Below are 288,358 nucleotides of genomic sequence, written 5' to 3'. Positions count from 1 at the left end.
AAATAAAGGCATGGCATCTTGGTTCCAAAATATACTCACTCACCCGGTGGTGGCAAGATGTATGTATACTACAAGCTGGAAGAGATTAAATGTCAAAAAGGGTATTATATAGAATAAACAGGAGAAGCTATCAAAGGAACTAATACTGATATTACCAGTACCAACTAATCAAAAATTAGTTGTACTGCTTACCTAAATCAATCATTTTTGTTCCTTTACTGAAAATGCTTGATCCAACTATTTGGACTGTATTTTTTGTAGTACATATAGGCTCTAAAAATAACTTGCCCAAACCATACTGGTAATAGCCAGTTGGCAACCCAGAACACAACTACTACCTGCCTCCCCCTACCAAAAATTTCTACAAAGGTAATTTAATGTGTTTGGAGTGTTTTCTCTAAAATTATTGTTCATGAACTTTTTTTCGGATATATTCCTTCATTACCAATTGATGAAAATTACTTAACATCTCTCCAATATCATCTAATCAGTGACTAATATCCTATTATTTATTACCCCAATATCATTGATGGCAATTAAAATAATCTTATTTTAATTAACAAAAACATGTTTTTCTTCCTGCCACCTCTTTTTAAACTGGAAAAAAAAAGGAAAAAGGAAGGGAAATCACTTAGAATAAATATTTATACTAATCAAAATAAATTCCTTAATTACTTACTTAAAATTCATTCTGCTCTGGTTCCATTATCTTTCCAACAAGAAATAAATAACTTCATTTTTCATCATGGCTTTGGAATCATAATTGGTCATTGTGTTGATCAGAGTTCTTAAATCATGCAAAGATGTCTGTCCTTGCAATGCTGCTGTTTATGTATAAAATGATCTTCTGGTCCTGAGCCCATATTTGTTTTCACAGATTTCTATGAATTGCCCCTTACATCAATTTTTACAATACAGTAATATAGCATGACATACATAGCATAATTTTTTTCACTTATTTCTTGAATGTTGGGTACCTCTTTCCTCACTACAAAAAGAGTAGATTTAAATATTTTTTGTATATATGAGCCATTTTGCTTTTTCTTTGATGTCTTTGTAAGCTCTATAGTTAACTCATTGTTTCAAAGGGAAGATACAATGTAGTAACTTCTAGGGAAAATCTCCAAACTGTTTTTCAGAATGGCAGGACTAATTTACAACTCTACCAAAAGTATATTCATTGAACTGCTTTCCTGTAGTTCTTTCAATATTTATTATTTTCCTTTTTTATCAACTTCACCAATCTCATTTTTGTAAGGCAGAAAGCCAGAATTGTTTAAATTCACATTTCTCTAAATACTAGTTCTTTGGAACATTTTTATTTGGCTATTGATATCTTGCATTTCTTCCTTAGAAAACTCTTTATTTTGCTCAAATTTATGCCAATAAAACTATTAACTTAAATGATTTAATTTCAGTTGTTAGTTTTATTGGCGCAAATATTTTATTTAAAGAAAAATTTAAAAAATAAAACACCCAAATAATAGAACAAGAAATAGATGATTTAAGCAACTTAAGATCAGAGGGAGAAATTGAGCAAATAATAAAAACATTTCAAGGAGAAAAAAACACAATTTACTGTACCAAATCGATTTACAAATGAATTACAACACTGAAAAAAAAAACAGTTTCTAAATTTCATAAACTGACTGTAGAAACAGCAAAAGAAGGGATCCTGTCAAATTATTTCTTTTTTTTTTTTTTGCACTGAATGAATATCATTTAATTTTTGATAATTGACAATGTCTCTCAGAAATATTAACTTCTGGGTTCAAAATTATGAGCATCAACTATCAGCATGCCACTGACAATGTGGAGGGTTGATTTATGTCAAACTGATCTTGCTTTTTCTATTTACAGGACACTTTATTCTGCCTCTTTTTCTTTGCTCAAGCTATTCCCCCATGCCTACAATGCTCTCCCTTCAAAATTAATTTTTTAGAATTTCAAACTCCTTTTACAACTCTACTCAAGTGCCAACAAAAGTATACTTTTCATATGAAGTCTTTGATGGTACCCAGCTTCTATTTCCAATCTCTGAAATTACTTTGTCAACTTACCAATCAACAAGCATTTCAAAACATTTGCTATATATTAAACTTTGTGATAAATGATAAACAGGAAAAAAGAAAAATTCTTGTCCTCAAGAAGCTTATCAGTAGGTGTTGTGTTTTGTTTTTGTTTTTTTGTTTTTTTTTAAATATAAGAGTTCTCTCTGGGAGAGAGAGTTTCTTGGGGAGGTTTTCTGGAGGCAGCCTTAGTTTCAGTTAATCACTCCAAATACATCCAGGTGCTTAAAGCTTTATTGTCTCCAATATAGCCCGGTTAGCTTTCTTAGCGGCCTTTCTCTCTCCTTGGTTCTAAGAGCTCATGCAGCTTTGTTTCTTTCCTTGGGCCCCGTTAGCTCAGAGTCCTCTCTTTCTGCTTGGTTCCAAGAGCTCTTGCAGCTTTGTCCTTTGCCTTTGTTTTCTTCAGCCTCAAAGCCAGCACCAAGGTGAATCTGTCTTGCCTCCGAGAGAGGGCTTCTGCCTCTCAGTCTCCCAGAGTGCTGAATCTCCGACCCTTGGGAATGTTCCCAAGTTAAAGCTCTCTAGTGGCTCACTAAAGCTGTATTTATGCTGCTTCTCCGAGAGTGTGATTGTGGGATATCTCCCAGCGTGCTTTCTGGCCCTAAGAGCTTCAAGGGAGATATGAATTCAGATATCTCATACTAAACCCTGAAATCTCCCAAACGTGTGAACTCCAATGAGTACTTAAATACTTCTTGCTTATAAGAGCTCTCTAAAGGTGTGAACACAAGCATTACTGTCTATCACTTGTACTTCGTACCTTGTTTCAAGTTCTGGCCCATAACATCTCCTCCTAGGATCAGATTAATCTTACTGAACCATGCTAAATTAGATAATTATTGTCTCTACCAACTCTAATGACTTAACAATTTGTAAAGAGTCCAACAAGTAGGGGTGAAGATATGGCTGAGAAAGTCTTCATTGGGACCTCCGTATACTTTTCCTGAGTCATGTATTTGGAAATCAAATTTTATATTTATCATGAATGCTTAAAAGTTCTTTATTTCATTGAATATTCACCCTTTCCCCCGAAAGATTATACTCATTTTTGCTGGATAGGTGATTCTTGGTTGTAACCCTAGCTCCATTGCTCTCCAAAATTTCATAATTCATTTTTTTCTTCAATCTTGCACCAATGAAGCTAATAAAAATTTATTCACAGAATGACTTCTTAACCAGTACCAAATAATTTTGATTATTAATGTTTATAATATAATTTGATATAATAATCCCGAATCCTTAACTTTTTCTCCTTTTCCCCATTATTTTCCTATGATTTTATTGACATTTTTCCTCTTGACTTTTTTCCTGTAGATGAATTTCACCATCATTTTTATATCCCTATAAAAATCCTTTAGTAGTTTGATTAGTATGACACTAAGTACACTAACTCAGGAATATTGTCATTTTATTACATTGGCTAGACCTCCTCCTAGAGGAATTCATATGTTTTGATTTATTTAAATCTATGTCTTTAAAATTCATAAAGACTTTTGTAATTGTATTCATTCATTCCTATGTGACTTATAGATCGAATCTTAAATATTTTATCCATATAGTAATTATTTTAAATAGATTTTTCTCTAGCTTCCTGTGGTAATATGCAGAATGCTGATTGTCAATCAATTAGCACAGATTTACTTTTACAAATACTGAAAGAATACAGCAAGAACCACAGTAAAAACAAACAAATAAATAAAAATTATCTTGGAAGTTTTCTCCTTTATATTTTGATCCCTGAAGAAAGTGATTTCCTTCAAGTTCCAACTAAAATTGCATCTTCTACAGTAAGCCTTTCCAACCTCCTCTTAGTACTAGTACCTTTGTTCTATTAATTTTATCCTATTTAATATGTGGTTATCTGTACATATGGGTTTCCTTGTTGCTTCCCTCATGTTGTGAGCTTCTTGAAAATGAGGACTCTCTTTTACTTCTTTTTGTATCTGTGGTGCTTAGCATAGTGCCTGACATATAGTAGGTGCTTAATAAATGTTTATATACAGAAAAGTTGATTCAAATCAAATAGTTGCCTTAAAAAAAAATCCTGCCAAATTGGGGCATATTCTCCTTGACTGCATTAATCCTTGGGAAAATAGGCTCAGACTTACAGTGATAATAACAAAACATAATCCCACAAAGTTCATCAATTCTCTTCTAAACTAATAAGACACAGTGGCTCAAGACTGCCAAGTTTATCCACTGCTGGACTAGTTCAAGCATATCATTTGGTAATGCAATTGGACTGGCTTCTTTCCAGGATCAGGTCTATGTCAACTCACATCTGGGTTAGGTTATTTGAGTAACTTTTCTGGACTGTGCTCTTATGTCTGTGGCAAATTCTATTATGACTCCTATTGCTGTACCTTTTGTATCTCTTCAAACCCTTTTAAAGCTCAGAAGGTCATTCTGTCAGTAAAATCCACTCACCTAGAAAAAAAGAAGAATAAACAAAATGGAAACAGAAGAAACAAAAATACCATGAGTTCAAGGACACTAGACAATCAGGTTGGGAGAAAAAGTAACTAGTATTAGCATCTACTATTTCTCTCTCCATTTAGAGAGGGGGTAATTTTTGTCTTGATTGCCATAGGAGAGAGTTTTCACTTACATCTTTTGTATGAACAGTCAATTCTCATTCATTAGCCAATTAAAAGTATTTTTGTCATCATTCAGTAAGCCAAGAGGAAGCAGTCTCAGAATTCCTGTTAATATTCTAAAGTATGAATGGGAAAATAGGGCTACTCCCATTTTATTATTGCAGATTTTCAAAAACAATACACATATAGGAATGCAGTAGACATAGGAAACTGCATGTGCCTTAAAGATTGATGCTCTCATTGACCAATTCATCCATTACATTTTAAAAATCAGAATTTTTTTCTAGTTTTAAACTTCTATACACATACTACTTTTAAATTGTTGCCTACTTTTTTATTCCTCTAAACTGACAAGCTCCATAAAGTCAAAACAAATGAAAGCAAAGTAAAAATATTCAGTCAATCCAATTATTATTTTGTCTCCTTGGCAGAAAGCCTCTAATATGAATACTTTAAAAAAGTGAAATGATGAAGTGTTTTACTGAATTTACCAGTCATAACTGGTCTAGTGGGGAGGCCCAAGCCTCAGACTCACAGCCATCACTTTTCATTTTGTCAGCCGCCAAACCCCAAACTTTCTCTCTTTCTTCCACAACTCTGACCTCCAAATATTTAGCTCCGTTAGACTTTTAACCAACAAGAACTCTATCAGCATTCAACAAATAACAAATAAGAATCACGAGAATTGTATGCTATGTGGCAAAAACAAAAAATCCTCACAGGTTCCTCCCTGAATGAAAATAAATGGAATAACTCCCATAAAATTTATATAGGCCACATCAGTTATAGCTGGACCACAAAAAGACCTCAAGAATGTCCAGTAAGAAACACAGGAACCACATTAGAATAAACTTCCTCCTGAAGAGATTTCTCAGACCATGGAATCTCCACCAAGGGAAGTGGGGTGAAGCCCGTCACCAAGATTATTGAAAATCAAAGTGGACAAAGCATTAAAAAAATAGCAGCCATACATTGTAAAGGGAGAAGGAGGTCATTTACATCTATAAATAAGAATATGTATTATTTCTGGGACAATCTAACTTTTTGTTTGGCTCTCTACAGTGGTTTACCTCAATGCCAAGATTCTAGAAAATTCTTATTTCTATATTTGGGCCTAGTTATGTGCCCGGATGCAAGTCATATTACCTATCAGAGCTTTTTTCACTTCATCACTTCAGACAATGAGAAGAAAGGAAAAGTTTTTGCCTTCAAAGTGTTTGCATCCTGTCTAAACAGAACAAAGCTAACTAGCCTATCCTAGAATTGAGCCCATGACTTTGACTTCTTTTTTTTTTTTTTTAAATAACTTTTTATTGACAGAGCCCATGCCTGGGTAATTTTTTTTACAACATTATCCCTTGCACTCACTTCTGTTCTGACTTTTCCCCTCCCTCCCTTTACCCCCTCCCCCAGGTGGCAAGCAATCCTATACAAGTTAAATATGTCACTGTGTATCCTAGATACAATATATGTGTGCAGAACCGAACAGTTCTCTTGTTGCTCAGGAAGAATTGGATTGAGAAGATAAAAATAACCTGTGAAGAAAGACAAAAATGCAAGCAGTTTACATTCATTTCCCAGTGTTCTTTCTTTGGGTGTAGTTGCTTCTGTTCATCCTTGTTCAATTGAAACTGAATTAGATCTCTTTGTTGAAGATATCCATTTCCATCAGAATACATCCTCATAAAGTATCGTTGTTGAGATATATAATGATCTTCTGGTTCTGCTCATTTCACTTAGCTTCAGTTCATGTAAATCTCTCCAAGCCTCTCTGTATTCATCCTGCTGGTCATTTCTTACAGAACAAAAATATTCCATAACATTCATATACCCCAGTTTATTCAACCATTCTCTAATTGATGGGCATCCATTCATTTTTCAGCTTCTAGCCACTATAAACAGGGCTGCCACAAACATTTTGGCACATACAGGTCCCTTTCCCTTCTTTAGTATCTCTTTGGGGTATAAGCCCAAGAGAAACACTGCTGGATCAAAGGGTATGCACAGTTTGATAACTTTTTGAGCATAGTTCCAAATTGCTCTCCAGAATGGCTGGATGTATTAACAATTCCACCAACAATGTATCAGTGTCCCTATTTTCCCACATCCCCTCCAACATTCCACATTATCTTTCCCTGTCATTCTAGCCAATTTGATAGGTATGTAGTGATATCTCAGAGTTATCTTAATTTTCATTTCTCTGATTAATGATTTGGAGCATATTTTCATATGGCTAGAAATAGTTTCAATTTCTTCATCTGAGCATTGTCTGTTCATATCCTTTGACCATTTATCAATTGGAGAATGGCTTGATTCCTTATAAATTAGAGTCAATTCTCTACATATTTTGGAAATGAGGCCTTTATTAGAATCTTTGTAAAAATGTTTTCCCAGTTTATTGTTTCTCTTCTAATTTTGTCTACATTAGTTTCATTTGTACAAAAACTTTTCAATTTGATATAATCAAAATTTTCTATTTTGTAGTCAATAGTGATCTTTAGTTCTTCTTTAGTCATAAATTCCTTCCTCTTCCACAGGTCTGAGAGGTAAACTATCCTACGCTCTTCCAATTCATTTTTAATCTCATTCTTTATGCCTAGGTCATGAACCCATTTTGACCTTATCTTGGTGTATGGTGTTAAGTGTGGGTCAATGCCTAGTTTCTGCCATATTAATTTCCAATTTTCCCAGCAATTTTTGTCAAATTATGTGTTCTTATCCCAAAAATGGGGTCTTTGGATTTGTCAAACAGTAGATTAATAAAGTTATTGGCTGTTTTGTCCTTTGAACCTAACCTATTCCATTGATCAACTAGTCTATTTCTTAGCCAGTACCAAATGGTTTTAGTAACCTCTGCTTTATAATATAATTTTAGATCTGGTACAGGTAGGCCACCTTCATTTGATTTTTTTTTTTCATTAATTCCCTTGGAATTCTTGACCTTTTGTTTTTCCATATGAATTTTGTTGTTATTTTTTCTAGGTCATTAAAATAGTTTTTTAGGAGTCATTGGTATAGCGCTAAATAAATAGATTAGTTTAGGTAGTATTGTCATCTTTATGATATTTGCTCGCCCAATCCAAGAGCATTTAATATTTTTCCAGTTGGTTAGATCAGATTTGTGTGGAAAGTGTTTTGTAGTTTTGCTCATAAAGTTTACTGATTTTCCCTTGGCAGATAGATTCCTACATATTTTATACAATCAGTAGTTACTTTAAATGGAATTTCTCTTTGTAACTCTTAACTGTTGGGTTTTGTTATTGATATATAAGAATGCTGATGACTTTTGTGGGTTTATTTTGTATCCTGCAGACTTTGACTTCTTAAAAAAAAACATGTCCTATCTACAAATATAACAAGTACTTTGTCAGTCAAATAATTCTTTAATATCTATTTAGGATATCAATAAACACTTAAGTGCTGATAGACTAGCCTACTTGGTGTTATCAAATAATACTCTTCTGAACCCATGACTTTTAACAGAATAGCCTTCATGTATAGTGATCTCTCTCCTTACCTTTTAGCATCCCTGACATCCTTCAAGAATAAGGTCAGAACCACCTTCTGAAAGAAGCCTTTTGTCACACCCTACATTGTTAGTGCCTTTCCTCTGTATATTTTTTATTACATCAAATTAAAAAAGATTTTGTACAAGTAATAACAATGTATCCAAGATTAAAGGGAAAGCAAAAAACTTTGGGAAAATTTATAGACAGTTTCTCAGATAAATCCTTAACATCCTAAATATATAGAAAACTTTGTTAAATCTATAAGAGTATGAATCATTCCCAATTGAAAAATGATAAAAGAATATGAACAGGCAGTGTAGAGGGTCAGAACTCTGGAAAAGTATACTTGAAACAAGGATACTTACAGCAGGTGTTTACTCAATGCAATTGATGAGCTATTGTAGAGGGCTGGAATTATTGAATTCAATGCACTGAGGTCAGGACTGCCAAGTGCTTGAGGCTAACTACTGATTGGAAAATACTCTATGGGTATATGCTTGAAAAATGGTCCTTTCCACTATCCATACTGGCTCAATGATTGGTGTATAGAGGATTGTAGGAGGGACTAGGGGGTGGAATAAAGCTAGCCAGGGACACACTCTCCGTGGTAGTCAAGGGGGAAGGTGACCGCGGAGATTCTGCTTGCATCCTGTTCAATCCTGCGTCTAAGACCAAGAATAAAGACAGACTTTTGCTTATCCTGACTCTGGCTGATTCTGGGGTGTCCTGGGTGCTAGCACAGTCGTTACAAGATAATGGTTCTCTAGTTCACGTATACTTAGCACTTGGTATGGTGATATAATGGTTTTGACTTCTGAGCTCTCTCCCTTTCTCTTTCCCAATCTTATACTAGAAAAGGTCAACATTTGACACAGATGTGTGTGTGTGTGTATGTGTGTGTGTGTGTGTGTGTGTGTGTGTGTGTGTGAAACCATATAATGCATACTTTCATATATCAATTGTTTCACTGAAGGAGAATAGTATTTTCCTTCACAGGTCATTTGTAGTTGATTTAAATATTTTTATTACTTAGAATAGCTTAATCATTCACAGTTATTCTTTGAACAATATTGCTGTTAATGTATACAATGTTCTCTTGGCTTTGCTCATTTCATTATTTTAAGCAAGTTTTTCCTTTTTTTTTGCTAAAATCAATCTTCTTGGCATTCAGTAGTATAGTAGTATTCTATCAAAATCCCATGCCATAACTTGTTCAGCCATTCCCTGATTGATGGGTACCCCCTTATTTGTCACCACAAAGAGAGTTGCTATAAATATTTTAGAACATATAGTTCTTTCTCTTTTTCCCTCAAAATTATGGGGAACAGACCTAATACTTGTATGGGAGAGTCAAAGGACATATGTAGTTTTTTTTTTTTTTTTTAATTCTTTGGGCATAGTTCCAGATTGTTCTCCAAAAGTCATAGTTCCATTGATCCATAGATCCATAGATCCATAGATCAAGTCATAGTTCCATTAACAATGAATTAATGTCCCAATTTTTCTTTATCCTTTCCAACAATTATAATTTTTCCCTACCATCATTTAAGCCAATGTATTAAGTGTGAGATGATATCTCAGAGAGCTTCGATTTCTTCATCTGAAAACTGCCTTGTAGAAGACTGGAACTCTACATTGAGAACCATTATCTCATCAATCACACCAACTAAACACCCTGCTGAAAATATCCTTGTTTCAAGTATACTTTTCCAGAGTTCTGGCTCTCTGTAGAAAGACAATGACCTTGGCCCAGATCGAGGAAGAGGAGAAAAGTTTGAATTTTGGGGGGAAATTGAAAATATCTTTTACTTCTCCATCTTGTCAATACTAACATTTCACAAGTGTTGTAGTGCAAGAAGATGTAGAACACTACTGACTTCAAAGAACTAAAGATGATAATCATATTAAGTGTAATATTTATATACATGGTTGAACATAAATAGGCTGCAAAATGTAACCAATGAGGAACTTCAAGGCAGAACAGGATTGTCATCAAAAAATTGTATGATAAAAAAGAAAGACTGGGTAGTCATCTCATGAGATTAAAAGACAATGGGTGTTCAATTAGAATGTTTCACCGATACCCTTGCAATATATGTTCTAATACATTAGAAAAAATTTGTCTAAATTTTGGGATACCACATGAAAAAATAGGATTATTGGAGGAAGAACCCCAAATCCTTTCAGTGTTTGATAAGTGCGAGGCATTATATTTATCCATATTAAATTTCATCTTATTAATTTTGGCACAGTATTTTAAACTGTTAAGATTTTTTTGGATGCACATTTTATCATCTAGTTTTGTTCAACAGGACCAGACATAAGGTAATTTTCTGTTTTGATTTTAAGTAATTTCAGTTGTATCAACTTTTCACGATCCCATTTGGGATTTTCTTAATAAAGACACATAAGTGGCTTGTTATTTCTTGCTCCAGCTCATTTTATATATGAAGAAGTGAAGCAAAGAGGGTAAAGGGACTTTCTCAGATTCACACAGCTAGTGGGTATCTGTGGCCAGTTTTGAACTCAGGAAGTTGATTCTATCTAACTGTAGGTCTGACAATCCCCCAGACATTAACTAGTTTTCAATTTAACTACATTTATTGTCTTCTAGTCAATAGTTACTTATAATAATAGACGTCCTTATCTCCTAGGATAGTACTATTTTGTTGAAATCTAGGTAGACTATAGCTACAGCATTACCTGGTCTTATGGTCTCATAAATGCCAATAAAAGGAAATTTAGTTTTTTTTAATTATCTCAATGAATGGTTCTTATTCCTAGTTCCAAATGTCTCTCACCTGCCAAAATTCATTTATACAGAGATGTCTGCGTACTTCCTATAGATTTTCCTTCCTAAAAAATCACATGCATTGTGTGACCCTCAGTTTCTTGAACTATAGAATGATTGAGCTGGCAGACTTCTAAAGTGCTTTCTAACGCTATGATTCTATTCCAATTGAGAAATATGTTGTTTCTTGAATGTGCTAATAAACTATGCTTCTTTTTACTTTTAGTTTAACCTGAAGTCTTTGAACTTAAAATTGTTTTTGATAATTGCGTTTATTTGCAATTTGGTTTTCCTTTTTATTTGGTGTGTATTTTTGGTTTCCTTTTTATTGTGTGTATTTTTACTGTGATTTTAAAAAACATTGTGAGAATGATTGAAACTATCAGAGGGATCCATAAAAAAAGATTAAGAACCCCTACTGTAGTACCCTTAGACCATGTTTTGACTAAGTTAATTCTTGATACATCAATCTCATAGAATGGTCTTCCAAAAAAAGGATGTTGCATTTTCCTATTCTATTGGCATTCATTGCTCATAATTCACTCATTTTTGTCTTCCTTTTGAAGTGGTGATTAGCATGGTAGGTGTGGGAATAGTTGAATCCCTTATCATTTATTTGCACAATTCAATTTAGCATATGTGGTTCCCAGGTGTTTTATGTGTTCTTCATGTGGTCAGCAGGCTGAACAAGACTTGTATGTGGTTCTCTTGCAGCCTCACCCAGCATGGTGAATAGTTTACTGAGGTGCTTCTCATGTTGTTCACAAGATGTTTATGGAGTTTTGATGTGGCTTGAATATCACTGATGTGGTCTACACAGGCCTTTAAGGAATTTCACATTTGTTTTTCTTCAAGGAGGGACTCACTTGGAGTTCCTTACACCACAGAGCTGGAGGATTTCTGCAGTTGTGCAACATTTAAGAGCATGACCCAGGCACATTTGGAAAACAAATAACAACCTAGCATCCTGTAGGATATATTGACAATGAGACTTTGTTCCCTAGATGCTTCATTATGTGGCCACTGAATACTGCCTATGAGACTTAGACCACCCAGCTACACATCGAAATACACATCAACTAGTTGTCAAATTCAGGTAAGGATATGTTATACTCAATAACCCAACTATGTGCCCTGTAATCTTCTCTCTCCCTGCTAACAGAAGGTATCCTTGCCTAGTCCAGATGAATTCAGGCACTCTATATTTTTGTGGGAAAGATGAGCTGAAACAAACATTAATATATTTGAAACATCTGGTCAAAACAGACCAGATTTAAAAGGGCCATTCTTTTCTTCATTGGTGAACTACTCGAAGGAACCTTATAAAGAAAACTACTATTAGAATGGAAAATACTAAGCAAAACCTATGTTATGTAATACTCTAATACCCTGAAGCAGAGGAAGGTGAGAGAATCAAGTTCCTATACTCCTAGAGTTATTCTATCCTTAGTTATTCTAGAATGTTTATTCAATTGGTTTTAACCACTTCATTAGGAATCTCCTTCATCTATTTAATATAGTGAATACAGGATGGTCTTAGTGGTTTTGAGAGAAATGGTACTGTTGGATGATGTTGTACTCACCAAACTTCTGGAAAAAGAGACACAAAGACAGAGACAGAGGCAGAGAGAGATAAAGATAAGAGAAAAAGATACATTGGGATCATTCATAATTTCAAAGATAGAAGATGAGAGATGCCCATCAATAGAAGAATGGTTGAAGAAGTTGTATATGGTTGTGATGGAATACTATTGTGCTTTAAGAAATGATAAGTAAGTGGATTTTAGAAAAAACCTGGAAAGACTTACATGAACTGATGCTGAGTGAAGTGAGCAGAAGCCTGAGGACATAGTAGCAGCAACATTGTGCCTTGATCCACTATAATACTTAGCTTTTCTCATCAATACAATGATTCAAGACAATTTCAAAAGGCACATGATAGAAAAATGCTATTCACATCCAGAAAGAGAACTATGTAGTCTAAATACAGATTGAAGCATACAATTTTCACTTTTTTGGGAGGAGTTTTGTTTTTTAGTAGTTTTTCACTTTTGTTCTATTTCTTATTTCACAATATAACTATTATGGAAATATGTTTGACATGACTGCACATGGATAACTTATATTGGATTTCTAGCTGTCTTGGGGAGGGGAAGAAGAGGAATGAGAGTGGAAAGATGGAAATCTTATTTTAAAAAGAGTATTGAAAACTATCTTTACATGTAATTAGAAAAATAAAATATTATTTACAAAAATAAATATCCAGTATGTGCTAATAGTAGAGGTACAATAACATCTCAGTGATACATCTTGGCCATGGCATCATTGTTTCAGAGATATAGCATGATCACAATATGTTATAGTTTCCTTCCTGGAAAAGATATGCTTGGCAAAAATTTCAATTTCTCATATAATGAGCAAATAGACAGTATGCCAAACTTGTGAAAAAGTTGGCACAGGTAGTTCCAACTCAAATGTATACTCTCTGCCACTGTTCTTCAACAAATGACCTAGTAAGATTAAATCTTTATATTATCAAAATAAAACTTACCAAACTATTTGACATACCCTACAGTTGAGCTCCTCTTTCTCCCAGAGCATTGATCATTTTCCTCTGAATCCAAACCCACTCCAGAAATTGGCTTAATAGTATCATCATCATCCCCATCATCATCATCAATCATTATCATCAACTTCATATTACACCTTGAATCCAGCACTTTAAAAAGACCTTTCCTTATAGCAGAGTGTTGCCATAATGGAGAGGAAAATAATGAAGATTTTAGCTTATTTTCTCTCTCTGACACTTGACAAATGATTCGGGTCATTTATCAATGTTGCCTAGGCCAGGGTTAAAGTTTTTCCACTTGAAACTCCTTTTAGCGAGACACATTTTTATGGAACACTAGGCATATAAAATATGTCAACAATTCAAACAAACATTTATAGATAATAAAGCAAAATTTTACAACTCCCACATTGAGTTGTGACCCATAAGTCATATAGGGTCATGAACCACAGTTTAAGAACCTGGACACTACATAACTCCCTTAGACTGCAAGTTGCAGAGAAGGCGACAAATTGCATTGGTAGAATTTACTCAACTAGGAGTTCCATGTCTTTTTTAAATCACAGGCTTAACATCTATGCCTTCCTTAACAACCACTCTGTGAGTGCAAAGAGTATTATATACATTTACAAGTAAGGAAAGCTAGGTATAGAAGGTTAAATGAAAGTCTAAAATCTCAAAATTATTAAAAAGCAGATCTGGGGCTTGCACCTAGGTCTTCTGACTTCTAATAAAAATCATTTTTCATAAACATACTATACTAGAAATGTGTAAACTTGCAAACATATCAGAGTTTTTTGCCTTTGAGCATAGGAATTCTCAACTTAACTTAGACGTTCCCTATTTTGGAAGAAACTTGGAGAGCTTTGGATGGGTCCTAGAAAATTGTTCCATTTCCAAGACAATCTTGTCATCTGCAGATATGCCCCAGATGATTATCCATAATCAGAATATATAGTCAGAAGAAGTCCATACAAGTGCAAATCTTTAGGCTTAGATCAGCCTTGTCCTTTGTAAATAGGCCAGAAAACAGACTATATTCTATAGGAGAAGGCTAAGGCAGTACTCTCTTGTGATTTTCCTGGCCATCTGTAATCAACAAAATTTATAAACAAAATATAACCAGTAGTAGTATAGTAGTGGGAATAGACAGTATATGATAACCAACACCAGGAAGGACTAGGTTTGAATTCCATCTCTAAAATAATTTAGCTATATGACTTTGATAGGACTGGTCCTAAATTTTTTCATCTGCAAAATGAGGGGACTGAAGTAAATTATGTCTGAAGTTCTGGACAATTCAGCATCTCTGTTACCTCTATATTATCAAAATTTGTTTATCTTATATAGCTTTGTATCTTGTATCTTTAAAAACAGCAACTAAGCAAAAATAGACTTTAAGTTCATCAGTGGCTGAAAGAACTTCTTAAAACAAAAACAAAAATAAACCCGACAATTGATAGAGTACACATTTAAAATACTGAAAATAATTTTCCATATATCTTTCTAATTTAATAACAATTGTTCTCAATGAGATTATTATTATCGAACATATTTATCTCCAAAATCTTACTTTACAAGGCATGAATCTATGTTTTATAGGAGTTTATTTGACTAATAATACCTTCAATTAAGTGGTTGGAATTTATTTCCCTAGCATCCCCTCTTGTATGTTTTTGGGCACCAATAGTCTTGGAGAATTGACTTGCCCATAGGTACTCAGTAAATGCTCATTAAATAAGAGATTATTTTATCTCTACAGGCTAGTTGCCGAGGAATTAATGATTGAGTTTGTAATGTTATTGTCTCTTTTAAAGAAAAGCCATTTTCCATAAAAAGTAGCTAATGATGAAAATAACTTAAAAAGGGATTTGTATAAAGACATTTATACTAATACTTAAAGAACATAGGATATTGCCATTGTTGTAGATGAATATTTTAATAAGTGATACAGAGAGAATTTGTTTTAATATTCAGTCCTCACATGTACACATGAAGAAACTTAGCTTTCAAATGGAACTTTGGGCAGTTTTGAAAAAAAAAATAGAGATATGTGGTAGAGATTCGAGGACTTGTATCTCTTTCTCAAATAAGTGGAAGTGATGCTTCACTTCCTATATGAGGATAATTTAGTGTAATAAAAGACAGAGAAAGATTTTTTGTTTATTAAAAACTAGAGGAATAGTTCTGTAAAGAAATGTAGTTCAGATCAACAGGATGGTTTTGGAGAGGTTTGGAGAGATTTATATGAACTGATACTAAGCTAAATGAGCAGAACGAGGAGATTATTTTACATCGCAACAAGATTATATAATGATCAATTCTGATAGAAGGGACTCTTTCCAAGAGTAAAATGATAGGGGCTAGTTCCAATGATCTTGTGATGAAAAGAGCCATCTACACTCAGTGATAGGACTGTGAGTACTGATTGTGGATCACAACGCAGAATTTTTACTTTATTTGTTGTTTGCTTGCATTTTGTTTTCTTTCTCATTTTTTTTTCTTTTTGATCTGATTCTTTTCTTGTGCAGCAAGATAATGGTATAAATATATAATATATATATATATGTATTGGATTTAACATATATTTTAACATATTTAACATGTATTAGATTACCTGCCATTTAGGGAAGAGAGTGGGAGGAAGGAGGGGAAAATTTGGAATACAAGGCTTTACCAGGGTCAATATTGAAATATTATCCATGGATATATTTTGAAAATAAAATGCTTTAATTTAAAAAAAGGGAAAAAATGTAGTTCAAAGGGCACTTGAAGTAACAGAAAAGCCCTCAGGAAGTTTTCCTGAGAAAAAAGCTGGAAATCATGATGTTATATCACCTAATTTGCATGCATTTTTTAATAAAGAGGATAAAACTAAGAAAATGAAAAAAATCATATAAATTTTTAGAGACTTAAGAACGGATTCATAAAGGACTATTGATTTGATAAAAGAAATTTGGGGAACTTATTCTGTAAGGAAAAGGTGAGTCACTGAGAGATGACTCATTTAAGCTATTTACAAGTCTGTTGTTATTTGTCCTACCTGATGAAGAGGACCAAAATGGCAGCATAATGTGCAGGTCAATGTATAGTATGTGGCAGAGTGGCTAATCAAACCAATATAAGTTTAGAAGGCTCTATCATAGATCAGTCCATATGACCATTTGAGAGGGAGATATCTCTAAATTTGCAAATCTCATGTCTTTTGAACCACTGCAATTCTGCGTTGCTTTCATTGATGTAGATACAAGATGATCTTGTGTCAGTATCTCCCATACTTCACTCAAAATACCAAAATTCTTTAGAGAGATCTTGAAAGTGTCTATATATTGTTTCTTTTGACTACAAGGTGAGTACCTGCCTTGTATGAGTTCTCCTTAAATTAGTCTTTTAGGTGAACATAAGTTTAGCATTAAAATATCAAGACTCTCCCAATGGAATTGTGTTTCCAGCACTAAAGTTTGAATATTTGACAGTTCAAATGCAGAAAAGACCTCAGTGTCCTGCACCTTATCTTGCTAGGTGATCTTCAGGATCTTCCCAAGACAGTAGGAGAAAAGGAGAAGGAACCTGTGAGCAGATGAAGAAACTTCAGGTGGAGTAGGTAGGTCTTAAAAACTTTTCCATGGAACTGAGCTATTGTATATATAAGTAGTTAGTTGAAAGAAGAATTCAAGGATGATTCCTAATTTGTAGGCAAATGAATTAATTTAATCGTCAAGTATAAGAAAATGGTGAAAGTTTTTATAAGGACTTGTTTCTGTCTGCTGTCCCTTTTGGCATGAGAAGGAAAATCAGTGGGGCCTTGGCAACTGCTTTGAATTCCTGGTTGCTGGAAGTATTTTGGTTGCTTTGATGTCCTGTTATCTTGGATTTGGGATTTTGTGAGTTCTAGTATCATTTGACAGTGCAGCATTTATATGATTCTTGTAGCCCTAACAGTTCATTTGGTGAGATTTGCAGTTTTCTGACTTAAAGATTTTAAAAGCTAATGCTTTCTAAACTTTTTTTTAATAGTAACATAATTTTTAAAAGCTGGTTAAGGCTATGTTTGAGTAGAAAGAAGACTTAACTAATTAAATTAAAGAATAGTGAGAACCAATAGTGTAACAGTGACCAGAGAAGCAATTTTATGTGATGCAGAAGTCCTAAAATAACAAATAGCATTTAAGCCAATAGTCCAGAATTGTGAGTTATCCTAAAGACATGTTGGCTCCCTTTATGCATTTCCTTGTTAGGTTCCTAAAAGGTTGTGCCTGCTCTTTACCATACCTATTTAATTCATTGATTGAAAAGTATGATTTAAGCATAGACAGAAGATATATTGGATGGTTACTTACAAACCACAGTAGTGAGGAGGAAAAGTGTATTTCCTCTCAATAGTGTTATCATAAGGATATTCAGAGTTTAATGTTACCATATGGTGGTGATCTATCTCTGGAAAATTTTTAATCTGTAAGGGTAGCTGTTGTTGGTCCTTCATATTCAAAAAGCATCAATGACATAGAACAGGTTGAAAGATCAAGCCCAACTTATATCCCAAAAAGATCTTAAAGAAGGGAAAGGAGCCATATGTGCAAAAATATTTGTGGCAGTCCTTTTTGTAGTGTAGGAAATTGAATGTATACCCATCAATTAGAGAATGGCTGAATAAATTGTGGTAAATGAATGTCATGAAATATTATTGTTCTATAAGAAACGACTAGCAGGATGATTTCAGAGAGGTCTGGAGAGACTTATATGAACTGATGTTAATTGAAATGAGCAGAACCAGGAGATCATTATATACTTCAACAACAATACTATGTAATGATCAATTCTGATGGACATGGCCATCCTCAACAATGAGATGAACCAAATCTGTTCCAATAGAGCAGAAATGAAGAGAATATAGGAAATGAGTGTGGTCCACAGCATAGCATTTCCACTCTTTCTGTTATTGTTTGCTTGCATTTTTGTTTTCCTTCTCAGGTTTTTCTACCTTCTTTCTAAATCCAATTTTTCTTATGCAACAAGATAACTGTATAAAAATGTGTGTGTGTGTGTGTGTGTGTATATATATATTTCTAATTTAACATATACTTTAACATATTTAACATGTATTGGACTACCTACCATCTAGGAGAGGAGGTAGGAGGAAAGAGGGTAAAAATTGGAATAGAAGGTTTTGCAAGGGTCAATGTTGAAAAATTACTCATGCATATGTTTTGTAAATAAAAATCTATAATAATAATAATAATAATAATAATCACAATAAATAAAGATGAAGCCCAAGAAAAGATGATAGGAAAAGATAATGATAAATGTTGGAGGGGAAGTGGGAAAACTGGGGCACTAATACATTGTTGGTGGAACTGTGAATAGATCCAACCAGAAGAGGTAAGTAAACGTGTGTGTACATGATATATATATATATAGTACACACACACACACATATATTGATAGGTATATACATATACATAAATATTTATACTTTTATATGAAGTTCCTTGTAGTAAAAGAGCTGTAAGGTCACATTTTGTTCAGCTAAGTCAAATACTTTTTTATAACCAACAAACAGGACAATTTGACCTTGTATTATCTACATCCTTCATTTAAATGCAATTTGCATAAAGACATGGATCATTGCTAAAGAATATTTATTTATCTATATTTACATTGACATAACTATATTTACATATATCTATAAAGATACATATATCTTTAGATCATGTATTCATTTACTCTATGTCACTGAGAGAATACTTATAGGATAAGTATAAGGCAAGCTTAAACAACTCTTGAAAAACATCCTACATGTCTATATATGGTTATATTTTGGCCTATTTCAAAATAACTAATAAATATATAAGTTTAATTCCAATTGGGTAGAATTGGAGAATCAAATAGTTTGCATTTTCACACACATCCCATAATATAACTGTTGGAAAAACTTCAACCAAAGAAACCAAATTCTGTGCAATTAGCTATGCCAGTGTTGTTAGAACACCATCAATAAGTTGCTTAATGTCTGTGGTCCTTCATTTTCTTAACTATAAAACAGAGAAAGAAAGCATCTCTTATTTCACAGTGGGATGAAGATGATATTGTAGCATCCAAGAAGTAGATAGTTCTTGAACTTCTTAGGGGTTTGGAGATAGACCAATGTAAAAGTAATATAATCTAGACATCAGTAGTTATGTAACACAGCAGATGGAATATTAGGTCTGAACTCAGGAAGACTCATCTTACTGAGTTGCCTCAGACACTTACTAGTTGTGTGACCTTGAGAAAATTACTTAATCCTGTTTGCCTCCGTTCTCATCTGTAAAATGAGCTGGTGAAGAAAATGCGAACTACTCCAGCAACATTGCTAAGAAAATCCCAAACTGGTTCACAAAGAATCAGAAATGACTAAAACAACTGAAGAATAACAAAAAATAATCTGGGGATTAGTAAACAAATTTTATTTCATAGTAATTTCATAATAATAGTAATTTCATGGTAAAGGGTATATCTGAGATAAAAAAATGGAAAGGGAAACATAAACAAAAGATAAAGGTAGAAAAATTGGAGGACAATTTTAACATTCTTTTTTATATCCTAGCTGGACTGGATCAAGGATGTTTAAAGGAGATTCATGCTGAAAATGTCACTGTGAGACACTGAATAACAGTAGACATGGGGGCTGAAAGAGGAGAAATACTAAAGATCAAAAAATTATAGACTTTTAAAATAGAAAAATATATGTTCAAGAAAACATCATTACCTGCTTTTCCATTTTTACAAAATTTTTATGAGGAACAATATAGATGCCATCTCACCCACATACTATCTCCCAGTGAACACAAGATAATTAGAATATAAAACCCGATTATGCTTATTACTGTTATGTAAAAGTGTTTGATTGGGCAGAATGAAATGCTATCTTACAGCCTCTTTTATAGCATCTTTCTATGGAGATAATTCAGGATTCTTTGGAAGATGTAACCACAGGAATAATTCTTTTCAATGACCCTTCAAAGTAAACACTGGCTGAGGAATAAAACAAAGAGGAATATGGTTACCAAAGGTATTTGCCTCTGTGATGCAAGCAATCCAGTCCAAAATCTAGATTGAGGAGGGGGTCCTTTAATTGGTGAGGCTCACTATATAAAGATCTTTCAATCTGATGATTTTTGAACTTGGGTTTTGGCTTGAGGATTCATTTGTTTTTAGTGTTTTAACAACTATTTCAATATAATCGGTTCCTCTGTACTTTAGATATTTTGTTTTTAAAATCATTATTTAAATTTAAAATCATTATTCTGAGAAAGTTTACCAAGTTGCCAAAGAAATATATGACAGTGAAAAAAGTTAAAAATTCTTGTTCTTGATGTTTCTTTTTGTGGATTCCATTGTAATGACTTCCTCAGTCTCCAGAATATTGCAAAGCCTACAAGAGATCTTTTAAGATCTTTAATCATTCAAAGGATCATGTATATACATGTAAAAAAAAAAATAAAGTGAATGAAAAAAAAACATCTATTAACTGGTCATGCATATCAACGTGCATTTGAATGTTCACTCTTGAAAAATTTCCCAAATATACACACACATCTACATGAATATATCACAATGCACATAAATGTGCATGCATGCATATCCAGATATGTGTGTAGGCTTATTTACCCAGGACAGATAATATAGATGAACAATTAGCTGAGTTCAGTTGAAAAGAGGAGCAAGCTGGATTTAATTTGGGAAATTGAAAAGCTTTTTTACTGACTCCAAGCTTACTATGAGGCTGTCTTTACATTTCTAACTTATTATTGTTGCATGACAGTAAGATATGCAATACCATTGATGAGTATCTACAGAAAGTAATAATAGACACATTATTAATGTATTCAAGGAACAAGATGTAACCAATAAAGAACTAAAAGGGAAATAAATAAATAAAAAGGGTAATAGATATCAAACAATGGAATAATAGAAAAAAAGGATGGGTTGGTCATGTAAGAAGAGTGAGGGATGACAGATGAATAGCCCCAGTGCTCCACTGATTCTTTCAATAATGTTAAGAAAAATGGAGTCTTCTACCATGTGGGAGAAACTATCTGTAATGAAATTAAGAGGAGAATATGGACAAGGATAGGTGGGGATAGGGAATGTACAGAGGCATTAAGAACTGCATCATTGGAAGGAATTATCAAATGGATGAGCTGGTTTATCTATGTGAGAATTTGATTATGGAGTTACATCAATGGCCTCTAAAAAAATTCCATTGTTCTGTTATGAAGCTTCTATAGAAGACAGAAAGGAGATCTGAAAAAAATACTGTTCATATTAATAGAGAGAGAACTAAAGGATCAACAATGAATGTGACTGGCTCCTTCTGATAAAGAGTGAAAGAGTGTACAGATTCAAAAAGCTTAATTAACTCCTAATGATCAGATGATACTTCTTCATGCCTACACTAATCTTCCCACTATCTTCTATCTCTAAAAATTAATTATATCTATCATTAGAACCACTGTATATTTAAACAGAATCTCAGAATCAACATACTCAAATGATCATCTTTCCTAATAATATACTCTTCATCTGAGCTTGATTCAGTTGAGAGCAACACTATTCTCTCAGTCACCCACATTCCTAACTTTAGAATCATCTTTGATCTTTTTCTCTTCCTTACCTCCATATTGAATCACTTGCTAATTATAAATAATTCTATGAATTCCCTATAGACATTCTTTTTTTCTCACATAGCTATCACATAAATTTAGCCCCTCATCTTCTTTCATCTGGACTATAATAGCTTTAGTTGATATTTATATGTTAAGGTTTTCAAGGCACATTATATACCTTACTTCATTTAATTCTGACAACAATGCTAGGTAAGTCCTAGAAGTATTATCATCCATTTTACATGTGAAGACATTGAGTCCCAAAGGACTTGCCCTTGTTCACACAGCTACTAAATATGGAGGCTTAGAGTCAAATTCAGTCTCTGTGGATTCCAAATCCAACTTTCTTTCTTCTATTCCATGTTAGCTTCCAATTTGGACTCCTTATTTGCATTTCCTCCCCATTTCAATCTGTCTTCCATATCCTTGTCCAGAAACAATCACTCTCAGGCCCATATCCATCTGACAATGACACCTCCTTGCTCAAAAACATTCCCTATTGTCTCTAGGAAAAAAATTCAAACAAAAACAAACAAAAAATACAAAATAAAAAAATACAAACTCTTCATTAGGGTCCTCCACAGTCTGGCTTCTACTTTGATATGCAGATTTTAACCTTCACTTCCCACACCCTGTGATCCAGTCAAACTAGCTATTCCTCTAGTTCAACTTTCTATCTTTACTCGGTGATTTCCTCAAACTGTATCCAAGACCTAGAATATACCCCCTATTCTACTTGGTCTATTTATGGAATATACTTCTGCATCTCCTCCCTCTCTCTTTCATTCTATCTTTAAATTTTTATCTTTCATGAAAGTGTAGCTCAAATAAAGCTTTGCCTTTTTGTTGTTGTTGCTTTTTTGTTAGTTAGTTACTTTTGCTTGTCCTTGTTCTTGAAAACAACCATGACATTAAGGAGGTAATGTCATGACAGGCAAGTGAATTGGTTTGGAATGAGGAAGGTCAAAGTCATCAGTCTTATTTTCTCTTCCAGAGCATCTGGATTCAGAGACCACATATAGATCAGGATAACCAGAGATGACTTTTCATCATGGCAGACATGGGCCTTTTAAAGCTAAGGTCTTTTACAAGTCTCAGTTTAATTGAGGCAGCCAGTCACTTTCCTTGATTCCCCTACCACATCATCAACATTGCCACTACCACTACTGATGAGATTAGATTCAGGGAATCTAAATGATGAAATTAGGATTCCTGGTGGTCTGGGAGTTAAATGATGAGATTAGTGACAGTTTCAGGGTTCAGGGAACCAAATGAAGAGGTTTGGCTCCCCTGAATCCCTTTAGGATTTGGCACAAAGTAGGAAGTTGTGGGAACCCCCTTCTGGCGGTGCAGAGGTCCTTTGTAAAGGAATTTATGAACCCCAAAAGCTAAACCGATAAAAAGAAATTTATTATTGGCATTTGGAAGTTGGCCATTGCCATGCATGAATAGAAAGACTGAATTACTTAGTGGCAAGGTCCTGGCAGAGAAGTAAACTTTGTAGTAGGGAGATCCCAACTGAGTGGTATAAAGTCTCGATAGGAAAATAGGTGAGGATAAAGAGAGGGTAATGCTGAAAGAGAATATCATTCCAGTTGGCAGAGGTTTGCTGCTATGTCAGGGATGGTGTATTAGGTCCTTTGCAAGGACTGAGCCCCAAATTGGCTCTTTTTATCTACAAGCTGGGGCAGTTCTTGATGGGGCTGGGTACAGCTTGAGCTGAATTGAATAGAAAATCTTAGAATTGAATGGGTGTCTCTTCAATTCAATAGGGTTGGAATTCTCCAGCTCAGTACTCAAATAGCCCCACCTAGATAAGCCATTTTATCTGATTCCCTGGGGTGGTCTCTCACAGAGTTCAAGGAGAATCTCTCCTTCAAGAAGCTTCAAGAGCTTTACCTCATGGCTTAATCCCAAAGTCAGAGAGAGAGAGAGAGAGAGAAAGAGCTTCAGGGCTCCCCTCATCACTGCCAAGTTATCAGTGTGAATTTCCCTCCTTATATTACCTTGTAAAAAACTTATCTTTGTACAAGTTGTATCAACCCAGAAAAATATAGGCTTCTTGAAACTACAAATTGTTTCATTGTTTTCTTTGTATGCTCAACATTAAGGTAAATAGCTCACAATGATTAGTAATAAATACTAATTAACATTTATTGTAGGGAATCTTTTTTTTAAAGATACTTTATTGCACATAGGTATAACTGGATTTGCAAAATAAAAGACTAGTAAAACATTTATGTAAATATGCATACATGTAGATACCTTGCACAAATACTTGACTACCCTTCTACTTTGCAAGTCCACTAATAACAAAGCAAAAGCTGAGGCAGTGTGTAAATTAATATTAAGTCAAACCAAGTAGACATTTTTGTTTCATAGATTAAAGCTTCTTAAACTGTAAATCATAATTCTATATGGGGCTGTGTATCTGAATGTAGGGTTCATGAAAAATTTGACAACAATAAAAGGTTTCAAAAATTCCTCCAAAACTTAATTCTTTATATAAAAATAAACAAGCACATCTCATTAGTATGCAAATTTGCTAACTTTAATAAATGGTAAAATTATATACATATATATATATATCAAGAATTATTTTAAAATAAATTTCTTTATGATTTCTTTATGTCTGCATTGTGTAAATATTTGATTTGTATACTAATTTCATATAATATTTACCTGGAAATGCATAAAAAATTTTCATGAGAAAATGGATTTTGAGTGGAAAAAAGTTAAGAAGCCCTTTTGTAGATGAATAATAAGAAATCTTTGAAATCTGAGGACCCCAGGAGACATTCTGGAATCTCCTCCAATTACCCTTGTAAAAGGGTGACTACTGGTTTCTTTGTTCCAGAGTAATCATATAAACTAAGATTTTTTCATTACATAATCCTCTATATCTATGTGCATTTCACATAGTAGGCATTTGAATGTAATCGCTAAGAAGTGAATAATTTTTTGGGGAAAATACACCAGCAACTCATTTGCTTCTAGTTTCAGTATAACTAGGAACATCATTTTGTCACAAATATTGGTAACTATATATCTTTCAGATAATCTTCAGGTACATATGTAGGCATGTCTAAAATCAGCTTAAAGATTACTGTGCAACTTTAAATGTAAGCTTTCCTGAACTGAGGCAGCCTTCAATAGCAGAAGGGGAAGTAGGGTCCAGTATGTCCTCATTTTCCACAGATGAAGGACTGTCTGGAAAATACTGTTTATGAAAACATTCCTCTGCTGATTGTCTGCATCCCCTGCAGGGTCAGGGGGAAGTAAGGAAGGGAGGGGGTAAAGGCACCCTCCTCTGAAGGCCTGGGGGGTCAGTGTTGGATAGGGGGTTGGGGGAAATGGAAGGTAAATGAATCCCTTCTAGGCATTCCGGAGCTCAATCCTCAATAAGGCAACTATAATGTGGGAGGTAGAAAGGAATTTCATGGCGCCTGTTCTCTTTGGCAGTCCTGGCTCTGAAGATGCACAAATCCAGGGAGTGACAGAGAGCCATTTTTCCAGTCCAAGGCTAACTTGCGTTGCCATAGCAGTGTGGGAGGCTGGAAATGCAAGCCGCACTGTCTTGTACCCAACCAGAGGATAAACAGCCTCCTGCTTCCAGAGATAGTCGTCCTGAACTCACCTTTTGGTCATCTAAAATGCATCTTGAAGCTTTCACTTGAAACTAAGGAAGAAAATGATGGGTAAAAAGGCTAGTCTTCAAGATGGTACCTATTGCTAACAATCAAAGATGTAACTCCATCGTCAACTGTCAAAGTAACAAATACTTAACATGAGTTTCAGGCCTTTGCCCATGCTGTCCTCCAGGCTTGGAAGTCACTCCCTCTTCACCATTACTTAGCATTTCAGGTTTCCTTCAAAGATAAATAATGACAGGAATTTCTCTCTCTCTCTCTCTCTCTCTCCATATATATATATATATATATATTTCAGTCTATTGTGTCTAAGGAAGTACCTGTCACATAGTAGGTGTATTTAAATATTTGTTGATTGATTCAAAAGCAACCTCCTTTGGAGTGCTTTCCAATTCTGCCAGTTGCCAATGCTCTTCAATTGCCTTGAATTTATTTTATGTAAATTTTTGCATATGCATATTGTCTCTTCTAGTAGAATGTAATTCCTCAAGGAAATTAAATTTTGTGCTTTTATCTTTATATCCCTAGACCCTAATAAAAACTGCTTATAACTTAAGGGATCTAGGGGATTTTGAAAGGTTACTTCACTCTCTTGGATGATAGCTCCAACCTAGAATAATTGGGGGAAAATGTTTTCATGGCACCCCAATAGTCTGCAATGAACTCCACACTTGTATTTATACAATGCATAATAATAAAGATAGAAATGAATGACATCAACATTCAAAGAAAATTAATACAAAGTTATAGCCTCTTCATTGAACCATTCTTAGATTTTATCTAGATAACCTCAATTTGAAACTTCTCTGGGTAATATACTAGGTTAGGCCTCTATTCAAGAGTTGTTTAAGCTGGGGCCATGCTCAGCCTTTCAAATGACCTACTGGCTAATCCTATTTATGGTACAGAGTACTTGATTGAGAAAAATAATTTACCCAATATAAAGATTCTACCCTTGGTCATCATGCCCTTCAGTAGTCTGTTTTTTTGTTTGTTTGCTTGCTTGTTTTTGTTTTTTTTACTTTTAATGGCAGTTTCCATGGCTACATTTCTTTGGCATTTCTATTCTCAACTTTGGACCATTACTCTCTCCCCCAAATTATTTGCCTAAAGTAAATGACTAGCCATCTATTACGGTTGATTTTATCTTCTAATGAAGTTGACTTTCCTGAGCCCTTTTCTAAGAAAACATCAGATAAATGCCCCTTAGAAATTATGTATCTCCATCCTCATGTGGCCTAGAAGCCGACATAGTTTTCCTTTGGACTCTGTCTCCATTATGGTCTACAAAAGCCAGAAATAGACTGACTTCTATTTCAGTTTCTATCCTCATGTCCCCAGCTGAACATCTTTGTAGGTGGTGACTTCTACCTCATTAGTGATCTTAAATAGGAGAATTGGATGGACACTTTTAAGATTATAGTATTTAGAGGTGAAAGGGACCCTACAGAGCATCTGATCCCAAGCATCTTATTTTACATAAAAAAAAAAACAAACCAAAAAAAAAACAAAAACTGAGAACCAGAAAAAGGAAGGGAGTGACTTCCAATACAGTTCCTTAGAGAAGAAGTAGCAAAGCAAAGATGTAAATAAATCCATGTAAATTTCACATTCTTTCTAAAACAAATCATTGCACTTCTTCTTGAAAATTTTGTGGATTACTCTTCATTGGGAATGGGTCTACATAATCTCTAAATTCTTTTTGATGTTTAAGATTTTAGATATTTCCAACTCAGTAAAGGAGAGACTTTTCTAGAATCCCACTTAAAAGCTCTTTTACACACACACACACACACACACACACACACACAGAATAATAATAATATTCAACTGCTCCCCATAGGAGTAAAAGGGTCATTTGGGGACAGTTACACTTGGATATGCTCTGTCAGGAATAGCAAAAGAATGTTAAAACATTGACTAATTCAGACTGCTCTTAAAGGAAAAAATACAAAACAAAAAACATTATCTTGTTAAGAGAATCTAGGCCTGCTTCCAATGAATTAAAAAGTGGGTTTTTGTGTTGGGGTAATATTGTTTTTAATAGTGAAAAGTCTCCCTATACAAAGTAGAAATTAGAGGAGGTGAACCAAGAAGTTTTAAAGTCTGGTTTTGGTTAACCTAAATTCTAGACCTTTTGTGTCTGCACACTTCACTTGAGTATTTTGTTTAAACCAGTCTCTTCCTCTTGCTTTTTTGGCATTTTCTCTCCCCTTCCTTGAGAGAAATCCCATAAAAACAGACTCTCTCTCTCTCTCTCAATCAAGATATTGAGCCCTTTTCCTAATTTAGATGTACCATAGTAAGCAAAAAATGTCTTTTCCTATGGCATTTAAAAAGATATGGGTTCAGATGGTATTGGAATCTTTACAAAGTGTTAAGCCATTGGAGTTAATAGAGACAATAATTATCTAATTTAGCATGGTTCAATATGATTGATTTGATCTTAGAAGGAGATATTTTGGGCCAGAACTTGAAACAAGGTACTAAGTACAAATGCAGATACAGAGATAGACTGAGAGGACAGGGTGAGAGAATAAAACCCCAAATCCCATGTCCAAAATGCAACCCGAGGCTTTCACTGGGCCTCTGAGTGTAGATTGACCCAGGGAAATGAGAGGCAGAGCCCAGATCCAAAGTATCAATCAAAAAACAGGTGGGGCATGATAGCAGCTGAGGTTACACCCAGAGAGTCTTTGGAAATTCAGGACTCTGATGTCATCGACCAACAGAAAAGCAATCAGGATTACAGTTGGGGAGAATACAGGCCTTTTAACAGGGCGGTGTCCAGTGCAGATATCTCCAATGTAATTGTCAGATGATGAGAAATCCCAAAAATGGTAAATAGAAGGGGATTAGATAGGTTAACTGCTTGGGGAAGAGGGTTTGCTTGTATCTCCACAGGAGGAGAAGAAATCAGATGGGTGCCAGGGAGCCGTATTCACCTTGTCCATCAGAGAGAAACAGAAAGGGAGATAAATCTGGAAACAAAGGAGAAGATTTAAGAAACATCTGACACTGAAGGAGCATGGCTGACAATGAGACCGTTAAAATAACTTTAAAATCTTCATGAATCATTGGATTTTCTAACAGAAGATGAGATTCTTTCAGTTCTTGAAAACCAGCAAGAATCATTGGATTTCCTTGAGATGAAAAATTGTTGATGAGACTATTGCAGTACTTCAAAGATTACAGGAATTATTGGATTCCTGGCACATGAACTAATGGACAATGGATTCCTTTTGGACTATTTTTAGGACTTATGGACATGTACAATTCTGTATGTTGATTCATGTTATAAAAAATTGTTTACTTCAAAGCTTATAGGAATTACTGACTTCCTGGCACATGAACTAATGGACAATGTGTAGATGTGTAAATTCTCATGTTAATTCATGTTATTTGTTACATTACTACTAGCCTGTGTTATATTGCTATATGCTTATGTAACTATGTGTAATGCCTCCTATATTGATGGATTTATGTACACCTTGTTTCATATCTGTTTCAAGTGAGCCCCTTTAGAAACCCCCTAATCTGATTTGATTTTCTATTTTCCTTTGGTGTTTTCATCTCCCTTCCTGAGATGTCAGGGAGGGCATGACCGCCTTCTTTTTATGGTGTTTTCACTCCTTTTTTGAGCAGTCAGGGAAGGCATGATCACCTTTTTAGGGTTCTCACCTCCTTGAGAAGTCAGGGAGGTCATGACCACCTATGTTCTAAATCAAAAGAAAAGGGGAGATGTTGGAATCTTTACAAAGTGTTAAGCCATTAGAGTTGACAGAGACAATAATTATCTAATTTAGCATGGTTCAATATGATTGATTTGATCTTAGAAGGAGATATTTTGGGCCAGAACTTGAAACAGGGTACTAAGTACAACTGATAAAAACAATGCTTGTGTTCACACCTTTAGAGAGCTCATAGAAGCAAGAAATATTTAAGTACTCATTGGAGTTCACATGTTAGGGAGATTTCAGGGTTTAGAAAGAGATATCTGAATTCATACCTCCCTTAAGCCCTGCCTCCAGAAGAAGGAGTTAACCTTTGGGAGATCATATATATAGAGGAAGTTCTTAGAGCTTAAAAGAGTTACTAGGGAACATTCCCAGGTGTCAGAGAGGAGCACTCTGGGAGGAAACCCACAAGCCCTCTCTCCAAGGCAAGAGAGATTCATTGCATCTTCCACCTTGGTGCTGGCTAGAGTCTGAAGGACAAACCTTTGGATTTGGAGACATTCAGAGGGAGCTCTTAGAACCAAGCATTGTTTTGATCAGTTATACTTAGTACCTTATTTCAAGTTCTGGCCCAAAATATCTCCTTCTAAGATCAAATCAATCATATTGAACCATGCTAAATTAGATAATTATTGTCTCTGTCAACTCTAATGGCTTAACACTTTGTAAAGATTCCAACAAGGTGGGCACAATTTTTTAATGTAAAAAATAAAAAATTCAAATTTTGAGAAAAGGAAGCAAATCCAGACCTATTCAGCTAGAATTATCAGTGTATGAAAAACTATGTGAAGGTCATTGCAAATGTCATTTTTAGAAATCAAAATATGTGCAATTACAATGTAATATAATTTTTATTGCTCAGGACAAGATATTTCTGGATCTATGAAAGAGCTAAAAAACTCTTTTCTCAGGACTCCTTTCATATGATAGAATAGGGAAATAATGGAAGGAATATCATTAGCTAAAGAGCAATTAAGAGGCACAATGGATAGAGCTGGCAGACCTGGAGTCAGAAAGACTCATCTTCTGAGTTCAAATTTGACCTCAGACAGTTACTAGCTATGTGATCCTCAACACATCACTTAACCCTGTTTGCCTCAGTTTCCTCATCTGTAAAAGGAACTGGAGAAGGAGATGGGAATTATTTTGCCAAGAAAATCCCAAATGGGGTTATGAAGAATTAATTAAGAATGAAAAATCAATTCAACAACAACATCATTACATGACACAATGTGAGTATACAGTTTGAACTCTGTCAGCTAATCACATTCCTCTTTATTAAGCATGAATTCTTTGCAGACAGCAATTGGTTCTAAGGCAAAAGTCTGGCACGCTTTCCTAGTGGAAGAGAGAAGCTAAAATATCAAATATTCCATACTCTCTATACATAGGGAAAAGCTTATCAAATACATTGAGGATTCCTTGAATTTAAGTAGAAGGATTAGAGAGGAGAATTAAGAGGTTGATAAAAAGTTAGCAAAGTAAAGCAATAAATTCAGAAACAACTAAAGCCGAAAGAGGTTGGCTAGCTCACTCCTAATTACTGAACAAAAGAGCCTGTGCAAATGGTAAAGCTGAAGGTAAAACAAGTGTGTGGCCAGCCTCTTCATTATGTACACTGGGGCTTAATCTTTACACCCATTCCAAATTCCAAAGTGGCCCATGCTGAGAGTGAAGGGCTAACAGCCTGGATTGTTTCCAGGAAGGTGGGGAGAAGCAAACCAAGAGGACAAGGAAGCCACAGAAATACCCACATACCTCTGTGGATAGAAATAGTCCAACTGAACTAAGGAGTTAATCCATTGTCATAGCACCCTCTGGTGTTCCAGCAATGTGTTTGCATTGTAGGAGCAGAGATGAGGATGAAGTAAACTCCAACAGCATGTCTCTTGAATGTGTTTGCAAAAATGAATTATCTAATTGCAGCACTACAATTTGAGAAGCAAAAGGATAGCAAATTACACTAAATTAATAATACCTTGAACATATCGAATATATTCCAAATTCTTAAAATCTTGGGGGTTATGTGAGCAGCTAACATCTAATTCCAGGCTAAAGAAAAATTTGTATGCCATTGAAAACTGGCAAGATCCTATAAATGCTGAACACCTCGAAATACCTATTTATTCTTTAACTTTTTGTTATCAAAAAGTTTAATAGCTTAAAATGACTGTTTCCACATCTAGCTGCACCTTTTCCAAATGAGAGAAAATAACATCCAGCTAATGTGTAGGCAAGACTATGTAGCATCACAGAACCACAGAATTAGAGCTGAAAAGGAGATTATATAGTTCACCCTTCCCAGTTTACAGATGGAGAAGCTGAGGCTTGGGAATGATAGACGATCTGATCAAAGTCACACAGATAGTAAACAATCAAGCCAGGACTATACAATTGATCAAAATCCTAGAGCTAATAGGGAAATTTCAAGACCATCTAATTCAACCTTATTATTTAATATATCTGAAATCTTAATAGAACTGAGGCCCAAAGAGGTAAGTGATTTTCCCAGTGACACACAGGTAATAACTGGCAGAGCAGGGATTCAAATCCAGGTTAACTGATTTCAAAGGTAGAGTTTTGTTTTTTTTTTTTCCCCCATTGGACCATAAAACGTGCTTTTTCTGCAAGTCCTCATTGGCACTTTTGTGAAAATAAGTGTTCTACATTAAATTTGGGTGGTGCTCAAGATATTTTCTCTCTGGTGAAACAACAGAAGAACTGAGAATTGAAATTTACTTATAAATCACTAGATGACAGAGTTTTCCTCTCCTGCATAAATAGAACTTTCTGAAATCTTATCTAAATCAAATATTCAAAGCATTTAACCTCTGAAGATTATTTTGCCAAGAACTCCCTAACTGTCTTTGGGGAATAGATTCCTGTCATAATTTTTTTTCCTGAGAGTTTTGAAGAAATCATAATAGTTGTTCAACAGAACTCCATAATTAAAGTCAACTTTTGACTCCATCTCTAGTCTTAAAGAACATTCCCTTCAGCAACATTTGTATACCAAATCTATTTTTAGAAAATGAATACTGAATGAGGGGTGGAAAAGCTAGTTTCTTCAAGTGCCTACTAAATACTATCAAAATATCCTCCTTGGATGCTTTTTCAAACATTGGGAAATCACTTCATAATGAGAATATATTTTTGATGCACTTCCTTGAATACCATATTAATGTCAGGGATAAGAAATATCACATGTGTTGATTCCAAAAATACCACTTCATCAGAGGAATATTATTGCACCAATACTTTAAGAAGGCTTCATTAGAGTATTGAGTAATATGGTCATAGACAAATGTCAAGGAAAGACAAATTTGATATTATTAAGAGAAACATTTTGTCTACAGTTAGAGCACCTGCTGAAGTACAAGACCATGAGGTGAAAATTTCTTCTTATTAAATATTGGAGCATTTTTGCTTCCAAGGAGAATTACTCTCCTCTGGATACATGTGGTAAAAGTAATAGCCTAATTATTTCCTCCCTGAAAATTAAGCCAAGTTTTTCCTTAAATGGTACTAAGACCATCCTCAAAACTTGGTTGACTCAGGAAACTTAAGAACCAGGCTGTTGACATCACAATCATAAGTAACTCCAGTGCCTGCATGATCAGTGAAAAATGAGGACAACATAAGCAGCAGGAATTTTACTCAACTGGTAGCTTTTCAGTGTTGTTGTTAAATGTACTTCTTTTGCTTTGGCTAAGTAAATCTCCTTTTGTTAACTATTGAATGAACTACAAGACATTCATTTTTGTTTCAATGACACACATAATTGGAACTGTCCTGTTGGTAACTTGACTTAGAACTTTAGGATATTAAATCTTAAGCAGCCTTTTCATTTTCACCATGATCACCACCATCATCAATATCAAGGTCCTGTGCTAGACACCATAAAAAGTGAGTTAAATGAATAGATTCTCTGTTCTACAGACAGTGGTACTCTGGAGCCATCTTGAATCAATTCTCGAGAGCCACCTGATACATTTTCAATGTGATCACATACATCTCTAAAATTGGCAAATATTAAAAATAATACAAATGATTTATTTCTTTGTTGACTGTCAAATCTCAGGAAAATAATTTTTAAGTTTTCAATAATGCAGATGACACTTAGATGTGTGCTATATATAATTTTTTTTTCTTCCAGGGACTCCGTTGTTAAATATTTACTTGCTTACCTCTGCCTCCAAAAGTAATCTAAAACCAATTAAAGGGAGGAAAGTACATATGTAAAAGTATCTTATCTATGTAAAAGCCCATGATCAACAAACTATATGCAATTATGATGAAGGGGAATAGGAGTAACAATAATTGTCTACCATAAGCTTTGAGGCATTAATGTCAGCTTCCAGACAATTATCAGGAAAGGAACAGATTTCATTGTTTTTATTTTATATTAGATTATAAGCTTCTTGCGAGAAGAGATTATCTTTTGACTATTTTTTGTAACCCCAGTACTGCACACAGTGGCTACAACATAGCTGGCACTTAATAAATATTTGTTGAGTGATTGACTGAAGACATCTTTTCTATCTCTGTGTATTGTGTATACACATAAACACACAAATATCTATATATGGATAACACACATATACAGATATAGATATAGATAGATAGATATACATATATACATACACACACATATATACATGTGTGTATGTCCTTTGCCCTGTCCTTTCCTTGTTATTCAGTTGTAGGTTTGTGACTCCTGGTTTAATTTTCTGAATCCTTCCACTCAAAAGGGAATAAGCCCCAAGCATGAAAAGGATAAGTGGCCATCTGCCTAATTTAATTAAGAAGCATGATATAATGGAATTTGGATTTCGAAAATATGTGTTTAGGTCAGAGCTCTGTCATTAACTAATAATAAGATCTTGAGCAAATTGTTCACCCTCTTTGAGCCTTGGTTTGCTCAATAGAAGTGCATAATCATCTTATGTTGTTACTTCATTAAGTTATGTATGGTGAAAATCAGCTGATTGAGAATATGAATCTGCAATCCCAAAACAATATGTAAAAATCTAGTAAACTATTTGAGTAGTGCTAAGAGACTCACTGATGTAAACCTATCTCCTGAAATTCTAATCACTGGAGGTTGATATTTTTCCTTCTGCAATATTTCTTTTATCTCTTCTTTCTTTACTACCATCATGGCTTCCACTCTGATTCAGATCTCCAATGCTGGTCATCTGGTCAATTTCAATATCTTTTGATATGGTCTCTATACTCTGGACTTTACTATTCCAATACATGCTATAATATCAGATAAGCTTCCTAATGTACTTGTGAATTTCATCAAATTGCTACTCATTGCCTGCATCATAAAATTCAAATTATTTTAAAATAGTTGAAGCCTTCCATATCCATCCACATAATCTAATTACTTTAACTTAAAAACAATCAAAAACAACAAAAAACCCTAAATCTCTCCATCTCACCTAGGCTGGAAGTTCAAGGACTACTCATAGGCCCTACCCCATTACAGACTGGCACAGGAGCTTTGAACTGCTCTATTTCCAACCTGGATGAACCTGGACTGGTTCATCCCCCTTTTGGAAATTTATTGCTTTCTACCTTTATTATATTGATGGCAGATTTAGTGCAAACACACAATTGGCTTACTTCACTTCAGTTCAGAACTCACAAGCTCAAGAGATCCATCATTCTCAGCTTCCTTACTTGCTGACATTATAGGCATGCACCATACATACAGTGCAACCCAGATATCATAAATACTTTGCATTCAGCTTTTTTTTTTTCTCTTCTGCTAGACTGCAAGGTCTCTAAGGTGAGGGATTCAAACAAGTATTCAATAAACATTTATTAAGTTTCTACTATGTGCTAGACATTAAGCTTTACTCTGTGGATAGAAAAAGAGATAAAAGACATTCCCTGATCTCAAGGAACTTCAATCATTTTTTTGTCTCTTTTATTGACTAGTATAGTGCCTTGCACATAATAGATAACCCAGAATTTTGAATAGAAATGTGTAAGGGTAGAATTGGGGTGACATTAATCCAAAAGTATGTTACGGTACACTTAATATCACCAAAAGTGATATCACCAAAAAAGTCTCAGGATTTTAGGAACATGGGAAATTAGGCTGGGGAAGATTATTGAATGATGGGGCATAGATAGTGTGATTTTCTCCAGAGATAATGCACTATCCAGTTAAGAGCAGTACAAACAGATTGAATGCTAGTGGAAGGAAACCGGATACTTGCCAAAATGGGGAGAATCTAATTAAATGCAATGAAAGCAAAAACAAACTTCAATTGCTACACAATTTTTGTTAGAGATGGTCTATCTACAACAGTGAAATAACTGACTGGATTTTCTCTTTTCATCTTTACCTTTTGCATCATACAGATATAGCTTAAGCAATGGAGAGTAATATAATTGATAGAAAAGATGGGAATCAGGGTATGAAGAGCAAAAGAATCTTTCTGAGGATAAGGGGCAAACAAATATTGATGAGAATAAATTAAACATTTATTTCACATCCACAGAACATTTTCATGGACCTACTCATATCCAAATCACATACTCCATGTTCTTCTGAAATATTCAATGAATACTGGAGCAATAAAGAATGTAAAACATTTCAGCAGGGATTGTACTATGCATGCACTCTGGAGACCTTAATTTTTTCTTCACAGGATCATGTGCTAGTCTCATCTTCACAAAGGAAAACAAATGCTCTAGAAAGGAAAATTGATAACCCTTCACTCAAAGGTTCTTTGAAAGGTATGAAATGCATATAGATAAACATATACACATACACACACATATACACAATCTGTTTATTTTCTTTTAATATGTTTTTGAAAACATTATGCAATTTAAAATATGTTTTTGATTTTACTTGCTCTTCCCTGAACCACAAGTGATATATTTTATATATATATTCATAGCTGTATACAAACTTTCTATTCATAGATCACCCTGCTGTAGAAATGCTGGTGGTCATGGTAGAATTTCCTTGTGTGGCAGACATATGGTAATTCTTCACCAAAAGGCTACCTCCAAATCAAAGTCTGCATTCCTCCATCGGCTTCCTTTAGATGTAAAGGAATGAGGTATTTGGGTCTTCCTTCAAACAACTAACTTCATTTACAAGTTCTGGGAAGGAAAGGACACAGTGTTCATGGGCCATGCTGGCAACAGGAATGTCCAAGCCAATTTCCTGTCATAAATATTTTATAAAATAAAAGGCTTTAGAAATATGCCAGGCCAAACTTTGCCCTGACCTTTCTGACATTTGCTTGCTGGACCACTGTAAAGCCAACACCATCAGTCAACACAGAACAGTAGTAAGGGTTCATCTACTACTTCCACTTGATGTTTCACCTGGATCAGTAGGGAAGCAAAATGATGAATGTCAGATGAGTATGAAAAGGAAAACCTGGAAGGATGGGAATTTATTAAGGAAAGATTTCAAGAGAATAAGAAAGGGAAGATACTTATACCTTCCCATCCCAATGGATGATCTAGCTGCATAATCTAAGCAAGTTACTTAATATTTCTCAATACCAGTTTTTTTTTTTTTTTCATCTATACCATGAAGGGATTGGACTCAATGATTTCCAAGGTCACTTCCAGGATTAAATCTGTAACCTATGTTCATATGACCTTACATCTTAATGAACAGTTAGTTCAGTGCCTTATGAGTATTTTCACCTTCTTTCAACTCTTATGGGATGACACTAAGTTTTAATCACAGGTTGTTCTGGATGAACTACACTCAAAATTATCACTTATATTGTGGTATCTATTGTATATTGTGGGCTGTCATCTATAATTAGAGAACTAAACTCTACACTCACAGTTGCCCTTTAATTGATATGTTGAATCAAAGCTAATTCAATTTTCTAAATTATTCATCTAGTCATACCTTTATACTCAATACACATAACTAGGTCTGCCAGTGAGTTGAAACTGAGCAGCTATGAAAACATCCTCTAGAAAGTAGTGAAGGTAGAAAAGAAATAATATATCTCCTGTTGCTTTTGCCCTGTATTGATGGACAATTCCACCCCTGAATAAGATGCCCTTCTTTTAATTTAACTTTGGTGAGTGTAGAGAGATAATGAGCGGGAACAATAATATGGGAAAGATAGAAAGGAGGCAAGTTTAAATCCAAAAGGAAATAGCTACAAAGGACTCCTTCTTTTAGACTGGTAACATTCCTGAGAAATGAAACAGGACCAGAGTAGGAAAGGGAGGGTGTTACATTTATCCTAGGCTTCCCAGATACAAAACTCAGGTTTCCCATAAGTGGAAGTCAGGAAGATCCTGTTTTTACCACTGAACTTGGATTTATTCAAGTACAGTTGCTGCAATCTTCTCTAAATGGCTGTTCTGAGTGTTTTCAAGTTGGACGGGCATAAAATTAATAACTTAGACATAAACCAGCTGTGTCAACAAAGGCCAAAATGTTATTCAATGGCTAATTCATTGATGATATTTTATGAACATTGGATAGCCAATGTATCAGTAATTATTTATATTAACAGAAGCCATTCCATGGAGCATGCATGAGAATAGGCTTTGGGGGGCCATCTCATGAAACATGTAATGAATCTCTTCTGGCCACTTAAAAATATATATATATGTGCTCAGAGTTGAAAGACTTGAAATTCAGGATGATGAAGAATCTCATTAATCATTTCTTGGTCATATGTTTTCCTTCTTCCCCCAAATGGTGATGTTTTGAATAAGATTGGCTCCTAGTAGAGCCAAGAAGAATATTGTACTAAATAAACCTTATTAGCAGTGATTAAACCTTCTGGTATCCTCTCTTTCATATATCATATGGGTAATCTACCACTCTTGAGCTTCTCATGGTAGATAGTACACATGGGGTGTTTACTCTTCTCCCCCAGTCCTTTTGGAAGCAATTTGCATATGGCATCATGTGCATGTGCTAAAGGCAAAACTAAAATTTTACCTTAAGGTCCTATCTATTTTGTTTGATGTTTTTTTCTGAGCATAGATGATGAACAGTGACCCTGAAATAAACATGATCAACTTTGGAGGTAATGTTATAAGTTCAAAGGTTCAGGAGCTCTCTTGGATTTCTCAGTACTGGTAGCATATACTACAGGTGCTTCCAGAAGCTGCAACAAAGCTTTTCAAAGCAGATGACCATCAACCCAGAAGATGAATTTAATTCATGCAAGGTTTTCCAGTAGATTGGGACCTGAGGAGAGCTGTTCATACAATAAAGATTCTAGACAAAGGTAAAATGGCTGTTTAGCAACCCCACTAATTGGTTCATATTTTAATGTTTCAGCATCAATCTCTTATTGTTGTTGATTTGTTTCAATTTATATCTAACTTTTTCTGAGCCCATTTGGGATTTTCTTGGCAAAGATATTGAAGTAGTTTTCCATTTACCTCTTCAGATTATTTTGCAGCTGAAAAAATTGGGGCAAATAGGATTAAGTAACTTGCCCAGAGTTACCCAACTAGTAAGTGAAAAGGCCAGTTTTGAACTCAAGAAGATAAGTCTTCCTGACTTCAGAAGTTCTTCCTGAATTCAGCACTACATTACTTGGGAAAGAATAATAGAAGTTACATTTTACATTTTGTCAGTGCATACCAATAAGTCAATTGTGATTTAAGCATTCCTTTGTATGGAGAAAATAAAAAGTTACCCTCTCTCAGATCTACAATAAATATCTAGTACTTTAATGCCTTCTGAGAAGATCCTTAATTTCAGTTTAAACTAAATTTTGAGTGATTTTACCTAGATTCCAGGATTAGGGTATAAAGAACCAAAGACTAAGAGAAAAAGAGTCTGATCATCTTTTTAGAAATCAGGCATCCTCAATCCTGAATCTATTTTGAATATAAACTCATATCTTGGATCTTCTTCATGAGAGAAAGCAATCTCAGCCTCTTGCATCACTGCCAGTTAGTTGTTACATTTAGAACCTGAAAGAATGAAAAATCTTGATGTGAATTCTATTTATACAGGACATCATTAATGAGATCTATATATCTATAATCTAATTTCTACCTCAAGCATATGTCAAAGTAAATCAGAAAGGATATAGACTTTAAATAGACTGGAAAAACCCTGGGTATTCTTTAGTCAACAGAGTTTATTTTCCATACCCTACTAGATATTGGTTATCCAATCTCTATTTATAGTTCTCTAGTAAGAATGTACTATCTACATTTTAATGCATCCTTGGAAAACTTGAATTGTTGATGTTTTTGTTCTTTCCTCTTAAACATGCAACTTGGAGTGATGGATTCTTGATCTGCCCTCCAACACCCAACAGAACAATTCTAATCCCACTTCAACTGTTCACCTTTCAAATACTTGAAAAATACAATAATTAAGAATGGGGAAAAATTGGAACCATCAACATCTATTAATTTATCTATCACCCAGAATTTTAGAAATTTCTCTTTTTGCTGCTTTTGTAACAATTCCTCTTGCCAAAGATAGACTACTTCCTTGGAGAGAGTAATTTGGCTGCCACAAGAGAAGCATTAGGTATATTCTGACTTTGTTGAAATTATTAAAAAAAAAACTTGCTCCTATGTAAAAATAAAATGGGGCAGAGCCAAGATAACAGAGAATAGACAGGGCTTTATCTAAGCTCTTCCTAGGTTCCCTCAGATAAACACCAGATCAAACATCTAAACAGATTTTGGAGTGATAAAACCCATAAATATTTGGAGTTTAATAAATTTTTAGCAGAAGATATTTTAGAAGAATTTCAGGAAAGGTCTGCCTCAATTGGGCAGGAGGGAGGTTGTGGCCCAACAGAGATTCAGGACAATGCAGGGAGACCAGGGAGGAGAGACTTCCATGACCTGAGGGAATCTAGTGAGAGATTTTTAGCCAAAATACAGCAGTGTTTGCCACTTTGTCCTTGTTCAGAAGCCAGTGGATCAGCAGACTAGGTATGAGACCCCTAACACAGCTATGGAAGGCAAATAGTGAGCCCCTGAACTCCAGCATAACAAGCCAGACTTGGCCACACCAACCCAGCATGAGAAAGAAGTGTTCAGCGCTGGCCCTAGGGCAGCAAGAAGCCACTGTCATCTATAGAGGAAATTTGGAACAATCTCCCCTTTGCCCTAAGAGCGCACCTCAACCTTTAAAAATGAGCAAAAGAAAAAAAGGAAAAAAAAAAAAAAGGTCTCATCATAGTTAGCTTTTATGGAGACAGAGAAGAATAGGATTTAAATCCAGATGGCATTAAAAGCAAAACATCTCTAGATGATGCCTCAAAGGGTGATATAAATTGATCTCTATCTCACAAGGCTCTCTTAGAAGCATTCAAAAAGGATCTTAAAAGAGAGTTAGAAGAAAAATAGGGAAAGGAAATGAGAGTTCTGGAAAAAAGAAACAGAAATTGTCTGAAAAAATCATTTCTTAAAAAATAGTATTGGTGAAATGGAAAAAGAAAGCAACTCCTTAAAAAACAGAATTTGTGAAATGGTTAAAAAAAAATCCAGTGAATAAAACAACTCACTTAAAAGCTCAACTGATCAAATGAAAAAAGAGGAAAAAAAAAAAACTAAGTGAAGAAAACAATTCACTAAAAATTAGAATTGAACAAATGGAAGTTAATGACTCAATGAGAAATGAAGAATCACTCAAACAAAACAAAAAAAAAAAGAAAAAATAGAAGAATATGAAAAATACATCATCAGAAAAAACAACTAATAGATCCAGGAAAGACAATCCAAGAATTATTGGACAACCCGAAATAGCATTCAAATTCCTAAAGGAGAAGTTGAGAGAAATGCAAGAAGAAATAAATGGCAAAAATATACTAGTGGAGGATCTCAAACTTGCTCTCTCAGAATTAGATAAATCAATCCACAAAATAAATAACAAAGAAGTTAAGGAGGCAAGTACAATTTTAGAAAACTTAGATATGATAGACTTTTGGAGAAAATTGAATGGGAACAAAAAGGAATGTACTTTTTTTCTTGGCAGTATGTGTAACCTACACAAAATATAGATCATATATTAGGGTATAAAAACCTCAAAATCAAATGCAGAAAGGAAGAAATAATAAATGTATATTTTTCAGATTACGATGCAATAAAAATTACATGTAATAAAGGGACATGGAAAAATAGACCAAAAATTAATTGGAAACTAAATAATCTAATCCTAAGGAATGAGTAGGTGAAACAACACATCATAGAAATAATTAGTAATTTTATCTAAGAGAATCACAATAATGAAACAACATACCAAAATTTATGGGATGCAACCAAAGCAGTTTGTGGGGAAATTCTTTATCTCTAGAAGCTTACTTGAGTAAAATAAAGAGAAGATTAATGGATTGGGAATGCAACTAAAAAGCAGAAAAAGAACAAATTAAACACCCTCAATTAAATACCAAATTTAAAATTCGGAAAATAAACAGGGAAATTAATAAAATTGAAAGTAAGAAAACGATTGAACTTAATAGTGTTCTCCTTGGTTTTCTGGAAGTCTTGGAGCAGCCTTTGGTTCAGTTGAGAAATCACCACAAGAATAGCCAGGTGTTAAAGTCCAAATCCTTTATTATCTCCTTCACAATCTTTTTTCTTTGCCTGGGGCTGGGCAGGTTTCTTCAGAGCCTTTCAGATTGGTCTTGGTCTTATTGGGGAAAGTGCAGGAGGCCAGCCACTGGGAGCCTGACGGAAGATGGAATGAATCTGTCTCTTCCTTGGCTCCCAGAGCTTGAGCTCCTGCCTCCAATCCACTTGTCTTCTCTGGCTCTGAATCTGCTTGTTTGCCTGAGCTTATTTGCTCTCTTATAATTACATTATCATAAGTGTGAATCTTATAAATCTTATAGAACTATATTAAGTACTAAGTACATGTACTGAACTAGAAAACTATTAAGCACCATGCTAAACTAGATAACCTTTGTCTTTATCAATTCCACTGACTTAACACCTTGTAAGAATCCTTGTTTCAAGTTCAGAGTTCTGGCCCATAACCGAACTAATAAACAAAACTTGGTTGTATGAAAAAAATCAACAAAGTAGATCAATCTTTCATTAATTTGATTAGAAAAAGGAAAGAAGAAAATCAAATTGCTACTATCAAAAATAAACAGGGTAAACTTTTCATCAATGAAGAAGAAATTAGAGCAATATTTATGCTATTTTGCTCAGCTATAAGGCAATAAATCTGATAAACTAAGTGAAATTGATGAAAACTGATAAAATATAAATTGTCCAGATTAATAGAGAAGGAAGTAAATTACTTAAATAATTCTATTTTAGAAAAAGAAATTGAACAAGCTATTAATCAACTCCTTAAGGGAAAATCTCTAGGGCCAGATGGATTTACAAATGAATTCTACCAAATATTTAAAGAATAATTGACTCCAATACTAGGCAAATGTTTTGGGAAAATATGTAAAGAAGGAGTCCTACCAAATTTCTTTTATGACACAAATATGGTATTGATAGCTAAACCAGATAGTGTCAAAACAAAGAAAATCATATAGACCAATTTCCCTAATGAATATTGATGCAAAAATATTAAATAAAATATTAGCAAAAAGATTACAGAAAATCATCCCCAAGATAATACACCATGATCAAGTAGGATTTATACCAGGAATGCAGGGCTGGTTCAATATTAGGAAAACTATTAGCATAATTTACCATATCAATAGCCAACCTAACAAAAATCATATGATTACCTCGATAGATGCAGAAAAAGCATTTGATAAAATTCAGCACCCACTCCTATTAAAAAAAAAAATACTAGAGTATAGGAATAAATGGACTTTTCCTTAAAATGATCAGTAGTATCTACTTAAAATCATCAGCAAGCATCATATATAATGGGGACAAACTAGAAGCATTTCCAATAAGATAGGGGTGAAACAGGGTTGCCCACTATCACCATTACTATTAAATATTGTATTAGAAATGTTAGCTTTGGCAATAAGAGAAGAAAAAGAGATTAAAGAAATTAGAGTGAGTAATGAGTAAATCAAATTATCACTCTTTGCCATTTGTGTGATACTATACTTACAGAATCCTAGAGAATCAACTAAACTACTACTAGAAACAATTAACAAATTCAGCAAAGTTGTAGGATGCAAAATAAATTCAGTTAAATCATTAGCATTTCTATCTGTAATAACAAAGTCTAACAGCAAGAGATACAAAGAAAAGTTACATTTAAAATAACTGTAGATAATATAAAATATTTGGGAGTCTACCTGCCAAGGGAAAGTCAGGAACTATTACAAAACATTTTCTACACAAATAACATCAGATCTAAACAACTGGGAGAAATATCAATTACTCATGGTTAGGGTAAGCTAACATAATAAAAATGAAAATTCTACCTAAATAATCTATTTATTCAGTGCCACACCAATCAAACTGCCAAGAGACTACTTTACAGAGCTAGAAACAATAATAACAAAGTTCATCTGGAAGAACAAAAGTTCAAGAATGTCAATGAAATTAATGGAAAAAAATTCAAATGAAGGTGGCCTAGCTGTATCAAATCTAAAACTATATTTAAAGCAGTAGTCATCAAAATCATTTGGTACTGGCTAGGAAATAGAATAGTTAATCAGTGGAATAGACTAGGTTCACAAGACACAATAGTCAATGACTTTAGTGTTTGATAAAACCAAAGATCCCAGATTCTAGGATAAGAACTCCTATTTGACAAAAAGTGCTGGAAAAATTGGAAAATTATATGGCAGAAACTAAGCATTGACCAACACCTAGCACCCTATACCAAGTTAAGGTCAAAATGGGTTCATGATTTAGACATAAAGAATGATATTCTAAGCAAATTAGAAGAACAAAGGATAGTCTACATTTCAGATCTATGGAGAAGGAAGAAATTTATGGCCAATAAAAAACTAGAGTACAGTATGAGAAACAAAGTGGATAATTTTGATTATATTAAATTAAAAAGGATTTGTACAAACAAAACCAATGCAAACAAGATTAGAAGGAAAATAGAAAACTGGGGGAAATTTTTATATCTAAGGGTTCTGATAAAGGTCTCATTTCTAAAATATATAGAGAATTGACTCAAATTTATAAGAATAAAAGTCATTCTCCAATTGATAAATGGTCAAAGGATATGAGCAGACAATTGTCAGATGAAAAAATTAAAACCATTTCTAGTCATATGAAAAAATACTGTAAATCACTATTGATCAGAGAAATGCAAATTAAGACAACTCTGAGAACTACTTCACACCTCTCAGATTGGCTAAGATGACAGGACAAGATAAAAATAAATGTTGGTTGAAATGAGGGAAAACTGGGACACTAATATATTGTTGGTGGAGTTGTAAACTGATCCAATCATTCTAGAGAGCAATTTGGAACTATGCCCAAATGGCTATCAAACTGTGCATCTTCTTTGACCCAGCAGTGTCTCTACTAGTATTATATCACAAAGAGATCATAAAAAAGGGAAAAGGACCCACATGTGCAAAAATGTTTGTAGCAGCCTTTTTTGTATTGGTAAGGGATTGGAAACTGATCGGAGAATGTCTGAATAAGTTATGTTATATAAAGAAATGATCAGCAGGATGACTTCAGGAAAGCCTGGAGAAACATACATGAACTGATGCTAAGTGAAGTAAATAAAACTAAGAGAACATTGTACATAGCAATAAGATTACTTGATGATTAATTCTGATGGATATGACTCTTCAACAATGAGGTGATTCAGGCCAGTTCCAATTGACTTGTAATAGAGAGAGCCATCTGCATCCAGAAAGAGAACTATGGGGACTGAATGTAGATTACAACATAGTTTTTTTTTTTAACTTTTTTGTTATTGTTTGATTGCTTTTTGTTTTCTTTCTCATTTTTCCTTTATCATCTGATTTTTCTTATGCAGCATGATAAATGTGGAAATATGTATGTAGAAGAATTCTACATGTTAAAATATATTGGATTACTTGGTATCTAGAGAAGAGAGTAAGGGAAGGGAGAGGGAAAAATTTGGAACACAAGGTTTTGCATGAGTGAATGTTGAAAATGATCTTTGCATGTATTTTGAAATAAAAAGCTATTATTTTAAAAAGCTATTATATATATATATATATATATAAAGCTATTATTATAAGAGAAATAAAGTGGCTGAAGTTTGCACCCAGAGCAAGGAAATATGATTTTCTTTCATGAGATTATAATTTTCTTTACTGCTGGAAGTGTTTGGATGGAAGCTAAATAATTACTTGTCAGGTATATTATAAAGAAGATTTTTCTATGGGTTTAATAACATACCCTCTGCTGTCCCTTCCAACTCTGAGATTTTGAAATTTGAGCTATAACTAATTTCTCACATTATGCAAGCTAATTGTCTCTGTCTCTCAAAAACCCCAAAACTCAAAACCAAAAACCAAAATCTAATGAGTATTACAGTCTGAAGAAAACAATGTCTTTCTGTTATCCATTTTGCTATTTAATGTAAGAAGATGTACTCTGAAGATTAAAGGTGGTATTGCTATGTCTATAGTTAGTCCACCCTTTTTTTACACTCCATTACTCCAACAGTAATGTACTTTCATCAATATAAGTATTCCTTCCAATGATGCAGATAATAACCCATATATGTTTATCCAATGTGCATTTTGTTATGTCCTCTCATAAGTTCTTCACAGAGGATCACCCACATGTAATTTTGACATTGTAAGAATATGAATGGTACACATAGGACAAAAATTCCCTCTATAATATCCTTCACAATCAACTTTTCCATCAATTAACCCACAATATCAGCTCACTCTTTCCCAATCACACAATTATCTGATGCCAGCTTTTATACTATTTACAAACTTTCTTGTCAAATGTACTGCAGCTTGATTTTGTTGACTATGCATTTCTCCATTATCCTTTAAATTCTATCAGGTTAGTTCTTCAAAATCTATAGTGTTTCATGATTTGCATTCAATATTGATATTTAAAATATGGGCCTTTGTTTCAGGGAGAAGCTTGGGGGAATTGAAAGAGCTTTCTATTTTTCCTAAGGCAATCAAGCCCCTTGTCATGCTTTTCTATGTTAGTTGCTTCTCATTATTCATTTATAGTGTCCATCCAAGATAAATATGCTGAGGTACATACATCTTACAATTTATAGAGAACCTCCTTCAACTTGAATCATATGCTAGACATCTTCCATGACAACAAACAACAGTAAGTATATGTCTCTCTGTTTTATATTATTTTGACATATGCAAAGTTTTTATTTTCAAAATCTTACAAAGAATTCTGAAGATTAATAAAATACAAAACATATGTAAGAAAAAAATTTAAGGCTGAAGAAAGCAATGACCCAGAAGGATAAACAATTGAAATGGAAAGAATATAATAACAAGTAGGTGAAAAATGCAAAAATTATGCAAAGATTTTGCTACAAACTCTTACAATCAAGCAAGTTGAAATATCACATATGAAATGCAAAATTGCAATTTTAGATGGGCTTATTAAAAATACAAATAGCAGTGAACAAAAATATGTGTATGTATGTATGCACGTATATATACATATATGTGGTGGAATGCAGTTTCCTTTCATATTGATGAATATATTAATGTAAATATGTAATATTTACATATCTATGTATATGTAAATGTAAATATCTATGTAAATATTTATCTATATACATAGATGTTAAAGCCTATTTCCCAAAAATCATTTGGTTCCCTTTCATGCACACATACATATAAATATACTATACATACATATATGGGAAAGCTAACTTGTATTCTAGTGTCAATATCTTTAAGATATAGCTAGTTAGAGGAAACCAGAGAGAAGTCTATGTTGGAATTGATAAAATTTAAAGGTCAATGAGGGATTAATTATCAAGGTATGTGAAGGGAAGAGAAAATACTAAGGACAAAAATAATCTGAATCCCAAATTCTACCCAAAATGAATATCAATAACCACCAGACCATAGTTCACTTTCCAGCTATATGAACATTTTATAAGTATACAAACATCAAGGTCATTCTTGATAGAAGTATCAGAAAGTAACAAGCTTTCATAATCAAAATTTCATAATGGAATGAATTTTTACCAGCATGTAGTAGATATAAAGTACAGAATATATAAGCTGATACTATATTTAGTGTTTGTTGATTATAACAAAACATTTGATTCAGGAGAGCAAAACTCCTGCTACATAATAGATCCTTAATACATATTGTTGAATCATTGAATCATTGTTTTTTTTTTTATTATAATATAGTAATTTACTTATCATATTCTTTTTCCTTCTCCCACTACCTCTGAAATCAATCTTTAGAGCTTTTTTTGCTATATTAGTCTCAGAGAGAATGTGGATGAGATAAAGTCATGTTTAACCAAAGAAAGGACAGGAAATAATGAAATTGACAATGTCCTAGAGTTCTAAAGAGTCCTGGAACAGCAAGAAAAAGGAAGAACTTTGGGGGAAAACATACAATCTTTTGCTGCCTCCAACATATACATTTCCAATAGGATAGAGACACTAAACAAAAGATATGCCAGTAGTTTTTTTTTTTTTTAAATAATAATTATATATTTTTAAAATTTGGTTTTACCATGGAAATAATGAAAAAATTCAGTTTGTACTTTTTGCTTTACATATGATGTTATGAGCAATATATTTTAAGAGTAAAATATTTTAAAATATATATATATGTATGTATGTGTGCATATGTATGTGTATGTTTCCAAAACTGTGGGTCAAAATTATCAATCAGTTAAGAATAGTAAATTGGGTGAGTCCATAGATACAGTTTAGAATAGCAATCAATAAAATAGTTTTTACAATTCCAGGAGATAAGGTAGTGAAATTAAATGAATTTGGAAGTAGCTAAATAACAAGACTGCAAGAGTAGCCTAATAGTTTTATGACAGTTTGGCAGTAGATTTTTACTTGATTGTCTCAGGCATCCAATCTTGGGTCTTTTGCTGTTTAACACTTTTATTAGTGACTTGGGTAAAAGCATAGATGATAATGACAACTAACATTTATATAGTGTCTATGTATGTTCCAAGCTTTGTGTTAAGTGCTTTACAATTATTATCTCATTTGATCCTCACAACAACCGGAAAAATGGGTGTTATTTTTGTTCCCATTTTATCCAGGATCATACAACTAGTAAATGTCTGAAGCCACATTTGATTTCAGAGCCTCTATCTACTGCCACCCAAAGATGACAAGTTAATAAAATTTATAGAAACATAACAGCAGGAGAGATAATTACCATACTAGATGATGGAGTCTTAACACAAAACTGAGGCAGAAGTTATGACTTACCATTTGATTCCATCAGTGTGAAGGGTTGTGATGGGGAATTTCCTCTATCAATGGACATTGCTACCTTCTGAGTTATTACCCAGTAATTGCTTGGGGAACTGGGAAATTAAGTAATTTATCCAGGCTCCCACAAAGTGTGAGTAAGAAGGATGACAAACCCCGATTTTTCTGACACAGGCAAGTTCTCTATCCACTATATCACAAAGTCTCCTTAAGGTTAGTTAAGGAACAGTCTAGCTCTGATTACTGATTTCCCTGTCTTCCTTTAAGCCCCGATTAAAATCCCACCTTCTAAAGGGAACCTTCTCTGTCCCTTCTTGATTCTAGTACCTTCTCTCTGTTAATTATCTCCTATCCATCCTCTATATAGATTACTTTGAGTATATTTGTTTCCATATTATCTCTCCCAACTCCTAGTGGGCAAGAGCTCTCTTTTACTTCTTTTTGAATCCCTCATAGCACAGTAACTGGCACATAGTCTCATATATATATATTGAATTAAATACAACATTAAAAAAAAAAGAATAGAAAAAGTAAAGAAAAACAAAACATGTGTCCAGCAGAACATCAGGGAGGATTCAAAATATATAACAAAAAATTTTCATTTCAATAAAACACATATAATAATAGAAATTATATTCATGAGAGTCCATCTTTTCTTCCTTGAAGGTTATTCTTTTGTTCTCTGCTGAACATGTTTTACTTTATGGCACATAGGTTCTTTTTTTATAGCTTTTTGTTTACAAGATATATGCATGGGTAATTTTTTCAGCATTGACAATTGCAAAAGCTTTTGTTCCAACTTTTCCCCTCCTTTCCTCCGTCACTTCCCCCAGATGGCCGGTTGACCAATACACATTAAATATGTTAAAGTGTAAGTTAAATACAATATATGTATACAAGTCCAAACAGTTATTTTGCTGTACAAAAAGAATTGGACTTGGAAATAGTATACAATTAGCTTCTGAAGGAAATCAAAAATGCAGGCAGACAAAAATAGAGGGTTTGGGAATTCTATGTAGTGATTCATAGTCATCTCCCAGAGTCTTTCACTGGATGTAGCTGGTTCAATTCATTACTGCTCTATTGGAACTAATTTGGTTCATCTCATTGTTGAAAATGGCCACATCCATCAGAATTGATCGTTATATATTATTGTTGTTGAAGTATATAATGATCTCCTGGTTCTGTTCATTTAACTCAACATCAGTTCATATAAGTCTCTCCAGGCCTTTCTGAAATCATCCTGCTGGTCATTTCTTATAGAACAATAATATTCCATAATATTCATATGCCACACCTTGTTCAGCCATTCTCCAAGTGATGAGCATCCGCTCAGTTTCCAGTTTCTGGCCACTACAAAGAGGGCTGCCACAAACATTCTTGCACATACAGGTCCCTTTCCCTTTTTAAAGATTTCTTTGGGATATAAGTCCAGTAATAACACTGGTGGATCAAAGGGTATGCACAGTTTGATAACTTTTTGAGCATAATTCCAAATTGCTCTCCAGAATGGCTGGATGCATTCACAATTCCACTAACAATGTATGTGTCCCAGTTTTCCCACATCCCCTCCAACATTCTGCATTATCTTTCCCTGTCATTCTAGCCCATCTGACAGGTGTGTAGTGGTATCTTAGAGTTGTCTTAATTTGCATTTCTTTGATGATTAATGACTTGGAGCATCTTTACATATGACTAAAAATAGTTTCAATATCCTTTGACCATTTATCATTTGGAGAATGGCTTGATTTCTTATACATTAGAGTCAATTATAAATTTTGGAAATGAGGCCTTTATCAGAACCATTGACTATAAAAATGATTTTCCAGTTTATTGCTTCCCTTCTAATTTTGTCTGCATTAGTTTTGTTTGTAAAAACACTTTTCAATTTGATACAATCAAAATTTTCTATTTTGTGATCAATAATGATCTCTAGTTCTTCTTTGGTCATAAATTCCTTCCTCTTCCACAGGTCTGAAAAGTAAACTATCCTATATTCTTCTAATTTATTTATAATCTCATTCTTTATACCTAGGTCATGAACCCATTTTGACCTTATCTTGGGGTACAGTGTTAAGTGTGGGTCAATGCCTAGTTTCTGCCATATTGATCTGCAATATTCACAGCAATTTTTGTCAAACAGTGACTTCTTATTCCAAAAGCTGGGGTCTTTGGGTTTGTCAAATACTAGATTATTAAAGTTACTGACTGTTTTGTCCTTTGAACCTAACCTATTCCATTGATCAACGAGTCTATTTCTTAGCCAATACAAATGGTTTTGGTAATTGCTGCTTTGTAATATAATTTTAGATCTGGTACAGCTACGCCACTTTCATTTGATTTTTTTCATTAATTCCCTTGCAATTCTTCACCTTTTGTTTTTCCATATGAACTTTGTTGTTATTTTTTCTAGATCATTAAAATAGTTTTTTGGGAGTCTGATTGGTATAGCGCTAAATAAAAAGATTAGTTTAGGTAATATTGTCATCTTTATGATATTTGCTCACCCTATCCAAGAGCATTTAATATTTTCTCAATTTGTTAGATCTGACTTTATTTGTGTGGAAAGTGTTTTGTAGTTTTGCTCATATAGTTTCTGATTTTCGCTTGGCAGATAGATTCCTAAATATTTTATACTATTGTTAGTTACTTTTGTTAGTGATATATAAGAATGTTTATGGCTTATGTGGGTTTATTTTGTATCCTGTAACTTTGCTAAAAGTGTGTGTTATTTCTAATAGCTTTTTAGTAGAATCTCTGGGGTTCTCTAAGTATACCATCATATCATCTGCAAAGAGTGATAATTTGGTTTCCTCATTACCTACTCTAATTCCTTTAATCTCTTTCTCAACTCTTATTGCCAAAGCTAGCATTTCTAATACAATACTGAATAGTAATGGTGATAGTGGGCATCCTTGTTTCATTCCTGATCTTATTGGGAATGGTTCCAATTTGTCCCCATTACATATGATGCTTACTGATGGTTTTAAATAGATGCTACTGATTATTTTAAGGAAAAGTCCATTTATTCCCATACTCTCAAGTGTTTTCTAATAGGAATGGGTGTTGGGTTTTATCAAATGCTTTTCCCACATCTATTAGATGATCATATGGTTTTTGTTAATTTGGTTATTAGTATGGTCATTTATGCTAATAGTTTTCCTAATATTGAACCAGCCCTGCATTCCTGGTATAAATCCTACTTGATCATTGTATATTATCCTGGGGATGATTTTCTATAGTCTTTTTGCTAATAACTTATTTAAGATTTTAGCATCAATATTCATTAGGGAGATTGGTCTATAAATCTCTTTCTCTGTTTTCAACCTACCTGATTTAGGTATCAGTAACATGTCTATGTCATAAAAGGAATTTGGTAGGACTCCTTCATTCCCTGTCTTTTCAAATAGTTTATATAGCATTGGGGTTAATTGTTCTTTGAATGTTTGGTAGAATTCACATGTAAATCCATCTGGTTCTGGGATTTTTTTTTAGGGAGGTGATTAATAGCTTGTTCTATTGCTTTTTCTGAAATGGGACTATTTAAGCAATTTACTTCCTCCTCTGTTAATCTGGGAAGCCTATATTTTTGGAGGTAGTCATCCATTTCACTTAGGTTATCAAATTTATTGGCATAAAGTTGGGCAAAGTAACTCCTTTATTGCTCTAATTTCCTCTTCATTGGTGCAAAGTTCTCCCTTTTCATTTTTAAGACTAACAATTTGATTTTCCTCTTTCCTTTTTCTAATCAGATTGACTAAAGGTTTATCAATTTTATTGGTTTTTTCATAAAACCACTCTTAGTTTTATTTATTAATTCAATAGGCTTTTTTTACTTTCAAAATTATTAATTTCTCCTTATAATTTTAGAATTTCAAGTTTAGTACTTGATTGGGACTTTTTAATTTGTTTTTTCTAGCTTTTTAAGTTGCAAGACTAATTCATTGTTCTTCTCTTTTTCTATTTTATTCAAGTAAGCCTCTAAAGATTTAAAATGTCTTCTTATTACTGCTTTGGCTGCATCCCACAAATTTTGGTATGATGTCTCATTGTTGTCATTATCTTGAGTGAAATTATTAATTGTGTCTATAATTTGCTCTTTCACCCAATCATTCTTTAAGATGAGAGAATTTAGTTTCCAATTGCTTTTTGGTATATTTACCCCCAACTTTTTGTTGAATGTAGTTTTTATTGCATTGTGATCTGAAAATAAAGTATTTACTATTTCTGTCTTCTTGCATTTAATTTTGAGGTCTTTATGTCCTAATATATGGTCAATTTTTGTATAGGTTCCATGAACTGCTCAGAAGAAAGTATACTTCTTTCTGTCACCATTCAGTTTTCTCCAAAGTTCTATCATAACTAATTTTTCTAATATTCTATTTACCTCTTTAATTTCTTTCATATTTGTTTTGTGGTTTGATTTATCAAATTCTGAGAGTGCAAGATTGAGATCTCCCACTATTATAATATTGCTGTCTATTTCTTCTTGCAACTCTCTTAACTTCTTTAGGAAGTTAGATGCTATACCACTTGGAGCATATATGTTTAATATTGATATTGCTTCATTGTCTATGCTATCCTTTAGCAAGATATAGTTTCCTTCCTCATCTCTTTTAATTAGATCAATTTTTGCTTTTGCTTGATCTGAGATAAGGATGGCTACCCTGCTTTTTTGACTTCACCTGAAGCATAATAGATTCTGCTCCAGCCTTTTACCTTTACTCTGTATGTATCTCCCTGCTTTAAATGTGCTTCCTGTAAACAACATATTATAGGGTTCTGACTTTTGATCCAGTCTGCTATACACCTTCACTTTATGGGAGAGTTCATCCCATTCACATTTACAGTGAAAATTACTAAATATATATTCCTGCCATTTTATTATTACCAGATTATGCTTTTATTTTTCTTGCCCACCCCCCCTTGCCTCCTTTCCCAATATTAAACTTATGGACCCCACTTGTGTCTTGCATCTCTCCCTGTTTAGTATCCCTTCCCCCCCCCCCCCCCGCTTTGAATTCCTTCCCCTTTCTTGTATCCTTCCCTTATTTCTCTTTTCCTTTTCCCTTTTCCTCTCCCACTTTTTAATGAGGTGAGAGAAGATTCTCTGTAAAACAAGTATGTCAATTATTTTCTCTTCGAGCCAACGCTGATTAGACTAAGATTCACACCCTTCTCTAAATTCCCTCAGATACGATAGGTTTCCTTTGCCTCTTAGTGGGATGTAGTTTCCCTCTTTTTAACCTCCCCTTTTCTCTTTTTCTGACACTATTCCCTTTCCATTTCTACTTCTTTTTTATGTTATATCAGTAAAATCAAATTATACAAGTGATCTTTATGTATATCCACAACAGAAATACAGTTCTCAAGAGTTCCTTTTACCTTTTTCTGCTTCTCTTGAGTCCTATGGTTGGAGATCAAATTTTTTTGTTTAGATCTGTTTTTTTTTTCCTTAGAAACAAATGTAATTCATCTGTTGCATTTAATGTCCATCTTCTTCCATGGAAGAAAATGCTCAGCTTAGTTGGGTAGTTTATTCTTGGCTGCATTCCAAGTTCTTTTGCCTTTTGGAACATCAGATTCCAGGTCCTTCGAAACTTTAATGTGGAGGCAGCCAGATCTTGAATGATCCTTATTGTGACACCTCTGTATTTGAATTGCTTTTTTCTGACTGCTGGTAATATTTTTTTTTCCCTTAGTCTTATAGTTCTGGAATTTGGTCACAATATTCCTCGGAGTTTTTATTTTAGGGTCTTTTTCAGAAGGTGTTTCATGAATTCTTTCAATGCCTATTTTACCTTCTGATTCTATTACATCTGGATAGTTCTTTTTAAGGATTTCCTGTAAAATAGTATCTAGGCTCTTTTTTCATCATAATTTTTGGGAAGTCCAATAATCCTCAGATTTTCTCTCCTAGATCTCTTTTCCAGGTCTGTGTTTTTCCAAGTAGATATTTTATGTTTTTTTCCCTAATTTTTCATTTATTTATTTATTTATTTTTTTTTTGGTTTTGCTTGACTGATTCTTGATGTCTCAAAGAATCATTCATTTCTATTTGTTAAGTTCTGATTTTTAATGAGTTATTTTCTTCATTAGCTTTTTTAATTTCTTTTTGTATATCTCCAATTGAATTTTTAAATGAGTTGTTTTGCTCCATGGAATTTTTTCTCCATTTCACTAATTTTTTTTTAGTGAGTTCTTTTCTTTTTCCAGTTCACAATGCCTACTTTCTTGGGAGTTCTTTATCTTTTCCAATTCACAAATCCCACTTTCCTGGGAATTCTTTACCTTTTCCAATTCACAATTCAGGAAGTTATTACTCTCTTGCATAGCTTCTCTTTCCTTTCCCCATTTTTCTTCTAGCTGTCTTTTAAGAGTTTTAATAGTTTCTTCTAGGAGAGATTTGTGTGATGGCAGCCAGGTTGCATCCCTTTTGGTGTACTGTCTGGAGACCATTAACTATTAGTCTCCTTGAGGTTGAAAACCTGCTCTCTTTCCATATAGAAGCTATAGATCATCCTTTTAATTTTTTTACTCATTTTTAAAAAATCCTGTAGGGTCTGCCTTCAGGGCAAGGAGGTTAGCAGCTTCCTCTGCAGAGCAGGTATAGACATGTGGACAGTAGCTGTCCTGCAAACACGCTGCAAAGAGCTGTGAAGTATGGGAGTGCTCTGGGAAAAAGTTCCCCACTAGAAGTGATTCACACCTGGATAGCATGGCTGAGCTGTAGAAGTACCCAGTGAAGAACCCTGCTGTGTGGATTAGCAACTGCCCTGGGGCTAGAGGCTGAGCAGTGAAAGTGTCACTACCCCAAGCCAAAGCCCGCTGTGGGGCTGTGTGTATTAGCAGTTGACTAGTAAATAACCCTGCAAGGACTGAAAGTGCCTCTACCCAGGGAAGCACAGTTATCCTGCAAAATTTCTATTGCCCCAGGCTGAGTACCTCAATGTGCAGATTAGAGGTTGCCCCAGGCTGCGGCCCACTGCCATGCAGATTTGTGACTGCTCCAGCCTGTGCTGCAGAATGCAGCTGCACAGCTGTGCTGTGGTCTGTGTTGAGTCACTTGTGGTTTTGGATGGGTTTAGCTAGATCTTGTTAGGTTCTGGCATTTTTCAGAGTATCCTCTACCTTTTGCTTTAATTTCTCTGCTGGTCTATTGCTTTGCAAGCAAGACAGAGCAGTCAGCCTGTGGCAGAGTCATCTCTATAAATTTTCTAACCACAGAGGCCGCCCCTGCTGGTTCTGCTCAATATGCTAGCCTCTAATTTTATCTTTGCCTGTACTGGTCTGTTCTTACCACTCAGGACAAACCTTTTCTGGTGATCTTCCAGATTATCTTCGGCTGGTAAGTTGTTGTACTTCTAATCTTCATGAATTTTACCAGTCAAGCGCTATTTTTGAGGCTGAATTTAATAACTGGTCATGAGCATATGAGAGGAGCTTAAAAAGTTGCGTGTGCCTTCTCCACCATCTTGGCCAGCACATAGGCTCTTAATAAATGTTTGTGGATTGATTAATTGAATTGCTTTGAAACAGCAATATGCAACTGTGTGAGGGGATGGGTCCAACACATTTTTGTTGTTGCCTAGTTTTGTCTTGTATTTTGTGATCTCATTTGGCCTTTTCTTGATAAAAATACAGGAGTGTTTTGTTCTTTCCTTCCCCAGTCCATCTTATGGATGAAGAGGCAAACAGGGGTAAGAGATGTGCTCAGGGTGACACAGCTGTGACTATGTTTGAGACCAGATTTGAATTCAGGAAAAGTTGTCCTTCTGGCTTCAGACTAGGCAATCTATCCCCTGCACCCCAGTAAATCCAATGAAGTTGGTAAATCATAATCATTGGAGTTACTCTGAATATTTACAATCCATGTGGCATTTGTTTTACAATTGCCCTTCTTAGTTGTAAGAGTTCAATCTACTAGCATATATCACTGTTCTGATATTACTACAATTTTCATAACCCCAAACTATCAGACTAGGAATAATCCTAATTGCTATATATTTCTTTATATTGTACTCTATATATTGTATATATTGTACTCTCCATCTGAAGGCACAATCTTTAAAGTTTAGGGGATAGATAGGGCAGCGGTCATACAGGTCCTCAGATAATAAAATAACAGAGGGTTTTAGATATAGTCACAAGTCTCATTTTAGAACATCAGGCAGAAATAAGGACCATTTAATAAGCATTTTCCTTATAGGAAAAATACTAGAGATCCTTCTTGTTCAGTCATATCTAACTCTTCAAGATGCCATTGGGGAATTTCTTAGCAAAGATACCAGAGTGGTTTGCCATTTCCTTTTTCAAATTATTTTACAGATGAAGAAACATAGACACATGGCATTAAGTGCTTTGCCAAGGGTCACATAGTTAGTAAGTAATCTGAGGACTTGAAGTCAGGAAGATGAGTCTTTTTGACTCCAGGCCTGGCACTGTGTAGAGTGCCAGAACTCTGAAAGGGTATACTTAAATCTAGGTCAGCAAGGTACTTACAGTTAAGTACCTATTCAATGTTAGATAATGATTCTCTATGGTGAGGTAATTGTTGCACATGCTCAGTGTGATGTAGTGATGTAATTGTATTGAAGTATTTAAGGGCTGTGAGAACAGGGAACACTCTCTCGGCCACAGCTCTCAGACACAGATACAAGAGAAGATGGCAGATTCCAGACTCCATCTTTAACCAGCCACATGTCCTTTGTGCCTCCTTCACTTCTCCACTAAGACTAAGGACTCAGATGGATCTTGAGGTCCTCCAGAGAGCTAGTTCAGACTTCACATTTTGGTGCCCAAATGAGAGGCTCCAGGTGAGATCCTATACAAATCAGCTCAATTTTTAATCAGAAATGCAGGGCCTTGAAAAGCAGGGCACAAATCAGCTCGACTGATATGATCAGTTGGAGTTCAGTGGAGAAGACCCTTGTGACCCAGAAATTGGATGAGTATAAAAATGTACAAGCAGGAAACTTTGGTAAAGGCTAAATTAATCACTTTTGTTTTTTAGCTGGAATAGGGCAAATATTAAGAGCCTGCCCCACTCCAAGGGAAGTGTGTAGAATGCATAGTTAGGTTAATAAAGAAGCACACTTTTTTGGTAACTTGGAAGCAGATCAGTGAGCTCTTAAATATATTATAGTACACATCTCCTTGGCTCTCTAAGGAAGAAAAATTAGAACCAGATATGTGGGAACTAGAGGGAGAGCAACTAATTGAATATTATGAAGCTATGGGTCCTGATTCAATTCCTGAAGAAACATTCCTTATATACAATATAATACAATTGGCTTTAAAGAATCCCACAAGTTCTAAAAAAGGAAAAGTTCTAAGGGGAACAACCAGGCAAGGAAGTGTGAATAGAAAGAAGAGGAGTGGAAGGATGGTACTGACAAAGCAGCTGAAAGGCATGGAGAGTTGGACGCGAACAGTACTGATGAACTTAAGAGGTGTGGTGCTTAACTCACTTTCACAGCTCAGTTACACCCAAGCAGGCTCCATTAGAGCATTCCCCATCTCTTGACTGTCCTCCCTCAATTTCGCCCTCATGGGTGGACAGAAGAGGAGGAGGGGGAAGGGCAGTGTTACCATCAGCACTGCCCATGCAGCAGTTTTTTCCACCCCCATGACATCATTACAAAGGGTACTAATTAAAGCTAAAAATGAAGGACAGGATATATCTGATTTAAAAATAGAAGCATACCCTGTGATTGAAGAGTTTGACTCTTCCGGTCAAGAACAAAGAAAAAACATTCTGTTTAATCTAGAAATTATCAAAAATCTAAAAAAGGCTTGCACTCTTTATGGATCTACATTGCCTTATGTTAAGATGTTATTAGAGAATTTGGCTTTTGAAATTTTAACCCCTAATGAGTGGAAATCTATACCAAGGACATGTTTAGAACCTGGACAAAACTTGTTGCGGCTTTCTGAGTGTAGTGAACTCTGTAGAATAAAAGCCCACTGAAATAAGCAATCTGGAGTTAATATACCAGTAACCTCTCACCAACTAATAGGTGTAGATCAATTATACATACACTTTATTGCAAATTATTTACCCTTTGGCAGCATATGAACAAATTGCTTCTGCTGCTATCAAAGCATGGGGCACCCTCCCAGGAAGACAAGATAGAGGGGAAGGCTTCACAAAAATAGCACAAGGTCCAAATGAACCCTTTGCTGATTTTGTGGGATGTCTGCAGATAGCTGTCATACAAACTATTGATGAAAATGTAGAAAGAGAAATTAGGATAACAACTTGCTAAAGAAAATGCTTATGAGGTTTATAGAAGAATTATATTAGGATTATACAAGGATGCTTCTTTTTAGATGAGATCATAAGATGCTGTGCCACAGTGGGCACAAATACCTTTTATACCCAGGCCATGATGCAGACTTCCCAAAATCCGAACATGGGAAGACAGGGTCCCTTTTGGCAAGGGACTTACAGAGAGACTCATCAATGCTTTCAATGTGGTAAAGTAGGGTATTTGGAAGCTCAATATTGGCATAAAGACAGAGTGAGAAAACAGGGTGGGAGAACAAGACCCAAACTCCATGTTCAAAATGCAACAGAGGCTTCCACTGGTCATCAGAATGTAGATTGACTTGGAAACAGAAAGCAGGGGTCCAACTTTAGGACTCCAGGCAAAAAACACTTGGACCATGATGGCAGCCGATGCTACACCCAGAGAGTGCCTAGAAGTCCAGTACCCAGATGTGATCAATTAGTCAAGAAGCAACCTGATGGGAGAAAGGGATTACAATTGGTGAGAACAGAGCTGTATGCAGCTAGGACTATTGATATATCCCCTGGAGAGGTGCAATCTGTCCCTGTCCAGCCTAGATTTTTTGCTTCCAGACAGAGTAGGCTTGACCATTTCATCTCCTGAGAAGGCTTATAAAAGAGTGTCTATCCATACATTGATTTGGGAAACTGGGGAAGTGTAGTTAACATCCCAGTCATTACTACAGGTAGACAATTTGAGCTTATCACCCAGGAGAAGTAGTAGTATCAGGTTTACTGATACAGATTCCTAATAGGCAATTTGGTGATATTTGCCCAGATTTTGACTCCCAACAGTATAATCCAGGAATATTCTGGGCTGCAGCTGTTATAGCTAACCATCCTATGCTCACTATCTATATAAATGGCACACCACTGAAAAGGTTGGTAGACATAGGTGCAGATTGTACATCATTAGAGGTGCCAATTAGCCCAGTCATTGGCCAAAGATTGGCCAAACAATTAGGATTACAATTGAATACTTCGGCTTTTTAGGCAGGATTACAGTTGAAGGCCTCTCTGCACTCTCACTTATTCTCATTCAATGCAAAACTGATACACCACTGTGGGTAGAACAGTGGTCCTTAGCGAGTGATAGAATTCAGGCCTTATTAGTTACAGCACAGAAGCAACTTGATCAAGGACACTTATAACCTTCTCTAAGTCCTTGGAATTCGCCAGTGTTTGTTGTAAAAAAGAAATCTGGAAAATGGAGATTATTGACTGATTTAAGAAAAGTAAATGAACAGATGGAAACTATGGGAACTCTTCAGTCTGGACTTCCATCTCCTACTCAATTGCCTAGCAAATGGCCTCTTTAAATTATAGACATTAAAGATTGTTTTTATTCTGTCCCTCTAAATAAGGAGGATATGAAAAGATTTGCTTTTTCAATGCCCAGCGTTAATTTAACTGAGCCTTATAAAAGATATGAATGGACAAAAACACTAAGGAACTACAAATTGCATATAGCTCCAGAAAAATTTAAAGACATGCTCCTTTTCAATATTTAGGATATGAAGTATATACTAACATGGTTACAATACAAAAACTTCCTTTAAGAACAGAGAAGTTGAACATATTAAGTGACTTTCAGAAACTGACAGGAGATATCCAATGAGTGTATCCAATGTTAGGCTTAACTATCTATCAGTTACAACCATTATATGACATTTTAAGGGGAGACTGATTTAAACTCACCATGCCAACTTATAAAAGAAGCTTAAGAGGCTTTAAGAGAAGCTGAACTACCTTTATCCAATGTGGTTGAAAGAGTCACTCAAAAACCCTTAGAAATATCAGTTTTTGCTACAAAAGAGGCACCCACAGCAGTCCTTTATCAAGGAGACAGTGTGATAGAGTGGGTGAACTTCCCAGCACAGTCAGAACAAAGCCTTACTCCTTACCCAGTGCTTGTGGCTAGAATTTTATTAAAGGCTATTTAAGTAGGTAGTACAATTATCTGGGGATAAGACCTGACAAGATATATACCTTTTATACAAATGCACAAATTAATGTATGCTGTGAAACCATCTCATAGTGGCAAATTTTATTTGCCACAGCTCCAAATTTTACACATGGGTCTCCATTAAAGATAACCAGACTATTACATAATTGGCAATGGATTTTTGAAAAAAAAAGTTTCTAAAGTTCCTCTTAAAGGACCAACTATCTTTACAGATGCATCCAAACATAACATTTGTGCTGTGTACTCTTATGACTTAACTATATAGTCAGAATTCCTTTTCAGTCCACTCAGCAGAATGAATTGTATGCCATTATCCTAGCTCTTACTTATTATCCAGTAGATGTAAATATAATATCTGATTCAGCCTATTCAGTAGGTGTAGTATAAAGAATTGCCACAGCCCAAATAAAATTTGTAGCTTCCAATATATATCAGCTCTTGAAGGAATTTCAAGAACAAGTGAAAAAGCATCCAGGTAAGATTTATATCTTGCATGTCCACTCTCATGGTGGACTTCAAGGTCCTATTTTTAGTGGAAATTCCAAGGCAGATTGCCTTCTAACTATGTTAACCAATTCTCCTTTATTTCAGGCATCCCAAAAAGCTCTTTCTAAATATCGGCAGGCTGCTCAAGCTTTACATTTGCAATTTGGGATAACAAAAGAGGAAGCTAGGAGCATAGTAAAAGCCTGTACAGCATGCCTTCCTTTCAATGCTCCTATGCTCCCTCCAGGGAAGAAGCCTCATGGTTTAAGACCCAATGAAATTTGGCAAATGGATGTGACCCTTACAAAAATTGTTAATGAGACTGATGCAGGACTTCAAAACCCACAGGAATCATTGGAATTCCTCAAACATGATGAGACTAATTTTTTTTATTATGGATTTTTATTTACAAGATATATATATGGGTAATTTTTCAGCATTGACCTTTGCAAAACCTTCTGTACCAACTTTTCCCCTCCTTCCTCCCACCCCCTCCCCTAGACGGCAGGTAGACCAATACATTACAAATACAATTTGTTAAATACAATTTATGTATACATATATATACAATTATTTTGCTGCATAAGAAAAATCAGATTTAGAAATAAGGTAAAATTAACCTGAGAAGGAAATAAAAAAATGCAAATGGACAAAGCAGAGGGAGTGGAAATGCTATGTTGTGGTTCACACTCTTTCCCAGAGTTCTTTTGCTGGGTGTAGTAAACAAATGAAACTTATTTGGTTCATCTCATTGTTGAAGAGAGCCATGTCCATCAGAACTGATCATCATATAGTATTGTTGTTGAAGTATATAATGATCTCCTAGTCCTGTTCATTTCACTCAGCATCAGTTCATGATCAGCATCACATCTGCCCAGGCCTTTCTGAAATGATCCTGCTGGTCATTTCTTATAGAACAATAATATTCCATAACATTCATATGCCACACCTTATTCAGCCATTCTCCAATTGATGGGCATCCTTTCAATTTCCAGCTTCTAGCCACTACAAAAAGGGCCGCCACAAACATTTTTGCACATACAGGTCCCTTTCCCTTCTTTAAGATCTCTTTGGGATATAAGCCCAGTAGTAACACTGCTGGATCAAAGGATATGCACAACTTGATAATTTTTTGAGCATGGTTCCAAATTGCTCTCCAGAATGGCTGGATGCATTCACAATTCCACCAACAATGTATCAGTGTCCCAGTTTTGATGATGAGACTATTGCAGAACTTCAAAACTTGCAGGAATCATTGGATTCCCTGACACATGAAGTAATGGACATTAGAATGGTTTTGCATTATCTCTTGGGTGCTGAAGGAGGTGTATGTGTGATTGTTATTCATATACCCTCCTAGGACTTAAGGACATGTTTATTCATATTGTTTGTTATATCACTATATTGATTAATGTTGTTTGTTACATCACTACTAGCCTGAGTTATATTACTATGTGCTTGTGTAACACCTCCTATGCTGATGGATTTATGTATACCTGTTTTAATTTAAGTCCAGAGGAAACCTGCTAACATATTTGGTTTGACTCCCCATTTCCCTTTGGTGTTTTCATCTCCCTTCCTGAGAAGTCAGGGAGGGTGTGATCATTTCCTTTTTGGTGTTTTCACTTTACTTCCTGAAAAATCATGGAGGGCATGACCACCTATGTTCTAAAACAAAAGAAAGCAAGGGATATAGAGAACCAGAACTCTGAAAAGGTATACTTAAATCTATGTCAGCAAGGTACTTATAGTTAAGTGCCTATTCAATGTGAGATATTGGTTCTCTATGGTGATGTAATGGTTGTGCATACTCAATATGGTATAGTGATGTAATTGTAATTAAGTATTTAAGGGCTTGGAGAACTGGGGATGCCTTCTTGGCCACAGCTCTCAGTCAGAGACACAAGAGAAGATGCCAGATTCCAGACTCCATCTTTGACCAGCCTTGTAGCTCTCTCGCCTCCTTTACTCTTCCACTAAGATCAAGGGCTTGGGCTAATCCTGAGGTCCTCCAAAGAGGTAGTCCAGACTTTGCAGAATTCTAATTCATAGTCACTTGCACAAAAAAAAAAAATACAAAAATAGTCTTTGTCCTAAAGAAGTTTACTTTTTAATGGAGGAGATAATTTATCAACATTAAGATACTTTTAAGGTCCATAAAGAGTAGATGAAGATTATCTGAAAGAGGGAAAGAACATTAATATCAGAAGACAGGAAAAAAAGCCTCTTCCTGAATAAAGACTGAAGATTTGTGCAGAATCTTAAAGGAAGTCAAGTTTAGGTGAGTAGACAGAGTATTTCAAGAATGGGGAACAACAAATGCTAGGCATAGAAATAGAATATGTTGCATTATTTTTAGTGAACTGGGGAAGAGCATAATGTGTTAGAAAGCTAGAAAATTAGGAAGGATCCAGTTTACAATGTCAACGAGGAAGACTTAATTAAAGTCAACAAAGATTTATTAAATACCTGCTGTGTGTAAAGGTATTTTGCAAAGGAAGCTGAGTTGGCAAAGGAAGATATGTCACGGACCTTGATCTCAAGGAGTTTTTCCAGAGACCATGCATTTAATTGGGATGAGAGTTGATAAACTATAATCATTGAAGTTACTCTAAATATTTACAATCCATGGAGCATTTGTTCTACAATTGCCCTTCTTAGTTATAAAGGGTCAATCTATTAGCATATGTCAATGTTCTGCTATTGCTATGATTTACATAACCCCAACTATTATGATACAATTGATTGCCTAATAATCATAATCATAATACTGTTGCTAAGGACATGTTGTTTTGAAGATCCCTTTGGGAATTTCTTAAGACTAGAGGTGAAAGAAAGAAAAAAGTTCTATCATTCTATAATCACACCTTTGTCATTGAATACCATATGGCATTGCTTGGTTTTACCACCAACATCATTCATCAGACTTGACTGAACATGGGTTTATTAACAACAATCAAATCCCTCATCTGATGTGAAAACCTTGAGAATGATAAAAAAAAAAAAATGGAAAATAGGCTATGGAAGCAATTCTAAAAAAAAAGTAAGTCCAAAATGTTTGAGCAACCATCAATATCATCAATGGAATGACTAGATTGTCTCCTAATTTTCTTCTCTGTGTCCAACTTCTTTCATCTCAATTCATCCTCTACAAAGTTACCAAATTGATCTAATCATATCACTTCCCTGTTCAGAAGTCTTCAGAAAACCTATTACCTCTGATATAACCTCCCAAATACTCATTTGGTCAATGAAAAGCCTTCACAATCTCTCCAATGTACCATTTCAATCTCGTTTCATATTACTCCCTTTTTAATGCACTCTTTGTTCACAGTCAAAATGGGCTGCCAGCTGTTCTCTCCTAGAATTCCATCTTGTGCTTTGCTGTGTTTGTACAGGTGGTTCTCTACATCTGGAACACATTCCCTTTACCATTTAGAATCCCTAACTTCCTTTAAAGTATAGTTCAGGTGCCATAGCCTACAGAAGGCCTTTTCCAATCCTTCCAGTTTCTTGGTGATCCTTCTTTCTGGAAATTCTTTTATAAAATTTTACATGTGATATAATATGACATGATATAATATAATAATATATGATATTTGGTATATATGATATATAATATATTTTAATATATGCTATTTTTATCTGTGTACATTATTATACCCACCCTAGCTTATATTCAAGTACATTCTAAAGTTCCTTGAGTACAGTAATGATTTTATTATTAGTCATATATTCTAGATTTAGGAACTAAAAGACATAGTTCTTTATTCCCAAACAGATATTTTGGGATACAGATGAGTAAATTATTCCCCATTTTTTTTTTTTTTTGCATTTTATGTTATAAAAAAGGATATCTTGATATACTGAAAGCCCTGCATTATAGGCTGACTTTGGGAGATTTCCCCCTCTCTCTACTTTTTTGAAAGCTCTTCAATATATGGGTGATCGCTACCTTTTGAGTAGATAATCTAACTCTACTTCTTTAAACTTTTTTCTCTTAGGTCCTTACTATTTATAAGAACAACCAAGGCCATTTGCAGCAATTGTGTATAAATGGAAACCAAAAAAAAAATAATTATGGGGGACACTAATGTCATTTGCTAGCTAGATTGATAATTAGCACTAGACTAAGCAGGGAATATCTTAATTGACTGTGGATAGCCTGATTCCATTGATTGACATTAAGCCAGCCTATAGCCTAGGACCACAGGAATGCTGGACAATGATCCCTCTCTCTCTCTCTCTCTCTCTCTCTCTTTGTCTCTCTCTCTCTCTCTGTCTCTCTCTCTCTCTCTGTCTCTCTCTCTCTCTCTCTTTTTTCTACTTTTGTCCTTTACTGATTCAAAACAAAAAGCTCAAACATATTAACCCAGTCCAAGTTGCACTTCTCTATCATACTATAGAAATCTTACTCTAGAAGCTGACTCCACCTCTGGACTACTTCTCTTTTGGAAGTAACTCTCCACCCCTGAGATCTCATGTTCTGATTGATATTCTTAGAATCCCCCAATGCTAGGCAAGTAGGTGCCATAGTGGATAGAATGCTGAATCTGGAGTCAAGAAGACTTAACTTCCTGAGTTCAAATTCAGACTGACATATTGGGCAATTTACTTAATCCTATTTGCTTTAGTTTCCTCATCTGTAAAATGAGCTGGAGAAGGAAATGACAATAGTGTCTTTGCTAAGAAAACCCTAATTGGGATTAGAATAGAACACAACAGCAAAAACAACCTCCAATTTAAGGAAGATGCCAAAGGGTGTTTCTTAAGGAGAGGCCCATGCTAGAAATGTTTTCATCTCCCCTTCTGGCTACATTTTTGACATATTCAGAGAACCTTAGTATTCTTATATCTATGGCAAATCTATAATAGTAAACTATTTCTTCATTGAGCAAATGAGAGAAGTAGCTAAACATACAAGACAAAGATTTATATAAACATGCATTTAAAGTAGTTTCTTAAACATATCTAATTAAATATTATGAATAAATTACTTTCTGAGGGAAATCTCTGCACACCTCCCATAGGAGAAAATAAGTCTTACATTAGATGATGTGAGGATATTCTTCTATAACATCAGGGTTTGTTTGTTTAAATGTTCTTTTGGACTCACCAAGAAATGGTCTACAAAACAAGAGAAAAAAAATAACCAAACAACAGAATCTAACCCTGAATCTGGACTTTTCTTTCATGAACAGACCTCCCATTGGGATTAGAAAAATCAATATCCTTCAGGGCATTTTCCAGGTTTATTTTTTCCAAAGTTGCCATGCTCTAGCAGCACACTCGAATGTTGACAGTTCCAAGTGGAAAATGTTGAAACATTTCATCAAGCTGAATCTTGTGGAATACCCTTTTGCTATAACTACCAGTTTCCCAAACTGTTCCAATCCCTTCAAGCCAGGAAAGAGGAATGTGGATTAAAGGTATAACATGAATCAGTAAAAAAAAGTCTGTTTGAATCTTTTAATTTGTAATTGGGAGTGCTTATGGAGGACAAAGACATGATTCCAGGCCATGTTTCTCAAACTGATCTTTGGAAATAGTCATATACTTTATTTACCTGTAGCTTGTTCTCTTTGCTAGAGCACGAAATCTATATGCTTACACAGAAAAGCTATTTGGCTGCCTAAGTTAAGGATAAGAATATTATCAATGCATATGCATCAATAATATAGTATATATTCTATATATATATACACATAAATGTATATGTAGTTCTATATATTCTAAGGCTTTAGTGGGTAGTTCTTTCTTGGTAGGATGGGGGCAGGAGAGTGAGTTTTATTATGTACTTTAGGATGGAGAGTTAGGAAAGGGGTGATATTTGGGGGAAAGTAGAGGAATTAAGCCCCTAAGGAAAGAAATGCAGGTTGATATGCAAACTTCTTATTCAAATACTTGTTTTCAAACAATCTATAATATATAAATAATTACAATATGACTTTTTCTAATTGTAGGTTTGTCCTTACTTTGTATAACCATAAATTAGTTCTACACCAATAGTACCCCATTGGATAATGCTAATCCAAAATCTTTTTACCCTTTATATCTATTTTTCACCTTAAGGGGAATCATGCACATGATGGCTTTCTCTTTTTGTCTGTATTTACCATTCATAGTTCAGTTAATTACATTTCAGAATAATAGTTTCTCATAATCTGCATGCTCTTTAATGCTCTTCCTTTTCTCCCTCTTAAATTTTTTGCTGAATAGAAAATTTATCTTCACTTCACATTTTTTATATAAAAAGCATTAAAATGTTATAACTAAACTGCCCATATTAAACAAAAATAAATCCATTTTAGTTAAAATTAGGCATAATAAAGAATCACAAAATAAAAAAGAGTAGTCTTTAATTGTCTACAACTCCCAACGATTTTTGTAACTGTTAACTCTGTCATGGAAATTATCTTCAAAATAATAACATTCATATAGAGAGATCATTCATAAAGCATTTCTAGACATAATAAAATAAACATATATAAATATGCTTAAAATTAAGAGTAATTAAAATACTCTCAGTCATCTTTTGGGGACATTAATGAGTATGAGGTTTTAATAAGTTTAATAATTAATAATTATAATAATTAATAAGTATGAGGTTTTGGGAGAACAATTTGGAATATGAGTTTGAATTTGGAATATAGAATATCAGAACAAATCAAATGATTAAGCACTGGGGTGTGAATGAGTGGGCTATTTAAAGGTCAGAGGCAAAGAATAAAGGTGAGGTCTAGAGAGTTAGGGAGGGGTTAAAGAGGGTCCTAGTTGAGAATAAACTCTCCTATTCTTGAAAGAAAGATCCCTCATCTGATTTGGTGAGTTAACTATATTTTAGTCATGCTGAGAAGATAGTCTCAGGAATTTGGCCTCCCTTTGTGTGAGATAAGGTTGATCATGGGAAAAGGATGAACTCTTTATAGCAGCACCACATCAATGATATGTCCATAATCCTTTATTATTTTGCAATCTCCGTAATTCTCAGTTGTCTTTAAAAAATCAATCCCTGATACCAGAAACATTATGTTGTCTCCAGTATAGATTTCTTCTGTAAATTTAATCAGGAACACCTATTCTTCCTCTCTTAAAAGTGCCATGATTATTTATTTATGTGATACATGATTGACTAAGGAATTAGTATGTGATTATCCACCTAGCTGCCCCTACTTCCCTTTAGCATCACTCATAACCCCTGTAACTTTCTGGATTAAAGTGCACCACTCCCCAATGTGTGTTTTCCCCCTATTAAAATGTAAGCACTTTAAGGTCAATGATTGTTTTTGCCTTTGTATTTGTATTTGTAACATTGGCACATGGTTAAATAGTTAATAAATGCCTTTTTCACAAATTTCATATCAATTAAACTTTAAAAATAATAAAAATTTGAACCATTTAAAAAAATTTTATTTATCAATGTGAGTCAACAACTTATTTAAATATGCTGGTTTAGTGCTGTTGTTATTGCATTTCTCTTAACCAATGGAGTAAAATTCAGCCTTCAGAGATTCTCCTCAAAGTATGATCCATGTGCACTATAGTTAGGCTAATAAAAATTCAAGTATAAGGTAATTTGTTCAATAATCTTTTGATTATCAGCAACAAATGAGGTACAAAACATGCAAACACATGATCACTTAAGATGCTGATGTCAAGGAGAATGTTCTGGGAAAAGCCCAAATAGAAAAGAAATTTGCAAAAGAATTGGGTATTTCTCTTGAAGACAGAGCAGATCAAATACAGTTCCATAACATCATATTTCCTCAATGAGATACATAATCCCTAATAAATAAGCCTAATAATCTATGTAAGAAAAAAGTAATTATAGAATTGTTAATATTGTCTGGATTATGATATGCAGAGGCAATGTGGCATAGTTCCCAATCTTGCCAGTTTGATAATTACCAGTTCCGGGACTTTAGACAAATCAGGTAATCCTAGAGAGCACCAGGCTCTTAGAATTGACCTATAGGTACCAGGAAGATTGTTGGTGGAGAATCACATGGGCCAAACCCAGAGCTTTCAAATATATGCCTTCTTGTATAATGACTTTGTATAAGTAATCTTTTTATTTATTCAATGCATATATGCTAAAGAGATGCTGCTTGGGGAAAATGAGCTAGGCTTAGAGTTAAATAACAGGAGAAGCATCCAAAGAATATTTGGAAACTTTCACAGTATTTTTTAATGATCTCAAGCTGTTACACAAACATATCCTTTTTAAAGCCTTAACATTCTTTCAGTAATGTCATATGGCTGTGGTCATAGAACCAAATAATCTCATAAAAATAAAAAAAATTAAGATTACCAAAAAAGAACAATGTTAAGTTCATAAGTAATATAAGTAGACTACAGCTACCTTATCAACAATGGCTACCAAGTGAAAAATGATAATCACCAAGAAAGGATATGTATGATCAGAAAAGGTTATAGACCATTCTAGTGGTATAGTAGAAAGAAGACTACATTTGGAATTAGAGGACCTGAATTCAAATTTCCCGATGTAAGCTTGGAAATGATTGAACTTTCTTGGGTCAAAATTGAGGGGTTTGGAATAAATGACCTCTGAGACCCCTTCTTACTCTAACTCTTCATTTATGATCTTGAACAAATTATTTAAACTCTCAAGTTTCAGTTTCCTCATCCATAAATAATAGCTGAAGATTAAATGTTCTATAAGGTACCTTAGGGCTTTTAAATCAAAGATTAACTAGACTTCAGTTTCTTGATCTATAAAATAAAGGGATTAGAGTAGATGAGCTAAAAGATCTCTTGTACTAACTTTGCAGTGAGAGAGAGAGAGAGAGAGAGAGAGAGAGAGAGAGAGAGAAATGAGAACAGATGAGTAAAATAAGGACTTTTATATTCATATGTTGAATAAATATCCCCCAAAGAATTTGTGGAAATACAATAAGAAGAATCATACTATTTAAGGAGCCATTAGTAGATTGTGATTTTCACTGAATATCAGCCTAATTAAAATCATGAATCTACAGAAAAATGAAAGGACACACATACACACATAAACACACACATACACAAATTCAGGGCCACCAAGAAGTCTCTTTTGGATTTCCACAAGTACTCCACATTCTTCATTATTTTCTTTTGTTCTGTCCCCAACAAACATTTAAAAAGCAAAATTATTCTTTATTCAAGACTATGCTTTTCCACTTTATTTCATTACTAGCATTGAGACTAATCACTTATGTTCCTTGCCCTAATCAGCACACTTTCTCCTCCCTTGAATTCTGGGAACGGTTTTCTCACAGTTTTTAATTCTTATTGTTCACCAATCCTTATTATTCCTCTTTTCTAGATCATTATCCTCCTTGGACCTTCTAAGAATAAATTATTCCATAAGGCTCTGTCCTCAGCCCTTTTCTCTTTTCCCATTCCCATCACGACTTAAAATCCACCCTTTGAAAATTACTCCAATACCTCTATATCTAACCACAATCAATCTCCAAGTTTCAGTTAGACATCACCAGCTGCTTGGGAGACAGGTCCATCTGGGTGTCACACTGGTATTTTAAAATTTAATTTCCAAATCTTCCTCCTTTTCTCAGGTTTCTTGTTTCTATTGACAGTATCCTCATTCATTCACTGAGACTCAAGATCTTTTCATCTTTAACTCTTCTTTCCCCTTTGCTCAATTAGTTATCATTTTTCGTTATTTTTCCATGCAATATCTCTCCCATCTGGGCTCTTCTCTTTACTCACAATTCTGCTACCTTAATTCACATTCTCATCATTTCCTTCTTGCCTATAGTCTCATAATAGTCTGTTAATTGGTCTTGCTGATCTCAATCTCTCTTTTTTGTAACATTTTGCTCACACAGCTGTCAAAGTAATCTTCCTAACACATGACTCTTCAGATATTCTGTGATTAGAATTCTGTTTTTCAGCCTTTTGACAAAAAAAAAAAAGCATGTAAACAAATGACATCGGTTTACATGGATTTTATTTTAATGATCTGGCAATTTTAGAGCATAAGATGTGCCAAATGGATGAACCATTAATATATATATATGTATATATGCATATATATACATATATATATATATATATGGTAAAGGATAGAACTGAATGAAATTAAAATTTAGGATTGGGTTCTGTTTCTTATTGAAGGAAAGAATCATGAGTATTGAAAGCATATATGCAAGAAACCTGAAGAAGGAAGCAACTAGGAAAGAATGGATGAAAGATAAAGCACACAAAGCAGGTTATGCAAACATAACTAATGAAGCAAAATACCTTAGTAAGGATGAAATATTGGATGAAGAGTTCTATCCATCTAAGTCATCTTAACTATAAAAGCATTAATATAGTTCATCTAGCCTTAGGGCAGCAGAAGTCTTCTGATGAACTTTATGTCAAAAGTCAACACAACTTTCTAGAGAGCCTATGAAAAGAGTAATAGGTACTGCTAATTGTCTTGCTTATCCCATTTACAGTACAGTTGACCAATTAGTCTGAAAATAGTTGCTAGGCTAGTGATGTACTTATTATATTACATTTTTTCATGAAGTTTACACAAAAACAGCTAGAGAAGCTCCATAATACAAGAAGTTGTCTAAGGTTAAACCTTTCTATTTTGTTTTGGTTTCATCTGGATCTGTGATTTTATTCATGTGAATTCTACATGTATTAAATCTCATCTCCCAGTATCAATCAACAAAGGATTTTCCATTTATAATCTTAAAGAGCTGCCTAAGTATGCCATGAAGTGACTTGTCCATGTTCATACAATTAGTAGGTATCAGAAACAAAATTTAAACCTAGACCTTTCTGAATACAAACTGGGTTCTCTAGATACTAAAATCCATGTGATTTCTCAAAAACCTATTTCATCACATCTTAATTCTAAGCCTGACTTCCTCAAGCAAATTTCCCTGCCTAGTATTTTTTCTAATCTATTATTTTTTCCTTAATTAGCAATGGCAATAAAAATTCCATTTTATAAGTAACATAGCTCAGATCTAGTAGGTTTGTCATGTAGATCTGAGATAATTCTTCCCTAACAATAATGTTAAGGATGCATCTTTTCATTTAATTCATTATCTTTCTTTCTAAACATATGAAATATTTGAGTTTGTGAGGAATATATAACGTATATAATATGTTCTTCACTTTACCCTCAATACAATTTTTTGTCTGAAATTACAGTTTATCCATGTTTCTTTACATGTCAGGATCTGAAATGTTTGGGACTTTGATAGTTTATATCAAAGTGATTTTGTACAAGTTTTAATTTGACATAACTTGAAACTTTCCCCAACCTTCCTATGGCATTATTATTACTCTATTACATTCTCTACTTATAACCGAGGACATCTATCTATGTTGCCAGAATATGGTCTATAAAAAAGACATCATGGAAAATTGCTTAAAGGATTCTAGGTTCTATTTTTTTAGTGATCCATGAAAGCAAGTTGTTACTTGAGTCACCATTAGATGATGAATTATCTCCAATCATTGAAAAACTACATTTTCAATTGTTACTTAAATGTTGTCATTTCTAAGCATGAAAGCACCTAAGCCCATGCCCATCTGATGCCAAAATATCTGAGCACTGAAAATTCCAGTCAATTTTTCAAATGTTTTAGCTAGAGAAATCTGGATAGGCAGATCTTTAGAAACATCTGGGTACTTGATCAAATTTCTTTTAATTTCCATCCAGTTGTTTTGTTCTTCTGTTGGCATAAAGTTATACTCTAAAAATATTTTATTATTTGATATAGCACCCAGTATCATGCTTTGTACAAGCTAAACACACAATTAGATATTTGGTGACTGAATAAGTGGGCTTCCATCAACACTGTCCAACCAGTCATCCTGGTTTGCAATCTTGGTATTATCTTCAATTTCTTCTTCTCATTCACCAAACCTAGACAGTCACTTGCCAAATCCTTTTCCTTTTATCTCTACAAAGTCTCCTACATCTTTTCCCTTCTTTCTACTAATATAAGCATTACCTGTTCAGGCCCTTTTCACCTTTTTTCCTGGACTATTGCAATAGCTTCCTAATCAGTTTCTCTACCTCAAGTTTTTCCCTACTATAATCAATCTGCACATCTATCAAAATGATCTTCCTATAGCATAAGTCTGAACATATAATTCCCCCAATTAAAAAAAAAATCAGTTGGTTTCCATTATCTTAGAAACAAATATAAATCCTCCATGCCTTTACACAAACTGTCCTTCATGCCTTTTCATCATTGTCTTAGAATCTCTGGTTTCCATCAAGATTCAAGTCTACCATCTGTAGAAATCCTTTTCAAGTCATCTTAACTGGTAGTGTCATCCTTCTAAGTCTACTTCCATCTACTATTGAGTTGATGTATTTTTTATATTATGTACATGTACTTATGAGAATGTAAGATTCTTGAGAATAGGAACAGTTTCATTTTTGTCTTTGTAGTTACAGTGCCTAACAGAATGCTTGGCACATTCTAAGTACCTAGTAAATGTTTATTGATAATACTTTTTTTTAAATTGTCCATCACACACTTTGAGAATCACAAAGAAATGTATCTTTGGCTCTTATATCCCTGACTCTGAATAACAAGTAGTACCTATTTCCTTAGTATGAGTGACATCTTTCAATATCCCTTTACCTTGAGTATCTGAATTGATAGAGACTTTCAGAGTAAAGCAATGAAAACTAAAAAACAGTGTTTAGAATGTATATAAACAAATATGCAAGTACACTATTTGCATGTATATATAGGAATATATATACAAGTACACATACATATCTTGTATGTGTATGTCTATGTAGGAAATACATTTTGTTCTTTGTACAAAAATACAGACATTTATATTTTCAAATGACTGAGTCTTTAGTATTTATACAGTGACTTTTTCAAAGCATTTCTTTTTTATGATTGTTTTCAGATGAAGACAAAATCTCTATTAATTTTGGGCTCATTTTATCAGCTTGACAGTTTTTTTTTTTATTACTCTATACTATATAATGCCAGCTGCCTATATTGATATCTATCTACTTGTTCATTTCCCCTGATATTTTGACTTGAACATTTTTACATGTTTCAAGTCAGCTGAGTTGGATTTGAGAAACTTCACAATTTCCTTTTGTGCAACTAAAGAAACTGCTTTAGATCAAAGGAATCTAGTGAAAGTCTTGATGCCAAATGTTTTGAGGTAAGTTGCCTAAGGGCCACAGCTGGCTCATTAGTATCATGGGCCATACTTCCAACATCTTTATTCCTTTGAAGATTACCATTATGTTGCGCTGTCCTTGAGTCCAACCTCGGGGTAAGAACAAAATGGTATGCCCAGTTTTCAGCATGTATAACTGATGGTGGTCAGTACATTTGCCAAGAAAAATATTGTTTGGAAAAAGTTGGTGATTTGAAGAGATCAAGAGTTCTGAGATTTTTTGCCATAATGAGATGAAATATATAGAAAATGATAACATGGAAGGCAGAAGAAAGTCATGGTCTTGAAATGTTCCTGGATTTTAAACTTAGATTTCAATAGCTCCAACAAAATTGCAAGAACAAACAATAACAATAAGAGCAAAATCTCAAACAGTGCATCAGAATCACAACTTGATCTGGACCAATCCCAATGCAAACTGCTAGCCTAACACATAGTTTGGAGCCTGTTCCGTATTCCAGACACAGTGGCCACCTGCATTGAATGGAATCCAGCTTGGCAACTCAGCAAAAGATAGTATTCCATGAATCCAGGGTTGTTCACATTAAGCCCCCCCCACACACACACACACTAGACATCCCCTTTCAGAAATAAAAGTAATTTTGGAATAAGGGAATGAAAAACAAAGGGATTTCTAACACTATAGTAGTAGTTAAAGAAATATTGACCATTAAGACAGACACACTTGAAATGTACAGTCATTCAAAAAAAAAAAAAAAAAAGGATAAATAATAAAATAATTCATTGAATTGCAGAATCTGGAGTTGCATATGACCATAGGAACCCATCTAAAGCTGAGGAGAATTCTCTTTACAACACATGCTACTGAAATGGACAAAAGACTGGCCCCCTCATCCCTGGGTCAAAGGGCCTCAAGCTTATAGGAAAATGTTGCTTAAACTAAATTAAGGGAATTGTTATGTTCAGATAGAATGCTTGCCTAACAATGTCAGATACCCTGTAAGCTCCCCAGCATCCCCCTTCTTGAGTGAGAAGTCGAGTCACTGTTGTAACAAGGCAGAACAAGAATTGCTTATAAGCTTGTCTCTGTTTGGGTTTGAGATGGCACTCTACTGAGAGTCCATCCCGCCTGGCTGGTAAATAAACAATAAATGATTTCTAAATTACAAACACCTTGGCTGTCCTGAATTTTATTGCCTGGGTTATTTCATTTGGAGGTTCCCACCGAGATAAGCCTTTGGCTCAATCTGATTGCCAGTCCCTCTCCTTGGAGGGCAAAAGAGGTTATGAATCCTCGGCCCCAGTTTCCAGAAATCTTTCTGCAGACCAGGAGAGTGAGACCCAAATTTTTGAATTTGGTTCAAAATTGGCATAGAGCATCCTAAAAGCCAGTTCTGGTAAATAAGATTTTGAGGGGCCCCTGCAGCTCCCTAAACTATCCTGCAACCACCTGTCTGGTCTGATGAGTACTCCTGTATCTGTAGCAAATAAGGTAAGCTGGACGCAGCGCTAAAGCCCCCTTGCTAACCTCCATGGGACGCTGTGTGATGGTCCTGGGTGTCTAAATCTGGACACATCTGGTCTGATCTGATTCTGAGTGCCTTTTTGGGGCACTCTTCTAATTGTATGTGTTCTTTGTGATTTGTCTGTCTGTTTTGTTAATTTAAAAGCTCTGTTAAGTTTTAAGAACAATGATTAAGAAATTTGGGGAATTGGTTATTTGAAAATTTGCTTGTGATTTTAAACTTTTTAACCTGTTGTACTAATTTGTAAGTAAATGGAACTTGGCCATTTTAAACTGACAGGAAAGTTTTTCCCTTAAAGCAGTTTTCAGAGCCAGCTAGAGTAGAGGGCAATAAAACCTTATCTGATGGAAACTAAGGCTAGGAGAAAACATTTGATAAGGAATATTGGGATGATTCTGAAATTATGGAAAATATAATTTTGCTATTGTCTTTGCTTGCTAGATTTGTTTATTCTGAGGATAAGATCTTGGAATTTGTTTAAATATTGATACCTTTATTACTAAAGAAATAAAAAGGTAGCCTGATTTAGTTAAAGAGGACGTTAAAGAGCAATACAATTCAAGTTCTGCCTGGACAGATAAGAGAGATGCTAATTGCTGTCAGACAAACACTCAGGCAGAAAAAAAAAAAAGTTTGATTTAATTCAGTTTATTTGTTAACATTGTAAGTTATGTTTTATGGAATTATCTAGCTATTCACTATATTGTGAATCTTAAAAGTTTTGAAGAGAACTGGAAAGAAGAATGCAGGTGATTTATGAAGGATTAGTTTGTAGGATTTTAGGAAGTAAGAGAATGGTTTTTGGCAGCTGGAAGAAGAGGTGGGGGGAGAGAGAAATGGGAAGAGGACCTTTTGTCTTTAAAGATAAAGATTTGACTCACCCACCCCGCACTGCTTCCTGCTATTTTAGCAATGGAACATCTAGTTAAAGTTGTTGGAGATTTTTTAAGTATGTAGCATGAAAGAAGGAGAAAGTTGGGAATCTGGTAGACTTGGGAAGAAACTGATGGGCTACATCTTAAGAAGGATTCCCATGTAAGAAACTGAGTGGGGAACCTGAGGAAATTTTTGTCCAGGAGTGCAAGAAGGGTGGCCACATGGAAACTTCTCCTCCCTTCACCCCTCCTAAGTGTGTTCCAGCCGGTTTTTTTTTTTTTTGGTTGAGTTTTGACTACTTATGTTATGCTATAGTTAAGTTCTTGCAATTTTTCCTCTCATAACTGATTTCTATGGTCAGAGCAATGGTCAATAGGATTGTTAATGCAATTCAATTATGTCATACCTTGTTGTTCCCACTCTAAATGTTCTGACCCCGCCCCTGCCTTGGTCTAATTCATATTCACCACTGGAGAGTCCTGTCCAGTCAATCAAACTCTCCAATTAATAGAACGTTGGGAGCTCTCTGATCTCTATCTTGCCTCGGTTTCTCCAACCTTACATTTGCCTTCTCAGCTCTCAGGTTGATGCAGACTCTAGAGAGTCTCATCACCCATTTAGAAAAATCAGTGGACTTCCTAGCAGAGGTTGTCAAGTTGGTCGGAGGTCATTAGGGAATCACTTGCCTCCTTGTAAGCGGTTGGATGACCAGGAAGTCAGTTGTAAGGCTTCAATATCCTGGTATCAATCATTCTAATCGCAGGTCCAGTCCTCTTGTTCCTTCTCCTTCTCCTCATAGCTCCCTGCGTAATTAAGTGCCTGACCTCTTATGACTTATTCCCCTCAGATGAATCACAATTATGAATATAAAAAGGGGGGTGTGAAATGGACAAAAGACTGGCCCCCTCATCCCTGGGTCAAAGGGCCTCAGGCTTATAGGAAAATGTTGCTTAAACTAAATTAAGGTAAGTGTTATGTTCAGACAGAATGCTTGTCTAACAATGTCAGACATCCTGTAAGCTCCCCAGCATCCCCCTTCTCGAGCAAGAAGTCGAGTCACTATTGTAACCACAAGGCAGGACAAGAATTGCTTATTTGAGACAGTACTGTACTGAGATTCCATCCCGGCCCCGGTCGATAAATAACCAATAAGTGATTTCTAAATTACAAACACCTTGGCAGTCCTGAATTTTATTGCCTGGGCTATTTCACTACAGCTAACTGACCATCTAATTTTTGCTTGAAGATATTCAGGTAGGATGAATTCTCTACTTCCCAAAGTAGTTATTTCACTTTCTAGACAGCTCTAATAATTTTTATAGTCATTTTTCTTTTTTCTTTTTCTTTTTTTATTATAACTTTTTTATTTACAGAGCCCATGCCTGGGTAATTTTTTTTTTTTTTTTTTACAACATTATCCCTTGCATTCACTTCTGTTCCAACTTTTTCCCTTCCTCCCTTCACCCCCTCCCCCAGATAGCAAGCAGTCCTATACATGCTAAATATGTCACAGTATGTCCTAGATACAATATATGTGTGCAGAACTGAACAGTTCTCTGGTTGCACAGGAAGAATTGGATTCAGAAGATAAAAATAACCTGGGAAGAAAAACAAAAATGCAAGCAGTTTACATTCATTTCCCAGTGTTCTTTCTTTGGGTGTAGCTGCCTCTGTCTATCCTTGATCAATTGAAACTGAGTTAGATCTCTTTGTCGAAGAAATCCACTTCCGTCAGAATACATCCTCATATAGTATCGTTGTTGAAGTATAGAATGATGTCATGGTTCTGTTCATTTCACTTAGCATCAGTTCCTGTAAGTCTCGCCAATCCTCTCTGTTTTCATCCTGCTGGTCATTTCTTACAGGACAGCTCTAATAATTTTAAAATTAATCCTAAAAATCTATCATTTTGTAACTTCTAATAATTTTAGTTCTGTCTTCAGAGGCCAAGCAAAACCAGTCTGTTGACTCTTTCATATTACAGTGATATAGATACTTGAATAGCTATCTTCCATGGCTGTTCTTTCCACAACCCTCTTTTTGCTTAGCTCTTTTCAACAACTTTTATCTGCTGTGTTCAGACAGTAGAGATCCCAGTTCACCCAGAGTAAGGATATCATAAATTGTAATATTCCCCTGCTTCCTCTCTTTTACACCCTTCTTTGAGAAATGGTTTTAGGAATGTTTATTCTGCCCTGTATTAATTTGCTTCCTCAGTTTTATGTGTAGGCGCAATCCCCACGGAGACCTTGGAGTCAGGATTGCTGGATGGATGGTGTGAATAGCTTAGAGAAGCCAGGATATCTAGAACATGAACCAAGAGAGTGTTTGGACCTGGAACTCTGAACTGTAGGAACTAAATTAAACTATGACCTTAATATTCTTTTTCCCCTAGAGCCTGAGGTATGAGGAAGAGGGAGATTAGGAGGGAGAAGATTCAAGTAGGAATAGGAGAGGGGAGGGAGGGAGGGAGAAAGAAAGAAGAGGAGTAGCAGGATTATGGATCATGTCTCCCGTGTTTGGAGGAGTAAATTGGGATATTTGTTATTATGCTTTCTAAAGTAAATATTTCTACATAAGAACTAATCTGTTCCATTACTGCAAATGGAACCAATGGGCAGGGGATCACACTTTACAATTGGGGGAGTAATGTCAGTGAAGGCAGGAACCATTTGCAAATAGCCTAGAAATCTCTAATCCCCTTAAGAGTTGCAGAGAACTCTGGGGAAGGACAGCTAAATGCAGGGTGGATAGAGCTCCAAGCCTAGAGTCAGGAAGACTTACCTTCATTTGCATCTGGCCTCAGATACTTAATAGCTGTATGACCCTGAGCAAGTCACTTAACCCAGCTTGCTTCAATTGCTTTATCTGTAAAATGAGCTGGAGAAAGAAATGGCAAACCATTCCAGTATCTCTGCCAAAACAGAACCAAAAGACCAAAAGGAATCACAAAGAGTTGGACAAGACTAAAAATCAACCAAACAACAATGAGTTGTTACCTGAATGTAAAGGCACTGGAGGGCCACAGTTACTTGTTTTACAAAACAAGGAAGAGTATAGATTTCCCTTTCTCAGTACCCAAAGAAGAATTCCCTCCCTACCACAAGCCAAGAGGGGATATATGGAGGAAAATATTACTCATGTAGTAGTCCCTGGTCCCTTTGTTGATTTGGGATCAAGGCTCAAGACAAAGTACACACAACAGAACTGCAAAAAATGATGATGAAAACTTTGGTGAGATCCAGCCCTGTCTGAATCACACCACCTTATCCTACTCTCATTTCCACATCACAGGAAAAAAAATGGTGCTTGGCCATGACTGCTTTGGGCATAAGTCTTGAATGTAGGCTCAAAGATATCAGACAGGCACACTTGTAGTAACCTTTTTTATCTTTCCTTTACCCTATACCTTTCGATGAGAAATACTTCCTTTAGAATATTTATCCAATATTAGTTTGAAGTTTAATTTAAAAAAAAAATAGTGGCCAAAAGAAGGAATGTCACTTAGGCTTTTTTTTTTTTTTTTTTTTTTTTTTTTTTCAGATGGAGACTAATGTTCAAATTTTCTTTTTCCTTTTAAATGCAAACTTGTCTCAATGTAATTCATCAAATTGAATGTGCCTGACCTTTTCTGAACATGACATAATAATCTGCTATGTCCTTTCCTTCACATTGTTTGAAAGGTCAGTGAATAAGAATGAATAAAAAAGAATGCTCAACAACTCTTAGAATTGCAAGGGATTCCAGAGGCCATCTTGCCCAACTTGAACCTGAACAAGAACTTTCTATACAACTCAAATTATAAGGGATTGTCCAATGATCACTTGAAAACATTCATGCAGGGAAAACTCCTTCCCTCCAGAGACAATCTATTTCACCTTTCTTTTCATTAATTAGAGAATTATTAGAAATCAACTCTAAATTTATTTCTTTGCAACTGCTACCCATTTCTTTTAGTTTTTCCCTTTAAGGTCAAAGGGAATCAGTCTAATCCTCTTCCAAATGACAAGTTTTTCTCTTCTTTATTTGATAATGTTGAGACTTCTCAGCGAGGGCAGCATATTTCACTTCCTCTGTGCACCAGTTCTTACTTGTCTATTTATTCCACAAGAAATAGGATTCTTTTAGATCCAAGAAATTTCAAGCAAGAAAATAGAGTGAATCCCCAGGAGAACAATTCTGGAAAGATGACTAGGTATATAATACTAGTTTTTTGAATCATATTTGTTCATTTAAATTATATTTCTATCGAGATTTCACTTATGTTGGGATTAGGACTAAAAAGTTAGGACTGAAGGTGGAAAAAAATGAATCTACCTTTAAAACTTCCCCATCCCTAGTTTCTAATTAAGTCATATTTTTGTACAGATGGTGTTTAATAGCAGATAGGCAAAAGTTTCATATTTTTCTCTTAATGACCACATAGTGCAGTCCAACAGAGACAAGACACTGGATTGGTTGGCCCATTAGTCATTTCCAGATGGCAATTTGCATTTCTTCATATGCAACCTTGAATGCTGAATGATAAAATGAGAGCTGAATTTCTTTCAAAAAATAAATAGGAAAATCAGTGCAATTGTATGAAATCTATACATTCTTTCTCAGTATGAAAATTATACATTCTGTCATAAGACCAATCAATTTTCTTTTTGTTGAATTCATAGCTTATCAGAAACTCTGCTTATTTCAGAATCTGCATTTGAAAATATCTAAACATATATCTTCTCAATATTTCTTTGCTGGAAAAAAGGGTAAAAGAGATCAAATGATATTCCCATAATTAATAGATTTTTACACATTTAGGGGATGGATTGATATTTAAATTCATACTCTATAATATCGTTTTAATTTTATGGTACAATTACAAAAAAAAAATCTGCTTAGTCAATCCAACCCAATAAGGAGAAAAGGTGAGGCAGAAATATGGAAGAGAAAGAAGTGAAAATTTGCCTTTCAAACTGCTGTATTTGTTACTCTGAATTTGTCACTTAACTCTTCTGTACCTCTAGGCAACACTATAAAAGCTCAAATAGCATTGGAGATGCAGATCTGCATTGAGAAAGGGAGTTTCTTAAGAGGTCCCTACATTATTTATGAAATCCATAGATTCTTCCCAAAAGGTCAAGTATTCAAAACCAAATAAAATGACTAAAACCATCTTTCTATTAGAAAGATCATGGCTTCTTGCTTTTCTTTTCTGTTTTTCCTTTTTTCCCTCCTCCTCTTCTTTCTCTTATCTTTCTGTATTTGTCTCTCTCAACAATTTTTATATCCCATAGCATAAAACATCTGCTTTTCCACCACTTACTTTTGGATTTTAGCAACATTTTTCTTTCTTTCCTTTCTTTCCTTCCTTTCTTTTTTACTTCCATCTGATGAAATTTTCAGTGTCTAGCATGGTAAGCAGAGTATATTCTATGGGTTGGACCCCTCACATCCAGGCATTTTTAGTATTAAATTCCAGTTATTTTTAACTATAGTCAGTTGTTCCAAGGACATACCTTTGCTCAGAAGGCAATAATTCCACCACCTCCAAAGAAAAAAATTTAGAAAAAGGTCAGAAAACCCAGACTCCCTAAAAATGTGCTTGGCCTGGCATTCTTTGGCACTTAAAAATTATTAGATTTCTATGGCCAGCCAAAGCTGAAAGCAATACAGGCAATAGAAAATTGAGTTATTTTTACTGTCTCATCTTTCCTTATTTGATGAGTGCAAAATACAAGAACCTAGTCAGTATCAAATTCTCTAAACCTCTATAATTTCTGGGGATACTCTCTAATCCACAGGCTAGACCCCTAAATGGGCATCTATCCCAGATCCTGATCCAAAGTAAGTTTTAGTTCACAAAACCTAATTGATATGTTTACTTTTAAAAAGAGGTTAAAAGACACAATAGTTTCAAAGTAAAGGTATTTAATGAAATTATATAGTCAAGACATAAAGTGAAAAAAGCATTTCTTAAGCACATAATATGTGCTAGACACAATACTAAGCACTGGAGTCACAAAGCCAGGTTAAAAAGAAAGTCTCTGCTTGCAAGGGACATAGTCATAAGGATGAAAGAATATGCTTGCATGACTATTTTATGTGTCTGTATACATACACACACACATATATACAAACTATATAAATACATACATATATAGATATATACACATACATATAAACATATATATGTAGATAGATACACACATATATAATGAGATAATTTATAGAAGAAAGGCATGAACATTGAAAAGGATTAGGAAAGGCTTCTTGTAGAAGTTAGGATCTTACTAATATATAATTATGTTTTAAATGATTGCGCATATATGAGCTATATCAGATTGCTTGCTCTCTTGGGAGGGGGGAGGTCAAGGAAGAAGGGAGAAAAAATTTGCAACTCAAAATCTTATAAAAATCAATGTTGAAAATTATCTTTATATGTAACTAGAAAAATAAAACATTATTCAGAAATAAAAAAAATGATGTTGGGGTGTTATCTGGGATTGAAAGAAAGACAAAGATGTCAGAAAGTAAAGATGAGGAGAGTGAATGTTTTAGGCATAGGGGATAGTCAGTGAAGGTGGAGTCCATGTTCAAGGATCTGCAAGACAGCAAATGACACTTCATCACAAAGTATGTGAAGGTAAATAAGGTGCCAGAACATTGGAAAAGTACAAAGGGGTCAGGATAAAAAGAGTTTTAAACACCAGAGTATTCTATATTCGATCCTGAAAGTAATAAGGAAACACAGGGGGTTATTGAATATAAGATTTCATGGAAAGTAGATACAAAATTTTCTTCCCATAAATCTGGAGTGCAATTCCCACAAATACACATGTCATCAATTGGATGAGTGAACACATGGAAAATGTCTGTAGAAAGACACACAAATAGGAAACACAATTGTCCGGGGCTGGCAAGAGAAGATACACATACACAGGGAATACATGTAGCCAATTGTATATGTGCAGTAGAAACTCATGTATCCAAAAAGTAAAGGTAATTGATGCCTTCTAGTGATGCAAATGTACTAACTGGTCTCATAGGGCTTGTTGGACAGATTTATCATCTCTACCCCAAACTGTTGGAATACACGGGAGTCACCTGACAGTGGCTGCTAGGGATCCAACCCAGACCTGAAGAATGGATCTCCACTTGTGAGAGGATGATAAAAGGAGACTGAGAGGCAGTTGTTCTCTGACTTCTCTGACTGAGAGATGGTTATGTTGTCTGACCTCTCTCCTTTTCCCTCTGCCTCCAATTTATTTCATTCCCAGTCCACAACACTTGTGTCAACAAAAGGCTGCCCTGCAACTCTTTCAGATGCTGTGATCCACAGCTGTAGATTCTCTTTTCAGAAAACTGACCTGCCCCTTAACACCAAACCTCTATAATACTGAGAGATTCTAATATGCTGTTCTCTGTGGAATAATGTTCTACAGGAAACACTGGATCACTGCTAAATCCTACTGTGCTATAGTTATACTCTGTGTCATCTCTATTTTCCAACTTCTTGGTCAGGTGCTTTCATTTTTTAAAATATAAGCTTAAAATTATTCATAGATTTTTTTTAGTTCTTTTTTATAAGTAAAAGAAAAAAAGAAATTGTCTCTCTTCTGCTTTTTTTTTTTTTTTTTTTTAACTCTAATGCCATCTATTTCCCTATCAGGAAATGGTCAATCACATGGCTACGGTTTGGGATGCAGTGGATAACCTTGGTATCTTCCTTGTCTTGACCAAGTTATAAGCACTTCATAGTGTCTGCTTCAGTCCTCTCTTTGAACATATTGTTCTCATCCACATATTCTACTTGGGGAAATCTTCACATGTTTGGGGTAGACATTCTCCTAACTCACCAACAATATTGACTACCCTCAACCTGTTTTAGCCCATCTACCAAAACTGGTTTATCATGGTGTAGCTTCTATGCATACTATAGCTTCTTAGAGTCACAGATGAGAGTTGAGTTCAGGGTAGACAATAAAGGTGAATAAACAATATTGAAAAAAAAACTCAGCAAGCCTTCACACCAAAGGTGCAAATTCTCCCTGAACACCTAAGATTCTTTCCAACTCTAAAATTATATGATTCTATATGGACAAAAGTAAATCTGGAGACACAGGCTAAGTCCAGAAGACAAGGTCATTATCTCTGCTATCCGCTCCTCTGTTTTTGTGGGTCCTTCCTATAGAGATAGAGTAGATAAATCAAGTCTGAAAAGATCGTATAGACAGATAGACAGACACAGATAGATAGATAGATAGATAGTACAATGAATAGAGTACTGTATCTGGAACCAGAAGATAAACTCAATCCCACATTACTTAAATTGGTGCCCTGACTCGTTGTATGACCTTAAAAATCACAAATCACCAAATATAATTTGTGGTTTTAATATTGTCAATCAAATTATCAAAGATATGCTTTATAGAACTCTATTAAATAATACATTTATTTCAAAAAATAAAAGATCTAGCATATCAAGACAAATAGTGAAAAGAGAAAGAAATGAAGAAGCAATAATACTTCTTAACCTTAAACAATATTATAAAGCTATAGTTATTAAAAATCATCTGTTATTAGTTTAACAATAGATTAATGGAGCAGACTAGATAAGGGAAAATCTAAAATAATGGAACTCAACTCCATGTTTAGTCAACTGGAAAACATAAATTATCTAAGGAAAGAATTATTTTTTTAAATGCTGGAAACTAGAACAAAGGGGACTGAAGAAGGTCAGACGGATAGGAAAAAAGTCAAGAGTAAGCAGTCACAAAAATCTAGAAAAGAAAATATCCATGAAAAGAGTATGATCAATAATATTAAAGTATACAGAAGCAATATCCAAGATAGTTGCAGTTGTCAAATCCTGGATCTGATAATGGTGAATGGCATGACTTGAAAGAAACACAGTACAGTAGAATAGAAAAAGTATTGAGTCGGGAGTAGAAGATCTGATTTCAAAGTCTACTTCTGAGAACTACTGTTCTATTTCCAAGTCTTGTTTTTTCTATTCTCTAACTTCGTTCCAATATATTGCCTTTTCTCCTTTCACTTTATATATTCAGCAATGGCCAAAAATACAAAGAAAGCTAATAATGATATTTTATAACTTTGTTATTTTTATAATTTTGCCATTCAAAAACCAATTTATATCTCAATTGATCCTCAAAACAAATTTTTGAAGTAGGCAGGATAAGTTTTATCATTCCTTGGGTAGATGAAGAAATTTATAGATGGTCAATTACTCATAAGATCACTTATTAAGGGGTGAGGACAAAACTTAGAAGTCTTTTTTCTGATATACTTCACTTTTTTTCCACTAATTTCTTAATACATGAATAGTAACATAGAACTTATACCAGAATTTTCACAATCAAGATGAAAATATGTCATCATTTTATTAGTTTCCACTCTACTTAAAATAGTCTAAATCACCATTCCCCCACTATGGAATATTCATGATATCAAGGATATAGTAACATTATGTTAGTCATAACCTGAACCTATTTTAAGGTAACAAGAAGAAAACCGAGTATCTCCCAAAGCATTAATGCATTTACACATACCTTGGGTTCAACAGGATTAAACAACTTAGCTGTTTTCTAGATTTTGCTCTAATAAAAGTACAAATAAGCAATGCATTCCTCCTGGTTGTGCTCAAGAGACAGATCATCTTCAAGAAAACAAACAAATACAAATAACTTTTAATATTTTTGGACACTGGATTGGATACTTGATCCCTATATTAACATTCCACTCGGCAGGCACTAGTACACACCTAAACAAAATGGTAATAATAGAAGTTCCAGTCACCAGGCTAGCTTCTGGAAAATCAATACACCTTTTTTTATTATTATTTTTGGGATTTGTACCCTTTTTTGTTTTTCTTTTTTCTTATTGTATTCACATATTTATTTCAATTCTTATAAACAGCCACCCAAAGAGTTAAAATGTAATTTTTAGGTTAAAATATTGGAGAGAGAAGCTCTAAAAAGACTTAAGTAGAGGCATGGGCTAGGTGAATCTGCTATACATCCTAGAGGAGTATTCCCATTGCCTTATCTCTAGCTAGAGCTAATGAGAACATTTCTCCATGTGTCAGCAAAAAGCCCAGGTTCTACTGTACTGAGGAAATAAGGTTTTTCCAAGACCCTGATGAACCCAAAGGATAAACAGCACAAGTATCATAAATTGCTTGCTTTCAAAAGACATTATTCCTGGTTACTTCAGTACTTGCAGTTTTTTTTTTTCCCTTACCCAAACCAAACTGCACTAAGATCCAAAACTAGGGTAAAAATATTATATTATCTGCCAACTTGCTATCAAGATAGAATCTCAAGGAAAAGACTTTTTAATGATCAGATGGCAGCAATTCTTAGGCTACTCTATAACTTTTAAACATGATGGACCACCTGAAACATTTATTCAAATAAAAACTTTCTTTAGAACTCTATCAAAATGTTTCATTGTGTGTGTGTGTGTGTGTGTGTGTGTGTGTGTGTGTGTGTGTATGTGTGTGACAGAGAGAGAGAGAGAGAGAGAGAGAGAGAGAGAGAAAGAGATCTAAGTTATCAATTTTGGAAGAATTTCTATAAGAGTTTTTGTCTTTTCTAAAAGTCTCCTGGGAATAGTAGCTAATAATAATGCTATTGTATGCAAATTTGTTTTAAAAATCTCCCAGCTTTATAGGTAAAGAGAAAACAGATGATGCATTCTTATTTAAGAGTTTATGTGTGTGTGTGTGTGTGTGTGTATATATATATATATATATATATATATATATATATATATATATATATATACAGGCTTCCTTTTATTTGGAGGAAAATCTAGTTAAGGGACATTTTATTCTCTCAATAATATAAATAGTTCTTTGTTGTTTCTGAATGCTATCTTAGGTGGAGTAATGTAACATTTTGGTTGTTCCAAAGATGGCTAATCTCTGTAAGTGGCTGTAATGGCTGAAGCAGAGTGAGAAAAGCATCCTGGATTTATTTTGACTCCAGTTTAGTTTAAAACTCAGGGTACTATGATTATTTAATAAAGTGAGCACAGGGAGAGCAAATTGGCCTCCTAAATCAGGAAGTAAAAGGAGGTAAGACACCCCCCCATTAAAGATTATATAATTTGTGCTGTCTATTTTTGAGCACCAAGAAATATGAAGTAAAAAACTTAGAGCCACTATTTAAATCCATCACAGCTAATATGGGACAGCTAGGTGACAAGTAGATAAGCACAAGAGGCTAGGAGTCATAAAGACCAATGTTCAAATGTGAATTCAGATACTAGCTGTGTGATCCTGAATAAGTCACTTAACCCCTGCCTTCTGGTCCCCTCTACCCCACAAAAAGTAGAAGAAAATGGCAAACCTTTATCAAAAAAAAAAAAATATTGTTGATAATTGGTCTACAGTTAGGAAGAGCTAGACAACTGAATGATAATGTGCCTCATGTTTGAGAAATCTACAAGTGTTGGTGTCAAAAAGTTAACGCTATTATAATGTGAATGAATCCTGCAATGATGTGAAAAAAGTCAATAAATTTTGTTACGACAGAATCTGGGAACTTCTGCTGCAATGGAAATTAAGAAGTTCCAATTTACTAGCTCAGCTTTTCCATGATATAGTGAAGCCTCTGTTATCTCTGACCATGCTTCCTTGTAGTTAATTTTTTCTGTACCTAAGGAAACATCAGCCATTCTTGGAATTAAGACATGGCCCTTCAATTGTGGCTTACTATTGCCTGCCAACATTAGGTGAAAGACTTAGGAAAGTACTCTATGTAAAGAACCAATGCAAAGGCCCAGAAAACTAAAGCTCTCAGAGTAGATTATCAGCCTGAACTTTCAATTACACTTGGGCCAAGCTCTCAAGTCATATGCTAGGAATAATTAAAACTGACCAAGAAGAAGGTAGGGGAAGACTTGTTTAACAGAATGATCATCTAGAAAGGCATCTAGACTTCAGAGAGCTTTCTCAAAGCCACAAGGGAAAAATCAAGAGATAATCTTATTCTATCTTCCTCTCCTTTCCCCATTTATACCATATACATAGCTGACTAATGAAAAAGAACATTGGCTTCTCCAATGTGAAAATTTTCTTCCAGATTGGGGAAAGTGACCTTTAAAATTAATCATTGTAAATGGGCATTTAGGCCAAAGGAAATGATCTTCAGCTGTGCTTTCTCTTCAAGTATGCTGGCAAAGTCTGAGGGCCTGCACTTCCATCAAGCAAGCATTTTGTTTTCAGACTATGTGCCCAAAACTTCCAGTATTTTCCATTGCTTAAGTGCAAGGAATAACATTTCCCTTTTCTTTCCCAACTCTTCAGCCAAACTTGAACAGAATACAGAAAACTCCCTACTTGTCTTGAGACAATTTTACTACTCTGCTGGTGTTCATCTAGGTCAGCCTATCAGCCTTTCTGCTTATTCAACCCATCATGATCTGTGTAAATTGTTTTAACAGTCATGTACCAAAAGCAAACACTGGCTTTTCTTATTCTTATGTCACTGAGCTTTTCCCTTAATCCAAGGGCAGCTAGCCAGTGAAAGAGGGCACCATCCTGCCTGGGTCATATTTATTAACTCAATCTGAATAAACACAGCTGACCTATAGCAACCTTTCTTCCTTACTCAATTTCCCTACTTCCCTTTTCAGCCATAACTTCATTTCACCTGAAGTGAAATGGCTTGTCTCCAGGATTGTCCTGGGATCGTCAAGGGTCAGTCAACAAAGCAATCAACTCAGAATTCCTTAGAAGCCAGTGTTAGAAAATTTAGAAAGTTCTTAAGTTGTAGAAAAATGATTGCTTTTTGCTGTTCTTGAAGTACACCAGCATTTTAGGAAGACTCCCTAACTTACTTTGGTTCTGAACATCTGTTGTAAAATGACTTTCATTTCTCTCTCTCTCTCTCTCACTTTCTGTCTCCTGTCCCACATCTCTATCTCCTTCCTTCTCCCTTCCTTCTTCTCTCCCTCCCTCTTTCCCCCCTCTCTATTTGTCTTTCTCCATATCTCTCTTTTCCCTCTCTAAATATTTATGTGTATATATATGCACATATGTATGTACATATTTTTATGTATATATATATATATATACATATACACATAGAGAAAGAGTACAGCTGGAGGTCAAGAAGTGAGGGTTTTAGATTTTGAGGTTTTCCAGTTCTATATTTTGCTTAAAGGTAAAAAGAAATGGTTCATCAGCTTTCAAACATTAGTCCTATTGCTTTGGGGAAGAATAGTTTAGGATTTGGCTTCTTCAAGTCCCATGAAACAGTGGTTTTCAAGTTATCATCTCCTAAAGCCTATTTGTTCAAGAATACCTTCATAAAAATCAAAGCAGAATATCAGATCATTGTTGTACATTTTGCTAATATTCAGAAGCTATTTGGACCTTCAAAATTCCATCTCTTCCTTGACTTCTCTGCTGATCTTAATCATTGAGGAAAATTAACCAGAAAGCAAAGGAAGTTCATAGGATCCTATATTTAGAGTTGGAAGGGTATTTAAAAGTGATAAAGTCATTTTAAAGATGAGGAACCTGTGTCCCATAGAGATTGCTTGACCAAAGTCACACTTGGAATAAACATCTGAAGGAGTTAGAATATTATATTTACTTCTTGATAACAGAAGTCATCAAATATAACCCCCCATTTTATAGATAAGGAAACTGAGCCCCAGAAATATTAAATCACTCAGAGTCAAATGACTAGTACTGGGACAGTATTTAACCCCTATGTGTCCCACTTAGAATACTACTATGAACCCTACTATGGGACCTGAATGGGGTATATATAAGTGTATATAGGGGGAGATGTAGTCATCTCAATCTCCAGCATAAAAAACACCAAATAAGTATATTTAACTGAGGCTTTTCTGGAGAAAAGAAGAAAAAAAAAATCTCCTTTTATGAGTCAGAGAATTTTCCAGAATATGAATAGCAATGGAAAAGACCTGAACCTGAAGCAGTTCTGGCCATACTGAAATAACTTAGCCAAGCTATGGAAGAAGCACATACTGTTCTCATTAGAGCAAGCCAGACTAAATAGAAGTGGGGCTCCCCTCATTCTAGGAGTAGCATTCCAGCATGGCCTGGAGTGCTGCCTCCGCTGGATGGGTGTTTCCTCCTCCTGTGAGTGAAGGCTAAAATTAAACAGCCATTCCTCAAATGCACATTTCCCTGGAACTAGGGTTATCACACAAATTGACACAACTCTACTTCCTTCATTTGGTTTGCTGTTTACCTTCCTGTCTCAGAGGCAGGTTGTCCCTGGCATTTAGAGGTTTTCTAACTGTTGTGTTTTAAATTTGTAACTGCCCAGTAATATACAAGAGTAAAATTTTCAGTGAATCAGCCTCTGTTATATGCTGTAGCCAGGTAAAAACTATAAATAGGTGGCTTTTTGTTTAAATATATCAGGGAGTAGTCCTTAAAAATCCAGGATTTCAAGAAAAGGGGAGATCACAACAAGACAGTCCCTTATAAATTTACTATAAAAGATGTAACTTGGCCAATATCCTTTTAAAAGTTATGAATTAATAATCTATTGAATAAAAAGGAAGGAGAGATAAAGCATAATATGCTAACCTCAAGCTGACTTTTAAAAGTCAGTTATCTGAGTGCAAGAGACAGACTAAAGAGAATGTAGTTCCTGACAGAAAAAATAGAAGATGCCTGAAGCTGAAAAAAAAAAAAAAAAAGTAAAGTATAAGAATCCATTTGGAATGGAAGAGTGGAAGTTTGGGTAGGGGCAACCTCTATGAAGAAAGACAACAAAATTCTGGGAGCAAGGCTACTCCAGCCAATCAGTCATGAGGAGTATCTTTACTAATGCCATATTGTTAAAACCTACAATCCATGGACCTAAGATACTAATCAAATTTTTTCTTTCTCCCTTTAGGTTTTTTCATAGAAGCCTAAAGCCTTCTCTCTAGATGCTGGAAATTCCTTGTTTACTTTTGTACTTTTGTTTCAGATATTAACTTTGCAATTTGTAGACAATGCTAAGGTATAGTTAGGTCTTTGATAGTCTGACATTGGGAAAAGCAGTTGGAAGGAACAAACATTCCCATTTTTTACAACTGTCAAAATGTAGCACAAACAAAAAGAAGCACCCATCTCAGAATTCCAAGCCAGATTAGAAAACTTTTACAATTCTGAAATGTTTTCCCCAAAAGCCCTATGTATGACTGGAGACTCAGAACTTACAAAAGGATAAAGAGAATTACAGATACTTTGATCTTATTTCTAAGAGTAGAAAAGGAATATGTATGCTTTGAAGCCCATCTGGGAAACATCAGTAGTAAAGAAATGGACAAATAATGGTTGAAAAACCCAATCACCTTTGGTCTCAATGCTGCTACAAATAGATTTTGCTTTTTAGAGATTATGTCTGGTTCTTGGATTTAGTCAATATATAAGATTTACATGCAACAAAATTAGTTTTCCTTTGGTATGGTAGTAGTAATATTTCTTTGGATTCTAACACATTGTCTGGTCTGGTTTTCTCCAAAGTTCTATCTTTCCCACAGGTTAGAGTGGTTTTACCTTAAAAAGTATTAAAAATGTCCTCAAGCCTTAATCTTCCTTCTTTCTTTATGTATTTTTCTCTTCTCCTGAATACAAAAAAGGGAACTCCAATCCATCCTTTAGCCTTTTGACCATCATGGATAACCCAGAGTTAAGAAACTGGGCTCAACTGAATCTTTCTTCTGGAGATGTTTCCCCCTCAATTTCTTTCTCCCAAATGCATGTCCAACAAGTATAAACAGAATAATGGAAATAAATATCTTTGTCATAGTTTGGTGTTTCCCCTGTCTGGCCAGGTAGTGAAGCCACATTCATATCCTGATTCTGTGACTTTTTAACCTATAAGCCTTAGGCAAATCAATTCATCTCTCTGGGCTTCAGTTTTTTTTTTTTTTTTTTTTTTTATGTATAAAAAGAAAAGTTGACCTATATGATCCCTTCCAGTTCTAAATTTACAATATCATGTAAAAAGATAATAACAAAGCACACTTTCATATAGGACTTCTCAGTTTACAAAGTGCTATTCTTATAGCAATCCCACAAGGTAGAATATACAAGGATGTCTATCCATATTTTATAGGGACATTTCAAAAACCCTCTTCAATTTACATAGAAAGCTTACAGCAACATTTTTGGAGACAGCCTCAGCAGAGTTAAATTACATAAAATTATATAGTCTATATAATATTGGCCATGTTAGTTAATTTCTCTATACCCCAGTTTCTCTATTTGTAAAATGAGAGATTAGACTTTTGTAATGCTTTTCAGCTATGATCTTATTATAACTTCCCTCATTTTTTTGAGAGGCAAAAAAGGATCACTTGATGTTTTCACAAGAGACCCATATATATGGGTCCATATTGATATCAATTTTGGGAGAATTTTAACTTAAGAGCCGTAAGGACACATTGACATGAAGACTAATTTGACTACTACATTCTCAGAACTAGGCATTCTCCCTGACTGCTAGACTGCTAGACTTTTGCTTCACTCTGTTAATACCCCCTACATAAAATTTCTATATAAGTTTGATGGAAGGTGGAAGGTCACTGTCTCTCCCCCCCTTTTATTAATAATCCTCCCTATGTATACACCTCAATGTTACTTATTTTCCACTGATTACTTGCAGTAGGATTCCTTATTAACTGTCTTTATGGTATAAATTACAGTTACAGAAGTTTTAAACTTATACAGATCAGTTTCATTATGAAGGTCTCTAACAAATTTTTCTGTCTCGTATCCCCATCCAGAACTTATTCTTGGTACATCAGAAGTTGGCTCCTGTCTAGTTATCCATGCCAAAAGGAAAAGGTTCCCAGCTCTCATGCATGAAGTCAGGCTATCAAAATATTGCATATTTACATAACATGAAGAGGAAACAAAGGACTTGTTTGCAAGGCTGTAAAAAGTAAAGGCAATGTCTTTTCCTATCCAGTAACCTTTGCCTTCACAAAGGAACTAACTACAATCTTTCAGATCCTTATATTGCTAAAATGGATCCCCCTCCCTAGTTCACTGGGGAAAGAACCAATACAATACACATAACTCATAGTATCAATGAAGGATAAGACCTTTTTCATCGTTGTTTTGTGTGATACGGTGATATGGTGGAAAGAGGTCTGAAATTAGTCAAGATTTGAATTCCTTTTACCACTTCTATGAACCTTGCCAGGTCTCAAACTGTGAGATTCAGTTTCCTCCTCTTTAAAATGAAGGAATTGGACTAAATAGCCTCTAGATCTCTTAAGCTTCCTTTTAATTCTAAAATCTTTAAAGATTTGGATGATACTGGCAACATTTCATTTCCCCATTTTCCTACCCTGACATCCCAATTTATTCAAAAAGAACCAGATCTCCAGCTACTTTAGGCTTAAAATCTAAAAATTTAAGAAATTTAAATATTGGTTCACATTTTTATGTATCTAGACCTTATGCAACTAATTTGGTTACCTTCAACATGGATGCTAAAGACTTGGTTTCCCAACCTGGTTCAGATCCAAACTTCCCCTTTCCTGGAACCTACTTATCCCTAAAAGATACCCTAGATCTATCCATTCAACTTATTCCAAACAAAACTACACAATGTGGGATGTCAAAACCATCATGAGACATCATTACCTGTAGAGACAAATACATTTGCTCATGATCAAGACTAATTGTCATAGCCTGGAGCCCAGCTCTACGCTGAGGAATCTTAGAATCTAGCAAAGCAATTCATTTGCAGTAGGTGCTAATATATTTTCACAGAAGAATAAATAAATAGATAGATAGAGAACACAGACCTACTAGGGAATTTCCCACATTTTCAGTAAGGAAGAGGACTACTATTTTCATGAAGAGTGAATAGCAAGTTGGGGAGTATGACTATTAGGTTTTATCATAAAAAGAAAGCGGTTTCTATAACTGGAAGAGGACTTTTCATGCCAATGCTTATAGCCAGGGAGCAATAAGAGAAATTGAGAACAAGCCACAGATTTTATACAACTAGAGTTTACAAATAAAATGGCAAATCAAATAGATCAGGGATTCCTGGGAGGACTGAGCTCTGATTGTGAGCTTGCAGGTTAAGACATATTTTGTGGTGCTTAGGAATGATCTTCACATAATAAAAGCAATTTCATGTAAATATGTCTGTCATTCTATGGACCTATACAATCACTCTCTGTGCTGGCTCATTCACCCTACCTGGCCTTAGCATTTGTTAGATCTAGATTCCTCAAGAAAGACCACCACCATGTAGCTACATGTAAACTCTAAGAGTTCTGAGGGTTACTCTTAATGGGGAATATACATCCCCCTATACTATTTACCATTAGTTCTCAATTCCCCACTGTTGTTTTATGCTGCATGCAGTGGATGGGTGAGTTGGAGAATAAAAATTCAAGGAGTCTAGAACTGAAATGTTATGTTCAAAAGAACATCAAAGCTATTAGTATCCCTGAATTGCATAGTATTTTAAGAGAAATAAGATGTAAGAAAACTGGCAGGGTAGGAAGGAACTGAATTATGAAGAACTTAAAAAGACAAACATATATATAATCCTACAGTTGATAGGGAGTACTAGAGTTTATTGAATGGAAGGGTAGGAAGTGACAGGGTTGGATCTGTGCTTTAGACCACTAAGTAGCGGATGGACAGGAGAGGGGAGAGATTTGTGGCAGGGGAACTAACCAGAAGTCTATTACAATAATCCAGGTGTGAAATGATGTGGGCCTCCATTTTATGACAGTGCCAGAAGAGAGGAGAGAATGTAAACCCGCAAGAGATGTTGCAAAGAATCATAGAATCAATATGACTTGACTATGGATTGTATGGGGTGGGGGTGGGGGTGAGATGGTGAGAAAGATTGGGTGAATGGGAGGAAATGTAGGCCTGAATCCTTGCGATGATTGGCAGCAGCAATAAAAATCTGGAAATACTCAAGCAAAATTTAAAGAAAAAAATCCTTTTTCTAATAATGATAAAATATGGTTATGACAAAGACCTTGAGATACAAACAAATTTAAGCACTAATTACAAAGAATCAGTGAAACCAAGTTTGGAATAGAAGCAATTAAAAAAATCTTAGAGAAGTAATAGAAACTTAAATATCTGTCTAAGATATAACAGAATTAAATCCTTTCCAAAATTATATCCTGATTCCTCAAGAAATTAATTTTGTCATCTCCTTTCCCATATCCAAGATCAACCACAAGAGGGCACTCTTGGCACAAACTCATTCAAAAGAGGTTAGGACTTTTTCTTCATTCAAAAAGTTACTATGTTCTAACTATCAGAACATAGTTGAGTTAAGTTTCCCCAAGTGCTACAATTTAAAAAAAACTATTTATAAGGCTAGAGACACAATCAAAGAGTCTTTCTGAATGGAATGTTTCTAGAGACAAAAGAATCAGCTATGATGAGAACCCATGAATTTTCTTCCAGACTGTTATTTTTCACTTATACCACAAGATGGCAGCTCTCTCCAAGCAAATTTTGAAACCATAGCCTCCAAGTTGAACTGTTGTCATTTTGAATACTGCCTAATAAGTATTCTTTTTAATTACTTTTTCTAAAGGAGTAACTTTTTAAGGAAAAGAAGTCATTACGTTGGGGGTGTTAGGTTCAATGCTCTCTTTCTAATATTTTTGAATAACTGTTGCTCCTTCAAGCCTATATATTTGTTGTATTAATAAACCTCCAAAGATAACTAAAGTTCTTTGTTTCATTGACTTGGAGTCTTCATTAAAAAAACAAAAACAAAAACACAACTGCAAGGGCTTTAGGAGTAATCTAGTCCAATTCACTCATTTTACAGCTGAAGAAACCTAGCACCAGAAAAATTATACAACTTGCACAAAGTCAAGTAAGTATGGATACAGGCAAGATTCGAAACAAGTAGTCTGACAGTTAATAGAGTATCAGGTTTAGAGACAGGAAGACTAATCTTCATGAGTTCAAATCTGGTCTTAGATATTTACTAGCTATGTGACCCTAGGCAAGACACTTAAACCTATTTACATCAATTTTCTGTAAAATGAGCTGGAAAGGGAAATAGTAAACTATTCCAGTATTGTTTGTCAAGAAAATCCCAAATGGGCTCACAAAGAATGAGACAACTGAAAAACAATTGAACAATAGTCTCACTAAATCTAGTGCACTATTCTGTAACTAAACACCAGAAGTAACAAGGTAGTTGCACAGTTAAATGAGACAATATGTATAAAGGACTTAGTATAGTGATAAGCACATCAGTATTTAATAAATGATTTCTTTTACTCTCTCTAAGTCTAGGTTTCTTAATCTGGAGAATGGATTTCAAGAGGTCTTTCAACTTGAAAGGGAAAATAATTATGTCTTCATTTACCTTTTCCTTTAACTATGAATATAGGTAATAAATCATATAAATATTATCATAACTGTGATTTCATGACCAATATAAATCACACATGTTCATATCATATTTTAATTTTTGCAGGTTATTATGAAATATTGTTTATACTCACCATGACTTCAAAAATATAGAAGTTATTAAACTCACTATTAGATTGCAGGTAATCAAAATTTTCCTGTTTCAAATGAATTTTTTTAATTTTTTAAAAATTTTCTAATTTTTTTCCAATTAGATCTAAAATAATTTTGCATTCTTTTTTTTAAAATTTGAAGTTCCAAAATCTCTCCCTCCCTCCCTCCCATCTGTCTTCCCCACATACAGAAGACAAGCAATTTGATCTACATGTATAGTCATGTAAAACATTTCCATATCAGTGAAAGCAGACCAAAAAAAAAAAAAAAGAAAAAATTTTAAAAAGTATAATTTTATCTGCATTCAGACTAAATTAGTCTGTTGGTAGATAACTTTTTTTTTTATCATAAATCCTTCAGAATTGTCTTAGATAATTGTATTGCTGAAAATAGCCAAGTCATTCATAGTTGATCATTTGACAGTATTGCTTTAACTATGTACAATGTTCTGATTCTGCTCATTTTACTCTCCATAAATTCATATAATTCTTTCCAGAAATTATCCTTTCATTATTTCTTATATAACATCTTTACTGGGCAGGTCACTCAAGTGTGCTCACTGACTCTAATGTGTCTGGAGTTGAGAAATTTTGTTCTATACTCTGAAAGCCTCTCAAATCTTATGTTCTGACTCTATTTCAAAAATTATAGTTAATGTCAAGTTAATCTAGACTTGCTTGGATATGCCAGTCAACATAACATTCAGGAATCCTTGAGGGTGTCTTTAGTGTATTCCAGATTACCTAAATGGAGGCCTGTGTATCAATATCATGAGATTGCCCCCTTTGATCGGCTTTCTAGATCTTAATTGTTAACAAGACAGAGTAACTTTTCAGCCATCTTTTTTTTTTTTTCCTGTTTTCTCCTCATTCCACCTCCTACTTCATTCAGAGCATGAAGATCCCAATTCACTCACAGCTGGGGCATTTATTTTTTTTAAATTAATTTATTTATTTAATAGCCTTTTATTTACAGGTTATATGCATGGGTAACTTTACAGCATTAACAATTGCCAAACCTCTTGTTCCAATTTTTCACCTCTTACCCCCCCACCCCCTCCCCCAGATGGCAGGATGACCAGTAGATGTTAAATATATTAAAATATAAATTAGATACACAATAAGTATACATGACCAAACCGTTATTTTGCTGTACAAAAAGAATCAGACTCTGAAATATTGTGCAATTAGCTTGTGAAGGAAATCAAAAATGCAGGTGGGCATAAATATAGGGATTGGGAGTTCAATGTAATGGTTTTTAGTCATCACCCAGAGTTCTTTCTCTGGGCGTAGCTGGTTCAGTTCATTACTGCTCTATTGGAAATGATTTTGTTGATCTCGTTTCTGAGGATGGCCAGGTCCATCAGAACTGGTCATCATCTAGTATTGTTGTTGAAGTATATAATGATCTCCTGGTCCTGCTCATTTCACTCAGCATGAGTTTGTGTAAGTCTCTCCAGGCCTTTCTGAAATCATCCTGTTGGTCATTTCTTACAGAACAATAATATTCCATAATATTCATATACCACAATTTATTCAGCCATTCTCCAACTGATGGGCATCCATTCAGTTTCCAGTTTCTAGCCACTACAAAAAGGGCTGTGGGGCATTTATTGAACAACTACTATGTACCATGAATGAATCAATGATGGATAGGAAGGACTTCCTTCCTGATCCCTCTTTTTCACTCTGGCTCAGAGAAATAGATCTGGGAGTATTTGTTACTCTTTTGTGTTGTTTGTCCTCAGTTTCAGATACTAGAGGCGATTGCTACAGCACCTGGGAGCTCAAATCATGGAGACTTTGGAATCATGTAGGATTGTGCAGCCAGCCTGACAGAGAATCCCTGAGAAGCCAGAGTACATAGATCTCAAGCTGGTTTGAAATTTTGGACTTGAATCTGGGACCGTGCTGTATAGGAATTTTTCCTGTACAAAACATCTCCATCCAAATGGACGCTATTTAGAACTACAATTTGGCTGTCTAGGCTACTTTAAGGAAGTCTATGTCTGAAACTACAGTGAGTGGCAATAATAGCATTTTTCCCCCTGTGGCAATTGGGGTTAAGTGACTTGCCCAGGATCACACAGATAGGAAGTGTTAAGTGTCTGAGGTAACATTTGGACTCCGGGCTGGTGCTCTATCAACTGTGCCACCTAGCTGCCCTGAATAGCATTCTTTCAATCAATCCTTTGCAAGGATGTGCCCTGTTAGACTTCTGCAAAGCTGAAGGTCTTAAGGGGCAAAATAAATAAATAAATAAATAAATAAATAAGGAGATGTAATGGGAAAAAAGTCTTCTGAAAAAGATATAATTGAAACAATCCACACAATAAGCCAGTCCCTACTGCCTCAGGATCTTTTGCCTATCTACTCATTTGCACAAATCCATGATAAAACCTTTAAGTTTTTTAAAAAAGAAGAAAGCAAGCAAGAAATGGAAGGAGGAAGGAAAGAGTAGAGGGAGGGAGAGACTGTGGAATCATAAAAGTATAATATAATTATAAAATTAATATATAATATATTAATCAATATTAAACAATAATTAATATACAACTATAAATATAAAATAATTATAAAATGAGTTTGCAGTTTAAGAAATAGGAAGGAAGAAAGAAAGAGGGAAGGCAGGCAGGTAGGCAGGCAGGCAGGTAGGCAGGCAGGAAGGAAGGAAGGCAGGGAGGGAAGGAGGGAGGGAGGAAGGAAGGAAGGAAGGAAGGAAGGAAGGAAGGAAGGAAGGGAGGGAGGGAGGGAGGGAGGGAGGGAGGGAGGGAGGGAGGGAGGAAGGAAGGAAGGAAAAAGAAAAGAAAGAAACTTGGGAAACTCTGACTCTCTAGAACATTAGTAGGCAAAGGCTATTGTGTGATTATGACCTAGTTTACAGTTATAAAGTTTTGACTAAAGTATTGTGATGACAACATAACTAAGAGTGAATCTTTTACTAAGAGAAACCAAACCCTGAATCAGAAAAAAAAAAAAAAAATTGTTAAAGAAAAAAAAAAAGAAAAGCCCTCTCCTACTTCCTTTTTGAAAGATGATGATCCTTAGAACTAATGTCTAGAGGAAGTAACTCCAGAGAGAATTCTGCTAATCCTAGGCCAAGTGTCCCTAATTTTTCTAAAAGAGCAGATTAACATCTCTTTGAAGCCTGGGGCTTGAGGTTGTAGAAACTTCAATTTTCCATTAAAGAGAAAGCGCATAGATTCTAAGGTACTGACCCCACCCACCACCAACCTCATGCCCTACAGTTAACTTTAAGACCCTGAAGTTACAGAATTTTGAGATATGTGACTATACTTGAACTATTATTATAGTCCTTAATTTTCTACAATTTCTTTTAAACTGTTTGAGTCAATGAATTTGCTAAAAAGTAATTAATCCTATTGACTAATTATTAACAAGAAACACAGGTTTGTGAGCTACAGATAGCAGGAGTAACCTACAGATAATGCCTGATCAGGGTCACAGTGTTCAGGATTCAAACTGAGGTTGTCTGACTCCAAACTAAATATTATTTCCACTATTTCACAATGTCCTTCTACCTGGTTATCTAGAGAATGATTCCAATTCAACTCCGAAAATCTGTGATTTTGTTACTTTAATAAACAATTTGCTATGTTGTTTGAGTTATGAAGTAGATACATACCATGGAAGTTCAATCAACTAATATTGATCAATAATCAATCAACTAGTATATGATGTCTGTGTTGACTTTTTTTATTCTCAAACTCCTGGTTATTTTATGTATTCCTACTGTTCAAACCACTGGTTTTTAAATATCAAAAGGCTGCAAAAATATTAGCTTTAAGAAAAAAAGAGTAAACAATAAGTGTAATCAGTCAGCCAGCCCAGCTCAGTGTTTTACTGTTAAAATGACTGAGAACAAGTGTCAAAGCAGAATAGTTTGATGATTACTTAGAGATTATTTAATGTAATCAGGAGAACATTGCCCTAGAACTCAGAGTTCTCTTCTCCACTTTTAAATCATTAAATGATTTTAGGCCAATCACATCCTCTCTTGGACAAATTTCCTCATCTACTAAATAAAGATCTTGAGGTAGAAGATCTCTAAGATTCAGTGTATAGAATCCCATCTTTCATCCTCTTTCCATTTGTAGCTCTCTTTGATTTAAACTCCACAGAATTTAACCCTTCTAACCTCCAGAAAACCTACTACTCCCTTTCCAGCTTCTTTTTGTATATTGTCTTCTCTCTTTAGATTTAAGCTCTTTCAGGGCAAGTCCTTTTCCTTTTTTATTTGTATCCTGAGCACTTAGCTTAATACCAACTATGATATGAGCTCTTTAAAATGCTTATTGAATCGAATCTATGAGATTTGTGAGGAACTTGAATTAAGATGATGGATCTAAATTCAATTTTTAAAAAAGAATTACTAAATGCATATGAGCAAAGAGCTGTCAAAAAACTGGGGAGTGGGGAGGGAACACAATCATAAGACTGTAACTGGTCTACTATGCCCTCTAAAATAGAAACAATACAACTGAAACTAGTAGGTTAGGAGAAATTATAAGGATAAATAAAAGGGAGGGAAGGAAATAAGCATTTTTATAGCACCTAAAATAGCTAGCTTGATTTGGATATATTGGAGAATATGAGTTTTGAAGGTTCAGATCATAACTTTTCCATTTACAATATGACTTTGGGCCATTCACCATTTCTTTGGACTTCAGTTTTCTATCAACTGAGGGAATTGGATTGGGTGACCCTCAAATTCTAAATGTATGATCCTAAAACATCAGGAAATTGCTTAAAAAATTTCTAGCTAGAGTGTTTAGTATATTTAAGTAGTTTATTGAAGCAATAGGGCCAGCCCCAGGGAAAACAGAAAGAAGTTTATTTGTAAATCTTCTGCAGCCCCATTTTTGGCATTCTACTCTCCTCTCCTTCCCATTTTTACTTCTTAGCAGCATCCAGTGTTCTCATATGTCCCTGTGGAGGATTGGAGCCATGGTGGGAGAGCCCTCCCAGGCATGATCCTCTGACAACATATGCAATCACACCTTTCCTAACCTTTTCATTTATCTCAATTTATGTGTTCTATGCCTCTCTCTCCCTCAAGATGCTTAGGAGGTTCATTAATTCTAAACAACATATGGATTAAGGAAGTGATATGCTTTCCAAAAAGAAAATAATTTGATCTTGAGATGCTTTAAGAGAAGTATAGCATTTGAAAAGAGGACTATGAACAGACCATATTTGTAGTTTTGAGCTCATTGACTTGCACAAAATAAGGAAGAGCAAAATGAATAAGGCCAAGAGAACATTGTAAATAATAGCAATATTGTGTTAAGAATGACTTTAAGCAAATAAATTATTTTGAATATTTTAAACACCCAAATTAACTATAACTACATATATATGTATGTATGTATGTAAAATTATTCCATATATATTTTATTTATCAGTTCTTTCTCTGGATGAAGACAGCATGTTTGCTCATATGTTCCATAGAGTCCAAAGTCTTTATTGTCTTCTTCACAGTCTAAGAATGTGTTAGTCTGACCCAGTCTCAGTCTGAGCCAATGTCCTCCAGCAGTCTGACAGTCTGTCAATCTCAACCAGTCTCCCTCTGAATCTGACTTTGTCCCCAATTTAAATACACTATTACAATTACATCATTACAGTATACTGAGTATAAACCAATCTAGAATGATTATATCATTATATCAAAATAGAGTGATTACATCATTATATCAAACTAAAGTGATTATGTTATTATATCATACTAGATATAAGTGAACTAGAAAGCCATTATCTCATTAATTCCACTGAGTTAACACCTTGTTTCAAGTATACATCTTTCAAATATACTTCTCCAAAATTTAGCCCTCTACAGTTTTATATGCAATCATCTTTTTTATTGTGCTATTGTAATGCCAGAGAAAGTGAGGCAAGATAGAGATTAGAGAGTTTTTAATATTTTATTTGGATTTTAGAGAGGGAGAGATTGTGCTGGGGCATGCTGCCTCCAAGGCTGATGGCCAAAGCATCCAGCTGCTAATGTATGCTTTCCATGAAGTATATATACACATATGGCTCAGTTACAGGTGTAGACCAAGGGCAGGGGCAGAGTCAGAGCACTGAGAGTGGAAGGGACTATCAATCCAGTTCTGACAAGGTGAGGGGTAGAACCATAAATTCTTGATGACTTAGGAGGAGTTAGGAGTCAGGAAGTCTGAACTCCTCCTTGAGTTTATACATTGACAATTTATAACCTTAGAGTAAGTAGACCTAAGTTATATTAATCTAAATGAACTAACTGGAGGGGGAAGGGATTGCAACTAAGGGGATTGAGACAGAACAATTCAGGGAAACTGAGTCAGAACAATTTAGGAAAACAATCAAAACAATTTAGGGAAACTGAGGCAGGACCATTATAGAAACTGAGTTAGGACAATAAAAGGGAACTGTGGCACAACACTATGTTATAGAAATACTTGCCTTATTCCATAAATGAAACAAAAAATTTAAAAAAGACACTCTGGCACTTAGTTTGTGGAGATGAAAGTGATCCAGATGGGAAAATAATTTGGAACCAGGTTGTATGAGCAATGTTTAAATCATTTGGGAGTATTCAGCATGGAAAAGAGTTAAGGTTGACATCAATACCTGTCTTTCAGGATTTGAAGGCTGTCATGAGGAAAGGGGATTAGACTTATTCTTCCTGATTCCAGAGGGATGAACTAAACCTAAATTAGACTTAGGTAGAAATTATAGGCAAATAAACTCAAAACATAATAGAAGACAGGACTTCCTAAGTTTTAATTTTTCCCAGTAGAGGATGGGGTTGGGTTACCCCTTGAGATAATGAGTTCTCTCTCTGGCCTAGAAAAGGTTCAAGTAGAGGGTAAGGTGGGAGTAAGATGGGCTCACACTTCTGGTAAAGATGAATTCAAATTTTCAAGTTTCTTTTGCCAACTATAGAAAGTCATGTTAGATTAAATCAGACAGTCTAGAAAAGGAAACTTTTACCAACCTTTTAAAAGTATTGCCCAACATGGTGAGGGAGTATTTGACTGTTTTTGAAGTCTCAAAATATTATAAGATTTTAAGAATAAAGCTGATTCTGACATATTCTATAATAATAATATGCACTTTAAATAGGGAACACCTATCCCCAAATGCCTTGACGTGGCCTCTGTGTTCCCTTGCAGTTCTGTAATTCTGTAACTCCAGCAGTCTGTGAGTCAGTATTAGTTAGAGAATGAATAAACAAATCCATGCTAACATGATCCTAGGCTCATGTGGTACTTTTCCCAATTCAAACAGGCCTTTGGGAACACAATGCCATAATCCACTGTCAGGTACCAGGACAACCTGGTGGTCATAATACTTTTTAGGCAAATAAAAATTTCTAGCAATTTGTAGCCCTTAAAACCATATTTCAGAAGTAAAAGTCTACTTCAGCCACTCTAGACCAATCCTAGGGACAGAACTATTCTAACAGCATTTAGGTTTTGTTTTGTTTTGTTTTTTGTTGTTGTTGTTGTTGTTGCTTGTTTCGTTTTATTTTTGTTTTTGCTCTTGGACCAGAGATTTTGAACTATAACAGATATATGAAGTCATTTAGGTCAATACTCTCATTTTACAGATGAGGAAATTGAGACCCAGAGAAGATTCTTCTCCAGTGTCTCCATAAGATTTCACAGATACAGCATTTCCACCCACAGAGTGATTTATTTTTCCTTTTCAACTATTTCCAAGTTTATTTGAAGGTATTCTACTAAAACCATTTCCAGGTTTTTCCAGCCAAGCCATATCCATGTTGTAAGCTCTGTGCTTTTTAGAGATTTCCAGCAAAGGGAGTTTATACCTGGCAGAAGTAGTGCTGCTTCAGCTCTTCCAGTTTATAGGTTTCCGGGTTTATCATGCCAAGCAGAGAAAGTGGAGAGTCTTTCTGCTTAGAAGTGGAAACCTGGGGTGGGTGAGCTTGTTAACAGACCCTTTTAAAGATTGCCCAACAGACTGTGTGGGTGTTTGAATACTTTTTGAAAAGTCACAGAATGTTGAAAGTCTTTTACAATGGAGCTCATTCTAACTGTTCCTCCCAACAACACCCTGGGTAGAAAAGGAACACCTAGGCTTAAAATGAAGCCACCTGTGAACTGGAACTCATTAATGACTTAGGCACTCACTGGAAGGCTTCAAACCTTTGGAACAGAATGATAAGAAGTCTTTGAAGAAAGAGGTCAGGAAGAATGGCCAAAGGCAATTACCAGCAAGAATGGTTTGTTTGCTCCTTTAGGAGAGGTGTGCCCTTCCTCCTACCCTCCTACCTTGACATCTGGAGCAGCAAGAAGAAACAGATGGGAAAACATATTTATAAGAAATTGTCCCAACATCATGAAGAAATGAGAATATTTGCTCTATTATAAGGTCCCCAAACAGTAAGAACTTGCCTGGAGGGAGGAAGCAAAGCAAAGAATTAAGGTAATTTTGGGGAATAATTTGAGCAAACAACAACAAAAAATACTCCGAATGACTTGTCTGAAATGTTTAAATAATTGGAGCAAATTCTCTGGGCTTTAATTATCCAAGTAATTGCCTCAGTTCTCCAAGTCCCTTTGCATGAATGGGCACAGGCTAAGAGATTTTTATTCATTTATTCACTGATGCTATCAGTCATGTAAGAACTAGAAAATGAAGGTGGGATCCCATTTCTCTCAGTCGATGAATGTTGCTATCGGGTCACAAGACTTCCAAATTAATTCCAAGAACACTTAATAAATCATCATTTTCCAAATGAATCTGTTCCTATCACCGAATGGCAAAGGGTAGAACCAGTATTAGGGTGCTTGATGACCGAAGAGAAAATATAGAATAGATAAACTCAAGTGGTTATTTGTATGCTGATCTGAAATAGGGGGATTTCAATTAGACACAGCAGAGAATTGCTTTAAGGATGTCTTGAAGAGTATCTTAGAGCATATATCTGTATTGATAGGGATTTCTAGGAAGCACTTGATAGTAGTAGGGAGAAAAACCCAGTATGCTGAAATAAAGAATTGGAAAGTTGCCATCTCAATAAAGGTATTAGGCTGACCCCAACCAGAAAATGAGAGAATGATGAAGCTGACAGGGTTGCTAGAGTTCACCTAGCACTTGGGTTCATAATGTTCTTTTGTGTCATGGACTTCTTTGGCAATGTGGTGAAGCCAGTGGTCTACAATTAAAAGTAGGATTTTTTAAAACTACATACATGCATATACACATCTGTGTATGTGTATTTGTGTGTGTATACACACACACCAAGTTTATGGACACCAGATTAAGAATACCTAGACCAGCACCCTAATTTTACAGCTGATTAATCTGATGTATTCCTTTCTTACTAAAAAGACAGTGGACTTTAGGTTTGAAATAAGTCATAGATTGTTAGACACAACAATATGATGACTTCTTCTGCTGAAATATACTTCTTTACCATAAGAAAGGCTTTTACCACATGGGTAATAGGGGGTTATTGGGATGTAAGAGAAAGATAAGAAACAAAAGGGAAAGCCACTTAACTTCACCCTCAGTTTCCTAATCTACAAAATGGAGACAATAAATAATATCTATCTTTCATGGTTATAAAGATCAGATGACAAATTATTTGTAAAGTGCTTTGTAAAATAGCATTCCATATAAATACTAACTATTAATAATATGAGCTAAATCTACCTGAGAAGAAAAAGAAAAGGAAAAAAACAAACCAGATTAAACAGATGAGTGATGGAAACCAGAACTGAGAAACCATGGCAAATTTAAGTTATGATCCACAAAGTTGTCATTATAGAAAAAACAAATGAACCTATAAGTCTCTGCAATATGGCTTTTAATGTACCTAATATGTTGTCATAACATGGAGATGTCATGCCACAATGTGTCATAACATCCACATGGGGAACTGGAATCTTGATAGCCAGTATCAACAAAAAATAATTGGATATTTAACTTGATCATATTAAATTCTGAATGGGAAGGGACTGGGTATTTGTGAAGCACCTACTATGAGCAGGCACCATGCTAAGCATTTTACAAATATTACTTATAAACACAAATACCCTTACAACAACTCTGACAGTAGGTATTATTATCCCTATTTTTCAGTTGAGAAATCTTAGGTAAGCAGAACTAAGAGATTTGTCCAAGGTTATAGCCAGGAAGTATCCAAGGCTACATTTGAATACAGGCCTTCCTAATTCTAGGCCCAACTGAGATACCTATTATTAGGTAGTTTCAATCTCTAAGAACACATTCCTTCAAACATGTCAGACATCTATAACATGTAAAAACAAGGACATAGGTATTGCATTCCTCCAGTGCCCATGGTTGGGGAAGATTTGGAGACTGGTATATATCTTCCCCTTAGAATGACAGTATCATATTAATTAGCTAAAGATATAGCAAATGGTTCAGCAAATCAACAGGATTTGCCATGGAGATGGGGACATCAATAGTTAGCAGGTGATTCTTGGATGTGAAGATATAACAAAGGAGAATAAAGAATAGTCTGATAGGTAGGAGGAGAACCAGAAGAGAATGTCAGAAAACTCTAAGGAAAATAGAAAATTGAGAAGAGTATTATTGACAAATTTTAAGGCTATATGGAGATTAATACTCATCTTTAAGATGAGGATTGAGAAAAGCACATTAGATTTAGCAAATATATTCTTTTTTAAATTTAATAGCCTTTTATTTACAGATTATACATATGGGTAACTTTACAGCATTGACAATTGCCAAACCTCTTGTTCCAATTTTTCCCCTCTTACCCCCTACCACCTCCCCCAGATGGCAGGATGACCACTAGATGCCAAATATATTAAAATATAAATTAGATACACAATAAGCATACATGAACAAACCGTTATTTTGCTGTACAAATAGAATCAGACTCTGAAATATTGTACAATTAGTTTGTGAAGGAAATCCAAAATGCAGGTGGGCAAAAATATAGGGATTGGGAATTCAATGTAATGGTTTTTAGTCATCTCCCAGAGTTCTTTCGCTGGGCATAGCTGGTTCAGTTCATTACTGCTCCATTGGAAATGATTTGGTTGATCTCATTGCTGAGGATGGCCAGGTCCATCAGAACTGATCATCATCTAATATTGTTGTTGAAGTATATAATGATCTCTTGGCCCTGCTCGTTTCACTCAGCATCAGTTCGTGTAAGTCTCTCTAAGCCTTTCTGAAATCATCCTGTTGGTCATTTCTAAGAGAATAATAATATTCCATAATATTCATATACCACAATTTATTCAGCTATTCTCCAACTGATGGGCATTCACTCAGTTTCCAGTTTCTAGCCACTACAAAAAGGGCTGCCACAAGCATTCGTGCACATACAGGTCCCTTTCCCTTCTTTATGATCTCTTTGGGATATAAGTCCAGTAGTAACACTGCTGGATCAAAGGGTATGCACAGTTTGATAACTTTTTGAGCATAGTTCCAAATTGCTCTCCAGAATGGTTGGATGTAGTCATACTTCCATGAACAATGTATTAGTGTCCCTGTTTTCCCACATCCCCTCCAACATTCCACATTATCTTTCCCTGTCATTCTAGTCAATCTGACAGGTGTGTAGTGGTATCTCAGAGTTGTCTTAATTTGCATTTCTCTAATTAATAATGACTTGGAGCATCTTTTCATATGGTTGGAAATAGTTTCAATTTCTTCATCTGAGAATTGTCTGCTCATATCCTTTGACCATTTATCAAGCAAATATATTCTTAAGAACTTTGAAGAGAGAAGTTTCAATTGAATGATGAAAGCAGATTATAGAAAAAGTTAAGATAATGAAAGGAAATGAAGTAGGGGAATCTCTGATAGTTTAAATTCATATACAGAGATCAGAGAAATAGGGGATGTCAGCATTATTCAAAGTCCATATTTACCATAGACTGAGCTTTGTTCTAGAATTCTAAGTAAAATTACTTTTCTTCAGTTTTGCAACAGCTCATATAATTATAAAAACTAATGTCCTGATGTTCTGCCAAGCCCTTGGGTGAAATATACTAAAATGTAATTAATAATTTATGTATGTTTGATAAAATACTCTGTCCTGGGATAAATTTTCCAAAACTGAGAGAAAGGCAAAAGGTTTCCTAATTGGAGAACTGCATGTATATGCATGCATTTGTGGTATTTATGTATGTGGTTGCTGTGTATCCAAAGACATACAAAAGGTCTTTGTAAGGTTTTTATGAACTTTATAATTTGGATTGTAGGCATGATAGAAACCATCTATAATTTGGATCTGTGAGGTAGATCTATCATTTCACTGGTATAGGAAGCTCCTAGAATGGAAATTCCCTTCACCAATGAAGGTAAACTGTTCTCAGTAACTCATTTTTCTTAGTTACTGTGAACACTGAAAGTTTAGGGGATTTTCCCAGCCAATATTTCTCAAAGCTAACACTTGACCCCAGGTGTGCCTATATCCAAGGCCATTCTGCTAAATGAATCCATGATGTTCTACTGTTTCAACTATAATTTACTTTTAATATAAAATATGTTAACTTATAAGAGAACTACATCAAAATGGCATTTAAAATTATGACATTTTTATTTCAGCATATTCTTATTTCATATTGTATGACAAATGGAAAATAGTTGCTGGAGATTATAAAGTCAACTGAAATTCATATCAGATGTAAGAAGAAAAATTAAAATCACAGAATCAGGGATGTGCAAGTGATTTTTTCAGTTCAGCAATAAAACTCTTAAAGCATAATATTTTTCAACAAATAAAATGAGATTATAAGTTCTGACACATAGACAATGTACAAATTCTTATTCCTTTCCTTCCCCCATCAGCACCATCTACAACCACTGTTCATCCAGTCTTCATTTGGAAACAGAGAATACAGAGAATTTATTGAGTAAATGAAAAGTAAAGATAAAGATGGGGACAGAATAGAACAGATAAGTTAGCTTACTATAAAAAAGAAGATAAAGTCTTTAACTCCCAAGTCAAAGTCAGGAACTATATAAACACAATTACGAAACACTTTCTACATAAATAAAATTAGATCCAATTAATCGGAAAAATATGAAGTGCTCATGGATATGCTGAGCTAATATAATTAATATAATTCTAAATAATCCTAAATAATATAATAAAAATGATAATACTATGCAAATCAAGCCATTCTCCAATTGATAAATGGTCAAAGGATATGAACAGACAATTCTCAAGATGAAAAAATTGAAACTATTTTAGCCATATGAAAAGATGTGCCACGTCATGATTAATCAGAGAAATGCAAATTAAGACAGCTCTGAGATACTACTACACACCTATTAGATTGGCTAGAATGACAAGGAAAGATAATGCGGAATGTAGGAAGGAATGTGAGAAAACAGAGACACTGATACATTGTTGGTGGAATTGTGAATACATCCAGCCATTCTGGAGAGCAATTTGGAACTATGCTCAAAAAATTATCAAACTGTGCATACCCTTTGATCCAGCAGTGTTACTACTGGGCTTATATCCCAAAGAGATCTTGAAGAAGGGGCAGGGATCTGTATGTGCAAAAATGTTTGTGGCAGCCCTTTTTGTAGTGACTAGAAACTGGAAACTGAGTGGATGCCCCTCAATTGGAGAATGGCTAAATAAGGTGTGGTATATGAATGTTATGGAATATTATTGTTCTGTAAGAAATGACCAGCAGGATGATTTCAGAAAGGTCTGGAGAGACTTACATGAACTGATGCTGAGTGAAATGGGCAAGACCAGGAAATCATTATATACTTCAACAGCAATACTATATGATGATCAATTCTGATGGATGTGGCTCTTTTCAACAATGAAATGAACCAAATCATTTCCAATAGAGCAGTCATGAATTGAACTAGCTATGCCCAGCAAAAGAGCTCTGGAAAATGAGTGTGAAGCACTTTATAGAATTCCCAATGTCTCTATTTTTGTCTGCCTGCATTTTTGATTTTTTCACAGGCTAATTGTACGCTATTTCAAAGTCCAATTTTTTTGTACAGCAAAATAACTGCATGGACATGATATATATATATATATATATATATATAATATTTAACTTATACTTTAACATATTTAACATGTATTGGTCAACCTGCCATCTGGGGGAGGGGGTGGCGGGAAGGAGGGGAAAAATTGGAACAAAAGATTTTGCAATTGTCAATGCTGAAAAATTACCTATGCATATATCTTGTAAATAAAAAGCAAAAATAAAAAATGTTTTTTCTTTTTTGGTTATTGCTAAAGCCAACATTTCTAGTACAATGTGGAATAATAGTGATGATAATTGGCATCCTTGTTTCAGTTTTGATCTTTTTTTTAAAATTTATTTAATAGCCTTTTATTTACAGGATATATGCATGGGTAACTTTACAGCATTAACAATTGTCAAACCCCTTGTTCCAATTTTTCACCTCTTACCCCCCACCCCCTCCCCCAGATGGCAGGATGACCAGTAGATGTTAAGTACATTAAAATATAAATTAGATACACAATAAGCATACATGACCAAAACGTTATTTTGTTCAGCTTTGATCTTATTGGGAATACATCCAGCTTCTCTCCATTACAAATAGTATTTGTGATGGTTTTAAATAGATGGGGGAAATTATACTAGTTTTCAGCATTTTACCTTGCACTCAATTCTGTTCCAACTTTTCCCTTCCCTCCCTCCACTCCCTCCTCTAGATGGCAGGCAGTCTCATACATGTTAAACATGTTAAAATATATCTTAGATACAATATATGTGTGCAGATCTGTATAGTTATCTTGTTGTACAAGAAAAAATGGATTCAGAAGGTAAAAATAATCTGGGAAGAAAAACAAAAATGCAAGTAGTCCATATTCATTGTCCAGTGTTCTTTCTTTGGGTGTAGCTGCATCTGTCCATCATTGATCAATTGGAACTGAATTGGATCTTCTTGTTGTCAAAGATATCCACTTCCATCAGAATACATCCTCATGTAGTATTGTTGTTGAAGTGTATAATGGTCTCCTGGTTCTGCTCATTTCACTTAGCATCAGTTCATGTAAGTCTCTCCAAGATTCTCTGTTTTCATCCTGCTAGTCATTTCTTACAGAACAACAATATTCCATAATATTCATATACCATAGTTTACTCAATCATTCTCTAATTGATGAGCATCCATTCAATTTCCAGTTTCTAGCTACTACAAAAAGGGCTGCCACAAATATTTTTGAATATACAAGTCCCTTTCCCTTCTTTAAGATCTCTTTGAGATATAAATCCAGTAGTAACATGGCTGGATCAAAGGACATTCACAGTTTGATAACGTTTTGAGCATAATTCCAAATTGCTCTCCAGAATGGTTGGATCCGTTCACAACTCCACCAACAATGCATCAGTGTCCCCTCCAACATTCATCATTATCTTTTCCCATCATCTTAGCCAATCTGGCAGTTGTATAGTGCTATTTCAGAGTTTTCTTAATTTGCATTTCTCTGATCAATAGTGATTTGGAACACCCTTTCATATGAGTAGAAACAATTTCAATTTCATCATCTGAAAATTGTCTGTTCATATCCTTTGACCCTTTATCAATTGGACAATGGCTTGATTTCTTATAAATTAGAGTCAATTCTCTCTATATTTTGTAAATGAGGCCTTTATCAGAACCTTTAACTGTAAAAATGTTTTCCCAGTTCATTGCTTCCCTTCTTGTTTGCATTAGTTTTGTTTGTACAAAAGCTTTTTAACTTGTTATAATAAAAATTTTCTATTTTGTTGTTCTTCTTTGGTAACAAATTCCTTTCTCCTCCACAAGTCTGAGAAGTAAGCTATCCTATGTTCCTCTAATTTTTTTATAATTTTGTTCTTTATGCCTAAATCATGAACCCAGTTTGATCTTATCTTGGTGTATGGTATTAAGTGTAAGTCCATGCCTAGTTTCTGTCATACTAATTTCCAGTTTCCCCAGCAGCTTTTGTCAAACAGTGAATTCTTATCCCAAAAGTTGGAATCTCTGGGTTGTCAAACACCAGATTTCTATAGTTATTGATTATTTTGTCCTGTGAACCTAACCTATTCCACTGATCAACTAGTCTGTTTCTTAGCCAATATGAAATGGTTTTGGTGACCACTGCTTTATAATATAATTTTACATCTGGTACAGCTAGGCCACCTTCATTTGATTTTTTTTCATTAGTGCCCTTGAAATTCTTGACCTTTTGTTTTTCCATATAACTTTGTTGTTATTTTTTCTAGGTCATTAAAATAGTTTTTTGGGAGTCTGATTAGTATAGCGCTAAATAAATAGATTAATTTAGGTAGTATTGTCATCTTTATTATATTTGCTCGCCCTATCCAAAAGCATTTAATATTTTTCCAATTGGTTAGATCTGACTTTATTTGCATGCAAAGTGTTTTGTAGTTTTGCTCATATAGTTCCTGATTTTCCCTTGGCAGATAGATTCCTAAATATTTTATACTATTGGTAGTTACTTTAATTTGTATTTCTCTTTGTAATCCTAAGTACTGGATTTTGTTAGTGATATGTAAGAATGCTGATGACGTATGTGTGTTTATTTTGTATCCTACAATTTTGCTAAAGGTGTGGATTATTTCTAATAACTTTTTAGTAGAATCTCTGGGGTTTTCTAAGTATACCATCAGCAAAAAGTGATAATTTGTTTTCCTCATTACTTACTCCAATTCCTTTAATCTCAAGAAAAAAAAAACAAATTAAAAGGAATTAGAATAGATAATGAGGAGCTAAAATTGTCATTCTTTGTAGATGATATGAGGATTTACTTAGAGAATCCTAGACAGTCATCTAAAGACCTACTTGAAACAATTAACAGCTTTATTCAAGTTGCAGGATATAAAATAAACCCACACAAATCATCAGTATTTATATATATAAAATTACTCACAATGCCCAGCAGCAAGGGATAGAAAGAGAAATTCCATTTAAAATAATTGTAAACAAAGTAAAATATTTGGGCATCTCCTGCCAAGACAAACCCAGGAACTATGTGAACACAATTACAAAAAACTCACACAAAGTTAGACCTAAACAATTGAAAAATATATCAATTACTCATGGTTAAGTCGGCCTAATAAAATAAAAATGACAATTCTACCCAAAGTGGCCTACTTGTTCATTGCCATACCAATCAAACTGCCAAAAATATTTTATAATAGCTAGGAAAAAATAATAACAAAATACCTCTGGAAGAACAAAAGGTCAGGAATATCAAGGGAATTAATAATAATAAAAAAAAAATACAAAGGATGGTGGCCTAGCAGTACCAGACCTAAAACTCTATTATAAAGCAGCAATCATCAAAACCATTTGGTACTGGTTAAGAAAAAGAGAAGTTAATTAGTGCTGTAAATTAGATATATATATAATACAATAATCAATGACTATATAATGTGATATTTGATAATCCCCCAACCTCCAGTTTCTGAGATTAGAACTCACTATTTCACAAACTTTGCTGGGAAAAGTGGAAAATAATAGTCAGAAACTTGGCATAGACCTACATTTCACACCCCATACCAAAATAAGGTCAAAATAGGTGCATGATTTGGGCATAAATGGTGATACCATAAGTAATTTATGAGAGAAAGGAATAGTTTGGAGAGGTTCAGAGAAGGAAGGAAATTATGACCAATTAAGAACTAGAGTACATTATAAAATGAGAAATGGACAACTTTGATTACATTAAATTTAAAAGTTGTTGCACAAGCAAAACCAATGCAAACAAAATTAAAAGGGAACTACAAAGCTAGGAAAAACATTTTACAGTCAGTGTTTGTGATAAAAGTGTTAAGACTAAAGTAAATTTATGAAATTTATGAAAGATAAGAAACACTATTGAAGGAAAGGCCTATATGTTTATTAAGGATATGCAATGGAATAATATGCAAGAATATACAATTGAATAAAAACCAGTACATCAAAAATAATGGGTAAAGGACAAATAAACTATGAGAGGAAATGATTCATTATTAATAGTCAATGCTGAGAGATGCCTGCCTTTGGCTACAACACAGCTGCTTCCCATGGGAAAGAATGATGAAGCATGTCAGCACCATTTGAGTCACTGGCTCATTCATTTCTCCCTAATTCTTCTCCTAAAACAATCCATTATAAATTCCTTCACTATAAGTACATCTCAATAAAAAGCATAGTTAACAAATTTATTTTGCATGAAATTGAAAAGATACTACAAAAAGAATAATGTTCCATGATGCTGGAGAATTTGTCTCTTTGATTCCAATTTGACACCACCAAAAAAATTCTTGATTATCAAAAGTATTCCCATCCTAGAAGAGAATTTGTTGTTATAATAAGAAAATGTGCATTCACTTCCTTTTTATCCAGCTCATAGTATTATAAAATTATTTACAATTCTAAGGGTTTCAGAAAATCTAGGCAAAGGGATGTTTGAAGAAGCAAACATTCTTGATTTTTTAACCAGAGGGTTATAGATAACATCAAGCATAAATTAAAGCTATTAGAGATGGAATTTTCTACATCCAGTTCTACTATTTCACTCTTCTTATGCTGTTCAATCAGTTGTGTTAGACTCTTTGTCACTTGATGAACTATAGCACACCAGAACCTTCACTCTTCTACTAACTCTCAAGTATGTCCAAACTCATGATCATTGTTTCCAGGACATTCACTATCCATCTCATACTATGCTGTTCTCTTTTCCTTTTGCCTTCAGTCTCTTCAGTCTTGCCTTCAGTGTATTTTCCAATAGCCCTGTGTTTTCATTATGTGACCTAAATTCAGATTCAGTATTTGATCTTCCAGTGAATAGTCTGAGTTAATTTCTTTGACTTGTTTGATCTCCTTGCTCTCAAAAGTCTTTTCCAGCACTACAATTCAAAATCATCAATACTCTGGTCTTCAACTTTCCATAAATTGCTATTTGAAAAACATACATTTTATCATATGGACCTTTGATAACTTTTCTTCAAATGTGTCCCTTGGTGGGGGCAAGGGAGAAGGGAAGGAGGAGGGGGCTTGAGAAGCCTTGTGTGTCAACATTATTTGTACTTTTAGATTATCTTGTAGCTTTTTACAAGGTAGAAAGCCACAGTCTCCTCTACATCAAATCACATCTTTCTGACTAATACATCAACTAGTGGGAAAAAATTTTTTATGAGTTGTGGTCCGTTATAGATTATGACATATCAACAGTAAAAGTTTTACTAAATCCCTAATGTATTTGACTTCCTTGATCCCTGGACCACCTACCCTCAAGGACTCAATAAATCAAAAGGATCCTCAGCCTATTTAAACTCCCATTTTTTCTAAATGGAGAAGGTCATAAGTTTTCTCCTTTGGATTTGCTTATGTTTTGAAGTAGCTATTCAAATTAAAACCTTCTAGCAGACTCCCCTTTTCTCATTTACCCATTATGTAATTATCACAGACTCCCCCCAAACCTTAAGCCTTCTTGATGATAGTGGTAACATTCATCACAATGCCTGTTGAAATCCAGACTCTAATGTTAGTTCTTTAATTTGTGGAAATCAAAGGTTAAAGCTTTTCTTGAGCAACTCCACAACTTTATCCCTGAGGTGATTTCAAAGAGTTCTTACATCAATTAATACAATTTGTGGGTAGTGGCAAGTGATAGTTAAGTAAGTAGTGGACTAGGAAAGAGGTGATTTGAGTTCTAGTCTTGCTGAAATGATTTCATGACAGTATAACTTTAGTGAAATTGCTTAATTCTTCAAGGAGACATTTTTCTCACTTTCTAAATATAAAAAAGATTCTTTATATTTTCAAAGGGAGCAGATAAGGGACTCCAAAAAATGTCAATAGATCATGCTGTCATAAATCCTGTGGACCAACATATTTCTGAGTCCTTCTGTCTAGCTAGAAAACTGACTTTCCTATTATCAGAAGGAGGTTGGGTCACTTCTTATTCTCTGTGCCATTCCACCATCATTTAGATAGAATCCGTCAGAAATAAAACAACTATAATTATATCTAACCCTTCTCTCTCTCGAGTACTTCAAGATAATCATTTAGTCCCAAATTCTCTTGTTTCTGGTCCCTCCTCTCTAACCTCTACTTCCCTTACTTTAATTAAGACCTTTGCCTGTGCTGCTCTTAACTATTATAATAACCTCCTGATTATTCTTTTTTCTTTTAGTTTCTCTCTTCTCCACTCCATTCCCGACAACCCTTTATCTACTCTATATTGCAGCCAAAGTAAAATGGCCATATTCTCTTAATATATCCAGCCTTTATTCACCTTCATGCATCTGTACACACATTCTCCAGTCCCCCTTCCCCCACAAAAAATCTCCAAACATATTGTTCCTGATAAGTATTGCAGATCTTTTCTTCTCTATATCCTAATAATAAGGCTAAGGTTAAGCACCTTTTGAAATCTAGCTTGGAATACTAGGGATGAGAGCTTTTGAGTAGAGGCAATATATTTTAGTAAGAAGATTTGGAGTCTGGAGAGTTGCGTTCAAATCCCAGATTTACTAATTACATCTCAGCCCCATTTGGCTTCAGCTTTTATTTTTTTTTTTTTTAATCTATAAAATGAGGGAAGTGGATAAGTTAACTTCTAAAGTATTTTCCAACTCTATATTTATATTGCTAACTGTTGAATCTGGAAGGCAATCTAACTGTTTTTGAGTAATTTTTTCCTAATCCACAAATTTGTCCCTAATCACAATCTGACCTTCTGATCCAGGAAGAGTTCAAAATATAGCTAAAATGCACAAGTCATTCAAAAAAGAGAGATCAAAACAAACCTCCTCCTCCTCTAACCATTTTATGGATCAGAAAAAAAAAAAGTTTGTAAAAAGAAAAATTTACAGCTTCAAGATGGAAGAGACCTTAGGAATCATCAAGCCCAAATTCATCCTTTTACCTCCACCATTTTACAGGTGAAGAAACTAAGTCAGAGAGAATAAGTTAAGTAAATCAAGTAATACAACCAGTAAGTGCTTATCATATTCTCCTGACACCAAATCTGGTGTCCTATTAACTTATTAATAGAGCCTTTCATTTTCACCAGAAGGTTCTCATACTCCTTTTATGCTCTTACTAAGGTACTAAGGTCTGGAAACTGTTTTATTCTGATCCTCATTCATTAATGATAATCAAATTTGTCTGAAAGCAACATACATATATGTGTGTGTATATATATGTATATATATGTATACATATATATACACACTCTCTTTATTCTCTACATTCCTCATGGAATTGAAGCTTCTAAAGTGCCTATTTTGAGTTCTTCAAAATAGTTTATTCTCGCAAGAGATGGAAACCATAGAAGTGTTTCTCCCATGGTAGGAATTTTTCTAAATTGCTGATTGTATCTTTTACTACCTCTGTGATGGGAGGCAGATAGGATAAATGGATAGTTTCAGGTCTAGAATACTGGGAAAGAAGTAGTTCCCATTATTATTGACTTGTTATGTCTAGGGTTTACAAATACGCTTATCAGAACAAGTGCTTATAAGAAATTAAGCAGCCTTACCAGAACTTAAATAGACTGATTGCAGTGGCCTTATTTTAATCAATCTTCTTATTCCAGAGGGGGCAGTTTAGGGGAGGAAAGGGAGTGTGGGGGCTACCTGGTACAGCTTAAGGACACCATTTATCCAAAGGACAGAGAGATGAATACAATGTTCTTGCCTCCCTGACATGCTCCTAATTTTTATCCCCTAAAGATCTGTTGTGACTTCTCTTTTCTTTCTTTACACCCCCAACATTAGTGATTTCTATCATCTCCCATGTGTTTAGTTATCATGTTTAACTAGATGACTCAAAATTTATATATAGCTATAATTTTCACCTGCTGATCTCTTAGATGTTCCATTAATATTTCAAATTCAACTTATTTAAAAGAAAACACATAGAACTATGTTTCTCCAAATATATCCCTACCAAAATTTCCCCTCATTCTATCTATATACCATGTTGTTCTTGTTGTTATTGGTCCTTTGTAGAGAACCAATTACACCAGGAGAGTGATTACTTGCAAAAACTCTGAGTGAAACAGAGTTCTGCAAAGTTATCAGCTTCACTCCTTCCTTCAAAGTACAAATTTACTGTGGAGACAAGGACAAAACATAGGTTAAGATGACTGGAGATAGCCATAGACAAAGTGGGATACTATGGCCTTTTTAAGCTAAGATCTTTCCCAGGGCTCATTTTGTCTACAACAATGCCCATTCAATATTTAAAGATTAGGTAAGAATTGAGAAAAAATATGGACTGGTTTGCCTTCACAAAAAAATACATCTAAGAGTTCCTTCATACTGATTTCCCACATTGTAACTTGGCACAGAGTAGGAATCCAAATATTTGTTTAATTGAATCAAATTTATAGTTCAAATTAGGAGAAGAAAGCATCAATGCTGTGAATTAGTTCTGGTATAAATCAGTTTATTTTTGTTCAATCAAGTCAAGTCTTCATAACTCCATCTAGGGAACAAAGTAGATAGAATGCCAATTTTGGAATCAGGAAAACCTAAGTTCAAATTCAACCTCCGATACTTACTACCTATGTGATCCTGAGCAAGTCACTTAACCCTGTTTGCCTGGATTTCCTCATCTATAAAATCAATTGGAGAAAGAAAAGGCAAACCACTCCATTATCTTTGGAAAGAAAATCTCAAAGGGGTCACAGAGTCCAAGAATACTGCAATGACTAAAAAATAATAACAAAATATCTTGCCTCTTTTCTAAGAATATGGCTTTAAGAAAAGTTCTTATTTCTACTTTCTTACAGAAGCATATACAGAAATCAATATTCTAACATCCTTGCTATTACCTGGGAGGTAAGGCATCTGTCAAGTGAATATGGATGCTGGGAGTGAAGCTAAGATCTATACATGAACTCTAACTATATCATAAGGATAACCAAACAATCATAACAGTTGACTAAAAAACAAAATCTCATAATAATAATTCACTTTTCCAAAGCACTTTAAAGTTTATAAAGAGTGTATCTCACTATAACAAAAATGAGGAAACTGAGTTCAATGAGTTTATGATTTTCCTATGGTCACATGATAAAAAGTCAGTTGGTATTCCAACCAAGGTCTTTCCAATTACAAGTTCAGTGCTCTTTCTCTTACGTGATGCTGTTTTTCTTTTTCTTTCTTTCTTTCTTTTTTAATAGCCTTTTATTTATAGATTATATGTATGGGGAACTTTACAGCATTGACAATTGTCAAACCTCTTGTTCCAATTTTTCCCCTCCTTCCTCCCACCCCCTCCCCCAGATGGCTGGATGATCAGTAGATGTTAAATATATTAAAATATAAGTTAGATACACAATAAGTATACATGACCAAACTGTTATTTTGCTGTACAAAAAAAAAATTGGACTCTGAAATATTGTACAATTAGCCTGTGAAGAAAATCAAAAATGCAGGTGGGCAAAAATGTAGGGATTGGGAATTCAATGTAATGGTTCTTAGTCATCTCTCAGAGTTCTTTCGCTGGGCGTAGCTGGTTCAGTTCATTGGAACTGATTTGGTTCATCTCATTGCTGACATGATGCTGTTTTTCTAGAAAATCCCTTTTTCTTCTGACGTTCCATGTTTTGATCTTTGGAGACATTGTCTTATTAATAAGTAAATGGAGTGTTTTGTATTAAGAAAAATAATTTACTTCAGTCCCAATAAAAGAACTCTTTCATTGTAAGGAAACATATATACTGATGTAAATTTCTTTTGGTAACATAGTTTATTCTGCACCAATATGTAAGCAGAGTAGAACTCATTCAGCTGAAAGTAGAAACACCTGGGATCCATAAAAATAAGTCTTTCAAATATGTTCCAAGGGAAATTTCTGTTTTAGAATGGAAAAATAACTAGTTGGAGGGAGGAGGTTATGACTAGCCTTTTTGATGACAAGCTATCATCAGATGCCCCCATTCTCCTACCTAGAGCTGTCACACCCCTTTTCTAAAACTAACTCCTCATATCTGGAATCTTCTATTTCTGGAATCTCATAGGCTAGAAACTTCCCATTTCCTGAAGAAAATGGCACTTCTCTACCACATTAGCTTCAAGGATAAGAGACCAAACAGGCCTAAGCAGGACCTTGTCCTTCTTTGTAAGAGACCTGATCCCCTTGAGCTAACCTGACACATGGAGTAGAGACAGATCTAGTGATTCAACCCAATGAACTGGCAAAAGTTTGGTATAATGAACTGCTAAAATCTGGGAACAGAATCTTAAGAAACCATTGTGATCTCCCTCCTCCTTAAAGGATTTCTGAGTCAAGACTCTCTAATATGATCGCTAATTTTATCCTTTCTTTGCCCTTCCTAATCTCATTTTGAAAGTGTTGATTCTGATCCAAAGTTAGAACTTATGGGCTGCTCTTATTAGGTCAATTTCTGAGCCTATTCAGAGGAGGGCATGACTTTTCTGTTGTTGTAATTTGATTCTTCCTTTGTGTTCCCTGGAAATGGGGTGCAAGGTGTCAATTGACTTGCCTTTAAAATTACCAAATAAAAAAGGTTTCTTACTTTCAGTTTGATTGCCCTCATCTGGATCTTATTGCAGCAAATGAGCCCAATAACTTCTTTCTAGACATACCTTGACACATGCTCCATTAACAGAGCCTGTCTTCCAAAATAAGGACAAATGAATCAATGGTCTTAAAGATAATGTCACTGGGTAACTATGAAGCAGAGATATGTTGGTAAATAGTTGATAACTGTCTTTCCATAACAATATAAACACAATAAACTTTTATATTAAATCTTAATCATTAACATTTTCTCCAATCGTTTCCTAAGTCTAGATAATCAATAAAATATTGTCAAGCCCTAATTTGTAGCACTTGCTTATCTCTGAGGTATAAATGCTCACACCAAAAATTTAACAATTAGTAATCCAGATAGGAGTTGACTGCAGTATACCTCTCTCAGGAAGTAGAGACGGAATGAAATTAAACTAAAAAAAAGTTTCCATAGGTTTGCAGAGTCAGATTGAGTATTTTATGAAATTGATTAGGTGATAACATATTTCTCATAAAGAAAATTTTCATAGAAAGTTGTAGAAACATATAAAATTATAAAAGAAAAAAATCAAAGATCAATAATAATATATTTTATAAATATTACAGAATTTTAATCAAATGATTCATTGCAAGTACATAAAGGAAATATTTCAAAATATTATGTATATGAAAAACTTTATATGACATTTTCCAGAAGAAAAACAGCTTTAAAATGGCATCAATAACATCAACATATGTAATTGACTAGCCTAGTAAAATGAATGCTTGCTTTGCTTGTACATCTCAAAGAGAGAACAAGATACCACAGGTAGATTTAATTATATTTAGTTTATTAATACTATCTTAACATAAAACCATTTTGAAAATGTGGAAATGTATTTGAACTGTACAGAAATCAATGTTAATCACATAAAAAGAATGTTATAGTGGGTACATTCTAGACAAAGGGACTGAGGGAGCTTTCTTAAAGTAATAACTGGTTTTATTAAGGAAAATTAGTTCATTAATTATGCATACAAAAATAAATCTACAAGAGCAATCAGGGCTCAAATTCAGTCAGTATTCAGTAAGCATGACATACTAGCACTGTTTTGGCAGCATGCTACATAGGTTTCCCACTATCACTTGCTTCTCATCTATGAAGGTCAGACTATTTTGCCACTGACAAGGAACCAGCGTAAAGGACTTCTCAACAACCAGTCATCAGCAAGTTGAGGAATGCTTTTTGTTTATGAGTCTACAAGAAGTTACCTATTGTGTACTCTTAAGGTTCCAGAAACTATATAGGTGATTTGAACACTCAAGATAAAACTCATCAACAGGAAAGTGAGGAAGGCAAAAGGAGAATTATGAGATTGCAGACTATGTAATCTCAAAGGAGAACTGAAAGAAAAGTGGAGAGTACAACCAGACCCTTAAAGAAAGAATAGACTTAATGTGATAGTAATTTTGCAATACTTGGAGTAATGAAAAAAAAAGAGTGAAAAATTGAACATAAAAAGAGACACAAATAAGCTTAGAGAAAAAGACAAACATGTAACAATTGAAAGAGGAAGAAAGAATAATAACAATAATATGTATCAAGAATAAGGAAGAAAAGTAGAATGGAGCTTGCCTCACTTTTTTTTTAGATAATTTTTTTTAATTCATAAGAGAAAGCCCAAAGTGTATAAAAAACAGAAATTAAGTTAATATAGTCAATAATTAAAAAAAAACTGAAAATCAAAATACACAAATATCTCATCTTTTCTTTATCCTCAAAGAAAGATTTCATTTCATGGAGTATTCATTTCACTGAATGTTCTCATATAGCACTTAACATCTCTGGAAAATAGGAGAAATTGGCTGACTGGTGTACTCTAAATGAGCTAGGAGAAAATAGGGGTGGAAGTGAGTATCATTAGAAAAATAAACTGGGCAGAGAAGAGAGCGAAAAAGACTTCCAAATAGTCTATGACCTGTAATTGCATCTTAATTATTCATTTTGACCACGGGAAACAAGAGTGCAAACATATTCTGTGCTTGCCTGACATAGAGAATATCATCAAGTACAATCAAATTATTATACATAACACCTGATGCTCACTTTGTTGCTGAAGATAAGAAAGAAAATAATCATCTGGAGAACAACATTTGGATATAAAGAGGAGGAAGATGAGGAAGAGGAGGAGGAGGAGGAGGAGGAGGAGGAAGATCCACACACAAATGGCTCTGGCTTATATGGTCTTTCAACTTCCGGAGGTAATGCTGTCATTCCTTGAATCTAAAATTAAACAAATAGAAATGAGCATGTCTTTTATAAAATATGAATAACGGTCATAAATTTCCAGTCCCTAATCAAACACCTTCATTTTGCTGATGAAGAAATTAAGACCCTGGGCAGTTAAATGACTTATCCTAAAGGAGTAGTAGACTTTATAGTCAGAATTCTTTCCATTGCTATGTGCTTGTTAGTGACTAGCTAGAATAGAGCATCCAAACTTCTATATGGTCAGGGAGATGAACAGCCAAAAGAAATACCAAAAGCCAGTGTTGGATAAATCAGAGGTCAATTTTAATCTTATAATTTTTTTACTCCTTGTTTCTACCTTCTCCATCGAGTCTAAATTGGGAAATAAAAGACTCTCCTACATAATATGGAGAATTAAAGTCTTTAATGCATCAGAAAATAATAATTTGGTATCAAGTATATGTAAGGTATTAGAAGTTCTCCATCTATATCCTCAAGTTGTTGTTGTTGTTAAATTCTTTAAGTTATGTCTGACTCTCCATGACCCAATATGGGCTTTTCTTGGCAAAAACATGAAAGTAGTTTGCCATTTCCTTTTCCAGCTCATTTAACAGATGAGGAAATTGAGACAGATTGGGTTAAGTGACTTCCCAGGATCATATAGCTAATACCACTTCAATGCCCCAATTCCTGCATACAACAAATCAAAATATATTTTAAGTAAAATTTTTATTAAGTGAGAAAGAGAAACTTTACTTTCAATGATAGCTAATATTATAAGGTCTTAGATTTTAAGAGGTATGTGACATAGACAATAAGGGCCATAGTCACCAAAAAAAGAGTTGGCATCTTAAAGCTCAATATAAAAAAGAACTTACTGGTTATAGTAGTCCCCAAATGCAGTGGGCTATTTGGGAGAAAGCAAATTAATTATAACTAAATTGGTCAAGTAGAGACTGGATATATTTATTGAAGATACAATTCATGTTTCAGGTAGGAGTCATACTAATTAATTTTTGAATGTCTTTCCAAGTTAAAATTCCATACTTCTATAAGATTCTATTATTCATAAAGAAGGTTGAACTTGCTGATGGCAAGTGGGGGGAGATGGGGAAAAACTGGTAAAACTGGGATAAATGGGAAGGTTTACAATGGAAGGGAACTGCATAAGCAAAAAAAGTGTAAAATACATGTGTCATCTTTAGGGAATAAGAAATGAACAAGCTTGGCTTTCCTGTAGGGTTTGATTAAGGTTACAGTAGATAATAAGTCAATATAAAAGAGGAGTGAATCAGATCATACAAAATTTAATTACCATGTTCAGAAGTGTTGCCTTTAGATAATAGGGAGTTATTGAAGGTTGTGTAAAACATTATTTAGAAATGATTAGGTACAGTATGGAATTATGAAGGGAGAGAAAGAGAGGAAAAGAGACAAATCAAGAATCTGTTATAATCTAAATAAAGGAAAATCTACAAAATGAACCATTCAAAATAATTTTAAAATCCAAATAGCTAGGAATTATCTGATCAGTCAGTATTCAGGGTTCATATAAATTGTAGTGGTTGTTTGGTCATTCAGTTGTGTCCAATTCTTTGTTACCCAATTTGGGGTTTTCTTGTCTAGAATACTAGAATGGCTTGCCATTTCCTTCACCAGCTAATATTACAGATGAAGAAATAAAGCAGAAAGGAAGGGAGCCCCACATTACCAGATGTCAGACTATATCATAAATCAATAACTACCCAGATAAATTTTAACCTGTACTTTATAAAAAGATAGATAAATGGAGTAGGTTATATCAACAAAATCTAAAAATAATTAAACATAACCCAGGGACTGATAAACTAAACCGCATAAATCAGTGAAGAAATGTTAACTTATTTTCTAGGAGGGTTGAAAAGCAGAAAGCAATTTGGCAGATATTAGGTTTAAAGTAATATTCCAACCAAATGCCAAAACAAGTTCCAAATTGATAAATCTATAATCTGGAAGGTTACATCATTAAAAAAAAACTTTAGGATAATGGTAAAAGTGATCTGAACCTATTGTTTGGAAATGCATAACCAAAGAGAGTATAAAAGAGAAATTATTGATTGGAAAAGACCTTCACATAAAACATTTCTGTTAAAGGACTGATATCAAAGATATATAGGTAATTGATACAGATAGCTGTCATTCCCATTAAATAAGCATTAGACAAATGATAAAAAGAATTTTCAAAAGAAGAAATACAAATAAAATAAACAATCTTGGCTTTTGGACCTGTGTTTCATTCAGGAGTCAAATGGCCTGAGTACAACTCTGGATTCAGGTACATATTGTTTGAGTATTTTTAACTTGTCAGTTTCCTCATAGGTGTCAGACAATTATTTTACAAATGTTAAAATGCTATGTAAGTATGAATTATTGATGAATCAATAAATATTTGGTTATTATTTTGTGTTGGGAGAGAGAAGGACGATTCATTTCTGACTCAAACTTTGCACCTAAGTAACTAGTAAAATGAAAATATCATCGACAAAAATAGAGAAATCAGAAAGTATCCTTTTTGACAGGGAATAATAATGAATTTGTTTCTTAACAACAATTTAACAATCAGTAAACATTTATTAAATTCTTGCTATGTGCCAAACACATGGTCTGAAATGGGGGAATATAAAAACAGGCAAAAGTCTCTCTGTTTTTAAGGAGTTTATAATCTAATAGATTAACATGTTACATTTAAAAGGATACTGGTATATCCACTATTCGGGAAAGAATTAGTCTTTAGATTGGAGTTCAAAGAAGAAGTCATCATTTGGAAATGTTTCTCCCTTTATTACTGTGTAACCTTCCTCCCCAATAAAATAGTATCTTTACTCTTCATTAGACTCTTCATTTGTAGATATCTTGTGTATTCTTCATCTAACAAAAATAAGGAAAAACTTACCGACCACTCTGCATTGTCTGTCTTAGAACATCTCACATTCACAGGCAGCCCAAGAACAAGTTTATTGAAGGAGATGCCATCTTTTTTAGACCATTTAAACTTGTTCATTGCATCCATGAAAGATAAGTTTTTATATTGCTTAGGACTCTTGATAATGAAAGGCCAAGTCCTGGAATTAAAATAAATATCCAAATTAGCCACAGTCAGAGAAAAACAATAAATATTGCCCTTACCAAGGCTCTTGTTAATTTTTCAACCATTTGAGAAATAAAATTACATGATCAGATTCATGGGCCCAGAATCAGATGGTCTGTGAACAAATAGGAATCTAAACAGAAAACAAATAAATACAAAGAAATAAAATGGAGAAAAATTTGTCTCAGGTTTTTGCTCTTCCTTGTTTCCTTTCCTTAATACCAAATCATCTTCCCTAAAATTCTACTCTAATGTCACGTAACAAATAGCATATAGGTAAATTTTGGTTCTCAAAAACACATTGGAAGAGTCCAAGCTTTTTTGGAATTATACTTTTGGGTTCTACTAAACAGAAAAAAAACTTTGAGTGTGAACCTAATGATGGAAGTCATATTGCCGTACAGGACCCTGTCATCTAATCTTGGAGATGTTCACAATCAGAAGGTCAATAATTGAGTGAGATGTTGTTGTAAAAGGGTTGGGGTACCTTATTCTATTTTAGAGATTCAATCATATGCATGTTTTGAATCACTCTATGGATTGTTTTTTCCTTCTCAGCAGCTGTCTATGTTAGATAAAACTTCATTCTGAAGTCTTATTCTACTAAATAAAATTACTTGAACTGGTTTATGAGCCTAGAATTAGATATGGGCCTATGAACAATCAGAATCTAAACAGAAAAGAAATATGTACAAACAACAAAATAGAGAGACATGATTGGACCTATATGTTAGGAAAATTATTTAGCAGAATGAAGGATGGACTAGGAAGGGGAGTAGCTTTTGTTAGGCAGACATGTCATAAGGCCATTGCAATGGTCCAGGCATGAAGTAAAGTTGGAAAGAGAGGAGGGTTTTAGGGAAAAGATAATAAGTTCAGTTTTGGATAAATTGACTTTAAGATGCTTACAGGATAGTTTGAAATGCAAGATTGGAGGTTAGAAGAAATTTGCGCTGAATAATTCAATTTGAGAATTAGAGATTATAATTGATTCCATGGGAGCAGATGAGATCACCATTGTTGTTGCATTGTTCATTGTTATTGCTCTCAAAAATGCCTCTTGCACATGAAAAAGACCCTTTCTTGACCACTCAAAGCAAAGGATATGTCCAACATATACAATCACAGTGGAATTTCACAGTCAAGTCTGAAAAGTTCCTGGTATGTTTGAGCATGTTCTCACACTCCAAGATCATATCACTGTATTCTAGAGAACACAGAAGTCAACAATGTACATTCAATTATACTAGTGATAAGCTAAATTACCTAACACATATATTCCATTGTCAAATCTAATTAGTTTTTTAGTTTACTCAAAATCAAATTTAAGTTTCAACCACTGTAAGGAAGGCCTTCTTTTTAATTAAGAAACATGCAGAGTTTAGATATGAAACACTAGATTTTTCAGAATGATAGTGATTTACAATCAGACATATGAATTGAATCTATAAATGCAAGAAACACTAAAGATGTATTTTTACAATATATTTATCTTCAGGTAAAGAATAAATAAGATCTTTCTTTACTCATTAAATATGTGTACATAGTCATCTGAGGCAATTTCAATTTTTTGACTCATCACCTTACACTTCATTTGTACAGGATCTTTTCTATGAGTCTGAAGATTATTTTTCTATCTGGTTATTTTTGTTCTAGACCAGTGATATCATTGGTAGGGAACTGCCAGTATAGAAATCCTTCTAATGACATAGATTGACAACTCATAAGTAACATAATTTTAGAATTGTCTGAGGCAATAGTGATTTGCTGAGGGTTATAAATTTGTTTTTTTTTTTTTTTAGTGGAATCATCTTAAAACAAATACTTGGTCTATGCAGGATGTCACTCTTCATCTATGTAATTGAGCCCATTAAAATAGCATTATTTCTTTGAGGAGACACAGAATGAGAACAGTAGTATGTAATTTCTGATTTTGTAATTTTTCACCTTCAGGCTCATTTTTGTTTAATGAAAGACCCCTCCTTAGTTCCTCATGCATATTTGATAAATGAATGAAGGGGAAGAAAACATTTATTAAGTCTTTAGTATGTACAAAGATTTGTGCTAAATCCTGGGAATACTGGGAGAAAGATAAGACAGTTACTGGTTTCAAGGTACTAATATATTACCAGCTATAGAAAACACATAGAGGAAGTTTTAGCTTGAAATCAGATGGAAACACCTATCAGTCCTCAAGGTGAACCAGTAGAACAAATGGTGGTACATCTTTTTTAATGCCATTTCCATTTTTTTGAGTTACTTGGTTACTGAAAATTTTAGAATAAGGTATCATTAAAAATAATACTATCTCCAAAGAAAATCAAATCAAAATACAGAGAAATTACACAAGATCTATATCATGACTGAATAAAAAGTTTTGTAATGGACATATAACCCATTGATGATTCCACAATGTTAAAATTAACTTAAATTAATATTGGCCTTTTGGGGAACTATTTCTATTACATATAGCTCTCTTTTAAAAGTTAATAACAAATTTGGGAAAGCTGTTATTTTTTTTTAAAGAGAACAATTTTTAAGTTATTCTACTTTTCCTTCTTTCCTTCTTTCCTCCCCCAGACTGTAGCTAATCTTCTTGTCCACTGTTTTTCTCAAAAATTGCTGAAATGGCTATAATCATTTAAGATTTTAAAATGTTTTAACAATATCCTTTGTTTCTACATTCCTGTATATGTGGACTAGATTCCTTTTTCCAAAAATATATTTCTTAACATATCCTTCTTCTCTTTCAACTTTTCAACAAGCTATTGTTGTATATATTTAAAAAAAATAAGAATCTAGCTCACATGTACAGGAAAATATTACAAATGTCACAAAAATCAAACTGCGAACTCTTTAAATAACCACAAGAGGGCACTGGCATTGCTACTAACAGATCTGAAGCACAATTCCTTATAGCTGAGTTTTTGTGTTTTATTTTGTTTTGTTTGCCAGTAATATCCAACACAATGTCATCTTTTTTTTAAAAAAAAATGATCAAATAAATTCAGGTTTTGTTGCTATTTCTGAAAAAAAAATTCCATTTTCAATCACCTTTTACATGTAAAAAATTGATGGGAAATCAGTCAGTTCAAAAGTTTAAAAAATAGCTCACTTTTATAGTGCTGTGACATGGAAAGGTGTGAATGAATTTAGCATCTCTTGCTAGCCTTTATTTTTAAATCATTTTAATAATGTAGATGCAAAGAACAACAAAACAAAACTAAAGGTACAAAAATTAAGATAAACAAACTTGGTCCAAAAGATGCAAATTAACTCCTTCTACTACTCTGCTTCATTATAAGAAGAGAAGGACAATAGCTGTGGAACACTAATATTATGTCATTTTCCCCAATGTGTTGGATATTTTACTGAATGTTTTCTTTTCTTATAACAATAAGAAATAGCTTTTAGGGAAAGGGAAGAAGGTTATGTTAAGAAATATATTTTGGAAAAAGGAATCCAGTCCACATGTACAGGAATGTAGAAACAAAGGATATTGTTAAAACATTTTAATATCTTAAATGATTATAGCCACTTCAGCAATTTTTGAAGAAAATATTGGACAAGGAGATTAGCTTCAGTCTGGGGGAGGAAAGAAGGAAAGAAATCACCTGTTGCCAGAAAATGATCTGACAATAATCGTTTACTGAATTTGCCAGAATACTGCTTCTTTCCTAATAGCTAATAATGTCTGGTTTTTATTTTAAATATGTAATCAATCAATCATTCCACCCTACTTTAAATAAGTTATGCTTAGATATCTTTCTCTAGTGAGAACAATCAATTAGAAATATAGACAAGGCATAGATATCAATTAGTGAATCTTAGACTTTAGAAGTGAAAAGTCTTGAAGCAAAATTTAGAAGTCTTTGAAAGTCATTGGATAATGTGAAATGATACTACTCAAGTAAATATGTTCAAATTGCTTGAGGGACTTGTTCATACCCTGAAGAGCATGTATAAAATCAACAGGACAGTTTGGAATAAAGATTCAGACATTAGGAAGTGATTTTTCCAGCCAAGTTCTTTAGGAAGAAATAACTTGGTGGAGTTGTGTAGGTGAAGAAAAAGACCCTCAGTTTCCCTCTCCTCCCCGTTTAGTTCTGAAGATCCTAATATTGCCCCTGGGACAGCAGTGACTGGCAGCCAATTATAGACTGGAAACAACAAGGACAAGCAAATTCAAGGTTCTATATGGAACCCAGAAAAAAAAAGCTGCACTATATCAAAGAAACACATTTTGAGGATTCCAAAAAAAGGATTTCCATTTGTGAATTACTTCTTTGCAAAAGTGATCCCTAAGCTTAACCCATTTTATCCTAGATTCAGTATCTATTAATCAGAGAATATGTTATATCCTTTCCTTTTTTTGGGGGGAGGGGGGAATGTGGGTGAAGTTTTCCAACTGTTCTTAATTAAATAACCTTACTAAAATAATCCTTTTTCAAAGCTAATTAACCCTAGCTAATTGATACTGACTGATAATCAATGAGGGGAATTGCACTAGTGGGGCCTCACAACCCATATTATTTGGAAGGCATCAGCAAAACTTGACTCTCAAGGTTAAGTCTAGAATACTTTGGAGACCTGACCTTCCAATGGAGTTGGGGTTAGGAGCATAAATCTAGAAAATTTGCTACTACAAAAGACAAGGCTTTATTCCTCCCTGCAAGTAATTTCAGGAATAAGAAAGCATATAAGAGAAGAAAGAGTTACTTATTAGGGGAAGAGAACGAATCCTTCCTAGCTGGCTTAAATCCAGTCAAGTTTAAGGCAAGTTAAGGCAAGCCACTGAAGTTTAAATCTGGTTGAAGACCATTATATTATTTCCAGTAGACTCTCTTTTAAAAATTATCACTGACTTTAGTTATAATGACTCTCTATTTCTATTACAAAGCACTTCTCTTAAAATAGCTTTATGAGGGGAAAATGAAAATAATATCATATTCATTTGACAGTTGAAGAAATTAAGATACAGACAAGTTGCGAACAATTGCACAGCTAGGGGTGGTAGTGAGGTTCATGGGGGAAAAAAAATTGATTCAAAGACAGAACTTGTATTAAAATCACTGTTTTGCCATTCACTTCTATAACTTTGAGTAAAATTCAGCCTCTCTAGGCCGTGGTTTCCTCATTTGTAAAATTAAAGGATCAGACTAGATGGCTTTAGGTCCTTTCCAACTGTAAATCTATGATCATGTCACTACCAAGTATTTAAACCTAGGTTTTTTGACTCCAAATCCATTGTTATTTTCTTATTATCAAAGTGCTTTCTTCTCATGAGATTCCTGCTTATAATTCTCTAGACATAGATATTTTATAAGGGAAAAAGGAGGGAAGAATGGTTTAAGCAACCACTTTTCTAACTCATCATCTGTGTCATTGTGTGATCACTGCAAGTTTTTGGTGTTCAGTGGAATCTTGCTATATTTTGTAAGACTGAGAATTAATATCTCCCTCCCTCTACCTCTTATTAGATAATGCAATTAAGACAGGAATGAGTTGGTCATTTTTTTTATCCCCTGCTAGCTGATCCTAGGTGACTGGGAAATGTTAACTTTAAAACAGAGCAACTAGTTTTAAATGAAATGAAAAACATAGAACAGCATTTTTTGCCACATTAGGTTACACAGCATTCCTTTTTAATAGCTTATTTAAAAAAATAGGGAGGGCTTTAAACCACACTAGTAGTGTTCCTTTGAGTTAGAAGAAGAAGAAAAAATGACCCATCTATTTTCTTTCCTTTAGATCTCTCAGCCAGCACCATATTGGTTTGGACTTTACCATTAATTATGTCACTGTGATGATGAAGTAAAACCCAATCTCTGATTTAGAGTCCTAATGTGTTTTTCAAAAAAGAGGCTCTTTTTTATTCATGCTTGGTAGGACTAAATAAATTTAGCCATGATGATGAATGGTTGATGTGGGCAATGTCATTTCAAGACTGACCTTGTTTTGTAAGGCCCTTCCTACTTTCTTCTAGTCATGCAAAGACCGTTTTCTGCAATGCTACCTAAGTATCACATTTCTCAAGCACAGTAATCTGAAAATTATTGATACTTTGGGATATTTGGATATGAACATGACATTTTTAAGGAATGGAAACCAAACATATCTAGAGGCTCCAAATGGCTCAGGATTCAGAAGAAAATTATGATGTCATAGAACTTGACACAAAGCAACTCTCTTGTATTACAAAACTTTTTCTTTTTCTTTTGTTTTCAACAATTAGAAAAACCCTTCATTCTTTTGAAGAAGTTTGGGTACTACTGCCCCCTAAAAATTCAGTAAATTATGCACACACACACACACACACACACACACACACACACACATATTTGATGGGAGTGAAAACCATCAACAGTCTAAATACAAGGCCATGAGCTAGTCCTAGAGAGCTAAACTGTTAAGCATGACCTCCAGAGAAACACCAGGAGTTTTTCAACTTTTTTCTGTCCTGGATCCTTTTCTCTCTATGGTTAAACCTATAAACCCCTTCTCAGAATGACATTTAAATTCATAAAATAAAATGTACAAGATTACAAAGAAAACCAATTATATTGGGAAAATTATCAAAAAGAAAAAAAAAAGTTCATAGGCCCCATTAAAAAAAAAAAAACATGCTGTTGGAAGTAATAAGGTCTGGGTTTGAATCCTAGCTTTGCCACTTGCCAGTTATAGAACCTTTGGCAAATCATGAGCATAAGTTTTAAAAACGGAAATAATGATATTTACAGAAGGGAGACCCAGTAAATAGATACCTGGTATTGGATTAGAGTTAGGGAGATATAATGTGATTATAGGTAAATCACTTAACCTCTCTCTCAGTAGCACCCTAGGAAACTCTTTGAGTTATAAGTTACACAGGAATTGCCAATCTGCATCCAAGGAAATATAAACATGAGCAACTGTTTTCAGTTTGTTTAATAGCTCCATGCTACTGATCCTGGGATCACTGTGTAATTACAAAGACTTTTCACATCAGACATCCTTATTCATTTTCTAGTAGAGTACATCATTTACTGATGATAAGTTCATCAAAGAGAAAAAGATAACCAGGACATCAGAAGATAGTACAAGAGAGAAGAATCAAAACTCCAGTAGACAGTCTCTGAAGTTTGTTGAGAGGTTAGAGGAGAGAAAGGAAGATAACAACTGGGGGCAGTTAATGTCTGCATTTGGCATAGCCAGAATCTGCTAATTGCAGATCAAACACCCTTGCAAATCAAAGCAAGCACCTTCAGATCTCAGGGAAAGCCCCAGGAAAAAAGAAAAGGAAATATAACAGGAACCTTGAGCAAAAGAGATTGCTGCTATGAAGAGCTCCAGCAAACCAGCAGTTTACCAAAGCTTCTGGCTAAGAGAGCTAGCAAGAGTGACAGAGAACCTAACGATCCCAGTTTCATTAAGTATGGAAGGGAGACAGGAATGGTACAATGAGCTGTAGGAATTGCAAGTGGAAAATGACAACACTCTATACAAAATGTAGGAAGATTTCCTTTATAGAGTGAAACTTATTAGAGATAACTGGTTACTGGAAGGGAAGAAGTGATTGAAGGAGAATACAAAGAGAAAAATCAATTCTTATAGGAGACTTAGGAGTTTGAAGGAAGGAGAATGTGCTACAGAGATGAAAGAGGGATAAAAGGACCACTTTGGGAAGTTCATTAGATTTCTTAGGCAAAGCCTCAGAAAAAATAACAACAACACAGTAGTGAGCTCCTTGATGGCAGGACCTGTATCTTGATTTTTTATTTTTATGTTTTGATCTAGAGGACTTAACATAGTGCCAAGCACATTGTAAGTGCTTAATAAATGCTAATTGAATGAGTAACATCATAGGTTTGAAGATTTTTCCATATATGGTGAAATCTAGCTGTCAGAGGAAAAAATAGTTTATGTTTAAAATAAATACAGATATAGCATAAATATAAAAAGTCACTCAATTTTTAAAAAAGATGAAATCAAATATTTTTTTCACAAATATGAGTAGGAGATACATATGGAGAAATGAAAAAAGAATAAAATTATAAAAGAAAAAATAATGTCAAATATATGCAATTTTAAAACTTTTATTAAATTATGAAAAAGTGGAGTGGGAAAATATTTGCACCAACATCAGTGATAAAAGTTGGATATTCAAAATATAGAAGGATTTGATACAAGTATATAACACTAACAGTGATTCCCCAAAAGACAAGTAATTACAGAATATAAAGTTTTCAAAAGAGGATTCGCAAATAAATGAATTCAAGGAACAAGCTCCAAGTTGCTGATAGAAAAAAAAAGAATTTCAAATTAAAAGAAATCTGAATTTTCATCTCCTTTCAAATTATTAAAGATAAAAAATGATAGGAATAAAAAATGTTTGAAGGGATATATGAGCACATGGATGATCCTGTGAATTTCAATCATTCTTAATTTTAATTTGAAATGATGCAAGGAAAGTGACTAAACTTTTCATACCTTTTGACCCAGCAATTCTCCACTACTACAGGCAGTTAGGTGATGCAATGAATAGAGTATTGGGCCTGGAGTAAAGAAAACAGAAGTTCAAATCTACTTCAGATGTAGATTAGCTATCGCACTCTGGAAGTTAATTTAACTTCAATTTCCTCTACTGTAAAATGGGAATAATAGCACCTTACTGTCCAACATTATAGTAATGATAAAATGAGATAATATGTATAAAGTACTCAGGATAGTACTTGTCACATAGTATATGCTATGTAGATAATAAATAAATAAATAAAAATGTAGAGCAATGTAATGTTCTTCTCTAAAATATAATGTTCTCTGGGAGAAGGTTTCTTGGGGGGCTTCTGGGAGCAGCCTTCATTTCAGTTCTGTGTAATCACCCCAAATGCAGCCAGGAGTTAAAGTCCAAATCCTTTATTGTCTCTTTCCAAGTCTTATCTCTTTTCCTGGGCCCGGTTAGGTTTCTTAGAGGCCTATCTCTCTCCTTGGTTCTGAGAGCTCTTGCTGCTAGTCCTTCACCTCTGCCAGCTTCAGCCTCCAGCAGCACAAAGATGGAAGATGGAATGAATCTGTCTCCAGAGTGGGCTTGTCTCTTAGTGGGTTTGTCCTTTAGTGGGTTTCTTCTTACATATGCTCTCTTAAAGGTGTGAATCTTGTGAAACTCTAATAAGTACTAAGTACATTAGTAAATTAGAGAACTGTTAAGTACCATGCTAAATTAGATAATTATTGTCTCTATCAATTTCAGTGACTTAGCACCTTGTAAGAATCCTAACATCTCCCGCTTTCTTTTGATTTTGAACATAGGTGGTCATGACCTCCCTGACTTCTCAAGGAGGTGAGAACCCCCCAAAAGAAGGTGATCACATCTTCCCTGACTGCTCAAAAAAGGAGTGAAAACCATAAAAAGAGGTGATCATGCCCTCCCTGACATCTCAGAAATGGAGATGAAAATACCAAAAGAAATGACAAATGCAATCAGATTAGCAGGTTTCTGAAAGGTCTCATTCTTAAAACAGGTATACTTAAAGCCATCAATATGGGAAATATTACAGATAATTACATAAAATTACATAAGCACATAGTAATATAACACAGGCTAGTAGTGATGTAACAAATAACATGAATCAACATGTGGAATTATACATGTCCATAAGTCATCAAAATAGTCCAAAAGGAATCTATTGTCCATTAGTTCATGTGCCAGGAATCCAATAATTCCTGCAAGTTTTGAAATCCTGAAATAGTCTCATCAACAGTTTTTCATCTCAAGGAATCCAATGATTTCTGCTGGTTTTCAAGTCCTGCAAAAGTCTTATCTTGTGTTAGGGAATCTAATGATTCCTGCAGATTTTGTTCTTAGGTCTTCTCCTTTGTTTCCAGATTTTTCTTTTTTTCTGTCTCTCTCTGATGGACAAGGTGAATATAGCTCATTGGCACCCATCTGATTCCTTCTCCATCTTTAGAAATACAAGCAAATCCTCTCTCCCAGGCAGTTAACCTATCTAGTCCCTTCTATTTACCACTTTCTAAATTTCTCTTCATCATCTGGCAATTACATAGAAGCTGTTTGCACTGGACACTGCCCTGTTGGTTTAAAAAGCCTTTATTCTCCCCAATTGTAATCCCTTTATGCCATGTGATCGCTTTTTGGCTGATAGATCACATCAGAGTCCTGACCTTCTAAAGACTCTCTGGGTGTAAACTCATTTGCCATAATGCCCCACCTGTCTTTTGTATGATATCTTAGAGCTGGGTCCTGCCTCTCATTTTCTTGGCTCAATCTACATTCTGAGGCCCAGTAGAAGCCTTTGTGGCATTCTGGACATAGGATTTTAGGTCTTTTCTCACTCTGTCTTCTCATTCTATGTCTATACCTACACTGGGCTTTCAAATGTCCAACTTTTCTACACTGAACGACTCTCTCTAGAAGTCCTTTGTCAAGAGGGACCCTGTCTTTCCATGTTCATCATAGTCTGGGTATAATAAGCATTTGTGCCCACTGTGGCACAGCATCTTATGATCTCCTCTAAATGAGCATATTTGTGTAGTCCTCATATAATTCTTTTGCAAATCTCATTAGCATTTTCCTTAGCCAGATGTCTGGTCATTATTTCTGTAGCTGCATTTTCTCCAATGGTTCTTGTGACAGCTGTTTGACAAACTTCCCACAAAAGTTTCATTGAGACCTCGCTCTATTTTTGTGAAGGCTTTACCTCCATCTTTCTCTGGGAGAGAATCCCAAGCTTTTGTTGCAGCAGCAGCGATCTGTTCATAAACTGTTATGGGGTAATTAATTGAATTCTCTCCATACTGACCTTCACTGGCTAGTTGGTCAAAAATGATTTGTACATTAACTCCTGTTTGCCTATTGCATCTGGCTTGAATTCTACATAATTCATGATACCTCAAAAGCCACAACAAATTTTGTCCAGGTTCTACACATGTCCTTGTTATGGATTTCCAATCACTAAGGGTTAGGATTTCATAAGCCAAACTATCTAGTAACATCTTAACATAAGATGATGTAGCTCCATAAAGAATGCAATCCTTTTTCAAATCCTTAATTTTTTTTCCAGATCAAAAGGAGTGTATCTTCTCCTTTTTTGACCTGAAGAATCAATCTTTTCAATCATAGGGTATGCATTTATTTTTAAATCAGATATATCCTGTCCTTTATTTTTTGCCTTAATCAATGCTTTTTGTAATCTTGTCATAGGCAGCTTAATAGGTGGTTCTGTTTGTGTCACTGACTCTCCCCCTCCTCCTCCCTCCACCCATGAAGGGTTAATTGAGGGAAGTAGGTCAGGGGATGGGAAATGCTCCTGTTGTGAAGTGCCACACTCAGAATTATATTTAACTCCATTCTTATCTGATTCTTCCTGCTCTTTCATCTTTTTCCTTATTCTAACACTTATATAATTTATTAAAGCCAGTTGTATTAAATTATATGTATTGTGTGTCTTTGGAAATTGAGTCAAGTCCATTTTCATTGTAGAATTGACATAATTGTTCTCCTACTGACTTCCACTCATTTAGATCCAATTATTTTTCCATAGAGAACCAAGGAGATGTGTGCCGTATAGTGATCTGCTCCCAAATTATAATCAAACCTTGAATTTTCATAACCCTGACAATGCTCTCTACACATTTTCCTTGAAGAGAAACAGAAGGCTGTTTTCTAAACATCTGTCCCATTTTAGCTGAAATGCTATTTTAGCTCTTTAACAAAGTTTCCTTGTTGTACTCACCCCAATTTCTGGGTCACGAATGAAGGTTGTTGGTCCCACGTACAGACACCACAATGTATTCTTTTCTAAAATATAATGTTCTCTGGGAGCAGGTTTCTTGGGGGGCTTCTGGGAGCAGCCTTCATTTCAGTTCTGTGTAATCACCCCAAATGCAGCCAGGAGTTAAAGTCCAAATCCTTTATTGTCTCTTTCCAAGTCTTATCTCTTTTCCTGGGCCCGGTTAGGTTTCTTAGAGGCCTATCTCTCTTCTTGGTTCTGGGAGCTCTTGCTGCTAGTCCTTTGTCTCTGCCAGCTTCAGTCTCCAGCCAGCCAGCACAAAGGTGGAAGATGGAATGAATCTGCCTCCGCCTCTGAGAATGGGCTCGTCTCTTAGTGGGCTTGTCCTTTAGTGGATTCCTCCTTATATATGCTCTCTTAAAGGTATGAATCTTGTGGAACTCTAATAAGTACTAAGTGCATTAGTGAACTAGAGAATGGTTAAGTATCATGCTAAATTAGATAATTATTGTCTCTATCAATTCCAGTGACTTAGCATCTTGTAAGAATCCTAACAGAGCAAAGCAGAATCATAAGAACAATTTTTATAGCCATTTTGAAAGACTTAAGAACTCTAATCAATACAATGACTAGTTACTATTTCAGATAAATGATGAATCACGCTACCAATCTGCTGAAAGAAAGGAAATAGATTTAATATGCAGAATAAGACATAATTTTGAACATGGCCAATGCAGGGATATGTTTTCTTGATGATTTTGTTACAAGGAGCTTATTTTTCTTTTCTTTTTTTCTTCAATGGAGATAAAAGATGGAAAAGGGAAAACAAATGCTTGTCAATTCAAAATTGAAATTTAAAGTAATGAAAGAGTGAAATTGGGTCAAACTAAACTAAAATTACCCAAGAAATCTATGAATTTTCAAAAGGTTAAGTTTTTTTGTCTGTTAAGGGACAATGATAACATATTTTAGAGACCAAAAGGAGATTGTCAACTCATTTTATTTTTATTTTCCCTAACAAGAATAATAACTTAAAATTACTATTATATGAGAAGAATGGATCAAAAATTATGAAAAGGAGATAGTAAAAGAAGACCTAGCAACCATTAATGAGATGAAGTAACCATAGCCCATATGAACAGCATGGAGAAAGAATGTCATTATTAAGTTTCTATTAATGATCCATACAAAACTTGGAGAACAAGAAATTTCCTATTTACCTGCTATCTTGATTTTTTAAGAAAGGGGAAAGAAACTGTATTTTTAAAGTGTTCACCGAGGATTTTAACATTACTTCCTGGCATGACAAAATTATAGAACATGATTTAAGGGATGGTTTTTGATCTCTTAAATTTAAAGTAGTAATTAACTGGCACTTAATCCCAAAATGGATTTCAAAAAGAATAAGACAATTAAATTAAACTTATTTCCTTTTCAGGACAGAGTCACTAGAATCAGGACTCTATCACAAATATGGTTTAATATTAGGAAGATATTTGAATTAAGTTTCTTTCATGTAATAATCTTAGATATAAGATAGATAAGGATAGTTTAGATAATAGTATTAATAATTAGATTTAGAGAAGTCTTCAGCAGAATGACCTATAGCATCTGTTATTGGCCCTCCTGTGTTCAACACTATTATCAGTATTTTGAATGAAAGCGTACATGGCATGCTTATCAAATTTGAAGAAGACATAGAGATGGGGGAAATCATTATCACACTGATAATAGAATCAGAATTAAGGACAATATGTGTTGACTAGAGAAATCAGCTCAATGAAATTTAACATATAAAAATTACCTTCTAAATGTGCATCAGGAAACAGAAGTCACAGTTTAACATAAGTTCATATGAAAAAGATTGGCAAGTTTTAATACCACAAAACCCACTTCAAATTCCATATCAAATATTCTTATTAATTAATTGTTTGAGAGCCTTCCAAACTCATATTGGTCAGACACAATGTATATTGGTCCTGACATAGTGATGTTATTTTGGTCCTCTTCAATTATGAAGTACAACAATCAAGAGATAACAATGCAACGAGGCTCCTATTCTTAAATCCCTTCTAATTTTAAATCTCTGGTCCTGTTATACTAAGAACAAAGATTTGACTTATGTTACTTTCTTGTAGAAGGCAGAATTAGGAGGAATGGATAGACGTTTTGGAGAGGTAGATTTAAGCTGCTTCTCACTTCTAATCATTGGAGTTGTCCAACAGAAGAATCCACTGTCACTGAAGGTGGTAAATTGCTTATCCCTGAAGGACTCTAAGTCATTATTTTTCAGGAACGCTTTCTGGTAGTGGTGGTATAAATTCCTGTTCAGGTATAGATTGGACTAGATGATCGCCAAGGCTCCTACAAACCCAAAATTCTATGAAATACTGGTATTACAATCCACAATTTATGATGTTGTTCAGGAATGACTTTTGCTTTTAGGGATTCACATCAGGCAAAAATCATAATTCTTTTTCAGTATCTCTCTTTTTTTTTAATGAAGTCTTGCTTTTGTCAAGATAAAAAGAACCCCTATATCAAGCATGACTTCATGAACTTTGAATCTTGTGATCTGATTGTTAATCCTGCCAATTCATAATGATGAATTTCATTCTCTGGTAATATTTTGAGCTCACTTGTGAACTATTTTTTAAAAATGCTCATTTTTTACATTGCCCCAGGACTGAATTTCTTTCTTTCTATATGTCCCATATATCCTATTTGTACAGAATTTTAGAGTAGGAAGTGTTCTTAGAGAGCATTTAGTTTAACTCCCTTGCTTTACAGCTTTGTGAACTGAGATTCCACAAGAGGAAGTGGCTCAGGATACCAAGATATGGGCTGCTATTTAGTTCAGTTTTCCATCCCAGCTGTAATAAGAGGGAATAGTCTTAAAGAATTGATGTGACTGAATCACCTGAAGTCAGGACTTCAACCCAACATTTCTATATCAATACCTACCACTATCTTAGCACAGTTTCCACCATGTGGCTTGCTGACTACCTCTCCCCCAGCTATTAGTGCTTGTCTTCCCCAAAATACTTTGTTCTAAACTTTGTATATGCTCAAATGAGTACATATTCCTTATCCCAACACAATTAGGCATCTTGAGAGTGAGCTTTTTCAATGTTGTTTCTGTATATTGTTCCTGTACTAGTACAGTGTCTGACACAATAGGTAGTAACTTAATGTTTATTGATTCAGTATTCCTCTTCTTAATGATTTATATGTAATTTTGCTAGCATTTCTGATAGCTATCAAATTAACTTCTAAAGAGCCTAATATAAATGGTACTTGAGTGCTTGTCACATTAAAAAAATAATACTATTATGAAAAAGAAAAAGAACTTGAAGTCATCAAATATGTAGACAGACCTATTTTCATGCTCAAGACAGACTAGAACCTAATCTGAATCTAAATCTCCAAAGGAGACCACTTCCCTTGCTATTGCATTCCAGGACTTAATGACCCTTACTGTGAAGAACTCCTTATGGCTAACCAAAACTCTGAAGTCCAGTTTTTCTTTTTCTGTTTTATATGGCAAAAGATACCAGCTGGGAAACATGTGAGATCACCCTTCCAGATGTTCCCTCCACTAGTATAAAAATGATGGAACATCAAAGACAAAAGAACCATGACTGGATAATGAAGCTAATACAAAAATTAAGCTCACTTGGAGCTGTACTAAGATAGATAACCACTGTAACAGGACCTTTGACTACTTACGTGACTGGCCTGTAGATCTCCTTAACACCAATGAATTGAAGTTGTTCCATAATATCTGGAATACTTGCACATCGAGTAAGATTGATTCTTGGGTAGTAGAGTAGATATGAGAGACACATTTCACTTCTGGTGCTTAGTCCACCCTAAAAAGGGAGTCATTTCAGCCAAAGTAGAATTAATAACAGCTATTATTAGTTGTGGTTGAGGGATGGATAACACATGAGACTATGCTGTAATCCCTGCTAACACTAAAGTATAAGAAATCTTGAAGATAAAAAATATCCTTAATGTAATGTTGGATATTTCTTATCTTCAAGATTTCAAGAAAACCTTAATGTAATTTTGGTTTTCTGAGTTGCTATTCATAATTATCAGGAATAGTGCCTATGCCTTTTACAAGATCAAATTGTATTAATTGATCTAGTAACTTTTCTAAACTGTGTGGCCAACTTGATCAGTTCAGTAAACAATCCCCAATGACCTGAATAAATCTGTCTCTAATAGAGTAGATAACCAATTTTAAAAATGTATAACTATAAAAGTAGGTTTTTTTTTGCATCTTTGGTCATCAACACAGAATTTGAACTCAGTTAAGCTTAGAGAGGGTATTGGAGAATAATTCGCCTCACCTCATCCAAGTAGCTCATCTTAACTCTATCTTTGATTTCAGGAATCACAAGTCTAACCTAAATTTATCTAGGAAAAACACAGAGAAAATTATTATAGGCTACCTATAAATCTATTACTACTTACAAGTAGTAATGCTAATTAGTTACAAATGAATGTGGGATAATGTGCAACAGTTTTTATAAAATGCAAAAGCACACAGAAGGATCTCATTATTTGTTAAATGAGTAAATAATATATTTTTCAAACTTTTTCTTTTCTTTTTTTGGCAACGTAGTTGGGGGTAAGTATCCAAGGTCATACACTAGTGAGTCTTAAGTATCTGAGACCTGATTTGAATTCAGGTCACCCTGACTCTGAGTCAGTGCTCTATCCACTGCACCATCTAACTGCCCCATTCTTTCAGGTTTCTTTATATGTTTGCTAAATATTAATAAAATCAAATTTCTGCCCAATTTACTCAGATTTGTTCAGAATTTCAATTAGAAGAGACAGAACTTCTTTACACAATTGTGCACAGAAAATTCTCTGATTTGTCTTCTATTATCACATGTTACGTACTTCACATGAGGCAGGATGGCAAAATGAATAGAACACTAGAACTTGACTCAGAAAGACCTGAATTTAGATATCATCTTAGACAATTATGAAAGAACCTAATGATATCGCAATTTCTCAGTCTCAGTTTCCACATCTGAAAAATATGGATCTCTCTTTTTGTATCTTTCTCTGTCTCTTGGTCTCAGTCTATAATCTCTCTCTGACTGCCCACAAAAATTCCAAACCTCAAACCTGTAGAAATGCTCTCCTCTAAAGGAATCCTAGCTGTTTCTAATACTCCAGTTCTTAGAATCCGTGCACATCTTAGCTCCCCAGAGATGTAGCCAAATTGTTACTTAGACACTTGAGTTACTATGCTCCTTGATTCAATCAAAAAGGTATTCACATGTTATAATGAGATCAGAAGGAGTAAATGGTTCACATGCCTCTCTCTCACAAAAAAAAAGTGCTATGAATAAATACACTGTTATTGTTATGAAGAGTATATAAGGCCAACATTTGGAATCATTTTCACAAAAACATTTATGCCAATTCCTGGGCTCTCAAAATCAGTCCCCTTTAGTAGCTTTCCTTCTTAGATTTAGGATTCTGGGGCTATAGAATAAAAAGAAGGTCAAGGATTAACTTTACAAGGATTGAACATGGTCTTATTAACATCTGGGTGCTCTAATATACTGAGTTAATGACCAAAGATATTATTAGTAATAAAACTTGATATGAAAAATATACACACTACCTTTTTATAAAAAAATTATATTATCAAATAATTTCATTCTCATAACAATTGCATTTATTGGTTTGAATTTTAATAAAAATTTAATGCATTTTGCTTCATTTTCTTGTGGTAGTATACAATTTCTTACCTTCTCTCTTTTCAAGTGGGGATATTTTGTTCATTCATTTCTTGGAAAAAATAAAGTTTATGCCTTCTTTTCCAACCAACTCAACCTAGTTAAAAGAATGCTTACCCATGTCATGCGTACACGATCTCTCGTATTATAGCAACATTCTGTGATTAAGTTGTCACCCTAAAACAGAATTAGAAATGCCACATTTAGAGTTTACATTGCTTTTAAAAGAAATCAGATCTGTTAGCAACAAAGGCAGGACTTCAAAAGAGTTACCTGCAGATGCTATAACCTTTTCTATATTTAGATATATTTAACATCAATCTTTCAAATGTCCAGGTGCTTGCTGTGCTGCAAAATATAGTGTGAATATAATATAAAAATTGAACCTCTTTCAATTCTTCCTATGCTTTGGGTCACATGGCAAAACTCAAATACATTACTAAAAAAGCATTAAAATCCTATTGGATAGCAGAATAGACCACAGATATTGATATGGGATATGTCATACTATTAAATTGATGAAAATGTTTCCATTGAAAACAAATAACAAAAAAATAGAACATTTTTCTTTCTAAAATTTCTCTGTGCTTTTCTTTCTAAAATTTCTCTATGACTTAGTGTTGTTATGAATTGGACTATTCATAGGTTGAGTATATATATGTATATATATTATATGTGAAATATATATTTGAATATATGAATATATATGTAGCATATGTTATCTGCCTATGCAAATAAAATGACTAATCAAACTGAGTATGCCCCTCACTAAGAGATCAATGCACTTACTAGCTCTATCACCTATTACATATATACACATACATGTAAATATACACATACACATATGAATTCCATCACATCTTTAAATCATTAGCGCACAAAGTCATTATATCATAAGATTATCACTTTGTAACCTATGGCATCACCATAATATAACTGTCTAAGAATGATGGTAACATTTCAATCATGCCCCAAATTTAATTATTAATTTTTCACCACTTGTGTCTACCTCATTCATGCAAGTGAAATTCATGTTGACTTCTCTATAGAAGATGCCTGATTGCTTGTTATACAGGATTCCAAGCCCAAGGATTTCTAAGTTTTAAGTCAAATAAAGAGTGAAGCAACCATTAGAGTATCTGGTATCTCAATCTACTTTTAAAATCTGCACTTTGAATTATTATCTGTATCCTGTCAAAGATAGGAGCAGCTGGATGATGTAGTAGATAGAGCACCAGGCCTGAAGGCAGGAAGACCTGAGTTCAAATAAAGCCTTAAATACTAACTAGAGGTGTGACTGGTTAAGCCATTTAACCCTGTTTGCCTCAGTTTCCTCATCTGTAAAATGAACTTGAGAAGAAAATAGCAAACCATTCCAATACCTTTTCCAAGAAAACTTCATATGGGTCATGAAAAGTAGGACCCAAATGGAACCATTGAACAATTACCAGAGTAGGGAAATGAGTAGATTTCAGAGGTCAAATTGAATGTGTCCTAAATTGACTGGTAAACAATTATGATAATATTTTATTCCTTTGAAATTTAGCCATTTCTCAGCCTATTCATTTGATTGGTAGAATCCTTCATAAGTGTAAGTCATTTGGACTTCCATTCTCTCCTAAGGAAAAAAGATAAAGATACTCATACCGGCAAGATAGTTCGTTCTTCCTTTAAATACTGAAACTCCTGGAAATTGAAGTCAAAGTTATCATCATAAGCAAGTAGCTTGAGTTCCTCCCCTTTACGGAAATGGCGCATCCTGATACCTCTGCCAGCAAGATGTGCATGGAGAAGAACAGCAAATACATGAATTCCACTTGGTTTTTCAGCTTCTAGGGCCTGAGAGAGAACACCCCCCCCCCAAAAAAAAAAATCTCATCAACATTTTTGAAAGCAAAAACAAACAAATAAAAATGTTCAGTGAGAAGCTACTTAGTTAGTGCCTTCTATATTCATTGTTCTGGATGCTAAAAAACAAAAATATGAAAGCTCATACCTTCAGAGAGCATACATTCTACTGGCCAAAAACAAATAGAAGTTTGAGATGGTTTGTAGTAATGAAAGCTTAAAGGAAAAGTTGACAGGGGGGAAAAAAACTAAGGCAGAATGAATAAATGCTTGAACAGCAAAAATGTCATTCTAAACTTAGATTATTCAGGACTATTCTTTGTGTTTCAGCACAAGCAAATTTTAAGTCAAAAAATTTATTGAGCTCAGTATTGTTCATAATCATTTTTTAAAATTATGCCCCAAGTTTATTTATAAACTTTCATTTATAAAAGTCTCTTCAAATTACTTAATTCCAGGAAAACAACAGTTTTTTTTTTAATTAACATTCTTATTTCCTTCTGGTGAAGAAGAAAAAGGGAAGAAGGGAATAGAGAGTAGGGGAACTGAGAAACAGAGGATGTGAAAAAGAGAAAGAAAAAGAAAAGAGAGATTCAAAAAGAAAAGGGGGAAAGGAGAGGGGATATGTAAATAAGAACAAGATTACAAGGAAACATAAAATAGTAATCTATAATTGATATTAAAAAAATAAGGGGGAAAGCCCTGGTCCTTGAGTTACTCCTTTATCCCAGATCTTTCTTTCCTAATTAGTGTCTGATCTCTTGGTCCTTTAAGATAGAATGAGGAAACACATTTTAGGATTTCAGAGACAGATAAAAGACCCAATGCATTTCTAAAACTACCATCACAATATCAAAAAGAGATGAGTTGCCTTTACAATGGGTCTATTAGAAATGGATCCCCAATTCATAAATAAACTTCACATAAAAAGTATTCTTAATACTGAAGCAAAGATATTTAATAATAGCTAAATTCAGAACTTGCTGTAATGTTTGTTCTTTGAATGTTTGACCATGTACTTTTCTGAGAATGGTAGTTAATGCAAAAAGTTATTTTAACTAATGAAGTCAGATAAGAGACATACCTCCTCAAGGCATTCCAGAGTACAATGACCCTCTGATCTAAATTCAGGCATTCCTGGAGGAATGTTATGGAAGAGACTGACCCAGAGACCTGCTTCAATTATCCCAGCATCATATTTCCTTAAAATGGTGGTATGAAAGAACCTCAGTCCAGAGCTATCTATCAAGCCTGTAATAAAAGCACATGATGGAAAGTGAGTTTGACCCTGTAAAAGAAAAAAATAAAAATGCCATTACTCTCTAGTCTATTAAGCTGGGCTCATTAGTTTTCTGCAATGAAAAGTCTTCAATGAAGGAATAAAGCTGGCAATACATGAAAGCACTGTGAGAATTGAAAAGCTCTAATTAAAAGGCCAGTCATTAGTGGAAAGCCAGACAAGACTATTCTGCAACTAACACTACCTCAATCACCATCAAACTTCATAGTAAATTATGGAAAAATCTGAATCACCTACCTGGTATGCCACAATCCTCTAATATGAAGACCAAATATTAATTTAAAGGTCATTCATCTGAATCAAGAATAATTCAAAGAAGGTTCTTCTTAATTTTGAACTGACACAATACTTTCAAAATAAAAATAAATAATTCCAGCTCTGTAACTGATTTGCTAATTATCAAAAAAAAAAAAAAAAAAAAAACCAAAAAACATTAAAAACAACAACTATCCAAAGTGGTTTTAATTCACCACCCTTTTTTTGGCCCATTTTCAAACTAAGACTCTTTGATATTTCACAAACTATCATGATGAAATTCATCAATTTTTTGTGTTGAGACTGATCTCATAGAATATCTACAAGTGACTGTATATGAAATTGACTAAAGTCCAAAGGACTCTAATAAATATTTTAAAATAACATGTGTTTTGTCTAATTCAATAAAACATAGTTTAATGGGAATTATTTTTAAATGGACAAAAGGATGTTCTGTTTAATTAAATTTTCTAGTTTAATAAAAAACATTTCTGGCTTTCATTGATTGTTAAAAATCCTTCCAAAATGTTAGTCTTTTTTCCTGCTTTAGAGAAAACAGTATGCTAAATAGAAGGTACTCTCTCTTTTATCATGGGAAATTTTTGTGCCTCTTTGTTATGAAAATCAATTATAGAGGGAAAAGTATGGAGCTTAATATACTAACCGTTGGATGTATTTATACTACAGTGACTTCGGAATTATCTATTAGTGTTTTCAAATTTATTTAAATAAACCACTGGCATGAGTTTATATAATTGTATTTTGTATCTTTCCCTTACATCTATTATGAATTGATCCAATTTTGCTTTTTTTAATTTTCCCCCAATTTATGATTTATTTTAATATTCTTTTATTTTTAAATTTTGAGTTCCAATTTCTCTTTCTCCCTTCAATCTCTTCTAACAACTACTGAGAAGGCAATATCAATTATGTATATGAAATCATGCAAAATATTTTCATATTAATCATACTTCCAAAAAAAAAAAAAGAAACAGAAAGAGAAAAGTAATTCTTCAAATTACACTCCATATAAGTGAATAACATTTTTCACTAGACCTTTCAAATTGTCTTGATCTTTGTATCAATGAAAGTCCTTTGCAGTGGATCATCACAACAATATTGCTGGTAATGTGAAAAATGATTTCCCAGTTTGGCTTATATCACTTTGTATCAGTTCATATAAGTCTTACCATGTTTCTTTTTCTTTTTCTTCTGAAATTACTCCACTTTGTCATTTCTTATACCACAATAATATTCTATCATAATTATATGCCACAACTTGTTCAGCCATTGCCCTGTTGATAAACATTCCCTCACTTTTCAATTCTTTGCCACCACAAAAAGAACTGCTATAAACCTTTTTGTATGTATAAGTTTTAGTTCTTTACCCTTTTCTTTGAACTCTTTGGAATACAGACCTATTAGTGTTACTGCTGGGTCAAAGATTATGCACAATTCCACAGATCTTTGGACATAGTTCCAAATTCCTCTCCAGAAAGTCTTGATAAGTTCCACAAGTCCACCAACAATTCATTAATGAAGCTATTACTCTATGGCATTTGTCATTTTGGAAGGTATGTGGTGGTAATTGAAGTTGATTTAATTTGAATTTCTCTAATAAACAATGATTTAGAGTATTTTTCAAATTACAACAAATAGTTTTTACCGCTCCTTATTAAAACTGCTTAATCATATCCTTTTATGAGCTATCAATTGGGAAACAGCTCTTGTTTTTATAAATTTGACTCAGTTCAAAATTACTTCATTGTCTATGGTATCTTTTAGCAAAATATATTCTGCCTCATCATCTCTTTTAATTAAACTTATTTTTGCTTTTGCTCTAAGATCAGGATTTGCTATCCCTGACTTCTTAAAATTCTACTTTAGCTGAAGCATAATAGATTCTGCTCCAATCCTTTATTTTAACACTGTGTTTTCCTGTTTCAAGTGTTTCTTGTGTACAACATATTGTTGGATTCTGATTTCTAATTCAGTTTGCTATCTACTTCCATTTTATGGGTTAACATCCTATTCACATTCACTGTTATGATTGCTAACTATGTATTTCTCTCTATCCCATCATCTTTTATTTATTCTCTCTTTTTATTTTCCCCTTCCTTAAGTCTATTTTGCTTTTTTAAAAATAGTATTTCATCCACCCCATTACATGTTGAGACAATTTTTCACATTCATTTTTACAAGATTTTGAATTTCACAACTTTCTCCAACCTTCCTTCCCCTCCCCACTTCTAAAAAATGCTAGACAATTTGATATATGTAATGATCTTTTGGGGATACAAATCTAGTAGTACTACCACTAGATCAAAAGATATGTATAATTTGGGCATAGTTCACAAGGCTTTCCAGAATGGTTTGAACTGTTCACAACTTCACCAACAGTGCATTAGTCTCCTGATTTCCCACTTCCTCTCCAACATTTATCATTTCCCTTGTTGTTATATAAGACAGTCTGATAGTTATTAGGGGGCACCTCAGAGTTGTTTTAATTTACATTTCTCTAACCAAAACTGATTTTGAGAACTTCTTTATATGCCTATAGATAGCTTTGATTTCTTCATCTGAAAATTGTCTGTTCATATCTTTGACCATTTTTCATTTGGGGAATGGCTTGTGACTTAGTTCTTTATGTATTTGGGAAATTAAGTCTTTATCAGGAATGAGGCTTTACTTGCTGTAAAGATTATTTAAACATAAAATATTCTGTTCCCAGACCCTTACCTTTTCGCCTACCCATCTTTCTGTCTTTCTGTCTCTGTTCTTTCTCTGTCTGTGTTTGCTTCAAAAGTGTTTCTTATAAACAACATACTGAAGAATTCTAGTTTTTGATTCACTCTCCTATCCACTTCTAATTTATGGGAGAGTTCATCCCATTCATATTCACAGTTATGATTATTAATGGTGTGTTTCCCTCCATCCTATTTTTTCCTTTCTCCTTTCACCCTTTCCATCTTCACTAGTGTTTTGTTTCTGTCTACCATGTCCCCCAATCTGCCTTCCCTTCTACCAATATCCCTAATTACTTAATCTTCTCTCTTCTTACTTCCCTGATGAGTAAGATAAATTTCTATATTCAACTGATTATGTATATTATTCTATCTTTGAACCAATATTGATGAGAGTAAAGTTCAAGTAATGCCCATTACCCATCCTCCCATCTTTTCCTCCACTGCAATAGATCTTTCATATTTCTTCATGAAATAATTTATCCCATTCTATCTCTCCTTTCCTTTTGTGCCCAGTATGCTCTACTTTTTCATCCCTAAATTGTTTTTCCTCAAATTCACCTTATACTTCTACCCTCAGTCTATGTATATTCCTTCTAGCTGTACTATTAGTAACACAAGTCTATTTTGCTTTTAACCACTGCCTCCCTTAATTTGCCCATATATCATTATCCCCTTTTCTCTCATCCTCTTTCCCTCATATTTCCACAGTGAGTTAGTAACATATCTATACACAATTGAGTGTGTAGTATAGTCTTCTTTTTTTAAAAAACAATTCTGAGTGAGATTCAAGCATTGCTTGCATACTTCTTGGTACACCTCTTTTACGTTCTAACCTTCCCTTCTCTGATCTCCCAGTGCATAAATGTTTTTCTTCCCTTATCTTTAAAACATTCTGATATAATCATCTCCCACTCATACTCTCTGTTTATGCAAACGTCTTTTCACTTCCCTAATAATGATAAAGTTCTTAAGAGTTACATGTATTATCTTTCCATATAGGGATGTAAATAGTTTAACTTTATTGAGTTCTTTATGATTAAACTTTCATTTTTACCTTTTAATGCTTCTCTTGAGTCTTATGTTTGTCAAATTTTCTATTCAGCTTTGGTCTTTTGATCAGGAATACTTGAAAGTTCTTTATTCACTAAATATTCTTGTGTGATCCTGACTGTGACTTCACAATATCTAAATTGTTTCTTTCTGGCTTAGATATAGGAGCTCTACAATTTGCCTATAATATATGATGGGGAATTTTCATTTTGTGATCTCTTTCAGAAGGTGTTCAATGCATTCTTTCAACGTCTAATTTATTCTCTGTTCTAAGGTATTAAAACAGTTTTATTTGATAATTTTTTGAAATATGATGTTTAGGTTCCATCTTTGATAATGGCTTTCAAGCAGTTCAATAATTTTTAAATTTTCGCTCCTTGTTCTATAACAAGTTCAGTTGTTTTTCCAATGAGATCTTTCACATTTGTTTTTCTTTTTTTTTCTGTAACTTTTTTATTGTTTCTTGGTGTCTTGTGGAGCCATTAGTTTCAATTTGTCCAATTCTAATTTGCACCTCTTTTTTCCATTTGATCTATTTTGTTTATTAAGGAATTCTTTCCTTCATTGAATTTTTGTTCCTCATTAGGCCAATTAAGCCAAAATTAGATCAATTCTGTTTTTAGGGTATTGTTTTATTCAGTATTTTTGTGCATCTTTCATCAAGCTATTAATTCTCCTTTCATAATTTTCTTTAATCACACTTATTTTTTCCTGAATTTTCCTCTTTTCATGTCTTTCCTTAACTCTTCTAGAAATTATTGTTGGACTTGGGTCCAACATTTTTCTTTGAAACTTTTTTGTAGTTATTTTCACACAGTTGTCTTCTGAGTTAATCGTTTGCTATTACCTGCCATGATAGTAACTTTTTATAATCAAATTCTTTGGGGGGTTTTGCTCATTTTTCCAACCTATCTATTGACTTTGAACTTTATGGTAAAGCTAGGCTCTGCTCACCTGAGGCTGGGAAGGAAACTTCCTCAGATGCAAGCTTTTTGCACTACTGTTTTCATAAATAGTTCTGAAGGTGGAAGTCTGATAGCTTTTGATGCTTCCAAGGTGGTGTGATACTGGGGAGGGGTGTCATCACTTCTCTCCTGGTCTACACTGTGATCTTTACCAAGAAATTACCCCTATTCCTCTGCAACTACCCACACTGGTGCTCCTCTCTCCTTTGGTACAGTGTCCAGGGTCTTTGTTCCCTTGGACTGACCTTACCAACTTTCCTCTACACCCTGGACCTGTGATTTAGAACTGCATGTGAATAATGAAGCTGTACCCAGCAAATGATCCCTTGTAATCTTTTTCTGAGCACTTGTCCAACTCCCTCACAATCTCTATATTGAAAATTCTCAAAGTTGTTGCTAGAGCTTCCCACCATATGTATAGGGTCTGGACAAATCTGTACCAGATCTCTCTCTAATGTTATAAATGTCTCCTGCTTATCTCTTAAATTTTCTTAGCCTAGAAAAATTTCCTATCCTGATTTATTCTTGGCTCTGCCAGTCCAAAACTTGATTTGGGTGATATTTTGAAATTGCTGGAGGGGAATGTGGGAAAGTTTGTCTGGATGACTGTTCTTAATCCACCATCTTGCAATTCAGTTATTCTTGAAAACAATTTAATGGCTAAAAATTCTCTAAAAGTTGTACAGGTCTTTTTATCCAGCAATTCCATTACTAAGCATTTATGCCTAGTACATATACACATATAAATACAAACATATAGTACATGCACATATAAACACATACAAATATACATATAGTTTTTATTATGGTAAAGTAGCTACTCATCAGTATTGAAATGGCTGAAACATAATATATGAATTATAAAGAATATTATTACTATGAAAAGGGCTAATGTGAATAATTTTGAGAAACTTTGTAAAATTTATATGAATTGATCAATACATCAATTAAATATATTTATTAAGTACTTATTGCTTTGTATAGTTATAAGGACTGGGGATTAAAATAGGAAAATTCAAAGGAGTGTGGGCTTAGGGGGAAAGACAGAGATCTGTTTTGAATATTTAGAGTGTAAGATATTTATGAGACATCTAATTTGACATTTTAAATAGTTGGTCATGCAGTATTGGAATTCAGGAGAATGACTAGGGCAGGATATATAATCTGGGAATTGTCTGCATAGAAATAATTAAAGCCAAGGGAGCATATGAGACCAAAGAAGTGAAGAGAAAAAGAAAGAATCAGAGACAGAGACAGACAAAGACATCGAAGGAAAGAGAGACAGAAAGAGACAGAGACACGCAGAACAAAGCAGAAGATCTAAGGAAAATCTCTAGGGAATACTTACAATTAGGGGTCATAATTCTGATGCTGAATCAACAAAGACTGAGAAGGTGAAAAAAGAGATTGGATTCATAAGCAATGAAATCAATATGGAGTGAAATAAATAGAAGTAAGAAAATAATAAGATATGTGCATTGCAAAAATGTAATGGAAAACAATGGTGAAAAACTTTAACATTTTGACCAATACAGTGATCTATAATAATTTCAGAAGACTGATTGTGAAACATATTTCTTATTTCTTGGAAGAGATGTGGTACAGAATGAGGGATGTACTTTCAGATATAGCCAATATGCTGATTTATTTTGCTTGACTATGATATTTGTTACAAAGACAGTACTATATGATAGTGTTAAGGATAAGAGTGAAGGTAGGAATGGGGGGGGGAGAGTTAATAGAAGTGTCAGTGATCAATTTTCGAAGGAAGAAATCTAAGTTCTCAACAAGTATATTAAAGAATGCAACAAATCATTAATTCAAAAAAGGACACTTAAAGCAACTCCGTGATTCTATCTCATGTCCATCAGATTAAAAAATGAAAATGACAAATGTTAATGGCTCTGGAAGAAAATAGACATTAGTGTACAGTTTGGTAAATGATTAATTTTTCTAACCATTCTGGAAAGCAATTTGAAACTATGCCTCCAAAGTTCCTAAATTATGCACACCTTCAATCTGGTAATACTAGTATTAGCTTTATATCCCAGACAGGTCTAAGAAAGAGGAAAAAGAATCATTTTTTTTCCATGACAGCAATGAACTGGAAACTAAAGGCAGAAGTGTCAAGTTAGGACTATTTGAAAAAGTTCTGGTATTATGTGAATATAATGATAATACTATTGGGCTATGAGAAATGACAAAAATATAATTTCAGAACAGTGTGGGAATACTATGTGAACTAATACAGATTGGTATGACTTCAACCCATTGAATTCATTGAATAGCAACAATATTGCAAAGACTAACAAAATGAAAAGAGTCAATAACTCTGATCAATGCAATGATTTTCATTTGTAGGTTGTACCTTTCTACTAGGTAATTTTGGTTTATTGATTTCTAATTAAAACTTTTTCAGTTTGTGAATTTTAAATAAACTCCTTATTTTGACTTTATTATCTCACTTTTAAAGGATCTCCTTCTCTCTGTTGGGACAGCCTTCCTACTAACTGATTATGAGGAAAGCTACATCGTATTACAAGATAAGATAGTTATCAAGGAAAACCCAAGTTTAAGCTAAATTCCTGAGAGGAAAGGAGTATCCCCCTGTCCTCTCTTCTGTCTTTAGCTGTGTTGGACTGGCATACCCCTTTATTATTTAAAAGAAGTTTAATTTTTTTTAGCTTTATAGAGGAATAGGGGTGAAGCATGTTATCCATCTTCTGACAGAAAAGTGATACACTCAATAGTTAGCCAATAATAGTTCTATATTAATATAATGTTTTGTTTTGTAAAACTTTTTTTTTTTTATGTTTAGAAGAATTGCACATGTCTAACCTATATTGGATTGCTTGCTATCTAGGAGAGGAGGCAGAGGGAGAAAAAAATTGGAGCACAAGGTTTTGCAGAGGTGAATATTGAAAACTATCTTTGTATGTATATGGAAAAATAAAAAAAGTTTTTTTATAAAAAACTCTTTTTCTATTTCAATTGATTTGTATATTGCTTCAAGTCTTAGCTGTAATCCTTCCTTCAGAAAACCTTTTCCTATCCTCTTTAATGCTAGTGCCTTCCTGTAAGATTAACTTTAATTTATCCTGTGTATATTTTATTGTATATAGTTTGTAAGTTGTCTGTGTCCCTGTCAAACCATTTGTATATGGTTGTTTGCATGCCTTCCCCTTCCCCATCCTAATTAAATTGTGAACTCCTTAAGAACAGAGACTGTTTTTGTTTTTCTTTACAAGTTCCTGGCAGATGGTTCCTAGGATAAGAGAGCTGAAATAATTTGCACAGGTTCACAAATCTAATAAGTTCCTGAGGCCAGACCTGAATTCAAATTTTCTGATTTCAAGTCAAGTCAAGTCAAGTCAAATTTGTTTTGTTTGACTATGCATATTTGTTACAAAGGTCTTGTTTTTTTTTTAATAGCTTATTGATTTAAGTACTAGTGTGATACATACATACATATATATGTGTTTATTTATGTATTTATTCACATATATAAGCACACAGACACATATATGTATATAAAAACATGTATATGTGTACATATATAGAGAATATATGTAAAAGAAGAAAGTCAATAAAATATCTTTTAAAATAATAAAAGGAAAATACAAAAAGTTTCAGTTAACTGATAGTTCCAATGAGTTTTAAGTTATTAGTTTTATGATTTTAGAAAATGTGTTAATTCCTTTTTGAAATAAATCTTTTAGCCACTAATATGTTATTTACTGAATTAAATCAATAATTCATTACCTAAACAACATTGTTTTCAAAATAATACATTAGTACCAATTGCTATTTTTTACATGAAAGTTCATGTGGGAATTCTACTTAGAGATAGACTGGGGCCTTGGAATCTTACTGGCAAATATAGACTTAGTCAGTTTAGTTTGCCAAGCTTACTAGCTGCAGTTTTGGCAATTGACCACTTTAGACTTTTCCTACACTCCTTTTTATTACCTACAACCTAGCAAAAGACCAATGGAATTGCCATAAGGGACCCACATTCTTCTGCAGACACAGAAGAAAAAAAAATCATCTCTTCTGAAATAGTAGCCACATTTCCAAGAAAAACATATAATCATAAACAAGGGAAAGTTTAGGCAAACCACCAGCCTCTATAGGGTTAGAATTCCAAAGTGTATTACTTTTTTTGCAAAAAAAAAAAAAAAATCCTTCACTCTATTCATTTATAGAGTCATAACTCTGTATAAAATTCTTAGGGGAAAAAAAGATAGGAGGTCAGAATCATCAGCAATAGGGGATCCCTAACATTATTTGATATCAAATTTAGGGCAAGAAATGTAGCTAATCAGGAGGCACAGTTACAGCTGTGCTATAAGGGAGATTGCTTCCAGCTTTCCACAGCTGCATTCTCAGATCTCAGAACCCCCTGTTTGGGAAGGGTAGCTGCAAACATAGCAGCTGTAAAGGAGAAAAATCACTCACAGTTCAAATCCCTAGAAAAATACATTTAAAATATAAATGGTAATCTCCCCAAATGTTAGTAAAATGATGAATGTTTAGAAATTAACAAATTAATTAAACAAAGTAACAGATTAAAAATTTGAGTTCCTTCTTCATAGCCGACAAGGCTAAGTGAATTGTCCAGGGTCATATAGCTGGTAAAGTATCTGAGGCCAGATTTGAACTCAGGAAGATAGAACTTACTGACTCCATACCTTACACTCTATCCACTATGCCACCTAGCTGCCCCAAAAATAGTCTTACTGGATTTTAAGGGCAATGTTTATGATTTTTGTCCTAAGTATGACAAAATGACATGATGACACAAAAACTTCTACTTTGCAGTGTAATAAATGGTAATCTGTATATTTACTTCATTTGGAGAATGTTTTTAGCACAAGATTGCCTCAAAAATTTATCAGGTACATGTCACAAAACATAACTTGTATTATCCCACACATAACTACATGGTTCATGCATCAACAGATTCAAATCAATCGCACAAAATTCTCCCTGAAAACACAGCACTGATCTTTTATTTGAATTCTTAATGAGTGACATTGGAAGGTTCAGAAAATAGCATTTTATAAATATGAAATGGAAAATATATTTAAAAAAAGAAAACTCACCTTCCTGATATGTTGGATTATCATAATGTACTTCCAGAAGAACGTAGTTAGGGTCTAATGATGTACCCAGGGACAAGCCAACATGAGGAGGATATGAAAATCCCTAAGAATTAAGATGTATGTAAATCATTATAATATGCTCACTATTGAAAGCTTTAATCTTAATCTACAAACTTCCATTTTCAAAGCAATTCCAAAATTATCAAATATTAAAAACCATAAAAAAAAATGAATTGGCTTAATAAAACATTTTCTGTGAGTAGAGAGAAAAGCATTTTTTTTTTTTTTTTGGCTTTGCTTATTTGTTTTCTCTAAGCTTGAGAGTCAATGACCATTATTTCACTGATACACACAATTCTGAGTGAGGAAACTCCTACCAATTCAGATCAACAAATATTCTGCTACTTGGAGTCTTAGAGAATTGCTTGGAAGAAATGAAAGGTTAAGTAATTAATTCAATGTGACACAATTGCTATGAGTGATATGTAGAATATCTTCCTGACACCAAGTCCTGGTTCTCTTTCAACTTTTTTCATTGATTCTTAAAGCCAAAAACATACTAGAGACATCATTCCTCAGGGATGCAATGTTTATGCCTTGATGACAAATTGTAAACTCTTAAACTATTAATCCTACCTCTCCACCAATGGCCCAAGCAAAGACCACTGTCTCACAGGTCAGGAAAGCATCTGGCATGTTTGGGTGATAGCATTCATGGCCATAATCCAAAACACTCTCATTAAAATTGTTACTGCAGTGGTAAAGGAGAATGTGGTGTATTAAACTCTCATGGCCTTTCTGTATTATTGGTTCAACCTGTAGAGAAGGAAAATTAAGTGTAATAAATAGAATAATTTTCACAAAAAACAAGTAAGTGACACAGATATATTTTGAGTATCTTGTTCAAGATACACAAATGTTGTGACTAATTTGTTTTTAAGTAATATTATTTTGAACTATAATATGGTTATTTGCAGAGGTGGAATGAAGTAAGAAGTAAATTTAGGCTGAGGAGAACTGAGTTCATTTCCAGAAAATTTCCATATATGACAATGACAAAATCACTTCTCTGACTTCAGTTTCATCATTTGTAAAACAAAGACAATGACACATTACCTTACACTCACAGTTTTGTTGTAAGAAGAGTGTCTTTGTCGTGAGAAGAGAAATGAAAGTTACTATTGCTTTACAAGGAGTTTGGCATTAGGTATGATGATGATAATAATAATAACACAATAATGATTACTGTTCATGCAGGAGTATAGATTTATTTTTTTCTCAAGTATTAACAATATCTTTATGATTCAACAAAAGAAAAACAATGCTTAAGTCATAATTCTAAGATTTGTAGCCTTAGAAGAGAATTCAGGAAAGAAAGAATCAGATCTTAAAAATATTTTAAATGCCACTTCACGTGCTCATTATTATTTTCAAGTGTTAAAAGATTAATCTATACACCAAAGGACTAAATATAGTTTTTAGTTCAAATCTAAAGCATACATCATTACAACTCAGAATCTTTCTCATGTACTCTATGCCTTAGCCCTAGAACATAATAGAGCCTGACTTGTGAATCATATTCAGATACTTATGAAAAACATTTATATACTACACTTGCTTTTTCAGGGTTCTAAAATGGGGAAAATACATAAGAAGCAAAAATTGGATGGAGTTGGGGGGGGGAAGAGAATTCCCCAGATCACCATAATATGTATTCAATTATAGTACTCATGCTAACAAAGCCATATGTACTTGCAAGTGGTATTATATAAATTAAAGCTCCTTAACAGTGAATCAATGTGATTTCTTACTTTCCCAAGGACTCCATTTTGCATAGGATTTAACAAGGACAAAAAAAGAGTATGAAAAAAATCTTCACATGTTTATATCTCTGGTTTGAGTCATGAGACAAAGTTTTATTTAAAATTTTTTATTCAATTGTTATTCTTCAAGTTACTTGCTCATAAATAAGCATTGTGACAGCTACCATCATAAAATGACTAAAATCATTAATAAAATGATAAAATCATTCATGCATGTTTTGTTGATTGGTTGTTATCCTTTGTTCTGAAAGAGGACCAAAATGACATCACTATGTCTACATAGTGTCTACATTTGTAGTGGTGATGTCTGCAAATTGAAGCATCTCATGTTTCTTTTGAACTACTTCAATTTTGCTTCAGTCATAAAGCATAGTGCCTTCTTTGATGCAGAAACATCAAGTTAGCAACAAATTGTTTATCCATAGAGAAGTACTCTACTCTATTACTATTAAGTCTTCTGAAGTCATCTTCCCTGGGGTCCATTGCTTTTTTTTTTTTTTTTAATGCAAATATATATCTTGGAAAGGATAAGTCTAGGATCAGTCCAGCACTCTGTGCCACACATTGGCTTTGTCACTCTCACATTCTCTTGTTGACCAGATTAGTTTTGATTGCAAAACAGACACCAGGTTCATAGTGCTCTTCTTCACTGCAGTCACTCCAGAAAAAATTGAGTAGATACCTTCAACTTCAGTAGCTGATCTTCATTTGCCAGCCTTTTTTTTTTTTCCACCTAGAGCTACTATTTGGAGGCAATTCTTCATAATTTCTTTCACAAGAAGACCATCATTCAGGTCTACTTGATTTCATGCTATATGTAAGCATGCAAATATTCCATCTATTAATAGAAAGCAAAATCATCTTTCCAGAAGTTTCTGTACATTTTTTCTATGTTTTGATCACATGATGGGATTCCTGTCTAAGTAAGCAGGTCAAGGTAAAGCAGAAATTTTTAGGGCATCTTTTCTAACCATTCCTCATACCAGGAGCAGTCCTTTAAAGACTGCTCAAACATCCAAGGGCTATTGAATTTCTCTGTTCCTTCCAGTGCAAAGATGACTGTAGCTTGGACTACCTGCATGCAGAGTTGATCTGCTGTTTCATCATCTATCTATTGCCACTGAATTAGGATATGATTAATCTTTTGATGAGTGTATAAATTGGATTTAAGTGAAGTAAAATTACATGAAATCATTGGCCTCATTCTCTCTTCCAGAGTCATCCACAGACAATATATAAATACATGCATATATACACATATATGTGTGTATATATATATATATATATGTATATGTATATACATTTTCCCCCTACACTTATGCTATGATTTATGTTGGAACCAGATGCCTTTTTTTTTTTATCACAACTCACAAAAGGCACCATAGTGAAATAGAGAAAGGGACTATTAGATTTAGAATGACCTGAGTTCAAGTCTTACCTCTGATACAAAATGCCTCTTTAACTACAGCAATTCACTTTACCATTCCATATTCATATTGTTCATTTTCAGTTATGTCTGACTCCATGACCCTATTTGATGTGATGATCCGATAAGAAAATAAATGTTTAATAAATGTTAAATTTCTATAGATATACTAAATATTAGTTATTATAACTTAATATCCGTAATTAATATGTTTTCACACTCTAAAAGTCTAATTACTGGGTATTTTCCTTTTCTTTTTTCACTCTACAGTAGAACCATCTTATGATAACTATCTATTTATATAGTTCTTAACATAAAAAATTCTTTTGCTTTACTCTACGCAAAATTTCATTTCTTTCTCCCACTGTATTTTCCTTTCCTACATTTTGATTTCTTACAAAATGTTTTATCTGTTTTTTTTTAAGTTAGTATTATGCTCCCAATTATTTGCTTATAAATTGTTTCATTTTCTTCCTTGGTTTCTATTCTATAGATTATGACCACTCAGGAACTATGATTCTTCCCTCTTTTACCCCAAATCTGTTTTGGGCTTGAAATCTTTGCAAAGGGACTTAGATTGTCAAAACTCTTCTACCAATATATGTTACTACCTCATTTATAAGAGACCTATAGTTGCCTACAAGATCAACTAAGTCATGCACTGAATGGAGTGTCAGGTCTGGAGTCAGGGAAACTTATCTTCTTGAGTTCATATCTAGTCTTAGATTCTTCCTAACTGTGACTCTAGGCAAGTCATTTAATCCTGTATGCCTCAGTTTCCTCATCTATGAAATGAGAAGGAAATGGAAAATCATTCTCATTTCCTTTTCCAAGATAACATTAAAAATAGGGTCATGTCAATCCCTATATTTATGCCCACCTGCATTTTTGATTTCCTTCACAAGCTAACTGTACAATATTTCAGAGTCTGATTCTTTTTATACAGCAAAATAATGTTTTGGTCATGTATATGTATTGTGTATCTAATTTATATTTTAATGTATTTAACATCTACTGGTCATCCTGCCATCTAGGGGAGGGGGTGGGGGGTAAGAGGTGAAAAATTGGAACAAGAGGTTTGGCAATTGTTAACGCTGTAAAGTTATCCATGCATATAACCTGTAAATAAAAGGCTATTAAATAAATAAAAAAAATAGGGTCATGAAGAATTAGACATGACTGAAAATGACAAAACAATAATAAGAATACTGAAAGGTTAAATGAACTGCTGTGAAAGGGTATTTTGTATCAGGGACAAGACTTAAATCTAAGTCTCCCTAAATCCAAAAATCGCTTTATCTAATTCATTCTGGTACCTTTTATGAGTTAAAAAGCAATCATTGGAGACATCCAGGGTGGAGCCAAGATGGCGGCGAAGGCACACACGATTTTCTAAGCTCCTCTCATTCCCCTCATAACCAACTATTTTATCCAGCCTCAGAAATAGCTCTTCACTGCTTAAATTCATGAAGATCAGAAGCATACAACTTACCAGCTGAAGTCAATCTGGAAGATCACCAGGAAAGGTTTGTCCTAAGGGGCCAGGAACAGACTAGCACAGGCAGTGAGAGGCTAGCTTCCAGAGCAGACCAGGGGCAGGGGTGATCTCTGGCTAGAGAAGTTATAAAGACCACTCTGCTATAGGCTAACTACTCTGCCTTGATTACAAAGCAGTAAACTGGCAGAGAAATTAAAGCCTAAAACAGAGGGTACTCTTAAAAAACACCAGAACCTAACAAGATCTGGCTGTAGCTACTCAAACCCGGAAGTGACTCAGGCAGACTGAAACACAGCCCTGCAGCCACATCCTGCAGTTCAGGGCTTTTGGGGGACAGTTACAAAACCCCACAGCAGGGGGGCACAGCCTGGGCAGCCTCTAATCAGCACAGTGGGGGGGTTCAGGCTGGAGCAATAGAACTTCCCCAACAGACTGTACTTCCCAAGGCAGAGATACTTCTGGTCCCTGCAAAACCATTCACTGCTCAACTGCTAATACCAACAGGCCCAGGTGGGGATTTGACTTGGGATAGTGAAACTCTCACTGCTCAGCATCTAGCCCCAGGGCAGTCATTATCTCACATAGCAGGGGTTCTTTTTTTTTTAATCTATTTTTTAAGTTTATTTTTTTATTATTATAGTAACTTTTTATTAACAGAATCCATGCCAGGGTAATTTTTTTTACAACATTATCCCTTGCACTCACTTCTGTTCATTTTTCCCTCCCACCTCTACCCCTCCCTAGATGGCAACGTCCTATATATGTTGAATATGTCCTAGTGTATCCTAGATACAATGTTGTGTGCAGATCCAAACAGTTTTTTGTTGTACAGGAAGAATTCGATTCAGAAGGTAGAAATAACCCAGGAAGAAAAATAAAAATGCAAACAGTTTACATTCATTTCCCAGTGTTTTTTTTTTTTCCTTTGGGTGTAGCTGCTTCTATCCATCATTGATCAATTGAAACTGAATTAGGTCTCTTTGTCAAAGAAATCCACTTCCATCAGATTACATCTTCATACAGTATCGTTGTTGACATATATAATGTACTCTTGGTTCTACTCATTTCACTTAGCATCAGTTCATGTAATTCTCTCCAAGCTTCTCTGTATTCATCTTGCTGGTCATTTCTTACAGAACAATAATATTCCATAACATTCATATACCACATTACCCAACCATTCTCCCAGTTGATGGGCATCCACTCAGTTTCCAGCTTCTAGCCACTACAACAGGGGCTGCCACAAACATTTTGGACATACTGGTCCCTTCCTTCTTAGTATCTCCTTGGGTATAAGCCCAGTAGAAACACTGCTGGATCAAAGGTATGCACAGTTTGATAACTTTTGGGGATAATTCCAGATTGTTTCCAGAATGGTTGGATCATTCACAGCTCCACCAACAATGTATCAGTGTCCCAGTTTTCCCGCATCCCCTCCAACAATCATCATTATTTTTTCCTGTCATCTTAGCCAATCTGACAGGTGTGTAGTGGTATCTCAGAGTTGTCTTAATTTGCATTTCTCTAATTAATAATGATTTGGATCACTCTTTCATATGAGTGATAATGATTTCGATTTCATCATCTGAAAATTGTCTGTTCATATCCTTTGACCATTTATCAATTGGAGAATGGCTTGGTTTCTTAATTAGAGTCAATTTCTATATATTTTGGAAATGAGGCCTTTATCAGAACCTTTAACTGTGAAGATGTTTTCCCAGTTTGTTGCTTCCCTTCTAATCTTGTTTACATTAGTTTTGTTTGTACAGAAGATTTTTAATTTGATGTAATCAAAATTTTCTATTTTGTGATCAATAATGGTCTCTAGTTCATCTTAGTCACAAATTTCTTCCTCTTCCACAAGTCTGAGAGATAAACTATCCTATGTTCCTCCAATTTGTTTATAATCTCGTTCTTTATGTCTAAATCATGGACCCATTTTGATCTTATCTTGGTATACGGTGTTAAGTGTGGGTCCATGCCTAATTTTTGCCATACTAATTTCCAGTTATCCCAACAGTTTTTTATCAAATAATGAGTTCTTATCCCAAAAGTGAGGATCTTTGGGTTTGTCAAACACTAAATTGCTATAGTTGACTATTCTGTCTTGTGTACCTAACCTGTTCCACTGATCAACTAATCTATTTCTTAGCCAATACCAAATAGTTTTGGTGACTGCTGCTTATAATATGGTTTTAGATCAGGTACAGCTAGGCCACCTTCATTTGATTTTTATTAATTTTTGAGATTCTTGACCTTTTATTATTCCATATGAATTTTGTTATTTTTTCTAGTTCATTAAAATATTTTCTTGGAAGTCTGATTTGTATAGCACTAAATAAATAGATTAATTTAGGGAGTATTGTCATCTTTATTATATTTGCTCGACCTATCCAGGAGCACTTGATATTTTTCCAATTGTTTAAGTCTGACTTTATTTGTGTGGAAAGTTTTTTGTAATTTAGCTCATATAATTCCTGACTTTCCTTTGGTAGATAGATTCCCCAAATATTTTATGCTGTGACAGTTATTCTGAATGGAATTTCTCTTTGTATCTCTTGCTGTTGGATTTTGTTGGTGATATAAAATGTTGAGGTTTATGGGGATTTATTTTATAACCTGCAACTTTGCTAAAGTTATGGATTATTTCTAATAGCTTTTCGCAGAATCTCTAGGGTTCTCTAAGTATACCATCATATCATCTGCAAAAGAGTGATAGTTTGGTTTCCTCACTGCCTATTCTGATTCCTTTAATCTTTCTCACTCTTAGCAGGCTAGTGTTTCTAATACAACATTAATAATAATGGTGACAGGGCAACCTTTTCCTCAGATCTTAAATGGGAAAGATTCAGTTTTTCCCATTGCATATGATTTCTGATGGTTTAAATATTCCTGACTATTTAAGAAAAAGTCATTGTTCTTACTTCTCAAGTGTTTTTATTAGGAATGGATGTTGGATTTTATCAAATGTTTTCTGCATTATTGGATGATCTTATTTTGTTAGTTTGTTATTGATAGTAATTATGCTATTAGTTTTCCTATTATTGAACCAGCCCTGCATTCTTGGTATAAATCCTACTTGATCATAGTGTATTATCCTGGGGATGATTTTTCTGTAATTTTTTGATAATATTTTATTTAAGATTTAGCATCGATATTCATTAGAGATTGGTCTATAATTTTCTTTTCTGTTTTCAGCCCTGGTTTAGGTATCAGTACCATGTCTGTGTCGTAAAAGGAGTTTGGTAGGACTCTTCAGTCCTATTTTTTTCAAATACAAATAAAATAAAGAAAATAACCCAGTGCTATATAACTATAGCACTGGGGTTAATTTTTTAAATTTTGGTAGAATTCACATGTAAATCCATCTGGTCCTGGGATTTTCTTAGGAGTTGTTAATAACTGTTCTATTTCTTTTTCTAAGATGGGACATTTTAGGATATTTCTTTTCCTCTGTTAATTGGGAAGCTTTATATTTTTGAAGGTATTCTTCATTTCTTTGTTGTAAATTTATTGCCATAAAGTTGGGCAAAATAATTCTATTATTGCTCTAATTTCCTTCTTATTAGTGGAGTTCTCCTTTTTCTTTTAAGACTAAAATTTGATTTTTTCCTCTTTCCTTTTTAATCAGATTTACTAAGGGTTTGTCTATTTTTGTTGGTTTTTTCATAGAACAACTCTTAGTTTTTAATTAATTCAATAGTTTTTACTTTCATTTATTGATTCTCCTTTTTTTTTAGAATTTCAAGTTTAGTGTTTGACTGGGGTTTTTAATTTGTTTCTTTTCTAGATTTTTAGTTGCAAGCTAATTGTTGACTTCTCTTTCTCTCTTATGCAAGTAAGCCTCTAGAATATGAAATTTCTTATTACCTCTTTTGGCTGATCCCACATTTTGATATGATGTCTCTTTGCTTTTCTTAGGTGAAGTTATTAATTATGTCTATGATTTGCTGTTTCCCAATCATTCTTTAGTATGAGATTGTTTAGTTTCCAATTATTTTTTGGTTCTCTTTCCCTGGCTTTTGTTGATGTATTTTTATTGTGTGTCTGAAAAGGATGCATTCACTATTTCTTTACTGCATTTGAGTTTGAGGTTTTTATGTCCTAATATATGGTCTATTTTTGTATAGGTTCCATGAACTGCTGAAAAGAGTTACTTTTTCTCTCCATTTTCGTTTTTCTCAGGGTCTATCAATCTAACTTTCTAGTGTTCTATTTCCTCTTTATTTTTCTTATTTATTTTATGATTTGATTTATCTAATTTGAGAGGTGCAAGGTTGAGGATCTCCACTATTATAGTTTTTCATCTATTTTTCTTCAGCTCTTTAATTTCTCTTCAAATTTAGATGCTACACCACTTGGTACATATGTTAATATTGATATTGCTTCATTATTTATGCTACCTTTAGCAAGATATAGTGCCTTTCCTTATCTCTTTTAATTAGATCAATTTTTGTTTTTGCTTGATCTGAGATCAGGATGCTACCCTGCTTTTTTTGACTTCACCTGAAGCATAGTAGATTTTGCTCCATCCTTTACCTTTATTCTGCATGTATCTTCCTGCTCAGGTATGTTTCCTGTAAACAAATATTTGTAGGATTCTGGCTTTAATCCTTTCCTTGCTTCCTCTTTATGGGGAGTTTACCCTTCACATTTATGGTTAAAATTACCATTCTGTATTATTTTGCCATTCTTTTAACCCCTGTTTATGCTTTTCTCCTTCTTTCCCCTTACCAACCCTTCCAGTATTAAACTTGTGAGACCACTTGCTTCTCACAGCCCTCCTTTTTAGTATCCCTCCTCCCACCTTAGAGTTCTTCCCCTATCTTACTCCTTTCCCTCTCAGTTTCTGTATTCCCTTTCTGCTTAGCTTATTCCTTCCTTTTTACTTTTCCTTCTCACTTTTCAATGAGATGGGAGAAGTTTCCGTATATTGAATATGTCTAAACTTTTTCTTAAAGTCAATTTTATGGGTAAAATCCCACTCTATTCATCCCCTCCATTCTTTCTCTCAGATATAATAGGTTTCCTTTGCCTCTTTCTGAGATATAGTACCCCCACTTTATCCTTTTTCTGATACAATGTCCTTTCCACCTCTAATTTCTAGAACAAGGTATACATGTATTTTTATACATCTTTACAGCAGAAATAGTTCCAAGATTTCTTTTCATTTTTAGGTTTTCTTGAGTTCCATATTTGCAGATCAAACTTCTTGTTAAGTTCTGTTTTTCACAAAATAGGTGGAAATTACTTATTTGTTGGAATGACCATCTTCTTCCTGGAAAAAGATGCTCATTCTGGTGTGTTATTTTTGGTTGCATACCGAGTTCCTTAGCCTTTGAATATCATATTCCAGGCCCTTGATCTTTTAATGTGGATGCTGCTAGATCTTGGGTGATCCTTATTGTGGTTCCTTTATATTTGAATTGGGTTTTCTACCGCTGGAGTATTTTTTTCCTTTGTTTGAGGGTTCTGCATTTGGCACTATATTTCTTGGTGTTTTGATTTTGGATCCCTTTCAGTGGATGAGTGAATCCTTTCAATGTCTATTTTACCCTCTGTTTCTATTACTTCCTGGGCAGTTCTTTTGATAATTTCCTGGAAAATGGTGTCAGGCTCTTTTTCATCTTATTTTTCTGGGAGTCCAATGATTCTCAGATTGTTCTCCTAGACCTGTTTTCCAGGTCTGTTGTTTTCCCAGAAGGAATTTCACATTTTTCTCCATCGTTTGGTTTTGGTCTTGCTTGACTGATTCTTCTTGTCTCCTCAGTCATTCAATTCCATTTGTTCTATTCTTATTTTCAATGAAGTGTTTTCCTACTTTTTTGATATCTTTTTAATTGTCCAATTTGTTCTATGGAATGTTTTTCCATTTCGTCCATTTTATTCTTTAGAGAGCCATTTTCTGTTTCCAGTTCACTAATCTATTTTTTCAAGGATTTGTTTTCTTATCCACTTGTCTTTAAATGGTGGAATGGTTTTCAGACTCTCTTGCCAAGCCTCCTCTCCTTTTCCCATTTTCTTCTAGTCTCTTGTGAGAGCCTTTTAATTTCTTTCTATGAGATTCATCTGTGTGAGGAACAGATGATCTCCTCCTTGGGATTCATTGAAGATAATCTGTTTTTAGTCTCCTCAGGGTATGGAGTCTGTTCTCTGTATAAAAGCTGTCAATCTTTAAAGTCCTTTTTAACTTTTTGCTCATTGTCAGAGAAGAATCAGAGACAAACTAGCAAAGAAAAAAAGGAAGAAAACCCCAAATGGAATCTGGTTTTTGGGGAGGGGCTGGGTGGCGTTACTGAGCTTCCTCTACAGACTGCGGGGCAGCGAGGCACTAGCAGGACTGTGGGCCTGCGCTCTGAGACTCTGAGAGCGTGCTGAGATGCTGTGGGGGAGGGGTGGCCAGGTCCGGAGAAACTCCAGCTGTTGGGGGTTATATTCTTCACCCCCCCACACCTGGTGTTTTTAGCTTCTCTGCTGGGCTACTGACTTGCTGCCAGGGCAAAGTATCCAATCCTGTAGTGAAGCTCTCCCCACAGAGACGGCTGAGATCACACCCCAACCCCCTCCGATCTGCTCGGCTGTGAGCTGCCTGCCGAGCTCTCGCTGCCACTGCCTGCCCTCAGCCTGTGCTCGATCTAAAACCATCCTGTCCTCGAGCAAAAACAGACCTTTCCTGGCGAATCTCAAGGATGTCTTCTCTTGGTAACTGATTGTGGGTTTTTTTTTTTTTTTCAGTCAGGCATTAATTCAGAGGCTTGTAATGAGATGGATTCTGAGAGAAAATGCAGAGCTTACACAGCTGTGTGCCTCCTCGCCGCCATCTTGGCCAGAAGTCTCCATAACAGGGGTTCTTTGCAGGGCACTTTCCCAACTCTGCCCTCAGGCCTGAGTTACTTCTGGGTGGGGAATTCTTTCCCAGAGCACTCCGAGTACCTTGGTGCTTTTTGAAGCTGGCTAGCAGGACAGCTACCTGCCCATACACCTTTCACTGCTCTACAGAGGAAGCTGGTAACCTCCTGGCCCTGAAGGCAGACCCTACAGGCTTTAACAAAATGAGTAAGAAAATCAAAAGGATAATTGATAGTTCTCAGAAAGAGAACAGCTTTTTAATCCTGAAGAGACGTATAGCAGACAGTCTCCAGACAACTGTTGTTCCCCAATACAAAAGGCTCTCCTAGAAGAGACTATTAAAAACCTTAAAAGAGAACTAGAAGAAGAATGAGGAAAGGAAAGAGAAGCTATGCAAGAGAGTATAGAAAAGACATATAACTCACTAAAAGATAAATTTGATGAAGTGGAAAAAGAAAACAACTTCCTGAAATGTGAATTGGAAAAGGTAAAAAACTCCCAAGAAGTGCAGGGAAACAGAATCTGTGAACTGGAGAAAGAAAATAACTCACTAAAAAAAAAAATAGTGAAATGGAAAAAATTCCATACAGCAAAATGACTCATTTAAAAATTCAATTGGACATATAAAAAAAGAAGTAAAAAAAAAAAGCTAATGAAGAAAATAACTCTCTAAAAGTCAGAACTGAACAAATAGAAATGACTGATTCATTGAGACAGGAAGAATCAGTCAAGCAAAACCAAAAAAATGAAAGATTGGGAAAAAATGTCAAATATATACTTGGAAAAACAACAGACCTGGAAAATAGATCTAGGAGAGATAACCTAAGGATCATCAGACTACCCAAAAATTATGATGAAAAAAGAGCCTAGATACTATTTTACAGGAAATCATTAAAGAGAACTGCCCAGAAGTAATACAACTGGAAGGTAAAATAAGCATTGAAAGAATACATCGAACACCTTCTAAAAAAGACCCTAAAATAAAGACTCCGAGGAATATTGTGGCCAAACTTCAGAATTTTCAGACTAAAGAAAAAAATTCTACAAGCAGCCAAGAAAAAACAGTTCAAATATGAAGGTGCCACAATAAGGGTCACACAAGATCTGGCTGCCTCAACATTAAAGGATCGAAGGGCCTGCAATTTGATATTCCAAAGGGCAAAAGAAGGGCAAGAATAAACTATCCAGCTAAGCTGAGCATTTTTTTCCATGGAAAAAGATGGACATTTAATGAAACAGAGGAATCCCATCTGTCTCTAAAGAAAAAACCAGGCTTAAACAAAAAATTTGATCTCCAACAACAGGACTCAAAACAAGTAGAAAAAGGTAAAAGGAACTCTTGAGAACTGTATTTCTGTTGTGGATATGCATAAAAACCACATGTGTAATTTGATTTTACTGATATAGTATAAAAAGGGAAGTAGAAATGGAAAGGGGATAATGTCAGAAAAAGGGAAAAGGGGAGATAAAAAGAGGGAAACTACATGTGATGATGAGGCAAAGGAAACCTATCATATCTGAGGGAACTTAGAGAGGGGGAGGAACATTGTGCGAATCTTACTCTCATCAGAGTTGGCTCAAAGAGGAAATAATTGACATATTTGTATTATAGAAAATCTTCTCTCACATCATTAAAAAGTGGGAGAGGAAATGGGAAAAGGAAAAAGAGTAATAAGGGAAAGGTACAAGAAAGGGGAAGGGATTTAAAGGGAAGAGGGAGGGATACTAAAGAGGGAGAGCTGGATGACGCAAGTGGGACCAATAAGTTTAATACTAAGGAAGGGGGGAAGGAGGGCAAGAAAAAGGAAAGCATAATCTGGGGATATTAGGATGGTGGGAAATACAGAATTAGTAATTTTAACCATAAATGTGAATGGGATGAATTCCCCCATAAAGAGGAGGCAGATAGCAGACTAGATCAAAAGTCAGAACCCTATAATATGTTGTTTACAGGAAACACATTTAAAACAGGGAGACACATACAAAGTAAAGGTAAAAGGCTGGAGCAGAATCTATTATGCTTCAGGTGAAGTCAGAAAAGCAGGGGTAGCCATCCTTATCTCAGATTAAGTAAAAGCAGAAATTGATCTATTTAAAAGAGATAAGGAAGGAAACTATATCTTGCTAAAAGGTACTATAGACAATGAAGCAATATCAGTATTAAACACATATGCACCAAGTGGTATAATATATAACTTCCTAAAGGAGAAGTTAAGATAGTTGTGAGAAGAAATAGACAGCAAAACTATAATAGTGGGAGATCTCAATCTTGCACTCTCAGATTTGAATAAATCAAATCACAAAACAAAAAGAAAGAAATTAAAGAGGTAAATAGAATATTAGAAAAATTAGGTATGATAGATCTCTGGAGAAAACTGAACAGTGACAGAAAGGAGTATACTTTCTTCTCAGTAGTTCATGGAACCTACACAAAAACTGACCATATATTAGGACATAAAGACCTCAAAATTAAATGCAGGAAGGCAGAAATAGTAAATGCTTTCTTTTCAGATCACAATGCAATAAAACACATTCAACAAAAAAGAAATAGATCAAAAAGTAATTGAAATAAATAATCTCATCTTAAAGAATGATTGGTGAAACAGCAAATTATAGACACAATAATTTACCCAAGATAATGACAACGTGAGACATCATAATAAAATTTGTGGGATGCCGTCAAAGCAGTAATAAAGGGAAATTTTATATCCTTAGAGGCTTACTTGAACAAAATAGAGAAAGAGAAGGTCAATGAATTGGGCTTGCAACTTAAAAAGCTAGAAAAAGACCAAATTTAAAAACCCCAATCAATTACTAAACTTGAAATTCTAAAACTAAAAGGAGAAAATTAATAATATTGAAAGTAAAAAAACTATTGAACTAATAAATAAACTAAGAGTTGGTTTTATGAAAAATCAATAAATTGATAAACCTTGGTAAATCTGATTAGAAAAGGAGAGAGGAAAATCAAATTAGTAGTCTTAAAATGAAAAAGGAGAACTTTCCACCAAAGAGGAAATTAAAGAAATAATAAGGGGTTACTTTGCCCAACTTTACGCCAATAAATTTGATAACCTAAGTGAAATGGATGACTACCTCCAAAAATATAGGCTTCCCAGATTATCAGAGGATGAAGTAAATTGCTTAAATAGTCCCGTTTCAGAAAAAGAAATAGAACAAGCTATTAATCAACTCCCTAAAAAAAATCCCCAGGACCAGATAGATTTAGATGTGAATTCTACCAAATATTCAAAGAACAATTAGTCCCAATGCTTTGTAAACTATTTGAAAAAATAGGGAATGAAGGAGTCCTACCAAATTCCTGTGATGACACAGACATGATACTGATTCCTAAACCAGGTAGGTTGAAAGCAGAGAAAGAAAATTATAGACCAATCTCCCTAATGAATATTGATGCTAAAATCTTAAATAAAATATTAGCAAAAAGACTACAGAAAATCATCCCAGGATAATACACCACGATCAAGTAGGATTTATACCAGGAATGCAGGGCTGATTCAATATTAGGAAAACTATCAGTATAGTTGGCCATATTAATAACCAAATTAACAAAAACCATATGATCACCTCAATAGATGCAGAAAAAGCATTTGATAAAATCCAACATCCATTCCTATTAAAAACACTTGAGAGTATAAGAATAAATGGACTTTTCCTTAAAATAATCAGTAGTATATATTTAAAACCAGCAGTAAGCATCATATGTAATGGGGACAAACTGTAACCATTCCCAATAAGATTAGGAATGAAACAAGGTTGCCCACTATCACTGTTACTATTTAATATTGTATTAGAAATGCTAGCTTTGGCAATAAGAGCTGAGAAATAGATTAAAGGAATAAAAATAGGCAATGAGGAAACCAAATTATCCCTCTTTGCCAATGATATAATGGTATACTTAGAGAACCTCAGAGATTCTACTAAAAAGTTATTAGAAATAATCCACAACTTTAGCAAAGTTCCTGGTTATAAAATAAACCCACATAAACCATCAAACATTCTTATATCACTAAAAAATCCAACAATCAAATTACAAAAGAAATTCCATTTAAAATAACTACTGATAGTATAAAATATTTGGGAATCTATCTGCCAAGGGAAAAATCAGAAACTTTATGAGCAAAACACAAACACTTTCCACACAAATTAAGTCTGATCTAACCAACTGAAAATATTAAATGCTCTTGGATTGGGCGAGCAAACATAATAAAGATGACAATACTACCCTAACCTATTTAGCTATACCAATCAACTTCCCAAAAACATTTTGATGACCTAGAAAAATAACAAAAAGTTCATATGAAAAAACAAAAGGTCAAGAATTTAAAATTAATAAAAAAAATTAAATGAAGGTGGCCTAGCTGTACCAGATCTAAAATTATATTATAAAACCATCTGGATTCAAGAAAAGACTAGTTGATCAATGGAATAGGTTATTCAAAGGGAGAAAACAGCCAATAACTTTAATTATCTATGTTTGAAAACCCAAAGACCCCAGTTTTGGGGATAAGAATGCTTATCTGACAAAAAATTGCTGGAAAAATTGGAAATTAGTATGGCAGAAACTAGATTGACCCACATTAACAACCATACCCCAAGATAAGGTCAAAATGGGTTCATGATCGAGGCAAAAAGAATGAGATTTAAATAAATTGAAGAGCAAAGATCCCGACCTGTGGAAGAGGAAGGAATTTATGACCAAAGAAGAACTAGAGATCACTATTGACTACAAAGAGAAAATTTTGATTATATCAAATTGAAAGTTTTTGAATAAAACAAAACTAATGCAGACAAGATTAGAAGGGAAACAATAAATAAAAATTTTTTAATCAAAGGTTCTGATAAAGGACTATTTCCAAAATATATAGAAATTGACTCAATTTATAAGAAATCAAGCCATTCTCCAATTGATAAATGGTGAAAGGATATGAACAGACAGTTTTCAGATGATGAAATTAAAACTATTACCACTTATATGAAAGTGTTCCAAATCACTATTGATCGGAGAAATGCAAATTAAGACAACTCTGAGATACCACTACACACCTGTCGGGGGTAGAATGACAGGAAAGAAGGAATGTTGGAGGGAATTGGGGGGAATGATACATTGTTTGGAATTGTGAACACATCCAGCCTTCTGAGAGCAATTTAACTATGTTCAAAAATTATCAAAACTATATCCTTGATCAGAGTGTTTTCTACGTTATACCCCAAAGAGATACAAAGAAGGGAAAACCTGTATGTGCCAAAATGTTTGTGGCAGCCCTGTTTGTGGGCTAGAAGTTGGAAAAATGAATGGATGCCACAATTGAGAATGGTTGAGTAAATTGTGATATATGAATTTATGGAATATTATTGTTCTGTAAGAAATGACCAGCAGGATGAATACAGAGGGGATTGGGAGACTTAAGAACTGGATGTAGGAAATGAGTAGAACCAGGAGAATTATATACCCCAAAACGAAATGTACGAGGATGTATTCTGATGGAAGTGGATTTCTTTGAAAAGAGAAGATCTAGCCTTTTCAATTGATCAAGGATGGACAGAAGACCTACACCCAAAGAAAGAACACTAGGAAATGAATGTAAACTGCTTGATTTTTTGTTCTTCTTCCCAGGTTATTTATATCTTCTAAATCCAACTCCTGAGCAAAAGAGAATATTCAGTTTGACACATATATTGCATGCAAGATCTACTGAACCTATTTAAATGTATAGGACTGCTTGCCATCTGGGGATGGGTGGAGGGAGAGGGAAAATGGAACAGAAGTGAGTGCAAGAAATGTTGTGAAAAAATTCCTGGATGGGTTCTTAATAAAATTAAAAAAAATAAAAATAAAATAAACATAAAAAGCAATCATTGAAGCCATTTGTGAAATAATTCAAAGATTGTTAAGCATAAAAGGCTAATAGCAGACTTAGTTTTTTTAGAATCTTTTTTTCTTAATTCAATTAAATAAGCTAAGAAAGATATAATAATATCTGACATTTATATAGCACTAATTCGTTTGCTTCTCACAAATTTTGGTGGTAGGTCTTATGAATAATATTGTCTGCTTTTTAAAGATGAGGAAATTGAGTCTTGAAAAAAATTGAATGACTTTCTTAGAGATACATAACCAGTAAGTGGTAAGAACCCACCTTCCTTATTTAAAGCTCATTGATCTATCTATGATATTACACTGAATAAGATATTACTATAAAAGCAAGGAATACGAAAAGTTGGTTGAATTAGATGGATTCTTATGACAAGAAAAAAGTATGCAACTGAAAGTGAATTGGGATTCTTATAATGGAAGCCTATCCCATTTTATTTTGATATATCTATATGATGAGAGAAAGAAGGAAGGGAAGGGAAGAAATGAGAGGGGGGGGGATGAGGAAAGGAGGAAAAAGAAAGAAAGGAGGAAGGGAGGGAGAAAAGGAAAGGAAGAGAAAGAGAAAAAAAGGAAAGAATTGTTGTTGAATTAGTTACTTAATCCCAGGAAGAGGGCTTGTAATATTAGGTCTTGGCGCCTACCCCAAACTTCATGTATACCTTCAGGGTGATTACAGGAAGTCTTGTCTAGCTGAGTTGTTGGCAACCTGTTAGTAGCATGAACAGAGAAAAACTCCAGTCTGACAGATATAACCCAGAGGAAAAACAAAAACAAAAAAAATTAAAAATAATTCAGAGAAGGATTTTCTTTAAAAAATATGATACTTATTTTTGGAATGTCCATTTTAGATTTGCTCTGTTAAGGGAGTAGATAAAAACTGTTTTAATTTCCATTTTAGAATAAAACATCATTAATGATCGATCCCAAGAAAGGCAAAAAAGAAAGTACTAGAGATCCTTAGAATATCAGCTAAACAAGGCTTCAGCAGGTATTATGCAACAAAAACACTCTGGTGAACTCAAGGTAGAAGTTAAAAAATATCAATAATCAAGAACCCAAGGCTGAGAAATAACACACACAGAGAAAAATAACACACAGAGAGGGGAATAAAAGAAAAAAAGAAAGAGGGTATGGGAGTCAACATGACCAATAAATAAGATTTTCTTTTTCATCCATTCTTTTTTTTTTTTTTAGTTAATATTTTGTTCACATCTTTCCCATCTATCTCCTTTCACTGTGTCTTCCTTAAGGCAGCTGATAAGACCACTCTGGCAGGACTTTACTCTTATTTTAACTCAATCAGTGTTCTTTAAAATCAATTAATCAACCAACAAAAATTCACTAAACACCTTCTGTGCCCAGACCAACTGGCAGGACTACAAAACCAAAAATGAAACACTCCTTTTTCCTTAAAAAGCAATAGGAAGAGACAATGTGGACATAGACAAGCACAATGAAAATAAATTCTAAGTTATTTCAGAAGGGGCACTAGCAGTTGAGAAGACTCAGAAAGGTTTCATGGAAAGAGTGGTGTTTGTGGAAAATAGCATGGTAGAAACTATGCATAGACTAAAATCTCATACCCTATACTAAGATAAGTTCCAAATGAGTCCATAATTAGGATATAAAGGGTGATACTATAAGCAAATTAGGAAAATAAGAGATAGATTATTGTCATATCTTTGGAGAAAGGAGGAATTTAGGACCAAAGAAGAACATTATGAAATGCAAAATAAATAGCTTTAATTACATTAAATTAAAAAGGTTTTGCACAAATAAAACCGATGCAGTTAAAATAAAAAGAGGAGCAGAAAGCTGGGGGTGGGGTGGGGGTGGAGGGAATTTACAGCCAGTATTTTTGATAAAGACCTTATTTCTAAAATACATAGAGAACTGACTCAAATTTATGAGATACAAGCCATTCCCCTATTGATAAATAGTCAAAGGCTATGAGCAAACAATTTTCAGATGAAAAAATCAAAGCAATCTATAGTCATATAAAAATTCTCTAAAGCATTATTGATTAGAGAAATTCAAATTAAAACAACTCTGAGGTACTACCTCACACCTCTCAGATTGGCTAAGATAATAGGACAAGATAATGATGAATGTTGGAGGGGATGTGGGAAAACTAGGTCACTAACACGTTATTCATGGAGTTGTGAAATGATACAATTGTTCTGGAAAGCAATTTGAAACTATGCCTGAAGGGCAATAAAACTGCGCATACACTTTGATCTAAACAATGTCATTGACTGGGTCTCTACTCCAATGAGATCATAAAAAAGGGAAAAGAACCTACAAGTGCAAAAATGTTTGTAGCAGCTCTTTTTATGATGACAAGGAATTGTAATTGAATGGATGCCAATCAGTTGAGAAATAGTTAAATATGTTATGTTATGTGAATATAATGCAGTAATATTACGTCACAAAAAATGATAAGCAAGTAGAAGGGTTTCAAAAAAATCTAGAAAGACTTACATGAACTAATACTGAATAAAGTGAGCAGAACTAGGAGAACATTGTACATGGTAACAGCAAAATTATATGATGATCAGTTATGATAGATTTAGCTCTTTTCAGCAATACATTGATCCAAGAAAATTCCAATGGACTGAGATAAAAAATGTCATTTGCATACAGAGAAAAAACTATGGAGACTATGTGGATGGAAGCATACTATTTTCACCTTGTTTTGTTTGTTTTTTTTTCTTTCTCATCACTTTTTTTGTTATGATTTTTGTTTTACAACATTACTAATGGAAATATGTTTAAAATTATTGTATATATATATATATATGTGTGTGTGTGTGTGTGTGTGTGTGTGTGTGTATATATATCAGATTGCCTGGTAAGAGAGGGAGAGAAAAAAACTTAAAAACTTACAGAAATGAAATGAATTTTGAAAATTATATTTACTTGTAATTGCAAAAAAAATACTATTGAATAACAAAGATAAGAAAAATCAATTTAAAAAATAAAGTGATGTTTGAGTTGAGCTTTGAAAGGAATAAGGGCTTCTAAGAGGGACAAGTCAGGAGGGAGTCCCTTCTAAGACCAGAGAAGAGACAAAGCAAAAGTATGGGTATAAAAGATGGACTGGAATGTATATCATAGCTGTCTTATCCAATTCAGGACATTCACTAAGTCCAGTTGTTCAAGAATAATAAAAAAGAAAAAAAGATTATAATACACACTAAATGCTGGGAAAAGGTTGGCAATTGACTTTATCATGTAACATGATCTTTGATAGATCATCACTTCTTGATATTCACTTGATAAATCATCGTTTCTTAGATGTTCATTTCTTGGTTGAGACCAGATAGGTGAAAAAATTTGTCCAATGACACACAAGCCTTTGGATTCTTTTTTCTGTTTCCCCAGGGGCTAGCACATTGCTACAGCTTAATAAGTATTTATTGACATACTGACCAATGTTCTATATATCACACTGAGTATGTTTTCAGGTAACAAGCTTTTGTGATTATAAAGGCCATCAATCCAATATGCAGCTGCACAAGAAAAAACTGGATTCCTTTACCTTCCCCCAACTTTATCTAATACTATATGGCTAGAATAAATATTTGAACTACTTAATCTTATTATAAACTCTAATATCACCAATGGATAACTGCTATCCAATCATGTAATAAGAATAATATTGATCATAAGTTAAACTACCAAATCATAACAGAATAGCTCTTAATTAAGCCCATAACAATGTCATGCTGACTCTTCAATTTATACTATGCCCAATTGTTGAAGATGGTTCAGAACCAAATTTCTAAATCTTGAGACAAATTCAAGAGATCAAAGGGCAGTGAGGATATCTCCAAACTTAGAACCAATAAATATTTTCAGAATGCACACTGTAGAAAGGGTTATGGGAAATGTTTCTTCTGTCTCTGCTACTGAGCTAAGGGCACCCTTGTCAAAACATGGAAAGTTCCTGCCTGCTGTTCAGTGCCTCAGTACCTGCTGTGTGCATGGTCATTACTTCAAAAAGAACTACTCTTGAAAACCATGGGATATCACCAAAGTTAGGAATCCACATCCTTTTGTGGACTTCAAGTCATCAGTTACCTAAATAATAACACTTATTGAAACAAGCATGTTTTGTTCATCCCTCCACCCCCACTTTTACTTTCATAAAGTTTTAAAATGTACAAACTTGCATCTGTGCCATGAACTTTTCTGAAATAATTTTTACTTGAAAACAGAGAGATTTATGCAAGAAGAAAAATAGTTTTCTTGCATAATAAATGCTTGCTTAAACTTAATTAATTTTAAAAATATGTTGCTTCTTAAAAAAAAAGTTATGTGCATTTTATTTCAGTTCCAAATTTTGGATGAAAGAAAAACTCTTTGACTTGCCCTTGTGTAGCAAATACTGGGAAAATAGGAAGGTATTTACAACCCTTCTGCACAACTTCCTCTCCAATTATTTCTCCTAATACAGCCCATGTAATATGTAACCCCTTGCTTGTTGAAACTTGAGTGGAACACAAGTCTTCCAAAACAACATGCAACTTAATAAATTAAAATTTAAAGTGAAAGTTGAGTGGTAGTGAGTGGAATCTCTAATTAGGCATAATTTCCCCTTTTGTTCTTATTCCCTTCTTTCCTTTTCGTATTAGTATCCCTTTTTCCAAATTCAACTGTATATTTAATCAACTGCCACATCCTTCTACTCTTTTCTTCACAACTTGTTTCACCTTTTTTTGTTTCACCTTTCACACCAAATCTGTGACCTAAATTCAATCCATCACTATCTCTCACTTAAATTATTACAAGGGCCTCCTAATTCATCTTCTTGCCTCTAGTCCCTCCCCACTCCAATCCATCCTATATCATCCTGCTTAAGTAATTTTCCTTAAACGCACATCAGACCATATGACTCTTTTGCTCAATTCCAATCATTTTCTCATGCCTTTAAATAAAAAAGAAACTTTTCTGTTTAGTTTTTAAAGCCACACACAAACTGGCTCTGGCCTATCTTTTTAGCTTCGTTGCTTTCCCAAAGACATTCTTCAAACCAACCAAACTAGCCTCTCTCTATTCATCACACACACACACACACACACACACACACACACACACTTATTCTCTGTGCCATTGCAATGGCAGTCCCACATTTCTGAAATGCTTTGCCTGTTTTACCTCCATATTATTAAGTTCTTTTCCTTCCTAGTACCTTCCTTTCCAAAGTACTTTATACATTTTTATTTGTTGATATTTCATTACTTTATGATGTATGTTATGTATATTATGTGTGTGTGTCCTTGTTTATTTTTATCTCCCACCTCCACAAATAGCATCCCAGCCCTGATAAATGTAAGCTATTTGGGAATAGTGATTCTTTCTTTCTTTCTTTTTTTTGTATTTATTTTCTCAGTGTGAGAAACAGATCCTGGTGTATAGTAATCACTTAACAAATAATTGCTGACATTGAATTTTTAGTTCAATCTTTGTTTTTTATTTCCTTTTCATTTCCTCATCCATCTGCCAAATGTCTTCATTTTCACTGATAGAATGACCTTCTTCCCAGTCACCCAAGTTCCCAACTATTCTCTAATTAAATTTTTATATAAGATTGTTTCTGATCTAATTTGGCCATATGAGTAGGCATACTAAATAAATGTTCTGTCAGAATGATTTCAGTTCATAGAATATCAAAATATATTTTCCCACCAATTTTCTAATGTCTAAAATTAGATAATTGGGCATTTTTTCCTTTAGTTAATCTGAGTTGTTACCAATTATATACATATATCCTGAGAAATGGAACATATTAAAGCATAGAAGCCTTTTATTGCAGCATCCACATCAGCTATTGCTCCTTCAGCTAAGAGAAGAGAGAGGGTATAATGAGCAAGCCATAACAAGTTGTAGCTAAGGCTGAGAAACAATTTGTTGAGATAGATTTCAGATATATTAAGTCCCTGTACTATGCCCAACCAAACACTGTTTTCTTGACATATCTCTATATGAATGCCCTTGGCTTAGGACTTCTTATTCCTAGATTTAGACAACATTCCCTTGCCCATTTCCCTAGATCAGTTTTCTTTTTGGATTTCTAACTTTAACTTGAGAACTGCTTTAAGTTTATGTTCTTCAGCTCTGGGCTAATGTTGATCTACTCTCCCCTCAAAGGATCAAAGGTCTGACAATTTTGTCTCCTAAGAAAAACAACCCTTCACCAATTATTGGAATGAGTTATTTGATGCCCTGCAGGTCCTCCAGCTAGAGCTTCAGTCCAGAAGTTAGCATTTACCAAAAAAGTTCTTAGTTGTATTATTGGTTTATAGAGATTTAACATTTTTTTTCAAAATTATCTCATTCTCTGATTTTTTCTTTGATGTTTGTTGAAATGAATTAAGACAATTTTTAAAGCTTTTTTCAGCAGTGATAATTTATTTTCTAGGAATCATTAATGGCAAGTTTAGTTCTTTAATTTTTTTTTATTTTGTTATTTTCAGAGATAAAAATTTTCTCTAACAGATATTTTATCAGTATCATGTAAGTTCTGATTTTTTTTTCACATTACCATTAATGGAACAATGTATTATTTCCATGCTTTATTTTTTGATCTATGCATTATTCAGGATATTTTTATTTAATATTCATTAAGAATTGATCTTTTGCCAATATTTTTTCATTTACAAGTTTTATTGCTTTGTGATCTATAAAAGACATAATTTTTCTATTTTTTCTTTTACCCGCAATTCCCTTATGACATAGAACTTGTTCAATTTTCCAAGATTATCAGGAATATTAAAATATGCATATTTTTAATAATTCCTATTAAGAAATCATCATGTATCTTTTATAATTAACTCTCTGGAAAATCTATTCAGCATTATTTTTCTTTTTTTAATTTTAATTTTTGATTTACATAGCTCTGAATGTTAGAGACTCCTACAATTAATGTATTATTACCTTGCGTATCTGAAGTCCCAAATTTAACTTTTTACAACTTATATGTTATAACATTTGCTAAGTGTGTGACTATGTATGTGTTTATATATATGTGTGTACATATATGTGTTTATATATCATATGATACATATAATATCATATTTAGAGTATGTTTGTAACCTACTTTATTTATCTTTTCAAATTATAATTTGTATTGTTAACTGTTTTAAAAATCGTGCTTTTTTGAAGTCATTTAAAATATGATAAATTTTATTTTGTCCATTAATTTCTATATTGCAGGCATGTGTATATTTTTACACATGTGAAAATTGTTGGGGGTTTGTTTATCCATCCTTTTATAGTCTTTTTTTTTATTAGGAAGTTGAATCCATTCACATTTATAGTCACAATTGTTTGTTTTTTCCAATTAAGTTTTTTATATTAGTTTTTTCTTCATTTGAATTGACACAAATTTTCTGTGATTTGTTTTTCTTATGCTATACTCCATAATTCTTCCCAACTCTAATTTCCTCAAGTTTACTTTTATTGCTATTCTCTTTATTATTCTAATTTTGAGTTCTTCCTTTTCCAAGTTCAAACAAGAGAAATGTACTAAAACATTTCAGTTCCTTTACCTAATCTACCTATTTCCTTAATTTCAGTTGCATTAAATTGTAATTTCACTTATAACAAAAGAGGTTATAGTGCTATCTACTTACTCCTTTATCCTTCTAGAATACTGTGCATATGCAATAATTAATGTCCCATTTATGGTATCTGAAATTATATTTCTTCTTATTATTTCTCTGATCTTCATACTGCTTAAAGCTTCTGAGGGACAAAAGATTTGCTGTTGTTTCTAGACCATTTATTAGGGCTACTAAATATTTTCCTCTACCTACTTCTTCATATCTCCCCTTTTAAAAACAAAATATATTCTTTTGAAGAATCATAATCCCAGAAATAATAACTAATAAAGAAGATAGTTCTGTAACATTAATTTGCAGATCCCAGTTCAGTTCTTTTTTTTTCTCATCATGTGTCCTTGGGATATCAAAATATCCTATCTCTTAATTTCTCTCAAAGTCATGCCCCCAAATAGTACTTCTCAGGACAATGGTCCTGAGAATTATAATATATTTGAAGAAGTTATTTGAAAGTTATTTTAGGCTGAATTTATTCTCTTGAAGTGATAAGTACTAGATTAGAGTGGGAAAGAAGATAGAAAAAGGGTTGATGATAAATATTAGAAAAAGTAGATCATTTTGGAACTAGCTGAAATGTTTGACCCAAGATTAATTATTAATAATTTTAGTGGAATTGGAAAATGTATAATTTTTATTTTTCAAATAGAGAGTTTTTTTTTTAAAAAGAAACTAAACTTTTTCAGTGGAGCCTCATAAATATAATTGATCTTACCTTTAAAGTGTTTCTTCTATTTATAGAAATGTAGAATTTCAAAATAGGAAGGAATTTCAATCAATCAATAAACATTTATTAAATGTGCCAAGCATTGTGCAAAATACTCGAGATAATTCTATTTAAGGGGACAGTGGTTGGGGAAAGGGATGGGAGAAGTTTTCTCTATTCTCAAGGAAATCATATTCTGAGAGTGGGAACAATATGCAAATAACTGTGTAGAGACAAGTACAAATGAAAGGTTATTTGAGAAAGAAGTGGTAAAAGAGTTGAGGGGGAAGAACTAGAAAGATCTCTTTTTAAAAGTGAATTTTGAAGTCTTGAAAGCAAAAAAACCACCTAACTAGCTTAATGCATAGCTGAGAAAGAATCCCCTATAAAATATGTCCAAGTGACTACCAATCTTTGCTTGAAGATCTCAAATAATGAGGAATCCTCTATTTCCAAGGCTATATTATATTTTGAAATAGTTATAACAATTACAAAAGCTTCCCTTAGGCCTAAATTCTCCTCTTTTCACTTCAACTCTCTGCCATTAGTTCTGTTCTCTAAATCAAGAACAAGTTCCTTTCATATGACCCTCCTTCATATAGTTAGATATTACTATCATACTCCTGTCTAACTCTGCCATACTCTTGCCTAACCTGACTCTTCTATTGCACACTTCTGAAGTTTTTCACTCAAATATGATTTTATATTTATCTCTATTCAATTTCATCTTAAAGTATTTGGCTTAATATTGTAATAGTTAAAACATTTTGAAATCCTTACTAGCATCTTAATATGTTAACTAGACCTCTCAATTTTATGTCATATGTAAAATTGATAAATATATTATTTGTTCCTTTGTTCAATTTACTGATAAAACAGCACAAGGCCAAGCAAAGATGCTTGTAGAACTGAACTAGATTTTCAAAAGTGATATAAAGTATAATTGACTATTATGGATCAGAACAATTAACCAGTTCTAAATCCATTCAACTGTACTGTTGTCTAAGCTTTTTTTCCCCCCAATCCACCTCTAATCCAACCTTTATCTTGTACCTGTACACTAATTGCCTCATTCATTTACTTGATTCCAGGCTCTCTCCACTTTAATATATATTGACTATCAATGCCAGACTAACTTCATGAAACACTGTTCCAATTTCTTTCACTCCTCCCAATATGTTTCTTCATACATATTTATTTGCACATTTATACCATAATTCTTCCATTTTCCAACCCCATTCTTACTATGTCTTTCTTCCTTTTCTAATCATTTAAGAGCTATTTGTCCTTCAAGACTCACTTATTCCATGATGTATTTTCTGAATTTCTGGCCCATATTAATTCCCTTTCTATATAGTTCTACTACATTTCCAATGTCATATAATCTGGCACTTAATATATAGAAATATATTTACTATTTTATATACATATATATGTATGTATATATACACACACATACATATAATTTTGTGTGTTCATATACACATATGCTTTAAATCTTTTAAGGCACTTTCCTCACAACAATTCTGGATGTTAAATAGAAAAAAAACCACATGCAATGTTTTTAGCTATTTTTTTTTCACAGATATGTTTTTATGCTCACTGGCTAATAGGAACAGACTACCTTTTCCTATTTGAATGATTTCTCTTGCCAACTGACAGGTATTTTATCCTGACACATGATTTCTTATACTAACATATAAGGCCATATAATTTAAATCTTCATCCTAAGACATATAATTTACTTACATCAGAATCAATATTTATAGGCTATAAAGAATGGCTTTTTGGCACTAAAACAGCAGTAGCTGGTAGTAACTGGAGTTTCCATATTCTCCATTCTGATTGATACTTCATCAGTAATTAGTGGGGGCGGTTTTAATCTTTGTTAAAAGAATGAATCTAATGGGGAGGGCACAGTTAAAGCAGAAATGAAGTTGGTTTAAAATAAAAGATTTAAAAAAAAAAAAAGAAATACTGAATCAGCAAGATGCTAAAACTTGTTTGGCTATGCTTTGATAATATTAGTGATTGTGTTTTACTGTTTGCCTTTTTATTTGTTTAGTTTTGTCAAATCCTAACCTAAATCCTTAGTTTTTTAAAAAATTTTATATACTTCAAAATATTTTCATTTTTATATAGTTTTTTTTTAAATCCTACTAATTGTTCTCATAAAAGGAAGATTTATTTGAATATTTTATAACAGTATATTGTTTTCCAAATTTACCAAATTTCTCAATTTATTCTTTAAGGCTCACTCTAAATTTGAATTATGATTACCATCACCTAGAAATGGAATGCTGTATGATCTTTACTTTTGGGACACAAGCAGATCCATATGGTTTGATGTGCTTTGGGAAAGAAGCAAAGCCATATTCTTATATTCTACAATTCTCACAAGATGGGATGCTCAACCCCGGAATTAAATTCAGCTCAATGAACACTCATGAAACATCTGCTTTGTACTAAACCTACAAAAAGACCTCAATGAAACTTTCATCCTTCCAGACAATCCAAAACAAAGGATGATTAACTCCTGAATCTTATATAGATCCAATTGGTTCAGAGGTTTTATTAATTCTATCTTTGCAAGGACTCTTCTATACTCTACCTTCTTTTCTTCTCTGGCGTGCCAACATCCCAACATTGACCTTCATTATCTCTTACTTGGACTATTTGGATAATCTATGGTTGTTCTCCTTATCTAATCTCACTGCACTTGTACATTCTTCATTCAGCTGACAAAGGGATCTTCCTAAAGTGTGATCATATCACTCTCCACCCTACCACATTCAATAAATTTCAAGGATCAGTTACAGAATATTTTATTTGACTGTTAAAGTTTTTCATGTTCTGACCTCTTCCTACTTTTCCAGTATTTTCAAACCTTAGTTAGCTCCAACTTGGTTATTTTGGTCTCTTTGATGTTCCTTGAAAACTCTGAACTCAAGCATCTTTTAAAATTTTTACGCATTTTATTTTTAATTTATGGAATAAAAATAAGCATTTCCATAATGTAATAAAAATTATGATTCACATAAAAATATAAATCTAATACATATAACTTAGTATATATTTTTGTTAAATATTATTAAATTATATCAAAAATAAAACATTAGGGGCAGCTAGGTGGCTCAGTGGATAGAGTACCAATCCTGAAGTCAGGAGGACCTAAGTTAAAATATGGCCTCAGACACTTAATACTTCCTAGCTGTATGACCCTGGGTAAGTCACTTAACCCCAATTGCCTTAGCAAAAAAAAATATTAAATGTTATTTAAATTCAAATTTAATTAAATATATTATTATTATAAAATTATATTGTATAGGTAATGAGGAAACCAAATTATCACTCTTTGCAGATGATCTGATGGTATACTTAGAGAACCCCAGAGATTCTACTAAAAAGCTATTAGAAATAATTCAGAACTTTAGCAAAGTTGCAGGATACAAAATAAATCCACATATATTCTCAGCATTTTTATACATCACCAACAAAATCCAACAGCAAGAAATACAAAGAGAAACTCCATTCAAAATAATTGTCGATAGCATAAAATATTTGGGAATCTATCTACCAAAGTAAAGTCAGGAATTATATGAGCAAAACTACAAAACAATTTCCACACAAATAAAGTCAGATTTGAATAATTGGAAAAATATTAAATGCTCTTAGATAGGCCAAGAGAATATAATAAAAATGATAATACTCCCTAAACTATACCAATCAGACTCCCAAGAAACTATTTTAATGATCTAGAAAAAATAACAACAAAATTCATATGGAAGAACAAAAAGTTGAGAATTTCAAAAGAATTAATGAAAAAAAAAATAAAATGAAGGTAGCCTAGCTGTACCCGATCTAAAACTATATTATAAAGCAGCAGTCACCAAAATCATTTGGTATTGGCTAAGAAATAGACTACTTGATCAGTGGAATAGGTTAGGTTCACAGGACAAAATAGTCAAAAACTATAGCAATCTAGTGTTTAATAAACCCAAAGATTCCAACTTTGGGGATAAGAATTCATTATTTGACAAAAATTGCTGAGAAAACTGGAAATTAGTATGGCAGAAATTAGGCATGGACCCACACTTAACACCATATACCAAGATAAGATCAAAATGGGTCCATGATTTAGGCATAAAAAATGAGATTATAAATAAATTAGGGAACATAGGATAGTGTATCTCTCAGACATGTGGAAGAGAAAGGAATTTGTGACCAAAAATGAACTAGAGATTATTATTGATCACAAAATAGAAATTTTTGATTATATCAAATTAAAAAGCCTTTGTACAAAAAAAAATGCAAACAGGATTAGAAGGGAAGCCACAAACTGGGAAAATATTTTTACAACTAAAGGTTCTGATAAAGGCCTCATTTCCAAAATATATAGAGAACTAACTCTAATTTATAAGAAACTGAGTCATTCTCCAATTGATAAATGGTCAAAGGATATGAACAGACAATTTTCAGATGATAAAATTGAAACTATTTCCACTCGTATGAAAGAGTGTTCCAAATCACTATTGATCAGAGAAATGCAAATTAAGATAACTCTGAGGTACCACTACACACCTGTCAGACTGGCTAAGACGACAGGAAAAATAATAATGAATGTTGGAGGGGATGCAGGAAAACTGGGACACTGATGCATTGTTGGTGGAGTTGTGAACTAATCCAACCATTTTGGAGAGCAATCTGGAATTATGCCCCAAAAGTTATCAATCTGTGCATACCTTTTAATCCAGCAGTATTACTACTGGGCTTACATCCCAAAGAGATACTAAAGAAGGGAAAGGGACCTGTATGTGCCAAAACGTTTGTGGCAGCCCTTTTTGTGGTGTCTAGAAACTGGAAAATGAATTGAAGAATGGTTGGGTAAATTATGGTATATGAATGTTATGGAATATTATTGTTCTATAAGAAATGACCAACAGGATAAATACAGAGAGACTTGGAAAGACTTACATGAACTAATGCTGAATGAAATGAGCAGAACCAGGAGATCATTATATACTTCAACAACAATACTGTATGAGGATGTATTCTGATGGAAGTGGATATCCTCAACAAAGAGGAGATCTAATTCAGTTCCAATTGATCAATGATGGACAGAATCAGCTATACCCAGAGAAGGAACACTGGGAAATGAGTGTGAACTGTTTGCATTTTTTGTTTTTCTTCTCAGGTTATTTTTACCTTTGGAAACTGTTTGCTTTTGTTTTAAACTGTTTTTTTTTAACTTTTTTAAAAACTGCTTGTTTACCTTCAGAGAACTGTTTGGTTCTGCACACATATATTGTATCTAGAATATACTATAACATATTTAACATGTATAAGACTGCCTGACATCTAGGGAGGAGGTGGAAGGAGGGAAGGAAAAAGTCAGAACAGAAGTGAGTGGAAGGGATAATGTTATAAAAAATTACCCATGCATATGTACTATCAATAAAAATTTATTTAAAAAATTATATTGTAAAAATTGTCATCCAAGAATTTCCCCTGGTTGTTTTTCATATGTGGGATTCTTTCTTTCTTCATCTTTATTTCCTGGCTTCCTTGGTTTTATGAAAATCCAAGAGAAAATCTTACCTTCTGCCTTTCACTGTTCCTTATCTCCCTTAATGTTAGTTTCTTCTCTTTGTTGATCTCCAATCTCTCCTGTATATCTTGTTTGTACATAGTTGTTTGCATTTTGTCTTCCCCATTACAGTGTGAGCTTCTTGAGGACACAAACTGTTTTTTTATTATCTCAGTGCTTGGCACAGTGCCTGGCATATTATAAATGCTTAATAAATGCTTTTGACAACTTGATTTCACATCATTCTATTTCATTGCCTCTGCATTTCAACTGAAAAGAGAAGAGTATCAGAGCTTTGGAAAGTTCCAGGAAAGGCTTGAATACTGAATCCTTTGTGTTTTATTATATGACTTGAGACTTCATGAAGTTACAATACAACTTGGTATAAAGTACCTACATGGCATATGAAGTGGATTTTTCTGACATTAAAATTATGGATATTTCTAAAAAGTAATATCATTAAGGGTCTCTTCTTGTAATGTGTAACATCTTAATCTGCTTCCCCCTTGCTCAGTCCTTGGGTTCTTTTGTACCTTGTAACTAATGAATTTACTTCTCTTATTTAATATATAAAACTACTTATCTATTCCCAACCCCTAGCTAGATGTTCTTAATCTTTTTTTTTTTTTTTTTGTATGCCAGGAACAGGTTTTCAGGATATTGTTTTTTAAATGCATAAGATTACAAATAAAACAGGTTATATTTGTTCACAGATGACAGAATAAAAGTCCTTACCCCAGACAAACCAATTAGAGGAAGTAGCCACAGCTATCCCACTCACCCCTTCTGACAGACTACATGACTCATAGGATTGAAAGTTGCCATTAGATTAGTTCTCCAAACCATCTGGCTACGAAGTATGTAGATGTAACAGCTCTTCACAAATAAAACATCATTTCACTCTTTATAAGGACACATAGATTATCTGAATTATGTTACACATTGCTTCATACTATAATCTCTGAAGATCTTTCAAAATAATTGGATTCCCAGGACACATTCAATTTCATATTAATCAATGTGTGCTGTTTCCCTATATTTGTGGATTACTATTTTTATTAACTGCTTGTCCAGTTAGGTGAAGAAACTATTGATTTCTACAGAATAGCTCTTATTCTGTAGACACATGGTCAAAAAGAGAGAATGTCAAATCCAAGCTTGCCACAATAGCACAGATGGCATATATCAGGACAGTTACATTGCCTAATTTCTGAACAGATAATGCTATTGCTGGGAGGGAAGACAGAGAGATTGAAAGTCTTTCCTTACTTTCCCACAAATTATTTTTCATTACTTTGTTTTCTTTGTCTTCTTTGAAGTTGCAGTCATCTGTTCTTTACAACTTTTTGTCTTAATGATTCTATCCATGAAAGGATAGAAAACAAAAATTGTTAACAAATGATCATCTCAATAAAATCCGGCAGCCGTAAATTGGGAAAAACAATTTGTTTTGTTTTGTTTTTTGTTTGTTCCAGTAGAATATTTTTGCGTAAAAGTATCTCATTTTTGTGTGTGTTTTTAAAAACTCTTATTTCTTTTAATGGTATCACTGATGTCCATGTGTTCATATATTCAGTCCTTATGAAAATCTGTGGCTTGTTTATTTATGCTACATTAATTTAGCATTTATTTATATTTATTTAAATGTTCTCATTCTTTGGGCAACTTAATATATCAAACACTTCAGTTTGAAGAAAAAATGAAGAATGATGACATTTTTTATTCTTTAAGAACAATAACCTCAAGAATGCATCTTATAATAGACAACACAAATTGGCCACATTGCTTCATATAGAATTTGAATTACTTTAATCCGGGAATGATCATTTCTTTAACCCTATAAATACCTGTAAAGTGGATTTTAGCTTTATCCCATAATGGGAAAAAATGATGCTTCATTGTATTGCTTAAAACCTCAGAAGAAAGTTGATTTAAAAGTATGAATTGAATATAGATCCCCAAATTATTATTTGCTAGACCCAAATCCCTAACATGTGGATGGCAGGTTAAAGGATTGTAATATAAAACTGTAAGGGACAGGAGTAAAAGATCATTAAATCCATCCCCTCTTCATTTTAACTGAAAAGGAAGTGAGTACCATAAAGATTAAGTAATATACACAAGTTCATCCACAAATGACTTCTTAGAAAGGATTTAATGCCAGGTATTCCTGATGCGAAATCAAAGACTCTCTCCACTATACTATATTGTCTCTTTAGAAGGGCATGTCTATAAATATATTACAGTTTGACTATTTCAATGAACAAAAGACATTTTGAGCTGAAAGGGATCTTGAAGTTCAATTGTGCACAGTCCTCATTTAGAGAGGAAACCAAGGCTCGTAGAGGGATTGGGACTTGCTCAGGGATACTAAGCTAATGTACCAAAGTATGAGACACTAACAGAAAGTCAATCTTTTCTTGAGGACAACATAGTTTGGAGAGAGAGAGAGAGAGAGAGAGAGAGAGAGAGAGAGAGAGAGATTGGGAGATAGAGACAGAGATAGGGAAAGGTAGAAGGAGAGAGAGGAGAAGATATGAAGAGAAGGGAGAGATAGCAGGAGGGAGAAAGGAAGAGGAAGAAAAAGAAACACATACAGAGAGACAGACAGACAGATAGACATAGACATAGAAAGTGAGTGTGAGAGAGAGAGACAGAGAGAGAGAGAGAGAGAGAGAGAGAGTTAGTTCTTTGATGTGGGGAAACCAGGTGAGCTCTGAACTCTTTCCTAAAGATTTCAGAGTTCTCAGCTTTTTATTTTATATTCAAGAAACATTTAAATCAGCTTATTTCTCCCCTGAACTCAAATAACATCAGACCTACTGCATGGTACAGAAAAACAATCAGGTGTTACAAAAATCATCTGCTTAAGGAAAAAAAATTAAATGCATTGGCAATGTATTTCATATTTCTCTTTTCCATAAAGTAACAAAGGACCACAAAATCTTTAACATGACCATGTTAAAGTTTAACAAAACTCAAAAGTTTATGATCTCAAAATTTATTTTTGAGTAAGATTTATTTTCTCATGTTTATAGGAATATAAAGGAAATATATTCTCCAAAGAATAGTATCCAGACTTTATTGTTGGTACATGAAAGGAAGATCTAAAGAACTTCTAAATGCAAGGAATATATTAGAAAAATCCAAAGTGTGAAGGTTTTTTTTTCCTTGCATGTTAAAGATCTGAAGTGCCAAGTGATATTGTTTATGTTCTGTCATCATAAAATAGTGCTTAAATATTGGGCCCTTGGACCATTTTTTTTTTTATCCTCAATGATATGGTACTATAAGATTCACAAAGTTCTTCCTAAACATTTACCCTACAAATATACTTAAGTTCATTTTACAGATGAAGAAACTAAAAGGTCAGAAAGATTAGGCAGATAGAGGCACAATGCAAAATAAAGTACATCTTCAAGTGAGGAAGAACTGAGTACAAATCTTGTTGCAGACACTTAACTATGTTTGAGAAAAACTATATGAACCTTAGCACCTCTCTCATCCTCAATTTTCTCACTTATAAAAGGGGAAGATAACACTACCTTCATCACTAGTTTAAGAGGACAAAATAATATTCTTATTTTTGAATTACATTTTCAAAAATATTTAATTTCAAGGTCTTTTCTTAAATCAAGTTATAATTCTCTTGTTTAGTCTTTTCAGTCATGTCCAACTCTTTATGACTCCATTTTGGGATATCATTAGCAAAAATATAGGTGTGGGATGCCATTTCCTTCTCCAGCTTATTTTACAGATGAAGAAACTGAGGTAGATAGGGTTAAGAGTCTGAATCAACTGTAGAAGTAATGATCTCCAAATCTCTCAGCCCACAGAAAAGATGCCAAAGCACCTTGGCAGGAAAAATTTGGCATACTAGGGTGTGACAGGAGTCCCACCCAATTAGGAAAGGGCTTTGTCAATCACTGAATCAATAATGCTAATAGCAGTGACCATGACAATGACAATGATTGTAGCAAAGACAGTGACCTTGGCAGCAGATGCTTGTAGAAATTTCAGCACACAGGTGAGGGGGGCAAATAACTGATCAGAGGGAGATTTTTGCTGGCACTGAGATAGGACTCTGTTGATTTGCTTATACCTAGATCTGGGTATCAGTACTGACTCATAGTACAGCTCCTTAGGAGGAGCTCTGAAAACAGCTGCACAAAACTCCTGAAGTTTGGGACATTGTACCTTCTACCCTGAAAACAGAGCCCTACTTTAATAAAGAATTAAAAGCCAAGTAATAGGTTGGGGAAATGAGCAAAAACCAAAAAAAAAATTTGTGATGATATAAAGCTACTAATATAACAAGGAAAATCAAAACACATATTTAGAAGATAACAAAGTCAAACTTCCTCTATATAAAGTCTCCAAAAAATAAAAAGAATTGGTCTCAGGCCATCAAAAAGCTCAAAAGGGATTTTGAAAATCAAGTAACAGAGATAGAAGAAAAAATGTGAAGAGAAATTAGAGTGATACAAAAAGAAAAAACAAAATTGGCCAAATGGGAAAGAAGGTTCTTGAGGAAAATAATTCCTTAAAAATCAGAATTGAACAAATAGAAGCTAATGATTTTATGAGAAATCAAGAAACAATAAAACAAAACAAAAAAAAAATGAAAAAGTAGAAAATAATATTAAATATCTCATTTTAAAAAACAGCTGATCTGGAAATTAGAACCAGAAGAGATAATTTAAAAATTATTGTTCTACCTGAAAGCCATGATTTAAAAAAAAAGAAGAAGAGCCTAGCCATCTTTCAAGAAATTATCAAGAAAAACTATCCTGATATTGTAGAATCAGAGGATAAAACAGAAATTGAAAGGATTCACCAAGGACCTCCTGAAAGAGATCTCAAGGTGAAAACTCACAGGAATATTATAGCCAAATTCTGAAACTCCCAGGTCAAGGAGACAATATTTCAAGCTTCCAGAAAGAAATTATTCAAGTACAGTGGAGCCACAATCATGAAAACAACAGCTTCTACATTTAAAAAATCAAAGGGCTTGGAAAATGACATTTTGGAGAGCAAAGGAGCTAGGATTACAACCAATAATCACCTGCCCAGCAAAACTGAATATAATCCTTCAGGGGGAAAAGGTGGATATTCAATGAAATAAAGGACTTTTATGCATTTCAATTGAACAGAAGATTGGATTTTCAAATACAAGACTAAGAAGAAGCATAAGGAAGTAATCAGGAAAGGGAAATCATAAGGGACTTAGGAAGGTTTTTCTGTTTACTCATAAGAACTTTCTCATTATTATGACAGAAGATATATACATAAACATATACATATATATATATACATACATACCAAGGACAAGTAAGTTGAATAGGAAGGGATATTATCTTTAAAGAAAAAAGTAAAATTAAGGGATGTATTAGGAAGAATGGAAAAGGAGAGATGGAATGATGTAAAATATCTTCCATAAAAGGGGCAAGAGAAAGCTTTTACAATGGAGGGGAAGAAGGGGGAAAAGGGGGAGTGAATGAACTCTTCATCAGAATTGGCTCAAATAGGAAATAACATACACACTTAATATGGGTGTAGAAATCTATCTTACACTGCTAGAAAGTAGGAGGGGAGGGGGATATAATAGGGGAGAGAGTGATAGAAGAGAGGGCATTTTGGTAAAGAGAAGCAAAACACTTTTGAGGAGGGACAGGGTAAAAGGAGAGACAATCAAATAAACAGGGGAGAAGTATAGTTAGCAGTAATAATTATGAAAAGAATTTTAAATTAAGTTTCTTTGATGAAGGTCTCATTTCTCAAATGTATAAGGAAGTACGTCAAATTTATATATAAAAAAGAGCCATTCCTCAATTGAAAAATGATCAAAAGGTATGAACTAGGTTCAAAGGACTATAAAATCATGCATATTCTTTGCCTTAACAATATCACAAAAAGGTATGAATTCCAAAAGATATTTTTAATGAAAAGAATCTATATATACAAAAATATTTGTAGCAGCTCTTTTCTCAGAGCAAAGAACTGGAGATTGAGGGGATAGCTATCATTTGGAGAATGGTTGAACAAATAGTGGTATATGATTATGATGGAATACTATTGTGATACAAGAAATGATGAGCTCGATACTCTTAGAAAAATCTGGAAAGAATTTCATGAATTTATGCCAAGTGAAATGTATTGTGTATAAAATGATAGCAATATTGTAAGATGATCAACTATGAATTACTTTGCTATTTTCAGCAATACAATGATCCAGAATAAGAACTGATTTTGTCTGCTTCCAGATTGAAGCATCCTTTTAAACTTTATTTTTCTTGAGGATTTTTTTTGGAGAGAGGAGGTTTATATTTATTTTGCAAGATGACTTTATGGAAATAGTTTTGCATAACATCACATATGTCTTCTCAATGAGGTTTGGAGAGTGGGGAAGAAAGAAGGGAAAGAATCTGGAACTCAAAATTTTAAAAACTAATGTTACAAACTTTTTTACATGTAATTGGGGAAATAAATTATTAAATACTGTTTTCAAAAATAAAGTACTTTGTAAATAACAACAAAAAATTAAAAATAGCTAGGTGGGGCAGTGGATAGAACACTGATCTTGTAGTCAGGGTGTTAAGGATAGATCAATTCTCCAAGAACCTCCACAGCTGTGAATCATAGCATCTGAAGGAGTTGCAGGGCAGCCTTTGCTGACACAGGTGTTGTAGATTGGGAATGAAATAAATTGGAGGCAGAGGGAAGAGGAGAGAGGTCAGACAACACAAAGGCCTCTCAGAGAGATTAGAGAACAGCAACTGTCTCTCAGTCTCAAGTATCATCTTCTTATACAAGGAGATTCATTCTGCAGATCTGGATTGCATCTCCAGCAGCCACTGTCAGGCGACTACTGTGTATTACAACATCAGGGGAACCTGAATATAAATCCAACTTCACACACCTGACACTTCTGGGTGTGTGAGTCTGGGCAAGTCATTTTGCTCTGAATGTTCAAACCAGTATAGTTTTGACTTTAAACTTTTTGTTCTTGATAAAGAGTTGTTATATTCTATGCTCATATATTATGTTCTATGTTCACAGCCTATGTAAAATAGATCTTATTTTAGACTCCCTTAAAGAACAAAATAGATTATATGTATATATACATATTCCTTAAATCTTTACAATATATATTATGAATATTACAGTATAATGATTTCCTCTTAGAATTATTAAATACAAATTATCAGTCAAAATATTGATCAAATTTTTAAGTTATTCAAAGTTGTCTTTCCAATATTATTTTTATATAAATTATCCTATTGATTCTATTCACTTACCTATCCATCCATTCAAAGAAGTAGTCTTCCAATGTTTCTTTGAAATCATACCCTTTATTTCTTACAATACAATAGTATTTCATTATATACATACGGAATACTTTATTTAGTGATTTCCCAATTGATAAGCAAGTTCTCAGCTTTCAATACATTACCATCACAAAAATAGATGTTATTTTGTTTTGGTTTTGTATGTATGAGTCATTTTCCTTTTCCTTTTATCTCTTTTGAGTACAGACTTCATCTGTACTCAAAATTTATTTATTGTTTGTGTAGCTTAACCCAAAGCAAAGCACTGAAAATGCTTAGATGGACTTTAATCAGTCCCATAAGCACAAAGGTTTGGTCTTGGCCTTACTGTTAATTTTTATTAGACCTACACATGCAAGTTTCTGCAACCTGGTGAGTATGCCCTTTTAACTTCCATTGAGTTTAAAGGAGCAGGTATCAGGCACACTTCCTAAAGTAGCCCATGACACCTTGTTAGTGGTATCATTATAAAAATGCATAGTTTAGTTGCTTTTTGAACTTAGTTCCAAATTGCTTTCCTTAGTGGTTAGTTCAATATTCTACCAGTAGGATATAAATGTCCATCTTTTCCCATAGTCCCTACAGCATTTGGCACTTTCCTTTTTGGTCAATTTTGCCAAGTTTATTAACGTGAGGTTATACTTTAGTGTTGCTTTAGTTTATATTTTTAAAAATATGGCTACTGATTTGTTTTCCTCTGAAAACTGCCAATTCATATCCTTTTACTTATGTATAGACCTGCTTTCAAATCTGATCTCAGATACTCAAAAATTATGAGCCTGAGCAAGTCATTTAACCCTCTTTGTCTCAGTTTGCTCATCTGTAAAAATAAGTTGGAGGAGGAAATAACATACCATTTCAATATCTGTACCAAAAAAACCCAAAAAGCGTCATGAAGAATTGGACATGATTGAATATTAAGATCCCTTCTTTCCCACTTGTTAAAATTGATTCTTTGATATATTGATCTTTTGCTCTTCCAAATGAAATTTTAAACTATTTTTTCTAACTTTATAAAATAATACGTTGGAATTTTAACTAGCCTGTCACAGAATAAGTAAATTAATTTAAATAGCAATTATTTTTGTTGTATTGGTTGAGCCAACCCATAAGCGATTCATTTTTCTCAGGTTATTATATTTATTTTTACTTGCATGAGGAGTATTTTGTAATTTTACCTTTAACACTCTAGTTTTTTGAAATAATTTTGTCTTTTTTATAGCTTTTGCTCCATTTCTTCTGGGAATTATGGTAGAATTAGTTTACAAGTTGTGTTTTCCTGTGAACCTTTGCCTACAGATATATTGAAACTCATCCTCTTTCCCTGGGTTTGTCTTAGGCATTTCTTATGACATCATAGTTCTTTATGGTTGGATTCTTTATTTAGTTTCTCATTTTTCTAGTTTAAGTCTTGATTTTAGACTTTTTACTATGTCTAGGTTATGTATATTCCTGGGAAGAAATTTGAAATAAGCTTTTGTCTTCTTAGGTCCTATTACTTTCTTGAGGAACTTAGTACTGTGTTATTTCAGGCTCTTAAGGATATCGCAAGCTGAGAATCTGCAAGTTTTTCAGGGTTCCTAAAATGATATGATATTGGGCAAAACCTAATCATTATCCTTCTAATCTGAGCTCTGCAAATTCCTGACAGTTTAGGGCTAACATTACTACGAGCCTAGCCTTAGCTGCAAGATTGCAAGCTACAATCTTATTTTTTTTTCTTTTGGTATGGGATTTCCACCCTGGTCATTCTACTATAGGCTTCAGCCTGGAAGACAACCTGGAACTGAGATCTTGTTGAGCTTCTAGGGTCAGAGTCATCCAGTTGGTCTTAGTTCTGAACTTGTTCCTCTAAGAGTATACAGACTGTATCCAAGACTTCTTCCTATCTCATAACATTAATCCTAGCTGCAGGTCTCCTTCTCAATCATTCCTGGATCTATGACCCAGAACTGGGTAAAAAAGCAACAAAGCTGCTCTCCCTAAGCCAAACTTAACGGGAAAAGTACTCAATGTGATTTCTTCTTAAATTTCCAAATAATGATTTGGTTTAGTACATTTTATAATAGGGGAAGTATGTTGCAGGAGCTAGACTATACTTACTCCTGCTATTCAGGCATTTCAACTCTACTTCTTTCTAATATATCTTATTAATTTCACCTTGCTCTAATACTATATATTACAGCCAAATGACTCCTTTAAGTTCCTGATGAATGACATTCCATGCCTTATCTTTATTTCTTTGCATAGGTTGTCTCTGATGGCTAGACTGAACTCCTTCCTTACCTCTACTGCTTAGAATCCCTAGCTATATTCAAGGTTTGGTTCAAGTGTCACTTGCTACATAAAGCATTTGCTGATTCTGCCCTTCTCTGAAACTGCTCTCCTTCATACTACAACTCTAAACCACAGACAGCATTGATTCACCAAAAAGTTCTTAATGACAAATTGTTGTAAATAGCCAAATGCTATGAGAGGTGCTAAGGATGAGATAGGGGTGAGTGGACAGAGTTCATAACCTGGTTAAGGAGGCAAGTCATGCATTAACAACATTAAAAAATATTCAATATTTAATGCTTACCATTGCTCAAGAGTAGAAGAGTACAGAGAAAATAAATATCAACATGTCTTGGAAATTTCAAAAATCTCTTTCCCTGGAGATTTTTAGAATTAGACTAGAGACAGATGTGTCAGTTCATTCCTTCTTGAAAGTTGAAGGAAAAATTACTGTATAATTTCTAGAGGTCTGTATTAGGCCTATGATTTACTTAGATGCTTTGAATGATCATAAAAAATATCATGAAACAGCCCAAAGACATCCGAAAGATTATATAAATACTTGTGATGACAATTACAAGCATAACTCCAAATCCTCTAGTCAATACCATGTTTTTACCATCTTGAAACTACTCAGTTCTCCTGTTAATTTGAATAGCAATCTGTGGGCTCTGTGAACCTTGATCAACCTTCTGACTCAAGACTAATTTTAAGGAATTAAATTGCTATACACATATGTGGCCAATTAAGATGTAGAACTATTTAGACTTCATGATGTAATTGGACAGAGTTTTAACATTAAGTAAAACTGCCCAGTTCAACTCTCAGAATAAAAGCAGCTATTGACTGGTATCACTCAAGATAAAAATCAGTGCTCTTATTTAGGCACTGAAGGTCAGAGACTGGAGTTCCTTTGTGTTTTCCACACTGGAGTCTTTGGTTTTGCTAGAGCATTCTCCAGTCAAAAATACTTAGTTACCCTGACAACAATTTTTATTTTTCACAGGATTTCTACTTCATAATCTGACATTTTTATGCTATAGATTTGAATTTGAAGTGTAAAAAGCAGCTGCTAAGCAGCTCCAGCGTGACCAGATGTCTGATGAAGCAGAAAGTGTTCTTTGCTTCTTATAAGGCCAACATGGGGCTTCCTCATACACCAATGGTTATCATCGAAGCACTCTTTTCACCCCACCAAAGCTGGAAGCATCTTTTTAGTTCCTGCACACATCCTGTTTCTCACTGATCTCATAGTCATGCTTTGATGATAAACAGTCAAAGTGTTTATGTTATTTTTTAACAACCAAACTTTCCTCAGGGAAAAAAAGCAACTGTAAGAATGTGATTAACCCCCGCCCATGCCGTGAGAAGTTAATTTTCATAAAATATACCTAATATAAATGTTCTGCATTTAAAATGTCTCTAAGTTTATAAACCATCAGGACCAAAATGCCCCACCTTATATAGCTCCAACTAAAGACAGTTGGCAATAATATTATCAACAAAAACTAAACAACCACCATCATAAAGCTATACCTCTCTTTCCATGTGACTACTTTCTGGTCAGTTTTCAAGGTCCATTTCCTTTAAGCCATATTGTTTTATGTCTTCTCTGAATTCCTTCCTTGATAAGCTAAACCAAATAGTTTAGCAATTAAATATTTTCTATCATGCTATCATATTTTATTGCTTCATGCTTGTATATCTTGTTTCTCCAACTAAGTTGTGAACTGAACTGAATCTTCCTCTCCTCAGGGCACCTGGTACTGTTCTCAATTACACACAGTAGTTGCTCAAAAATACTCGCCAATGAAGCAATACTTCATGTGGTTTAGAACTGCAGTTTTTATCAGTTTCCAAACGAATAGTTGAAACAGAATGTATCATAAACAGTGTACAGTGTTGAACCTGGAATCAGAAAGACTTGCATTCAAAGCTTGTCTTAGTAACTTACTAGTTCTGTGAGCCTGGGCAAATCATTTAATTTCTGCCTCCATTTCCTCATGTGTAGAATAATAATAATAGTATTTTGCAGGTTGTTATGATGATCACATAAGACAATGTTTATAAAGTGTTTATCACAGTGCCATTAAACTGCTACAATTAAAATGATTTGTTTCCTTTCAATAATTATTTGCTTTCATAAGATATTTTTTTAAATGAATACACCAGTTTTTTTTTTCTTTTTTTAACTACAAAACATCATTCTTAACTGGTATAATGAAATCCAATAGTAGTAGAGTGATCCTCTTCCCATTTTTGTCTGTTATGCACCCTCAATAGCAATGTCCTCTTAGCTTTTCCTGTGGCCTTGAAGGAGAGTCCTGTGTCTCAGAGAAAATGCATTAGGGTTAGGAGTTTCATGCATTTTATATCTTCAATTGCCTTAATTTTCCCATTCCTATTACAACTATTCTTCTTCACATGTCTCATGGGGACAATTGCAATAAACTCTTAATCTCCTCACCACTCAACACCTAGTGTCTCATCCTTCCAATAAGTTGTGCTAGATCAATGATCTCAATAATATGTTCTCATTGTCACCCCTTGATGAAAAAAAAAAATCAAATGAACTTTTAGTTTTTCACTGCCTTCCAAATTAAGTAAAAACTTTATGAGTTTCAGGTTCTTTATGAAATGAGTAAGTTTGTTTAGATGATCTTTAAAATCTCTTTTAGCTCTATAATTCTTTGCTAAATTCTAGTCTGATAATAATGCCATTTGTAACTTAACTCCAAGCTTCTTTTTTGGTCTAATCTCATACTACTACCTTTTACAAGTTCCAAACCAATTAAATTGCTCACTAGTTTCCAAACATTTCTCATGCTTTCTCACCTATATGTCTTTCCTCACTCTATTCCATTTCTGTTCATTAAAATTCTACCTAGGATTAGCTAGATAGAACACTAGCCCTGAAGTCAAGAGGAACTGACTTCAAATCTGACCTCAGACAACTGACACTTATGATTTGTGTGACCCCAGGCAAGTTATTTAATTTCAATTGCCTCACAAAAAGGGGGCGGGGGGAGAGAAAAGCCTCAGTGCCTTATATTCCAACTTTCTCTGATCCTGACTTCATTCTGAGCTAGAAATCATCTCTTGCTCCTCTGAATTTAAATAGTACACTGTTTCTTTTTCATTCACTTTTGAGGCTATTAAATTTTTTATTGAGGCTATTGAATTGTTTATATTTCTGTTTATATCTTATCTTCTCTACTAGACAATAAGATCCTTGGAAGTAGGATCATGTCTTATTCATCTTTTTAACATCCAGTAATACCTGGTTAATGCATGTGAGATTGATTTGAGAGCTTTCTATATAGTAGATTTGAAAAAACTACTTTTTGAATGAATGGATAAATAGGTTCTAGTGATTGGTCACAGTTAAAGTCAACTTGGAGAGATACTGCTATGAAAGTGTGTTTTCTCCTTAATTAAAACAAAAGCATTTTGCTTTAAGGATTTTTTTCATTTTTTGTATTTGTAAATCCAGAAGACAGTAAATAGTAATGTTCAATAAATGTTTATGTAACTGAAATCTCATGTTACATATTTTAACTAATTATTTGGATGACCCTATCCTATTGTTGTTATTATTGTTATTATTACAGATCCTCCAACAATCCAAACTTCAAATTATAAATTGAATTAAAATTTTTTTCACATATTATTTTAGTCTTTCTCACACCAAACAAGAGCAGAATATCATTTTTATTAAAATTTCTGTATAAGTTCATAGAATTGTTAATGATTATTTATAATATTTTTCACCTATGGTTAATATTTGAAACTAGATTTGGTGCTATTTATTGAGATTTCAGTGTTGGAAACATGTTTTATCTTATCTTTTGTAATTAAACAGATTTTCCTTATTTTCTAAGTTTGCATTTTTTTTTTTACTATGCAGTTACTAACACTTACCTTTTTAGATCCTGACAATTAACATAAAGGGTTAATTTTTTATTATTTACTTTTACTAGTGCATAAATCTTTCCCCTTCCTAAAAAAAAGAAAAGAAAAGAAAAGAAAAGAGACATGCTTTTTAGCTGAAATAAGTCAGGTTATATCTTTGTGATGAAATTCAGCTGTGGGTTCAGAAAACAGCTGGAATTTTAGCTTTTCCCACGAAAAAAAATACCAAATTTATTCTTTGTCACTATATCTTAGAATTTTACATTGTTCAAATCCAGATCACCATCAAATATATTGACTAAGTACCTATCTTTGTCCGGAACACTGTGCATTAGGATGTTAGGACTTAGTTTAACAAGGGTAGTTAATAGAGTTTCTGGGAATATAAAGTGAGAAACACTAGGCACTAAATAAAAAAAGTATCCATTCTGCAGCCTACATATCAATGTAAGCATGTCATATTTTATGCACTAAATGCTCTTTTGAGGAGTTTTATGTGATTCAGACTTTTTTTGTACAGAGAAATATGTTTTGTAATGCTCCAAGGAAATTCCTCATTTTGGGACTCAGAAAGAAAAATCTTTTTAACAAAATGAAGAATGTTTCTGGAATTATGCTGTTTTACATTACTAACAATATGTCATTGGCTCAAAGTCATGTGTGATAAAATCTAGAAAAAGAATCTTTCTCTTGATAAACATTACAAATCATATTAATATCTTAACACTAAAATATCTTCTACTGCCATCTGACTTGAATCAGTGTCCAAAATTTCATAATGAAAATGGTTATCAAAATTATACTTGGCAAAGTATGATTTATGGAAAGGATTACAAAGCAGCGAAATTAGTTTCAGCTGTTTGAAGATTATAGCAAGTCATCTCAGACCATTTTTTCCTTACCACAGAATTTTTAATTCTTTTTTAACAAATTGTAAATATCCAAATTAAACTAGAATAATTTTAAACTTTAAAAAGGCTCTTAGAGATTATTGAATCCAATGTCTCATTTTATAGCTTACAAAAGTAAAGTTCAGAGTAAAATAAATGAGTAAAGCCATTTAGGAAGTTGGTGGTAGAGCCAGGTCCAGAGCCTAAGTCTTTTTCACATTCAGTTCAGTACTCTCTTAGTAAAGAATCATTTCTATATTATTTCTTTATATCACTTTCATTTTAAAATATATGACTTCCTCTGCCCTACCTGGAGAGTCACCCCCAGTAATAAAGAATGAAAACAAGAAAAAAATAATCAGTTTAAATTTAGCAAAACTAGCTCATACTCATGTGGAACAAATCAAATGAAATAATATTTTCAAAGTGCTTTTCAGGTCCCACCTCAGATATCAGGGGCCTGAGAAAATAGGAAGGGAAGGGAATAAACATTTACATAGCACCTAGTATATGCCAGGAATAATGCTAAGTGCTTACAGTTGAGCCAACTGAGGCAGACAGAGGTGACTTGTTGAAGATCACACAATGAATAAGTATCTGAAGCTGAATTTGAATTCATGTCTTTCTGATGCCAAACCTAGTACTCTATCAACTGCATTATCTCTCTGTCTTTTAGTTTCTTGATTTATAAAAGGAGGATAATATGTACATCAGAGCATTCTTATAAGGATCAAATGAAATAATGCATGTAAAGTATTCACAAATCATAAAGTATTATTTAAATATTAGTTATTATTACTATTATCAATCAATACACATTTAAAAATGCTTACTGGTTCAGTGAGCTGGCATAATGGATAGAGTATTGGGCTTGAAATCAAAAAGATCAAAATTAAAATGTGATCTCAAATAAATGTGTGGCCCTGCACAAGTCATTTTACTTTGTTTACCTCAATTTCTTTATTTGTCAAATGAGATGGAGAAGAAAATGGCAAACCACTAGTTTATCAAGGATCTTTATCAAGAAAATTGCAAATGGGATCATGAACAAATATGGGCGAAAATTTAATAACAACCAAAAATCACATTTCTCACTCAAAAAAATTGTCTTTGAGAGCATGTATGCCATGTAAGATGCTTGGTGCTAGGGGTATAAAAGCAAAACCAAAACAGTAATCATACTCAAAGAGATTACATGAGAAGGAAGCTTGGGATTTTAAGGTTCAGAAGAATGGCAAGAATACATTCCAGACATGGAGTAAAGATAGTAAAGCAAAAGCACGGATATTTTCTGATGGAATATTGTACATGAGGAACACTGAGTAAAATGGTTTTGTAAGATGTAAAGCTTGTGAAGGAAAGAAAAGTATAATAATTCTAGAAAAGGAGGTCGGAGTCATATTATGAAAGGTTCCAAGTGCTAATCAGTGATTATATTTTAGCAGATGAAATAAGGACTCAATGGAGCTTTTTGAGTTAGTGGGTTAGACTTGTGATTTAAGATTATGTTTTCTCCGCATCATGGAGAATTCACTGGAGAGGAGAGAGACAAAAAAGGAAAATCAATTATGGAACTGATTACAATGTACAAAAAGTAATCATTTGAGTGGAGAGAAGACCTATATAAGAAATGTTGTGCATATAGAAATAATAAAACTTAGCAAGTAAAAACTAATTAATTGGGGATGAGAGAGGATGAAGAATTGAGACTGACTCCAAAGTTCTTCACACTTAGTTGGAAATAGAATGGAATAACAGAAAGACTTCTGATTCTACAAGTCTATTTCTGACACTCATCACCTATGTGCTCTTGATCAAGTCATTTAAAATCTCTGAGTCTCAATTTCATCATCTATAAAATGAAGAAGTTGGACAACATAGTCTCTGAGGTCCATTTCAGCACTAGATTTACAATTCTAAAAAATATGTTTTATATTAATTCAACTTTTACAACATTAAAAAAGACACATGAAGATAATAGTCCCACTGCACCAGAGCTCTATCTGGATTATTACGTTTCATTTGAAAGACCACAATTTAGAAATTAATGTTGATAAACTGGAGAATATCCAGAAAATAACAAGAATGTTGAAAGGCCCTGAGCACCTGTAATATAAAAATTAGTATAGAAATTTATGATGTTTATCAATTATGGGACCTTCAGAAAGTACACTACATTTGGCGCATAAACATGGGACTCTAGGTGAGGCCCTACACTCAGCAGCTCAACTAACACAATTGGCAACTTCAGTGGAGAAGTTCCAATGACCCAGAAATAGGATGAGTACAAAAATAAGCAACTTGGATAATTTGGTAAAGGCTAAACTAATCACTTTCAGGTTTTTCAGCTGAAATGGGGCAAATAATAAGAAAAGAGCCTCCCCCACCCCAGGAAAGTATGAAGCATGTGTAGTTAGGTTAATAGAGAAGCAAGGTTTGTTTGCTACTGGGCTCTTAAATATAATAGAGTGACACTTCTCCTTGGCTTTCTAAGGAAGAAAAATTAGAGCCAGAGATGTGGGAACTACTGGGAGAGCAACTAATTGAATATTACAAAGCTATGGGTCCTAATTCAATTCCTGAGGAAACATTCCTTATATACAATACAATACAAATTGGCTTTAAAGAATCCCACAAGTTTTAAAACAAGAAAAGATTTTAATGTGGACAGCTCACAAGGGGGAATGTTACTGACAACTCAGCTGGAAAGAATGGTCAGTTGGGCAGGAAAAAAGTTAAGTACCTTAAGGATAGTGCTGATGAGCTTAAAGGGTGTGGTGCTTCTCACTTTCACAGCTCAGATTCACTTCTACCTATACCCAAGCAGGTGCCCTTAGGGAATTCCCCATCTCCTGACCCTCCTCCCTCAACTCTGCCTTTGAGGGGGGAGGGAAGAGGAGGAATGGGAGGGGCAGTGACACCATCAGCACCGCCCATACAGCAGTTTTGCCCATCCCCCAGGTCACTATTATAAGAGGCATTAATTAAAGCTAAAGAGGAAGGATAAGATACATCTGGTTTGAGAACAGAAGCATACCTTGTGATTGAAGAGCTTGACTCTTCAGGTCAAGTCAGGAGGAAGTGGAAAGGAGGAAGAGAAGGAGGAAAAATAATTGTAGTCATCATATAGCTTTGGTATAGGAAACTTATTCCACTTGCTAAATCTTATGACAAAATAACAACAACAACATGGGATGTTAAAGTAGTATTAAAAATACTTCAGGGGCAACTAGTTGGTGCAGTGGATAAAGCACCAGCCCTGAAGTCAGGGGGACCTGAGTTCAAACCTGGCCTTAGACACTTAACACTTCCTAGCTGTGTGATCCTGGGCAAGTCACTTAACCCCAATTCCCTCAACAACAAAAACAACAAAATACTCCAATATAAAAATTTTCAGTGGTGATGTGAAACGCTTTGATGTAAAATATATTGAACGTGAAGTAATGATCTACCCTAAGAAACAGAAATAGCAAATAGAATATATTTATAAATCACAGTTACAAGAGACAGCTAGATAGTATAGTAGATAGAGCACCAGACCTTCTGTCAAAGGGAATTCAGTTAAATCCAGTCTCAGACACTTAACTAGCTATGTGACCCTGAGGAAGTCATTTAACTCCAAATGCCTTTTTAAAAAATTACAATTATATTAAGAAGCAATGCAGTTAGGAAAGCAAATATTAGAAAACTTCTACAGAGCGAATGAAAATAGACAAAAGCATTTCCCTGGGCTGTTAGTATCCTTGAGGGAACAAAAACATTTTGCAATAGGCTGTGCTATAAGTTGCTTTAAGTCTTAGCCTTAGAGTATGCTAGTGGTCTGGGCAATGATGACTACATATCACAAGGCCAATGGTAGACACATCCTTCCCAATACCTTCTGAGACACTTGCTATTAGCTTTCAGAAAGCCCTGTTTACAAATTTATTGGATATTGGAAGAGAAAAAACATGCAAACATGAAAAAGTAAACTCTAAGCATGCTGGAGATACAAGGAATCTTAGAGATAATTTGAGCTAACACTTTTTCTTTATAGATGAGAAATCTCAGTTTTGGAAAAGATAGATTACTAGTTATAGATATAAGTAAAAGTGTGTGTGTATGTGTGTGTGTGTGTGTGTGTGTGTGTGTGTGTGTGTGTAGGAGGCTAGAAATTTAGTTTTCCTGGCTTTCAGTTAAGTATTTTTATTACTCTTCCAAATTGCTCAAAATAAGAGGAAAAAAAACCAGGAAATTTAAAAATCCATGGCTTTAGGAATTAAACTTAATGTACATAATATGAATAAGGACTGGATTTGTGGTTTCATTACTAGAAGGAATTCTAGAGTGATGAAATATACTGTATCAATTCAGATTATCACAAAATAGTGTTTTAGAAAGTTGATTAGAAAACCAGGAAACCAGACAAACTGCCTAGAATCATACCATTAGTATAAATCAGAGGCAAGACTTGAACCCAAGATATCTCAGCTTCTAGATCAGTTCATTAGCCACTATGTTATGCTGTCTCTCAATTCTTAGAATATAAATGCTTTATCCATAAGGAAAGAAGTAAAATACCTTGGCAAGAAAAAAAAAAAACTGGTATGCCAAAAAAATGTAAAGAGATTCCCAAAGATATAATTCTCCCAGTTGTCAAGAAATAGATCCTTTGTCTGACACTGGGAAAACAAAATTTCCCAGAATTCATAGACTTGAAGACTAAAGGGTTTACACATTTCTTGAAACAGAAGTATACTAACCCAGCTGACATTTCAGAAATACAAAAGTGTGTTAATGTGGGGAAATTCAGTTGATGGCACCCTGTTTAAAAATGGAAAATTCTCATTTAAAGAGAACACTGGACTAGAATTTCTTTTTGACATATTGGTATTAAAAGTGAGATAGGAATAGTACATGAAAACAGATCTATATGAGTGGATATTTCATAGCTTTTCAGTTATCTGGCTTAGTAAACATTTCATAGATATCCAATTTTGGTGATGTTACCATTAAATTTGCTTAGATTTTTCTTGTCCTGGGAGACATTCTGCCAACTTAAAACAGTCCACACTTCCATAACTCGGGGAAATATAGAGACACAATAAAATCTAACTTGGTGGTAAGTAATGTACTCTGCTCTATTGCAATGAAAACAGTACAACAAATCCCTTGAGATTTTAGTTGCCAATCATGATTGTCATGGTTATGGTAATGATGATATTACTTTTCCATATAGCACCTTATAAATTACAAACCACTTTTATTATATCTCTTTAAGATAAATAGGACACAATTTTCTTATCCTTAATTTACAGATGAAGAAACTTAAATTAATAGAAGTTATTACTTTTTTTCATTGTCACTTAAGCATTAAGTGGAACAACCAGTAGTCTTCTGAGTATAACTAAAGTTTTTTTCAATCACACCACATTATAGCCATGGCATGCAATTTGACAGATTTCATCATCTCTGAAATATTATCTTAAACTTCACGTTTGCTTTCCAAAAGCAATACTCAATTCTTCGTGTCCCAAAATCAGAGAACTAAAAACTGAATAAAATCCCCATTTTTTTCTTTTTCCAGTGAAGAAAAGACAACTTAATAGTTGTAGAGAGACCAGGTAGAGAAAAACTCCATCATAGAGCTATGCACTATACATAGTTGACACAATAAAAATATTTATGTTGAATTGAGTAAAATATATGATTTCCTGAAAAAGTTTATTTATGCTTCCTGAGGGCAAGAATTGTCATTATACTCTTGTATTCTCATTGCTCATATAGGATATTCACTAATATCTACCCTATTGAAAAAGAGAATGTCATTTCCATAGCAGATGAATCAATTAAGGAATAAAAAGTACCAGACAGAATAAAGGTCTCATTATTTACTAACTATATAACCTTGGGCCATTTAACATTTTGGTGCTTCCATCTTTTTCATCTGTAAACTAACTGGTTTTGACTAGATGATTTCTTTAAAATTAAGCCTGTAGCAATTGCTTAACCTTTCTGCTCAGAATTGGGAAAGTTCTGTTTAAGGAATAACAAGGAGGCTAGGATCATGGAATCACAGAATAGGTAGAGGGGAGTAAAGTATAAAATGATTAGAAATTTAGGAAGAATTCAAGTTCCAAAGGGCTTTAAAAGCCTAAGGATTTTCTTTTTAGTCTTAGAAGTAATAGGGAGCCAATGAAGTATATTGAATAGAGGAGAAATATGTTCACATTTCAGATTTAGAAACATCAATTTTGACAAATTGTAGTGGGAAGAAATGAAGCTGGCAGGTCAGATAGGAAGCCATTGCAATAGTCCAGGCATGGGATAATGAGAATCTGCACCAAAATGGTTACAGTGCCAGAGGAAAGAGAGTCTATAAGAGCCAATATTATTTAAGTAGAAGAGATAGAACTTGGCAACTGATTGGATATGACTGGGGATAGGAGAGATAGAGAGAAGAGGATGATAAATAAGGTTCTCCACTTAATTATATTCTATCTTGCATTGTTGTTGTTCCACAAATGTTAATTTTGTTTCCCAACTATATGTTCTTTGAGAACAGAAGTCACATCAATAATAATGATGAGAATGATAAATAATAATAGGTCATATAGTTTTTTAAGCTTTGCAAAATTCTCATATATATGTATGTGTGTGTGTGTGTGTGTGTGTGTGTGTCTATGTAATTTGATAATTGTGACTCTTTATCCTCCTTGGTGGCTAACACCATGCTGGATACTGCTTAAACAGAATTTGTTCAATGATTGTTTACTTAGCTGCTACCCTCTTGAGTAGAATGTACTGGAAAATATCCATGTTCTACTTCAAGCTGACATCATTGTTACCTTACCTGATAAAATGGTTTATTTTCCATTATTAAAAACAAAACAAAACAAAACATGCATGTGCACATACAAACATATAGATACTCTGCTACTCTTTTTCCTTGGAAAACATTTTATGACTTTTATATAAGAGCAAGATCTATAAATATAAAAATATATTTGAAATGACAGTATTTTCTAAGATTTACTAAACTTGGTGAAATTTAAATCAGTGATTATTTGACTAAATTATTTATTACACTGATCTATGATTCAAAATCACATGATTCCCTCATGTGTGACAAGTTAAAATCTCTTTTCTGTTTATTTGGTATCCTGAAAAGGAGATTAGACATGGAGTCAGAGGACCTAAATGCATGGATCTGCCATCTTTCTGCAAGTAAACCCAGACCAATAATTGAATATACCTGGATTTCAATTTCCTCTTCTAGAAAATAAGAAATTGAGATTAGATGATCCCTAACATCCCAACTAACTTGAAATACATGAGTCTATAATACTTCCTTAAATATAGAAAATCATCACATATCAGCAGACCAAATTTAATCTGTGAATAGTTCCCCTACCTTTATCACATGATGTTTTTCTTGGAAAACAGGTATCTTAAACATTTGGCACCAATATGTTGTGCCTTTATTTGGAATCGGCACCTGTCTTAATAGAAGGGAAGTAAAATATGAAAGTCAGACAACTTTCCCATATAAGCAAAAGCAACTGATTTAGGAAATGCTCTTCATTCCATCAAAACTTTCATTTTAATATAATATATAACCCCAAAGAGACTTACGTTTTTATTTGTCAAGTCAAAATATGGTAAGTCTGTGGGCAAGATGTTCGTTTTCTCTGGATTCAACAATTTTAGACTCTTGGTTCCCCGGTTAGATCCATGGTATTTAGGACCTGATTCACCGATATCTTCATGGTGATAAGCCCATATCACTCTCACTGTGCTTTCCTAAATTAAAAGGTCATCTTATGAAAAGGAAATTCAGACAAATCCTTTCCTTAGAGCATAGCTGATTTAATAAACAAAATCTTTTACAAAACTGGATATATAAAGAAAGAAAGAAAGAAAGAAAGAAAGAAAGAGTAATTATCTATTACCCTTTAATAATATAGGTTGACAATAAATAATAAAGGGTAAAAGCATACATTTATTTTTAATGCCAATATTATAAAAGTAAATAATTTTGAAGACTTTTATAAATTGATAACAAGTGAAATGAGCAGAACCAGAAAAATAATTTGTGTAATAGCAATAACATTATAAAGATGAAAAACTTTGAAAGCTAGAAGAACTCTGAACAATGTATTAATCAGTTATGATTCCAGGGATCATATGATGAAGCAAATTATTTGCCTTCTGACCAGTAGGGAATGGAATGATATTCTCTCTCTCTCTCTCTCTCTCTCTCTCTCTCTCTCTCTCTCTCTCTCTCTTTCTCTCTTTAATAGCCTTTTATTTACAGGTTATACGTATGGGTAACTTTACAGCATTGACAATTGCCAAACCTCTTGTTCCAATTTTTCCCCTCCTTCCCCCCATCCCCTCCCCCAGATGGCAGAATGTCCAGTAGATGTTAAATATATTAAAATATAATTTAGATACACAATAAGTATACATGACCAAACTGTTATTTTGCTGTACAAAAAGAATCAGACTCTGAAATATTGTACAATTAGCCTGTGAAGGAAATCCAAAATTCAGGTGGGCAAAAATATAGGGATTGGGAATTCAATGTAATGGTTCTTAGTCATCTCCCAGAGTTCTTTCACTGGGCGTAGCTGGTTCATTTCATTACTGCTCCATTGGAACTGATTTGGTTCATCTCATTGCTGAGGATGGCCAGGTCCATCAGAATTGGTCATCATATAGTATTGTTGTTGAAGTATATATTGATCTCCTGGCCCTGCTCATTTCACTCAGCATCAGTTCGTGTAAGTCTCTCCAGGCCTTTCTGAAATCATCCTGTTGGTCGTTTCTTATTGAACAATAATATTCCATAATATTCATATACTACAATTTATTCAGCCATCCTCCAATTGATGGGCATCCACTCAGTTTCCAGTTTCTGACCACTAGAAAGAGGGCTGCCACAAATATCCATGCACATACAGATCCCTTTCCCTTCTTTATGATCTCTTTGGGATATAAGCCCAGTAGTAACACTGCTGGATCAAAGTAACTGTGCATACAGCACAGTTTGATAACTTTTTGAGCATAGTTCCAAATTGCTCTCCAGAATGGTTGGATGTATTCACAATTCCACCAACAATGTATCAATGTCCCTGTTTTCCCACATCCTCTCCAACATTCCACATTATCTTACCCTGTCATTCTATCCAATCTGACAGGTGTGTAGTGGCATCTCAGAATTGTCTTAATTTGCATTTCTCTGATTAATAATGGCCTAGAGCATCTTTTCATATGGCTAGAAATAGTTTCAATTTCTTTTTCCGAGAATTGTCTGTTCATATCCTTTGACCATTTATCAATTGGAGAATGGCTTTATTTCTTATAAATTAGAGTCAATTCTCTATATATTTTGGAAATAAGGCCTTTATCAGAAACTTTGACTGTAAAATGTTTTCCCAGTTTATTGCTTCCCTTCTAATCTTGTCTGCATTAGTTTTAGTGCAAGTGCTTGATTCTTAAAGAATATGCTAGAATAAACTGAACTACTGCAGGTCTTATCAAGGTAAGAAGATTTCCACTAACAACCTTTCAGTAAATCACATGTTCATGACCAGCCTAGCTAAATGTGCAGACATATATAATCAGAAATTTGTCTACCAGGTGGATAATTATGTTTTGTATACAACAACTCATAAAGTCCTTCTATTGCGACTTGGAGGGCTTTTAATTTATGTTAATTTTAATGAAATAAAAACAACATATTTGTGAAGTATTAAAAGTATTTTGTTACCCATTTCATTACCTCTAAAATTCTGATCGTATATCTATTTTAAATCACAGAAAGGTATATTACAATTTCAGCTTTCATTGACTGTATAACATTTTTGAAACATAATAGATATATTGGTGTTTTCTTTTAAGAAATGTCTGTACTATAGCTGAAAGACTCACAGATGTTTTAGAGTAGATTTCTAAATACCTTTGATGTTTTCTTATTCATTATAAAAAAACCAAGAATAGATGTATTCCACAGAGCAAGATGATTTTGTTTTATAATTCTTTAAAAATTGCATAGAGGAGTAACTATAGGTTATTTTACTATTTGGAGTTGAGTATATAATTTATTTACAAAATAAAAGGAATGCTGATATTAGTTTTGTGCTCATTTAACAAATAAATATATTTCCATATTTTTCTTAATTATTGCTCATGTCATTCCTATAACATTATCTTTCAGATGAAATATATTAAATCAGGTGAAGGCATCAAATTCTATAAAATATCATTTTTTAAAAACTTTCATATAAATTAAGTGTGATATTGTCTTCAAAATTCATATGTAGGGATGTGATGCTCCCAACTATAACTTTAGATTCATTTCAATGATGCCCACATATATACATAAATTCAGATATTAAACTTTCTTACCGTTATGGTCTTATCGTTTATGTCACAAGTATGTAGCTCCCTGGTAAATTCAATTACAGTGTGTGTGCTATTTTGCATGGCATACTCTAGATGATAATCCTGTTGGGGATCCTTCTTTAATTCTCTATTTATATCTGTAAAATAATCCTGCAGAAAATACAGAAAAGAAAAAAAATTAAAATCTGATTATTATGACCTCAGAAATGAATTGAACTCAAGAAAGTTTACAGAATCTACTGTAACTCTGGTTCTTAGCAAAAATCTTCAAATGACACTTTTGTTTTGGCTCTTTCCAGAGATAAAGTCATAGGATTTGACTTTAGAGATCATCTTCATATGGAAAAGGAGACTAAATTAAAAAGAAGTTTAAAAATCAAATAGCTACAATAGTAAATAGCAAAACCAATATTAAAACCCAAATCTCATTATTTTGAAAGACTTGTTTCCAGTGTAACATTGTGCAACAGAATTGAAAGAAAATCATCTATCCACCACTCTCACAGAAGATATAACGTTGTCTAAAGACAGAATCCTTGCCTCTGAAGGTTTATGACAACACTCTGTGATCCTGTTCTTTTCTATTCTGAGATTTGTTATTATGAGATGTCACTCTACACAGCAGCTGGAGTCGTTCTAGTTAAGAGTAGATATATGAATAAGTTAGGGTATCGTCTCAGAATACTAGATTTTGGAGTGTTTCATAGTCTAATAATAATCCAACAACAATAAAAATCATGACAATAACTATCATTTATTTATATGTCTTTAAGGTTCACAAGTATTTACCATACAAAATTTGCTCGATTTTTAAAACTACAAGTTTTATATTTCTGCAAGATATGCCTGTTTCTCTATGTCTCCAATTAATAGTGCTAAAATATATAAAACATTTAGAACTACTGTTCATTGATCATTTTAGTGACTTATGGGATAAAAAAAAATCTACTAAATGTATTGATAATCTGAATTTATGGTAAAATAACTTTAATTAACAATTATATATATATATATATATATTTATATGTGTATATTGGATAGTAAAAAAGAGAGGTAAGTATTGAATAATGACATTTACAATAATTTTTACTAATATGTAAATTGCCTTTCTAAAAGTACTTCACTAAATAAGTTTGATGCTCTGCAAAATAGAAACAAATATTGGAAAAAGACTTGAATCTGTCTGTGGCCATCACACTCGGATATCTAGCAATCATTCCTGAATTTTGAAACAAAATGGTCAGATGATATTTTTATTTATTTTTCTTGCTTCTTCAACATACTTCTCACGGCAATATTTTTATTTACTTCTCTGTCCTCTTTAATATGATGCTTCTGAAAATTATAATATCTACATTTGATACTTTAATAGGAAGACATTTAGTTCCATACTTAGTTCAGGTTATAGAATATTATAATTTAAAGAATCTGTGAACCCAATTTGCCCAACTTCTTTTGTTTTATAGATGAGGAAAATAAAATCCTAAGAGTTTTCTTGACTTGCTCACAATCACACAGAGAGTAGGTTGTAAAGCTTCAATCATGTGTCAAAAGATTATAGAATTAGAGCTAGAAGTAATCACTGAAATCATCTGGCTTAACCACATCTAGTGTAGGTAAAGAACTGAGGCTAAGAGAATTGAGATTTATTTAAAATTACACAATAAAAGCAAGAGTCGAACTCAGCTCCTCCTGACCCACAGGCTTTGATTCAAAATTTAATAATAATTTTATTATATTATGCTATATTCCCTCTTTTATTTCACTGAGAACTTGTGCTTATCCTGCACAGAACCTATATAAAACATGGAACCTTCATATATCCTATCTGTAGGCATGTTTAGAAATATAGTGGAACAATCAAATTAAAACAACTCTGAAGCCCTACCTTTGACTTCTTAGATAGGCAAAATTGACCCAAAAAATTTAAAAAGAAAGAAAAGAAAATGAAAATTGTTTAACATGCTGCAGCTTAACAGACACATTAACTTACTATTGATAGAGCAGTGTCTTGGTCCTGACATTATGAAAAGCAATGTGGAAATATACTCCCAAATTCACTTAATCATGCATGCTATTTGGTCCAGTTATATCACTATTATTCTTCACATACTTGGGATAGTTAGGGGGATGTCTGCTCCAAGCATGTGAAAACTCCCTCCAATGGGATGTACAAATAAGAACAACTTGTTCCAACAGACATGAAGGCAGTTGATGCTGTGGAGGGCAAAAAGCTTGGTCACTGAAAATGCTAATGTCATCCACTGCATCCTGAGCCACTGGCAGTCACCTTTACTTTTGTCTTGCCATTGGAATTTTGTGACTGAAAATGAGAGCAAGGCTAATGACTTTGAATAACTCTGCCTCACTTAAATTCAATTCACAAGCAAGTCAAGATCTCACCCTTATCATGTCATTGCTATTCTTTGAAAATGAAGGATGAACAATAGTCACTACTAGGCACATCCTATGACGAATTCTAAGGCAGTAAGAATCTATATATCCAAAATTACAAATAGCAGCACTCTTTGTTACAGGAAAGCATTGGAAATAAAGTGGGTATTTGAATTGCTAAGCAAATTTTGCTATAAGTTAGAACATTATTATACTACAAGAAATGACAAACAAGATAAATTTGAGGATAGTTATATTATTTGATGCAGAATAAATTGAGAAGGATCAGGAGAAAAATTTCTGTAATAACTATGGCATGGTAAAGTCAGTTAAAAAATTATTGCATGACTATTATGTACTAATCTCTGTGCTACATTATAGAAATACAAATACAAAATTAAAAAAAAGATAAATCTTTCCCTTAAGGGGCTTATGATCTAATTGAGGAAGATGGCATAGAAAAGGAAGCTAAAGGACAGGGAGTTGGGAGATGATATCTGATACCAGGGGATGATGGAAAATTCTACAGAAATCCAAAAAAAATTAGCCTTTAAGGAGAAAAAGTGAAGCCTGTGAGGAAAACCAAGGAGAAACTCATGTCCCTGCCACCCAGACAAAGGGTTACATTAGAAGGGCAAAAAATATAGAGGAAATGTGAATATCAGGCAGATACAATTTTACAGATAATGAGGCTTCTCAGTGATGAGTTTCCCAGAGAAAGAGGGCATGATAGAAAGAGCTAAAGGAATCAAAAAAGTATAGCATTTGCTTTTCCTAGCCAAAGAAAACCATCTTAGAAAATCTTAGAAACTCTGATCAATGCAATGACCAATTACCTCTCTAGAGGACTGATGATGATTTATGATACTCACCACTTAGCAGAGAAGTAGGAAGTATGGAAAGCACATTGAGATATACTTATTTAGAAAAGAAAAATGTGTGGGTTTGTTTTGCTTGATCATGCTTATTTCTTACAAGGGAGGATTTATTTAATGGGGTTAGGAGGAATTTGGGAAGTTCTAGGAATAATGATAGCAAAAAGAAAAGAGGATTAGTTTAACATTTTAAGAGCACAGAAAAGAAGAGAAGGAGGTTGGCAAAAAACAGACAAGCAGGATGGATTTTAAATATCCATGATAAATTTATTATGTTCTTTTTAAAAATGAAAGCTTTATATAATGATATGTGGCATCACATCACATACAGTTTTCTTTTACTGTTCCATAAGTATGAAAATGTTTATGTTTGTTTATTATTGATAAGTTCAGAATAACAAATCATTGAAAAAAATTGTGGAACTATAAAAACAAAGTAAGCAACAATAAGAATTATAATTCATTTGCCCTGTTTATATACCTTCCCACAGCACCCACAAGGTTAATTTATGTGACTCAGTAACCAATTAGAACAATAGTTCATGACCCCACCAATAGATTTACTTTTACCAGATAGCTAAACACATTAGCTCAGAGTCAAATATATTTAATCAAATAGCAAATAAAGTTAAAGAATTCCTATAACTCATGCAAATATAGTGTACATTACAGTACAGCATTCCATGACATCATTGAAGGGGATACATATATAGATATATATATATATAGAAAAACTATATGGCCAAGTCACATGTATGGAAGGGTAATGTGTGACTAAGATTTACACATTACTAGGGTAATTCATGCCTCAAATTATTTAGAGATGCCTCTGTTAATTAGAAATGTTATTAGATGCTATCTGTAGGCAAGATTTTTTCCATTAGGAAACACTTTCCATACTTTTGTTTCTGTTGGATGTTTCCAGTGGTTTCATGGACACCTGACTTTTTTCTAGTGCTATCTGCTAGACTTCAAGTATCTATTCTCTTTAGGACTATATACTGGTCTATTCAATCAAAGTGGTTAAAAAATATCCTCACTAGCAGAAAGAAATATGGCTCCTTTAGGGTACAGCCAAGGACTCTCAAATAACATCAGTAATCAAAAAGACAAGAAATTCCAGGACTTTCAATCTCCACCTTTTTTTTTTCATATCCCTGCATGTCTACTAGCAACAACAACAAAAAGAAAAAGAAAACAGAAAAAAAAACTACCATTTTGTGTTAAATTATGCTGTTCTATCACAAACTTCTTTGGTCTCTGTATTGTATTAAAGTTAAAATACATAGTTTTTTTTTGTTTTTTTGGTTTTTTTTTTTTTTTTTTTGCTTTATTTAGCATTCAACAAATAATAGATACATAGGAGTATAAGGATGGATGTCCTGGCAACATTTAACTCTCAAAAAAAAAAGTATGAAAAACTTTTAAGTTCAGTTAGTATTTTCTCCATCATTTTAAAGTCTAGATAATCAACAAAAACAATAAATGAAAACCTTAAATCATTGATTTAAAAGAATGTATACATTGATTAGTAAATAATAGTAATAACAGAATCCTAAGAATAATAAATTAAATCTTTTCAAGGGAAAAAAGAAAAGGAAATAATACATTTTGGAGATAAATGATCAGGGTTGGTAAGAGAAATGATTTAGGTGGTAGTGGTTACTTCAAGTACAGGTTAGATAGTCAAAAATAATTTAAATAGGATTCATTTTGGGTAGACTTTGAAGTAAGTTACTTAAAAGATCTTTCCACTTCTAATATTTTGTGACTCATCCAATATCACACAGCCAATATATGTTAGAAGAAGTAAACCCAAGTCTTGCATTTGAAGCTAGCGGCCTATACCAGGCTACCTTTCATAACTTAATTTAGTCTTAGTAAATTTAAATTTGTCAGCTTCTGCCCATGGCTTCACTTTTCAAATCTATTTTCTAATTGTTCGATTCAACTGAATAGACATTTAATAAATATCTACAATATTAGGTAGTTGCTAGGCATCAGAGAAACAAAAGCAAATCACCCCTGTCTTCAAAGGTTCTTAATTCTCCTCTTAGTTACCTATCACCTAAAATGATGGTAAATATACTATAAGTATACAATCTATGCTTATATCCAAATCTCTGATGCTAAAAAATATTAAGCTGAACCCAGGCACTATCATCATTAATGATTAGTTCCATAGCTACACCTTCTATGAATTTGACTGAAAGATGCTTTAAGATATTTTGTCTTTAAGAGCCCAAAGGACCAGGATATTGAGATGACTGTGGCTATGATTCATGAACTGCTAAAACTAGAAGAAAAATTAAAGGTCATAACCCAACCCTCTCATTTTACAGATTAGTAATCTGAAGTTCATAAAGATAAAGTGATTTATCCAATGTCACATAGTAAATTAGTGCCTGTGGGGCTCAGAATTCTAAATTCTTCTTTCAGTGATCCAAATAAAATCCAGATATCCAAAATGTGGATATTTTGGCAACAGGTCTAAATAGTCACTAGACAATTTTATCAGCTTTACTACTTTTTATCAAAATTTTTCTACTTAGTTTTTTTTTTTTTCCTAGGATTTTTAGCATCTTGTCACTATCTATGCTCCTAAGAATTTAAGTACCTATAATGACCAAAGAAAGCATTTATTGTACTTGAATATTCACTGTAGAGCATTTTCTGTAATGTGACCTATAAAAGATTCTTTGTCTAGAATAGAGGGTAGTGCTTGACTGGTATGTTGAAGAGTCCTCCTCAGTTCACTCTGCAAACAGCTGAGAGCTCAACATCTAAAAAGACAGAAGTCAATTATTTGAAAAACACTATAATTGCTTAACCATCAATCAGGAGCAGTGGGAGTCCAAGGAGAAAGATCATTACTAAAAATAGCTGATTCCTCATTATTTAATGAAAAAATTGTGTTAAGGTTACATCTAAAAATTTTGCATAACAAGTACCAAATAATAAATTCCATGTTTGTCTTGTTTTCAATTAATTTGAAGATTATTGTGTAGATACTACTTCAGACTTTTCCCATGAACCCAGGATATTTCCACAACACATGAAACATTCAGATGCAAAGTGAAAAATTCACTGAAATATGTCAAGAGGTCACTTCTCCTAAAGCCCTCACTCAGGGTAAAATTTGATTTTAGTCAGAAACAAAACAGAGTAATTTTGGTTTTGTTTTTGTTAAATGGACAAGTTGAAAAAAATATGCCTTAAGATTTCTCATCTTCAGTTCATTTTTATCAGTTCTCTTATGTTTGTTTCTGGAGCTCAGTAACAGACAATTCACTGTTCAGGGTTATTTTTCTTAAAGTTTTTTTCTCCCTTTCTGATTTTCTTTTAGTTTTATTATATCTTAAGAAAATCTTCCTTAATACCTTCAGATTTAGTGCCTTGTTTTGTTATCTTAAAATGAATCCCCATATTTATCACCTAACATTTTAAAATACTGGTCCATATAAGATTAAGAAGTATAATTAACTGTCTCTTTCCTTTATAGGCAAAATAAAATATACATAGTGGAATGCCAAGTTGTGAACTTAGGTCATCTGATACCATGCCCTAGTATTCCTTCTCCCTTATCACACTGTCTCTGCATCAATAACTTCCTAGCAATGTACCAACAAAATCCATGTTCCTGCTTCAAAGAAGCATGAATTACTAAAGTTGTATCTGAGAGTTATAGATCTCAGAGTCATATCACACTTTAATATATCAGAATGACTGAGCCTCCCCCTTTTCTCTTAGCAATCATTGCAAAATAATCCTGTAATGAACCTATTATTAGAGACTTTAGAAGAATAAATGAAAGCAGATTTTTTTTTCCTGGTTGGAATATACATGCTGTTACTTGTGAATAGTTGGATTGAATTTTAAAAGTTTATTAAACTAAAGCATCTAAACATATTTTCCCATATAAATAATGTCACAAATGGTCTTTAGCATCATACATTCCAAAAACTCAGATCTTTGGCTTCCTTAAAATAACCTAGTTGGCTGACCACATGGCTTAAATAATACTATTATATTAACATCAGTCTATGCTCTGGATACTATGAACAGAAAACCTTTCAATTGGGGGGGGGGGATAGGGAAAGGAAAGAAAAAGAGAGGCTAGATGGAAGAAAAAGGAGAAGATTTTCTTCTCCCTTTCCCAAGGAGATGATCAAGCTAAGGTAAAATTTTGCAATTTGTGAAGTTTGTCTTTGATATCGCCATCTATTTTTTTTTTCTTTCCTTTCCTAAAAGAATGATTCCTTTCCACTCAGGTTGATCTCATTACTACAGTTCAACCAGGTCTACCCTAATCCCATCCCCCTCAACTGATAACATCTTCCAAAATTGTTTATGTTTCTTTCCCCACAATTTAAATTCCATTCCCTGAGAGTAGATGGTCTGGACTGAGTGTCACAAAAGAATCAAAAAGCTAATACAGAGAACCAAGCAGCAAGAAAAAAAAAGTTAAAAGACATTTTTCAGATCATGAGAGAGAAGATACAATGAAGCTAAATCTAATAGATAATCAGATTTCTGCTTAAACATTAGCTCCTATAAAATTACATTTCTTTCTGTCCTTTTAAGGATTAGCAAGAATATATTAACAACCAAATGTAATGTAGATTGTGTTGAATTATTTAGAAAAAGGTCTCTTAGGGGTAGCTAGGTGGTACAGTGGATAGAGCAACAACCCTGAAGTCAAGAGGACCTGAGTTCAAATCTGGTTTTAGACACTAAACACTACCTAACTGTGAACCTGAGCAAGTTACTTAACCCCAATTACCTCAGAAAAAAAAAAAAAAAAAAAAAAAAAAAAAAAAGTCTCTTAATAATTAACTCTTCTCTCTTCCTACATCCTACCCCAACAAGAAAACTGAATGAGAGGTAGGACTGCATAGTGGATAGAGAGAAAGCTGGACTCAGTGAAGAAAATTCTATTCAAATTTAGTCTTTTGATACATCCTGATGTTTGATCCTAGACAAATTAACTTTTCTATGTCTTTGCCAACTGTCTAAAAATGTAAATTCTAGAGAAGGTACAGCTTGTATAAGCAGATCTTTCCTCACCAGGCATCCCCTCTAATCAGTGAAGTCACAGATCCAATTCCTCTCCCTAGCAAAAATCAGGGAGAGCAAAAACCCATCATCAAAACCAAGAGGTATGGCAAAAGCACTGCAAGCTGAAAAAACAAATTAGCCGAGAGCAAAATGAAGACAATAGATTCATTTCAAATATGTGTATGTCAAAGCAGAATTTTCAGCAAGATACAGAATTTATAATGTTATTACTTCCAAGACCACTGATAATGCACAAAGTTCAAGTGACTTCCTTCTTAGGGAAGAAAATAACAGACATGAAAAAATACAAGGATCAAGTCAATAAGCATTTATTAAGTACTACATTGTACCAGGAGGATGCTAAGTGCTGAAATTACAAATGCAAGCAAAAAGAAAGACTGTTCATGACCTCAAAGAAATTGGTTTTTAAAAATTAAGCTTTTTAGTTTTGATTTCTTCTGATTTTTACATCATCTTTTTACCTCAGTTCTTCACCTGGAAAATGAATTGGAAAGTGAAATGATAAAACCACTCCATTATCTGCCAAATTCAAAAGAGGTCAAAAAGAGTCAGAAATAAACAAGCAACAACAAGATAATATTTTTGTCTGAATAGGGATTTTCTTCTTATCAATGGTTTCCTAAGGGTAACAGTAACAGTAGGTTCAGTAACAGTATCTCTGATCCAAAGGGTGTGGGCATTTTTATTCACTATTTATTTAGTCACTTTATTTATACCAATTTGCTTTTCAAAATGATTGTACCATTTCACAACTCCATCAATAATGTGGTGAATGCCTATCATTCCATAACCATTCCACTATTGACTATTAGTGTTTTCTGTCATCTTTACCAATTTGCAGGATGTGAGATGAAATCTCAGTGTTGTTTTGATGTACATTTCTTATTATTAATAACTTGGAACATGATTTCTTGTTGTTTTCAATAACTTGCAGTTTTACTTTTGAAAACTGGGGAATAACACATATAATTTATATGTATGTACATATACATGATTGTATATGTGTTTATATACACATGTGCACAAATATGTATATACATGCATGTGTATAAATTAATTCTATGAAATTTGGTACAAATATTTTTTTTCCTTTTGATCACTTCATTTTTAATCTTATGTATATTACTTTTGTCTGTATAACAGTTTTTCAGTTTTATGTAATCAAAGTTAACCTATTATATCTTTTAAAATTGCTTCTATTTTCTGTTGACTAAAGAAACATCTTCTACCCATAGCTATAAGAGGTAGATGATCTGCTTATCTTTCAATTTTTTATAGTATGATCTTTAACATTAAAAAAAGCTGGAAGTTTTGTTTTTTATTCCCCAGGCCAAGATCCAAGTTGTCTAAGACCTGTGTCAAAGAGGGAATGTGGGGTGGGGCATGATGATATAAGGTCATATATCAATAGAGTAGCAAGTTTAAAAAAAAAAACAAAAAAAACAACTAGCAACAGTATAGTCAGTTCCAGGAGTAGAACAAGGTATATGTTACAATTTCTAGTTCAGTCTGAAGTCTGCCTCGGCAAGAATATTAAACCAAAGAGGAACCTGCAGATCTTCTACTCTGAATCACCAGAGCTTCCCAGTTGGATGATAATGACTAAGTGCAACAGGTATCTACTGTTGCTCAGACCAGGGGAAAAATAATCTGATTTTCTCCTGGATAATAGCATTTGGGAGCCTGAAGGTCACTAGCTTTTATGTGTTTTTATAAATTAATGAGTGTCAGAAGGAAAATTATAAAAGAGATGAAAGTTATGGAAGAAAGAGTTAGAAAGGGAATTAATTAAAAAGTATTAAAAATACTTTGTTCAAGTAATTAATATTGGAAATTAGAATGAACCAAGGAGAAGCCAATGAGTTCATGAAACATCAAGAAATGTTGAAAACAAGACTGTAAAAAGAAAATACAAACTATCTCATGCTTATCTTGAGGAACTATCTTAAAAAATCCTATTTGTCATCAATCTATTGATACTAAAAACAAATGACATAAAACAGATTTAAGAAGAAACAATTTAAAAATCATTGGACTACCTGAATACTATCACCAGAAAAAGAGCCTCGACATCATATTTCTTTTTTTTTAATTATTTAAAAAACAGAATAAGAAAAAAAAGAAAAAAACAGAAAAGGAATGCAAAACAAAATGAAACAAAACAAAAAAGAACATTGTCGTGCCCAGTAGAATATCGGGGAGGATTCAAAATATATAACAAGAAATTACTAGTTCAAGAAAGTTTTTATATATTAGTAGAAGAAATTATGTTCATGAGTATCCATCTTTATTTTTTACTTCCTTGCCAATTTTTCTTTTGTTCTCTGCTGCACACACCAAAAGATGTGTAAAGAAAAAGTAAAAAGTAAAAAATTACTTTATTCTTTTTTTCCCCCTTTTCACCATCCCCCCCCCCACCTTCAAGCAGGCTATAGTTAAGAAAGGATATATTTATGTATACATTTATATACATACAGTTGATATATTTATGTATATATTTATATATACACATAACACATACACACACACACACACACACACACACATCTTTCCTATTCCTGCTGACCCTTTGCTTTAATTCTGCTTCTAACTTGTCTTGTAATATTACTTTATCTCCAACCCATGGATCCCTCACTTGTTTTTTTTTTTTTTTCCTCTCATCCTTTGTTTTCCTATCTGCCCATTCCTCCCCCCTTCTTTCTTTTTTTTTCAGGAAGTAAAGAGCTTTTATTTAAGAAGTTGGCTGCGAGGGGAAACAAAACACAGAAAAAAGGGGACATTAGACACAAGGAGCTATTGGGAAGAGGCTATGATGCCAGAAACACTCTCAAAATGAATCTTTCCCACAATGTTCTTGGGCTTGATACACTTCTCTTGGCTGCAAATGAAAATCTGTACTATTTCACTGGAGCTCCAGTCATATTTGCTCATCCACGCTTTCAGCTGGTTGTCTGCCAGATGACCCAGCATCTTATCAAGCAGGCAGTGGTCAACATGCTGATACATGATGCTCACCATGTGGCAGATAAATTTTTGGACTGAGTCTTCAAAGCCTGTGATGCCATTAAGGAGAAGTAGATGCATATACTCATCCAGGGCATGCCAGAAAGCTTAGAAATGACAGGTCTTCAGCAAGTCTCACAAGTACAAGATGTGCCTCATAGACTGTTCTTCTGGGTGAGCCTGGTCAATCATGCACTTGCACAGAGTGAAGTCTGTGTGGGGGAGATTGGTGAGAGCCTTCAGCAGAATCTGGGCTGTCACCATGGTCTGGAAGAAGGCTGGTTGAACTGATATAGCTTGAGCACAGATGTTGCCTTCCAGATCATAGGCATTCTCCTTGACCTGGTTCCAGGGTAGCCAGGTTCGCAGGATTGTACTTGTGGATTCCCTTGAATAGCTTGCCTACGTTGGCATGCATCTGCTTGAACAGAGGCATGTATTCCTCCTGTTCGAAAGCCTCCTTTCTTATTCCTTTATAGATTTTGGGGAGTACTATATCTTTTAGGGTATATATGTAGTATTGCCTATTTAACTCATTCCAGATGTGAGTAGATTTTCAGAATTATGAACCTTCCTCCTTCCTCTAATGCCTCTGTGTCTATTCTTCCTCTGCACCTCATTTGTATAACATCATTACTATCTTTACCTTAACTCTACCTTTGAGCTGCACTATTGTTAATATAAATCTTAAAAGTATTTCCCATATAAAATGTGTGTATATATTTTATATACATATACAATTTTATATGCATAAACAATTTGTCCATGTTGAGTTCCTTAAAATTGATCTTTGATATTGTCTCTTGTAAAATTTTCTATTAAATTTGGGATTGATTGACAAGTTCATTGAATGCCCATGTGATACTATAGATAATTTTGCTGGATATTTTATTTTAGGGGTTGCAGGCCTAGATCTTTTGATTGTCAATAAATATGATTTCAGGATCTGTGATCTTTTATTATGGCTGCAGATAAGTCCTGTACAATTCTAATTGTAGCTCCAGCATATTTGAATTGTTTTTTTCTTGTTTTTTGCAAAATTTTCTCTTTGATTGGGGGTTTCAAAATTTATCAATAATGCTTCTAAGTGTTTTCCACAAAGGGTCTCATTGAGATGATTATTGGTAGGTTTTTTTTTTCTATTTCTACTTTCCCCTCATATTCTATCACACCAGGATAATGTTTTTGAATGTTTCTTGCATTATTATGTCAAGATTTTTTTTTAGTCTCAACTTTCAGGCAGTTCAATTATTTTCTCTTTTTGATCTGTTCTCCAGATATGTTGTTTTTCTTATAAGATGTTTCACATTCTATTTTTTTTATTCTTTTTAATCTGTTTTGTTATTTCTTGGTCTCTCATAGCTTCACTGATTTCCCCTTGCACAATTCTAATTTTCATCTTTGAGACTCTGTATCTCTTTTTCTAGTTGGTTAACATTTTTTCATAATCTTCTAGTTTTTCTTGGACGGTTTTATTTGTATTTTTTCAGTTTTTTCTCAATGTCTCTCATTTGATTATTAAATTCTTTTTTGAATTCTTGTATAAATTCTCTCTGGGTAGGGAACCATTTCACATAATTCTTGGAGCAAAAGGTTTTTTTTTTTTTTTTTTACTTCAGTGTCCTTCTCTGAAGATGAACCCTGATCTTGCCTGTTCCCTTAGTAAGTTTCTGTGTTTGGGTACTTTCTTCTTTGCCAATTCATTTTTTTTAATAAGAGGTAAAAGTTTAAGCACCTCTAATTCTGGGATGGGGAGGGATGGTGCCTCTGGTTTTCCTTCAACTCTCCTATCTGACATGGGATTCCAAAACAAAAGTTCTCCCTTGCAGCAAGTACCAGCAGTCAGCAGCCTCCCTGCTCCACTGCGTCTGCACTCACCAGATGCTGATTCCTTCTTGCCCAGGGCTGCATTTCAGCAGCACAACTGGGCCTGGTGTTTCTAATCAGCAGAGATTCACTATGTGTTCCCTTTTCCTGAATTAAGAACCATACTCCACAAGTTGTCCAGGAAGTGAAAATTTATGTGATTCTTGTTGATGCTCCAGCCCCACCCAACTTATCTTAGGGGTCCCCATTTTAAGTTTCTGGGGAGCTAGCCTAGAGGTGTTTGCATTTCACATGGGTTAATCTTCTGCCCAGGATCTTTCTTTGGATCTTCTCTAATAGTATCTTGATTTTTCACCAGTCTGTATTCACCCTGAGGCACAAATTTGTTCTACATGTGACGGAAGAAGTGAAATTTATCAACTTATACCACCATTTTCCCAGAATCCTCTCCCTAGATATCATATTTTACAAGTTTAGGATTGGGGAGGTATGGTTATTGGTACCACATTCTGCAAAAGAGCAAGACAAACTAAAACATATCCAGAAAACTATGGCCAGAGTAGCAAAAATCCTAGGGACATGCCTGCTGAAGAGCATTTAAAGATTTGGAATAGATAAAATAAATATAATTTTACTAAAACTTTTTTTATTTTCAAAACATATGCATGGACAATTTTTCAACATTGACCCTTACAAAAACTTTTGTTCCAAATTCCTCCCACTTCCTCCATCTCCTCTTCTAGATGGCAAGTAATCTAATATATGTTAAACAGGTTTTAAAAATGTTAAAACCAATATATATATATATATATATATTTACAGATATATGCAGATTTATACAATTAACATGTTGCACAAGAAAAATCGGATCAAAAAGGAATAAAAATAAGAAAGAAAACAAAATAGAAAAAAAAAGCAAAAAGCAAACAATAACAAGTGAAAATACTGTGTTGTGTGATACACAGGAAAAGATGTGTTGTAGATGGCTCTCTTCATCACAAGATAATTGGAACTGGCCTCAATTATCTCATTGTTGAAAAGAAACATGTCCATCAGAATTGATTTTTGTATAATCTTATTGTTGCTGTATACAATGATCTCCTGGTTCTGCTCACTTCATTTAGCATCAATTCATTTAAGTCTCTCCAGGCTTCTCTGAAATCATTCTGCTGATCATTTCTTACAGAACAATCATATTCCATAAAATTCATATACCTTAACTTATTCAGCCATTCTCTAACTGCTCCACTCAAGTGGCATCCACTCAAGTTCCAGTTTCTTGCCAACATAAAAAGGGCTGCCACAAACATTTCTGTACATGTGAGTCCCTTTCCTTCCTTTAAGATCGCTCTAGGATGTAAGCCCCATAGAAACACTGCTGGATCAAAGGGTATGCATAGTTTGATAACTTTTTGAGCATAGTTCCAAATTGCTCTCCAGAATGGCTAGATCCATTCACAATTCCACCAACAATGTATTAGTGTCCCAGTTTTCCTACATGCCCTCCAACACTCATCATTTACTTTTCCTGTCATCTTAGCCAATCTGAGACTTGTGTAGTGATAGCTCAAGAGTTGTCTTAATTTGCATTTCTCTGATCAATAGTGATTTAGAGCACTTTTTCATATGACTAGAAATGGTTTTAATTTCTTCATTTGAAAATTGTTCATATCCTTTGACCATTTATTAATTGGAGAATGGCTTGAATTCTTATAAATTTGTGTCAATTCTCTATATATTTTAGAAATGAGGCCTTTATCAGAACCCTTAAATGTAAAAAATGTTTTCCCAATTAATTGCTTCCCTTCTAATCTTGTCTGCATTAGTTTTGTTGGTATAAAACCTTTTCAACTTAATATAATAAAAATTAACTATTTGGTGGTCAATAACAAGTTCCAATTCTTCTTTGGTCACAATTTTTTCTTTCTCCACAGATCTGAGAGATAAACTATCCAATGTTCTATTAATTTGCTTATAATATCACTCTTTTATGTCTAAATCATGGGCCCATTTCGACCTTATCTTGGTATATGGTTTTAAATGTGGGTCATACCTAGTTTCTGCCATACTAGTTTCCAATTTTCCCAAGAGGTTTTTATTTATTTATTTTTTTTTTTTTTTTATCAAATAGTGAGTTCTTATCCTAAAAGCTGGGGTCCTTGGGCTTGTCAAACACTAGATTACATGGTCATTGACTATTTTGACCTGTGAATCTAACATGATCAACTATTTTTATTTCTTAGCCAGTACCAAATAATTTTGATGACTGCTGTTTTGTAATATAGTTTTAGATCTAGTACAGTTAGGCCACATTCATTTGCATTTTTTTTTTCATAAATTTCCTTGAAACTCTTGACCTTTTGTTCTTCCAAATGGACTTTCTTCTTATTTTTTTTTCTAGATTTGTAAAATTTCTTGGAAGTTTGATTGGTATGGCACTAAGTATATTAATTTAAGTAGTATTGTTATTTTTAATTATATTTGCTCAGCCTATCCATGAAATCTTGATAATTTTACAATTGATCAGATCTGACTTTGTGTGGAAAGTGTTTTGAAGTTATGTTCATATAATTCCTGACTTTTCCTTGGTAGGTACACTCCCAAATATTTTATATTATCTACATTTATTTTAAATGGAATTTCTCTTTGTATCTCTTGCTGCTGGACTTTGTTGGTAATATATAAAAAATGCTGATGATTTATGTGAACTTATTTTGTATCCTGCAACTTTGATAAAGTGGTGAATTGTTTCTAGTAGTTTTTTAATTGATTCTCTAGGATTTTCTAAGTATACCATCATCATCTGCAAAGAATGATAATTTGGTTTCCTCATTACGTAGTCTAATCCCTTTAAACTCTTTTCCTTCTCTTATTGCCAAAGCTAACATTTCTAATAAAATATAATGAATAATAAGCATTATTATTGTAGTGGGCAACCTCGTTTCACTTCTAATCTTATTGGGAATGCATCTAGTTTGTCCCCATTGCATATGATGCTTACTGATGGTTTTAAATAGAGGCTACTGATCATTTTAAGAAAAACTCCATTTATTCCTATACTCTCTAGTGTTTTTAATAAGAATGGATTTTGGATTTTGTTAAATGCTTTTTCTATATCTCTTGAAATAATCATATGATTTTTGTTAGTTTATTGATATAGTCAATTATCTTAATAGTTTTCCTAATATTAAACCAGGAGTGCATGTATGGTATATATCCTACTTGGTCATGGTGTATGACTGGGGATGACTTGCTGTAATCTCTTTACTGATTTTTTTTTTTTTTTAGATTTTTGCATCAATATTCATTAGGGAAATTGGGAAATTGGACTATAATTTTCTTTCTCTGTTTTGACCCTACCTGGTTTCAGTATCAGCACCATATCTGTATCATAAAAGAAATTTGATAGGACTCCTTCTTTCCCTATAAAATAAATATATTTTTGATAAAGAAGCTATAACCAAGTCTATGCCTATCATTAGCTGCTCTGCATTATTCTTGCTTTTTATAATTTTCTTTTTTCCTCTATTTCTAAACTGATAAATTCATAAACTACTCCAAAATGCTTGTTTCCTCAGAATAGCTGCTAACCAAAGTTTTTCTAATATCTTAAAACCATGTTGGTAAAATTCACATTAATAGAATTTAGTCCAATGTTATTTAGAATGAATATTTTAGTTTCTTTAGTTAGTCTTTGTCAGACTCAACAAAATTCAAACTCATAATGAATTCTACTCTAGAATGACATTTTTAGAAAGATTCCATTGTATTTACAATTCAAAAATCTTGCTTTAAAGAGAACTTTAACTTTCAAGTTATTAATATGATGGCATTAAAATTTACTTAGTACCTACCAATGTTTTAATTAATTACAAAAGATAAAGATCATCTATATGCAATATTCAAAGTGATGACTCTTTAATTAAATAATCCTAACACAATTTATATAAGAAAACATTACCAAATAATGAAATAACTTGAATGAAATATGTAAAATGTAATAATATATCATACAATTTCAGAAATCATATATTTTAAATAATTTTATATTGCATCTTCCATTGCAATATTGCCATCAATTACCCAGGACAATACCATTCTTTAAGAAAATTTAATTTTTTGAAATGGCATAGAAGTATCATTACTAAAATGCATTTTAATGGTATATTTTACTTTTGTCCATTAAAGTATTTTTTTAAAGAATTTTTAAAAAAGCAACAACTGACATATAAATTATAAGACTGGAGTCTATCCTAAAAATAGACATTAATAGAAGTTAAAATATAGTTGATATCTATCACATGGAAATGGAAATAACATTAGAAATGATAGCTTTGATTATCTATGGGCCTAATGAGAATTCTTGTTAATATGTTTTTCATACATCCTGATTTCCTTTTTCCTCCTTTTAATATAAATCCTAGAAAAATTTTCTCACTGGTGCTAGAAAAAGTAGAATGGAATACAAGCTCTAATGAGAGTAATAAAAACTATGAAGAGATCCTGTTGGGCCTTGGAGAATATAAGCACAGCTGCTGTAGGAACCTTAAGAAAAATGTAACCATCTGTCATCATATACTTCAACAGGTGCAGATAGTGGTATTTTAAAAATAAGTATTTCAAAAGCTTTATTACTTCAAAGATTGTTGGTTTTAAAATCAATTTTCCATGAAGCATGTAATGGTAGTTTGATGATATTGCCAGTTACAATAGTAAATATCTCTATGCTGAAGAGAATCTTTGATCCTGAAAATTCTCAAGTTACCAACCAAGTACATAAACACCACATCTACAATTGGGCCTACTAGCTTCTCATCCCTACCAAAAGATCATAGGTATATGGCACATTGATTTTAATTAAAGTAGTCTCTTTAATTCAAAATATTTGATATTTGGAAGTGGACACAATGGGAGAGATATACCCTATCTGAATAGAAGTAACAGTTCAGATAAAGCAGAAACTTTCTGGTTTAATGAGAGAACCTTTTATTGTGCACAGATATTTATAAGAATAAACATTTATAAATGTTGGAATCTTTACTAAAGTGTTAAGACATTTCTTTACAAAGTGTTAAAGACATAGGAGTTAATTTATTCTTAAGAGTTATTTTGGGCCAGAACTTGAAACAAGATACTAAGTGGAACTGATTGAACAACGCTTGTGTTCACACCTTTAGAGAGCTGAAGTATCTAAGTACTCAATGGAGTTCACACGAGAATTCAGGGCTGGCTTAGTCTGTATTCACACCTCTCTCAGGACCAGAGAGTACTCTGGGAGATAACCCAGAATCCCTCTCCCTCCAAAAGGCGGAGTTAACCTTTGGGAGATCACATAAATGAAGGAAGCTCTTGGAGCAAGAAAAGGAATTTTCTCCGGAACATCAACAGGGCTCTGAGACAGAACAATCTGGAAGAAAAGACTACTCGCCACAGACTGGAGATTGAGAAGCCACGATTCAGAGCTGGCTGGAGGCTGAAGAAAGCAGAGGCAGAAGCCAAGGACAAAGCTCCAAGATCTCTTGGAGCCAGGCAGAGAGCTAGCTGTGATTTTGGATTAATTATTGATTGTAACTGAGACTAAAACGGCACTTCAAGGAAAACCATCACATATAAATTTCTTTAAGATTTGCAGAGTACTTAGGGTGTATATGTGTAAGTATATTTTATGTAAATATATAAAATTTTATTTGAGGCTCACAGACCTTTGAGGTAGGTGTTATAATTATGATATTTAAAAATTATTTCCACTTGACAAATGAGGAAACTGCATAAAATTATTCTCCTGAGATCAAATATCTGATCAATATTTGGGGAAAGATTTGAACTTGTCTTACTGACTCTATTCCTTATGCTACATAATACTGATAGATAAAGAGACAGACAGACAGACAAAAGACAGAGAGAGAGAGAGAGAAAGACAGAGAGAGAGAGAGAGAGAGAGAGAAAGGGAGGGAAGGAGGGAGAGAGAGAGGGGGAGGGAGGGCGAGAGAGACTGGTCCTGTTTATGTCAATGACAGATATGCCAAGTTTAGGACACTCTTTCTCCTGATACATTGGCACTTTCTCTACAACTCTACAACTTTTTAAAAAGATAAACAGAAAGGTTAAGTGATTTGTTCTGAGTTACCAAGCCAATAGATATCATAGACAAGACCTGAACCCAGCTTTTCCTGGTTCTGAGATTGGCTATACTTTTGTTGTTGTTGAGCCATTTTTTATCAGTCACGTCCAACTCTTCATGACCCTATCTGAAATTTTCTTTGTAAAGATACAATAGCTGTTTGCCATTTCCTTCTCTATTTCACTTTACAGATGAAGAAACTGAGGCAAACAGGGTTAAGTGACTTGTCCAGGATCACTCAGCTAGAGTCTAAGGCCAGATTTGAACTCAGGCAAATTATTTTCTGACTCTAGGCCCAACACTCTATCCATTGCATCATCTAGATACCATATTCCATAATAATCAACCTAAATTCTCTAGTGATTATAAATGTGTAAGAAAATACAGGAAGAAATATGAAGCCTGGCCCAAATAATCTTGAGAAAAAGACACTATGGAATGTGAACCATAACACACAGCATTTCCAATCCCTCTGTTTTTGTCCGCTTGTATTTTTTATTTCCCTCTCAGGTTAACTTTACCTTATTTCTAAGTCCATTTTTTTCTTGTGCAGCAAAATACCTGAATGGATATGTATACATAAATTGTATTTAACATATACGTTAACATATTTAACATGTATTGGTCTACCTACCATCTGGGGGAGGAGTGGAGAGAAGGAGGGGAAAAGTTGGAACAGAAGGTTTTGCAAGAATCAGTGCTGAAAAATGATCCATGCATATATCTTGTAAATAAAAAGCTATAATAATAAAAAAGAAAAAGACATTATGTTCTGATAATTTTGAAATAAAACTTGTCCATTGCACATAAGATTTAAAAGAATTAATTTGGATGTACTTATTCTCTTATTTTCCCCCTATATACTGCTTATATACTCAGGTCTTCTTCCTGGTTTGCATACTTTTTAAGTGACTGCTACTTCCTTCACAATCATCCTATATGTCCTCTTCTTCATAGCCAAACTCTTTGAAAGAATTTTGGAATTTGAGGGATACCAGAAACAATATTACAGCAACCATTTGAAAATTTTAGTTCAGCAATTCTCAATTTCTGTTATGTTCTCCAATCCTTCCAATATGATTTTGAGCCAAATCTCATGATAGAAACCACTCTTTCCAAAATTATCAATGTTCTCCTTACTGCTGGTGACTTATTCTTGGTTACTATCTTCCTTACCTTTAGAGTTTGTCTCTGAACAATCTCTTCTCCTTCTGTAAGCTCTACCATGGCTTTCCTATTAGTCTTATTATTTCTTCTTAGCCTCTTTTTCCAAGTCAACTTCCATATCTTCCATTAACATGAATGCTCCTCACTATCTCATCTTTCCAGGAATTTTTCTATAAAATTGTGATCATCTTCTCTCTTTTCCTTTCGTCTCTGTTTCTCTCTATCTCTCTGTCTGTCTCTCTCTGTGTCTCTTTTTCTCTATTTCTCTGTCTGAATATCTGTCTGTCTCTTTTTGTCTCTGTCTCCCATTCTGTCTCTCTATCTTTGTCTTTGTTTCTGTGTGTATGTGTATGTCTCTGTCTTTGTCTCTCTTTCTGCTGTCTGTCTGTCTCCCACTCTATCTCTCTATGTCTCTGTGTGGTGTATATGTGTATTCTCTCTCTCTCTCTCTGTGTGTGTGTGTGTGTGTGTCTTCTATTCTATTTCTCTCTGTCTCTCTCTCTGCCTCTTTCTATATGTCTAAGTCTGTCTCCCATTCTATCTTTCTCTGTGAGTCTCTCTGTCTCTTCCTCTCCCAGTTTTTCTCACTTGTCTCTGTGTCTATTTTTGTCTGTCTGTCTCCCACTCTCTTTCTGTGTCCCCCGTGTCTCTGTGTTTGTGTTTGTCTGTCTGCCTGTCTACCTCTCTCTCTCTCTCTTTTTCACACACACACACACACACACACACAAGCACATAAGCTCACAGGCACTCAATTAACATTTCTATACACATGACTTCCAAATACATAATACATAGCTTGCTCTCTCCTATGCTTTAGCTTCACAACACTAGTTAAATGAGAGGCAAAGATGGCCATACTTTTCATCCAAATAAGATTGTATCTTCCTCCTAAAAACTCATCCCTCCTTCATACTTTACTATTTACTACTTAACTCTTCTAATTTAGCTTTTCACATGATTTTCCTTCATTTTTCCCAAATTGGACTTAAGTTTGAGTTATTTCTCAGATTTGATTTTCAATATGCAACTTGCATGCCTCTAAACAGATTTTTGTTTTTTGAATTTTTTTTTTGAAATGTTTTTTGAATTGGATTGAATTTTAACAGTGGGCCATTAGCATTGCTTCTGAAGTTATCTCATTCTAAAACTTTTCCTTTCATAGAAGTTTTCCTTCCTTCCTTCCTTCCTTCCTTCCTTCCTTCCTTCCTTCCTTCCTTCCTTCCTTCTTCTTTCCTGAACATTCTTTCATTAGATTTGTTCACATAGGCAATAATATACTATTGTAGACATTAATATAATGGGTTAAATGGTGCTAACCTGTAAAGATTGTCTTTTCTAATTCATGAAAAAACTTCCAAAAGTTTTTATCTGTCTTATATAGTAGATTCACTTCTACCTTTATACATTTTCCTTTTTCACTTTTTTTGGCACTTAAACTTGTTGAAGTAATCACCCAACAATGGGAAGAAATTTTTGACTAGTAAAAGATAACAGGAATGTGAACTTCCATAATTCATCAAAATGATGTATCTTCTGTGAATTCTCTAAGACTCCCTGCTAAAATTTATTTGTATCTACACAGTTACACAGTATCTACACAGTAACATACATGTTACACAATATAACTCCTCCCCCCAAATCTATGATATATACTACATATTACTTAGAAAATACTAATTTTAAAAATAACCTTTTTTTAAAAAAAAAGATCTGTTCATGGTAACACATTTAAGATTTATTTCAAATAGGCTCATTCATATCTCAGTAGATCTGTCTCCCCTTATTGTGTATTTACTTAACTCCACATGTAGAATAAATGCAATATGCTGATTTCCATATTCATAAAATCTTCAAAGTTAGAGGAGACATTGGGGTACTTTCTTTTTTCCTTTTAAAAATAATTTAATATTTTATTTTTCCAGTTACATGTAAAACTTTTTTCAACATTTCTTTTTAAAACTTTGAGTTCCAGATTCTCTCCCTTCTTTAGCTACCTCCCTACCTCCCCCTCATTGAGAAAGCACATATGAACCCCAAGTGCTTTCAGGAATTTCTTTGTAATGTAACATAGTACACCTCTGAAAATTTCTAGTGACTGGGAGATTACTCTGTCACAAGAATGCCACAGGTCTTTATAGCTCAAAATGTTAGAGTAGTCTTAGACTGAGTGAAAAATCTACCTCCACATAATTTCCACCCCTGGTTGCTAGTTCTACATCAGGGGCCTAAAGTAAATAAATGTGACACCCCTTTCCAATCTTAAAACATTATGTAATGTGAAGTGGCCTTTTTCAATTTTTTTCTAATATCTGAAGATAACCATTATGCCTAACAGACACTTAATAAATGTTTATTGACTAATCAATTGATTGATTGTTACCTCTCCAAGTTTTCCTCAAGCTAAATATCTCCTAGTAACATAGATCTTACCTGTCTGGCTGAATAGTATATTTTTAAAGATTTAATTTATATGCTTTCCTATCAATTTAATCATTTTATATAATTTAAGCTTATCAAAACTTTTTTAAAAATGTGTTTTTGCAACCAGAAGTAGTGATTAACCCTCTCAATGTTTTTCAATTTAAAAAATGGTAAATATATTCTGCATGTCATTATCTAAGTCACTGATGAAAGTGTTAGCTGAAACACTGAAACAAGACAAAAGGTTAAAACTCTTTGACATGACACCAAAGATCTTCTTTTAGGTTGACACTGATCCATGAACCAAGCCCTTTTAAATTTGATCAAAGAATACTGCATCTACTATTATTGTTAACAATCTACATTTTACCCACAAAGCTATCATAGGAGATTTTGCAAAAATAATAATAATAATAATAAATAAAATAAAATAAAAAAGTATCACAGTTTTTGAATCCTAACATTACTACATTACTACATTTTCTCAAAGGACTTTAGTCATTAAGATGAAACAAACATAAACTAAACAAAAACATTCTTTTTCTCTATTCAAACTATCTGGGAATCTTTCAGAGCTCTAAATCTTACATTTAATGTATTAATTTTAAGCTGAAGTTCTCTCACTCCTATATAAAAATAAATAGAAAGTTTAAACTAGGGCAGCACTGACTCATTTCTTACCTGTATAGTCAATATTCCAGTATTTAGGGACTGATGATCCCCAGGCAGTGCTGCTTTTCTATGCTTCTGTGACATTTGGCCATTTTAATGCTCATTAGCATTTACAGGGGAAGAAGAGATGTGTTTATATGGATGATGTGAAGCTTTAAGATTTTCCAAATGTAAAATGAATCAACTTTACTACTCATTAGATTTAGTGAAAAGTTTGAAGGAAGATAAATGTACTCTATTGCCTGATTACTATGAGAACTGGCAGAAGGCTGGAAGCTAAACATGCCACCTTGAGAATCCAGAATTTTCAGGATGTTACAGTCAATAAAGGTGATGGGCCACTAGTGATTCCTGGAAGAGAATCAAATGAAAGAGGATTTGCTCCCAAATGTAATTTTTGAGGCAAATTCATTTTCTGTTCTTGTTTTGAAATCTGTTATTGACACCAGACTTTCATCATAATGAGAACCACCATGCAACTCAGCATAGCTTATTTTAATCTTGGAGTCAATAGAAGAGGAAATGAATTTTGTAACATAGTCTCATAGGTGTAGTTATCTAGTCTCCTATTATAGTGATATTCTAATTCTAGGTGAAGACTTAGTATTCTATTTCCCCCACTAATGCAGAGGTTTTGAAGTTAAGCTGAAAGAGATGTTTAATTGACTTATTTTCTTGGTAGTCATTCATCAAGGGACAAATTTCTTCAGCCACATTGATTGAGGAAGACATTTACAAACAGTTTTCACATTATGAATTTATGCAAATTCATATTTTGCAAATTATAAAGAATACTGAAAGAAAGCTATATTCTAAAAACAAACAAAACTTATATTTATTTTACTGTTCTCTTTCTTTGTCTGTCTCTGTCTCCCTTTGTTTCTGTCTTTTCTCTCTGTCTCTGTTTCTGTCTCTTTTCTGTCTCTGTCTCTCTCATTGTGTCTCATTGTCTCTCTCTGTCTCTCTCTATCTCTCTCTGTCTGTATGTCTCTCTCTCTCTCTCTCTCTCTCTCTCTCTCTCTCTCTCTCCCTCTCTCTTTCTCCCTCTCTCTTTTCCTCTCTTTTTGTCTCTCTCTCTCTTTCCTCCTACCCTTTGTCTCTGTGCTTAGTGACTTCCTCCTCCATACATTCCCCAAAACTTAAGCTCTCCAAGTAAAAAGAAAAGGGGCTGCATGAAGACACTGCCACTGCTGCTGCCAGATTTAGTTTGAAACCTCTTGCATTGAAAGAGGAAAACTTGGCTTCACTCTGCCCACCAGACTGCTTGTCAGGCCCCCTAAATATATATCTTTTGTTTATTCTCAAGTATGTCATGTCTGTCTCTGGTCCCCATTTGTCCACCTCTTTATCTCCTCTGTCCATATCTAGTTCCTAAACATCTACCTCATGTTCTTCTCAATTCTGACCAGGCTTCCATATAGTTAACCTCAAGGTATTTTTCCTCCTGCTCTCATGGTCCTGCTTTTCCTCCTTCCTTTCCTACATCCTCTGGCAAATTTTTATTACCTTTATATAAAAGTCCATGGAAAGTTCCATTTATATAAAGTAAGAACTGTCTATACTAAGAGTTCTGTGTTATAATATACATCAACATTATCACAATATATAAAATGATGTGGTAGACAGAAAGATAAACATATATAGATAGAAGATAGATAGAGAGACAGACAGATGTAAAGGGGTGCTTGAAAGCAGAGAGTATAGAAGGTACCTGCATAAGGGTGAAGAGATGAAAGAGCAGAAGAAGAGGAGGCCAGTGTGAGTGAACAGAGAATTCAGGGAATTCTTGAAATTAGTAATGTTGGCATGATTATTAGTGGATCTATAAGGAGGTCTATCACACCAACTCTGCTACTTCCTACATAATTATTGATAAGTCCAACCTTTCTGAGACTAATTTCTCGTCTGTGAAATGAAAACAGATTAAATAATGTTTAACATCCTTTCTAGCTCTAAGTCTTATTATCCTATGAATCTTATGTTATCATAGATAAGAAATAAAACAGAGCAAGAGAAAAGGTTTAGATACTAATAAAAACCAAACTTTTATAAAAGTCATTGGCAAGCTAGATCAAAGTTAGAGACTCTTGTAGTTTACTAAACATACATATAAACAATATAGTAAGAGAAAGGAAAGAACATGTAGTTTACACATAGATTTGAGAAAGCCTTAATTATATTTCTTGTAGGCAGACAGCTTGTTATGCTTAACATCTATTGAGTTCTTTGAAGCTCATGCCAGGTTATGTTTCATAGTATGTATACAGTAGTGAACTTGGAAAAAACAACTTTCAGAAACTTGTAATCGATGCTGGAAGTCCATAGTTGTTACAATGTTATTATTGTTATTATTATATTCTGACTTAGTCCCTGTCTACAAGTGAATATTTTCCTAAAAAACATATCTGACAAATGGTAAGGGAAAAGCAAGGATGACTGATAATAAGGGAAGAGATTTACAATTTTCATCAAAATTTTTACCACTTTTCAAAAATCTCCTTAAGAAGTTGGTTGAGTTTTGAACAGTTATAAAAAATTTAGAATCTGTTTTTATGCTAAAACTTACAAGTATAGTTTAATAAAGGGTGTTCTGAGGAGTTAGGGTTTCTCTTAACTCTACAGCTAAATAGCTATATGATTATTCATAGACAAATTATTTTAATTGCGCTGGGTTTCTTTATCTGTTAGATCTATTACTTTTTTCAACAAATATTTACTAATCACCTGCAGTCTATAAAATGCTGTAACTGGCAATGGGGAAATACAAAATTTTGAAAAGACATCATCCTAACTGAGAGCTTATGATATTGTAAAAGGGGAAGGGAATAAAAACTAAACAATCCCTAAGAACCCACCTAACTCTTGTTGATTCTATGAACAGAATCATCTTGGCATTGGCATTACCAGAAAATTATAATAACCCCCCCAAAATATAAGAAGATATTAGCTATCAGTTATACTTAGAATATAATGGTGCAATATCAAACCAATTATCTCCTTTATAAAATATTCAGATATGTAAAAGAATGGCCTAAAATACCTAAAAGTAAGGTCACTGAATAGAATCACTTATCATAAAAAAGAGGAAAAGGACCCACATGTGCAAAAATGTTTTTAGAAGTCCTTTTTGTAGTGACAAGGAACTGGAATTGAGTGGATTCCCATCAGTTGGAAAATGGCTGAATAAGTTATGGTATATAAATGTTATGGAATATTATTGCTCTGTAAGAAACGATCAGCAGGATGATTTCAGAAAGGCCTGGAGAGACTTACCATGAACTGATGGAAAATGAATTGAAGAGAATCAAGAAAACATTGTACACATCAACAACAAGATTATGTGATGATCAACTGTGATGGACTTAGTTGTTTTCAGTAAGGAGATGATTCAGACCAATTCTAATAGACTTGTGATGGAGAGAGCCATCTGCCTCCAGAGAGAGGGTTATGGAGACTGAATATGCATCACAACATAGTATTTTCACCTTTTTTGTTGTTTCTTGCTTGTTTTTTTCTCATTTCTTTTCCTTTTTGATCTGATTTTTCTTGTGCAGCATGATAAATATGGAAATATGTTTAGAAGATTTGCACATGTTTAACCTATAATGGATTACTTACTGTCTAGGGGAAGGGGGTGGAAGGAAAGAAGGGAGAAAAATATGGAACACAAGATTTTGCAAGGGTGAATGTTGAAAATCATCTTTGCATGTATTTTAAAAATAAAAAGCTACTATTAATTTTTTAAATCTTCTCTACATTTTCTTAAAATTCTTCCATTTATAACAAATTAGTGTCCAGCATCTAAATATAAAATATAACTAATTTATAGTCACTTTATGTTTATAATAACATATTTATATAACAATTTACAATTGTAAAATATTCATGTCTAGTAAGAATAATGACATGCTATGTAATAGAAAGAACACTAGATGTAGTATGAATTTACATTTTCCTGCTAGCTGTGTGACTCGAAGAAGCCGCTTAAATTCACTGGGCCTCAGTTCCTTCATCTATAAAATGTAGATTTGGACTAGATCAATAGTTCTCATAGAACTTGAGACTCTTATTCATATTCCTGAGACTCTTTCAACAATCTCATGTCAAAACTATTTTCATAAGACTAAGGAATTATTAATCTAATAAAATACTTCTCCTTTTTCCACTATATATCTGTGTAAGGTCAATTTTTCTTGAAATATTTTATCCAAATAACATTGAATTGAATGCAGAAACAGATATAAGAATCCAGTTGTCTCCTGTTAAACCATCCAATTAAAAGATATTTCCAAAAACATAAAACACCATTACTCTTCTCACAAAATATTTTGCTTCCAAAAATACACATTTGTTTCATATGTTATTTATGTTAACATATAATGGGTTTATTAAAATATTATTGAATTAGTAAGTAAATATTTTTAAATTATTAGGATCCATTTCCACTACTAGAAATATTGATATATAATCACATAAACAGAAATATTTTGGGGTCATCAATAATTTAAGTTTGTAAAGGAGTCTGAAGATCGACAAGTTTGAAAACCACTGACTAATTGATCTTTACAGTATGTTTCAGATGTAGATTTTTTTCCCTTTCTATATTGTAAACTCATAATATAGAGCACATTTCACTACAATACAAAAAAGATCAAGTACTGGAATTCAGAAAACTTGGATTCTGGATGGGACTGCCACTAATTAGCTGAAGGACTTTAAATAAGTCACTTGTTCTAGCTGTTACTCAATTTTTTTTTTCATTTAGAAAATGAGGATATTGGACTAGATGACATCCAAGATCATAACAACAAGAGAATAATAATAATACAAAGGTTATTTTGAGAGTCAAATGAGAAAATACTATAAAATGCTTAGCAGATTGCCTAAATCTCTACTTTTCTAACTTCTAAATTTTCTTTCAACTCTAATATTGCATGATTCTATGGAAGACTATATCCTTTTCCTGAACAACAAAATGTTCATGGTATCCTATGATATCAATAATTAACTAAGAGGGGAAAAATCAACTTCTCATTCCCTAAAATGCATATAGGTTTCTTCCAACTTTCAGTGGTGAAATTGCTGCTTTCCAAAACGGTTCAATTACTTGTATCAGTTCAGATACATTGTTCCCTAAATTGCCTTTCTTCAGTCAAGTTCTTTGAAGTCATTCTTTGAGCCAGAGAGAACAATACTGCTGGAGGGAGCATTGTGAAACACCATAGCATGTCTACTTATTACTAATAACCCCAAAGCATGAAGCATGGATGGATCCTTTTGTCATCTGCAAATTTTTTGGCTTTACTCAAAGACTTAAAAATATCTCTTAACAAAGGACCAGCTGAGCTCGGTCAATATGGCACACACTTTTCATCTTCACGTTTTGCCGGCCTTCCAATTTGCTTTCCAAACATTTCTTTGTTGCCGTTGGCAGGGATGCACTTAAAAGCAGCACATCATCAGCCACAAAGAATGCTCCCTGTTTTCTGTTATTTAAAATCCCATTCCAAGTACTTCCCAGTGAACAGCCTAGGAGCAATTAAGCTGCCACTGAAAACTACTTTTGATAATAGAAATGCTTTGGTTTTAATGACAGCTAACAAGCCAGGCAGTAACAAATGATAACATATGTTTCACTCCCCATTCACTAACGATTTATGGCCCCACGATAAAGATGAATCAATTTTTTTGTAACTGCAACAGACAAACCTCACAATGCTACTCTCTTCTCTAACTCACACAAAACAGGCATTCATCAGAGTGTGTTACTTGCCTTAAAATGGTGCTTCTCAGCTGCTATATGGTTTGGCTGAGGGTAGTATTGCACTGTGTCACATAAGGATGGGGGACAAGGACAAACATGAATCTATCATGGGCAAGCATGTTAAACCCATTCACTGACACAAGGATCTAAAGAGTAACTATAGAAGTCAAATAAAGGTTGCCCCTAGGCACTTAAGTTTTAGATAGCCAGTAAAGGAATCAACTCTAGCCATATTCTAGGTAATAAAGGTAAATCGCTTTAGAACAATGTATCTAATATGTTAGATGGAGATACTCTTCACTATATAAACTGAACACTTCTCTCATTTTTTTTATCTTAACATATGCATCTTGTGTGGCCTGATATATATTTCTCTAAAACATCGTCAGACTAATTTCACAAAATGGGAAGGACAAATGGATAAAATGCCAAATTTTAGTGTTGCTCCTCCCAACCCTATTAATGTGCAAAAATGCAAAATACAAAGTTATTTAACAAGCTATCAAGCAAATGTCACACTCTGCTGTCTGGGGTGGCCTCAAGCTATCAAGAGTGGTTAGTAACCACCAAAAAGTGATGGGCCAAGCAAAGTTCAGACATCCTTCCTATAAGGGGTCAGTGACCATGGTATTGACCACCCACTGACTCTCAAGAAATAGAGGGGAGAGTGGGATATAGATGATAGAAGAACAAGCAATTGCTTAGCAATATGAGAGGAGGCCAGGCAGGTGATAGCAAGTGATGAATAGGGTAGAGACAGAGTAGCAGCAGTGTGAAGACTAATGAAGAGCAGCCCAAACAGAAGATCATGGATGTCCACAGAACTTCACAACAGAAAGGGTCATTACAGATCTTTTATCCAAATGCCCTAATTTAGAGATGAAAAAGATAAGCACCCAAAAACGCATTATCTGTGCAAGGTCCCAGAACCTGGATTTGAACCCAAACCTCTGAGACTGAGGTATGAGAAGAATGTCTTTGAACTTGAAATCAGAAGAACTGGGTTTTCAAGTCCCCATAGCATGGTTCTGGGTAACTTATTTAATTTCTAAGCCTCAATTTCCTTATATTCATTGTGGAAATAACATTGACTGTATTTATCTATGATACTCTTTACTGATTGCCCCCTTTTCCAGATCTCTTTTCTATGTTATCCTCCTTCATCAAAATGCAAACTCCTTGAGGACAGGGGCTGTTCCTCTTTTTGCTTTAAAAAAAAATTCATGACACATAAAAACATTTAATAAATACTCATTTCTGCTTGAATGAATCTAGAATGAACACTCTTTTTTACTTATGAATCTTAGAATCCCTAGTTTTCTTCCAGGTTTAACACCATTTTCTATAAGAACCCTTTGAACCTCACTTCTTCTCTCCATTCCCAAATTATTTTGTATTTGCCTTAAAAAAAATCAACTTAATATATATCTACATATGAACTTGTTATTTCCTCAGCTGGAATGGAAGCTCCTTGAATGCAAATATTATTTGTTTTTTTTTTTTTTGTCCTTGCATTTCTAATTCTTAGCACTGTAAGAGGTACATAGTAAGTATTTAATAAATATTTGTTGCTTTTAACTAACTTTAGTTTGTCCTTATATTCTTGGTGCCCAGGACAATGTCTAGCACAGAGTAGGCATTTAATAAATGCAAGTTAATTAATATCTACCTCACAAGGTTGTTGTGAAAAATAACAATAACCTTGAAAACACTTTATAACTGCATCAACATCAACTGTTATTAGTTTCTGATTTGGAGCATTTTTCTGTAACATGTATTCTGATTTTCATAATTCTAGAAAGTTTATCTCTAGCCTTTGGTTTCAATTGCTATCTTTCCCTTTATTTCAGTGGCTCAAATTTGTAAATATAAATGAGTAAAATCATACTTAAGTCCACAGTCTTTTATAATGCTTTAAATTCTAAGACAAAAAAGTGTCTGTACTTTTTATTCTGACAGTCTAATGTATTACCATCCATGGTCAGAGGGGATCCTGTTAAAAAAAATAATAATAATTCCAAAAGTTGAAAAGGAGAAAGGGAGAAATCCAAACCCTAAGATCAAATTTACGCATTAAAACTAAGGAAAACATACTGGGAAGACAAAATCTTAAAGGTATACCCATGAAGGATAGGCATGTCAGTTTGAGTTTCTGACATGCTTAAAAACTGAATTCCACTCCTTGAATAATCATGATTATTTTTAGTTTTATATTCCTCTCTATTTTCTCTTTAACCTGCTTGAAGATATTCTCCCAGTGATCTTTGAAAAGTTTATTATGGCAAATAATTGCACAGTATTAATCCCAGAAGTAAATTACTAATAGAACCATACCCCAAACTTTTAAGCTTTAGCTACTTATCAACATGAGATTTAGAGCTGAAACATTAGAGAGCATATATCTCACCGCACTATTTTTATATGTAAGGAGCCCGAGGCCCATAAAAGTAAGGTCACAGGATAGTACTCAAAAGAATCCAGACTGACTGATTCCAACTTCCATGCTTTTCTTACTTTACCATATTGCCTTAAGACCATTATCCAAATTAATAAGTAAGAAACTGGAAATGAAAGGGAATCTAATGAAAATATTCTAAAATATTCTAAATATGCTAAAAATTAAATTCAACCTAGAATAACAAAATAAAAGGCATAAATTCTGTTTTCCATGAATTATCTTAAATGAAAGATATTTCTATATATGCTCTTCATTCTCTTTTCCATCTAAAAGAGGCTTCCCCATATTCCTGTAAGCCTGATTAAAGTAATTTCATTGTATTTCTCCATATTATGAAATGAAGAGAAAGTAGTGACATTATAGCCCAGGGGAAAAATAATCTTCTTCAGCCTAATATTTGAACCGAACATATTAGATATGAAAAAGATGGTAACAAATTTCTTTTCCTTTCTAATTAAAATGTTTCAAAAGAGTGGATCTCTAGTTGTATATTCATATTACATGTCAAAGGATTATTTGAATTACAAAATTGAATTATGAATTAAAATGCTAATTTATCTACATATAACATTTGTTGAATACCAGAACTATGAGAAATGAATTTTAGATTAATAAAGTCTATATTTAGCGGGATCATAATACAAATTCATCGTGCTTGTATGTGAACTAGGATTTTATGCATGTTAAAACAAGATTCTAAGTTTAGTTTTTCTTCTATCATATTGTCTGGGTTCTCTAAAATGTTTCTTTCTTGAAGGGGGAAATAGTAAGATAATCTTTAAAGAGTACTTTGTTTTACAAATCTAAATAATGAGATTTCCTTATGTTCTTTCCAATGGAGGATGTAGCAATAGCTTTAAAAAAAAGCAGATTACCAAAGAAAATAAAATGAAAAAGTTTCATTTAAATAAGACATTATCTATGTCTTGTCACAAGAGAGCAAATCATTTCATTTGCTGAAGCATGCCTTCAGGTCAAAAAAATGGTCCAAAAAAGCTAGCGTATAAGCAGCAAGAAGAAATTGTTTATCAATGACATTTCTCAGAATGAAATTCTGAAGTATCATTTTATTTCCAAAGACTACCTTTTAGGTTTCAACAGTGATGAAATTCCTGGTGGGGGAGAGGAAGGATAGATTAGTCTTCTTTAAAATGGTAGGAAATTAAAAATAGGACAATGCTTAGCAATTTTTACAATTAACTTTGGTTTTTGTTTGTTTTTTTAACTAAAATAGGTATTCTTGAATCATAATCCTCTCTTATGTAAAACTGAATGTGTTAGTAGGGATAGAAAGAACTGAAGAGTGCATACTGGAAAGGACATCTGGAAATATCTTTTAGGTGAATGTAAATTATGTTTTATATTCACTGATCTTATTTACAGATTTTTCAGGTAATGCTCTGAACTGATGTCCTATGAACTATTAGCATACTAATATCTAATATTTTTAATGAATCATTTTAAGAAACTAAGAGAATAACTTTAAAGTACATTATCATTAGGGAATGTATAAGTAATTTTGGAATGTTGCTGAAGGTGAAGACAATGAAAGTTTTCAGATGATATGATTTCCCGATTTATTCTAGTCACCTGAAGTGGATTCTTTTCTATTCATAAAGAGAGAGATGAGCAATCTGGCAAGACAGCAGCTAGCTGTCAAGTGACTAAAGCGTAGTGAGAACGCGATCTTCCACCTGTGCTGTATTAGGAAATGTGATAACATTATGAATGTTAATACCGACCAACGTGACCCATATGACAGGAAATTGTCCGAAATGATCCTCTGCTTCCCAAGTTCTTTGGTGACAAGTAGAAAAAACTTTAGCATCAGGGTACCAAGCTCTGACAGAATAACTTCAAATCCCGTGCTTACTGTTAGTAAGATACTAAAATAAAGGCGACTCGGAATTCTTCAGCACAAATCGATATTGAGACCCAAATTCGAGGGCTGGAGAATAATGGAAAGCAGGGAGTGACAACAATCAGAAAGCCATCAGTGAATGAACAGAGAGAAAGGAAGTCTGTAACCCGTAGTGTGCCCCCTTGGAAATGCATGCAGCTATAGTACGGAACCTGCAAGAGCCTCATTTATGTCTTCAACCCGCGCTTTCCAACAGAGTCAGAGCATTGTCCCAGAAAAAACTGAGACTGCTCTGGCAGAGTGGATGTTCTTGCTTAAATGGGAGGTTTGGGGGAGGGATGAGGCGCACGGAAGGTGGGGACTCACTGATGACAAGCAACTAGTAAGTGCCTACTATATACCAGGTGCTGCAGATACTACAAAGAAATAATCCCTGTTGTCAACGAGCTGACATGCTAACGCAAGAAAGGCTGATGGGGTAGTTCTGAATGTCAGTCTCTGAAGACCCCCAGCCTCTACATAAATGCATAAACACAGCATCTGTTTCCCGCTGCTTGCGCCCAAACTCCCTCATATACATATTGTAGGGCACGAGGTACGTAAGTAATGAGTCAGGGACCATCCCGTCCCGTGGGGAGGGAGAGCTTACCTGCAGATATGGACTGCCATTCTCCACCCCTCCCAAGACGATGTCCGCTGAAGTCATCGCTCCGGTGGGCGAGAAGCCCAAGCCTACGTAGCCAGGGGTCTGCACCTCCAGTCGGAAGGCAAGAGTGCTGCCTTCGTGGCCCCATTGTAGCCAGTACTTGCCCTCCCAATCCAGGAGAGCGCGGTGTGGGTAACTGCGACCAGTCCCCCCCGGGGCGCTGCTGGGGAGCAAACCCCACAGGAACAGCAGGGACCAGCGGCACATTGTAGTTCTCTTATTTTGGGCACCTGAGAGAATGCGAGAGAGGAAAGAGAAAGGGAGTGGGAGAAAAAGAGCCACTTGGGAGGGTGGCTGACTGGGACCTCCCCCCTCGGTGCCGGTTCCCCCCCCCGTCCAACCTTCTTCCCCCCCCCCCCTCCCCACCACCCCGCACCAGCAGATGGTAGCTGCTCCACTCGGCGGCCCGCCGCGCCCAGGAGGGGGCCGGCCTGCCTCAGCGCGCCCGCCCTGCTGCTGCGCCCTAGGCGGCCCCAGACCCAGCAACCAGTCTGCTCCCATCCCGTCTAGTCCAGTCTAGTTTGTATACTACTGCTGCTTTTTTCCTTGTGGTGCTGTGGGAAAAGTGCTGGCTTTAGTATCCCAGGATCTGGGTTCAGATCCAGACGTTGTTACTTACTTTACAATTTTATGATCACTTCTGGAATCTTAGTTTCCTCATCTGTAAAATGAATTAGAGGACCTCCAAATTCCCCTTGGCCACCAAATCCCACTTGGGATCTTTCCTGGGTTCTAGAATCTGGAGAGACAGGTGGACTCAGAAAGGCATAGGAAGGTCTTGGACGAAGGAGGGAAGTTAAAAAGAGGAGAGAGGAAGAACTGTAGGGCTAAAGATAGCAAGATAGCGGAAAGGGAAATGGGGGTGGGGAGAAAGAAAAGGACTTTGGGAGGAGGGATAGAAAGAGGTAGGGGGATATTCTCTTGGGAGGAAAGAGGAAACTCAATTGAGGAATGTCTCAAAGAGGAAGAACGGGTGATTTGATGAGCAGTCAGAATAAGTTTAAGAGGGAAAGTAGGGACAAAAGGAGGAGCTTGTGCTGAATACAACGATTATTTTATGGAAAAGAAAGACAGGGAAAGTTTTGTTTTTCTTTTTTTCTCCACTTACTGTTTCCCTCTTTCTCCTCCATTTCCATAGAGTCAAACCCTCTCATTTTGAATATTAGATTGCAAACTGTTATGTGACTTAGGTAAAATGGCATGGGCCAAGAACGGAAAAACCAGCATTTTCAGTCAGATCCTCTGACTCAAAATCCAGTAGTTTTTCTACTATACAGAAGAAAGTACCTTTCTGTTTTTTTGTCCAGGAAGTGCCCTGTATATTGAGAGGAACAACTTTCACTTTACCCTTAGTGATTAGTCAGTCCTTTTTTAAATTCCTATTTTCAGCCCTAGAGCTTGGCAATCAGGCAACCTTTATTAACTATCAGCTATGTGTCAGGCACTGTGCTAAGCACTGAGAATATAACAAAGGTAAAAGAAGCTCCTTCTCTTAAGAGGGAACTGTTATCCTTTTAACCAAGGAAGCTCTTATTTCCTCAGTTTTCTTCTTAAAGGTATAAACGATCAGTCTGGCTCCCAGTTACAATTCCAGCCAATTCATATGTTCATATTTCATTCCTTCATGCATTCAGCATTCCAGTCAAACTACATTAGTAGCTATAACTCCAAATTAGTATGCCATCTCTGTTTTCATTTTCTTTAAAAAAAAAAAAAAAAAAAAGTCTTCTTTTATCATCCCTCCAATGAACTCCCTTTTCCCCTTCACCTTTTAGAATCCTCAAAATCCTTCCAGGCTCAGCTCAGATGGCACCTCCTGTTGTTCATTCCTTTCAATCTTGTCTGACTCTGCATAGGGTTTTAGGGTTTTCTTGGCAAAGACATTGGAATGGTGTGCCATTTTCTTCAGCTCATTTTACTTAGGAGACAAACAGGATTAAGTGACTTGTCCAAGATTAAGAAGCTAGTAAGTGTCTGAGACCAGATTTGAACTCAGGAACATGAATATCACTTTTTCATATGTAGCTTTTTATTTCAAAATACATGCAAACATAGTTTTCAACATTCACCCTTGCAAAATCTTGTGTTGCAAAATTTTCTCCCTCCCTTCCCTCATCCTTTCCCCTAGACAGCAAGTAATCCAATATAGGTTAAACATGTGTAGTTCTTCTAAGCATATTCCCACATTGATCATGCTGCACAAGAAAAATCAGATCAAAAAGGAAAAAAAAAGCAAGCAAGCAATAAAAAAGGTGGAAACACTATGTTGTGATACACATTCAGTTCCCATAGTCCTCTCTCTGGATGCAGATGGCTCTCTCTCCATCACAAGCCTATTGGAATTGTCCTGGATTACCTTATTGTTGAAAAGAACCAAGTTCATCACAATTGTTCATCACATAATCTTGTTGTTGCTGTGTACAATGTTCTCTTGGTTCTATTCACTTCGCTTAGCATCAGTTCATGTAAATCTCTCTAGGACTTTCTGAAATCATCCTGCTGATCATTTCTTATAGAACAATAACATTCCATTACATTTATATGCTGTAACTTATTCAGTCATTCTCCAGCTGATAGGCATCCACACAGTTGCAGTTCCTTGTCACTACAAAAAGAGCTGCTACAAACATTTTTGCACATGTGGGTCCTTTCCCCTTTTTTTATGATTTCTTTGAGACACAGACCTAGTAGAGACACTGCTGGATCAGTTTGATAGCCCTTTTGCCCTAATTCTAAATCACTTGAATCATATGGTTGGACCAGGTCACAGCTCCACCAATAGAAGATAAGTCTTTCTAACTCCATGCCCAGCACTCTAAATTCACCATGCCTACACAATAAGAAACTGTTCTTGTTGATCCCCCCTCAGAGATTAGTGTTCTCTGATTCCTAATATTGTTTTCTAGGTACATATCTGTGTATACATTTGACACACCCACAGGAAAGAAAAAAGTAAGATCATTGAGGGAAAATAATTTTATCCTTTTTCAGTTGGGGATTTTTTCTTTGTTTACAAAGCACATACTTGGCCTTTAAATATTTAGTTTAATGAACTGACTAGTTAAACTGGATAGCAGAATACTACAGTCTGGTTGAAGTTAAGACTTTGTCGTAAGATTCTAAGCCCACATCCTTTCTCTTCGGTTATTTTGAGGTCTCATTATAGCCACATCATCAAATCTTTCATCCTTGTTGTTTTGACCACAATCACTCATTTTCAAAAATTAAAAAGCCACAAGAACTTCGACTTACCCTCTATATCAAATAAAACTTATTCACTCTGCAATTGAACACTGTATTTGGAATACCAGTGTTACATAAGGATTATGCTTCATCAGACTTTGTTTTTCTACCTGAAGCATGCTCTGTTGCTCTAATCTGTTTTTTATTTCAACTTTCATTCCTGCTTCAACTTTCATTCCTGCCTATCTGCATGCTTTAAACAATCTTTGACTTTTAATTTTTTGTTTATTTTTCCTTTCAAAACTCATTTTGGTACCCATTTTTTTTTTAAAAAAAGCTTCAACTAATTAGAATGACTTTCATGACCCCAAATATAACTGAATATCCCTTTTTTTTAAACTGAAGTCTATATTTACATAAATGAAAAAAGAAAATAATGTTTTTCATCTTATTTTTCCATTAGTGTAAAGTCTTTGAGTATATAAGGAATTTATATTTTTCATGTCTGAAATTTCATCCAATTCAAGGGTTTCACAACCATTAAAATGAATAAAAAACAACTCCATATACACACAGTTAATAAGCTTAATTTGTGCTCTGATGTCATTATGTTTTGGTCTGAGTTGACCTAGAAATTGAGGGGGAAAAAGATGAAGAAACTTTCCTAAAACTATATAGGCCTACCAGAATGCTTATGTGTGATGACTGCATTAGCACCCTGGATACTTTAGAATCAGCCAGAGTCAGGATCAGCAAAAGTCCTTGATCTTTATTTTTTTTGGATGTGAACAGAATGATGATACAAAATGAGAGCAATCGGACACGAATCCTGCCAAGAGTGACTCTGGCTTTTTCACTTCACCCTCTAAATCCTGCCTCAATCTCTCAATACACCAAATAGATCAAACCTGCATAGAGTAGTGGGCAAGGCCATTCTTTCTCCAAGCATATGCTAATAGAGTATTGTCCATTTGGTAATTAGTTTTAAGTGCTCGGACCTCAGGGCATCAACTCAATTTCAGCCTATTATACTTATGGACTTAAGTATTTTTCTTGGGGTGGAGAGGGGGAAAACAGAAAAAAATTTCATGGTATAAAGAACTGCAGGTAGGTAAATTTCTTCTACTGATACATATTGGCACTTCTTTTTGGAGTCACCTGATTCACTAAGAGGTTAAATGACTTTTCTGATGTCATGTAGTCAAAGGCAGCATTCAAATTGAAGTCTTCTTGGCTTCAAGGCTAGAGCTCTGTCTACCATTACCAAGCTGCTTTTATTTATAGAAAGACATATTCAATAAAGGTCTCCTGAGATGCCTAATGGCACAGCAGGTAGAATTTTGAACTTGGAATCAGGAATACCTAAGTTCAAATCTCAACTCTGATACTACTTGTGTAACCCCAGTAAAGTTACTTTGTCTATTCCTTAGATGACTCAGCTATAAAATGAATACAAAAATTCAGAATTCTTAAGATAATTACTGGCTGGCTTTCTCTCTCTCTCTCTCTCCCCTCCCCCTCTCTCTTTCCCTTTCTCTTCCTTCTTCCCTGCTTCCCTTTGTCTTTCTCTCTGTTTCTCTCTCTGTCTCTGTCTCTCTCTGTCTCTCTCTCTCTCCTTCATCTGAGTCCAGCTTGAATTTTACTAAGTTAATTACTATGTAAATTACTAACTTCTCAAAATTTTGTGATGGTATGCCCTCCAGGCAAATGAAAAAATAAAGAGAAGAATGCAAGGTAGTATCAAAAAACAAGGTGGTGGAGTAAAAAGAAACCTAGGGCTAGACTCAAGAATATCAAATTTTGTTTGTCACCTTAAATATGACCCTGGGCAAATCACTACCACTCTTTACGTAAATTCCCTCATCTGAAAGTATAGATAATAACAATACCTACCTTCCAGGATTGCTGTATGGAAAAAAAAAATCAAATACTTCTACTTTGTGAACCTCAATGCTATTTGTTATTATTAAATATCAAAATAATATCTCTAAACATCAATAAAAATAAAATCTGAAGATTCTTAGATCTTGGAGAAACTATTTAAATAACTTTCATTGTAGAATAAATAGGAAGAAAACAGGTGAATTCACTTTGAATGTTTTTCTATACCTAATTTGAAATGTGTCAAATTAATCCTATTTTCTAACCATGTCAGTAAGTGTATTACCCTAATCTCTTCTTTTTATGTGTATCTTAAAAAAAAAACAATGGGCATATAAGATGAGATAAAATATCAGAGAATTAATGAAGTCCTATTTAAATTAAGTCCTAGAAACCTTACAAAATCTCTAATTTTTATAATGAATCATTTTCTTGTGTTTTCCAATGGGGAATTTAAAATCATCCTTTAAACAGTTTTTAGCCTTCATCCTCTTCAGTTGCACAGCTTGAGATCAGCCAGGATACCTGCACCAATGCCAAGCTTTCTCACCCACAAACCCTCTGCTGCAAAGGTTTATTTATATTTCCACATTAGTCAACTGCAAAAAAAAAAAAAAAAAAAAAAAAAAAAAAAAATTCTCCAAGAGCAGTAGAGAGTCTAACCAAAGCCACTTGGTGAGGGTAAGGAGTGTCTAAAGTAGGTCATTTCTCTTTTGGAATAGCATAAGTGTAAGCACTTTTTCCTCAGCATACCAGAGGTGTAACAATAATACTTAATGCTTAAAAAATTCCCATCTTCTAGGTAACTCAAAGAGAAATATTTACATATATGACCTCAGTGATTCTCCAACACTCCTTAGAGAAGGTAGAGCACTGTCTCATGTCTAGTTTACAAACTGAGGCACAATCATGAAGTCATTCAATTTGTCCAAGTTCATTCAGTCAGTCTGTGCTAATAATAGAAGTTTTGGTTTCCCTTTTACTTAATGTAAAATATTTTCTCCATTCCTCACTATCCATTCCGGGGAAAAAAGGGGGGAAGGGGCTTTGAAAGTTACTAGATGATCATTGTAATAATTTGTTTCATAAGAATGGATTTTTTTAGTATGCGAACAACATAGTATTATTTATAAGTAGAAAAATAAATGCATTTTAGATGTTCAACAATTCTTAGTGAATGATGATGGTAATCAATTAGTATTGGTTAAGTGTGTACTCTGGGGCAGGTATTGTACCAAGCATTTGTGATGCAAAGACAAAAAACCCTATCTCTAAGAAGAACAAGGAAGAGCAAAAGGAAGAGGAGGAGGAAATTATTGATTTATTTTGGTCATAGGCCATAGAAAACTGACACAGGATTAATTGGCTTTCTTCAAGCTACCCTACAATTTACTATCAATTAGGCCTGACTCTCAGATAGTTCACATATAAAATATACAAAAAAGTCAATAATTCTCACCACTTTAACAACACCATTCTCTAATTGTGTGATTTCAGGTAAATAATTTAACCTTTTTGAGACTCACTTTCCTCATCTACAAAATAACATTATCCATATTAGCTTTACCTATCAGAATTATTGTGAATATCATCCATTCATTATTTATATAAAGTAATGTAGTTTTTTTTCATCTCAATATACTTTCCAATGCTATACAATATAAGGTGGTTTTAATTTCATATATTTTTCACAATATCACAATGGTAAAATTCTATTAGTTCAGCCTTCTGGAATAACAACTGAATAGAGATGATTACCTTTGTCAACTATTACTGAGCCAAAATTTGCAGAAAGGATTTTACTATCACAGAAACTGAAGTAGTTGGAGTGGGAGCAATTTGCATCCATATCCCCAAGTTTATTTGCATGATGCTAAGCACAAAGGGTTCTAGAAGTATGTGCCCATACCCATGATCTTGCCATTTGTAGGTTCAACTGCTCAAAGTCCCCACTAGAAATAAATGAAATCTGATTTCTGTAGATAATAAGCAGCTAGATCTTGTAATTCAGAAAGATCTTAAAAAGGGAAGAAAGCACAACTGGGAACAGATGCCAGTATGGAAAAAATGACACTCAAATGACAAAAAGAGAAACTGAGGTAGAACTCTGCACCAATAATACTTTTCTAAAGGGATATGATCCTCTCCAAGAAGTGGATACCAGATCTTCCTGCAATCTGAGATGTTTCCTTCCTCTACAGCCTTATTTTTTATAGCTTTGATACCAGTTTTGATAACTGAACACTCTAGGGAGTTACATAAAATACAGAATCCCATTGCTTTATAGACCTTGCTTTGAGGGCCAAAAATGAATCATTAACTATACTTGGTCTGTCAGTAGAGGAGGCATGGGTTGAGTGAAACAGGTAATACCTCCAATGACTAATTGGGTTTAAGACTGAGGAATTAAGATTAAGAGATTGTGAAGCAAGAGAAATGATACAAGTCATACAGGATATTAAATATGAATTGTGGCACTTTCTGTACCATTCCACTCTTGCTTGGCTTGCGCATAAAATTTGAGTAAACAGGACTGAGATATCCATGTCAGCATTCTGTGTACAAACAAGCTTCTTAGTAGTAAACAAATAGCTAATATGAGCCTATTATTGAAGCCTTTTATAAGGACCTATTTTATCCAGTTATTCCTAAGTGATTTATGTAAAATATAGATTTGTATATTGTTTATTTTTATATCTATTATTAGAAGCCTGAATAAATATATATTACTAGATAAGTGTGTTACTTAATAATTATTGATAATCATTACCCCTTATAGAATCATGCTGAACTGATGATTAATACTGATTAGAATTTGAGCAGGAGTCCAAAATGAATCATCTCTCACATCAGAAAGTAAAGTCCTATCCCCCACCCCCTCACATATATACTTTTGAGTTGCATCATACATTTTTGTGACACATCCTCCTTTACTAATAAATATTTTCACAAAGATAATGTGTTTTGTTTCTACCTGTATAAAAAATATTGGCATGGGATAGGATTGACTTATGTTATTTGCTCTGGAGCCATCTATTCCCCTGTCTTTCTAGTCATACTATACATCACTATTCTATTAGGACTCTACAATTCAGACAAATTGCTCTTCTTAATGTACTTTACACAAAACAGACACTTCATTAGATTGAGTGTCTCAATAGTAATGACTATTTTGTTATATCAGTTATTTTTTTCACTTTTCTTTGTATCCTCAGTGATCAGCATATATTAGACTCAATAAATATTTGTTGTCTTGAATTGTTCTGGCAATGCCTATAATGAATTTTCTCTTTATCTCTGCCTTTAAGCATCCATTTTCCCCTGAAAACTGAGCTCAAACACCATTTCTTCATTAACATCTTTCCTCATTCCTTCCAACTACTAGTGCTCTAATTCCCTATTTTACCTGGATTGATTTTGCACATATTCTATATGTACTTGTACTGAGTCATTTTTGTGTTTGTGATTTCTAGTTTGCAGAACAACATAAAGTACATAGTAGTTACTTACTAATTATGTATTATTTGATTGATTGATTTGTTAGTTGGTTGAATGATAAGAACTACCCTGATTTTAAACTTTTTTGCTTATGATATATTGAGGTAGTTCTTATAAAATGAGAGAGATGTTCATCTAAAACAATTTAACTTATTTTCTGGGGAAAGTATTATTGGGTTTTTAATAGATTGCTTTTATAGATAAATTGTTAGTATTTTTAATAATTAACCTTCAAATTTTTCCAGTCTCTTTTAATCTTTTGTTATCATGCATTAATTATGTTCTACAGAATTTTTTGAGGTCTTTGACTTTGCAGTGTTGTCAATTGAAATACAGAAAATCTAAGTCATCTACACTGGAAAAAATACAATATTCTTAGTACCTGTATTTGACATATCAGTTTTTGAATGTGATTTCAACATTGATTTTGGCCTTCTCATCCACTCATTTTCTTTCTTGAGTTTTATTTCTAATTGTACATTTTAAAAATTTTGCTTCTAAGAACCTGTAATCAATCTGAATGTTCTCTGCTAGTGCAGGTTGCAATCCACTCATAACTGAATAAAGTAATGAATGAAAAAGTATTTAGTAAATTTAGTAAATCCTCAGGTACTAATCACTGGGAATGTGAAAACAAAAGCAAGTTATTATTCCTTGTCTTCAAAGAGCTGGGTGGTGTTCAGTAAGTGTTGTTTTGGAAGTCACTGGGATGTTAGTGACATTTACCATGATTTACATGAATTTACCAAGAATAGTTAACATAATTAACAATATTCTATACCCTATTTGCACCCACCAAACATTTCCTTCCTTTTTTCCTTACCTGTAATTTTAATTATTTGGAAGTCATGATGTCTAGCACCTCAAGGGAAAAAATTATTACTTAATAGATAGGTTTTGGTTGACAGAGAACACTTTTAGATGTATGAAAGAGCTACATAATTTTCCAAACTCAATACAGCTGGGTTTTGTCCTTTTTAATTCCCAACTTAACTTGCAGTTCATTTACTTTGTTCCTCCAAAATACATGTGTTTATGAACAAACTAGATATGTTGTTCATCCAAAGATGTATCATAATTTTTTCAATAATCAACAAATATTTTTAAGACCCTATAATGTATCTCTTTGATAAGTATATCCTGATATGTGTCTCACTTGATACTAATGATTAGGGGATCATCTAACTATGTATTTCTGTGGTTGCATTTCTTGAGGAATCCAGTATAATCTAATATATGAATGAGAAACATTTTGCAAAATAAGAACTATTAAGGCTAAATTTTACTCTACTAATTTGAATTTCTTTTTTGTATGCAGTGAACAATAAATACCAGATGAAGCTTATGTTCTTGTGACTTCCCAATCAAGTGTGTGACAATAAAGATGTGATCCATGGAAAACTACCTGCAAGAATCTATTTCTTTCATAAAGGAAATCCTTAAAATCTTCTTTGAACATTATTTCCAATGCCTATATAGATGATGCTCATAAAAATGTCATACAATAAGAATAATTGGCATATGGGTCTCTTCATTACTTGTTTGAAGAATTAATAATATTTATGCTCTTTTAAAAATTTTTTTTGCAATTTTTACTTCTTGAAGATATTTTGAAAAATCTATTTTTGACTGACCTAAAATTGTATTACCTCATACATAGATTGCCTCTGTACATTTTTGGCCAAATGCAACCACTTTACATGAGTCAATTTTCTTTACATTCATTTTCATTTGCTCTTTTATCATTGTGAATACAAATAACATTATTTACAAGTCTAGTTCCTTTTGAAATTCTTATTGTGGGGACTGTTTTTTGTTTTGGTTTGACCAGAATTTCTCTTTTTTATTGATATAGGAAGCTCCTGATAAGAAATTTTCTTTGCTATAGATTAGTACCTGATTTGCAACTTAAACTCTTATAGAGTTCCCTGGAGAACTGAGAAATAAAGTGGCTTTCTTAGGGTCACAGAGTCAAAATGTCAGAAGTGGTCATTGAACCCAGCTCTTTCTGACACTGAGATCAATTTTCTGGTCACTAGAGCAGGCTATCTCTTTTAGTGATATGAACTGGAGAACTGACCCTGTATCTAGGAAGATATAAATGTAAATTTTTCCTGTAATAGATACTAATCATATGACCATGGGTAACTGATCTTCCTTTCTCAGTACCTCCAGAAAAAAAAAAATTAAAGACAATAATCTATTGATAAATTTCAGATTTGTACTAATTCTGTGGAACTCCCCATATTGATGTAATAACAAGTTTTTAACAAAATCAAAACTTTGTCAAAAATAGTAATGATAGGAGTCAAAATTGATGGCAGCATGTTATGTACTTCAATTTGGGTAATCTGAATATTGAATCTTGGATCTGATCCTTTTAAACACTGTGTAATCTTACACAAATCACCTAATCTTTCTGTGCTTCAATTTCTTTTGTTCTGAGTTCTAAATTCCATTTCTCTCTCCCTTCCTCCCCCTTTCCTGAGATGTTAACAATCAGAACCGAACAATATTTATTAAGTGCTGGCTATATACCAGGCATTGTGCTAAGTGCTAGGTATAAAAATCAGACTGAAATGCATGGTCGACAAAGAAATGTCTAACCTTGATACAAATCCAGCTTCTAACACTTATTAGCTGTTTGTCTCTGGCTAAGTCACTTCACTTCTGTTTGTTTCAAATTCTTCAATATAAAATAGGGATAATGAAACCCCTTGCTTCCTGGGGTTACTGTGAGGATCAAATGAGATAAAATTGGGAAAGTGTTGAATACAGTGCTTGGCACTTAAATATTTATATGCTTTGTTCCCTAGTTCCCTAGGATATTGTCTGTTTTATCATAGCCACAGACTTCCAGTTCTTTTCTGATAAGAAGAATTCATGATCTATAGGCATGAAACTACTAAAAAATTTAAAATGCATAAAAGGAGGATTGAATGATATCAGATTTGTATATATAAACATTATTGCTGTCATTGAGAACAGAAAATAAGAAATCACAGCTATATAGAAAAATGTCAGTCTCTTTCATTTACTGATTCTGAATCATCCAGCTGTATTTCCTGGGCAAGTCAGATTTTCAAAATTTTTATCTCATTCTTTCATGTACACCCTCACTTTGAAGTCACAAAATATTATGGCATATGTTGCTTTGCCTACAAAGATCTTGACAAGTTATTTCTTCTTATTATTCATCTGAAATAGATACTGATACATAAGCTGTATTAATGTTTGTATCAATCTACTTGCTTGTGCTATTAATGGGAGCTAGAAGTTAAAATGACAATGAGCTATAAAATTATTCTTTGTTACCCTTTTGTTCACCAATAAACCAACTCCACGAAATCATTTACTCAACTCTGTAAAGAGAACTGGTGAACCTCCCTACATTTGCAATATCTTTATGTCTTCTGACTTCACGTAGATTAAAATGTCCATGTCAATATGGTTTAACTTCATTGCTATATTAGTTCATCAATCATTAAATAAAAATATTACCATAACAATTTTAGAAGTAAGAGAAATATTTGTATATAGTGTAAAAAGTCTGTATATGATTTTTAGCATCTTCTGCCCAATTTTGCACCATTGTACTGATATCATTGTTATTCCTTGCACATCAAAGGAGTTAGGGGGATAGTGTCTCCATGATCTGTTAAATCCACATAAAACTTTTTGATCTTTCCTTCATATCAGAAAAGAAGTCTGTTTTTTTTCTTTTTCTTATGGGATGTTTATAGTATTTTATTACAAAATTTGGGATAAGTAGTTGGTTATAAGGTAGATATAAGTTAAAGATAGATCATCTGCTGCCCTTCATGTGTCATATGCAGCTTCCGCAAAATTCCTTCAAATTACCATTTACAGTAATTTCTTCTGAAGACTGGCAGTATATTGAAGCCTTGATAGGGAAAGTCAAGATGTGAGAAAAGATAAATATAAAAAGGAGTCATAATATAGGCAACAACTATACAAAAAGAGTAAAAACCACTTGAACAGACTGGGAAAACCCCTTAAGACATATCCAAAATCTTTTCATTTAAATGATGAATCAAAGGAAAATGAGAATAATTTCAAAGCATTATAGTTTAAATATTATTTTAAAATTTAACAAGATCAATTCATCAATCTAAATAAATAAAACTTTGTTTTCTTCAGAATCCATTCACCCTGAAAGATCATACCAATTCTAAAGTTCATATTTCCTGTTTCCCTGAAACTCTACTTTTCTCTCACTGAAGTGCATCATGGGTAGACATGCTGGTAGATTCTCCTGCATTCTTCATTTTAGGAAGTACCTAGGGCAGTCATCTCATCATTTGCCACCAAGGTGTGGGACTTCATTGTGTTTTGCCCTGGCAATTCCTTCAATCTTATCCCTCTTTTTTTTTTTTTTTTTTTTTTTTTTTTTAAACGTGCTATCTTCCCACAACCACTATCATTAAACTATGAGCTTCTTGAGAGGGATTATTTCTTTTTACCTTTGGTATTTAGTATGGTGCCTGGTATATTTATATACAAACAGGAATAAAAAAATTTCCCCCCTTTTCTAACCATGTTATCATTGCTCAATTATATTACTCATCTATTGCTTATCTCCACCTTTATTTCTGTCTGTCCCATTATGATATTCTTTTCCTCTACCTCATCATTGTTGTACAACCTGATAGTAGTTCATCAGCAATAGTTTCCAAAGAGAATGTCCAAATGATTAAACTAAAATTGTTATCACAGATCCTTGTCATATTAGATTATATTCATTTAAATTTAAATATAAATGTCCTTTCCCCCTCGAAATTCTGAATATTACTGGGGATGTCCCATATTTTCATCTAAAAATTGTATACTTCCTAGATTACAAACTGAATTTTAAAATTAAAAAAAAATGCTAGAGAATTACTGCAATGCTATGAATTTGAATGCATTCCCAGTACATCAGGACAATCTGTGCTTAAATGGGTATTTGATTGCCAGTGAGAGGAAGTAGTGCATTAATTTTATGAAAACCATGAAAATCAGTGGATTTAGTATTTGAATGAGGATAGTTCTATAAACTAAAATGAATTGCCTGTTAGTTCAAATGCAGGACTTCTTTTTAGTCAAAATGTGCCTCTAATAGCAATCTAAAACTGAATTCAAATTAAACCTCATCCAGAGAATTCTGTGAAAGGAACATTATCCAAGTGATTCTAGACCTCAATAAGTAATTGTAGGAAAACTTTAAAGGGTTCATCACAAAAGGCGATCACAAGGAATAGAGAAGAAAAAAAGTAAGTGCTAATTTAAAAAACTCAGTCAAAATCTTAGGCACTTAAATAAATAATTAGAGAGGTTTTACAAAAAGAAGCTCAAATAAAAAGGAATCAATTTAGCCATTTTTGAAAAGTTAAATATGAAATATCTTAGCAGATGTGTTGAAGAGAATTCAATAAAGCCTTTTACATATGTTAGGATTTTAAAAAATAATTAACTCTAAGATGAAGTCAAGGATAGCTCATAAGATCATAAACATGTTCCCTAAATTGCTAAGTGCCTTTCCTCTATCACACTGAACTACAGATTTAAACACTAGGTATTCTCTATGTCAAAAGCTCCAAATTGGATCATTATTTGGGTTTATAAAGTTGTAATTTAGACCCAAATTGGTGTTCTTGACTCATAAATGATTTGATAATTTAGGGAAAACCTCATTTTAAAGTAAATTATCCAGATTAATAACCTCTACTGTCCAAATTGACCATATAATTTTCATCCTTGCCCTGCATTCTGCATTAATTTCATTATACCGTGCTTAACATAACACTAAAATATCTCAAAATTAACAGTAATCCATCATTAGAGCAATGGTTTTTACACACAAAAAGAAATGATGTTTTCTTTTCAACCATTGAAGGCTAAAATAGTTCATTCTTAAGCCTTATTTAGTAGAATGCTATGAAAAACTTTCAAAAGTAGACAAAATTTTCATTGTCTAAAAGGAAAGCAACAGTTATAGTCTTCCTGTTGGGAAACAATCTAGTTTGAAAGATTTCTGATATAAAGTTCTAAAATGTTATGCTATAAATTTTGTTCTCATCTGTGCAATATCATATACTGCTATTTAATCTTGGACTTTAAAGCTTACAAATTGAACATAATGTTGAAATGTTGGTGAGAATAGAACAACTCCCCCCCCCCAAAAAAAAAAATCGCCTCTTTCTCCTCCTTAAGAGTCTTGAGTCCAACTAATGAAACTTTCTATGGGGTAAACATGATAAATATCTGATCCATTTCCCAGTTCATACCAGGGGATGAAAGACTATATAGGATGGAATCTCAAATTCTTTCTAAATTAAAATGAGAATGGACTTCTAATAAACTTAAAATAAATAGATAAATAACCTCTTTTTCAAATCTATAATCAATTCCTGGAATTCTTAGCTGTAAAGGATTAGGTGGAAAGTTATAGTAGTCACATTTTCTTCAAATTGTTGAGTAATTCTGTGACCATTGATGACATTAGTAAGTACTTAAATACTTACTTGAGGTAATTTGAATATGGTAATTTGAAATTTGAAGGTAATTTGAAATATGTGTTGTGAGCATAAACTAGCCTGATTATTTTTATTGACAATCAAGTTGGCTTTTTAAAAAATCAAATTTGTCAATTTTTTTTACTGACTTCACTATTGTGTGTTTTTATTTCTTCTTTACAGTCACATCAGTCAAAATAATCTGTTTATAGGTAGAAATAGGTAGAAAATATAGGTAGAAAAACAAGATTATTTGTTTATAATAATGAATAATTGTAATAATAAAAATATACCATTCTTCCTCTCCAACACTACTACAGAGATTAATTTACTACTAGAGTTAACATAATACTTTGTTAGCAAAGTATTTCTTTAGATCAAAGAAATATTCCTTATAACGCAAATTCACCCATGGGAAAGATTTGGAAATCTCAGTTTCCAAAAAAAGGGTGTCTTCCTCTCCTCATCCCCTACTGTAACTTTGACCTTCCTCTCACAAACATAGATAAACTGATCTCCATATGGGCCTCCAATCTTTCCTCTCATTATCTTTTTAAATTGAATGATAAATAAGCTTTGTTAATGTAGTCCCCAAAGAAAGAGCAGTTGATGCTGAACATTTTAATCAATGTAGAACTTTTTTCTTAAATTGCTCACATACAAAGCTTTCCAACATGCAATTTCTGAATAAATGTTAATTATATATTAAACTAAGACAAACTAAGTGTTCTTATTTTCAGGTTGAGAGGACTCAACTCTTGGTGAGGATTATGTAGGAAGGAAAATATATATATATATATATATATATATATATATATATATATATATATATAATTTTTTTCCTCCTGTTTCATGGACTGCCAGAAATGAAAATGTTGCATCAAAAGGTGAACAGCCTACAGATGACATGCTTTTTCATGACCTCACAGATTGGTTCTCAGAAAACAGGCTCTTTCTGTTTTCAAGAGTCATACTCAAAGACTTTCCAGCATGGTAGAATATTCCAGTACTTTTCCACTGACATAGCCTTTGAGAACCCAAGATTACCCCTACATCAAAATGAGGTGTCAGAATAATACTTTTGTAGAGAAAATGGATCTAAAATGGATCTCAGATGTTTGCAACTTCCTTCTGCTTCTGAGATGGTGGGAAAGGAAGTAGGGGGTGTTAAGAATTACAGATTTTAGACCATCAGCAAACTTGAATTTAACTGTTGGAGGTGTTAATTATGAGATCCTTATTCAATGACTGAGTGTACCTATTCCTGGAGGAGCTGAATCATATCAATTGTGACATTCTTGTTATAAACAAAACCAGAAAAAAAAAAAAAGAAGGAAATTGTAGCTAAATAGAAGGGTGGCTAGCAGTAGTCTCTGGAAAGGCAAAGAAAATGAATGGCAGAGTAGATTTAATTGTAAGACCCAAAGTTACAAAGTATATAATTTCAAGGGACATTAGGTCATCACATTTTGTAATACTAATTATAAATATTAGAAAAAAAAACCCAATGAAAATAATTGCAGCTTAGGTACCAGCATCAATTGCAGAGGATAGAGTGGTAGAGAAATTTTATGGAGAATTTCTGATTCCAGAATCTTTGATGCAACCCTCCAAACCAAATCAGCAAACACTTGGATACTAAGTGACTTTAATGCAGACATTAAGAAAAATAAGAATAGAGAGAAATATATGGCAAAGTGTGATTCAGGTAAAGAAAAGGCAGAGACCAAAGATTTCTGTATTACAGCGAACTTCCATCTTTCTATATCACAAATGTGTTTTTCAAAAGTAGAAATATGACTAATATGATAGAAAAGGAAAATGATAAATGTTGGAAAAAATGTGAGAAGAATGCATGGTTGTTGTGAATCATTCTGGAGAGCAATTTGGAACTTTGCTCAAATGGCAATCAAACTGTGCATACCTTTTGTTCCAGCAATATGAATACTAGGTGTATCCCAAAGAGATCATAAAAAAGGGAAAGGACCTCCATTTATAAGAATACAATATTTCTTTTCATGGTGGCAAATAAATAGAAATTGAGGAGATACTCATAAATTGGGAAATGCCTGAACAAGTTTTGATATATGAATGTCATGAAATATTATATTGTGCTATAAAAGATGATGTGGGATGATCAGCTATGATTGACTTAGATCTTCTAGGAAATACAGTGATTCAAGACAATTCCAAAAGACTCATGATAGAAAATTTTCTTCATTAAAAAAAATGGCCTCTTCATACCCTTTAATCATTTATTAAGTTGGTAATATCTTATTTCTTAAAGATTTGACAATTTTTTTTTCAGGTATGAGAACTTTATCTGAGAAACTGTCTATACATCTCTCCATTTTTTTGTTTTTCTTCTGATCTTGTCTACATTTGTCTTATTCATTCAAAACTTTTAAAATTATATGCAATCAACATTATCCATTTTAAATCTCATAATAATATTTCTTGTTTATTCATGAAATGCTCACCTATCCATAAGTCTGATAAGTAATACATTTCATGTTCTTCAATTTTTCTTGTTTTCTTTCATATATATATATATATATATATATATATATATATATTCTTTATATAAAAGTGGTGTATTTTGACCTTATCTTGGTAAATGTTATAAGATGTTGGTGTACGTCTAAATTCTTCCAGAGTGCTTTCTCATTTTCCCAACAATTTTTGCCACAAAAAATATTTTTTACCCCAAAACTTGTCTTTATGTTTGTCAAATACAAGGTTACTGCATTTATTGCCTGCTATAAATTATGTCTACTCTATCCCACTAATCTATCTTTCTATATCTTAGCCAGTACCAAATAGTCTTACTAATTATAGGTCAAGAAATTAGCAATTTAAGTGAAATGGAAGAATAATTACAAAATATAGGTTGCCTAGATTAGCAGAAGAATAAATAAAATAGCTAAATTGACTTATTTTAGAAAAAAGGAGAGGAATAGAAAAACAAAACTACAAAATGACATTTTCAGTTGTAAAGTATAAACTTTGTAAGTTAAAAGGAAAGCTTCCCTCTAAAATTCTAACAGTTAAAAAATAAAACAACATTCTTTACATTCTGAAATCAGTTAAAATTATTTTAGCCAGGAGAATTTCAAGTAACTTTTTTTTTCCCACAGAGAATTAAATTTGTTCTATTAGTATTTTCTCAAATAAGCATTCAATACCTGAAAGAGAAAAACTTGAAATCATCATCATGTTTTCAATTGTGTAAGGTATTATGTAAAGCCATATAGCTATACTGAATTATCACACATATTATTATCTTTTAGAACAAAAAAAAAAACTGACTTGATTTCTGTATTTATTTAGTTCTTTGAAAATTAGTCTTTTAGAAAATTTTTATTGTGTTTTTTGAAAAATAATTATTCTACCAAGAGAACAATTTTATCTTATTGTATTTTAGCCATCTATTGGTAAGATTAAAAGTCAGGATATGTATAACCACAAATCTGTCAGTTCATTCCTTTCCCAACTACCCTCAATCTCTTTTCTGAGCCTATTATGGAATTCACAATTCATTGAATGTAAAAGGATTGCATTTTAACAATCCCTACTTATTTTGAGCACAGTCAAAGAAAGAACAAAAGTGCCTTCATTCTTATAAATGTCTGTGTGTTTCCCCAATATGGTAAGAATCAGAGAAACAGAGTAACTAAAACAAAATAAAATAAAATAAAATAAAGTGAGGAGAGGAAAATATTTACAGGAGAGAACAGCTTCAGAGTATTCTCCATAAGCCAAACCTGAAATACTACACCCAATACTGAAGAGACAAGAAAATAGTTGCCTATTTGAAATTATCTTTAAAAAAATTGGGGGAAAATAACAATAACTTAGTTTCAATACAGTACTTTACAAATATTATATATTATTGTATCTTGCAACAAACCTGTGATATAAGTATTCCAGGTATACATGTGCTTTCTGAGTTTCTGTCTCTCTGTGTCTCTCTGTGTCTCTCTCTGTATCTCTCTGTCTTTCTGTCTCACTGTCTCTCTCTCTCTCTCTCTCTCTCTCTCACACACACACACACACATACATACATATACATTTTAAATGAGAGATTTTAAATAACTTGGTATTCAAAGGACTTAAAAATGTGGTAATACTCTCACAATTAGTACCAGAAACAGAGAATAAACTCATTTCTCTCCTGACTCAAATTCAGTTTCCTTCAATATACCAGAATACATCTGATAACACATGTGTCATTTTATGTGACCATCCTATAGATAGAATTCAAATTTGCTAAATCAAGAAATCACAGAAAAACAAGCAATATTATAATGTTCTAGTTAGCTTTCTGGAAGGCCTTTGGACCAGCCTTGATTTCAGCAGAGGAATGCAGGAGGCAAGGAGAGCCACCAGGATGGTGGTCAAGTCTTCTCTGTCTCTGGCTGAGTTTGTCCCCAGTTTATATACTCTATTACAATTGTATCATTACAGTATACTGAGTATCAACCAATCATTATATCACTAGCATTGTTTGTTGTAAGATTAAATCAGTCATACTGAACTAGAGAACTATTAATCACCATGCTAAATTAGATATCTATTGTCTTATTAATTCCACCAAGTTAACGCCTTTCTCCAGAGTTCTGGCCCATTACATCCCCTGCTTTCTTTTGTTTTAGAACATAAGTGGTCATGCCCTCCCTGATTTCTCAGGAAGGTGAGAACCCCCAAAAAGGAAGTGATCATGCCCTCCCTGTCTTCTCAGAAAGGGGGGTGAAAACACCAAAAAATGTGATCATGCCCTCCCTGATGTCTCAGGAAGGGAGGTGAAAACACCAAAGGGAAATGGGGAGTAAAACTAGATTATGTTAGCAGATTTTTGATTGGTCTCACTTGAAATAGGTATACATAAATCTATCAGCATAGAAGGTATTATACAAGCATATAGTAATATAACACAGTTGTTATAACAAACAACATGAGTAATTATACATGTCTGTAAGTCCTAGAAGGAAGGTATATAAATAACAATCACACATACACCTTCTTCAGCAGCCAAGAGATAGTCCAAAACTAATCTATTGTCCATCACTTCATGTGTCCATCACTTCAATGATTCCTGAAAGTTTTGAAGTCCTGCAATAGTTTCATCATGTGTTAGGGAATCCAATGATTCCTGCAGATTTTGAAGTCCTACAACAGTCTTATCATGTCTCAGAAAATCCTATGATTCCTGTGAGTTTTGAAGTTCTGTAACAGTCTCATCTGATGTTTCTTGAGTTTTCTCCTTTGTTTCGAGATTTTTCTCTTTTTCTGTCTCTCTCTGATGGATAAGGAGAATATGGCTCATTGGAACCCATCTGATTCTTTCTCCATCTGTAGAGATACAAGTAAATCCTCTCCCCCTAGCAATTAATCTATGTAGTCACTTCCGTTCACCACTTTCGGGAGCTCTCCACGTCACCTGGTAATTATATTGGAGCTACTTGCATGGACATTGCCCTTCCATTGGTTATAAAACCTGTATTCACCCCAATTGTAATCCCTTTCTCCCATCAAATTGCTTTTTGGCTTATAAATCATGTGATTCCTTTCTGCCATCAGATTACTTTTTGGTTGATTATGTCTGAATACATGAGTCTTTAGAAGTTTCTAAAGACTTTCTGGGTATAACCTCAGCTGCCATCATGCCCCACTTCTTTTTTGTCCGGGGTCCTGGAGCTGGGCCCCACTTCTTGTTTCCCTGAGTCAATCTACATTCTGATGCCCACTGGGGCCCTGGAGCTGGGCCCCACTTCCCATTTCCCTGGATCAGTCTAGATTCTGATGCCCAATGGAAGTCTCTGTTGCATTTTGGACATAGGGTTTTGGGTCTTGTTCTCCCACCCTGTCTTCTCACTCTATCTCTATGTCAACATTGAACTTTCAAATGAAAAAACTGACAACTCTCACTGGAAGTCCCTTGCCAAAAGGGACCCTTTCTTCCCATATTCATCATAGCCTGGGTATAAAAAGTATTTGTGCCCACCGTGGCATAGCATCTTATGATCTCCTCTAAAGGAGCATCTTTGTGTAGTTCTAGTATAATTCTTCTACAAACTCATTAGCATTTTCTCTACCAAGTTGTTTTATCTACATTTTCATCAATAGTTCACATGACAATTGTCTGCAGATGTCCCACAAAATCAGCAGAGGGTTCATTTGCATCTTGCTCTACTTTTGTGAAGGCTTCCCCTCTATCTTGTTTTCCTGGGAGGGTATCCCATGCTTTGATAACAGCAGCAGCAATTTGCTAAGATGTTATCAAAGGGTAATTAATCTGCATTAAAGTGTCTACATAATGATCTATACCTGCTAGTTGGTCAAAGGTGACTGGTACATTAACTAACGTTTTCCTATTTTGTTGGTGTTGTATCCTACAGAGTTCATTATACTCTGAAAGCCACAACAAGTTTTGTCCAGGTTCTAAACATGTCCTTGCTATAGATTTCCAATCACTAGGGATTAAAATTTCATAAGTCAAATTCTCTAATACCCTCTTAACATAAGATGATGTAGCCCCATAAAGAGTGCAACCCTTAATTTAGAGAGGGGAGGAACATTGTGTGAATCTTACTCTCATCAGAGTTGGCTCAAAGAGAAAATAATTGAGATATATGGTTTACAAACAAACTTCTCTCACCTTATTAAAAAGTGGGAGAGGAAAAGGGAAAAGGAAAAGCATAATAAGGAAAGGGTACAAGAAAGGGGAAAGGATTCAAAGGGGGTGAGAGGGATCCTAAAGAGGGAGAGCTACGTGACGAAAGTGGAGCCTGTAAGTTTAATACTGGGAAAGGGGGAAAAGAGGGGGCAAGAAAAAGAAAAGCATAATCTGGAGATAATAAGATGGTAGGAAATGGAGAATTAGTAATTTTAACCATAAATGTGAATGGGATGAACTCTCCCATAAAGCAGAGGCAGATAGAGTGGATCAAAAGTCAAAACCCTACAATATTCTGTTTACAGGAAACACATTTAAAACAGGATGATACATATAGAGTAAAGGTAAAAGGCTAGATCAGAAAAATTATGCTTCAGGTGAAGTCAAAAAAGCAGCGATAATCATCCTTATCTCAGATCAAGCAAAAGCAAAAATTGATCTAATTAAAAGAGATAAGGAAGGAAACTATATCCTGCTAAAGGGTAGCATAGACAATGAAGCAATATCAATACTAAACATATATGCACCAAGTGGTATAGCATCTAACTTCCTAAAGGAGAAGTTAAGAGATTTGCAAGAAAAAATAGGCAGCAAAACTATAATAGTGGGAGATCTTAACCTTGCACTCTCAGGATTAGATAAATCAAATCACAAAACAAATAAGAAAGAAATTAAAGAGATAAATAGAATATTAGAAAAATTAGATATGATAGATCTTTGGAGAAAACTGAATAGTGACAGAAAGGAGTATACTTTCTTCTTAGCAGTTCATGGAACCTATACAAAAATTGACCATGTATTAGGACATAAAGACCTCAAAATTAAATGCAGGAAGGCAGAAATTGTAAATGCTTCTTTTCAGATCACAATGCAATAAAAACTACATTCAACAAAAAGTTAGGGGTAAATATACCAAAAAGTAATTGGAAACTAAATAATCTGATCTTAAAGAATGATTGGGTGAAACAGCAAATTATAGATACAATTAATAACTTCACTCAAGATAATGTCAATGATGGCATCATACCAAAATCTGTGGAATGCAGCCAAAGCTGTAATAAGGGGAAATTTTATATCTTTAGAGGGTTACTTGAATAAAATAGAGAAAGAGAAGATCAATGAATTGGGCTTGCAACTTAAAAAGCTAGAAAAAGACCAAATTAAAAAGCCCTAATCAAGTACTAAACTTGAAATTCTACAATTAAAAGGAGAAATTAATAATATTGAAAGTAAAAAAAAATATTGAATTAATAAATAAAACTGAGTTGGTTTTATGAAAAAACCAATAAAATAGATAAATCTTTGTCAATCTGATTAGAAAAAGGAAAGAGGAAAATCAAATTGTTAGTCTTAAAAATGAAAAGGGAGAACTTTCCACCAATGAAGAGGAAATTAGAGCAATAATGGGTAACTTTGCCCAACTTTATGCCAATAAATTTGATAACCTAAGTGAAATGGATGACTGCTTCCAAAAATATAGGCTTCCCAGATTAACAGAGGAGGAAGTAAATTGCTTAAATAGACCCATTTCAGAAAAAGAAATAGAACAAGCTATTAATCAACTCCCTAAGAAAAAATCCCCAGGACTAGATGGATTTAAATATGAATTCTACCAAATATTTAAAAAACAATTAGCCCCAATGTTATGTAAATTATTCAAATAAATAGGGAACGAAGTAGTCCTACCAAATTCCTTTTATGACACAGACATGGTACTGATACCTAAACCAAGGTAAATTGAAAACAGAGAAAAAAAATTATAGACCAATCTCCGTAATGAATATTGATGCTAAAATCTTAAATAGGATATTAGCAAAGAGGCTACAGAAAGTCATCCCCAGGACAATACATTATGATCAAGTAGGATTTATACCAGGAATGCAGGGCTGGTTCAATATTAAGAAAACTATTAGTATAATTGACCATATTAATAACCAAATTAGCAAAAACCATACAATTGTCTCAATAGATACAGAAAAAGCATTTGGTAAAATCCAACATCCATTCCTATTAAAAGCACTTGAGAGTATCGGAATAAATGGACTTTTCTTTAAAATAATCAATAGCATTTATTTAAAACCATCAGTAAACATCATATGTAATGAGGATAAACTGGAACCATTCCCATTAAGATCAGGAGTGAAACAAGGAGGCCCACTATCACCATAATTATTTAATATTGTATTGGAAATGCTAACTTTGGCAACAAGAGTTGAGAAAGTGATTAAAGGAATTACAGTAGCTAATGAGGAAACCAAATTATTACTCTTTGCTGATGATCTGATGGTATACTTAGAGAACCCCAGAGATTCTACTACAAAGCTATTAGAAATAATCCACACCTTTAGCAAAGTTGCAGGATACAAAATAAACCAACATAAGTCATCAGCATTCTTATATATCACTAACAAAATCCAACAGTTAGAGTTACAAAGAGAAATTCCATTTAAAGTAACTACTGACAGTAATAAATATTTAGAAATCTAAATTCACCAAGGGAAAATCAGAAACTTTATGAGCAAAACTACAAAACTCTTTCCACACAAATAAAGTCAAATCTAACCAATTGGAAAAATATTAAATGCTTTTGGATTGGGCAAGCAAATATAATAAAGATGACAATACTACCTAAATTAATCTATTTATTTAGCACTATACCAATCAGACTCCCAAAAAACTATTTTAATGACCTAGAAAAAATAACAACAAAGTTCATATGAAAAAACAAAAGGTCAAGAATTTCAAGGAAATTAATGAAAAAAAAATCAAATGAAGGTGGCCTAGCTGTACCAGATCTAAAATTATATGGTAAAGCAGCAGTTACCAAAACCATTTGGTATTGGCTAAGAAATAGACTAGTTGATCAATGGAATAGGTTAGGTTCAAAGGACAAAACAGCCAATAACTTTAATAATCTAGTGTTTGACACCCAAAGACCCCAGCTTTTGGGATAAGAACTCACTATTTGACAAAAACTGCTGGGAAAATTAGAAAATAGTATGGCAGAAACTAGGCATTGACCCACACTTAACAGCATACACCAAGATAAGGTCAAAAATGGGTTCATGACCTAGGCATAAAGAATGAGATTATAAATAAATTGGAAGAGCATAGAATAGTTTACCTCTCAGATCTGTGGAAGAGGAAAGAATTTATGACCAAAGAAGAAGTAGAGATCATTATTGATCACAAAATAGAAGCATTTGATTATATCAAATTGAAAAAGGTTTGTATAAACAAAACTAATGCAGGCAAGATTAGATGGGAAGCAATAAACCTGGAAAACATTTTTACAGTCAAAGGTTCTGATAAAGGCCTCATTTCCAAAATAGAGAGAATTGACTAATTTATAAGAAATCAAGCTATTCTCCAATTGATAAATGGTCAAAGGATATGAACAGCCAATTTTCAAATGAATAAATTGAAACTATTTCTAGCCATATGAAAAGATGCTATTATTAATCAGAGAAATGCAAATTAAGACAACTCTGAGATATCACTACACACCTGTCAGATTGGCTAGAATGACAGGGAAAGAAAATGTGGAATGCTGGAGGGGATGTGGGAAAACTGGGAGACTGATGCATTTTTGGTGGAATTGGGAATACATCCAGCCATTTTGGAGAGCAATTTAGAACTACGCTCAAAAAGCTATCAAACTGTGCATACTTCTTTGACCCAGCAGTGTTACTAATGGGCTTATATCCCAAAGAGGTAAGGGACCTGTATGTGCAAGAATGTTTGTGGCAGCCCTCTTTGTAGTGGTCAGAAACTGGAAAATGAGTGGATGCCCATCAATTGGAGAATGGCTGAATAAATTGTGGTATATGAATGTTATGGAATATTATTGTTCTGTAAGAAATGACCAGCAGGATGATTTCAGAAAGTCCTGGAGAAACTTAGCTCAACTGATGCTGAGTGAAATGAGCAGGACCAGAAGATCATTATTTACTTCAACAATACTATATGATGATCAATTCTGATGGATGTGGCCCTCTTCAACAATGAGATGAACCAAATCAGTTCCAATAGAGCAGTAATGAATTGAACCAACTTCACCCAGTGAAAGAACTCTGGGAGATGACTATGAACCACTACATAGAATTCCCAATCCCTCTATTTTTGTCCTCCTGCATTTTTGATTTCTTTCACAGGCTAATTGTACACTATTTCAAAGTCTGATTCTTTTTGTACAGCAAAATAACTGTATGGACACGTATACATATATTGTATTTGAGTTATACTTTAACATATTTAACATATATTGGGCAACTTACCGTAAATCTGGGGAAGGGGGTGGGGGGAAGGAGGAGAAAAGTTGGAACAAAAGATTTTGTAAATGTCAATGCTGAAAAATTTCCCATGCATATAACTTGTAAATTAAAAGATATATATAGATAGATAGATATAAATATATACATAGAGAGAGAGAGAGAACAACCCTTTTTCAGATCTTTGACAATTTCTAAATCAAATGGAATGTATCTTTTCCTGGCTTGACCTGAACAATCAAATTCTTCAACCACAGTGTATGCTTTTATTCTTAAATAAGATATATCCTGTCCTTCTTTTTTAGCTTTAACTAGTGCCTTTTCTAATCTTGTCATAGGTAATGGACAAAGTTGCTTCATAGCTGGTGCTGATTGTATCACTGCCCCTCCCCCCTCCTTCTCCCTCTACCCCATGAAGGGTTAATTCAGGGTTATAGGTCAGGGAATGGGAAATGCCTTAATGGCCTCTGCTGTGAAGTACCACATTCCTTAATTTCATCAGCATTGTACTTAGCTCCTTTCTTGTCTAATTCTTCATTCTTTTCTGCCGTTTTATCAGTACCCTCCCCTTCCTGCTCTTTCTTCTTTTTCCTTATTCTAAAACTTATGTAATTCCCTAAAGCCAATTGTTTTAAGTTACATTATATATATAATGTTTTTTTTAGGAATTGAATCAGGACCATTATCATTGTAATATTCAATTAGTTGCTCTCCTACTAGTTTCCATTTATCTGGCTCTAGTTTTTCTTCCTTAGAGAACCAAGGAGTCATGTACTGTAAAGTTTCTAAGAGTTCATTGATCTGCTTCCAAGTTACAATCAAACCTTGGTTTTTATTAACTTACCTATGCATTCTACACCCTTCCCTTGGGGTGGGGAAGGCTCTTTTCTAAGTATTTGCCCCATTTCAGCTGAAATACTAGTTTAGCCCTTACCAAAGTTTCTTGCTTGTCTATTTTTGTATTCACCCTATTTCCAGGTCACTTGGAAACTTCTTGGGACTTCTCCACTGAACTCATGATCTTGTCAGTCAGATGTAGGTCTTTAGTCCATGTTTAGGCACCAAATGTAATGTTCTGGTTAGCTTTCTGGAGGGCCTTCGGATCAGCTTTGGTTTTAGCAGAGGAATGCAGGAGGCAGGAGAGTTACCAGGATGGTGGTCAAGCCTTCTCTGTCTCTGGCTAAGTTTGTCCCCAGTTTATATACTCAATTATAATTACATCATTACAATATACTAAGTATAAACAAATCATTTTATCCCTAGGGAACCACTATTTGTTGTAAGATTAAATCAATCATACTGAACTAGAGAACTATTAATTATCATGCTAAACTAGATAACCATTGTCTTATCAATTCCACTGAGTTAACTCCAGAGTTCTGGCCCATTATACAATATATTAGGATTTAAATGCATGAAATTTCAAATCATTTCTAGTGCCCAGATCTCCTCTGCCACTACTTCCCTTCCATATTTTATGATACCTTATTGGTTCCCTCTTCATACCTTCCCATGCCCATTTTTTCTAATGCTTTTATTTCTCTTCTATTTCCTGACTCCTAAAAGATGTAGGACAGATCTTTAATTTTGCAAGAAGCTAATTTTGGAGGGGAAGTACTTGAAACAAAGAATTTAGGCCTATCATCAACTTTTGGGAAACTTCTATGTAGGAAATACAAGACAAGAGCCAGAAAAACTTATTGATAGGAGAGACTTCAAAATAATATTTCTTGGGGTAGAATAAAAAATTCAGAATTTGGTCCTTTTTTAGGGAAGTAGGAAAGAGGAAAGATGGAGTGGTCTTTCAGATCTATGATTTCATTGGCATAGGAATCCTGATAAAGAAACTTCCTCTACCAACACATATCAACAAATGCTTGCCTATCAACTAAGAGTTTCAAAGAGTGTTCTGGGGTACTCAGAAGTAAATTGACTGACTCAAGATTACCTGGTCAAATTTGAATACCAAACTTTCTGATTTTAGAACTGACATTCCAACCATACACCCTACTGACTCCTGGTAAAATTTTGTAAACTTATAAATTAGAAATCAGCTTCCTTAATTGCTAAGTCCAGATGAATTAAATTAGATGTTTCCCTCTAGTTTATGTTGTACATGTTATACTTATAAATGTCAAGTGAGATGCTCATCTCATTACTTTTATGCTTGATTTTATGATCTCTTTTCAATGGATCTGAAATATCATTGGTATGATCCATTGTGGCAGGCTGTGAACCATACATTTCTTTTCATCTTGTATGATTCTCATCCCATTTTTTCCATGAACCTTTCAGAGGTGGTCTAACTATAGTGTTCGAGGCCTCTTTAAGAGATGGTTTAAACATCATCCTTCAAATGCTTGAATAATTGGTGTACACCAGTATAGCATATAGGCTATCTGTTATGTCCATCTCTTGTTAGTTGAATAGATCATCATCTTAGCTAGTTGCAATGAATTAATCCTGACTTGGGCCACTAGTTTCATTGAAAAATTGAAACAAAATGATTCTTTCATAATCCATCTTATAGTTACTAAAAGAAGTCCTATTATTTATAAAAAGGGAAGGATGATCAAAACAGGTAAGGGATATCTATCTAGCATAAAATATTGATTTAGTTGAGCACAGTTTTTCAGCATTATCCATATTGTTGGTTTACATATATTGTCATCCTGCCATATATTTTGGATGGTATCTATTGCCAGGGATGATTGGCATACAAGAAGTGGCAAATAGACACCATCCAAAATATATGGCAGGATGACAATTTATTAAGTATATTAAGGGAAGGATTTCTAATTTTGAAATAGACTGCCTGGAAGGCCATCCAAGGTCAACTCTGAGATTCTGTATGTTTTGCTATATAAGTAATCTGGTGGGAATAACATTCTAATTCTTTCTTCTCCCACATATTCATGCAAGTTAGTCAAGGTTTTCCTTAAAAGGTATTTCTATTGTTCTTGAGATTTGATCAGCTCAGGGCAATAAAGTTTGGACCATTGATATACGTTCCTATTTATTTGGGTACAAAAAAAAAAAAAAAGCTAAGATATGAGGGAGTTGGAATCCTTTTCTGAGTCCTTAGAATATGGACCAACAATATGGATAACGCTGGAAAACATTGATCCACCAAAGGGATACTATACCATTGCTGGGTAGGTCCCCTAAAATTGTGATTCTTCTGCAATTAAGATTGTCTAACATCCAGAGCTTTATATCATCACAGGAGGGAATAACAATGTCTAAAAAAAGATGGACTTCTGGATCTCTTAATTCATAAAAAGAGAAGGCAAAATATTTAATATATCTGGAAATTTAGCTGTCATTTGACCTAGAAGTACGCCCCCCCCCAGGGGCAAGGTTGTAAAATGTTAGTGAAGTTGTTCCTGTTTTTCTCCTATCACACCTATCTCTGAATAAACTAATCCACTCTATTTTGAGAAATTTTCATATGATTCACTTTTGAAAATAAGAATTACATAAAGTAGTTCTTGCTATTGCCCCACAAAATATGAAAGGGAAGGATTACCTAACTGCAAAAAGCATGGAGAGAAAGAAGGAAAGTGCAACAAAGCTGTCTAAAAATGAAGCATGGAAAAGCAGCAAACCTATTTAAGATCTCTATAATTAAAAACATGCAAGGGGTCCTGTTAACCTCAGCTGACTCCAATAACATGGTTACAAGGCAACTGTTATACTACCAACATGTCATTAACAGTAAATACAGAGGTGAAGAAGTCCAGGGCAAATAAGATCAAAGGACAGCGAAAGTGTGATGGAATGAGAGGACCCCACACAAATACTACCAGGGATGGACTTACCTCTGCTTTCCAGTAGACTCAAAAATCAAGAGCAGCAACTTGAATTCCTGAACATGAATTCTCACCTGTTCTCTTTACATCTTTTAGGCCTGACTAGGATTTAGAACTGGAAGGGACTTTTAAGATCACTTAGGAAAGCTCCCCTCTTTACTCTACAGATGAAGAAACTGAAGCTCAGAAAGATAGAAATGATTTGTCCTAAGTAACGCAGGCTATAATTAATTAGTTGAAAGATTTGAACTCAGGTCCTCTGTCTCCAAATCTAGCCCTCCTCTTCCCTATACCACATAGACTGTCATTTCCAGGATGAAGACTGAAATTACAGGCTGACCAGTTTTTTCTGGCTGCTTAAAAGTAGTTGCTTTGGGGATAAAGAGAGTCATTCTCAGACTTTCAAATATGACCCAAGGCTTTTGACAGACCTTTACAGAACACTTACTTTTTTATGAGTCACATAAAACTAATACTGACCTTTGAACAAGAAGTCAGAATAGAGTGCTTAAGAAAGTCCTTTTCTTGCCAGGGGCTTATACGAAAAAAAAAAAAAAAAAAAGACAGAGTACAAGTTTATTTGGTCTGTGAAAAGAGCTGAAATTGTCTTTTTAAGGCACATTAACCCAGTCTTTTTTTTTTTTTTTTTTTGCTATGTAACCTCATTTAGTTCACTTATTACTATTCATTTCTCTATCTTCCTCCCCACTGCTCCAAGAAAAAATTAACTTGAAGTTTAGAAAAATAAGCTGATAATAAGCTGATACTTCACTAAAAAATAGGGGGAATGAAACTATCATATCCATCTCTCATGTAGATTTAAAGATGGTTTAACCATTTTAAGTATGTATTTTCATGGTTACATAGGTTTACCACCAGCATCTTGTCATTCTCCTCCTAAACATCTATCTACCTGCCCTGACCTATTGTTGTTCAGTTCTATCTAATTCTTCCTGACCTTGTTTGGGGTATTCTTGGCCAAGATACTGGAGTGGTTTTCCATGAGTATCTAAGGCTGGAAAAGAACTCAGATCTTCCTGACTCAATACCTTGTACCTTTTAGCCATTTAGCTGTCATGATCTATAGCTCCATAATACTAATTGTAAATCATTAGCATGGAATCCAAATACAGTAACTATTAAATAAAGCTGAAAAATATCTTGTTTATACATGAAAGTTTCAAGTTTTCATTAAAAATACTTGTCTTTTTTTTTTAAACAAACTACTGTGCTTGTTATTTTGTAAATTATTGATGAGAACTATAATGACTTGGGATTTTGTCTTACCTTTGTCAGAATTCCTCTCATAAAATGGAGTGGTGAACTAGAACAATTATATAATTCAAATCAAATAAATATTTCACCTAAAAATCCAGGCATTGAGGGAAACTTCTTCTATAATTCTACAATTATCATGGTAGACTGATAGCAAAACATTAATTTATACAAATGCAATATTTCAGTAAAATGAAAGTTGTTAGAACAATCAGTTCTTTGAAAAACTTTCATTGTAAAATTAATGACTCACTGACTCGTTACTCTGCTTTAATTCTTTATGGGTGATGATCTATAAAAAGACATATCTTCAAAATCGACACCCATTCAATGGTTCTAATAGTTTGGAAGCAAGGGAGAATATGAAGGGATGAGAGTAGTTTAAGAAATATTATTCCAGGGAAGAAACAGTCATGAGAAAAGCAAACTTCCTGATCCTGAAAGGAAAGGATTAAAAGGAAAAAAGAAAAGAAATTTTAAAAGCCGAAATTGAAAGGACTCATTTAGATTGTCTCTTTGATATTTGGGAAATGGCTTAACAAAATGTGGACTCCTTTACTTCTGTTTGAATGCAATGGAATTTTATTGTGCCATAAGAAATGAGGAAAGATATGATTTCAGAGTCCTGAGTATTATGAACCAATATAGAATGGAGTGAGCAGAATTAACATAATTTATGTAAGGATGGTGACTTTATAAAGAAAAACAATTTTGAAAGATTTAAGAACTTTAATTAATTTAATGATCATGAAATGTTTCCAAAGGACCTCTGATGAAATGTATTACCCACTTCCTAAAAAAAGAGATAGTGGACATAAGGTATAGACTGTGTGTATGTGTGTGTATGTGTGTGTGTGTGTGTGTGTGTGTATTTAACCCTCCTTTGTCCATTTCAGATAAGAGTGAAACTTACTCCCTCTTTCTTTCATATTTATATATTCCATCTCACAAACCCAATAATAAGAAACAGTAGTTTCTTCCACTTTCCTTCCCCATTGTACATTAGTGAATTCCTTTTATTTATTCTCTCAGCTCTCCTGAGAATAGAATCAATTTACCTTCCAAGAATTCTCTCTCTCTCTCTCTCTCTCTCTTCTTTCTCTCTCTCTCCCTCCTTTTCTTCTTCCTTTTCTCTCTCTCTCTGTCCCTCCCCTTATCTCTCTCTCCTTTCTCTTTCTCTCTCTCCCTCTTTTTCTTTCTCTTCCTCTCTCCAATTCTCTCTCTTCTGACTGTCTGTCTCTCTGTATCTCTGTGTTTCAAACTTCCTCAGTGCTCTTTGGAGGCATTAAGGTTCTGAAGGCATAGTTGTTTCTTCTTCTATTGGAATGTGAGTACTAAATCATCATAAGCAATCTTTTAATTACTCAAATAAGTTTACCTTTCTAATTGTCTATGAACACATGTTCATATATCAGAATTCCTACTCAGTTTTCATTTCTTTCATTTATTTATTTATTTATTTATTTATTTATTTTTATTTAATAGCCTTTAATTTACAGGATATATACATGGGTAACTTTACAGCATTAACAATTGCCAAACCTCTTGTTCCAATTTTTCACCTCTTACCCCCCCACCCCCTCCCCTAGATGGCAGGATGACCAGTAGATGTTAAATATATTAAAATATAAATTAGATACACAATAAGTATACATGACCAAAACGTTATTTTGCTGTACAAAAAGAATCAGACTCTGAAATATTGTACAATTAGCTTGTGAAGGAAATCAAAAATGCAGGTGTGCATAAATATAGGGATTGGGAATTCAATGTAATGGTTTTTAGTCATCTCCCAGAGTTCTTTTTCTGGGCATAGCTAGTTCAGTTCATTACTGCTCCATTAGAAATGATTTGGTTGATCTCGTTGCTGAGGATGGCCTGGTCCATCAGAACTGGTCATCATATAGTATTGTTGTTGAAGTATATAATGATCTCCTGGTCCTGCTCATTTCACTCAGCATCAGTTCGTGTAAGTCTCTCCAGGCCTTTCTGAAATCATCCTGTTGGTCATTTCTTACAGAACAGTAATATTCCATAATATTCATATACCACAATTTATTCAGCCATTCTCCAACTGATGGACATCCATTCAGTTTCCAGTTTCTAGCCACTACAAAAAGGGCTGCCACAAACATTCGTGCACATACAGGTCCCTTTCCCTTCTTTATAATCTCTTTGGGATATAATCCCAGTAGTAACACTGCTGGATCAAAGGGTATGCACAGTTTGATAACTTTTTGAGCATAGTTCCAAACTACTCTCCAAAATGGTTGGATTCGTTCACAACTCCACCAACAATGCATCAATGTCCCAGTTTTCCCACATCCCCTCCAACAATCATCATTATTTTTTCCTGTCATCTTAGCCAATCTGACAGGTGTGTAGTGGTATCTTAGAGTTGTCTTAATTTGCATTTCTCTGATTAATAATGACTTGGAGCATCTTTTCATATGACTAGAAATAGTTTCAATTTCTTCATCTGAGAATTGTCTGTTCATATCCTTTGACCATTTTTCAATTGGAGAATGGCTTGATTTTTTATAAATTAGAGTTAATTCTCTATATATTTTGGAAATGAGGCCTTTATCAGAACCTTTGACTGTAAAAATATTTTCCCAGTTTATTGCTTCCCTTCTAATCTTGTCTGCATTAGTTTTGTTTGTACAAAAACTTTTCAGTTTGGTATAATCGAAATTTTCTATTTTGTGATCAGTAATGATCTCTAGTTCTGCTTTGGTCATAAAGACCTTCCCCTTCCACAGGTCTGAGAGGTAAACTATCCTATGTTCCTCTAATTTATTAATAATTTCATTCTTTATGCCTAGGTCATGAACCCATTTTGACCTTATCTTGGTGTACGGCGTTAAGTATGGATCAATGCCTAGTTTCTGCCATATTAGTTTCCAATTTTCCCAGCAATTTTTATCAAACAGTAAGTTCTTATCCCAAAAGCTGGGATCTTTGGGTTTGTCAAAGACTAGGTTGCTATATTTGTTGACTGTTTTATCCCTTGAACCTAATCTATTCCACTGATCAACTAATCTATTCCTTAGCCAATACCAAATAGTTTTGGTAACTGCTGCTCTATAATATAATTTTAGATCTGGTACAGCTAAGCCACCATCATTTGATTTTTTTTTCATTAATTCCCTTGAAATTCTTGACCTTTTGTTTTTCCATATGAACTTTGTTGTTATTTTTTCTAGGTCATTAAAATAGTTTTTTGGGAGTCTGATTGGTATAGCGCTAAATAAATAGATTAGTTTAGGTAATATTGTCATCTTTATTATATTTGCTCGCCCTATCCAAGAGCATTTAATATTTTTCCAATTGGTTAGATCAGACTTAATTTGTGTGAAAAGTGGTCTGTAATTTTGCTCATAAAGTTTCTGATTTTCCCTTGGCAGATAGATTCCTAAATATTTTATATTATCAGTAGTTACTTTAAATGGAATTTCTCTTTGTAACTCTGACTGTTGGATTTTGTTAGTGATATATAAGAATGCTGATGACTTATGTGGGTTTATTTTATAACCAGCAACTTTGCTAAAGTTGTGGATTATTTCTAATAACTTTTTAGCAGAATCTCTGGGGTTCTCTAAGTATACCATCATGTCATCGGCAAAGAGTGATAATTTGGCTTCCTCATTGCCTATTCTTATTCCTTTAATCTCTTTCTCAGCTCTTATTGCTATAGCTAGTGTTTCTAATACAATATTAAATAGTAACGGTGATAGTGGGCAACCTTGTTTCACTCCAGATCTTATTGGGAATGGTTGCAGTTTGTCTCCATTACATATGATGCTTACTGATGGTTTTAAATAGATGCTGCTGATTATTTTAAGGAAAAGTCCATTTTATTCCTATACTCTCAAGTGTTTTTAATAGGAATGGATGTTGGATTTTATCAAATGCTTTTTCTGCATCTATTGAGATGATCATATGGTTTTTGTTAATTTGGTTATTGACAGTTTTCATTTCTTAATGATGTATTTTTTTTCTCATAGAATTATGGTCACTTTCCCCCCATGTGTGTCTTGTAATTTTTTTTTTTTTTGCAAAGTTAGGAGGATCTCTAAATTTGCAATGACGTTTTTATGTTCAATCAGTACTTTCTTTAATTTCTTCATCTCTCTGCTTCAGTTTTTGAATTGGAGCTTTGTACCAGGGATAAAAACTCACTACATTTTCAGGTGACATAATCATGTTTGATTTCACTATGGGTCTCTGGGCTTATGCTTACCTCAACCTTTCATAGTTAGCATCTGTCCCACCTTTAAGGTTCATATCACTTAATGTTCAGAGAACTCTCCGTTGTCCCAGGACACGATTAGGTGCTACAAGAACTTTGAAATGTTCCAATGTGAGCACTGCAGCATCACACTGTTTGGAATCCTGCTGGTCCCTGAATGCTACAGATCCCCAGGGCTTCCAATGTTCCCATTCTTAAGACTTTTCAGGGAATTATTCTTCCTTTGTAGCACCTAGATACAGAATCTTAAAAGTTATGCATATCCCATTTCTCATTATATTGGAAATTTATTCCCTGCTGCTGCTGCTGGCTTTTGTTTTCTACTGCCTGCCTGCTTCTAACTGAATTTTTTTGTAATTCTGTGGTGGATGTTGATCTGCCCACTGTAGTTACTCATTGGATTTTTTTTAGTCATTATTCATTCTAGCCTGAACTTCCAGGTTTTGCTAGACAACAACAACAATGACTACTACTATTAGCATTCATACAACATTTATATATTGCCTAAGTGCTTTATAAATATTATTTTGTTTTATCTTCACAACAACCCTGTCCTATTTATCCCATTTTTATAGACTGATTTTACAACTTGTAACTTGTTCAGATTTTAAATACCTATATAAAAATGGAAGCAGAGATAAATGGGCTTTTTTGTCTTTCTTTAAGAAATAAAACCACCTCAAATAATTGTTTCTTGTGAGCTGATCAAGCAGATAAAATTTTAGATCTACAGCATATCCCTCTTCCTTAATGCTTCCTTTGCTGCTTCCCTGATTTTCTCTCAAATACCCTGATCACTTAGTTCCTCAACCTATTCACCTCTTTCATGGGTCCCACTGCATCCAGGACCATCTCTAGTCATCTTTGTCATTGAAGAGAAAGTGAGGCTGCTTGCTTTGCACAGCCTTCCTCTACTCAAATCCAATCCACTTTCACATAATGGCATCACGTCCCAGATGTAAGGTCTTCTTCAAGAACCAAGGACAAATATGAAAAGGTATTCTAAATCATTATGAGAGAAATGCAAATTAAGACAACTCTGGAATATCATTCCACACCTCTCAGATTGCCTAAAATGACAGGAAAAGATAATGATGGCTGTTGGAGGGGAATGTGGGAAAAGTGGGACACTAATGCATTGCTGTTGGAATTTTGAATGGAACCAGCCATTCTAGGGAGCAATTTGGAACTATGCTCAAAAAGTTATCAAACTGTCCATATCCTTTGATCTAGCAGTATTTCTTCTAGGCCTATATCCCAAAGAGAGCTTATAGGAGGGAAAGGAATCTATATGTGCAAAAATGTTTGTGGCAGTCCTTTGTGTAGTAGCAAGAAACTGGAAACTGAGTGGATGCCCATCAGTTGGAGAATGGCAAAATAAGTTATGGTATATGAGTGTTATGGAAATTATTGTTCTATAAGAAACTATTAGCAAGATGATTTCAGAAAGACCTGGAGAAACTTGCATGAACTGATGCTAAGTGAAATGAACAGAACCAGTAGATCATTATACATAGCAAAAACAAGATTATAAAAAAATCAATCCTGATGGACGTGACTCTTTTAAACAATGAGATGATTGAGGTCAGTTCCAATGATCTTGTGATGAAGAGAGCCATCTACACCCAGAGAGAGGACTTGTGGAAACTGAGTGTGGATCACAACATAGCATTTTTACTCTTTTTGTTGTTGTTTGCTTGCATTTTGTTTTCTTTCTCTCTTTTTCCCTTTTTGATCTGATTTTTCTTGTGCAGCAAGACAATTGTATAAATATGTTTATATATATTGGATTTAACATATATTTTAACATGTATATGTATAATGGATATACATAAATATATGTAACATATATTGGATTACTTGCCATCTATGGGAGGGGGTGAGGGGAAGGAGGGGAAAATTTGGAACACAAGGTTTTGCAAGAGTCAATGCTGAAAAATTATCCATGTATATGTTTTGAAAATAAAAAAACTTTAATAATAAAAAAGAACCAAGGACAAATAACCCAAAGCAGCAGCAACAGAAACTGTTACTTCTTCACTAGACCAGTAGCTACAAATACTGATGACATTTAGGAAAAAGCATTTATGTTTTAAGCAAATGATAAGATACATTCAGATGTTCACGATTATAGATAGGACCCCTTTCACCCACTATTGACTAAATAGGAACACTGATGTGCCATTTGGATAATTGATCTTCAGTACAACACTGGCAACTTTACTGCACCCACCAAAAAAGAAAATTCAAAGTTTGTAAAGTTGCAGTCTGTAATAGCAAATTCTTCCAAGATAATACACGCTACCTATTTAATTAACTATCTATGTAAGAAGACTGCTTTTTCTTTCTAACTTATTTATTTTCACGACTTCAGCTAAAATTGTTATATAAAACCTTTAAAGAATTTCTGTGAAAGACTCCTCTAATCATATTAACATCCCTAGCTTTTCTCCCCAGAGAAAATCTTTCTAATGGCTCCTGCTTATTTTCACAAGGATGTTTTACCATTACCTCAAATTCAACATATCAAAACCTTAATTTACATTACCACCACCCCAAATTCACTCTTTCCTGATATCACTATCTCTGCTAAAAATATAATAATAAAATATACCATTTCTCCAATTATCCAGTTTTACAACTCCCATAATTAAGGATGTAGGGAGCAGTAGTCTAGATTATTTTCCACAAAGACAAAAGCCATTACTAAAACTTACTTTCAAAATAATAAATAGACAAATAGAAAAAAAGTAATGCTGATGAAATACAGAGAAAGAGTCAGTTGAAGAAAGTTGCATTGACTTTCAATATGTCTATTCATTCCTATGGGTTTAACTTTGGTGTTGATTTTATTTAAATAAGTCCTCTGAAAGAACTATGTTTATTTGTTCAGATTTCATTCAGAAAGAATTGAGCTTGTTTTTGTAATGTTGAAAGGGAGACTTGTAATATTTCAATAAGAAGGCCATTTTGATCTCATTGGACTTGTTCCCTGTTTTTCTCTTATGAATGTTTGTTACAGAACCAGAGTATTATTTACAATATGACAGTGACTCAATATAACTTTATATAAAATAAGGAGAAAAATTCTTATTTTTCTCAATTAAGAAATATAGTTCTTTTTTTGTCATAGTCAATAATTAGAAAGTTAGTAGGCATCCATCAATTGATAATTAGTTTAACAAATTATAATAAATATTTCACTTGTACTATAATTAATGAATGTAAAGAATTGAGAGAAACATTAGAAAACATGTATAAACTTCTACACAATGAAGTAAGAAGAAACAGAATAGCAATATGCATAAATTTGAGTAAAAAGAACAATAATGTGAAACTAAATTCTATGTTATTACAATGATAAAATTTGACTACAGTTTTGAAATAAATTCACTTACCTTTCTTCTTTCTTCAAGAGCTGAGGGATTATTACATGTACTATTATTCATGGCTGTTGGTGAGTATTACTGAATTGCTTGTTTATCTTTTTTTCTTGTAACTACATGTGGCTCACTAAGTAGCAGACAAGAGAGCTGTAACAAATGAAAGTGATTTTTTTAAAGTTCCTTATAAAAATATTATTAAGAAAGAAATTCTGTACTTTAACATTATTGTTAAAAATTTAAAGTTGTTTAAAGAAAAGGAGTCAATCATATCCTTTGTTTAACCCATGTTTGTACTATATACATATGTATGTATGAATGCATCTATTTATGTATAGCTATGTTAACTTCCTTTAGGCTTGCAAATGCATTAATTAAAGTCATGCTTATAAATGGCAAATTAACAAAAGCAGGACTATGAAATGTTCATTGTTACAGTCTGCCCTAACAATCAATATGGCACAGTTGTGTAGCTAGATACAAGGAGCATTTATAAGACTCTGAGTTAATCATCACTAAAATAGATAAGCAAAATATTCAGGTCTATGACCAACTTTCATTTATGTTAATGGTAAGAGAAAGATAATCTCAAACAACAGAGTAATATTGAAATCACTTCTATTGGGCTTTGGAATATATCATATGGTTATTCTTGCAGGAAGCCATTGGGCACCATAATTGTGCTTTTGTAGTTTAATGTTAAAGATAGCTAGCTAGATGGTACAGTAGATAGAGTTCTAGACCT

The 288,358-nt window shown here is 33.9% G+C and overlaps 1 protein-coding gene and 1 pseudogene across 2 annotated transcripts; both read right to left on the bottom strand.

The window, feature by feature from the left end:
- Positions 1-123,870: 123,870 nt before the first annotated feature.
- MOXD1 (monooxygenase DBH like 1) lies at positions 123,871-249,731 on the bottom strand. 2 transcript variants are annotated; one of them, XM_031964251.1, is made up of 13 exons: positions 249,487-249,731; positions 248,811-249,097; positions 214,523-214,669; positions 211,745-211,912; positions 211,524-211,607; positions 158,950-159,129; positions 158,314-158,416; positions 147,976-148,142; positions 146,691-146,882; positions 145,161-145,220; positions 143,005-143,147; positions 127,352-127,520; positions 123,871-124,452 (listed from the first exon to the last, which is right to left on the bottom strand). In XM_031964251.1, the coding sequence occupies exons 2-13, from the start codon at positions 249,072-249,074 to the stop codon at positions 124,252-124,254; spliced, it is 1,878 nt and encodes a 625-aa protein (XP_031820111.1). In that variant the 5' UTR covers positions 249,075-249,097; positions 249,487-249,731; the 3' UTR covers positions 123,871-124,251. The 2 variants fall into 2 exon arrangements, with proteins under 2 accessions (XP_031820111.1, XP_031820110.1); XM_031964250.1 differs by lacking the exon at positions 249,487-249,731 and having other exon boundaries at positions 248,811-249,195.
- Positions 225,441-226,397, bottom strand: LOC100926580 (annotated as a pseudogene).
- Positions 249,732-288,358: the final 38,627 nt, after the last annotated feature.

Source organism: Sarcophilus harrisii, chromosome 4 (genome assembly GCF_902635505.1).
Source record: "Sarcophilus harrisii chromosome 4, mSarHar1.11, whole genome shotgun sequence".
NCBI classification, from domain to species: Eukaryota; Metazoa; Chordata; class Mammalia; order Dasyuromorphia; family Dasyuridae; genus Sarcophilus; species Sarcophilus harrisii.
Note: the sequence above shows the minus strand (reverse complement) of the source record. Positions and strands in the feature narration are given on the sequence as shown.

Bases quoted from the DNA above. Each gene is read 5' to 3' on its own strand.
- MOXD1 (XM_031964251.1), bottom strand. From the start codon at position 249,074: ATGTGCCGCTGGTCCCTGCTGTTCCTGTGGGGTTTGCTCCCCAGCAGC. The intron at 127,521-143,004 runs GTAAGTAGTCAA...TTTTAATTCCAG, and splicing joins GAGATCTACAGGCCAGTCAC to GACTTGGCCTTTCATTATCA. The intron at 124,453-127,351 runs GTAAGTTTTTCC...GTTTAATTTTAG, and splicing joins CAGACAATGCAGAGTGGTCG to ATTCAAGGAATGACAGCATT.